General features: G+C 42.8%; 1 protein-coding gene across 1 annotated transcript; it reads left to right on the forward strand.

The window, feature by feature from the left end:
• Positions 1 to 1,810: 1,810 nt before the first annotated feature.
• On the forward strand, positions 1,811 to 117,789 carry LOC126457139 (NADP-dependent malic enzyme-like). Its single transcript, XM_050093207.1, has 11 exons — positions 1,811 to 2,403; positions 30,951 to 31,109; positions 41,424 to 41,605; positions 41,698 to 41,878; positions 44,668 to 44,796; positions 52,444 to 52,626; positions 63,774 to 63,999; positions 66,479 to 66,621; positions 91,139 to 91,309; positions 116,620 to 116,743; positions 116,885 to 117,789. Exons 1-11 carry the CDS (start codon positions 1,900 to 1,902, stop codon positions 117,016 to 117,018), a joined length of 2,136 nt encoding a protein of 711 aa, XP_049949164.1. The 5' UTR covers positions 1,811 to 1,899; the 3' UTR covers positions 117,019 to 117,789.
• Positions 117,790 to 288,358: the final 170,569 nt, after the last annotated feature.

Below are 288,358 nucleotides of genomic sequence, written 5' to 3' on the forward strand. Positions count from 1 at the left end.
GCACTATGCGACTCAACTGCTGAGGTCATTAGTCCCCTAGAGCTTAGAACTAGTTAAACCTAACTAACCTAAGGACATCACAAACATCCATGCCTGAGGCAGGATTCGAACCTGCGACCGTAGCGGTCTTGCGGTTCCAGACTGCAGCGCCTTTAACCGCACGGCCACTTCGGCCGGCCCCTAGAACTTAGAACTACTTAAACCTAACTAACCTAAGGACATCACACACATCCACGCCCGAGGCAGGATTCGAACCTGCGACCGTAGCGGCCACGCGGTTCCGGACTGCAGCGCCTAGAACCGCACGGCTACCGCGGCCGGCTATGAAGATACAAGTCGACTTAGACAACATTTGCAGTTGGTGTGATCAATGGCAGCTAGCCATAAATGTGGAAAATTGTAAGTCAATGAGGATAAGTTGGAAGATCAAACATATAATATTCGGATACAGTATTACTGGTGTCCTGCTTGACACAGTCAAGTCTGAGCGTAACGTTGCAAAGTGGTATGAGGTGGAACGAGGATGTGAAAACTGTGGTAGGGAAGGCGAATGGTCGACTTCGTTTCATTGGGAGAATTTTAGGAATTTGTGGTTCACTTGCAAAGGCGGCCTCATAATTATAGGACGCTGAGGGGGCCAATTCTTGAGTACTGCTCGAGTGATTGGGATCCGTACCAGGTCGGATTGAAGGAAGAATAGAAGCAACTCAAATGCGGGCTGCCAGGTTTGTTACCGGTTCGAACAACATGCAGGTGTTACGGAGACACTTCGGGAACACAGATGTGAATTCCTGGAGGGAAGGCGACGTTGTTTTCGAGAAACACTATTGAGAAAATTTAGAGAACAGGAGTTTGAAGCTGACAGCCGAATGATTCTACTGCCGCCAGCATACATTGCGTGTAAGGGCCACGGAGATAAGATACGAGAAATTAGGGCTCATACGGGGGCATACAGACAGTCGATTTTTTCTCGTTCTATTTGCGAGTGGGACAGAAAAGGAAATGACAAGTGGTGGTACAGGGTACCCTCCGCCAGGCACCTTACCGTGGTTTGCGGTGTATCTATGTAGATGTAGATGTTATAGTGTTGCCCGCATCTCGTGGTCGTGCGGTAGCGTTCTCGCTTCCCACGCCCGGGTTCCCGGGTTCGATTCCCGGCGGGGTTAGGGATTTTCTCTGCCTCGCGATGGCTGGGTGTTGTGTGATGTCCTTAGGTTGGTTAGGTTTAAGTAGTTCTAAGTTCTAGGGGACTGATGACCTAAGATGTTAAGTCCCATAGTGCTCAGAGCCATTTGAACCATTTTGTTATAGTGTTGTGTTTGTGTCGTTGTTGACGGTTAGGAAGAAGAATGAGGGGAAAACCGGCTCCGGTGCACAGAGTACTTCTCTCGAATAGGACCGAATACTGGTGATAAAAATTTCTTCCGCTACCAGCGTTTGAACCGGATACCTTTGAATAGAGTCAGTCCATACAGCGCGTTTTAGTGACTTTTTTCACTCTATCTGTCCGCTACTTCGTCATTTTCTTGTCACTATTTCTGCGGGAGAGTAGTATGACACCTCTGAAACTCTATCGCAAAGAAAATCACACAGTTTTTTCTTTTTTTTTTATTACCGATGGTGGCAAGCCCCCTGCCCGCAGACACTGAGCTGCCGGGTCTCGGCTGCGCAGGCGAGTGACACTTCATTATCTGTAACGGCCTTCAATCTAAGCAGGAGTCCATCCTATCGATTGACGCGGAGGCATTTCCGCTCTGCCGTTTCCGGACCGGGCTTGTTTATAACGGAGGCGCAGCTGTGAGAACCGGAGAACGCTGGGGTCGCACAGAAATCTGCGCTACTATATCACCCAGAGTCACCAGGCACTAACGAAATATCGCCGTCAGTAATCCGTTAACCATGGACACCGTATCGGCGAACGAAGGCACTGGGAAGACGGCGGTTGAGGCGAAGGATGAGAAAAGTGAAACGGCAGAACATAGCGCGCACTCAGTGTCGACAACCGGTGCTGCTGACAATGCAGGCGAGAAGGCGACGGGTACAACAAAACAGGAGCTCGATCCGGGTCAAGCGAACGCAGGCAGCGAAGCGACCCTGACAATTGGCGGTGCAGCAGTGGGACCAACCTCAGAGTCAAAACCAGGTGTAGCGCCCAGGGCGCAGACAGTGCCGTCTGACGAGACAGTAACAGGTACTACTCTTGTTCCACAGAAGCAACCAGTCGCTGGAAAATCCGTGGGAACACCGGTAGCTCCGACTGCGAAGGAGCCACCAGCAGCGGCCACCGTGTCCGGCCTCCGGAGGGACAAGTTGGGACAGTGGGCGACAGGCGATGAGGGAACAGCTGCCTGCCCTTCGCTCACCAGGGGTGTGGATCACTTGCGCAGCCCTCAACTCAACAAGGTGCGTAGTGCAATAGCTGCAAAAGACACATTTTGAGGAAGGGGTTGAGGGGCTTGGATGAGGAGGGCAGGATGTCATCAGTCTTATGACTGGCTCTATTCCACCCACTACTCCTTCTCCTGTACCAATTTCTTCAGGTCAGACTAGCACTTACAGCCAACGTCTTCGAATGTTTTGTTGGACACATTCTATTCTTTATCTTTCCCTCTACGGATTGCTCTAGTACATGGAACATATTCCACGATGCCTTAAGGCATGTACTGTCATCCTGCCCCTCATTCTAGTCAGTGTTGTCCACATATTCCTTTCCTCGCCGATTCTGAGGAAAACCTCCACAATTTTCGTTTTATCACTCCACTTAACTATCATCATTTTCCTATAAGACCTCAAATGCTTCGATTCTCTCTTATCCGTTTTACCACACAGTCCACGATTCAGTCCTCCTGTGCTCCAGATGTACATTTCCGATTTTTTCCCTCGTATTAATGACTACGTATGATACTAATAAACACTTTTTAGCGAGGAATGCACTGTTTGCCTATGCTAGCCTGCTTCTCTGCTTCTTATAACCTCGTTGCGTCATCCGTCGTGCATTGTTTTGCTTCCAAGTTAGCAGAATTCCTTCACTTCGGCTACTACAGGGACTCTAATTTTTTTGTTAAGTTATTCTTCATTACATTCGTTTTTCTTCGATATGCTCTCAGTTTTTATTCTGTTATCATTAAACTCAAATGAAACATTACGGTTCTAGAGACCTTTCCAGGTCTCAAGACATCTATGATGTGTATATGCAGACAGCAGTGACAAGTGAAGATTTGTAACAAGACCAGAATTCGAACCCCGGCCTCCTCCTTACTTGACAGATGTGCTAACCACAATGCCACCCTGGCACAATGGCTTTGCACAACTGCACAGACTACCCTAGCACGCCTCACTTCTCCCTCAGTCCATACAGTTGTGCAAAGCCACTGTGCCAGGGTGGCGGAGTGGTTTACACAACTGCCTAGTGAGCAGGAGACCGGGTCCATATCCTCGCCTTGGTACAAATTTTCATTCATCGCTTCAGTCTGCATGTATACGTCATAGATGTATGAGACTCGAAAAAGTCTCTGGAACCATATGGTCTCATTCAATTAATGCACCTAAGCCTGGTTTTCAGGCAGGATCCCCCATTTCGTGGGCTGAGATGTGAATGGGACTTTGTACTGGGGAGATTCCGTGGAGTTGCGGAAAGCCACTGTGCCTGGGTAGCATAGCGGTTAGCGCATCTGCCTAGCGAACAGCAGGCCCAGACTCGAATTGTGGCCTTGAAAGAAATGTAGCCCCTTTTATACCTTGTAAAAAGAGATACATTATTAAGAGTAAAAAAAAAAACGCCGAAACAAATACTAGTAAGACAAATTATTTTTCTTGATCCTAGGTCCACAGTGCAATGAATTTTTAATGAGTCCAGTAATAAAATAAAAACTAACAGTTAGGCATCATGGAGTCATTCAAAAACTAATAAGATTAAATTACAGCAGGAAAAAGAACTAAAAATGTCCTTCAAAGGTGTAGAACGTTGTTAATGCCCTGAAACAAAACGAAGCAGACATCTCGAATACTAAAGAAGTATTTGCCGTTATATATTAGAACCCATTTCCTTTTAGGAATCTAGAACTGTTTCCTACGCTACGACGAATTTCTTCGAAACAGGTCAACTTGGTAGAAGTAAACAGGCAGTTTTCTACAGACGTTTGCTTGCGTTTCGACGAATGACAAATACGGCAGAGCTCCTGCAGAGCTTCTTGGAAAAATACAACGTAGAAATGTTTTGAGAAGTACAATGAACGAATACGGCCGTTTGTGCTCTCAAGTAGGTCCTGATCTGAAGGCAACCACTAACCGAACATCCTTCTAAAGCAGAAAAATTTGCACTATCCCTCCAGAATTTTTTTGTCACAGACTTTGTTTACATTTCTTGAGGAATCTCAAAAACGCGTCCTTCGTATATGGTTCATCCACTTTTACTAGTTTGCCGACACACAACTAGCAGAGTACTATTACACTACAGCAAAAAAATGGCTCTGAGCACTATGGGACTTAACATCTATGGTCATCAGTCCCCTAGAACTTAGAACGACTTAAACCTTACTAACCTAAGGACATCACACAACACCCAGTCATCACGAGGCAGAGAAAATCCCTGACCCCGCCGGGAATCGAACCCGGGAGCCTGGGCGTGGGAAGCGAGAGCGCTACCGTACGACCACGGGCTACACTACAGCAAATAGATCTATAGTAATGTGAGCAATTTCGTTTGTTTCGAATCGCGGTAGTACGTTAGAACTTATGCCACTCTCCGACTGCCGGCCGGGGTGGCCTAGCGGTTCTAGGCGCTTCAGTCCGGAACCGCGCGACCGCTACGGTCGCAAGTCCGAATCCTCCCTCGGGCATGGATGTGTGTGATGTCCTTAGGTTAGTTAGGTTTAAGTTGTTCTAAGTTCTAGGGGACTGATGACCTTAGAAGTTAAGTCCCATAGTGCTCAGAGCCATTTGAACCACTCTCCGACTTTACTGTGTACTTCACGCAATAGTTTCATTGCACTTTGACAGTTCGCTTTTATCTAAAATTAGTTTTTTTTCAGTGAAATTGGTGATGTATTCATAGGTTGTTTAGGCACTCCATGCAGGAACTTCATGATGACTAAAGGTTGACCTCTAGGGAAATTGCCGCACCACAGTTGTATAAGGCTTACTCAGGCAAGCGGGGCTCTGTCTGAGTGGATCCTTATTACCCTAGCTGCTCGTGGGTCTGAGATGGATCCCTCGAAATTTTCTCCTCCACCTCCCAGCAGAATGAGTGAGCCGCTACTAGATATCGACACCAATCTCTCGAGAGGCCTCGTGTGACGAGTACTTCAGATTCTAGATTTATTCAGGGTAGTTCTGTCTTTAGTAACAGAACGCATGGTTCGGCTCAGGATGTGTTTTTCATAGTTAAACGAAGAGAGGGAAGCTTTGAGAAAGTTTCCCCTTCCTACATTCACAAGGGTTTAGATGGTATAGCAATTATATTAAAATCTGTAAAGCAGCTGTGCAGTGAAACACTGTTGGTCGAACTCTCCAGTTCCCAACAAGCGACAAACCTACAAAATGCGAAAAGCGTTGGGTAATGTGCCATTGAAACTGAGATACACACAACCTTGAACTACAGCAAAGCTATTGCATATCTGGTGGCCATTACAAAAGAAGAACTGCAAGGTTAGTGGGCTCAAGAATTCGGTTTTAACATACAGAATACCATGGAAGTGGTGAGAGTAACGTATTGTACCTGCTAACAACAGGAACTGTGGGCGGAAGAAAATGTATAGAAACTATCAAAATCAACCAAGAATAAACATTTAGCAAAGGGGAGGAGAACATGGAAGATTTTTGGCTCAATACACAGGTATTAAAGGCTCTGTGATAGATTTCCTGTATGATATCAGTCAACAGATCAAAGTGGCCTGTTTAGATGCTCATTGGTCATGATGGAACTGATACGGAAGGTGATGAAATGAAAGCTGACATATTAAATTCTGTCTTTGGACATTAGTTCTCACAAGAATGTAACACAATTCTTTTGACTGTCGCAAGGATATGAAAACATTAAAAACTTTAGCGCCCATCTGAAAAACAAACGAAGACAAAAGATTGAGGTTTCGTGATCCTCGATTCTGATAACCCACAGCCTGCGTACACCTGTAATAGTCGTATATAGGTTCTGCCCTCCACCATGAGATGGAGGCAAGAAGAAAAACGATTATTGTAAATGTATCTGGAAAGATATTATTATGGCAGTTGAAGGCCGCTCACTTATGTCTCAGACCAGAATAAATAAATGCAAGTTATTAATAATAGCAAATAGTCTCCAGAGGACGTTGCAAATGGAAGACTCCTGGACCAGGTGCGGTGTTTAATCACACTGTCCATTCATAAGATCCAGAAGTCTGTCGACAGTGAGCTTTAGTTCGATGCTATGTTTCGTGATTTCCGAGAAACCTTCGATACAGAAACACATCGACGCCGTATATACAAACCACGTATTTATGAAAACCCGTATGAAACTGGAGACTGAAGACTTTACTAGCATCGCGCAGTACCTCTTTCTTATCATTTTCAGAAGCGAAAGTATCGTCTGGTATACTTGACGAAGTTCTGTTGACAAGACATGAAGCAATCTAAAAGAACTTTTACCTCTCTGAGGCTTTTCAGAAACGACACATCTGTAATTAGGGAGAGGGAGATAATATCGTTAGAAGATTGCTGCAGAAAGACCTAGACATAGCTATCTCTCGTTGTAACTACTAGCAACTCATCCTCAACACGGTTTATCTAATTTACTCTCCACAAATACCCCGAAAGTCCCGATACCAATTGATCCGGTAATCATTCATTAGAATCAGTCAGGACAGCCAGGCTTCAAGGAGTAGCTGTCCAGAGCGATTTACCGCGGAACGACCGCATAAATCTATCGTTCTGGAAACAGGATGATGTTGAGTTATCGGAAAAATCGTTCGAAAATGTTCACCCAAGAAAAACGCTAGGCCAATTATGAAATTCTAGTTCCAACAACTCATGAGAATTGTTCGTCAGTATTGGTTACCGTTAGAGATACACGTTGAAAACAGATCCATGCGTCTCGTCATTAATTTTATTTAGTCAGTGCGAGCACGACACAGAAGTCCTCAAAAAACTCTAGTGAGAAACGTATCAAGAAAGGCGCTGTGTATTGTGACTCGAAGACCTTTGAAATAATAGAACCCAGTACGTTGTCCCGGACGGCAGATGTTCATTGAAGACAGGAATGCTCCAAGGAAGTGTGACAGAACCGCTCTTATTTTCAATGTGCATAAACGATCTATCTGAGCAGAAATCTGAGACTGTTTGCTGATGACGCTGCAGTGTACGAGAAAGTGCCGTCCTTGAGCGACTGTAGCAGAATACAGGATAACATAGATAGAATTTATACTTGGTGTAATAAATGGCACCTTGCCCTCAATGTGGAAAAATGTAGGTTAATGCAGTTGAGCAGGAGAAACAGTCCTGCAATTTCGTATACTGTGTTAGTGGTGTGCTGATTGACATTGCCAAGTCCATTAAATAACTTACCGTAATGTTGTAAAGCTGCATGAAATGGAAAGAACAGGTAAGGGTAACTGTAGAGAAGATAAATAGTCGACTTCTGTTTATTGGGAGAATTCAAGGAAAGGGTAGTTCATGTATAAAGAAGATCACGTACAGAACACTAGTGCGACCCATTCTTGGGTAATGTTCGAATGTTTAGGATTCCGAGCATGTCGTATAAATGAAAGCTGTCGAAGCAATTCAGAAGCGTACTGCTAGATTTGCTACCGGCAATTCGATCAACACGCAAGTACTACGGAAATGTTCCGTAAATTCAAATGAGAATCCCTGGAGAGAAGTAGTTCTTTTTACGAAGTACTGTTGAGAAAGTTTAGAGAACCAGCACTTGCGACAGACTGCAAAATAATTTTACTACCACTAATGTACATCCCTCATAAACACAGCGTCGAAAAAAGAAACGAGGGCTTGTAAAGAGGCACCCAGAGAGTCGCTTTTCCCTCGCTCCATTTGCGTGAAACAGAAAGGAGAACGACTAACACCGATACGAGGCTCCCTCCACCATGCACCTTATATTGATTTGCGCAGTATACGCGTAGATGTAGTTGTAGGCTTCCTTTCGAAATTCTGAGAACCCATTTTCCAACACGAGTTTATATTTCAGTTGTAGTAGTAGTAGTGGTTGTTGTTGTTGTTGTTGTGGTCTTCAGTCCTGAGACTGGTTTGATGCAGCTCTCCATGCTACTCTATCCAGTGCAAGCTTCTTCATCTCCCAGTACCTACTGCAACCTACATCCTTCTGAATCTGCTTAGTGTATTCATCTCTTGGTCTCCCTCTACGATTTTTACCCTCCACGCTGCCCTCCAATACTAAATTGGTGATCTCTTGGTGCCTCACAACATGTCCTACGAACCAATCCCATCTTCTGGTCAAGTTGTGCCACAAACTTCTCTTCTCCCCAATCCTATTCAATACTTCCTCATTAGCTATGTGATATACCCATCTAATCTTCAGCATTCTTCTGTAGCACCACATTTCGAAAGCTTCTATTCTCTTCTTGTCCAAACTATTTATCGTCCATGTTTCACTTCCATACATGGCTACACTCCATACAAATACTTTCAGAAATGACTTCCTGACACTTAAATCTATACTCGATGTTAACAAATTTCTCTTCTTGAGAAACGCTTTCCTTGCCATTGCCAGTCAACATTTTATATCCTCTCTACTTTGACCATCATCAGTTATTTTGCTCCCCAAATAGCAAAACTCCTTTACTACTTTAAGTGTCTCATTTCCTAATCTAATTCCCGCAGCATCAACCGACTTAATTCGACTACATTCCATTATCCTCGTTTTGCTTTTGTTGACGTTCATCTTATATCCTCCTTTCAAGACACTGTCCATTCCATTCAACTGCTCTTACCTCCAGCTTATATCACGAGTAATTATCCCAGAAAATTTAAGGCGTGCCTTTAGGGAATGAAACAAGTAGGACCGGAAATGTTTATTGCACACTAAGTACCCTCCGCCTCGCATCACACGGTGAAGTATAGTCGTAGATGTACGCGCCCTCCATTCTACGATGAAAGATTGGCTCTGAAACTGACCTCTAAGCCCCTCCAGGAAGGGCCATTCCACCAGAGATTGCAGGAGAACATCTCAGGAGTTTGGATGAGTAGTACAGAGGTACTTGTAAATTGAAGAGCCGAACAGTGTTGCAAAGGGTTAGTTATTAGGAAGTTTCTTGTGGTATGCAGAGTTCTGATTTCGTCTCCAGTTTGAAATTTAGGTTTAGACTCATTCTGTAGTTGTTTCTGCATTAAGAGCCGGCAGAGCGGTTCTAGGCGCTACAGTCTGGAACAGCGCGACCGCTACGGTCGCAGGTTCGAATCCTGCCTCGGGCATGGATGTGTGTGATGTCCTTAGGTTAGTTAGGTTTAAGTAGTTCTAAGTTCTAGGGGACTTATGACCACAGCAGTTGAGTCCCATAGTGCTCAGAGCCATTTGAACCATTTGAACAACGAGACTGGACTGTAGATCAATGGAAAAGTGTCGCCTGGTCGGATAAATCATGTTTCTTGTTACACCAGACCGATTGTTGCGTCCGCATCCTCTAGGTCAGTGATCGTCAAAGTTGTCAGTCAAAAGAGCTATATGGCAACAGAACATGAACTGAAATTTCTTCTAAGAGCCAATTTTTTAAAACTTAAACCATGTAGGCAGTTACTTCGTTATTAACTTAATTAGAGTACTCTTAAGTCAGGTTTTGCAAAAACCTCCTCAATTTGAATGAAATAAATTTGCTGAGGTGAATCCCTTCCAACATACCCATCCACAGTACAACGAAAACCCAGCCAAAGTTGCAGATTTCACTTTTTTATTTACTTTATTTCGGGCCAGGACCCATTTTCAAATCATCGTGCCAGTTAGTCAAAATGGTATTTCCAAAAATACAAAATCATATCAAAAATATATAAGTATTATGAAGTGAAAATGAACAGTTACAGCGCATAGAGTCACCGCGTAAAAAAAGAGTAAAATTTGCGAATTTGGCTGGTTTTTCGTTGCGCTGATTAAGAGAAGTTGAGGGCTAAGAGAAGTTGAGGACCTGCAAATATTTCAGCATGCTAGAAGTTCATACCCATCCACATTTGTGTTTTATACTTGTCTCGTCTGCCTCCTTTCATTCATCCTCTGTATATCCCAAACAGACTCACCATACCTTTCTCAATATGCGACACTACAACTTTTCTCGTACTACAACGCTCCCTAAAATTAACAAACTTCGCTGAAACTTTTAAATCTCAGTTGTGCTTTAGGCACGTTGGATAACGATGTTATTTATGAATAAAGGTAGACTTTGAGGTATCTATGAAATTAAATCATTACAATGACTGGCACAAACTAATGTGAGTAATGATCTTGCATGTCTTTGGGCATTTGAGTAAATCAGCTTTTTATGTGGCTTTTAATTATAGCTAAGGTTCGACATTCTCAGCAGTAAGACAACTTCTCTTCACAAGGTCCATGGTTGAGAATGTTCGTTCGCATGAATACATAGATCTGAATAAGAAAATAACAAGGGACACTAGTTTTTCGGCTGATTATGAGTCAGGAATACTGTTCCAGGCGTAAAAAAAAAATCACCGTTTCTTCACTTCAGAGCACTCGCCTGAAGATAGACACAAACACAAACAGGATATGAAGAAATTGATTTAAGAAAACCAGACATATTTACAAGTATATTTATTTGTTGTTGCACGGGCTTGTATTTCTTTGTAATTATCATCATCTACTCCACTTATTTACGACTCATGGATATTACTAAACCACTTTGCAAATGTTTCCTTGTTATTTCATTCTCTCCTTTCTTTCTTTTTTTTTTTTGAATCGATTGCACGCTTCATAATGCACTAACTTCAGCACGTTAAAAATTATCTCGCGCACCTGTCATAGAACCATTTCGATGACATTGTCTCGAGCCGAAAAAGCGGTGCGAATGGCAACGAGTGGACGTGGTCTGAGTCATCTGCACACACGCCTAACACCACTTCTTCAAAATACTCTAGCCCAAACCAAGAATCTACTTCTGTGCATAGGCCAGGAAGTTTTATTCGCACTGTGCGTGCACGACCGCGCGTGATTTTTGCAGAGTAACAATCAACGAGATAAGAGCTGCCTGAGGCTCGCGAGCCACGGTTTGCCGACCACTGTTCTAGGTGAACGTCTGCTTGAAGCAAGTACAGCACTACCGACTCCGTCCTGTGGGGACAGCATTAGTATACGGGCACATTCACTTGGGCTTCCACGGGACCTGTAGTAGTAACCGAATGCACTGCGACAGCTGCGCACTACATGAACATAACTGCGAACTACCTGCTCTCTTAACGCTTAATATCTTCCTTGATGACGGCATGTCGCAGCAGGATAACTGTCCATGTCACAAGGCCAAAATTGTGTTAGGGTGGCTTGGAGAGCATGATCGTGAACTCATTTCTTGTCTTGGCCACCAAATTAGTCTGATCTGAACCCGATGGAAAACATCTGAGATGCTATCGGACACTAGCTCTGTGCCCTATACTAAAGGCCCATAATTTACTGGGATTTCGTGGTCTGTGTACAGACTTGTGAAGCCACATATTTCCACATTCCTACCGTGGGCTTTTCGAATCCGTAACACTCAGAACTGCTGCTGCATTGCATTCCAAATGTGGACTAACACGCTATTAGCAGGTGATCATAACGTTTTGGCTGTTTGTGTGCGTTTTTTGAAGAATACGAAGGAAGACTATAGAGTTTTGGTTGGAGACGGACCGCAGCTAAGCTAGGACAAAGATGGGGAACGAAATCAGCCGTATACTCCTGAAAGGAACATCCCACACAGTTCGCTTAACCGATTTAGGAAAACCACATAAAACTTAAATCTGGACTGGTAGATGGGGATTTGAAACCCACGCCTCCAGAATCTAGGTCTGTTATCTTAATCTATTATCTTAGCCGGCCGGCGTGGCCGTGCGGTTATAGGCGCTTCAGTCTGGAACCGCGTGACCGCTACGGTCGCAGGTTCGAATCCTGCCTCGGGCATGGATGTGTATGATGTCCTTAGGTTAGTTAGGTTTAAGTAGTTCTAAGTTCTAGGGGACTGATGACCTCAGATGTTAAGTCCCATAGTGCTCAGAGCCATTTGAACCATCTATTATCTTAACCGCTGCATCACATGGCTCGGTTTGAGTTTCTGAGACTGGCATTTACCTGCGTTTGAATCTGCCCACAGTTAATTACAGCACTCAGATTTGCGAATGTCTTGTTCAGCTATATCACAAGAGAGCACTCCGCGCGATAAGCTATTGGAGCAACGTCATACTACTAGCTATTGACATTTTCAAGATATTCATTTAGTATTCTAGGTAACTGGTACGCGGCACGTCATGAGGTCTACTTTACAAAGGAACTTTGTTTCTACAGCTAGATTCATAACATTATCACCCTGAAGTTTTGCCGCATTGACATTAAACCTCGTCAAAATGGCATGTACTGTAAAAAAACTGCACTGTCTGTCAGCAGGTAATACAACATGCAGCTTGAAAAAACACGCTATGGGTGAATGCTGTAAATATTATCTTATAATTATGTGCTGGTGAGTACGTAGGATACCAGTGTGTTATACAGCCAACACGAATTTAGTAGCTGTTCTGGATATGTTGTCGACTGTGCATCACGTCTTGTCCAAATAAGTTACGGCGCAGCTATTGTATTATCAGTATGAATTATTTCATTTTCTCGTAAATAATTTTTGTTTCTAAGTTGCTTGTCACGAGGGCTGATTAGTTAAAATGGCTCTGAGCACTATGGGACTTAACATCTGTGGTCATCAGTCCCCTAGAACTCAGAACTACTTAAACCTAACTAACCTAAGGACATCACACACATCCATGCCCGAGGCAGGATTCGAACCTGCGACCGTAGCGGTCACGCGGTTCCAGACTGTAGCGCCTTTAACCGCACGGCCACACCGGCCGGCGGCTGATTAGTATGATATCCTATAAGCTGACTGTTTTGTGTGACTGTCTGCAGTCGCCTCTGCTCATAATTAAGAAGTTCCACAAATTATTTTTCTGAAAAGTAAAGCATAAAGGCCGTCTGGTACTAACGATAGACAGGTAATGAGTGGTAGTTTCAATAGATCACTCACTGACTACAGACAGTTCTGAATTGCGTGTAGGTCGACATTCTTACTGCAGTAGCAGGCTACGATGAATGCGTGTAAAACTATGCGTTACATTTACGTCCATATTGACAGAAATCTAAGTCCTGTCAAAAAACGTTAGTAACTAAATTTGGCGTGAAGTAATACTATGGTCAACTGTATCTTACGTTATCTCGTTGTTTGATACTACAGAAAAATTCATTAACCCTGAGTGTCGACGTGATGGTGTGCAGTAGATAATCTCAGATCAAACAACACGAAGATGTATTGTCTTTCTCCACGAAGGAGAGATGCTAAAGGACTGCTATAACGATCCATCATGCATGAAGACGATAACGCTTGTTTCGTCATCATGATTGTAAACATAATAACATCGAAACGAAAAACTAGAGGCTGCAAGTTGTTTTAATTTTGCTGTTACCTATTTCCCTTTATTCCATTATTGCCTCTGTAATCGGAGAAACTGTAGGAAATAACCATTCGACCTTTTTTATTTTTTATCATTACGAAAGCTTCTGTCTCCTCTCCTGTCAAGAAGCCATTAGTTTCCGTATTATATTCATTTCTGCGGGCTTTTCTCTCTCTTTGATTTAAAAGCTTTTATCTTCTGTGTAAGACACCGCATGGATACATCTTGGAAATGTAGGCGAAATACTGCATCGCTATTCGTCTTTATATACTGATGCAAAAATATCTCAACACCAAAAAATAATTAATGTAACAAAATGAAATTTCGGAAATACATTTGTCTAGGTAACACATTTAAGTGATTAACGTTGCAAGATCATAGGTTAATGTTTGTGTGAGATAAGTCATTGCAAATGTGAAATGCTGGTACACTAATAACCCGTGTAACCGCCAGAATGTTGAATGCAAACATGCAGACGTGCGTCCATTGTACTGTACAGGTGCTAGACGTCAGTTTGTGGAATGGATTTCCATGCCTGTTGCGCTTGGTCGATCAACAACAAAAATGGTTAATGCTGTTTTGGATGAAGCTGGAGTTGTCATCCAATGGTGTCCCATATGTATTGGATTGGAGGCAGATCTTGTGATAGAGCAGGTCAAGCCAACATGTCGACACTCTGTAGAGCATGTTGGGTAACAAGAGCGGAATGTGGGCGAGTGTTATCTTGTCGGAAAACACTCCCTGGAATGCTCTTCAAGAATGGCAGCACAACAGGTCGAATCACGAGACTGACCTACAGATTTGCGGTCAGGGTGCATGGGATCACCTTGAGAGTGCTCCGGCTGTAGTACGAAATCGCACCCCTGATCATAGGTCCAGCGTATCTACCACGCAGACAGGTTAGTTTCAGGCCCGCAACTGGCCCCTTCTAACCAACACATGGCCGTCACTGGCACCGAGGCAGAACCAGCTTTCATCAGAAAACACAACAGACCTCCACCCTGTCCTCCAATGAGCTATCACTTGATGCCACTCAAGTTGCAAATGGCGGTGGTTTAGGGTTACAGGACGTTTGGCTCGGAGCTGTCCTTGAACTAACCGAGCTGTAAGATTCGTTGTGTCACTGTCGTTCTAACTGCTGCTCACGTTGTCGCTACATATAAGTACGATGCGCCAGAGCCATGCGCCGAATACGATGGTCTTTCCTTTCCGTAGTGCCACGTGACGTCTGGAGCCCAGTTTTCTTGCGACCACACATTCCCGTGATCACCGCTGACAGCAGTCGTGTACAGAGGCAACATTTATGCCAAGTCTGTCTGCAGTATCGCAGAACGAACATCCAGTTTCTCGTAGCCGTATTACACGACCTCGTTTAAACTCAGATGTCGATAATGGTGTCATGTTAACGGCATTCTTGACTAACATTAAATCACCACGTCCTGTCTCGAAAGTAACTAAAGGACACGGCTGTTATAGCCTGTATTTGTAGCAAACCCGATTTGCATCCTGATAGTGGCTCTTATGTGACTGGCGTGAAATTTGAGTAGACATCATCTCTTCTCAGATGTAGAAACACACCTACCAACTTTCGTTAATGTCGCACAACTCCTTCTTGGTGTTGCGATGTTGTTTCCGTCAGTGTATTTGGCAGCTCCGCTTCGATTTTTCGCGTATTTGTACACCATATTTTTATTTTTGTTGTGCTACGGGAATTTAGAAGGACTTTTTCAGCAGTTTCGAATTCACTTTATGCCATCTCTTCCCGTAATCTTCAATATGAGAAGCTACATTAATATCTGTGCTTTTCCGTTGGTTCATTAACAGCAAACACATTGTCTGCGTATTAATGCCTTTTTCTAAAACCAGGTTGCTTACCATCAAGTCTTGTAACCCCTACACCATCATATTGTTTAAAACAAAAATGATATCTTCTAAGGTGCTGCGCTACCTCAAAATAACGTGGGCGAGCGTGGTGGGACAATAACTCGCAGCAAGCCACTCGAAACGTAGGAATTTGAACTGTCGTTGTGTACAAGATGAGTCTGAGTCGCCCATTCAGCGCGGCATCGTGATGACTGGGTGTTGTGTGATGTCCTTAGGTTAGTTAGGTTTACGTAGTTCTAAGTTCTAGGGGACTGATGACCATAGATGTTAAGTCCCATAGTGCTCAGAGCCATTTGAACCATCGCGGCATCTTCAAATGTGTAATCTCTTATAAACAAACGTACAATGGAAGACAGAAGGCAAGCAAGCTCTTGACGGAAGGAAATCATGTTTTAAAACTCTAAGGAACCGTTCTGAGTAGTATACCAAAACACTGTGCAGTTACCAGAGAAGCTGTCAATATATACTGAACGCACTGGATACCACAAAAAGTTTTTTCTAGAAGGTAACACTTCCTTCGACAATTATATTTTTCAGTTCTTGTAAGCAAGAGGTTTCAAGAAACTACTTCTGTTGAAATCCCGCTTCAAAGTGCATTCATTTTATGCGGAAGGGAGCAAAAACTACTGCTCATCCTGCAGTGGAATGTTTCGTTACGTATCGTGCAAAGACTGGTTTTCAAAAGCGACGTATACAGTAGAGCCTAGATGTTTTCGTGCGACAGTGGTCTGCATGTTAAGTATTGTCGTTATCACCATACTAATCTGATTTCGCAATCGATGTGTCCCAAACAGGATATCGGGAGCGCTGTTTACGGAAATCACAACAATACGGCTATCACGCCGTTATTTTTGGGCAATAAATATCTCATACGGGCACATAAACATCCGGTCTGATTCGTCCGTGATAAGCTATTTTCGGTGGCTTAAAGCATCCGGAGGGCAACGAAACGCATGTTATTTTGGAAAGGAAACGCGCTGTGATAACAGAGAGGTTGCTAACCCAAGAGTCGTATACCAATGGAGTTGAACAGCTAAAACTCGATGCACTTTGTTGGACAGTGCTAACGTAGATGTTTCCAGAGTCTGCATCTACATACAGCCTGCAGAGGATCCAAAAATGAACATGTACCAGATGATTCAAAAAGACAGAACATATTTCAGTTGTTTATTACAGACAAACTACGAAAGACAGAAGCACATTGCGCATGTCCCTGGCGAGACGAAGGTTCAAAGCTTTGACACAGCTGAGCTGCTGTTAGTTTGTACAACATGGCGACTACACCACAAGAGAAGTTACTTTGTGTGTTGGGATTTACGCGAAGTCAGTCCATTGTTCAAGCGCAACGTGCATTCCGCCATCGATTCTGCAGGAAGCCGCTTCTGCACAAGCAGATTTATGACTGGCGTACAAAATTCTTTGAAGCTGGTTGCATATGCAAAGGGAAGAGCACTGGTCTGCCACGCACATCTGATGAAAATGATGAGCGCATCTAACAAGGGAACCACCCCATCGCAGCCCGCTCAGATTTAGTAGTAAGATGGCCCAAAGACTGAACACAGATCAAGCACAAAAAAAGGAAGAAAGTGTACTGAACTGTGAAACAAAAGCAAAACAGAAACAGACAACGGTCCAAGCTTGACAAATGCACCATTGAGTGGAGCATAAGTGCAAAGCGGGTGAGCCGAGTTCTAAACCTCCTCGTGCCATTTATCTTTTTTCACACCTTCAAGAACTGTCCGTCCAGTCAGTGAAATGTTTGTTCTCTTTCTTTAGTCTTGGTTCAAATGGCTCTGAGCACTATGGGACTCAACTGCTGAGGTCATTAGTCCCCTAGAACTTAGAACTAGTTAAACCTAACTAACCTAAGGACATCACAAACATCCACGCCCGAGGCAGGATTCGAACCTGCGACCGTAGCGGTCTTGCGGTTCCAGGCTGCAGCGCCTTTAACCGCACGGCCACTTCGGCCGGCCTCTTTAGTCTTGGTTGGCAGTTTTTTTTTCATCTTATGGGACTTAACTGCTAAGGTCATCAGTCAATAAGCTTACGCACTACTTAACCTAAATTATCCTAAGGACAAACACAGACACCCATGCCCGAGGGAGGACTCGAACTTCCGCCGCGACCAGCCGCACAGTCCATGACTGCAGCCCCTAGACCGCTCGGCTAATCCCGCGCGGCGGTTGGCAGTTGTCACAGTATACATTGGTTATAGAATATAAGTCATGTGGTAAGAATACATTACCGTCGCAAGTAAATGTGATGAATAGTGAGAGCATGCGAGATACCACATAGACGTCTCACAGAAATGAAAACAACAAATAAACCAATGTGAATTGTGTTACAACAAAGTAACTCAAGAGTCAAAACTTCCAAAACGGAACGCAACTTCATGAACGTTAACAACATATGTTTTGACAGAGCACAGAGAAACTGTGTGACTGAAAATGTTGCGTTCATTTGTTGCAGCTTATGTGATAAACTATCATGTTTTCAAAAATGGCTCTGAGTACTATGGGACTTAACATCTATGGTCATCAGTCCCCTAGAACTTAGAACTACTTAAACCTAACTAACCTAAGGACATCACACAACACCCAGTCATCACGAGGCAGGGAAAATCCCTGACCCCGCCGGGAATCGAAGCCGGGAACCCGGGCGTGGGAAGCGAGAACGCTACCGCACGGCCACGAGCTGCGGACATAATGTTTTCATCATTTCCTTGGGAGTGATCATGTTCACTTTCATACGAACACCTAAATCGGGCAGAGAGACATATCTCACTCATTCACCAGGCGTACAAATTAGGTGCTATTATTTGACACACGTACTGTCGCTAATGCCGCGTATGACACACCAGACGTGTTTTCCGGTGGTGGACCCCGTTGACTTGTCGCCTTGTCATCAAACGTTTGCTGTTCCAATTCGAAAGCCACTTCCTTTCGGCTGCTAATAGCGTAGTCGTGCAGAACCGACTTTCATTATAGGTGCCTTCCTTACACCTCGCTGTTGCAAATGGACCTCAGACCTTACACCATGAATACAGCGAACAAAAAAATAAATAAATGAAAAAAAGAAAGGCAAGAAGGAGCTTTGAAAACGGCTCGCCCACTCTGAAGTCCAACACCGTGACCACTTAACCACGACGCCGTCGTTGCTCAGCTTCCCTTAATGTTGCACTTGTGAAGCCTGGATCGTTCACTGTTTCTATTTTTTTATTTTCACAGTTCAGTACGCCTTCTTCCTGTTTTCATGCTTGATCTGTGTTCAGTTTTTGACGGGCTGACTACTAAATCTGCGGAGGGTGGGAGTCTGATAGGGAGTTTCCCTTGTGAGATGTGTTGGCGCGAAACCCTCGGACGTCCACAACCATCTACTAACTTCAACAACGGTGTGGAGTGTTCTGAAATGACGCATGCATATGAAGCCTTACAAGTTGCATTTCTGCAGCAATTGCGTCCCGGCGACCATAACAGAAGGTACGAATTATGCATTTCAATTCCCAAGAATATGGCACAGGACACTTTTTCCAAACAACTCATCGTTTCGGACGAATCGACATTTCATCTACCGGGTAAAGTAAACCACCATAATGTAAGAATTTGGGGTTCACAAAATCCTGGCGTCGTCGTCGAAAATGAAAGAAACTCACTGAAACTGAATGGGTTCTGTGTTGTTTCTGTTCACAAAGTTTATTGACCTTTTTTTTGCGGAGGAAACTGTGACTGGAATGTCATACCCTGCCATGCTGCAAAATTGGTTGTTTTCTCAACTTCACGAAGATTCCAATGATTTTATTTTTATGCGTAATGGCATCTCGCCTGACTTTCATCTTGAGATGTGGCGTTATCTTAACACCACCACACCACAACGTTGGATTCGAAGAGGTTTATAACAAGATCTTGTTCACTGCTTTTGGCCTCCTAGGTCACCAGACCTCACACCTTCGGATTTTTTTTTTTTTTTTTTTTTTTTTTTTTTTTTTTTTTTTTTTTTTTTTTTTCTGAGTACATAAGACAATCTTTGTCCCACATATGGCATCCACTCTTTAAGACTGATAAATCGAATTGTTGAAGATGTCGATTCAATAAATGGAATGTGTAACGAAATGAACTACCGTTTTGACGTTTCTTGAGCAACTCAAGGTGCTCATGTTGATTCTACAGTGCAAACATAAAACTTTTAGTCTTCCTCTACCCAGTGACATCTGCAATCTGGTTCTGTCTTTCATAGTTTGTCTGTAACAAACAACTTAAATCTGTTCTTTCTTTTTGAATCACCCTATACTCTGTGATAAATAATTAATGGTCGGAAATGAATTCACAAAAAAAAAAAAAAAAAATGGTTCAAATGGCTCTGAGCACTATGGGACTTCACATCTTAGGTCATCAGTCCCCTAGAACTTAGAACTACTTAAACCTAACTAACCTAAGGACATCACACACATCCATGCCCGAGGCAGGATTCGAACCTGCGACCGTAGCAGTCCCGCGGTTTCGGACTGCAGCGCCTAGAACCGCACGGCCACCGCGGCCGGCAATGAATTCACACCTTATAGCAACAACTTAAGCTTTCCCAAATGCGACTGACACTTTCAGTGCATGCATGAATGACAATATAATCCATTGACAGAACTAAACGCCATGTTCAAAAACATACGGCCTCCTACTGCTTGGACACATTCTTTTTGATACAGGTGTAACTGCTACTGCGTGACTGTCGATTACTCTCCACACTGTGTATTTCGAAGTGTCAATTTCACGCCCATATAGAAGAGTGCGTTTTGTTTAATCTTCTCCCACACGATCCGAAGCCATCTCCTTAAATTCTTTGTCGAGTACCTTGACCCAAACGTGGATCCAGATTCAGTTCTGAAGGAGGCGAGTCACAGCAGTCGGACACCTATTATAGTTGGGAATCGCGAACGATGGCTGACGAGTTTAAGCTCCTTCTGCGCACCTACCCCACGCATTCTCCGACGGCTAACGCGCGTTCAGTAGTGTTTTGATTCCTCTGTTCTGAATGGCGTAGCTAATGCCAGCATTAAACGTGATCCTAGCGAATTGTTTAGTGAATTTTTATTCCATTTGTTGCGAGCTGTCATCGCTGGTTGTGGTGGTAAGTGATTCATTCCGCATAAGCAACAGAGAGAGACGTAAGTTACAGGATGTACCCTTTCTTCAAGCGGAAAGCACACGCATGCGCGTCCCGCAACTGTCGCCATGAATCGCCCGTGCCTCGACATGCGGGAACCGCCATTGTTCGTGTGTCATTCTATGAGGTGACTCTAAAATTATAATTTTGGATATAAATGTGTTTCCAGTTTCTAGATAATTCATTTCATAAGAACTAAATTACATAAGTGGCAGAATAAAACGTTTTATAGCCGAGAGAATTGAAGTACCGGCGTATGAGAAGTGCATCAGAATTCATATGACCTGTACTCCAAATCCGGCGACGGAGGGGGGGGGGGGGGAGGTAAACTTTCTTGACTTCTCCCTCCCTGACCCCTCCTTTCCCGCCATTTTCTCCGTCTGCGCACGCCTACATGCACTGAATGCGTGTCTGCAAGTTTGCTCTGTCTTCGACAACCACTAGTGAACTGTAAACAGTGGTGAACTTCACCATACACCATCACACTCAGCTAAATGTATACCTTTTAAAAGACGCAGCCGATTTCGTTCCCCATCCTAACATGAAGACCGGTTCATACGCTGCGATCTGTCGGCGCAGAAGTCTGTTCGTGTAACAAAATGCCACGAAGTCTCGCGGTTCTAAAGAAAATATCACGTTTTTACAGTGTCTGTAATACAGCAGGAAAACCACACCATATGGTAAGAAAGTATGAATAAATAATTTTACGTGCTCTTCAAAAATCTGTAATTACTACTTAGAAACTAATATTTACATGCATTTAAACAGTAAATAACTTTCATTATGATGAATTCTTCTCGGGTTATCAGCCGAGTGGTGGCGTTGTCTTGTCGCAACGTTTCGATGAGTTTCTTCTGGTGAAGATGATGGGTACGAGACTCATCGAAACGTTGCAACAAGACGACGCCACCACTCGGCTGATAACCCAAGAAGAATTCATATGTGGAATACGCCGAGAAAGACTGCAATCGCATAACAGTCCATATGTTTAACAGCCATAATACGCTCATGCTAATAAATTAATAGTAATTGCAGAATGTGGTGCCACACAACGTGGCATTACACAAAACTGGCGCTAATATCATAGGTACATAGGGAACAGATATGACACGGAGCTATAAGTCCACGGTATTGGTGATAAGTTGAGAAAACCGTCCCGAAACACATGTGCTACAAAACGCCAATGTCTCCTGCGCATGTACCTCGACATCAATATGGGATATGACCACCATGCACATGTACACACGCCACACAACGGGTTAGCATACTCTAGATTAGGTGGTAGAGTAGCTGCTGGGGTACAGCCTTCCATTATTGCACCAGTGCCTGTCGGAGCTCCTGAAGTGTCATAGAGGTTTGAAGACGGGCAGCGATATGTTGACAGAGCATCTCAGACGTGCTCAGTGGGATTTACATCTGGAGAACAGGCAGGCCACTCCATTCGCCTGATATGTTCTGTTTCAAGGTACTCCTCCATGATGGCAGCTCGGTGGGGCCGTGCGTTATCATCCATCAGGAGGAAGGTGGGACCCACTGCACCCCTGAAAAGGCGGACATACTGGAGCAAAATGTTGTGCCGATACATCTGACCCGTAAGAGTTCCTCTGTCAAAGACATGCAGGGGTGTACGTGCACAAATCATAATCCCACCCCACACCATCAAACCACGTCTTCCATACAGGTTCCTTCGAGGACATTAAGCGGTTGGTATCTGGTTCCTGGTTCACGCCAGATGAAAACCCGGCGAGAATCACTGTTCAGACTATACCTGGACTCACGCGTGAACATAACCTGGGACTACTGTACCAATGACCATGTACTGTGTTCCTGACACCAGGCTTTACAGGCTCTCCTGTGACCAGGGGTCAGTGGAATGCATCTTGCAGGTCTCGGACGAATAAACCACTTCTGTTCAGTCGTCTGTAGACTGTGTGTCTGGAGACAACTGTTCCAGTCGCTGCGGTAAGGTCCCAAGCAAGGCTACCTGCAGTACTCCATGGTCATGTGTGGGCACTGATGGTGAGATATCGGTCATTTGTGGTTTTGTACACAGTGGACGTCCCATACTGTAGCGTCTGGACACGTTTCTTGTCTGCTGGAATCATTACCATAATCTTGAGATCACACTTTGTGGCACACGGAGGACCCGTGCTACGACCTGCGGTGTTTGACCATCCTCCAGTCCCCCTAGTATTCTACCCCTCATAACGTCATAAATATGTGTTCTTTAAGCCATTTTCAACACACAGTAACCATTAGCATGTCTGAAAACGTCTGCACACAAACTCGCTGCACCGTACTCTGATATGCACCAGCATATGTGGACTGCTGTCAGCCCACCGTGCGACGACCACAGGTTAAATACACAGCATGGTCATACCCTGAGGTGATTTAAGCCTGCAAACCGCCTACCGGAGCGTTGTTTCACCATGTATCAGCATTAGCCTTAATTTATGAGCATGAGTGTAATGAAAAACCCACTGATGATGCTGCAACTGCAGTGAAACATGTTTGGGACAAAAAACAAAATTGTGTTTTGCTAAAGGCAGACCCCACCTGAAAACATATGTTATTGTTAAAGCAACCACAGACAAAAGAGCTTCAACCTCAAGATGGTTGTTATTTCACTTCTTTTAACATCTATATTACTTTTTCATAAACATTGTTACCATTCTAGAAGCGTTTCTGAATCCCTTACAAGTCTACTGTTATGAGTAATAAATAAGATCTCCAAACACTGGACAGTACTGAAGAATAGATCATTCTTGCATTCATCCACACTGAGAGTTATCTGTCAGTACTTGAAGTATACGTATTTTCCAAGTCGTTTGAAACGTTTCTTCTCGTCCTTGCATCGGAGAGACCCACTCACTGCCGCAGCCACAAACAATAGGTGCTTATGACCTCAGTTGTTTTTGCGCCCTCAAACAAAACAAAAACAACCACAAACATATATTATTTATGTCTGTGGCAGCAATCAAAATTTATGCATTCTCGGCGCTGTGTGGTGCGCGTGACTAATTGTGCTACAGTTTGTTCCGGAGACTTTCTCACAACTGCTTATTATTGGACCTGGATTAGTTCTTTGCAATCTCACACATGGGCATCACCGGAAGGGGGAGGGGGCCAGGGTGAACGTGACACGCTGCCCCTTTTTTTGAGGTAATAAGAAACTTAAGGACCTAAAGCACACAGATAAGGTTTTGAAAGAATAGATTTTTGTGAAAATCAGATTTCTAGGCAAACAATCTGAATTGTAGGTTGACTTTTTTTTCTTTTCTTTTTTAACAAAGTCTTGACATTCTACATTTCGTGTTAAAAAATTACATATCCACTTTGTGTTATGAAATTTTAATTAATATTTAGAATTATTATTATTAATGTTAATCTCCCCCCCTGCCCCCATGAACCTTGGACCTTGCCATTGGTGGGGAGATTAAAACTGAAGAAACTGCAAAAAGGTGGGAATTTAAGGAGATGGGACCTGGATAAACTGACTAAACCAGAAGTTGTACAGAGTTTCAGGGAGAGCGTAAGGGAACAAATGGCAGGAATGGGGGAAAGAAATACAATAGAAGAAGAATGGGTAGTTTTGAGGGATGAAGTAGTGAAGGCAGCAGAGGATCAAGTAGGTAAAAAGATGAGGGCTAGTAGAAATCCTTGGGTAACAGAAGAAATACTGAATTTAATTGATGAAAGGAGAAAATATAAAAATGCAGAAACAGAAGCAGGCAAAAAGGAATACAAATGTCTCAGAAATGAGATCGACAGAAAGTGCAAAATGGCTAAGCAGGGATGGCTAGAGGATAAATGTAAGGATGTAGAGGCTTATCTCACTAGGGGTAAGATAGATACTGCCTACAGGAAAATTAAGGAAACCTTTGGAGAAAAGAGAACCACTTGTATGAATATCAAGAGCTCAGATGGAAACCCAGTTCTAAGCAAAGAAGGGAAAGCAGAAAGGTGGAAGGAGTATATAGAGGGTCTATACAAGGGTGATGTACTTGAGGACAATATTATAGAAATGGAAGAGGATGTAGAAGAAGATGAAATGGGAGATACGATACTGCGTGAAGAGTTTGACAGAGCACTGAAAGACCTGAGTTGAAACAAGGCCCCGGGAGTAGACAACATTCCATTAGAACTATTGATGGCCTTGAGAGAGCCAGTCCTGACAAAACTCTACCATCTGGTGAGCAAGATGTATGAGACAGGCGAAATAGCCTCAGACTTCAAGAAGAATATAATAATTCCAATCCCAAAGAAAGCAGGTGTTGACAGATCTGAAAATTACCAAACTGTCAGTTTAATAAGCCACAGCTGCAAAATACTAATGCGAATTCTTTATAGACGATTGGAAAAACTGGTAGAAGTCGACCTCGGGGAAGATCAGTTTGGATTCTGTAGAAATACTGGAACACGTGAGGCAATACTGACCTTACAACTTATCGTAGAAGAAAAATTAAGGAAAGGCAAACCTGTGTTTCTAGCACTTGTTGACTTAGAGAAAGCTTTTGACAATGTTGACTGGAATACTCTCTTTCAAATTCTAAAGGTGGCAGGGGTAAAATACAGGGAGCGAAAGGCTATTTACAATTTGTACAGAAACCAGAGGTCAGTTATAAGAGTTGAGGGGCACGAAAGGGAAGCAGTGGTTGGGAAGAGAGTGAGACAGGGTTGTAGCCTCTCCCCGATGTTATTCAATCTGTATATTGAGCAAGCAGTAAAGGAAACAAAAGAAAAATTTGGTGTAGGTATTACAACCCATGGAGAAGAAATAAAAACTTTGAGGTTTGCCGATGACATTGTAATTCTGTCAGAGACAGCAAAGGACTTGGAAGGGCAGTTGAACGGAATGGACAGTGTCTTGAAAGGAGGATATAAGATGAACATCAACAAAAGCAAAACGAAGATAATGGAATATAGTCGAATTAAGTCGGGTGATGCTGACGGAATTAGATTAGGTAATGAGACACTTAAAGTAGTAAAAGAGTTTTGCTGTTTGGGGAGCAAAATAACTGATGATGGTCAAAATAGAGAGAATATAAAATGTAGACTGGCAATGGCAAGGAAAGTGTTTCTGAAGACGAGAAATTTGTTAATATCGAGTATAGATTTAAGTGTGAGGAGGTCGTTTCTGAAAGTATTTGTATGGAGTGTAGCCATGAATGGAAGTGAAACATGGACGATAAATAGTTTAGACAAGAAGAGAATAGAATCTTTCGAAATGTGGTGGTACAGAGAAATGCTGAAGATTAGATGGGTAGATCACATAACTATTGAGGAGGTGTTGCATAGGATTGGGGAGAAGAGAATTTTGTGGCACAACTGGACTAGAAGAAGGGATCGGTTGGTAGGACATGTTCTGAGGCATTAAGGGATCACCATTTACGTGGAGGGTAAACATTGTAGATGGAGACCAAGATATGAATACACCAAGCAGATTCAGAAGGATGTAGGTTGCAGTGGGTACTGGGAGATGAAGAAGCTTGTGCAGGATAGAGTAGCGTGGAGAGCTGCATCGAACCAGTCTCAGGACTGAAGACCACAACAACAACAACAACAACAGTGAGGGTCCCCACACCATTTTAATTTTCTTTTCACAATATTCTCTTGTATGGAAGGGTTTCTCATTTATAATCTCTGTAACCCTTTCACTTCTCATCTTCTCTATTTTTGTCAGACTTACCAACACCTTACTTTTTTCCCTTTCCTTCAAGACTCATGTTTTTGCAGCATAAAACAAAACTGCTGTCTAATATTTGGTATATCACCCTCTTAGTTTTCTGAGGGACTTGTTTGTCACCCATCATTCCTCTCACATTTCTCGTAAAGTTATCAGGTTGTCCTGCAAGATCACTTACTGTTGGTTAGTTTTTCCATTTTCCTGGATTATATTCCAGAGATTCTTGAAACTTTCCAATGTTTTCAGCTGCTTCCTGCCCAGCCTCATGTTTGCTATGGATATATTCTCTTTTCTAGTTGTGACGATCAGGTCAGATCACTTTGCATTAAATTTTAGGCCATATTCTTGCATAACTTCTTACCAAACATTTGATTGCTTCTGTACTTTCTCCTTGTTACTCCTCAATACCATCAAATCAACAGCAAACAACTTTGCTGTCACCCCAACTCCAATCTTTCTTGCCACATGTATCGTTATATCATCCATCATCGCCACGAAAAGTAGCATAAGTAATGCACTTCCTTTATTCTGACCATCTGCTTTCCCTCTTCCTACTCTCGCTCATTTCTTCCAAAGTACAATTCTTTTATGGATACAGTTTCCTTCTCTGTCTCTTTTATTCATAGTGATTCCTAAACTTTAGTTCTGGACATAGTATCATACAATGACTCCTAAATTAAGGAACACTATAAGTAGGTCCCTTGCATAATCATGATGGTGTACCAGCAGCTGTCTCACTGCAGATATGAGACCTACTGTGGATCCTCCTGGGCAGAAATCACATTCTTCTTTTCTCAGCTGCTTTTCTGCTGTTCTCTGGACTAGTCTCTCCAAAATGTTCTCAAAAATTTTCGAGCAGTAGCACATTAGGGTAATGCTTATATAGTTATTTACAATACTGTGGAGTTCCTTACAGAATTCATTTTGCCACCCATCAACATTCATCCTTTCTTGATAACTGATCCATAATAGCTGGTTTGTTTCTATTGCATGAAGTGTCATCTTTCTGGATCCCATAGTCTTTCTATTATTCTGAATATGGTTCACCATTGAAACGCTACAACTTCTTCTCCAAAAGTCTATTGCTAATGCCAGTAGATTCACTTTCTGTCAAATTTCCAAATCCCATATCTTTGCACCACACCTAGCAACACTCTCAACAATGGATTTACAGGAACTTTGCGTCATCCTTTTTGTTATACTGGCGTTCCAGAGAACAGTGTCATCTTATTGCTCTTTTCATTAGTCTATTTTGTTATTTATATGAATTGTGCTTATGATAAGGGATAACAGTACTTGCTTCAGATATCACAGCATTTCACATGTGTTGTCTTTATCCCCAATTACAAGACCCTGATTATCAGTGAAGAGGAGTGGATATTACGTTTTATCTTCTGTGAGTTTTCCAGTTTTGATCCATCTCTTAAGTGTTCCTCCAAGTAGATTCTAAATCAGTCAGTGTCATTGAATACATTTGTCACATTTCTTTTCTGACTGGTAAAACTGTGAAACTCAGTTTCTTACTTTAACTGTACTGGTACAATTTGTATATAGTTGTACATCTTTAACATATGTGCTGTAATTGGAAAGTTATGGTAGAATGTACATACTTCGGAGTAAAGGAACTGCGCCCTGAGAAGCAGAGTTGTTGAGTTATCAGCAGGCATACACAAAAAATACTTGCCTCTAGAGTAATCCATTTTCAAGCTAGAGTACAAATACAAACTATACACACACACACACACACACACACACACACACACACACACACACACACACACATGCATACACACACACACACACGCGCGCACGCACACGCACACACACACACACATGCACATGCACATGCTTGCCTGTGACAATACATGGTACCAGGTAGATGAAGAATGCCAGTGCCATTCAGTAGGAGAACTAGGCTGGGGGGTGTTGGATTGTGTCAGATGGGGTGTGTTCAGTGAGAGATAGGAAAGAGGCAGGAAGAAGGGTCAGGACAGCTGGCCAGTGGTTGGAGACAGACAGCCACTTTGCCAGCTAGAAATATGGGAGGGAGGGGTGGCAGATACACAAGCTAGGCATGTGATGAATGGGTGCCAGAGACATTGAAGGTTACATGAACTGAGAGGGGTGATAGGACAGAAGAAGTGAAAACTTTTGGGTGGAGGGTGTGGGGACAGTGGGTTACCAGAGAATGAGACAAAGATGATTAGGGGAGCAAAGGATATGTTGCAAGGATAACTTCCAGTTTTGTAGTTCAGAGAAGCTGGTGATGTATGAAAGGATTCAGGTGGCCTGAGTTGTGCGCCAGACATTGAAATTGAGCATGTTATGCTCATCTGCATGTTGTGTGGCACAACTTTGATCTTGGAAACAGTTTGGTGATGTGGTGGTGGCTACTCATCCTGGTGGACAACTAGCTGGTAATAAGCTGTGCAGTGTTTGCAGCAGAGTTGGTGTAGGAGATGGATGCTTTCACGGGTAGCCCAGCCCCTGTTGGAGTAGGATAATCCTGTGACCGGACTGAAGTATTAAGTGTAGGGTCGTTGGACTGGTCACTTCTTGCACCTGGTCCTTCCACAGGGATGTGATCACTGTGGCAAGGGGTTGGGAGTGAGAGTAGCTTAGGGATGGACTAGGATGTTGTGTAGTTTGGGTAGGTGACAGAACACCACTTTAGGTGGGGTGGGAGGGATCTTGGGTAGGATGTGGCTCATTTGATAGGATGAGGATAGATAATCAAAGCTCTAATGAAGGGTATGGTTAAGCTGTTCCAGTACAGGATGGTATTGGGTGACAGAGATGTTGTTCCTTTATAAGTGGAACCCTACTTATCACTGTTGATGCCACCTCCCTATTCACCAACATCTGTCACACTCGTGGCCTTCCTGCTACTGAACTCTACCTGCCCCAACATCCCTCAGACTCCAAAGTCACTACCTCATTCCGTATACACCTTACCAATAAAATCCTACACCAAACTACTTTGCCACTGATGTGAAATCCATGGCACAGCCATGGGACCTGCATGGCACCTTCTTTTGCCAAGTTTCTGGGTCATCTAGAGGGAATCTCCCAAACCCTAGTCTGGTTCAGGTTCATTGGTGATATCTCCATGATCTGGACTCAAGGCCAAGACATCCTATCCTCAGTCCTACAGAATCTCAACACCTTTCTCCCATCTGCTTCACTTGGAACTCCTCAAACCAATGTGCCACTTTCTTGGATGTTGACCTCCACCTCTCTAATGGCTCAAGCTGAAGGTCTCTGTAATGTGCTGATGTGGTACCTCTGAATAATTCAGCTTTACTGTGCCATATTCAGCCTTCTGATGACTATTTCACTGTAACTCAGCCACTGGAAAACAAACACAAGACTTCACAAGCACGGCCATTGCCAGGTGCACCCAGTTCTCTACCAATTGCTGCCTCATGGGGCTCCACACATACAGACAGTGTGAGACAACCCTACTTCAATGATCAAACCTAGACTCTGATTGAACCTTCTTACTTTTGGGTGCAGTGTAATCTTATATCTTGTTATCTAGTCGTTACTCTTTATTTTGTTCTTGTCACCAAGGATTAACTCTTTATCCTTCTATAACTGATGTTCCACGATTACTGAATTAATAAATAAAGTGTTGTCCATCACTACAAGTGGCTCATCAACAAGTTTTTCCCCTCTGTGGTCATGGAGATAAAAGTGTCATAAAGGCTTTCAGAGACAGGCACCACCCTTCAAACCTAGCCTGCAAACAGATTTCCTGTGCCATATCCTGACACACTCCCAATCCTCTCCCCCCCCCCAAGAATCATCTACAAAGGAGTGCACCCCTCATCACTCAATACAATATCACCCTGAACTGGAATGAGTGAACAATACTGTTCCTAGCTGGAAAACCAGCTACCACTCTCTGAGCCACTAGCCATCCACCCCAACCCCTCTCCTGCCTCCAACCTTTCACATATCATTGCCTGAGTAATACAACTGTGTTATCATGCTAATCCACAACCTATTTAATGGAACAACCTGAATAAAAATAAATTACTGTCAACCATAATCACACATAACCTCCATTCTGAGTGTGAAAATTGCTTTGATTGTACTATGCACTTACGTAAATTTACATTTAGGTGTATGCAGGTGTAATGTTCATTCCAGATGTAATGTTATTGTTAAGTAAGCACAGTAAAATGCTCTGGTTTTCACTGTAGGATAAAGACAGTGCCAAACATAGAAACATTATAGATAGAACTGAATAGACAAGAAAAGCTTGATAGTTCACAACATGCCTGGTGGAAAGGTCTCCTATGGTTGCAAAGTACAGAAAACGGAAAGTGTACCCTTATACAGACATTTGTTATGAGCATCTAAGAAATGAAACAAAACAAATCATATAATTGATTTTGAGAAAAATTATCTACAGTACTCAGTTACAGTGGCGACTTGTTTGAAGGTAGATATAAACCAAAAACTCAGATTTTTAACTTGTAACTGAAATTATACTTTAAATTCCATCACATTTTCTGATACATTCACCACATCACAGAAGCTAAACATGACTAACTCAACATCATTAAACCATTTTAAATATTTCCAGGGTATGGCTTTTGAATTGATGGAAAGACAACTGCTAGGAATCCATGGTCTGCTGCCTCCACGCATCAAAACCCATGATGAGCAAATGGCTCTGTGCATGCTTAATGTGGAGCAGTGCACTGATGACCTGAGCAAGTACAGATACTTAATGGGACTTCAGGTAAGCAGTCTAGATAATACCTTTTGTATTCACTGTTGATGATATTATAATTATGTAGTGTAATTTATTGTATCTATTGAGCAGTATTATATATTTACTATATTTATAAACCTAAATATGTCAGAAGTAATACCATTTTTTTGAAGATTCTAAGAAATGCAAAACTGGCAGCATAAAGGAAACAATTTTCACTTCTTGAATCGAAGGTAGTGGCCTAATCTTCCAAACTTGATAGAATATCAGAAAAATGATTTTCGCTTTGCTGTTTCTCCATAAACCGTCTTGTGAATGAAAATAAATTGAAACAGAAATCACAGTTCAAACCTATCAGATTTTATCAACTAATACTAAGAGCTAAGTATACTAAAGTTAGTAGATCCTTAGGCATTTTTATTTCTCATTATTTCCAAGTACCCATTTGTGACATAAATTCAGGACTTGTCTTCCATCATGTAGTCTGGCAATGTGTGTCCATAACAAATCATCATATAAACTTTTTATTTTCTCAGTTAGATGTGGTTTATATGTCAGTGACTTCAAGCAGGCCAACGTTCACCAGAAATCATGGCTACATATATGAAAATTTTGGAGAGAAAATATCTTTCCACATTTATTTTTCAAGAACACAATATAAATACTATAGAAAAAAGTATATTTTTGTTTTAGAGTGGTTATGAGTTCATTTAACTTAATTTACAGCTTGAGGCAAATATTAGCAAAATAAAAAATAATAGATTTACAAAAATAAGGAACTGTAGTCTACACTGAATATCACAATGGATGTATGTTCATACCAACTCTTGTGTGTCTGTCACCAACTGAAGGAAAAATTATTTGTATTTTGACATACTTTCTGGAAACACAAGTTTCTGTGACATATGCGACATGGTTGAACAAAATTTCTTGGAACTTTGTGTTTCAGAAATATTTACATTGCCAATGCTGGGTGTGACAGATTTGGCATTCGCCATTTGTCGATCATGCTTGTCGGCAAGAGCCTTGGAAAGCTGTGAAGAACCACAAACATGAGTCTTGTGGTTGTTGGCAGTTAGGCACTAATTGGAATAGTAACCAGCTGCATCTAAACTGTTGTTCTTCAAAAGAGCAAGGAGAAATGCACATCCTTGTATGAGAGCAAAAATACACTCATTACCATCGCCAGTCTGTAGTTTGTTTGTAGGCACTGCAGCACTTGCTGCAGCAGGTGTTGTCTTTGAGCAGTTGTGAAACAGTCTTTTGGTCATTGTTTCTTTGAGCTGTTACTTGGGAGCACTCATGTCTTACTGCATTGCATGGATTTGTTCTGCTAGCAGAAGCTGGTACCCTCTTGCTGCATCCAGTGAAGCTAACATATTATTGTCATTACAGATTAGAGAAGCCACACATTGTCATCAATATTTAAGGCGAAGACAAGTTATCACTGCTAATAGAAATTATTGTGCCTTTAACTGCAAATGGGAGTTTATTAAATCACACATGTTGTAGGGTTGCATCTGAACCTTCAGCTTTTGCAACCAATGTTTGAAGGTGACACCAAAATTCTAATGGGTATCTGTCACCAATATAACTCTTGTTGAATATGTAGGTGTCTTGATTTCCAAACACAGCAAAGCACTTGCTCTTTCAGAAGTTCGTATTTGCACATACTGAGTGTGCCTCAAATAATGTCTGACAGTAAAAATAGAGTTTGAGCATCCAAAGCACCAGTGGTGAGTACAAATTGAAAAATGAGAGCTCCAGCACTTTAAACCATAGATTTGACTGCTGGAATTATGATTTTTCTATGCAGTGTGGAAGGTACAATGTTGAAATGTTTGTGAGTTGCATATTACCGAAAATTCCAGCAAATGTCTGTAAGTTAGAAGGACATGAGAACTAAGATTAATTGTTCTACATTGTGACATTTTAATAATTGTTCCAGCAAGATGGTGTTTTGTGTACCCGGCACTGTAAATTCACATTTGGCTAGTTCTTGTGATCCACAACTTTCTGCAGAGTCACCACTTGAGGGAAATGTTGATTCACAACAATAACAGCAGTACCTACATGTTAGTACTGAAATATTTCAGTTTATTATTGCACATTTGCAGACGCATATGGTACAAGACATTACAAATGTATCAACCACAAGGAAGTAAAGCGAAAGACAGGAAGACAGAGACACTAGTACAAAAGATATTACACACTATATTCCTTCAGTTATTGTCTTTAGTTATCAATTAATTGTGTCACAGGATTTAGGTTAGCACCTCACTTTTGTAGAGCAGAAATGGAGAAAGGAATACTTGTCACATTCATGAGGAATTATCCTAAAGCTGATAAATTTTGGTCAGAGCAGCATGTTGAAGCATAAGCAACAGGAGTAATATTTTATAATACAGTAAAGCTTGCTCAAATCGGCACATGTATAATTCAGAAATCTGCCCAAACCATACAAGTATTTCAGTCCCAATGCATTCAATGCACTTTTATATGCTGATTTTTTGTGTAAAGCGGAACGTGCCCAACTTGGAAACGGAGTGCTAATCTTAGAACATACTTAATAATTCATTGTATAATGTGGAAAAGAGCCTATACAGTACTACTGTATTGCAGTTCATTAGTTATTCATGATTCTACAAGGACATTACTTTTAACAACACTATTAAGTGGCACAAAACCAAGAAAAGAGGTCCAGCACAGTGCAGCGCTGCTGGTGTGGATAAGATTTAGGACAAATGGATGAAAGGGAACAGGCAGATGAAAAGAAAGGCAAAGAAGACCGGAAATAAAGAAATTAACGAAATATCGTGGGAATGGTTTGTAAGTGCGTCGGCAAAAACCTTACCTTTATCTGGACCCATGTTGCAGAGTGAGGCTCTGAAAGTTGCTAAAGAGCTTGGAATTATGGATGAAAGCATCCACAGGATGGCTGGTCAGTTTCAAATCTAGCAGAACATCATGTGGAGTGAGGTGTGTGGGAAAGCTAAGGATGTGCAGGAAAGTGTGACAACAGAATGGAAGACACTACTGTCCAACTTAATTGTGAATTATGACCAGAAAGACGTTTTCAATACTGATGAAATGGGACTGTTTTATTGTGTGCTGCCTTCAAAATCACTTGCATTTAGAGATGAAAAGTGGACCGACTGAAAAATGTCCAAGGAAAGACTCACTGTACTGCTGTGTGGAAACATGTTAGGTGAAATTGAGAAGCCACTGGCGATTTCAAAGGAGGCAAAACAGCATTATTTCAAATATATAGATGTCTATAAGCTTCCAGTCACATTGCAAAGCTATAAAGAAGCATGGATAGTGAGTGTCTTATGAAAGAATGGCTGGGTTCGTTCAATGCCAAAATGAAAAAAGGAAATCACCAAGTTCTCCTTTTCCTAGACAATGCAACCTGCCACTCAAAATTAACGTTATCAAACGTGAAATTGGCTTGTTTGCCTCCAGATTCAACCAGCCCCACACAACCTATGGACCAGCAGGTTATTTACACATTCAAGTGTCATTATAGCTGATTACTGATGCAATCTCTTATTCTTAGTGTCGAAGAAGCTGAAAGTGCATTTGCTCTTGTACTGTCAGTTTCTGTACTGGATGCAGTAAATTGGATTGGCTTGGCAGTAAAGGAAATAAAACCAGAAACTATCACCCAGTGCTTCAACAAAGCAAGTTTTGGGGGTCAAGAAAAGATGTTTCTGTGGCCACCAAAGTTCAAGAAAATGCAGTAGCCATTGGTGAATTCATGAAAATGCAAGACGTTTCATGTAGTGCATATGATTACATTCTAAGTGATGACTTTCTGTCAACTCACTCCACTTTCACTTCAGCAACAGATTTAATAGAAATCCACAAAACAGAGAATGATGGAGAAGAAACAAAGGAGGGAAAAGAGGAGCAAAATGATGTCCCTAGAAAAATTAATATGCCTGAAGAACTTTTTGGAACTATTGTATGGTACAAAAAAATTGCCTAGAAAAAACAGTTTTGAACAGAAAATTAAAACAAGTGTCCCTCCTTGTTATGTGGCAAAAAAAGTGAAATGTAAAGCAAATAAACATGGAAATAATATGTATGTACATACAATAATATACAAATTTAAAATTTGAGTAAAATATAGAAATGCCTTGTTATTTATCAAATAGTGTAATAGTCCAGTGTTGTATTGTCCAATATACAGTAAATGAACATCTACGATGCTGAAGTGAAGGTACATAAATACAGTATATGCATAATTAAAATTGTTTACTGTACTTTTGTTCATGATACCTGACAAATTTTACATGTCCCAGTGAGTTTTGTGTAATGTGGAAACCTGGCCAATTTGGAAAATTATTTTAGTCTCAAGCAATTCGTTTTTGAGCAAGTTTTACTATACGTTTCATGATAGGTAACTGTAACTGAAAACAAGAAAAAAAGTTTCTGTTGATTTTATTGTAGATTTTCTAAAAAAAACTCTTCCTATAAGGTCAGTAACATTATCATTCAACTTTCCAACTAGGGTAGTTAATTGTTCAAAAACAGCCATTAATTATATCTATATAGAAAGATCTAATGAACAGAATTATATTACAAAACAACTCAATGGACTCTCAGATCATGACATTCAGTTCCTTTTGTTGAATGTTAATACTGATTGGGATATAAAATCTACTAAGCCTGTGTTCAAGAGTAAGCCAAAAGTTGATTCTTTTAGGAAGCTACTCAAAGACATGAGCTGGAGTGATACTGTGCTCATGAATGAAAACTACCACACTTTTATTCATAAAGTCCTTACCTCATTTGAAAGTTCTTTCCTACAAAAGTAACCAACATTGGAGCATAATCTGTGAAAAGCCATAAATGACTCAAGAAATAAAAGTTATCTTGTAAGACATACAGGAAACTGAACCTGTCAATCAGAAACACCTCTGATGATGATACTATATCTCATTACAAGACATACTGCAAAATAGTGAAGAGAGCAGGTGTAATACAGACATCAGATCAAATACGTTACAAGAAAAGACAAGAAAAGTGTAGCTACAACAGGTAACAAGATGAAAGCTATACGGGATATATTGAAAGAGGAGAGTGGCAGAACCAGAGATAAAGAGAAGTAGACACAGTTGAGAGTAAATGATACACTGATAACAGATGTGTGCAGTATTGCAAAACTTTTTAACAAGCATTTAATAGCTGTTACTAAAAACATGAGGTTTTATGTTAAGCAGATGCTACTGTGGAATATCTCAGACCAGCCTTTACAAACAACTACAGTAATATGAATATGGCCCATGCTGCACCTGTAGAAGTAAAGGCCACCACAAGGTCTTTAAAATAAAAATTTCTTGTAGTTATGATAATATATCACCAAAGTTAATAAAGAGTGTTCTTCTGGATTTAGTAACATATTAAGTTATTTGCGTAATCAACAACAATATAGAAAAGATAGCCAGGACTTTTCATTGTTCATTTTTTCTCAGTGGTTGAAATACACTGAAGTTAAGCCTTTGTATAAGAAAAGAAAAAATATGGACAAATATCAATCCAGTTTCACTTTTTCCAGAATTCCTAAAAATTTTAGAAAAAGTAACATACAGTTGGCTTTTTAACCATCTGACTATAAATAATAATCTGACTGGGCAGATAGGCTCTTACCTTTAGGTTATCTGGTTTACAAATCTTGTCTGGTGCAGTCCCCAACAATCATTCTTTCCTTCTTATCCTGTCCAGTAAGTCCCCCTTAACCTGGGGTTCTAGATGACTTTTCCAATTTGTCCCCATTACCTAAACCTCAACAGCCTTTTTCTTTCACCACTCTTCCTTCCCCTTCAACACTTCTGTCAAAAGTCAGCACATTTTAATACCTTCATATGTGTGTTCTCCTGGTGCCACTTGGTGAATATATGTTTTATCCATCCAATTACATTATATTTTCAAAAAGTGATTACTTTCATTGATTACAAATATGACAAAGTCAAAGACACAGTTTGGATATATGGGTTTGTATATTGAGAAGTTTACTTATACATACAGCAAGAATGTACTTGTAACCGGCAATACATAAACCAACAGCTATAGTTTCTTCACTCATTTGTTCCAGAGGCAACCAGTTTTGGCATTCCATTATGCCATAATGATGGCATGGCATGTCAATCACAATATCCTTTTAAGTTAATTAGAATATTATGATTTAACTAGAAAAGCTGTAAGTGGTTCAGATTGTGTCTCTCTAACAGGAAAAAAGGGATCAAAAAGAAAAAAGCCCTGTTTTAAGCTACCAACCATCATCTAATTGGGAACTAATTGCATTTGGTGTTCCACACTATTCCATCTTAGGGCCCTAACATTTTCTGGTGTTTAACAATAACTTTCATCACTAACATTACCATATGCCAAGTTTGTTATGTTTGCAGATGATACAAACAATGCAATAAAGACCAAATCATATACAGTTTTGAAATGATAGGTTAATGAGATTTTCATGGATATTAATAAATGGTTCCTAGCCAATTCCCTGTCACTAAAATAAATAAATAAAACTATATGCAGTTCAGTACTTGTAAGGACCATACCATAGAACTGCATTCTGTAATGACATATAGGTTTTTTTTCCTGACTATACATCAAATCATGCTAACATGTAACACAAATTATTTGTGCCGTGAACTCAAGAATCCCCTGCAAACATCCATTCAAGGAACTGGAGAGACTGCCTACTGCCTCTGAAGATATTTATTCCTTAAAGAAATTTATTGTGAAGAATATATCTCTTTTTTGAACCAACACCCCAGTGCATTGAGTTAATGCTAGAAATAAGATTAAACAAACCTGTGACCCTTCCTGCTGCCCTTCTCTATATATGTCCAATATCCCCTCTTAGGCCTGTCTGGTATGGGTCTCACACACTTGAGCAATATTTTAGAATTGGTTGCATGAATGATTTGTAAGCAATCTCCTTTGTAGATTAATTACACTTTCCCAGCATTCTATCAGTAAACTGATGTCTACCACCTGTTTTACCCATGACTGAACCTATATGATCATTCCATTTACATATCCACAATGTGTTACACACCGGTATTTGTATGAGTTGTCTACCACCTGTTTTACCCATGACTGAACCTATATGATCATTCCATTTACATATCCACAATGTGTTACACACCGGTATTTGTATGAGTTGGTCAATTCCAACAGTGACTCATTGATATTATAGTATAGTCATGGGACCCTTTTTTTTTTTTTTTTTTTTTTTTTTTTGAAATGCAAAATTTTACGTTTCTAAACAATTAAAGCAAGTTGCCAGTCTTTGCACCACTTTGAAATCTTACCAAGGTTGGACCGAATATTTATACCACTTCTTTCAGATAGTACTTCATTATAGATAACTGCATCATCTGCAAAAAGCATGATTTTATTATTAATAGTGTCTGTGAGATCATTAATATACTATATGAACAGCAAGGGTCCCAACACACTTCTCTGGGGCATTACTTTAACATCAGATGATGGCTCTCTATCCAAGATAATATGTTGCATCCTTCCTACCAAAAAGTCCTCAATCCAGTCACAAATTTCACTTGATACCAGTGTGCTTTGATCATCTTAACATATACAGCCATATTTCTGTCCCATTCACCCAGCAACCCATCAGACTTATGTCATTATGCCAGAGTCCACAATGTGTATCTGCCTCAGCTGCTGTAAGAAGTCCTTTGAGTTCTGAATGTGGTGCACACATTTGCCCGCATGTGGTGTCAGCATCTTCTTTAGGTATTTTTCAGCAGGATATTGCTAACAATAGATCGAATGACCAGTTTCGATGTGATCTCTCTCTTCATACAAGTACCACAGAACGACTCACTCGATCTTATTGGAGAGAGGTTCGATGGAGCTCTCCTCGACTTATTCAGGTATGTTCTAACCTCAACGTACTTCCTACAAGGGAGTCAATTTTATGAGCAAACGGAAGGGGTGGATTGCCCTCTATCACCAGTGGTTGCGAACCTATTCATGGAAAGATTTTAAGAGGAGGCCCTTACATCAGCCACATATCAACCCAAGTGCTTTTTTCTTAGATATGTGGATGATAACTTTGTCATTTCACCCCATGGCAGGGAGAAGCTAGATGATTTTTTGGAACATCCGAATTCACACCACCCAAATATAACATTCACAGTGGAACTGGAGAAGGATGGACAACTGCCATTCCTCGATGTATTAGTCAAGAGAAAGGCTGATGGCACATTTGGGCACAGTGTGTACCGCAAACCAACGCACACTAACTTACACCTGCAAGCCAACAGCTGTCACCATCCAACACAGAAGAAAGGAGTGCTAAAAACTCTAGTCCACAGAGCATGTACTCTGTGGGACCCTGACAGTTTGGCGATAGAAGTAGAACACTTACAGTCAGTGTTCAGCAAGAATAGATTCTCATCCAGAGACATCCAGAAGACCCTTCAACCTGCCAGTCAACCACAGGATCCAGAAGAAGAACCAGGAGAGGTGAAGAGGGTGGCATACTTGCCATATGCTGGACCAATTTATGCTAAGATCAGCAGAATCTCATGAAACATGACATCAAGATCATATTTCTCCCACCCATTAAGATTGGGATAATGTTGGGCAATGTAAAGGATGAGCTGAGGTTACAGAAGCCAGGTATTTACAACATACCATGTGAGTGTGGGATATCATACATCGGCCAGACCACCAGGGCTGTGGACATCATGTGTAAAGAATATCAGAGGCACACCAAACTCAGACAGGCAACCAAATCAGCCATAGCAGAACACTGTCTAGAGCTCGGCCACTCAATGAACTACAACAACACCAAGATTGTCACACAGACCCCTAGAAATTGGGACAGTGCAATAAAAGAGTCCACTGAGATCAAGATCACAGAGAATCTCATCAACCATGACAGCTCAGCATGGCCTGGGATCTGGCTCTTGAACTTCTGAAAACTCAAAGCAAAACACATCGAGATTTCACAAGAAACAGGAGTGGGGACCTAGAAAACAGCCACAAAACAGAGCACCAGACACTACACATTTGTCCTGACACTCCTGAGATGATGACCATGATGCTAGAAGACATCCAAGTCAGGCGTGGACGTTGGTTGGCACACCAATGATCAGAAATGGAACTCTCGATGTGGCGTGGACTGATTATGGAATGCCCAGCAAGAGACAGAAGTGGAAACCGAGGAAACAGCAAAGAGACAGAACACCCGACATTACAGACCAGTTTTGACAGACCTCAGATGATCGCCACAATCCCAGAGGATGTCCACACCAGGTGCAGAAAGCGTTTGGAACACAAGTGACCAGAGGAGAGCACAGGAGCTGAGCCTGGTGTGCGCGGACCACAAACAAAATGCTCGATGTGGCGCAGACCAGTTACGAAGTGCCCAGCAAGAAACAGAAGTGGAGACAAAGGAAACAGGCAGGATACAGAGCACCAGACACTACAGATGATGACTGTGACCCCAGAGAGTGGCTGAGCCAGGCACGGACAGCAGTGGTAACACCAGTGACCAGAGAGGACCCTGGAAGCTGCATCTGGCAGGCGCAGACCTGAGGAGGAACACCTGATGCGGCACGGACCAACTAGGGAATACCCAGCACCTTACAGGCATAAATACTGGACTTGATCCGCCCAAGGACCGTTCTTGGGCAGCACCTGAAGAAGACAGCAAGATACACCATCGAAATACTGTGCGCAAGCGATGCAAACATCCAGCAGAAGTCCTGTTTTTTCAAAATGTCAACAGATCACCGAGAAAGCTTATTTATTACTTCATTGCTATTTGTCTTTGCACAACTCAGATGAAAATTGGCAAATACTGGTTCAGTGAATTGGGAGTTTTGGTGGAGAATTGGGATTAAAATACTGTCTAGCCACTAGGCTTTTTGTAACACACAGCTTTTTTTGGTGAATGCTAACAGTTTCTCTTCACTGTAATATTGCTTGCAGAAAGTAGATATCTCCTTCTCTCATCTCATACTATTACAGTTAATGTTAAAATTACTGGTATCACCTTTTTGTATGTGGTACCAAATGACTCAGCTATCTTTTGTGAAAATAAGTTGTATTCTCAAAGGAGTATGGATAAAAATATTTTTAAAACTGAAAGGTGATCTAATCCTCAATGTGCAGAATTATTTGGGTGTAGTGAGATACCACCGGTAGAAAGGTGTCAAAAATTAAGCATTCACATCACATCAAATCATCCCTGCACATGTTTGCATAAATTTCATGCATATTAATGAAGAACTAATGGAGGGCTTATATTTTTGTACTGCTTGTAAATAATGTGGCTGTGTTTGTCAACAGGACAGCAATGAGAAGCTTTTCTATCATTTATTATCTGATAATGTGCAGTCCCTATTGCCTATAGTCTATACACCAACTGTTGGACTAGCTTGTCAGAATTATGGTCTAATTTATATGAGACCACGAGGACTGTTTATAACAATTCATGACAAAGGACATGTGTATGAAATACTCAAAAACTGGTAAGTATAATTATTCCATAATGAATTTCAGTTAATGGAAAATTTGTATATGTCCTTTTTGAGTTATTGTTAAGTTCACATTTTTTCCTTAGGCCTGAATCTTCTGTTAGAGCCATAGTAGTTACAGATGGAGAAAGGATCTTAGGTCTTGGTGATCTTGGTGCTTATGGTATGGGAATCCCTGTTGGAAAATTGGCTCTTTACACAGCCTTAGCGGGCATTAAACCCTACCAGTGCTTGCCTGTAACACTGGATGTTGGCACCAATACACAGGTAACTTATTTACCAAGACTGTCTGAGGAACTTTAACACTACAACAGTTAAATATACTGTAACTGTTACTTGAATGTAAACTGAATTTTGACAGATTTTCGTTTTTGGGTGCCTTAATTATTTCATACAGTTTGGCAGTAACTATTTCTATAGATTAACAGTTTATAGCTTCCAGCCCTGTGGCTGGACAGCTATTACCTCTTAACTGAAATTTAACCACTTATTGTCACAATGAAGTTAAATGAAATGTTTCTAGCTGAATAAGTGAGGAATGGCTGTGAACATTTCTGGTTAACATCCCTAAACAAATAGGGGTGCACATTATGTAATTCTGATCAAAAGGCAGTGATTATTTGAGAAAAGATTCTTATACACTTTTATTAGATCATGTGCTCAATTCCAAGGCAATTTACTAAAATTTATTCAGCCATGAAGTAGGCAATGACTTCATTTATATGTTTCCGACTTCAAGTAAAATTACAAGCCACAGTTACTGACTGATATCTATTTCATGTGCACTCTAAACTCAAACTAAAACCATTTACTTATTAACTATAGCACATTCAATTTACAAATACATTATCTGTTATTCTGGGTGTTGACAAGCACCATGGTGTGAATGAACAAATTTGGGAAGTCTGTGACTGATACTTTTCTGTGAAGTGCATACAGAGTTTTTGGTTTTTAGTTTTAACTGAAACTGCAGTAAACATTACAGCAAGCCTTGCTGTAGTGGAGCTGTGCACATATGCTCTTATATAAATACAGTGTTTTAACTGGTTGCGAATTTCTTCTAATGAGACTCAAACAATTGAATCCACCCTTGACAATTTTTGTTATAACCAAAATCATCAAGGACGCAAATACCTGCTGTGATATCCTGCTGTGAATGGTATTTTGTTATATCCATTTGAGACCTCTGGCATAAACTGATGGGCTACAACATTATGACAACCTGGTTAACAGCTTTTGGTCCACCTTTGGAATGCAGTACAGCAGAGATCTGCATGGCTTGAATTCTATAAGTCCTTGGTAGATTTCTGGAGGTATGTCTAATGTCAGGTGTCTAATCATACGTTATGCAATTCCCATAAATTACAGGCCGATAGTTTGTGGTAAGAGGGTGGATATGTAATAGCACCCAGGATGTGTTCCATTGGGTTAAGACCACATGAACTTGATTACCATGACATCTTGCTCCTCAGACCACACGATTCTGGTCCTGTGAGAACAGCTGAAAGGCGCCACAATGATAGAGGAAGATATTAAGCATGAAGTGGCACAGGTAGTCCACAACCATGTTCACATAGTCCACAGCTATCAAGGCGCCTTCAGTTACTGCCACATTATCTCTTGTTCCCTATAGCATAATACTGTCCCCAGCAGCCTGCATCCATGTCAAGGTGCACATTTTGAGTAGCCATTCACCTGGATGATGGCATAGCTGGATAAGACATTCAACCTGCTGTAACAAGAAACATGATTCATCTGAGACTTTTCCACTGATCCACAATCCAATCTCAGTGATCCAGGGCCCACTGCAATCATAATTTATGATGACATTAGGTCAATATGGGAAATTGTGGTGGTTTTCTGCAAGTGAACCTCATGCATGCTGAATTGTGTGTTCCAAAACACTTGTGCCTTCACTAGCATTGTACTACATCAGATCTGCCACCGATAACCAACAATCCTGCTTTAATACATGATTCCAATACAACACTGTTACACCACAAGGTGCATGATTAGCCATGTGCTTGTCTGATAGCACTTCTTTAATGTAACTGAATGCAACTCTTTCTAGTGCCATATTTGAAGTTACATGACAACAGAGACCAAAAAGTGGCATACAACTTGTCTGCTCAACAAGGTCGTATTCAGTTACATTAAAGGAGTGTCATCAGATAGGTGCTTGGTTAGCCCTGCTGCATATGTCACTACAGCTGCTGCACTGGAATTCCACCTGGACTGGGCACTGTCTCTGATGAGGTGTGGGTGTTCAACATCCTGTCACCTGCTCATGGTTTGGCTGTTCTTCTACCACTTTCCATAGATGCTCAGGATGGCTGCATCTAATGGTCAACCAGCTTCACCATTTCCAGGATGCTCTTCTCTGGTGCCAGATCATAACAACCTTGTCAGAGTCACTTATGTCATTAGATATTGTTATTTGCAATCAGTATCATCACTAGAATGTTCTCTGTGTGTCTCTTCTCTGCTTATATACTTTTCTTATTATGTCATATACTTGCAGTGCCACCAGGAAGCATACAATTTTGTGGTGGGCAGTAGTCATTATGTTCTTGGTTATCCCTAATGTTAGAACAAATTGTGGCCTTATCAAATGAACTAATTGCAAGAGACTGTCAGAATAAAAACCAGCAATTACACAGAAAATAGCTAACATTTTAGGGTCACTGGATTTTATGGAAACAGCAGTGATTTTTATGGAAGGATACAATTTTGTAATGTGACCCACTGTCTGATCACCAATGCAAATCATAATAATGTTCTGTGTAATTGCTACAAAGCAATGTACCAGAGGTTTCTCAGTCACCATTTACTGCATTTCCCTGTCACAGACAAAACAAATCAAACTAATAATGACTGACACAGCAATTATTTTTGCCATTTTAGTTTGCTCACAGCCATAACGAATATCTATCTTCATTTACAACTCAAATAAAACAATATTTTGTGTAAGACAAAAAATATTTTTCTTATTTTTGTTGAAGGCAAATGACAAACTTGAATCTATCTTTTCATTCTTGTTTTGCCCTTTATTACAGAAACTGCTTGATGACCCTCTCTACATTGGACTAAGGCAAAAGCGAGTAAGAGGAGACCAATATTCTGACTTTGTTGACGAATTTATGCAAGCAGTGGTAAAGAGATATGGTCAAAATACTCTTATACAGGTAACATAATATCTCTGTTCTAATTATCCAAAATTAACTAATTACCAAAACAAATTCCCACTATGTTCATTTATGAAACTTCTTTGAGATGAACCTACTAATGCAACTACACATCTGCAAATAAGAATTAAGTCCATCATTTGTCACATATACTTCAGAATTTTTGTAATAATAAAATAAATAAACATCATATATGATTAGGGACGTAGGGAAAATTGTTCTCATCTCTATGACTTCGTCACTGAAGAAGCAAAGCCACAAAATTCTGTTTGCTTTGTTATTTTAACATGTTTTTTGTTATGAATGAATTACAAAATCCAAAATCCAAAAAGATTGTCAAAATGACAGTTTTCTGTTGGATTGTTTACTGGTATTTTAAAACATAAAAATACTGAGTAAAATAAAATTTGCTTATCTGCTGATGCTGGAGCACTTTGAAAGCCTCTTCTTTCTTTCTTTTTATGTCCAAAAATCGTTAGCTTTTTGCAGACTTTCATCCTAATACTGAACAATATCACTGGGACATTTATGTAATTTCCTTATATCTTGAAGAGTATACTGTAATGGGGGAAACCCAGCATTCCAAAACATGCTTCATGTCTTAAACCTGATCCCTCTCAGGAAGGACATAGTCCCCAGTCGTTTGGCTACATCTTATTAGATTGGCCTTCTCTACTGGCTGCTTGTAACTAATTGAGCTACTTTTTGCATTGTTGAAGTGTGTGTTGTTTTGTATAGCTTTGTGTAACATAAACTTCATGCAGTGAACTATTATGTGATAAACTGAATTAAGGATAACAGCTATTTTCTTGATGTAGGCAGATTCATTACAGAGAGAGCAGGCTGCATAGATGAGAGACCTGTCTAAGACAACTCCAAGATACCTGGTTGTATATGTAACAGCTGGAATTCCACAGACACATTACATTTTTTATCCCAGTCTTGAGTGTAAGGAAGAAAGGAAAATAAGAGTTTATAGCCTTCTCAATGGTGAGATAATTAGGGACAAACTTGAATTGGAGAAGGATATGGAAGGAAATGTGATGTTCTTTCACAGTTACTATCCTGACAATCACCTTAAGCGATTTATAGAAATCACAGAAAACCTAAACCACTCTTCTGGTTTTTCCATTTTCCTTTTTTGCCATCAAACCAAACATAGAAGATCTGTTAGGAACCAAGGAGTGAATTATTCAGAGCGAATGGTAATCCAGGGAGGATTAATATACAAACATCAAAAAAAGTTTTGCATCAACCCAGTTCCCAGAACTCCTGAAGATACATGCTGACTGTGGATATTGTATCACAAACACAGTCCCTTTGACTGTTCAGAGATGTCACTAAATCTGCCGAAAGATGTAAACAGCCATGCATGAGTAGCACCTATTAGACGGAGGGGATCTGACAGCTGATCAGTTCCAGTCACTCCCCCAGGAAGGAGGTACACAGCTTGTGTTCTCCATAGTTCAACCATACCTAAACAGTCAATGCTGCAGTTTGATTGTGTCTGCCAGGAAGGACTCTCAACAAGAGAAGTGTCCAGGCATCTTGGAGTGAACCAAAGCAATGTTGTTCGGACATGGAAGAGATACATAGAGACAGGAACAGTCGATGACATGCCTGGCTCAGGCCGCCCAAGGGTTACTTCTGCAGTGGATGACCACTACCTATGGTTTATGGCTCAGAGGAACCCTGACAGCAATGCTAGCATGTTGAATAATGGTTTTCGTGCAGCTACAGGACATGAGTTACGAGTCCAACTGTGTGCAATAGGCTACATGATGCACATCTTCACTCATGACATCCATGGCGAGGTCCACCTTTACAACCACAACACCATGCAGTGTGGTACAGATGGGCCCAACAACATGCCGAATGGGCCACTCAGGACTGGCATCACATTCTCTTCACTGATGAGTGTCGCATATGCCTTCAAGCAGACAATCATTGGAGACATGTTTGGAGACAACCTGGTCAGGCTGAATGCCTTAGAAACACCGTCCAGGGAGTGCAGCAAGACAGAGGTTCCCTGCATTTTTGGGATGGCATTATGGGGGGGGGGGGGCAATTTACACTGCTGGTGGTCATGGAAGGTGTCATAACGGCTGTACAATATGTGAATGTCATCCTCCGACCGATAGTGCAACCATTTCATCAGCATATTGGCGAGGCATTCGTCTTCATGGATGACAATTCGCACCCCTACTGTGCACATCTTGTGAATGACTTCCTTCAGGATAACGACATCACTTGACTATAGTGGCCAGCATGTTCTACAGACATGAACCCTATCGAACACGCCTGGGGTAGACTGAAAAGTGCTGTTTATGGACAATGTTACCCACCAACCACTCTGTGGGATCTACACTGAATTGTCATTGAGGAGTGGGACAATCTGGACCAACAGTGCCTTGATGAACTGGTGGATAGTATGCCATGACAAATACGGGCATGCATCAGTGCAAGAGGTTATGCTACTGTGTTTTAGAGGTACTGGTGTGTACAGCAATCTGGTCCACCACCTATGAAGGTCTTGCTATATGGTGGTACAACGTGCAATGTGTGGTTTTCATGAGCAATAAAAAAGGGCAGAAATGATGTTTATGTTGATCTCTATTCAAATTTTCTGCACAGGTTTCGGAACTCTCAGAACCGAGGTGATGCAAAACTTTTTTTGATGTGTGTAGGTTGACAATTATAATTTTGTAGTTTATAGTATCACACATTACTGAAAGGTCTATTGCTGCAATGCCAGTAACTATGTTCTCCTGGAAACCTTTCTCTATGTGTCCCATGACAAAAATAACCTGACTTGTGTGGCATTGTTGAGCTGGACTTTTAAATAGTTTTAAGAAATGACAGGGAAGAGAACTTAGTTACCAAATATGTTTGCGTATTTGTCTAACTTTAATTTGGAAGCTGCTTTTTATCTTCTCTGTAATTATGAAATATTACAGATGCTGATGCAGTTGTTACATAGTTATAATGCTCATTGTTTGGTGTCAATTCCAAAATGTTTAATTTGCTCTTTACTTGTGTCCTCTATGTTAATGACATTACCATTTCATTTTCTATTGAGACCACTGTTTTGTGCCGGTAAAGAGAGAGGAGTAGTCTTTGCTTCTTTGGATCACATGATTTTTTTGAGTTGGAAAATATTTCATTTATCTTCCCATTAAGACTAAGTTAGTGTGTAATCTGGTTTCCTCTCTCTGTGCCACTCTGTTTAGTATGGTATGGTATATCTTGGTTCCCCATTTAACTTCCTTACCACAATCGAACAGTACTGTTACTGAAACTTCCTGGCAGATTAAAACTGTGTGCCCGACCGAGACTCGAACTCGGGACCTTTGCCTTTCGCGGGCAAGTGCTCCACCACTGAGCTACCGAAGCACGACTCACGCCCGGTACTCACAGCTTTACTTCTGCCAGTACCTCGTCTCCTACCTTCCAAACTTTACAGAAGCTCTCATGCGTACCTTGCAGAACTAGCACTCCTGAAAGAAAGGATATTGCGGAGACATGGCTTAGCCACAGCCTGGGGGATGTTTCCAGAATGAGATTTTCACTCTGCAGCGGAGTGTGCGCTGATATGAAACTTCCTGGCAGATTAAAACTGTGTGCCCGACCGAGACTCGAACTCGGGACCTTTGCCTTTCGCGGGCAAGTGCTCCACCACTGAGCTACCGAAGCACGACTCACGCCCGGTACTCACAGCTTTACTTCTGCCAGTACCTCGTCTCCTACCTTCCAAACTTTACAGAAGCTCTCCTGCGTACCTTGCAGAACTAGCACTCCTGAAAGAAAGGATATTGCGGAGACATGGCTTAGCCACAGCCTGGGGGATGTTTCCAGAATGAGATTTTCACTCTGCAGCGGAGTGTGCGCTGATATGAAACTTCCTGGCAGATTAAAACTGTGTGCCCGACCGAGACTCGAACTCGGGACCTTTGCCTTTCGCGGGCAAGTGCTCCACCACTGAGCTACCGAAGCACGACTCACGCCCGGTACTCACAGCTTTACTTCTGCCAGTACCTCGTCTCCTACCTTCCAAACTTTACAGAAGCTCTCCTGCGTACCTTGCAGAACTAGCACTCCTGAAAGAAAGGATATTGCGGAGACATGGCTTAGCCACAGCCTGGGGGATGTTTCCAGAATGAGATTTTCACTCTGCAGCGGAGTGTGCGCTGATATGAAACTTCCTGGCAGATTAAAACTGTGTGCCCGACCGAGACTCGAACTCGGGACCTTTGCCTTTCGTGGGCAAGTGCTCCACCACTGAGCTACCGAAGCACGACTCACGCCCGGTACTCACAGCTTTACTTCTGCCAGTACCTCGTCTCCTACCTTCCAAACTTTACAGAAGCTCTCCTGCGTACCTTGCAGAACTAGCACTCCTGAAAGATAGGATATTGCGGAGACATGGCTTAGCCACAGCCTGGGGGATGTTTCCAGAATGAGATTTTCACTCTGCAGCGGAGTGTGCGCTGATATGAAACTTCCTGGCAGATTGAAACTGTGTGCCCGACCGAGACTCGAACTCGGGACCTTTGCATTTCGCGGGCAAGTGCTCCACCACTGAGCTACCGAAGCACGACTCACGCCCGGTACTCACAGCTTTACTTCTGCCAGTACCTCGTCTCCTACCTTCCAACCTTTACAGAAGCTCTCCTGCGTGAAAATCTCATTCTGGAAACATCCCCCAGGCTGTGGCTAAGCCATGTCTCCGCAATATCCTTTCTTTCAGGAGTGCTAGTTCTGCAAGGTACGCAGGAGAGCTTCTGTAAAGTTTGGAAGGTAGGAGACGAGGTACTGGCAGAAGTAAAGCTGTGAGTACCGGGCGTGAGTCGTGCTTCGGTAGCTCAGTGGTGGAGCACTTGCCCGCGAAAGGCAAAGGTCCCGAGTTCGAGTCTCGGTCGGGCACACAGTTTTAATCTGCCAGGAAGTTTCATATCAGCGCACACTCCGCTGCAGAGTGAAAATCTCATTCTGGAAACATCCCCCAGGCTGTGGCTAAGCCATGTCTCCGCAATATCCTTTCTTTCAGGAGTGCTAGTTCTGCAAGGTACGCAGGAGAGCTTCTGTAAAGTTTGGAAGGTAGGAGACGAGGTACTGGCAGAAGTAAAGCTGTGAGTACCAGGCGTGAGTCGTGCTTCGGTAGCTCAGTGGTGGAGCACTTGCCCGCGAAAGGCAAAGGTCCCGAGTTCGAGTATCGGTCGGGCACACAGTTTTAATCTGCCAGGAAGTTTCATATCAGCGCACACTCTGCTGCAGAGTGAAAATCTCATTCTGGAAACATCCCCCAGGCTGTGGCTAAGCCATGTCTCCGCAATATCCTTTCTTTCAGGAGTGCTAGTTCTGCAAGGTACGCAGGAGAGCTTCTGTAAAGTTTGGAAGGTAGGAGACGAGGTACTGGCAGAAGTAAAGCTGTGAGTACCGGGTGTGAGTCGTGCTTCGGTAGCTCAGTGGTGGAGCACTTGCCCGCGAAAGGCAAAGGTCCCGAGTTCGAGTCTCGGTCGGGCACACAGTTTTAATCTGCCAGGAAGTTTCATATCAGCGCACACTCTGCTGCAGAGTGAAAATCTCATTCTGGAAACATCCCCCAGGCTGTGGCTAAGCCATGTCTCCGCGATATCCTTTCTTTCAGGAGTGCTAGTTCTGGAAGGTACGCAGGAGAGCTTCTGTAAAGTTTGGAAGGTAGGAGACGAGGTACTGGCAGAAGTAAAGCTGTGAGTACCGGGCGTGAGTCGTGCTTCGGTAGCTCAGTGGTGGAGCACTTGCCCGCGAAAGACAAAGGTCCCGAGTTCGAGTATCGGTCGGGCACAGTTTTAATCTGCCAGGAAGTTTCATATCAGCGCACACTCCGCTGCAGAGTGAAAATCTCATTCTGGAAACATCCCCCAGGCTGTGGCTAAGCCATGTCTCCGCAATATCCTTTCTTCCAGGAGTGCTAGTTCTGCAAGGTACGCAGGAGAGCTTCTGTAAAGTTTGGAAGGTAGGAGACGAGGTACTGGCAGAAGTAAAGCTGTGAGTACCGGGCGTGAGTCGTGCTTCGGTAGCTCAGTGGTGGAGCACTTGCCCGCGAAAGGCAAAGGTCCCGAGTTCGAGTCTCGGTCGGGCACACAGTTTTAATCTGCCAGGAAGTTTCATATCAGCGCACACTCCGCTGCAGAGTGAAAATCTCATTCTGGAAACATCCCCCAGGCTGTGGCTAAGCCATGTCTCCGCAATATCCTTTCTTTCAGGAGTGCTAGTTCTGCAAGGTACGCAGGAGAGCTTCTGTAAAGTTTGGAAGGTAGGGGACGAGGTACTGGCAGAAGTAAAGCTGTGAGTACCGGGCGTGAGTCGTGCTTCGGTAGCTCAGTGGTGGAGCACTTGCCCGCGAAAGGCAAAGGTCCCGAGTTCGAGTCTCGGTCGGGCACACAGTTTTAATCTGCCAGGAAGTTTCATATCAGCGCACACTCCGCTGCAGAGTGAAAATCTCATTCTGGAAACATCCCCCAGGCTGTGGCTAAGCCATGTCTCCGCAATATCCTTTCTTTCAGGAGTGCTAGTTCTGCAAGGTACGCAGGAGAGCTTCTGTAAAGTTTGGAAGGTAGGAGACGAGGTACTGGCAGAAGTAAAGCTGTGAGTACCGGGCGTGAGTCGTGCTTCGGTAGCTCAGTGGTGGAGCACTTGCCCACGAAAGGCAAAGGTCCCGAGTTCGAGTCTCGGTCGGGCACACAGTTTTAATCTGCCAGGAAGTTTCATATCAGCGCACACTCCGCTGCAGAGTGAAAATCTCATTCTGGAAACATCCCCCAGGCTGTGGCTAAGCCATGTCTCCGCAATATCCTTTCTTTCAGGAGTGCTAGTTCTGCAAGGTACGCAGGAGAGCTTCTGTAAAGTTTGGAAGGTAGGAGACGAGGTACTGGCAGAAGTAAAGCTGTGAGTACCGGGCGTGAGTCGTGCTTCGGTAGCTCAGTGGTGGAGCACTTGCCCACGAAAGGCAAAGGTCCCGAGTTCGAGTCTCGGTCGGGCACACAGTTTTAATCTGCCAGGAAGTTTCATATCAGCGCACACTCCGCTGCAGAGTGAAAATCTCATTCTGGAAACATCCCCCAGGCTGTGGCTAAGCCATGTCTCCGCAATATCCTTTCTTTCAGGAGTGCTAGTTCTGCAAGGTACGCAGGAGAGCTTCTGTAAAGTTTGGAAGGTAGGAGACGAGGTACTGGCAGAAGTAAAGCTGTGAGTACCGGGAGTGAGTCGTGCTTCGGTAGCTCAGTGGTGGAGCACTTGCCCGCGAAAGGCAAAGGTCCCGAGTTCGAGTCTCGGTCGGGCACACAGTTTTAATCTGCCAGGAAGTTTCATATCAGCGCACACTCCGCTGCAGAGTGAAAATCTCATTCTGGAGTACTGTTACTGTATGCTACACTTATTTAGAAATATTAAAAAATCTGAACTTTATTAACCATTCTGTCAGAAGGGTGCAGTATTTCATTAATTTATCCATTAAATTATTTTATTAATGAACTTTATCATAATTAATTCAAGAACTTCAATTATATAATTTTAAGTAATAGAAAAAGATAATTTTAGCAAATCTTTTTTACTGATATTAGATGATGCATCTAATGAACATAGTATATATTTCTTTTAATGTTTCAGTTTGAAGATTTTGGAAACTACAATGCATTTCATTTGCTTGAAAAATACAGACAAAGTTACTGCACATTCAATGATGACATACAAGGAACAGCCTCAGTAGTTGTGGCTGGATTACTTGCCTCTTTCCGTATCACAAAGACGCGCCTGTCTGACAACATAATACTGTTTCAGGGTGCTGGGCAGGTATCTATGAACTTTTTACTAAAATATCATCATTGAAGGAAATACTGTATAACTAACTTTATGTTGACTTGTGACATAAATGCACAAGTGTATGTCACCACGGTGCTCTGTTATTGCTTTTTATGTATCTCTTCACATTGGAAAGCAATTCTTGAGTCAAGACTTCAAGTGGCAGAAGTTGGCAGCACTTCAAAGGATTATTTTTTCTTAGAGAAATGAATTGTTGCTCATTTGAAAGGACCAGGTGAGAGTGGAGATTTGTTTTTGATAGTGACTGACAGCTGACAGCCATTGCATCAACCATTAGTCCTCTGTAAATATTCCTGCATTTTGCTGCAGTCTTCTCATATTGTAATTCATTCATACACAACAATACCATTAGTAAACAGCCTTGTGGTGATTCGGATGATTCAGTTATACAGGATTTCATTCTTTTGGAGTTACTTGGAATGTACACTTTTTTTACCTTGTTTCATGTGCTATTCTTTCACCTTTATTTGCATTATGAAGCACTGATAATTCATTATTTCTGCAGCAATAGCAGTTGCACTTTCCAAGTATATTAACTGACCAAAATCCATAAAATGGGAAATGTCAGTTTTGCTGTAGGATACTGTTTTTTCCATTGACAATATGATTTTCGATTGTTTGATGATTACAAAAGCAAATAGTGATACTGTGTTGTATTTCATAGAATGTACAACAAGAAGTAACAGAAAAGTTTACATTCAATGATTCTCAATGTATTGGTAGTGGCATAAAAATTAGCTTAGAATTCGCCCAAGAAGCTAGACTAGAATTAAACAGCCTGCCTATAGGGCACCAGAGATTGAACATTGAATTAAACACTTTTCAGAGCTGTAATGTTTTCTAATGATAGAAACAGATAGATCAATTGCCCAACAAGTCCATGCAAAACACGTGTACAGCAAGATATGAGCATGCTTAAGAGGTTCATTACAAGCACTTGTCTTAATTTTTTAAACAATCATTCAGTCCTTAACACTTAGTAGTGCATTACATATCTCAAAAATAAATATTAATGGCTGTGTGCTAAATGAAACTCCACAACCAAACATTTTTATGTCCTTGTAGATAAGAAAGCAAATGTAGTTGGTATACCACAACATTAGCTAACTGAATCTGAAAAAGACATTTTTCTTCCTCATGGCTATGTTGTCGCTAACATAATGTACAGAAAACAGAAAAAAAGATGCAGTTGTAATTATTTTCAAAGATGGCATGAAATTGAACAAAATTTAATGTGGGCCAATTTTGTTAGAAATCAGATTGAGTGTCCAACTGCATAATGATGACAGACCAAGAAAATGGTAGTTCTCTGTTCTTTATAGGTCTCTAAATCAAGCCGTAAAAATATTCTTCAAAAATTTTGAACTTACAGTGAGAACAGATTTTTTGAAAAAAGGAAATATCACTATCTGTGGCAACTTCAATAGAGATATGACAGACTCTGACAAGAAAGTTTCAAGGTTGTTTTTTAGTAATCCAAAGTACCTCAATTTTTTGTATGAACAAAAGTGATACTTGTAAAGAAGCCTGCTTCAGTACCATTAATGTTAATTTATCTAGTGACATTTTTACTGTTAGCTATGTGGACAGATGTTTTTATGGCCATGAACTACTGCTCCTAACACTCTACAGCAGACAGCCAAGTCACACCAACAATTCTTTCCATGAAAAAGGTGTAGTGATTTGGAGGAGTGATAAGAAATTGTTGTTTGTGAACTTGTTTGCTGATAGGCTAAGTTATATAAAATGGAGGTTTTTTGTATGAAATTGAGACTGGACAAATTAATGTTGAAAATATGTGTGATGGGTTCTTTAGCAAATTATTCAGTGAGTGGTACCCTTGTTTGCCTTTAAGAAAGATTAATTTCAAAGTTAAGCCTAAAAGAAATTTACCAAACTGATATAACAGTGAATTCAAAAGCGTTAGGGAAAAATGTTGTTACCGTGTAGCATACATAAAATTAACCATAAATAGAGACACTAAACAGGATGATAAAAATTACAAGATGTATATGAAATATAAAATATTTTATTCACTGATCAGCTAGAACATTATGACCACTGCATTACTATCAGTACAAACCCATCCAGGTGATAGCAGCATCAGCTGTTGGGAAATGACTGCAAATCAGACACACACATGGTGCATGTAGTATCAGTGAGCGTGCTGTCCATGTCTAGAATGGGGAAGGTGCAAGATCTATCTGAGTTTGACCAAGGGCAGATTGTGATGGTCCAGTGGCTCAGCACAAGCATTTTGGAAACTGCATGACTAGTTGGGTGTTTGAGGAGTGCTATAGTGAGTGTCTTCAACACATAGTGAAATCAAAATGAAACCATATCCAGATGCCATGGGGATGGGGAGCCACCCCTCATTACAGTTGTCAGAAATTGTAGGCTGAGCAGACTGGTAAAACAGGAGAGACAGTGAACTGTGGGAGAACTAACACCAGACTTTAATGCTGGGCAGGGTACAAGTCTGTCTGAACACACAGTGCAGCCGATAACCCATGCATGTGCCAATGTTAGCACCACGACACTAACAACTGATATGGGCACATGACCTTTAGCAACGGACGTTGGCACAGTGGCAGACAGTGCACGGTCTGATGAATTCTGATACCCTCTTCTTCATGTTGATGGAAGAATGTGAATCTGTCATCTTCCAGGGGAATAGATCCTCGACATCTGTACTGCAGGATGGAGACAAGCTGGCAGTGGCTCAACTATGCTCTGGGAAACATTCATGTGGGCATCCAGGGGTCCAGTGTAGCTCATGCAGGGCACTATGACCAGCCAAGGAGTATTGTACACTAGTTGCAGACCATGTTTTGCATGATCGTTTTTCTTGATGGCGGTGGCACTTTTCAACAAGATAATGCACCATGTCACACAGCCAGGAATATGATGGATTGGTAGGAGGAACACAATGGCAAGTTTCAATTGATGTGCTGACCCCCCAACTCACTGGATCTGAACTCAATTGAACACATCTGGGATATGATCGAACCTGGTGTCAGAGCTCATCATCCTCCTCCCCAGAATTTAAGGCAGTTAGGTGGCATGTGTGTGTGCAGAGGTGGTGCCAATGCACTCCAGTGACCTGCCATGAGCTCATTTGCTGTCATGCAATGACACATCACTGCTGTTATCGATGCCAAAGATAGACGTACCATCTGTTAGATAGTTGGTCATAATGTTCTGACTGATCAGTTAAAATATTCTCAAACTCTAAAGCTATAGGTAATGTCTGTCCATCCACCTACATTATCAAAAAGGCCATTCATTTGATCTATGAAACATAAACATTCAATTCATTGTAATAAATGTCTACAGTCTGAAATTTCCCTGAATCACTAAGAACTTCAAAAGTTATAGCAGTTTCCAAAAAAGAAGACATAAATCTCTCACATGATTACTGACCAGTTTCAGTAGTTGTGATAATTTAAAAAATTTTTGAAACTCCTATAGTACCAGCTAAGTAATCATTTGAAAGAAAATAATTTCCTTCCAAAGAATCAGATTGGTTACAGATGGGGAAACATGGGCTACAGCTTCAGCAGTTTATAACATAGTAAACCAGATAATCACAGCTTTAAGAACAATATCTTACTTTATACATGAGATAAGTAAAGCTTTTGATTGAAGTCCTTAATAAATATTTCTTGAGAAACTTGAACTTTATGGGATGCATAACACATCAATACAAGTAACTGATTCATGCTTAAGTAACAGAAAACAATATGTCTCTCCGAGGAAGAGACATTCTCTGATGAAAGTTGTTGACACAGGTGTATCTCAGGTATCATTTCTTGGACTATTCTTTTTCATTATTGCAATCAGTTAATTGATGTATTATGTTCAGCACTCTGTGACCTGCTATGTAGATGACTCAGTGATGATTAACAGCCATCAAGACACAGCATTGTTAAAACAGTTGTCACTGGAATCACTAGATGATGCAGTGAAATGGTTCTTCTCCTGTGTAACCCAGATAAGACCCATCATCTTCTAATAGGACTAAATAATGGAGAGACAGCTTATAGTTAAAGGTTCTGAAGTGAAGCCACCCCAAAATATATATTAAATACATCTCTTGATAATGGATTACATAATTTATATTATCAGAGTACATTTTTCATATTTGCCACATGAATTTACATAACGACAGTCAACATATTTAAACTGTTGATATCATCAAGTGATGTTTTTCAAATAATTATTAGCTAGGTGTAAGACTGTGCCTCAAAATGCTTCTTAGCTCTATGTAGCAGAGGTTTGAGTGCATGGTTTCTACAGTATACAGCTCTTACAGGCACCCTGAATATTCAATTCATTCAGCCTACTGGCCCTACATCACCTCTTCCTCATGTCTACATCACAAGCAGAATTTGGGCAGATGTCATTTTGGATTTCATCATATTCAGCTGAAGCCTAGTTTGCTGGGTTTTATGTTATAAGATATTATGTCCTATGAATGTATGCTGTTTCAAAGCATTAGTACGAAGAGGGTCTCTTGAAACTGTGTCTTTATTGGTACGATCTGCTGTAAGAAAATGATAGAAAACATCATATTTTCCATTAAAGAGTTTTTGTATTTCTTCATTTTCTTTTATAGCTCCTGTGCCATGAAAGTATGGCATTTCAGGGCAATGTAACACTGAATATGCATCAAAACTGGATCATTCTTGGTATGATTTGTTATAACTGAATGTCAGTTAATGGCATACCAGTGATTAATAGTTTCTTTGTGTAGAGCTACCCGTAGTTAATAAATATTCAAACACGCACTGAGAATATACTTGAATGGTTTATTAATTGGTATTACAGAAAAAGAAATACAGTTGCTATAGGCAACTTGTAAACAACAAAAACAGTAACCAAGGAACAGAATAAACATAAAAACAAAAGTTATAACTCCAAGCAGTAGGCAAAACATTATTCAGTGCTCCAACTGGCTGATTCAAACTTGGCCGTGCAGTCACTGAATTCGTGACACAACTGTATCTTGGCGCAAATGGAACTAACGTGTGCAGACACAGCAGTTGATGTGAATAGCAGTAGCTACAGGAGCCCCCTCGGTGAAAGCGGAGCATGGTGTGTCTTCTCCGAACCTGGCCAGGAAGTGGACGTGTCATCCGGAGTGGGTGGTGTGTAGGTTCTGCATCAACCTGTTGTGGCCACTGGTGCTGGAAGTCAAGGTGTTGCATCTGTCAGGCATTGAGCTCTTCACCATAAGGTGGGTGATGCCTCCTTGGAAATGTAAGCCAGCTTCACTCTGCTAAGAGACACAGTGTCCTGTTTGCCATTTACTATGATGACCATCACATATGTGTCTCTGCGCTGGATGCAACGGGGTCCAGCATACGGTGGCTGCGGTGGTGGCTTGATGCCCTCTGTATGTAACATAATGTGCGAACAGCTTTTGAGGCTGTTATGCACAAAAGTTGTTGGACAACCATGCATGGAGGCCTTTGTGGGTTTGATTTGGCTTACATGTTTCTGTAGCTTGCGAAGGAACTCTGGTGGGTCGTCCGTTTCTAACAGTAGGCCTGTGTCGACAAACTGATAGGTGCAAAGTCTTGCCATAAACCAATACAGTTGCCAAGGACTCTATATCTGGTTTGTATGTGGCTTATAGTCCCAGCAGGACTATGGGTAGTGCAGACGTCCAAGATGTCCCATGGCACATTAGCGCAGCCTTCAGCGTTCGATGCCAATGTTCAAGCATGCCATTGCTGACCAGATGATAATTGGTCATTTTGTGATGGACATAGCCACAGAACTTCGTCAAGTGTGTGAACAAATCTGACTCAAACTGTCAACCTCTGTCAGTGGTGATATGGAGAGGACAGCCAAATCTCGCCAGCTAGATTGATGTGAAAGTGGTGGCTAGTGTTTCCGCAGAGATGTTGTCCACAGGTACCGCTTCAGACCATTGCGTGTATCTGTCAATCATTCTGAATATGTACCACTGGCCATCTGATGGAAGAAGTGGTCCTACCACATCAAGATGAAAATAGGCGAAGCATAAAGAAGTGTCCGGAAACTCTCCTATTCGGGGATGAATGTGGCGAGTGATTTTGCAAAGTTGGCAATTCTGGCAAGTTCTCATCCATTCATGGCATTTTCTTTCTATCCCTGGCCACACAAACCTTTGAGACACTAGCTTGAATGTTGACCGGACTTGTGGGTGCCAAAGATTATGTAAGAACTTGAACACTGGCCTGTGAAATGCAATGGGAAAAAAAAGTGTGTGATCTGCCATGTGACACTTCACAGTACAATTTCATGTTCTCACCAGGAATATCAACTTGCTGTAACTTGAGTGCTGCAGTGTCATCAGGCAATATGATGTGTAGCTCGGAATCTTCTTGTTGCACCCTGGCACAGCACCATCATGCCCACAGGCTATGAGACACTGGTCACTCCAGAGAGGCAGTCCACAACCACATTAGTGATGCCTCATGTATGGCAGATGTCCATACTAAACTGGCTAATAAATTCTAATTGGCTGTACTGCTGTGGAGAGCAAGTGTTGCTGTTTTCCTTGATGACGTATATGATAGGCTTGTCGTCAGTGTATATCACAAACTCTCGTGCCTCAACCTGTGGTCGAAAGTACTTGATTGCTTGATATATGGCTAAAAGTTCCTGATCATATGTGCTCCATCTTTGTTGTGCAGGTGACAGCTTGTGCGAGAAATAAGCCAGTGGCTGCCAGTCATTGTCCACCCATTGTTGGAGGGCTGCACCAATGGCTAACTGACTCGCATCCACCACTAATGCCAGTGGAACTTCAAGCTTGGGGTGTGCCAGCAGTGCTGCTTGTGCTAGGCTCTTTTTGGTTACTTCAAAAGCCGCATTCATCTCCTCTGTCCACTACACAGGAGAACTGCTCTTAACCTTGGGACCAACCAGTGCTGTGTTGAACTGTGCCTGTTGTTCGGGAGTGTGTGGTAAATGACGGGTGGTAAAAATTGAGCATTCATAAGAACCTGCATATCTTTTTTATTGTAGGTGGCTTGGGTAATTGCAATATGGCTTCAACCTTCTCAGAGAGTGGTAATGAGCCTGATGAAGATATTTGATAAACCCAGGAAATCGACTTGATGTTGGCCAAACACACATTTAGCTGTGTTTAACATTATGCTGTACTTTTTGAAACGCTCAAAAACTTCTCTCAGGTGCTGGTGATGTTGCTCCTTGGATGATGAATACACTAACACATCATCCAGATAGGCAAAACAAAAGTTCAACCCACGCAAGACAGAATTGACGAACCTGTGCCAGGTTTGAGCAGCATTACGCAGGCCAAAGATCATGAACTTGCCTTCATACAACCCAAATGGCATAATAATAGTGATCTTTGGAATGTCCTCTGTTGCCACGGAAATCTGGGTATACGCTTTTGTGCAGTCTATAACACTGAATACAGTAGCTCCATGTAGTGTGTGGCTATAGTCTTTTAGTAGTGGCACTGGGTAGCGATCAGGCACAGTCCACGAGTTGAGCACTCTGTAATTGCTACACAGGTGCCAACATCCTCCCTTTTTGGGTACTAAATGGAGTGCAAATGACCGTGGACTACTTGAGAGTTGGATGAAACCTTCTCGTAACATTGCGTTGAATTCTGGTTTAGCAATGGTGAGGTGTCCTGGAGCCAATCATCTCAGTCACCAACATGCAGGTGTTTTTTGTGTGGTGGACTGTATTGTGCAAAACTTTCTGTGGCACACCTGGAGGCCTTGTTACGGTCGGGAACTCATGGAGCAGCAAGCAATACTCCTCTTCTGATACCTGTATAACCTTGATGATATATGTTATGGCATCACAATGGTACCCAGTGGTTATAAGTCCAGTAACATTGTCTATTAGGTAGGAATTTGCTGCATCCGGTAGACGTTGATAGTGAGCTAATAAATCAGCACAAATTATTGCTTCTGCCACATCTGCTATGGTGACGTCCCACGTAAACTTATGGTGGAGCCAAATGCCATACATTGCAATTGCTGAATTATTTGCAGCAGACAAGCTAAATGCAGTGGGTGGCCTGAAACAGTGCAGAGATACTCTGGGCAGGATAGTAAGGTTGGACCCTGTGTCATTAAATATTTCTGGCCTGATACCCTGTCAGTAATGAATAGGCACCAGGATGTAGTTGAGCAGTCGGTGGCGCCTACATCCAACCGCTGTTTGTATTTTGGTAGGTACAGGGGTTAGTGCACTTTGTAGCCTGCTTTCCAAATCTTCTGTGGCACCAACAAGTGGTCAGACCAGCATCTGATACAGACTGATTCGAGGAACAGCTCCTAGATCATTTGTGGCTACGTCCTCTGTAGCGACTAACACCTCCTTGTGACAACAGTGTGCCAATATGTGCGCTCAGTGCATCAACTTTGACGGACAGAGCATTGTAATCTGTGCCTGAAACGGGAAGGGCCACAGATGGGACACTACCAGACTTTGTCGCAGCACTAACCTGTAGGTTCGGAGCGATGGCATCTTAGATGCGGTCAGCCAGTTCTGCAACAGTGTCCAGGGACATCTCTGTCTGCGATGTGATGATTGCCTTTACCTGCAGTGGCAGACGGCTGCTCCAGATGCAGACGCAGAAGATTGTTGGGCACTGTTCTGATGTCCACCTTTCTGCAGAGGTGACACAGGTACGGAGATGGTTTTTCTGTCACCTATATCTTCCTGAGTCAGCACTTGTCTGATACGGTCTTCCTGTGATCTTGCAACTCTATGAATAAGCTCAGTCTTTAATCTTTTGCATGCATTCTCGGTTGGCAGTGCCGTGATTATATCTTGAACTTTGGAAGCATAGCATTGCTCGAGCTGACTCACTATTAATGCAAACTTAGTCGTACCTGCTGTAATTCCAGCACAGCAAAAGCTGGCATCAATCTGAGCGAATCTTGAATTTTTTATTACTTGGTATTACAGAAAAAGAAGCACAGGTAACTTGTAAACAATAAAAACAGTAACCAAGGAACAGAATAAACATAAAAACAAAAGTTATAGCTTCAAGGAGTAGGCAACAACATTATTCAGCACTCCAAGTGGCAGATTCAAACTTGGCCATTTATGCCATTCGTTTGTTGCTGTGCAGTCACTGAATTCACGACACAACTGTGTTGATGAATGTTGCGAATGGAACTAACGTGTTAGGACACAGCAGTCAACATGAGTAGGGGTTGCTACAATGGCTTCAGGAGACTGGACAATATAAAAAACACATCTGCATGGAAGTTTATGACAGTTAATGGATACACACTTGGATTTACGAGGACGACGGTTCAATCCCGCATCCGGCCATCCTGATTTAGGTTTTCCGTGATTTCCCTAAATCGCTCTAGGCAAATGCCAGGATGGTTCCCTTGAAAGGGCACGGCCAACTTCCTTCCCATCCTTCCCTAATCCGATGAGACCGATCACCTCGCTGTGTGGTCTCCTACCACAAACAACCCAACCCAACTTAGATTTACAATGAAAAAGTTAGTTGGTTCACAGCCTGCTTTCTCCATTTTTTAAAATAAAAGATTCTGGGACTTGCTTATTAATTTAATGGCTGTATGCTCTGTAATATTAGATTTCATGTACACATACAGCTCTCTCTCTCTCTCTCTCTCTCTCTCTCTCTCCCTCCCTCTCTCTCCCTCCCTCTTTCTCAAGAGTGAGTTTTTTTATTGTGTGAATATGCCATGGAATATACGAACAAACTACAAGACTGTTTTCTATGGCACTGTCTCATTAGATCTCAATTCAGTATTTATTTATTTATTTATTTACCCAAAAATCCCAATCACAGCACAAGACAAAACATTAACCATGCAGTAATGCTAGTACATGTAGCACTAAAAATTTCTCCAAAACACAAAAAACAAAAATGTGATGTTGGCAGATAAATATGCTACCTAAAGCTCTGACCTTGGAGTTAGCTTTTAGTGTCATTTAGTAGTTGATTATGATTTGGAAAGAAGATACATGTGTAAACTATTGGCCAGAGTGTGATATTGACATATTTCACTCCTCTCTCCCTCCATTCCACACCCCCTCCCCCTCCCCCCCCCCCCCCCCCCCCCCAATATTGGTTGCATGACAGACTGAGCTGTAGCGTAGCCCAAGGTCTGGTTTGCTCCAATTGATAAATGTTACAGCCTCGTCTAGCATGGAAACTACAAGCTACATCTGATCTAACTATTTAGGAAACAACAACAGTACAAGGAAAAGGACAGACTGCTACTCACTGTAATGATGACATGTTGAACTGAAGACAAGCACAATGAAAAGACACTTAGCTTTGAGCCAAAGCCCTCTTCAGGAAAGGAAACACACATACATTCACTCACATAAGTGAGAACACCTCATGTACACATGACCACTACCTCCGGTGGCTTGGACCAGAATTCTCGACATTCCAGTCTGAGCTGCTGGAGATGGAAGTCCTCTGTTTGTGAGGTGTGCTTGCTTATGTGAATAAATTTGTATGTGTGTTTCCTTTCCTGAAGAGGGCTTTGGCTGAAAACTAATGTATAACAGTCTTTTCATTGTGCCTGCCTGCAACTCAATGTGTCATCTTTAATGTGAGTAGCAGTTTATCCTTTTCTTTATGTTGTTGATATTCCAATCTGGAGTTCTCATCGCCTGTAGAAAATAAGTTGAATCCACGGTGATGTGGGGAGATCACATCAATCATATCTGGAAATGAATATCAAGGACAACATGCCTATATAGAAAGTAAGATGTGCAGTTACCTCTGATTATAGAAGACAACATATATTGAACTGTTCTAATCTCACATCTCTTGTGGGCTGCTGGAGTGGGTGCACTTTTCACATATAAGTGATACACTGAAAATAAAAAAAAGTCATGAGAAATGTGTGACACTTGCCCACGAGCCCACTGTCACTCTCTGTTCAGAAAATTTAAGATAGTCAAAATTGTAATCTACACATATATGTCTCATCATTATGCATTAAGTTATATGTAAGAGGAGATATTCACCAGCATAACACAAGAAGTAAACTGTAAATTCCAAAACACTGTTCACAACCTCTAGTTTGCACTATGAGAAGATTGGTGAATCGTACAGCATTTTGATATTTTTATAGGCTTCACTTGGTATTGCTGGACTCTGTGTGAGGGCAATGCAGGAAGAGGGAACCTCTCTGCAAGATGCAAGGGACAAGATCTGGATGGTAGACTCAAAAGGACTGATTGTCAAAGATAGGCCTTCAGGTGGAATTACAGCTCAAAAGTCAGTATATGCAAAAATCCATGAACCTATCAAAGATCTTGAGGAAATAGTTGAAACAGTGAAACCAACAGTTATAATAGGTAATTATCAGATTTTAATAAATAATCTATTTTTATACCTACATAGTTTAACTTATTTACTAAATCTATACCAGTCTCAATGCTGCATTTTGCTTTGAAGTTCAGTTTCTTCTTGACCACAGCTTTAGTTTTTCTTCCTATACTATGCCCGGAGCTTGAACTGCTACAGACATTGGTTGAGTTGTTTTATAAAGCATAATTAAAGAGCAAAATAGTGGTCCACAAGGATTCATCTATATCATTTTGCTTATTTCAGTCTTAGAATGATTTTCACAGGTTTATCCCACTGAATCAGGTGCCAGGCCACCTGTGAAAGCAGCCATATTATTTACCAGCTCTGCTCCAATCAATGCACGGCTTATTATATTGCTATGACTACCAACCAACTGTCCAGTGGGATGAACAGCCACTGCCAAACTGTGGTCAAGAGAAAAGTAGACTACCCTGTGGCACAATATGCAGCTGAACATAACATGCTTGATTTCAATGGCTGCATCACTACCCAAACCACATAGATCCAGCCCTCCACCAGTAGCTTTTCTTTCAACTGCACAGATGGAGCTATCCTTATAACACATTCTCTGCTCTCATAATTATCCCAGCCTTCGTCTATGGCAACATATTGTCCCTACACCATTCACCCATAAGTTTCCACCCCCTCTGTCCAATGATCTCCTCCACATTGTCCCCTCCCACCCTCTTTGTTTTTCTGCCCTCTGACAACTTACATGCCCATCTTTTTCTGCTGCTCTCCTTTTTTGCTCCTTTTTGCCCACTTCCCTGCCCAGTAACCTCCTGATACTGTAACACTCCACAGGACAACATTCTTCTCTCTCCTCACCCATGCACTACAATCCCTTCTCCTTCCTGCCCCCTCCAGATTGCTGCTTGCATCCCAGATGAAGGTGAACTCTGGCTCAATATGCTGGAGTTGGCAGTAATGTGTACATAAGGTGTGCTTGCTTGCATGTATGAATGGTGTGTGTTTCTCTTTTGCTGATGAAGGCTGTGGCTGAAAGCTTTAAGTAAGTGTCTTTCCCTTGTGCCTGTCTGCAACTTAACATGTCTTCTTTACAGTAAGTAACAATCTATCTTTTCCTATATTGTTGATATTCCTACCTGTAGTTTCCACCGTTTGCACAGAAATCTCTTTATATTTTGCTATGTAAAAACTGAACAATTGTAAAAATTATCATATAATATTAAATTCTGTAGTCGTTTTTAAGTACACTGATACTTGTATCATGCATATGTTATCACTTATGCTTATATGAAATGTTTTTTCTCTCTGTTTATGTAAAAACTGTAAATTGTGTTCTCTCACTTAGTAGATATAATTAATGATTTTGATCAATGGGAATGAACTATGAAATTTAATCCCTGAAAGGCTGAGAAACAAATAATATCTAATAATTAACATTTATCCAGAACATATGGTTTCCACAGAAAGGAAAGGTTTTATTCATACTGTGCAGTTATTTGTAGGTTGCATTCTAGTGGAATACATCAGCCTTTGCATCAGCCTTATGTGAGCTAATTAGAAACTCAATGGTACAAGTACAGCTTCAGTATGGGGTGGAGATTACTGGTGACTATATAAAGGGCCAGACAATCCAATCATACCTACGGTAACTGTAAAACACACTTCCTCAATGCTGAAAAAACTAATTTTACTAATTTTAAAGAATCATGTGATAACTACATTCTAATGTTCTATCTCATGCCCAAATTACAGTGTAGAGGCAGCTCAACTACAACTTATCCAGTTGATGAATCAAGTATGAGCAAAGTGATCCAGTAGAATGACCTGCTTAGTCATCAGACATGTGAAAGGTTTCATGTATGAGGAGCTCATATAAGACGTTCAGTTACTAAAATAACATGTTCACACCATTTAGTTTACATTGGAATATTTAACGTGTGCAGCAATCTGTGAGAGTTGCATATTCATGCAGGCCTCTGCATTTGAGATGAACACTTCAAACCCTTCCACCAAAATACAAGAAAGTGTGTCATTCACTGTAATTTACTGTGAAGGATGCTGCATGGCATGCATAAAATGGCCTTTTTAATTAAAAAGGTGTGTTATGCACTTTTGTTCATTAAACCTTATTATTCCTTATATCATCATGCATCATCTCCTGCAGTTTAACTAATTGCTCAAAATCGTGATGTGTATGAAAAGAGCGTTCTTTTCTTCTTATCAATGGATGTCATTTTATTTACGTTCAGCTACTTATGTAACTCTTGATATATATTTTGACTGTTTTAGGACTACTGAAATTTAAAAAAAACCTTAAATTTTTGTTTAAATCTGGCTGTAGTGCAGACATACTTTTGCCAAATGTTTTGTTGAAGATTTGCGGGAGCACTTGTAGAAATAATGTCTTTCTTACAGTGCCTGCTAGAGTAATATTAAATACTCATTTTTTTTTTAAATCTCGATAACAATAACAAAATGTACATCTTCCCTTCCCAGGCGCTGCAGCTGTTAGAGGGGCTTTTACACCAAAGCTGTTAAAAACTGTGGCAAAATACACAGAGCATCCCATTGTGTTTGCATTGAGCAATCCTACAGAAAAGGCAGAATGTACAGCTGAGGATGCGTATGTTAACACAGATGTAAGTGACTCAATGAATGTGAAAATATAAGCAATAGGATATAGAATTTTGAATGAGAGAGAAATGATCTGTTGCAATTGCAAGAGATCCTGCCTTTTTGCAAGATACTGCAGTAATTTCTCCCACATCATGAAATTGAACATAAGGAGAAGGTAATGCATAACATTTGATGGGAATAATGCTCCAAAATATATGCAGAAAGAGATATATTGCTTAATGGGACTCAACCATTATTTCTGTACATGGGACAGCTTTCAGTTTGTAATCACTTCTTCAAGTGTGCTCTGTTTCATGTGAAAATATTATGAAAAGGATAGTTGCATTACTCACCATATAGCAGAGATGCTGTTGCAGATAGGCACAACAACTGAGGCCTCAGCAACCAGAGACTGTGGTCTTGTGTGTGTAAGTTGTGTTTGCATGAGTGTGTGTATATATGTTGTCTATTTCCAACAAAGGCCTTCTTGGCCAAGAGGTCCCTTTCTGACAGTCTTTTTGAGTGCCTGTCTGTGACGCAGCATCTCTGCTGTATGGCAAAAAGCAACTATACTTTTCACAGTATTGTCCCATAAAACAGTACATTCTTCTTACATTAGTTTATGTATCATAGGCATTGCAACATTCCTTTTCTTGGTCAAGATCTAAACATTTAGTGCAAAGTTCTAATTATAGATTGAATTTTCATCAACATCCAAATAAAGGGCTTTGCAAATCATAGAAGTCTTACAGCAGGAAACATTACTTTTGCAACAGATATGTATCCTGAAGAGTTCAAAGCTGGCTTTCATTGTTGTTCATGTATGCTCACTGCAGGCATCCTGGTTGCTATGCTTTATTGGATTATGTTGCATTCCTTAACAGTTTTTGTATTTTGACTTGTTTTAGATAAAAAATCAAACAGAGGTATATTGATGATTTTCTTCATTTATCCAGAACAATTAACTGCAACTGTCTCACACTGGTTATTGATTCACACTAACAATTCAGTAACAAATCTCTGTAGCAATTAATTTGAACTGCTTTGGCCTGACACCATACCTTATATAGAAATATAACAATTTGTGGTGCTTACAGTTTTGTTATGATTATTATCTTATATAATTTACAATGAAAAAAAACTGATACAAAATTATTTATGCACGACAGTATGCTTGACAGAAAATAGACATATCTTACATAAACAGTTTCGTAAAATACAGTCTTCCAATGTTAAAATCTATAGGAAGAATACTTTTAGGAATTATATTAAAAAATTTCATTAAAAATAAAGTAATATACCATATCCCCATACTAGCAGTAACTTCAATTCTAAATCTTCATTATTTTATATAAAATATAATGTTCCAGCTTATACTGAAGACTTGTAATTAAAACTTCTTTACATTATGAACAAATGTTTTTAAAATTTAATAAGTTTTTTGTTATCCTTTGAAGTGTGATTGTTACTCTTCTTCGCATCACATAATGATAAACGCAAGCTGAATATTGGAACATGGTCATACATAAATTCTTACATAGCAAAATTACCAGTGTATCAAGAAGTAAGCAGAAAAGGGTGCATCATGCACTGCTATTGGTGTCTTGATGTGTTACATTATAGCATCCACAAGAGAAGGAAATGGTCACCTCCCCCCCCCCCCCCCCCCTTTCCCCTAAATCAAGATGTGAGATGCATTTAAAAAATTCTTCCACATTTTTCATATTATTTTGAGTAGACATGTTGCGGTAATCCCTATGTCTCTCACTCTATGAAAGCCATAGACGTCTCCAAGATGGGACGTGGATGTGGGGGTCACGAAAGAGCACTTGCTATTTCATGAAATATGGAGTACAGGCTCTTTATTCACTACATAAATCTTATCTATTTCAAAAAACAGTTATCTGTAATTCTGCTAAACTTCAAGTTTGACCTATTTTGGCATTATGTCACTGGTGTAATAAAAGCCCTGTCGCCATGACAGTTGCTGTGTAACATTTGTTTGTTTTGTGGTCATGCTTTTCATAGCAATTTATTCAGTTTCTGTTTGCTTGGTGGCAGTATTAGCACCATTGAATGTTGAATAAATATGTGAACCTGCCCAGAACAGTGTCAAAATAGTCCATAAGTTCTTCTCTGTTGCTTCTGTTTACATATTGTTATCAAGCTATAATATTGACTGATCCAACAGTCCAGAGTGTAGAGTCAGCCTCAATTCCCTGCTCACACAATTCCTTCCTCACCTCCTTAACCCTGGTTGTAGTGTACCTTGTTGATATCAAATCAACACTGACCATAGTAGTAAAAGTTCATATGACAACTAGGTCTGCAGATGATTAAGATATTGAAAGAATAAATGATGAGATAAAAGAAATTATTGAGGTAGTTAAGGGAGACAAAAGTTTAATTGTGGTAGGGAAGCTAAATTTGATAGTAGGAAAAGGGAGAGATGGAAAACTAGTAGGAGAATATGGTCTGGGGGAAAGTACTGAAAGAGGAAACCATTTCTAGAATTCTACCAAGAACATAATTAATCATTACTAATATTTGGTTTAAGAACCATGAAAGATGGTCGAAGGACAGTGGGAGGTTTCAGATTGATTATGTGACTGTGAGATGAAGGTTTTGAAACCACATTTTAAACTGTAAAGCATTTCCAGAGCCAGATGTGGACTCCAACCATAATTTTTTAGTCAAACTGTAAGTTAAAACTTACAGAATTAAAGAAAGCTATGAAATTAAGGAGATGGGGCATGGATAAGTTGAAAAGACAAAAGATTATTAGGAATTATAGCAAGCATAAGACAATATTTGGCTGAAACTGGAAGGGAATGTAGTTAAAGATGAATGGGTAGCTTTGATGTAAGTGGGTAGCCTTGACAAATGAAATAGTGAAGGTAGCAGATAATCAAACAGGTAAAAAGACAAGGCCTAGTGGAAATTCTTATATTACACAGAAGATACTGAATCATTTGATCAAAAGAGAAATTATAAAAATGAAGCAGGTGGAAAGCAGTAGTCTAAAAATGAGATTGGTAGGTGTAAATGGCTACGCAGAAATGGATAGAACATAAAAGCAGGGCTGTAGAAGCTTGTATAACAAGGAGAAAGTTAGGTACCACCTATAGAATGATTAAAGAGACCTTTGGAGAAAAGAAAACCAACTGTATGAATATCAAGAGCTGGAATGGCATATTAATACTAAACAAACAAGGGGAAGTTGAAAGCTGGAAGAAATATATAGAGAGGCTCTACAAAGGAAGTGAACTTGAAGACAATATTGAGAGAGGGAAGAAAGAGTAGATGAATGGGAGGTATGGTACAATGATGAGAGTTTGACAGAATGCTGAAAGATATGGTTATCAGACACTCTGTCATTAAGAGATTAATTTTTTGTCCAGATTTTCTTCCTCTGTTTAGTTTTTACCCTTAGTAAAGAACTCTCTCTTTTTATACTTATGTCCTATTCGAAACTATATTTTATGAAATAAATGTAATCTTAAAACTTTTCTTCATGAAAAATGACTTTGTTACAGTTTCTTTGGTTAATAAATGTCATAAATATTGTCAATGCTCGAGCTTCCAAATGCAGGCAAAAGCCAACTTTACTAATTTACATTACTTTCTCCACCATCTCCTGTCTGATTCAAGTATAGTGTGGCATGTGTTCTTAATCTGTTAGTCTTTACTATAAAATTGGTTTCAAGTTAACATTTGAGGGTGAAGAGGGTTCATCCAAGACTCCTCCATGAAAAAAGTTTAAATCTAAAGGCAAATATAATCAAATATATCTCAAGAAGTGGGAAGATACATTTGTGTGGTTTGAGCCAGGACCAGATGAGAGCCAAGCATTCTGTATTTTGTGTAATACACATTTTAATATTTCAAAGGGTGTGGATTAACTGACTTGAGGCAATGTGCTCCATTCAAGGGATAACAAATTAAGGAAAAGTTCAAACAAACTGATGAGCTATTTTGTTATCTTAAAAGGTAAAGAAAAGTTCGATAAAAACACCACATGTGAACTTCATTTTATGTACGCAGTGAAACATAACCTGAGATATTCATGTCTGGACTACAGAAACATAATCTGTGTCCAATGTATTTAGAGATTCTACAGTTGTTTGCAAACTTTCATGTGGATGCAGTAAAGTGGAAATGTTTGTGAAGGATGTACTAGCTTCTAAAAGTGCAGAAAAGACTTTAACATTATTTTCATTGGCAACAGACGAGTAGTTCAGCAGTCATCAAGATTACCTCAGCAATAGTGTGAACAAAGAGGAAGTGGGTGATAAAGTTGTGAACTGGCCTGAATTCTTTTGTTTGATATCTGAGCAAGGCGTGCCAAATATTTCCCAAGTGCCAGGAGTTTTGTTTAGTATTCTTGATTTCAGTTGCCTTTGTGGAGTGTATCATGAAGAATAAGTGATGTGACACAAGAAACAAATGTTTAACAGATTTAATTAAGAGAGAATTTCAGGTAACAGTGAACTATGAAAGCATGTCCTGTTCAAAAATTTTTTTTAATTTACAAAGTGATAATCAGTTATTGAAAAGTGCCAGAAGTTCAGTGAAATACAATTAGAATCAGTTTGAATCTGACTGACTATCCCTTGAAAATGATAAATGCATATTTTTTATTTGTTAGATGTTTACTCTTGCATTATTAATATTTTGTGCCCTCTATTGATATATGGAAGGGCTATGTAATTCTTTGCATGATATAGTGTTATAGAAAAGTAATGAGTCATCACTCTTTTTTTTTAATTTCACAAAATTTGGCAACCCCAGTGATTGAGTTAAATGCAAATAAGGCCCCTATGTAGAGAGAATTCCCTGAGAATTATTGAGATCCTTGAGAGAGCCAGAATGACTAAACTATTCCACCTGGTGTGCATGATACAAGAGATGGGCAAAATACCTTCACACTTCAATAACAATGGAATGATTCCAATTCCAAAGAAGGCAGGTCATGTTATCATTATTTAACTACCAGTTTAATGAGTCATGGTTGCAATTAACACAAGTTATTTACTGAATAATTAAAAAACTGGTAGAATCTGACCTTGGGGAAGATATGTGTGGGAGAAATGTAGGACATGTAAAGCAGGACTGACCCTAAGACTTATCTCAGAAGATAGGTAAGGAAAGGCAAACCTTTGCTTATAGCATTTGTAACCTTAAAGAAAGCTTTTGACAATGGTGACTAGAAAATAGTCTTTGAACTACTGAAGAAGGAAACCAAAAAATTTGGAGATTGAATTATTTGCAGGGAGAAGCAATAAAAATTTTGAGGTTTACTTGTGACACTATAATTCCATCGAGGTCAGCAAAAGAACTTGGAAGAGCAGTAGAATGGAATGGATAGTGTCTTGTAAAGAGATTTATAAAATGAACATCAAAACAAGGAGAATGGAATGAGTCTAATTAAATCAGGTGATGCTGAGGGAACTAGATTACAAAATGAGACACTAAAAGTAGTAGGAGATGAGTTTTGATGTTTGGGCAACAAAATAAATTGATAATGGTCAAAGTAGAGTGAATGAAAATGCAGACTGGCTCTAGAAAGGAAAGCATTTCTGAAAAAGAGGAATTTGTTAACACTGAATATAAATAAGAATTAAGAAATCTTTTCTGCTGATTTGTCTGGAGTGTAGCCTTATGTAGAAGTGAAATGTGGACAATAAGCAGCTCAACAAGAAAAGAATAGAAGCTTTTGAGATGTGGTTCTGTAGAAGACTGCTGAAGATTGGGGGGGGGGGGGGGGGTAGATCAAGTAACCTATAAGGAGATACTGAATCAAATTGGTGAGGAAAAAATAATTATCATACAACTTGTCTAAAAGATTGGATCAATTGAGAGGACATATTCTGATTCATCCAGAAATTGTGTTTGGTATTATAGGGAGGTGTGGTGGGGTGATCAGAATTTAAAGACCAAGGGATGAACATAGCAATCACATTCAAATTAATATAGGTTATCTTTGTTATTCAGAGATGAAGAGGCTTGCATGAGATAGACTAGTTTGACGAGTTGCACTAAACCAATATTTGAACTGAAGACAACAGCAGTAACAACATGGGTCATAAGTTTCCAAAAGGACAGTTGCTACATCCCTGTACAACACAGTTGAGACCATTGGTGGCTTGCTGGGTCTACTTTCAATGTGATTGTAGCAAACCCTGAAAAACATGGACATGTTGTAGGGGTACTCTTCTGTGCTTCATATTATATTAGATTAGACTAGATTTACTTTCATTCCAATTGATCCTTAGTGAGGAGGTTCTCCAGGATGTGGAACATGTCAGAAAAAAAACAATACAGGACAAAATATTTACAACTAAAAACAAATAAGCTAATGTACCATTCCACCGGTCCCAAGTGGAATGATCATTTTTTAATGAACACCATATGAAAATCATTTTACAAATACTAATGCACTGAATTTAAAATAAAAAAGTTTTTTATTCATTTATAAGGTAATAAACATGTAATACAACTACTATAATACTTATTTACAATGAACACATTACTGCACTGAAATGGTGCAGAAGTTAGATTGTACTTACACACACACACACACACACACACACACACACACACACATTTACAATGAACACATTACTGCACTGAAATTGCGCAGAAGTTATATATATCAGTTGGTTTTACTGAGAAATTCATCAATGGAGTAGAAGGAGTTGGCCACCAATAAATCCTTTAGGCTTCTCTTAAACTGAATTTCATTGGTTGTTAAGCTTTTTATGGCTGCTGGCAAGTTATTGAAAGTGTGTGTTCCTGAATAATGCACACCTTTTTGTACAAGACTAAGTGACTTTAAATCCTTGTGAAGATTATTCTTATTTCTAGTATTGATTCCATGAATTGAGCTGTTGGTTTGAAAAAGTGATATATTTTTAATGACAAATTTCATTAAGGAATAAATATATTGGGAAGCAGTAGTTAGTATCCCTAGTTCCCAAAACAGGCTTCTGCAGGATGTTCTTGAGTTCACACCACATATAACTCTTACTGCAGGTTTTTGTGCCCAGAAAACTTAAGCTTGGCTTGATGAATTACCCCAAAAAATAATCCCATATGACATTATGGAATGAAAGTAAGCATAGTATGCCAGCTTTTTCATTTTTATATCGCCTATGTCTGACAAAATTCGCATTGCAAACAGAGATTTGTTAAGACGCTTCCACAGTTCTGTGGTGTGCTCCTCCCAGTTGAATTTATTATCAAGCTGTAAACCCAAGAATTTAACACTGTCCACTTCTTCTATCTTCTTGTCATCGTATGTTAGACATATACTCGTGGGACACCCCTTACAAGTCCTGAACTACATGTAGTTTAGTGACAAAGAATTGGCTAGGAACCATTGATTAATGTCCACAAATATTTTATCAGCTGATATTTCTAAGACTAAGCTTGATTTGCTATTTATTGCAATGTTTGTATCATCGGCAAACAAAACAAACTTGGCATCTGGTAACGTTACTGATGAAAGGTCATTGATATACACAAGAAAAAGTAAGGGCCCCAAAATGGAACCTTGTGGGACCCCACATGTAATTATTTCCCAGTTGGATGATGCCTGATAGCTTGATACATGTCTGTTTCCTAATAACACCCTTTGTTTCCTGCCAGAGATATAAGATTTGAACCATTTTGCAGCATTTCCTGTTAAACTATAATATTCTAATTTACTTAAAAGGATATTGTGGATTACACAGTTAAATGCCTTTGACAGATCACAAAATATACCAGTTGCCTGCAATTTTTTGTCTAATGCATTAAGCATATTTTCACTGTAAGTGTAGATAGCGTTCTCAATATCAAAACCTTTTAGAAATCCAAACTGTGACTTTGACAGTATGTTATTTGAGATAAGATGGTTATAAAGCTGACTGTACATTACTTTTTCGAAAATTTTTGAGAATGCTGGCAACAGTGAAATTGGATGGAAATTTGATGCTATTTCTTTATCTCCCTTCTTAAACAGTGGCTTAACTTCAGCATATTTCAGCCATTCAGGAAATATTCCACTGATAAATGACTGGTTACACAGATAGCTTGATATATTACTTATCTCAGAATCACATTCTTTAATTAACTTTGTTGATATTTCATCATACCCACTAGATGTTTTTGATTTTAAAGATTTTATGATGGACATATTTCTGTTGGGGTAGTGAGGGTCAAATTCATATTATGGAAGTTACTTGAAATGTCTGGTCAGAGGTATTCCATAGCAGCATCTACCAAACCTGACAACCCCATCTTTTCAATAACAGTTATAAAATGCTTGTTAAAAAGTTCTGCAACACTATATACATCTGTCACCAATGTATCATTTACTCTTAATGCTATTTGTTCCTCTTCATGTCTGGTTCTACCGGTCTCCTCCTTCACTTTATTCCATATTGTCTTTATTTTGTTATCTGATATGACTATCTTTTCCTTGTAATATATTAGCTTTGACATCCATATTGAAGTCTGTAATATTTTGCAGTATTTCTTGTAATGTGCTGTAGCATCAACATCGAAACTGTTTCGGATTGACAGATACAGTTTTCTTTTTGTTTTACAAGATACCCCTATTCCTCAAGTAATCCATGGCTTTTTTGTAGACTTTGCTCTAACCTTGGTAAGTTTTGGGGGAAAACAGTGTTCGAATAAGGTAAGCACTTTATTAGCAAAAGTGTTATATTTTTCATTCATGCATCATTCAGAAATGGAACAAGCTGTGTTCTACACTGGAATTGGAAAATAATCTATTAACATTTAATCAAGCATGAAAAAGTGTTCTGTCCAGAAACTGACATATTGTCAAACTTGACAAGTTAGTATCACCAGTCATAACACAGAAAATATAATTGCAAATCCACTGGCATGGCTGCACAACAATTTGTCAAACTGTGGATATGAAAACAGTCTTGATTTGATGCTGGGCTGTCAACAATCAATTGTACCAGACATTTTGAGTCTCGGTAGAAAGTGTACCATATCCATGTGTTCTGGACCTAAATTACACTTTATGTCAAATACTCAAACATGTTGATTTCAACAAACATTTGTTAAACTTTAATTACAGCAGTCAATGTTAAAAAATAGAAACATATATTAATATGATCAGATGCGACATTTTGTGAGCAAATAAAGGGTTGTGCAGTGTGTCACAGAAATGCTTCTGAGAATTTGATAGGTAATATGACACAACAAAAGAAGAATTCTTCATTTTTAAATTATTAATAATAGAGCATTACTCACAATTCTCAAGTCAAAAATATGATAGCAAATGTCTAAAACGTTCCCCTGCATCTACCTCTACATCTCCATACATACTCTCCACAAGCCACTGTAAAATGCATGGCACAGTGTACCCGGTACCACTGTTAGTCACTTCCTATCATATTCCACTTACAAATAGAGCAAGGAGAAACAACACTCTATATGACTCCAAATGAGCCTTATTTTTCTCTTATCTTTGTGGTCCTTATGCAAGTTCTCTAAATTTTCTCAATATTGTTTCATGAAAAGAACATCACCTTCCCTCCAGGGTTTCTGATTTTAGTTCCTTTTAGCTCCCAAAGCATCTCCACAATACTTCTGTGTTATTTTGATCTACCAGTAACAAATCTATCAGCTCACCTCTGAAATGCTTTGGTGTCTTACTTTAATCCAATCTGCTGCAGATCCCAAACACTTGAGCAGTACTCAAGAATGGGTCATGCTAGCATCCCGTGTGTGACCTCCTTTACAGATGGACCACACTTTCCTAAAATTCTGCCAATAAACTTAAGTCCATAATTTCCCTTACCTACTACAGTCCTTACATGTTCATTCCATTTCATCTCACTTTGCCATGTTACATGTAGATATTTAATCAATGTGACTGTGTCAGGAAGCTGCATTTAAACATTATGGGTTTGTTCTCCTTACTCATCTGCATAAACTAACATTTTTATACATTTAGAGCTAGTTGCTATTCATCAAACCAACTAGAAATTTTGTCGAAGTCATCTTGTATCCCATTACACTCACTCAACAATGACATCTTCCTGTACATCACAAAGTCATCAGCAAAAAGCTGCAAACTGCTGCCCACCCATGCTGCCATGTCATTTATGTATGTAGAGAATAGCAACAGTCCTATCACACTTCCATGGGGGGCTCCTGATGATACCCTTGTCTCTACTGAACATTTGCTGTGGAGGGCAACGTACTGGGTTCTGTAACTTAAGAGGTATTTGAGTCACTTTACATATATGGGAACGTATTCCATATGTTCATACCCTTGATAACAGTCTACAGTGGAACAATATGTCAAATGCTTTTTGGAAATCTAGGAATATGGAAGCTGTCTGTTGCCCTTCATCCATAGTTCACGAGAAAAGGGCAAGAGGAGTTTTGCATTAATGATGCTTTCAACAAACATGATAATTCATGGACAGAAGCTTTTCTCAAGGAAATTTATTATGCTGAAACTGGAAATATATTCATGAATTTCTGCAGCACACCAGTGTTAAGTATATTGGTCTGTAATTTTGCAGGTTCCTTCTTCTACCTTTCTTATATGCAGGACTTGCCTATGCTTTTTCCAGTCATGTGGGACTTTGTGCTGGGTGAGAGATGCCTGATAAATGCAGGCTAAGTAAGGCTTCGGTGCTGTTGAGTATTCATTGCAAAACAAAATTATGATTCCACCCAGACCTGGAAACTTATCTGTGCAGGCAACTGTGCGGTGGTCAAATGCTGGTCTGTTTGTATGATTCTCCTGTATGAATGCTTTCTTAATGTGAAATCTAAAACTTTGGCTCTCATTTTGCCATCTTCTATTGGTCCACATGTTTTCTGTCATAAAAAGTGTTCCTTTCTGTCCACATCTGTGATACTCATCAGATTTAGCATCTTGTGACTCCCATCTCTTCCCAAAAATCATAATCCTGTGTAAAGGGAAACACTTTGACATCATTCCAGGCACTGAGAGGGCCATGGCACAGAGCTGAATGCCTTCCAAAAAAAACCTTCCAGATATGCTTCCAGTCCTGGATTCAACAGTGGCACAAGTGCAGTGCTAACCAAGGACAGAACTTAGAGGGAGATTAAATCAAATTCCATGAAAGCTAGTTACTTTGTTTCTAGTAAAATTGCACCATGTACTGACCATAGACTTTCTCTGAATAACTCTAAAACTGTCACGGCAGAATCTGGTGGCTGGTAAAAACATCCAATGGTTAACTTTATTTCACCTAGCCCTGTTATATGCTACAAGATAATTTCACTGTCACGTTCAAATTTGACCTCAATAGAGACAGTATTTTTGTCACCTGCAATGGAGAATCCTTCTATGACATCTGATTGCTAAATATCTTCAGGTTTCAACCGGTCCTGAGAATACTTTGAGCATGGGAAATCATACTTCAATAATTCACTGATAAAATTTTGGCAAGCAAAGCATCTTTACTCTGAACATGGTCTGATTTGCTATAGTCATGTTGTCTGGTAGTGTTCAACAGAGTACCTCAAAATACCACCTAGCCTAAAAACTCCTCTATCTTCTGTGTCAGGAATCGAAACCATCGGTGACCAGGAGGCCTGATTAACATCCTTACTTGAGCTCATGGACCACCTTCTCATGTGATGCAGCAGCAGCACTTTTAGCACACAGTCAAAACTGTGGGGGCTGTGACATTAATGTTTATGAGATAATGCACCAATATGAATGGTACCATTTTCATGATATGCCACACCAAGAAATTGTGCCTCAAGACATTCATTTTAGAGAGTACATTCTTTTTATGTTCACCCTATCTTCAGATGTTCACTTTTATTTACACATTCTGAACATTGTTTCTTTACTTATGATATTTTACTGTAGCCATCTCCTAACTGCTGTTGCAAAATTTGCAAATTTCTGCAGTGCCATTAGTAAAGAAACAATGTTCATGATACATAAATAAATGTAAACATCTGAAGATGTGAGAGTGGGATGACAGGCATCTTTAAATGTTACCAAAGAAATATAAATGCCCATAAAAGCACTGGTTGCAGATAATTCATGATAAATCACATTTAATCCCACCTGCTGTGGTATTATTATATGTACACAACAGACATGAATTATTTATTAATGTTGATGTAAGAAAGAGTATAAAAACAAAATGCGGTAATGGTATAATGGAATTGGATGGATAAAAAATCTCCTTACCAACCGGTGGCAGGAGAACACACACATAGAAAAAGGTTTTACTTATGCAAGCTTTTGGAGCCAATGGCACGAAGGGGAAGGAAGAGAGGGTGAAGGAAAAGGACTGAAGAGATCTACGAAAAAGGGTAGAGTTCGGGAAAGCTACCCAGAACCCTGGGTTATGGGAGACTTCCCAGCTGGGATGAGAAGGAAAGACAAATTGTCAGGAGCTGCATTGGACAAGAAGGCACCACTGCTGGAAAAAGGAGCCACTGGCTCTGAAGGCTTGCGTGAGTAGAACCTTTTCTTATGTGTGTGAGTTCTCCTGCTGCCACTTGGTGGATAGATTTTTTTATCTATCCAATTCCACTATAGTGTCAAAATTTGATGATTTTCATTAAAATATGGTAGTGAGATAGGCAGTCCCAATTGACAAGCGATTAGGAGAAACTTTGCCATTGCTGGCCACAGGCAGTTGACTCAAGTGTTTGTGGGTATTAACACAGTAAATTTCAAACACTGTTAGCAAGCTCTTTTTAAATATCTATCCACAAATACTTTTGATGCTGGTTGCATAGGCAATGGTTGTTTCTGCAACATAAATAAAATAAGCCGAACATAAAGTAAGCCATCATTTCTTTGTTCATTTTAAGAAGTTTAAAAGTCTAAATCACTTGAATTTAGTTCATATTGACTGTTTTACACAGAAGCAAACTAGACAAATCCGAACAACAGAATGACAAATTGTCAAACTGATAATAGTCACTCTCACATATACTGTTCAAACTGAGAATACTGTTTGTCAATATTTCTGATATTGCCATAATCACTCTCAGATCATTATAGTGATGTATTTACAATAATATTGAACATGTGAGGGACCCTTAACTTCCATGTGATGTTTCCACCACATTTCCCACCATGCCCCTTCAAGGAAGTGAGCTGTTTCACCCACTCTCTACATGCACATGAGCTGTAACTTTGCCCTCGTACTGGAAACATATTTCTCTTTGTTGTTCAAATCCAGCAGCAGTGAAATGATGTTGCATGTTCTAGGAGGAAGCAAAACTTTCACGGGTCTGTGCCGAGCTGCAACCCGAGTGGGCTGAGCATCTGTAGAAATATCTGAAAATGCCCTCTCACCCATGAATTTCTTCTGTGTGCCAGTCTGAGATCATCTGGGGTTGGATCTGGCCTGTGGGCCATGAGTTGCCTGCTCAATGTGGCTTTGTCAGACCACAGATGTTCACATACTTTTTAGATGCCCCTGGGCAGTGTCAAATTGTTTCTTAGACTTCTGTGATATTTTCGTGAATATTTTGTGTGCTCATACTTTTAGGGACTTACCATGTAGCATGTATGGAAGAGCTTTCTGAATACGCTTCTTGAAGACAGCAACTGTAAGAGATGGGAAAGAAGGTCTAAACCTAAAATTACAGTGCGCACATTATACTTAAATCAGTTCTGACATCTAGGCTGAATTATATCATACTCATCCACAAATTTTTGTTGAGAAAAATTTGCTGTTCCTTCTCTTCCAGAAGTTGCCTTGTTTGTAAAGGAGACTGAAAAAATACCCACAACAAATTGGCAGTGTGAGCAACATCCCATCAGCAGAAATTTTTCCATGTATGATGATTGGCAAAAGACTGGCCATGCACACACTGAATGTCATACAGATACATGAACTATTCATCATGTACCATCTATGTGGCACTATGGGCTGTATCACAAAGGTAATGTGTCATGTGCTTATACCTGGATCTTTGACAGACACCACTATCTGTGGTGTTATGGATCCAGTCTCAGGAATGTAGTAACAAACAGCAACAAAAGTTGTCTTCTATCTGGAAACATAGTTTGATACAGTCATATAGCCTTGACTCCATTAACATTTCTATGGCTGTGCCTAAAAATCATATGAACCTGCTCATGAAATGGATGTTGTTCCATGACTAATCAGAACAACTAGCAGATAACTCACTGTTAATAGACATGTGAAACATTCAAGACACATTAATCTTAATAACAAAATGCTAATTAGGGTACTATAAATGCTTCAGCACATTGACTTGCATCAATATTATCACTCAGCTACTTAACAAAATGAATTTGAAGTACTGCTTATGAATTTCAGTTGTTTCATTTTACCTGGAATAAATTTATCATCAACCTTCATTATAATTCATAAATTAATAATTTTTGGACTACTATTTAATTTGGCTTTTTTCTTGTTTTGGTCAAATGAATATGCCTCTCACAGTTTGTAAAAATATTTGTAAAACGCTCTGTAAATGGAATAAAAGTTCAATAAGGAGTTTTTGCTGTGTCTTCACTTTTGAGAAGTACTAGTGAGTGGTGGTGCATTATTATTGGTGATTTTTATTGACTACTATCAGGGTATCTCATTTGTTCCAATGTTTTCCTATTTCACTTTGTTATTATGATTGTTAATCTAATAATACTGGTATTTGAATGAAAACATCCTTCTAGAATCATTATAGCTTTATTCCCTACTTGTTGATCACTTTATTGGACACTTTTCGAATTTAATGATAAGAGGATATATAGTTTCAAATGTTGAAGTTAAAAAATGGCATCAATAATAAATATTAATATTACATAAAGATATTCTTGGTGTAACTTGTTATTGTAATGGATACCTTTTACGTACTATAGTAATCACCCCACAGAAATATTGAGAGATTAACTATCATTCATGTGGGAGATAAAAAGTTATTGTAGCATGGCACATCTTCAAATCCACTGACTTAATTTTATAAAAAATGAAATCTCATAATTGTGCTCCTCCGTTACGTTTTATGTAATCAGTAATTCTTCCCTCTGTATTTTCCTCAGAAAATGTATTCAATGAACGAAATCTGTGCACATTCCATTGTCACATAATACACTAAATTATACCATGATATAATTTTTTGCAATTTAGTTACAAGTTTTAAAGTGTCCTTCTTTACTCCCCATTATTTTAATGATATTCCTTCTACCCTCTTCTGGTTTGTGATCCTGCATAATAGCAAGAACATTTCTGGAAATTTTATTATTGTCACGGTGGCAAATTTTTAACTGCACATTCAATCTCTCCTATTAACTGTGTTTAGTCTGAGGAAGGTTGAGTCACCCATTTCAGTTTTAGCTCTTACCTCACATCACATCATATCAGTTTCACTTTGCACTCTCTCATTTGTTCATAGGATTCTGCAGATTCTATCAAGAAGTAGTGATGTGGGAACAAATCAAGATATACAGTAAAATGTGGCAAAGAGACTTCAGAAACTTAATCTTTAGACTGTATTAACAGTGAACTATAACTATATTACTTAATTACACTCCTGGAAATTGAAATAAGAACACCGTGAATTCATTGTCCCAGGAAGGGGAAACTTTATTGACACATTCCTGGGGTCAGATATATCACATGATCACACTGACAGAACCACAGGCACATAGACACAGGCAACAGAGCATGCACAATGTCGGCACTAGTACAGTGTATATCCACCTTTCGCAGCAATGCAGGCTGCTATTCTCCCATGGAGACGATCGTAGAGATGCTGGATGTAGTCCTGTGGAACGGCTTGCCATGCCATTTCCACCTGGCGCCTCAGTTGGACCAGCGTTCGTGCTGGACGTGCAGACCGCGTGAGACGACGCTTCATCCAGTCCCAAACATGCTCAATGGGGGACAGATCCGGAGATCTTGGTGGCCAGGGTAGTTGACTTACACCTTCTAGAGCACGTTGGGTGGCACGGGATACATGCAGATGTGCATTGTCCTGTTGGAACAGCAAGTTCCCTTGCCGGTCTAGGAATGGTAGAACGATGGGTTCGATGACGGTTTGGATGTACCGTGCACTATTCAGTGTCCCCTCGACGATCACCAGTGGTGTACGGCCAGTGTAAGAGATCGCTCCCCACACCATGATGCCGGGTGTTGGCCCTGTGTGCCTCGGTCGTATGCAGTCCTGATTGTGGCGCTCACCTGCACGGCGCCGAACACGCATACGACCATCATTGGCACCAAGGCAGAAGCGACTCTCATCGCTGAAGACGACACGTCTCCATTCGTCCCTCCATTCACGCCTGTCGCGACTCCACTGGAGGTGGGCTGCACGATGTTGGGGCGTGAGCGGAATACGGCCTAACGGTGTGCGGGACCGTAGCCCAGCTTCATGGAGACGGTTGCGAATGGTCCTCGCCGATACCCCAGGAGCAACAGTGTCCCCAATTCGGTGGTACGTCCACCCGGCCTCCCGCATGCCCACTATACGCCCTCGCTCAAAGTCCGTCAACTGCACATACGGTTCACGTCCACGCTGTCGCGGCATGCTACCAGTGTTAAAGACTGCGATGGAGATCCGTATGCCACGGTAAAGTGGCTGACACTGACGGCGGCAGTGCACAAATGCTGCGCAGCTAGCGCCATTCGATGGCCAACACCGCGGTTCCTGGTGTGTCCGCTGTGCTGTGCGTGTGACCATTGCTTGTACAGCCCTCTCACAGTGTCCGGAGCAAGTATGGTGGGTCTGACACACCGGTGTCAATGTGTTCTTTTTTCCATTTCCAGGAGTGTATATTAAATCTTATACCATCTAAATTTACTGAGTACATTAGTAAGAAAGCTGCTACTTTGAAAAAACCTACCACATCATCAGCTTTACTATACAGCTGTTGTTCATCTGATGTTAGTATCTCGAGATTTACTTGATAATGCTGGTGTTTTTCAAAGAAAATATCTTTTACATCTACAAGAACTAAGTCCTTCTTGTAACACATTACATTACTTGCCATACAGTATGATAATAAATGATGTTACTTGTATGTAGCTAACAGAACTTTTCAATCCTTATATCAAGATATTCATTAAGTCCAGATAAAGATCACTAGGTGATTTTTAATGGAGAGAAAACTACTGATTCACTCATAACATACATGTAAATGTAGTGTTGATTGAATTTTGCTTTGTTGCTTATTCATATAAAGGGTGAGTCAAGAGGGAAGGTACATGCTTTGGCAAGTAATACTACTGGTGATTCCGGACAAAAAGCTTCTAATAAACATATGCCCTTTTCTTAACCGTCTCTGGGTAAACAAATGAAAACAGCTAGGAATGGGAAAGGCACTGGTGATGGTAAACTAAGATATTGTTGTGATATGGATTGTTTAATTGTGTACATTTCCTCACAGAAGATGTTCAAATAGTCCACAGTCAGCTTCAATGGATGTTGCTGCTCTTGTAGACAGGTATTGTGTCACTGATCAGAGCTCAGTTTTGCATTCCTTTAACTGGGCGCAAGCATGTAAAATATGAGTGAGAAGTTTCTCTCTTGTGTCCACTCTGTGATTGTAGATGTCGCTCTTCAGCCAACCCCCAAACAGTAATCCAATGGGGTAAGATCGGGTAACTTCAGTGGACAAGCAATGACTGCACAGCGACCAATGCAACGACCAGGATATGTTGTGTTGATGAAGAAACTCAAGATACCATGTCCCAGTGATCTAAAACAACTGGACCAATGAGTTGATCATCAATAATACTGCACCACACATTGATTGAGAAACATAATAGAAAATTCATTTCCACAGTAGTGTGCACATTTTAATTTGCCCATACATGAGAGTTGCATGTGTTGTTGATTCAGTTGTGGGTAAATGTTGACTCATCAGTGAACAGAATACGTGGAATTAATATATCATTGGCAATGATTCATTTACAGAATTCTTGCCTGGCAGCAGTATCTCCTTCATGCAGAAGTTGTACACTCTGTTGATGAAAGGGATACAGACTGTAATTGTGTATTGTTCGTATCACTCATGTTTGTGGAATACCAAGTTGGGCAGCAATTCTCTGTTGTGACAGTGCCACAAGATTTAAAAATCAGTACGCAAACACGACGATAGAGGCACTCCGCAGCTCGGCCAAGCGCGGGAGCGCCACCTGGCTATGAACGGCACTGGCCGCAGGTCACGGCATGGGAGTGGAGTGACAGATTCGGAGTTGGAAGCATGTAACTCGCTATTGTTCTATGTTGTATATCCATGCAATTTATTAGGATTAAAGGTTATAACACTTTTGGTGACGAGGTTGGATATTTTTCTTCCTGCGTTGTGGAATTGTGTGTTCGTGTCGGGGCAGACATGGAACAGCTTCTGCAAGCGCTCATTGACCAACAAACACAGCTGACGGCTGCTATTCAGGTGCAACAAACACAGGTGACGGCTGCTATTCAGGTGTTGTCGATGTCGCTTACTCATCGTCTGTCTTCCTCTTCTCTGCTTCCGTTCCCTCCTTACGACGAGGCTGCTGAAGACTGGGAGGATTGTGAGAAGCGTTTGCGGCAACACTTCTTGGCTTTCGGCATTGTCGATGCTCCTATGTGTAAGTCATTATTTCTATCTTGGATTTCCCCACGGATCTATCAGCTGCTATCTCAGTTAGCCCCTCTGCGGGAACCAGCCTCTCTGTCCTTCCAAGAAATGTGTGACTTATTGTCTAACTATTACCGAAAAAATAGCCATGTCGTTGCCGCCCGCATGTCGTTCTACCGGTGTCGTAAACAGCCCAGGCTTGGGCGGCAGAACTACACGGTCTGAGTAGGAAATGTCAGTTTGTCACAGACACTCATCATGAGTCTTATGCTGATTCAATGGTTAGGAACGCTATTCTCTGGCTTGCTCCTGATAAAGAAGTTCGGCAACGTGCCTTACAACTGCCAAACTCGTCGTTGTCGGAAGTTCTAAGCATCGCTCAATCTTTTGAAGTGTCTCACGCTGCTGGTGCGCAAATAGACACATGGTGTGATGTAGGCGCTGAACAGACCACTTTCGACACGGACAATTTGCCTGTTTCACAGGGGAACGACGATGTGACGGCGGTTCACTCGTGTCAACAACGTCGCATTGGGCCGCCCCGCTCGCAGCGAAAACAGTAACCACAGAAGCAGGTTTGTTTCACACTTCCTTCTTGTCCACGTTGTTTCGTACAGCATGACAGGGCCGCGTGTCCAAAACGTTGGGCCACATGTAATTCATGTAGGAAAAAAGGCCACATTGCTTCTGTGTGTCAGTCTCCTAAAGTTCCTGTCGACGAGTACGAGGCATTGGACATGGACGTTAACTGTGTGCTTTCTCAAACAAATAAGTTGTTTGTTACTGTTCGTGTTCTGGATAAAGACATTCGCATGCAAGTGGACACTAGCTCTGCAGTAACTCTCATTAATTCTCGCACGTATTTGGAGTTGGGCTCCCCTCCCTTGTCTCCAGTTACGCGAAATCTGAGAACTTATAATAAGCAGAAAATTCCTATCATTGGCCAGTTTGATGCTTCCACTGCCTACAAGTCTGTTGTTCGGCCCCTCACGTTTTATGTGGTGGATCATGCTGGCACTGAAAACCTGTTCGGTTATGATGCTTTCCAGTTGTTCGGGTTCTCCATTGATGATGATGTGCACCTCATATGTGAGGATATTCCGTATCAGCAGCTGGATGGATTGTGTTCTGAATTTTCGTCCGTGTTCTCTGCTGGTCTGGGTCGTGCCAAGGATTTTGAAGCCCACATTACTCTTAAGCCTACGGCTCACCCTAAGTTTTTCGGGGCACGCCCTATTCCGATGGCGTTGCGTGCACCTGTCAAGGCTGAGATAGACAGGTTAACAGCTTCAGGGATTCTCCTTCCTGTTACATCCAGCGAATGGGCATCGCCAATCGTGGTGGTTTCTAAACCAAACGGGAGTTTGCGATTGTGTGGTGATTTTAAAGCCACTGTCAATGCTCAGAGCCTCATTGACACTTATCCTCTTCCCCGTCCTGAGGAGTTATTTACCAAGCTCGCTGGGGGCCAGTTCTTTTCCAAACTTGACTTATCGGAGGCGTACCATCAGTTGCCGTTGGATGCTTCTTCCAAGGAATTTCTCGTCATCAACACTCCTTGTGGGTTGTATCAGTACCAGTGGTTACCATTTGGCGTCGCTAGTGCGCCGGCCATTTTTCAGTGGTTTTTGGAACAGCCCACGGCTTCCGTTCCCGGCTGCATCAACTACCTGGATGACATTGTTGTCACGGGGGCCTCCACTGAGGAGCACCTTCGCAATTTGCGTTCGCTGTTTCGGGTTCTGCATTCGGCTGGGTTGAAGTGTAATCTGGACAAGTCACAGTTCTTCCAACCCTCCATTGTTTATCTTGGTTTCCACTTGTCCCGTGAGGGCATACGTCCTCTACGACAGCACGTTGCGGCCATTACCGATCTACCCCGGCCATCTACGGTCAAAGAACTTCAGGCGTTTCTAGGCAAGATTGCTTATTATCACAAATTCATTCCCTCTGCGGTGGCGGTGGCTCATCCTCTGCATCAGCTGTTACGCAAAAACGTTCCTTTCTGCTGGTCCGACGAGTGTGAGCAGGCTTTTGTCCACCTGAAGGCTCATTTGCAGTCGGCACCTTGTCTTACCACATTCCGTCCGGGTCAGCACTTGGTTCTGGCGACTGACACGTCACAGTATGGCCTAGGGGCTGTTCTCGCCCATTGGTATGAGGATGGGTCAGAATGACCCATTGCCTACACTTCCAAGACCCTCAACGATGCCCAACGGCGTTACTCTCAAATTGAAAAGGAGGCGCTCGCTATCATTTATGCTCTAAAAAAGTTCAGCGTTTTTTTGTATGGTTCTGAGTTTCACCTCATCACCGACCACAAGCCACTGGTCTCTCTGTTCAGCCCCTCGGCGTCGCTTCCAGATAAGGCAGCTCACCGCCTGCAACGTTGGGCCTTATACTTGTCTCGTTTTCACTATGAGATTCACTATCGCCCCACGGTCCAGCACGCCAACGCTGACACGTTGTCGTGTTTGCTGATGGGCCCCAACCCGGTTTTTGATCGAGATGAACTACTCTGTTTCCACATTGATGAGGAAGAACGTCGTGTGGTCGAGGGTTTTCCACTTACAGGTTCGCAGGTCGCGTCGGCTACTGTGCGGGACCCGGTCCTGCGTCAGGTGATCGGTTTTGTTCAACGGGGTTGGCCAGACAGGACCAAGGCCCGGGCATCGGATCCCCTTCGCAACTACCATGCCTTGCGCCTTCGTCTGTCTGTTTGTGAGGGTGTTTTTCTTCTGGCCATGGATGGCGCATCTCCACGGGTCGTGGTGCCAGCCTCTCTTCGCAAAGATGTTCTCAAACTATTGCATGAAGGCCATGGGGGGATTTCTCGGACTACGTCCCTGGCTCGCAGGCACGTTTATTGGCCCGGTATTGATTCGGACATCGCCCAGATGGTCGCTGCGTGTGGTCAGTGTGCTCAACAACTGGCTGCACCTCGTACTATGCCCTCTCCGTGGCCTGATCCGGCGTAGCCGTGGGAACGGGTGCACGCTGACTTTGCCGGCCCCTTCCTCGGAACTTATTGGCTACTGTTGATTGACGCCTTCTCAAAGTTTCCGTTTGTTGTTCGATGTCCGTCGCCCACCACTGTGGTGACGACGCTGGCTTTGTCCAAAATCTTTGCACTAGAAGGTCTTCCATCCACGATTGTCACGGACAATGGCCCTCAGTTCTCTTCGCAGGCCTTCCGTGATTTTTGTACTGGACAAGGGATTCATCATGTTACAGCACCACCCTTCCATCCGCAATCAAATGGGGAGGTCAAGCACCTTGTCCGCACTTTCAAAAGCCAGATGAAAAAATTCCTTAGTGATTTTTCCACAGATGACGCTCTGTTGCAATTTCTGATTTCTTATTGCTTCACGCCTCTGGGTGATCGCAGTCCTGCTGAACTCTTGCATGGCCGCCAACCACGCACTCTACTGCACCTGCTTCACCCTGTCAGGCCTTGTACTGTGTCCCCTAGTGCGGGAAAATACCCAGTGGGTGCTGACGTGTGGGCACGGGGGTATGGATCTCACCCTAAATGGATTCCAGGGGTGGTCCAGGCTCTTCGCGGCCGTCGGCTTTGTGAAATACGTACGGACGACGGCATGGTTGTTCGCCATTACGACCAGATGCGCCCACGAGTGGTGGCCATGCTGGTGCCACCGCCCCTTCTTTCGTCTCCACCAGCCCGAGAAGCCAGTCCTGTCGCTGCTGCCGATCTTCTGGGCGTGTTGCTGCAGCCGACGTCGCTACCGCTTCCGAGTACGCCGGAACCGGCCCCACTCGCGACGCCGCCTTCTCCGGGACCCATCTCGCTGGGGCACACCCCTAGGTCCACGACACCTATGGATGCTGCTCCGGAGTTTCCCCCATCATCTCGTCCAGGAGGCGCGTTCCACGCGCAAGCTTCCGTCCTGGACATTTTCGACCATACTCTCGTGTTTCTCCGCGGGATCTTCTCGGGGCCTCCCAAGAGGCCATGGATGTCTCCGCACTGTCCGTGTCTCCAAGGAAGTGAGTGTTTTTTTTTTCAAGGGGGGAAAAGTGTTGTGACAGTGCCATGAGATTTAAAAGTGCCACTACGTCAGTATGCGAACATGGCGATAGAGGCGCTCCGCAGCTCAGCCGAGCGCGGGAGCACCACCTGGCTATGAACGGCGCCAGCCACAGGTCACGGCACGGGAGTGGAGTGACAGATTCGGAGTTGGAAGCATGTAACTCGCTATTGCTCTACGTTGTATATCCACGCACTTTATTAGGATTAAAGGTTATAACATTCTCCTAGAGATAATAGTGTGGTTGTGTTCCACTACTTGAAGAATGTTCTCAACTTCATTAAGAATTTGTTGTGTGGGACGGTCAGAGAAAACATTTACGCTGGGAAGCATACCACACTCATACAATCCATGAAACACCCTGCTAAATGCCCTACTATCAGGCAATCAGCATTCAGTAATTGTTGTTGGTATTCTTGCACAGCAGCTCTGGGAATTTCCATTGGACAAACCATAGTCAAACACCATGTCAGCATACTCTGCATGTGTGAAGATCCGTGGCTTTTTCACTACACAAAACTGTATTCGTTGTTCACATAAAAACACTGTAGTACGATGCACTATGATAAGCACTATTGAACTGAGACTTGAGGTAAACAACTGCACTATGTGCAAGTGAACTGCATACTGACACAGTAAGGACGACGCTACATGTTTACCTGGAAGAACAGTTAAGAAAAGTTTATTAGAAGCTTTTTTATTCAGAGTCATCAGTAGTATCACCCCTCAAAGCTTGTACCTTTCCTCCTGTCTCACACTGTATAAATGAATTCAGACAATCAAAACTTGTTCACTGTAGGTGCAGCCAAACACAAATACATACAGGAAATTCTCAATGAAAAGTAACTTCAATTGCACTCTTTTCCTACATTACTGTTCTTTGTTATATGTAGTAAATTAGTTTTGAGATACATGACCATCACCAAATAATGATTTTACATTTAAAAAACTTGGTAAGTTTACTCAGAGTCTCATAATTTATACGCATATGCTTGGTAATGGATGGGTAGCCTGAAACTAACTAGTGATGTGTGTGTTTTTGTGAATAAATGATATAAATGAGGACACTACAGCTGACACCTTTGTATGAATCTAGATTTACTATACCAAATTTTGAAGACACTTGTTCTTTTTTTTATTGGGTGGTGTGACTCCACTACATAAAGTAGCTCATTTGCTTGCAAAGTTCCCATAAGAATGCTTATACATTAACTAAGCTATTTTTTAATTGTTTAGTTTGGTTTAAGTTATCAGTTGAATGGCATAACACTTAATATCTTTGACACTCAGAAAATGTAACAGGTATCTCCTGACAGGACTGAATGTGATTCTCTTTTACTTGGAAAAAAAAAACCAAGAATGAAATTAACTGTGACATGATAACTTATTAACAATATATTAAAAGGGATAGAACTAAACAGTGTAGGCACAAATGAAAGATCAGGGAGATAAGGGTAGCAAAATCAGCTAATTTCACTGATGAACAATTGAGTTAGAAACATTTGAGATTTTTGGGAAGACCTTGGTATTGAAAGCCAATGTACAACAGCGCACTCTGTGAAAATCCAAAAACATAGCAACCTAAACCTGAAGAGCATAGGACTATGTTAATTAATGGTGATAATAATAACAAAATAAGCCTAAATGAAGTTCAATACAATAACAATCTGTACAGATCACGGCAATAGGAAATAGAACAGTTTAGGTGAGGAAACAGTTAATGAATTTCCTGAATCTGGAATGAAATTTTGAATTGTAGGAGAAGAGAAAACAATGTGTATAAATAATTTAATAAATTTTAACTATTTTAACATCATTTCATGGTGACTGAGAAAATTACTAATAATTTACAAGCTAATTTAAAAGATAATAACTTCGAGTGTTGATACAATTGTACTTTTTGTGAAACAGGGAAAAGCCATTTTTGCTAGTGGATCACCTTTTGCTCCAGTAACATACAAAGGGAAGACATTTTACCCTGGTCAGGGAAACAACTCTTATATCTTCCCAGGAATTGCACTTGGTGTAATTACTGCAGGGATACGCATCATCAGTGAGGATGTTTTCACTGTTGCAGCAAAGGTACAGTATTCCACTTCATGTATGAAATGGGCTATAATCCACCACAATAAACTTTGATATAAAAATAATAGATGACGTTCTTAAAAGTTTCATTATGTAAAAGGTATTCCTCAAAATAATGAGAATGTTTTCAGATAGTTGTATTATTTGTCAAATTTTATGTTTTAAGTTTGTTTGTTACACAACATTAGTGAAAATGAAATGAATGTCACTTGAATTTTATATGTCAGTTGTCTATAAGAATATTGAAGCTCCTCTGTTACAGCTGAAATAAGTTGACTCATTCACATCTAGAGATTAACTCCACATCTTTAACTGAAGAGGCTCATAGAAAATTATGAATTTCTCTTATTAAGATACTCAAGCAGTTTTCTAATATTCACATAGAAATTGTTAATACATTTATGAGTTTATACTGTCATGTTAAATAGGCCTAATTCTTGCCCACAAATATGAGTGAGTGCATATGCAGGTTTTTACATGTTATCTAGCCTCTTACTGTGTTAGTTTAAGGTATTTTTTACTTGTTAACATAATTTTGTTCCAAGTGGTTCATAGAACCCAGAATGAAATTTTTACGCTGCAGTGGAGTGTGCACTGATATCAAACTTCCTGGCAGAGTAAAACTGTGTGACAGACCGAGACTCGAACTTGAGACCTTTAATCTGCCAAGAAGTTTCATATCAGTGCACACTTTGTTGCAGAGTGAAAATTTCATTCTGGAAACATCTCCCAGGCTGTGGCTAAGCCATGTCTCTGCAATATCCTTTCTTCCAGCAGTGATAGTTTTGCAAGGTCTGCAGGAGAGCTTCTGTGAAATTTGGAAGGTAGGATATGAGGTACTGTCAGAATTAAATCTGTGAGGGTGGGTCATGAATCATGCTTGGCTAACTCAGATGGTAAATCACTTGCCCGTGAAAGGCAAAGGTTCTGAGTTTGAGTCTCAGTCCAGCACACAGCTTTAATCTGCCAGGAAGTTTCTGGTCATAGAATATCTGTCTCTGCTGCTTGAATTTTATCACTTATGTCAAAGGCACCATCTCCACATGTGGCGAATAACAACATCAGTTTAGGAGCTATTTTACCTGCACATTAAATCTGCTCAGTTTTACTTTCATTCAGCTCCAGTCATACATTTACAGTTTCATGTGTAATAAGATATATCACTTTCTTATTTCACCAAATAGTGTATTAAGGTGGATCAGTTATAAATGAGCCTTCAGTGATATAATTTTTATTATTCAAAACTACTTCATATTTACTGTTTTTATTATTGATGCACTTTTAACATTAGCCAACCAATTTTAATATATTTTTGACAGACAATATGACGACATAACTGAAGCCAGCTGCACACAAACTGTTGCACCTCTGTATTAGTCATGAAATACTCTCCTCCAAAGCCTCTCTTAAGGCACACAAACACATGGAGGTCACATGGTGACAAGTCCTGAAGGTCAGATGTTCCAGGGCAGTCCAATGAATATCTGCTGATGTTTGTTACGTTCTTTTTTGGGAATCAGGTGTGGCATTGTTGTTGACAAGCAGTAAACTTCTGATGTGGCTGTTGTACCTTTTTGAGTAGCAGCCAGATAGAACTTGATAACGAATGATGCAGTATTAGACAGCATTAATGGCCCAACATCCATGCAGGGAATTAATTAGCAGAATGCCTTGGTGTTCTCAGAACACCATGAATATGACCCTAACAGCAAGAAACTGTATCTTGGCTTCCATCAACACCCCATCATCACCCCTCTGTCACTCCATACTGACTTTCCTCAATTAAAGGGTGTAATGCTGGGTGTAAGTCTCTTCAAGTTTGATGAATTTCATTAAAAAGCAACACATTGTTCCTCATATTTTCTGGAAAGCTTGTAAGAAATTGTAGCTCTTGCAGCATTCTGCTCTCTATTCAGCAACTTTGGAACCCAACAAGTTGACACATTTCAGAATCCCAACTAATTCCAAATTACTAGCTGAACACTTAACATAACTGATTTATAGTTTCTGAGAGATTTCAGTAATAGTTGTGCCAATCACCTTTGAAGAATTCATGGATATCTTAGATGTTTTGCACTGTGGTTCCGGTATGAAGATGATGAAAATGGGCCTTGTTATCAACACATTCTCATCCTTTCTTGAACTTTTTACACAGTACTTCATGCTGTATCATGAGTGGATTTCCTCAAACTACGAAGTAAACAGCAACAAATTACCGAAGAAAAAGTCATAATATGGAAAGTTGTTATGTTGGATAGTCGAAATTAGGGATGTCTGTATTTTTTGTTTTGCACATAATGTAACAATGAACTTTATGCCTTCTACAAAAGAACTCCAACCCCCCCCCCCCCCCCCCCCCCCCCTCCGCCATGCTCTCTCTCTCTCTCTCTCTCTCTCTCTCTCTCTCTCTCTCTCTCTCTACATAAATGAGGCAGTTATAGGTGCACTGATTGCTGACTGTCATTACTCTTAGTAGGCAGAAGATAGGTCTGGAGTGATCTTAGTTCATAGAATTCTAACCAACTTTTTCTTGAGTGCCCTACTGACTGAGAAAGAGTCAGAATTCTATGAACTAGGACATGCTCACATTCTTCTGATTGATCCACAATTAATGTGGCTGTGACAGTGTGCACTGTACACATGAAGGGATATTGTATTGTTATTATAGGGAATATTCCATATAAAGTGGTTTAATTTTAGAGATGTTTCTCACTTGACTATCTCAGATTTTATCTGAATTTATGTGCAAGTTTTCTATGTGGCCAGAGAAAAGTAAACAAACTTTTAGCCAAGAACTTTTAATGTCATTTAAATCTTAATTTACTAAAGAAGCAACACTGTGAAATTCTTCCATGCTCTGTATACTGCCAAGAGAACTTGGTTACTATGATGAAACCTGAATCATCCTTGCCAAGTGAACTTGCAGACAATCAAGAAACCACAATAATCCAGGCACCCAGTGTCACTAAGACTAGACAGTATCTGCCATGTTTTACCTTAATTTCTTTTCATTTTGCTTTCTGTGAACCACTTTTTGCTCATGATGACACATCTGCTTCATGAATTGCATGATCAGGGACTTTCCAACTAGGTAACAAGATAGCATAATTTACACAATAAGATCTGTCTACTGTAGCTCAAATTATTTACAAATATTACAAATAGGGAAAGTCCAGGCATCAATACCTGAGCATATCCTATTCTAACTTCTCTCCATGTAACATTGCTCCCTTGAAGGTTATAATCTCCCACCTGTTTTCAAAATAGGAGTGTAGGGTTGCAAGGGCAACACCAGTGATACCTAGTATTTCAGATTGGTCTACAAAATGTGATTTGCAGTCAAATGGTTTGTTATGGTCATAAAGTGCTACCACTCTTAGTCCCTTCTCATGTGCACTGTTTATCTTTCTTACCAAACAGACGCTGCCATTGTAGTTGACTTCCTACTGAAAATCCATGCTGGACACCATGGAATATGTCACTATTTTCAATGTATTTGAAAAGCATATTTTTCATTACAGACTCCATCAATGGAGCTGGTACAGGAATTGTTGATAATGTCAGGTGGCTGACGTTTGAAGAGAATTGCCTTGCTCATAGACTGGTGCTGCTCAAGCTAATTTTAAAGTGTTTGGCACAGCACCAGATGAAAAGCGTTTGTTTATTGCTCTGGCTAGTAGTTTTTCAATTTCAGAAATAAGTTTATTCAGGACAGCATATGTTATGTCATAGACATATGGACTGTCACAAGACCTCTTAGCTATCATAATGCTTATCATTTCATTATGATGCACTTTCTTTCTACTTATTCAATGTGCAACATCTGTTTTACATCACAATATTTACAGAGTATGTAAATGAATATGGAATCTTCTGCACAGCTTTTCTCATTAGTCTCAAGAATGACTCATTAAATTTATTAGGATCACCATAATTCTCAGATGCTATAGGTTTGTCTGTGCTCATTAAATGGCTTATAGTCCTTTTCATTGTAACTGGCATTCTAATCCATTTTAGCTTCTTCAGTTTCTTTCCTGTAGACTTGTTTATGAATGTTTCACACTCCTTATACTCGTCTGTTATAGTTTCCATTGTCTCATCTGTGTAACAAAAATTGTATCCAAAACTAGTAGCTCAACAGCAGTCAATACAAAATTGAGATCAACCCAGCATGTTAAGTCAACTGTCCTGACATTGAAACTATTGTCATCATACACAGCCACGTTAACATACATTGACCATATGGAGTTACCCAATAAATGTGCCATAAAAATGCTGAATCATAACAAATTTGCTGCAGTTGTGGTCAACATTATTTTGTCCCTTGGATCAGAATCAACATAAATCACATGATCAACTGTTACTTCAGTTTTCACAAATTAAATAAATAAATAAATATACACACACAACTTACTCCTCTTTCTGGTACTTTGTACCTACCCTTGCACAGCCCCAGAAGTGATTTTTCCATTACCCTATATTTGATGATCAGCTGCAAGAGAATTTATAGCATAATACATTTTTTGCTTTTCCTGTTTTTCACTACTTTCCAATTTGTGTCCATATAGTTATTTGAATTAATATCTATATTTTGACAGGTTTTCATGATTGTATTGATTCTTGATACTCACACAAGCTGGTCCTCTCAAACACTCCAGCCTTACATTTGGACTGTGCAAGAAATTTAGGATATTCACATGCTTACTTTTAGAGATTTCTTTGAAGAGACTTTCCAATATAAATGGCAATGGCAATTATTTCACAGTTTCTACACATGTTGTGTTTGTCATTTATCAATGTATGTGATGTGTCTTATTTTTTGCTTTGTTGACTGTGGTTTCCACATTTCTATCCTAAATTTAGTTGTCAACACAGTACTTTGCTTTCATTTTCTTTATTTGTAATCAGTAGTAAATTTTTTCACTTGTTTCATAATATTATTCACTAATTCGACTCAGTTCCTTGTCCACAAGTTGCCTAGTCAGTCCTATTATTTTCTCAAATTTATCATTAAAATATTTCCTCATGTTGTTAAAGTATGGCCTATGTGGTCTATGTGTCAAGTAGGATTATTGATTCAGCTGAGGTTTGTTGGTCTATGTGTAGCCAATAGGGGTCAAGGGAAATTAATCATGTGTTGACTGCTGGCTGCTGCCAAAGCGCATTGGCTCCATGCAAAAGCTGTCTCTCTGGGACTGTTTCCATCCTAGCTTTTTTCTGGGCTTTATTTTTTTTTTTTTAGGGCGCACAACTTCAATGGTCATTAGCGCCCTGACTACTCTAAGAATGCACCGCGAGGCACAAGTTGACCACAACAACTAAAAGGGAAAACACGATAAAAGACAGACTGACAGGCATAGGATTAAAAAACAGCATCATCAAATGTCCTTAGCGAGGTGTGTCAAATTGATAAAACGAAGAACACGAGCAGCTGCTCGTGGGTCATCCGCTAAAATGGCATCGAAAGTATTTGGCAGGTTAAGATCGAGGCGCAGTGTGTTAAGATCTGGACAGGACATTAAAATGTGTCCAACCGTCAGCAAGTGCCCACATGGGCAGAACGGCGCCGGCGCAGCCGTCAGCAGATGGCGATGGCTGAACCGGCAGTGTCCAATTCTTAACCGGGCTAAAACGACCTCCTCCCGCCGAGAAGGGCGTGAGGAGGACGTCCAAGCCACGGGAAGAGGTTTTAAGGCCCGAAGCTTGTTGTCGGTAAGTGCAGCCCAATCGGCATGCCACAGAGATAAGATGCGCCGACAAATCACCCTGCTAAAATCGGACGAAGGGACGCAACAAGAAGCTGTTCGAGGCTGGAGGACCGCAGCCTTGGCCGCGGCATCTGCAGCTTCGTTCCCAGGGATACCGACATGGCCCGGAACCCACATAAAGCTAACTGGAGAACCGACGTCCACCAGCTGCTGAAGAGAGCGTTGGATCCGGTGTACGAAAGGGTGAACCGGGTACGGATCACTGAGGCTCTGGATGGCGCTCAGGGAATCTGAGCAGATGACATAAGCAGAATGTCGGTGGCGGCAGATGTAAAGAACAGCCTGGTAGAGGGCAAAGAGCTCAGCTGTGAAGACCGAACAATGGCCATGGAGCCGGTATTTGAAACTTTGTGCCTCGACAATAAAGGAACACCCGACCCCGTCATTGGTCTTAGAGCCATCTGTATAAATGAAAGTCATGTCGATGAACTTCGAACGAAGTTCCAAAAAACGGGAGTGGTAGACCGAACCGGGGGTGACCTCTTTTGGGAGCGAGCTGAGGTCAAGGTGAACGCGGACCTGAGCCTGGAGCCAAGGTGGCGTGCGGCTCTCGCCCACTCGAAAGGTTGCAGGGAGGGAAAAAGTAAGGTGTTGAAGGAGGCGACGAAAGCGAACGCCAGGGGGTAGCAGGGCAGAGACATACAACCCGTATTGACGGTCAAGAGAGTCGTCAAAAAAGGAACGATAAGACGGATGGTCGGGCATTGACAGTAGCCGACAGGCATATCGACAAAGCAGTATATCGCGCCGGTAGGTGAGTGGCAATTCGCCAGCGTCAGCATGAAGACTCTCTACGGGACTGGTATAAAATGCTCCGATCGCAAGTCGTAAACCCCGATGTTGTATGGAGTTGAGGCGGCGTAAGATGGATGGCCGTGCAGAGGAGTATACGAAGCTCCCATAATCCAGCTTGGAGCGGACGATCGACCGATATAGACGAAGTAGGACGGTTTGATCCGCTCCCCACGACAGACCACTGAGAACACGGAGGACATTTAAAGAACGGGTACAACGGGCGGCCAAATATGACACATGTGGAGACCAGCTAAGTTTCCTGTCAAATGTAAGGCCTAAAAATTTGGTTGTCTCCACGATTGGGAGAGCAACGGGACCAAGTCTTAAGGACGGTGGGAGAAACTCTTTGTATCGCCAGAAGTTAATACAGACCGTCTTCTCGGCAGAAAAACGGAAGCCATTGGCGACACTCCAGGAGTAAAGACGGTCAAGAGAACGCTGAAGACAGCGCTCCAGGACACGTGTACACTGCGCGCTGCAATAGATGGTAAAATCGTCCACGAAAAGGGAGCCTGATACATCAGCTGGGAGGCAATCCATTATTGGATTGATCGCGATGGCGAAGAGAGCGACGCTCAAAACTGAGCCCTGTGGCACCCCATTCTCCTGGCGAAAGGTGTCGGACAGGACAGAACCCACACATACCCTGAACTGTCGATCCATTAAAAAGGAACGAATAAAAAGAGGGAGGCGACCGCGAAGGCCCCATGTATGCATGGTGCGGAGGATGCCCGCCTTCCAACAGGTGTCGTAAGCCTTCTCCAAATCAAAGAACACAGCCGCGGTCGGGCGCTTCCGCAAGAAGTTATTCATAATGAAGGTCGACAAGATAACCAGATGGTCAACAGCAGAGCGGCGCCTACGAAATCCACATTGTACATTGGTAAGTAGGCGTCGAGACTCGAGCAGCCAAACCAATCCAGAGTTAACCATTCGCTCCATCACTTTACAGACACAGCTGGTAAGCGAGATAGGTCGATAACTGGAAGGCAAGTGCTTGTCCTTCCCCGGCTTAGGAATCGGGACAACAATAGACTCGCGCCAGCATGCGGGAACATGTCCCTCAATCCAGATGCGATTGTATGTACGAAGAAGAAAACCTTTACCCGCAGGAGAAAGGTTCTTCAGCATCTGAATATGAATAGAATCTGGCCCTGGAGCAGAGGACCGTGATCGGCCAAGTGCGTTTTCGAGTTCCCGCATGGTGAATGGGGCATTATAACTTTCACAATTCGAGGAGCGGAAGTTAGGTGGCCTAGCCTCCTCTGCCTGTTTGCGGGGGAGGAAGGCAGGGTGGTAATGAGCGGAGCTCGAAACCTCTGCGAAAAAGCGGCCGAAGGCATTGGAGACAGCCTCAGGGGCCACAAGGACGTCATTCGCGACCTTCAAGCCAGAAACTGGTGAGTGGACCTTAGTGCCAGATGGCCGGCGCAGGCTACCCCAGACAACAGAAGAAGGAGTAAAACTGTTGAAGGTGCTTGTGAAAGCAGCCCAGCTGGCTTTCTTGCTTTCTTTGATAATACGACGACACTGAGCACGTAATCGTTTATAATTGATACAATTCGCCACTGTAGGGTGGCGTTTAAAAGTGCGTAAAGCACGTCGACGAGCACGTAAAGCGTCTCTACATGCTGCGGTCCACCAGGGGACCGGTACGCGACGTGGAGAAGAAGGAGGGTGAGGGATGGAATATTCAGCAGCAGCGAGAATGACGTCCGTGAGGTGTGCGACCTGACGATCGCAGCTTGTAAAGGTTTGATCCTGAAAGGTCGCCCTGGAAGAGAAGAGCCCCCAGTCTGCCTTGGAGATGGTCCAATTAGAGAAGCACGGAGAGGGGGTATGCTGCAGGAGATGGATAACACACGAGAAGTGGTCGCTCGAATATGTATCAGAAAGTGCATACCACTCAAACCGGCGTGCAAGTTGGGGACCCTTAACATAGACAAATGTAATGTATTGCGAATACATAGAAAGAAGGATCCTTTATTGTATGATTATATGATAGCGGAACAAACACTGGTAGCAGTTACTTCTGTAAAATATCTGGGAGTATGCGTACGGAACGATTTGAAGTGGAATGATCATATAAAATTAATTGCTGGTAAGGCGGGTACCAGGTTGAGATTCATTGGGAGAGTGCTTAGAAAATGTAGTCCATCAACAAAGGAGGTGGCTTACAAAACACTCGTTCGACCTATACTTGAGTATTGCTCATCAGTGTGGGATCCGTACCAGGTCGGGTTGACGGAGGAGATAGAAAAGATCCAAAGAAGAGCGGCGCGTTTCGTCACCGGGTTATTTGGTAACCGTGATAGCGTTACGGAGATGTTTAATAAACTCAAGTGGCAGACTCTGCAAGAGAGGCGCTCTGCATCGCGGTGTAGCTTGCTGTCCAGGTTTCGAGAGGGTGCGTTTCTGGATGAGGTATCGAATATATTGCTTCCCCCTACTTATACCTCCCGAGGAGATCACGAATGTAAAATTAGAGAGATTAGAGCGCGCACGGAGGCTTTCAGACAGTCGTTCTTCCCGCGAACCATACGCGACTGGAACAGGAAAGGGAGGTAATGACAGTGGCACGTAAAGTGCCCTTCGCCACACACCGTTGGGTGGCTTGCGGAGTATCAATGTAGATGTAGATGTAGATGTAGAGTACATATAGAGAGGTCTAAATGGGAATAGGTGTGAGATGTGTCCGAAAGAAAAGTAGGGGCGCCAGTATTGAGGCAGACAAGATCGAGCTGGTTGAAAAGGTCTGCTAACAAGGAGCCCCTCGGGCAGGATGCTGGAGAGCCCCAAAGGGGATGGTGGGCATTGAAGTCTCCAGTTAACAAAAATGGTGCAGGTAGCTGAGCAATAAGTTGCATCACGTCTGCCCTGGTAACGGCAGATGACGACGGAGTGTAAACGGTACAAAAGGAAAACGTAAAAGTGGGGAGAGTAATGCGGATGGCAACTGCCTGCAGGCCGGTGTGCAACGTGATGGGATCGTAGTAAATATCATCCCGGACCAGCAACATAACCCCTCCATGAGCTGGGATACCTACCACAGGGGGTAGGTCAAAACGCACAGAGGTGTAGTGTGCCAAGGCAATTTGATCGCATGGGCGTAGCTTCGTTTCCTGGAGGGCTACGACAAGCGGACGGTGCAAGCGGAGCAGCAACTTCAAGTCCTCTCGGTTGGAGCGAATGCTGCGAATATTCCAGTGAATAAGTGCCATCGTAAGAAAAGAAAGATGAGAGAAGTGGTCACCTCGAAGGCCGCTTAGGGCCTGGCTTCGAGCGAGCACTGCCGCCGCTATCAGTAGGCGGACAGTCATCGTCCATTGGGTCTATAGGGTCATCGGCCATCTCGGGAGGATGGCCGGGAGGGGGAGCTTCCTCCGCCAGTGAACGGCCAGATGTACGGCGACCAGCGGTGCGGCCAGGCGAAACGGATGACGGCCTGGGGCGGCAGCCGCTGGGTGGCGCAAGAGAAGAAATGCGCCGTGGCGGGGAAGGAGAACTGTGCTTCCTATGCGCCTTTTTGGAAGGACGTGTAGTGGAAGTACCGGTCGAAGGCTGGGAGGTCGAGGTACGGAGGAAGTCTGCACGGGATGGTTCCTTCTTGAAGGCCCGGGCATCTGACTTCGGTGTCTTCGTCTTAGCAGAAGCTGAAGAAGGTGCTCGTGGCTGTGGGGTGATGGGAGGAAGAGGAGACGTCGACCGCGCGATCTTAGCACTGGCCGAACGGACGACCGTGGTGCTGAAGGTCAGATCGCATGTCTGGGTTGCTACCTCCCGGGTAGTCCGAGGAGAGGCGAGGACAGTACTGTATTTCCCCGCTGGGAGCAGCGTGGGCTTCCTACTAGCCAATAGCTTGCGAGCAGCCGAGGTGGACACTTTCTCTTTGACCCGAATTTCCTGGATACAGCATTCTTCCTTATAGACAGGACAGTCACGGGAGGATGCGGCATGGTCACCCTGACAGTTCACACAACGAGGAGACGGAGGTGGACAGTCACCCTCATGGGCATCCCTGCCACAGGTGACACATTTAGCCGCATTGGAACAAGACTGTCGAGTGTGATTGAAACGCTGACACTGGTAGCAGCGCGTAGGTGTCGGGATATAGGGGCGAACAGAAATAACCTCGTAGCCCGCCTTGATGCGCGATGGCAGCTTAACACTATCGAAGGTCAAGAAAATTGTCCGGGTCGGTACAAGGTCATTGTTGACCTTTTTCATGACCCTATGGACAGCCGTCACGCCCTGCTCAGCGAGGAATGATTGAAGCTCCTCGTCAGTCAAGCCGTCGAGGGAGCCAGTATAGACCACACCACGAGACGAATTCAAAGTTTGGTGGGCCTCCACCCGGACAGGGAACGTGTACAGGAGGGTGGCCCGAAGCAGTTTTTGTGCCTGAAAGGCATTCTCAGTTTCTAGTAATAAGGTGCCGTTACGCAACCTGGTACAGGATTTGACAGATCCGGCTATGGCATCTACGCCCTTCTGAATAACGAAAGGGTTGACAGAGGAAAAATCCTTTCCGTTCTCAGTTCGAGAAACTACGAGGAACTGTGGGGCAGGCGGTAGTACTTTTGTCACTGTTGGCTGGTCACGTTTCCGTTTTTGGGTCGAAGTCGAAAGAGATGGAGTAGAATCCATTGCGGAGGAATCCCCCATGATTGCCAGCGTCTCCGATGGCGCGCTCCTTCCTTGTGGGGACCCTCTCAGAGGGCACTCCCGCCTTAGGTGAATGTTTACACCTCAGGTCACACCTCCCGAGAAACAGACGGAGGGACCAATCGGCATGGTCAGAAGGTATCAGCTCAGGCAATCACCCCTCCCCGGGCCTGGCCTTTACCAGGGGGTACGCGCGTGCCTTACATGTCTACCCAGGGCGGGGACTTACGCGTTACCCCGTCACCGGCTACGCGTGCGAACGCGTGGGTCGGCCTTCAGGCACGCACAGGGAGGAAGGAAGAAGAGGAAAAAGAAGAGAGAGAGGGAGAAAGAGGACAGACTGTCTCAAACGCCGAGGCAGAGACCAGAGAAGGCAAGGAGAAGAAGGCAATGAGAAGGCAAGGAGAAGAAGGCAATGAGAAAGCAAGGGGAAGAAGGCAATGAGAAGGCAAGGAGAAAAAGGCAATGAGAAGGCAAGGAGAAAAATGCAATGAGAAGGCAAGGAGAAAAAGGCAATGAGAAGGCAAGGAGAAGGCAAGGGAAAGAGTAAGGAAGACAGTGAGGTGGAGAAGAGCAAAGAAAGGAACCAACAAAAGGAAGGAAGAAACGAGAAGCGAAAAAACCAAAAGGACCACGATGATAGGTCATGGAACCGTCTGTCTCCGGACGCAGGCGCGAACTACCCCCGTGAGGGGGATGGACTCCTTTTAGTCGCCTCTTACGACAGGCAGGAATACCGCGGGCCTATTCTAATCCCCGGACCCGCAGGGGGGTTCTGGGCTTTAGTTCCAAAATAACTAACTTGCATTTCTAATGCGTCACTTCTTGGCCCCACCAAGACTGGCTAGCACCTCAAAAATTGACCTTGTCACACCTAATTGCACTCCATATAAGAAACAAATTACTTTTTGGTTCATAAAACTTTACATCTTATGATTTAATATCTCCTAAAGATGCCCATACTTTGACTGTCTTGACCAGACTCCCTCTGCACCTGAACACTAATTTGTGAAGTTTTAGCATGTTTTACATTATTAGCATCTCTATGATTTTTTTCTGTTAACCCCTTTACATAATTCTCACAAAGTTATTTTTGGCACCACTCTACAATAGGGTCTTCACTATTGCTGAGACCAGTCAAATCAATTTTAAAACAGACAATCAATTTGAAATGATATTCCTCACCAAATTTTATGTGTTTAATATTTTAGCAGATTTAACACAAAGCTTTTTCTTTCTTCACAACAGTTTAGATCTTTGATGGTTGCAACCAGGTGAGTAACACTTTGTTCCTCTGACATGGCTGGCATGAGGTTTGCTATGCCTGGTTGGTCGACTAGATGGACTACAGATGTTGCTTACCACCTCCACATTTTTAACTGTTTGAATAATTTTTTCTGTTGGATACATTTGTTGTAGGGACTGGAAGGGCCAGAGCAGATGAGAATATTGAGCTACAATGGCTTGTTGCCTGCTTCAGGGCATTCAATATAAGATATATTCATATTAGATAGTATAACACATCATTTATTTGAACATCACAAAATCTGGCGAGCACATTAACATAAAATAACAATTAATTTAATGAATCATAAGTAAATGCAAAAAATTGCAGTATATACCATGATGAGTGAACACAAATAATAGAAAAGAAGCCACTAACGCCATAGAGAAGTTACACGAAATTGCACAAAGAACTGGCCTGCAAATCTCGTATGAGAAAACCCAGTACATAGAAAGAGTGCCACAAGACAAATTGCCTATTGTGACAACCCATGGGAAAATCGTACAAGTACCACATTTTAAGTACCTGGGAGAAATCATCCAGCCATCAGGGATCAACCTAAAGGCCAATGAGGAAAGAATAAAAAAACTACAGAAAGCATATAAACTCACATGGAATTATTATAACAAAAAGTCCATATCCATTAACGCAAAATTGAGGCACTACAACACTGTCGTACTTCCGGAGGCACTGTATGCATCTGAAACAACACAAATAGGTGGGCAAACTAAAATCAAAGAAATAGAGAAACAAGAAAGGAAAATTCTCAGGAAAATTTTTGGCCCGATACAAGAGCAAGGAATCTGGAAGAAGAGACCAACATCAGAATTATATAAATACACAGACAAGATTACGGATACAATAAGGAAAAGAAGAATGCAGTTCTACGGACATATCCACAGGATGAATGAAAACAGAATTTCAAAGCAAATACTTAAAGTCATCAACTCAGGCAGGGGAAAAACAAAATGGATAAAAGAAGTTGAAGAGGACCTCAGACAAGCACACATAACAGTAAACGATGCAGAAAATAGAACTGAATTCAGGAACATCATCAAAAAACATAAATTTGACACCACAACACAGAAGAGACCAGGATGCAAATGGACAGCGGAGGGAAAGAAACAACACAGTGAACACATGAAAAAAATTTGGGCTCAGAAAAAACATAAACAATCATCATAAAGGAATTCAAGTTCAAACACTCTCTCAAATGGGAATAATTGAAAATAATAATAATAATGAGTGAACACTGAATCATAAAAGTGTGCAAAAGACCATGAATATGGAAAACTGTCCATTTGCTGCACCATATTTTGCATTACTGGCCAATAAATCATATAAAATACAAAAAAGTATTGTATTGTCAGTAGAGAACCAGTAACAGCAGAATGGGTCAGTTACTTCAGATGTGTACTAGTCATTGTATGTCACATGAATAACAAATCTATCAACCATTATAAAGCTGCCAAGTTGGTGATGGTGATGTGACTGTAAAGTGGAAATGTGAAGGAAACAGCCACAGCTAAACCAAGACCAGGCAGATCTCATGTATTGGTGGACAGGGACCATTGAGCTTTGTAGTGGGTGACTGTAAGAAAATGACATGAAATCAGCAGAAGGAAGTGCTTGTGCATTCTGAAGTGTTACCAGAACAATGAACTGTTAAGTTAAAAAAGAGTGGGATTTAATGGTCAAGCAGCTCCTTGTAAGCCACCCATTTCTGTAGTCAGTGCTAAACCATGCTTACAGTGGATGACTAGAAAAGAATGATTTGAAGTGATGTATTATGCTATATCCTGTGGCTATCTGATGGAAGGTTTTGGATTTGGCGAGTGCTTGGAGAATGTTACCTGCCATCATGTGTAGAGCCAATAGTGAAGTATGAGGTGGTGTTAGGATATGGGGGTGATTTTTGTGGTTAGGGTGTGGCACCCTTATTGTACATAAGAAAATGCAGAGGGAAAGGAACATAAGCTTTGAGTACGTACAGCAGAGAAACAGTTCAGAGATGAAGACTGTTTGAAAAGCATGAAAGTGAACTCACAATGATATCCTGTACACCAAATTCACTTGATCTAAACCAGTTGGAACACATCTGGGACGCAATCAGACACTGACACTGCGCTCATAAACCATGGTGGACTGTGTGCAGGCATCTGGTTCCATATGCCTCTGGAAACCTACCAAGGACTTGTCAGATCCAAGGCATGCAGAATCACTGTTGTATTGGGTTCCAAAGGTGGACCAACACACTATTGAGCAGGAGGTTGTAATATTTTGGCTCATCAATGTATTTTGGATAGAAGTGGTTCTGTAAAACTTCTGAACAATACTCTCAAAGATACATTTATGACTTAAGATTTCTTCCAGTTAAGAAGGATGTGCTGTGTTCTATTTGATTGGAGCTTTTCATTCCAATCACAAAGCTGGTATGATGTTCTGTATGCTCATCTTTTCTTCATTGTGTGGCAGTATTGAACTATATCAAATGCCTTCCTGAAGTCAAGAACACAGTGTCAACTTCAGCACATGAATCTGCTAATTTTGAGCTATTTATTGGCTTAATATACGACCAAAATGTCTTAGAATCATTTTGTCAGTACTTTAGATAGAAATTACTTTTAAATTGATAGAACTTTTCATCCATGGTTCTCCTTTAGCTCCTTTTGGTCTTATTTGTCAACAAAACTTTGATTTAACTTAAATATGTGATGAAGTTTTCTTTGATTTTGAAGTAACTTTCTAATACAGCTTGAAATGTTTATTTTGTCCATTCCTTGAAGGTCTTACAGTATGGTGCAAAATCAGACTCATGGTACAGTCAGCTGATGTGTACCACACATGAGAAATTATGTGATGTACTGCATTAATCAGAAATGCTTATCGGTGGTTCTGATTTAATTCTCTGTATTGCCAAACTATCCAGTCAATGTAAATAAGGATCACTAGACTTGCATCAACCCATGAGACAGGGCTAAACTTCTCACTAGTCCAGGATCAGTTATTAAGAGTCTTGTGGCTATCTCCAGAAGGGGACTGCCAGTTGGGGAGGTGCCCATGAGAAAAAGACTGACTAACCAATGAAGAGATAATGTTTTATGACTCGGTGTGTGGAATGTCAGAAGCTTGACCGTGGTAGGGAAGCTAGAAAATCTTGAAAGGAAAATGCAGAGGTTCAGTCTAAATATAGTAGGAGTCAGTGAAGTGAAATGAAAATAAGAAAACCTTTTCTGTGCAGATGAGAGCAGGGTAATATTAACAGCAGCAGAAAATGGTATAACAGGAGTAGGATTCATTATGAATAGGAAAATAGGGCAAAGAGTGTGTTAATGTGAACAGTTCAGACTGCTACCAAGACTGGGAACAATGACTCTGTCGGTGTATTGCTACTGAAGGGAACTACCTTGAACAGGACAAAAATAAAAACTTTGATAAATAAAAAATCAGTCTCATTACTTTTCTCACACACCTCATATATTCTACCAGGCCTGGTAACAACACTAATGCACTCTGGTGGCTTTTTTACTGTCACAGAGAGTTACAGCTCAAATCATTTATCTTACTGTGAATGATGTGTACACGCACAAAGTTACATTGATATTCTCCATGTCTTCTGGGTGCTTCACTTTTTTTGTCAGACATTATATTCTGGCAGGAAGAATCTTTTCAATAAACAATTCTCCATTTTAAGATATATTAATATATATACTAATATTACTGTTGGTGCCCAATATATTTAACTTATTTTTAATGAAGCATAATAATTTAGTGGCCAGGAATTAAAATAGTTAATTTGCATTGCACAGCATCAAAAAGTTGCACATAAAACAATCCTGACCAGAGAAAAACATTGTGGTTCTTTCCCTGGGGTAGGTGTTATGAAACTGTATTTCACTTTATGTTCCCACTTTGTTATGTTATTGGCTAGTTGTGGCATCTGGGGAATGAGAAACTTGGAATGTATGTTCTATAATTATACACTTAGGTTCATGTTGGGTGAATGTGAAAACAAAGAGGCATATTCTAAAACATTCAAGGAAAACACATACATAACCTATATATTGTAAGACAAGGTTTTACCTCATTGGATCACAACACTAAGACAGGATACTTGAAGAGGACAACCTTCATCACCACTGCACATTAATATATTATAGGTTCATAAATGTGTGGGTGGAGATGCACATAACACCTGTACCCATTGGTAGATCAACCTTGAGATTAAAACATAAACTTATAGGTACTGTTCACAATGATTCTATCCAGTATGTGTTTCAAGAGGAAGATACAAGTTGAAGGTTGATTTGTGATAAAATATAATCAGTTGGCAATCAAAAGAATGTCATTGTACTGTTAATGGTCTCATTGCAGCCAGAGGTGTTGGCATACTGGGAGTGTAAAAGTCACATAGGCACAATAATGAATGTCTCTTCACCAGTACTTTTTGGAATACAAAATGTGTATCATGCAAGTATATTCGACCGCTGAGTTAGCATTAAGTGAATGTCAGTGAGAAATTCGTAAGTCATTTTATGGAAAACCTAACACACTTCTCAGTCATGTGATTGTGCGTCCCCCTCATGTTATCAATGTATTGAATTTTCAGTAGATCACTGACTTCATTTTCCAGTGATTTAATAGTGGTTTATTCTGTATGTGTGGAAGTTGTGTAAGTAAATCCAGTGGTTGTGTTTTGACAGTCATCTTGCAACAAGTTTGTTGGTTGCAGTACAGAAATTTTGTATGATATGAAGCATAATGTGACACAACAACTGCTTAGCTGTTTTCTTCTCTGTGACTAGGAGCTGCTTTTTGTAATAGAGTTCCCATAATTTAGAGGCCATTGCTGTGGAACAGTAATGACAATGATGTGTCACTTTGGCACATGGAAATTCCATTGTGGTTCATACATTTCATGGCCAAAGTATTGATTGTTGTATTTGTTGTATGAGATGTAACTGAGAAAGCAGCTTTGGTCATGAAGAATATTTGTTCATCAGCAAAATTATTTATTTTTGGTTTTGGTTTCCTATAAACTTACTTCACTTTTCTACATAATCATTTTTTGTAAACTTACACTAGCTTCTACAAGCCCTCTGTGCAGAAGGACTCTGCCTAGGAACTCAACCAGTTGACAGTGGGAGTTTTGAGTTCTTTGTCATTTTCAGACCATTGTCCACCAAGCCTTTGTTTTATTTCAAATGCAAGAACACTGTTATTAATCACTGTGTGCGAGGTGGGGACTGTACTCAGGATAAAGAAAAATTCCCAACAGAAGTATTGACTCTCACCCACACATTGTCATGGAGAATAGTTCTCCTGGACAAAAATTCCCTGCACACCAATTTTTATGGCATGTCACAATTTTTTGAGAGTTTTCTGTTTACCCAGATTCCATTTCAACATAAGTAAAGATATGCCCTCAACAATTTTTTTTTGTGCAATATTGAACTGTGGAGAGTTCATCACCAGTCATGAATCACTAGTCAGATCATTGGGTTTGGTCCACCTATTGCATAATTTTGTCACTGTGGATACTTGACCCGCCACTGCAGTCTTTATTACACTCTCTTGTATGGCTGTTTTTGAAGTCCTCTCATTATTGTCTAACATTTCCTTTATTCGTTACTGTAGATCCATAAATTAGTCACAACTTTTGGTGAATCTGAATAGCTGTAGACCTTTCTGCACAAAAAAGGAAAAGTATTAATGATAGCATATAACTTATATAGGGTGATTATAACTAAACTTTCAAAATGTGGGAATAACACCACTGGTCAGAATGACATCAAATTGCAATGGAATGTTATTGAAGAAGGGGGAAAATGTGTGGCAGAAGAAAAAAATAGTGTGAAAACTGATTAACAGATGGTGCTGTATGTGTCAGAATACATAAATGAAAAAACCTGTCATGGGCATGACCAATTGAAGTTGGATATAAACACACCGAGTACATGGCTTTTCCTCCATTCATGTCTGCAACATTTGCCATTACTGTCTCAATTCTCTGCTTGTAAAGCTGTATTACAAGAATGATGACTGTGTACACATTGTTCTGCAGAAGTTCTGAACACTGAAGGGTTTGAAACAAAGGTGTTGGTCTGATGACTGCCTTGGGTCTGGAGAAAATGATTTGGGAATTCAAAGACACAGGTTCTTTTGGTGTGCAACCTGGTAGAGGGAGGAAACAAATTGATTTGATGTCAGTGGATGCAGTGGCCACAGCAATGCAGGAGGAGACGAGTGGTGGTGTGCAAACGTGTAGTGCATAGAGAATTGCCCGAACATTGGACCTACCCATGAGCATAGTGCATAAAATCCTATGACACATCCTTCTTTGCTGTCCATTCAAAATTACCCATGTACACGAGTTGCTTCCTGTTGACCTGCCAGCAAGAGAGACCTTTGCTTTTGAGTTTCTTGCTCACATGGAAGTGGACAATGATTGACCATGGAAGACTTTGTGGACAGACAAAGCCCACTTCCATCTAGCTGGATATGGCAATACACAGAATTTTTGAATATGGGCAATGGAAAATGCACACCTAAATCAACTAGTATCATTTCATCCTGAAGAGGTCACTGTGTGGTGTGGCTTTATGGCATCATTTATCATAGGGCCATATTTTTTTTGAAGAGACAGGTGCTTCTGGTCCTGTTACCTGTATCATCACTAGTAAGTGATATGAGTGTCTTTTGCACAACCACATCATTCCAGCTCTCCATCAGCATGGATCTGTGGGTGGAATCATTTTTATGCAAGATGGTGTACCTCTGCACATTGCAAATCCAGTTAAGCATTTGGAAATGATAGAATTATCAGCCACCATTTCCCTACAACCTGGCCGTCCCACTCACCTGATCTTAATCCATGTGACTTCAGTCTGTGGGCCTATCTGAAAGATGTTGCATTCTGTGTTCCAATCGCAAACTTAGCTCCATTGAAGGCCCACATTGCGCAACACATACTGAACGTGACCCTGGAAACACTTCAATCAGTTGTGGAACATGCTCTTTCTTGATTTCAACTTGTTGCAGAAACTTTTTTTTTTTTTTTTTTTTTTTTTTTTTTTTTTTTGTGGTTTTAGGGCGCACAACTTCAATGGTCATTAGCGCCCTGACTACTCTAAGAATGCACCGCGAGGCACAAGTTGACCACAACAACTAAAAGGGAAAACACGATAAAAGACAGACTGACAGGCATAGGATTAAAAAACAGCATCATCAAATGTCCTTAGCGAGGTGTGTCAAATTGATAAAACAAAGAACACGAGCAGCTGCTCGTGGGTCATCCGCTAAAATGGCATCGAAAGTATTTGGCAGGTTAAGATCGAGGCGCAGTGTGTTAAGATCTGGACAGGACATTAAAATGTGTCTAACCGTCAGCAAGTGCCCACATGGGCAGAACGGCGCCGGCGCAGCCGTCAGCAGATGGCGATGGCTGAACCGGCAGTGTCCAATTCTTAGCCGGGCTAAAACGACCTCCTCCCACCGAGAAGGGCGTGAGGAGGACGTCCAAGCCACGGGAAGAGGTTTTAAGGCCCGAAGCTTGTTGTCGGTAAGTGCAGCCCAATCGGCATGCCACAGAGATAAGATGCGCCGACAAATCACCCTGCTAAAATCGGACGAAGGGACACAACAAGAAGCTGTCCGAGGCTGGAGGACCGCAGCCTTGGCCGCGGCATCTGCAGCTTCGTTCCCAGGGATACCGACATGGCCAGGAACCCACATAAAGCTAACTGGAGAACCGACGTCCACCAGCTGCTGAAGAGAGCGTTGGATCCGGTGTACGAAAGGGTGAACCGGGTACGGATCACTGAGGCTCTGGATGGCGCTCAGGGAATCTGAGCAGATGACATAAGCAGAATGTCGGTGGCGGCAGATGTAAAGAACAGCCTGGTAGAGGGCAAAGAGCTCAGCTGTGAAGACCGAACAATGGCCATGGAGCCGGTATTTGAAACTTTGTGCCTCAACAATAAAGGAACACCCGACCCCGTCATTGGTCTTAGAGCCATCTGTATAAATGAAAGTCATGTCGATGAACTTCGAACGAAGTTCCAAAAAACGGGAGTGGTAGACCGAACCGGGGGTGACCTCTTTTGGGAGCGAGCTGAGGTCAAGGTGAACGCGGACCTGAGCCTGGAGCCAAGGTGGCGTGCGGCTCTCGCCCACTCGAAAGGTTGCAGGGAGGGAAAAAGTAAGGTGTTGAAGGAGGCGACGAAAGCGAACGCCAGGGGGTAGCAGGGCAGAGACATACAACCCGTATTGACGGTCAAGAGAGTCATCAAAAAAGGAACGATAAGACGGATGGTCGGGCATTGACAGTAGCCGACAGGCATACCGACAAAGCAGTATATCGCGCCGGTAGGTGAGTGGCAATTCGCCAGCGTCAGCATGAAGACTCTCTACGGGACTGGTATAAAATGCTCCGATCGCAAGTCGTAAACCCCGATGTTGTATGGAGTTGAGGCGGCGTAAGATGGATGGCCGTGCAGAGGAGTATACGAAGCTCCCATAATCCAGCTTGGAGCGGACGATCGACCGATATAGATGAAGTAGGACGGTTCGATCCGCTCCCCACGACAGACCACTGAGAACACGGAGGACATTTAAAGAACGGGTACAACGGGCGGCCAAATATGACACATGTGGAGACCAGCTAAGTTTCCTGTCAAATGTAAGGCCTAAAAATTTGGTTGTCTCCACGATTGGGAGAGCAACGGGACCGAGTCTTAAGGACGGTGGGAGAAACTCTTTGTATCGCCAGAAGTTAATACAGACCGTCTTCTCGGCAGAAAAACGGAAGCCATTGGCGACACTCCAGGAGTAAAGACGGTCAAGAGAACGCTGAAGACAGCACTCCAGGACACGTGTACACTGCGCGCTGCAATAGATGGTAAAATCGTCCACGAAAAGGGAGCCTGATACATCAGCTGGGAGGCAATCCATTATTGGATTGATCGCGATGGCGAAGAGAGCGACGCTCAAAACTGAGCCCTGTGGCACCCCATTCTCCTGGCGAAAGGTGTCGGACAGGACAGAACCCACACGTACCCTGAACTGTCGATCCATTAAAAAGGAACGAATAAAAAGAGGGAGGCGACCGCGAAGGCCCCATGTATGCATGGTGCGGAGGATGCCCGCCTTCCAACAGGTGTCGTAAGCCTTCTCCAAATCAAAGAACACAGCCGCGGTCGGGCGCTTCCGCAAGAAGTTATTCATAATGAAGGTCGACAAGGTAACCAGATGGTCAACAGCAGAGCGGCGCCTACGAAATCCACATTGTACATTGGTAAGTAGGCGTCGTGACTCGAGCAGCCAAACCAATCTAGAGTTAACCATTCGCTCCATCACTTTACAGACACAGCTGGTAAGCGAGATAGGTCGATAACTGGAAGGCAAGTGCTTGTCCTTCCCCGGCTTAGGAATCGGGACAACAATAGACTCGCGCCAGCATGCGGGAACATGTCCCTCAATCCAGATGCGATTGTATGTACGAAGAAGAAAACCTTTACCGGCAGGAGAAAGGTTCTTCAGCATCTGAATATGAATAGAATCTGGCCCTGGAGCAGAGGACCGTGATCGGCCAAGTGCGTTTTCGAGTTCCCGCATGGTGAATGGGGCATTATAACTTTCACAATTCGAGGAGCGGAAGTTAGGTGGCCTAGCCTCCTCTGCCTGTTTGCGGGGGAGGAAGGCAGGGTGGTAATGAGCGGAGCTCGAAACCTCTGCGAAAAAGCGGCCGAAGGCATTGGAGACAGCCTCAGGGGCCACAAGGACGTCATTCGCGACCTTCAAGCCAGAAACTGGTGAGTGGACCTTAGTGCCAGATAGCTGGCGCAGGCTACCCCAGACAACAGAAGAAGGAGTAAAACTGTTGAAGGTGCTTGTGAAAGCAGCCCAGCTGGCTTTCTTGCTTTCTTTGATAATACGACGACACTGAGCACGTAATCGTTTATAATTGATACAATTCGCCACTGTAGGGTGGCGTTTAAGAGTGCGTAAAGCACGTCGACGAACACGTAAAGCGTCTCTACATGCTGCGGTCCACCAGGGGACCGGTACGCGACGTGGAGAAGAAGGAGGGTGAGGGATGGAATATTCAGCAGCAGCGAGAATGACGTCCGTGAGGTGTGTGACCTGACGATCGCAGCTTGTAAAGGTTTGATCCTGAAAGGTCGCCCTGGAAGAGAAGAGCCCCCAGTCGGCCTTGGAGATGGTCCAATTAGAGAAGCACGGAGAGGGGGTATGCTGCAGGAGATGGATAACACACGGGAAGTGGTCGCTCGAATATGTATCAGAAAGTGCATACCACTCAAACCGGCGTGCAAGTTGGGGAGTACATATAGAGAGGTCTAAATGGGAATAGGTGTGAGATGTGTCCGAAAGAAAAGTAGGGGCGCCAGTATTGAGGCAGACAAGATCGAGCTGGTTGAAAAGGTCTGCTAACAAGGAGCCCCTCGGGCAGGATGCTGGAGAGCCCCAAAGGGGATGGTGGGCATTGAAGTCTCCAGTTAACAAAAATGGTGCAGGTAGCTGAGCAATAAGTTGCATCACGTCTGCCCTGGTAACGGCAGATGACGATGGAGTGTAAACGGTACAAAAGGAAAACGTAAAAGTGGGGAGAGTAATGCGGATGGCAACTGCCTGCAGGCCGGTGTGCAACGTGATGGGATCGTAGTAAATATCATCCTGGACCAGCAACATAACCCCTCCATGAGCTGGGATACCTACCACACGGGGTAGGTCAAAACGCACAGAGGTGTAGTGTGCCAAGGCAATTTGATCGCATGGGCGTAGCTTCGTTTCCTGGAGGGCTACGACAAGCGGACGGTGCAAGCGGAGCAGCAACTTCAAGTCCTCTCGGTTGGAGCGAATGCTGCGAATATTCCAGTGAATAAGTGCCATCGTAAGAAAAGAAAGATGTAATAAGGTGCCGTTACGCAACCTGGTACAGGATTTGACAGATCCGGCTATGGCATCTACGCCCTTCTGAATAACGAAAGGGTTGACAGAGGAAAAATCCTTTCCGTCCTCAGTTCGAGAAACTACGAGGAACTGTGGGGCAGGCGGTAGTACTTTTGTCACTGTTGGCTGGTCACGTTTCCGTTTTTGGGTCGAAGTCGAAAGAGATGGAGTAGAATCCATTGCGGAGGAATCCCCCATGATTGCCAGCGTCTCCGATGGCGCGCTCCTTCCTTGTGGGGACCCTCTCAGAGGGCACTCCCGCCTTAGGTGAATGTTTACACCTCAGGTCACACCTCCCGAGAAACAGACGGAGGGACCAATCGGCATGGTCAGAAGGTATCAGCTCAGGCAATCACCCCTCCCCGGGCCTGGCCTTTACCAGGGGGTACGCGCGTGCCTTACATGTCTACCCAGGGCGGGGACTTACGCGTTACCCCGTCACCGGCTACGCGTGCGAACGCGTGGGTCGGCCTTCAGGCACGCACAGGGAGGAAGGAAGAAGAGGAAAAAGAAGAGAGAGAGGGAGAAAGAGGACAGACTGTCTCAAACGCCGAGGCGGAGACCAGAGAAGGCAAGGAGAAGAAGGCAATGAGAAGGCAAGGAGAAGAAGGCAATGAGAAGGCAAGGAGAAAAAGGCAATGAGAAGGCAAGGAGAAAAAGGCAATGAGAAGGCAAGGAGAAAAAGGCAATGAGAAGGCAAGGAGAAAAAGGCAATGAGAAGGCAAGGAGAAAAAGGCAATGAGAAGGCAAGGAGAAGGCAAGGGAAAGAGTAAGGAAGACAGTGAGGTGGAGAAGAGCAAAGAAAGGAACCAACAAAAGGAAGGAAGAAACGAGAAGTGAAAAAACCAAAAGGACCACGATGATAGGTCGTGGAACCGTCCGTCTCCGGACGCAGGCGCGAACTACCCCCGTGAGGGGGATGGACTCCTTTTAGTCGCCTCTTGCGACAGGCAGGAATACCGCGGGCCTATTCTAATCCCCGGACCCGCAGGGGGGGTTGCAGAAACTGGTGGATAGCGTATTGAACGTGGTTTGTACCAGTCACATAGCAATCAATAATCTGATTTGATTTTCATTAGGGTTTTCTATGCAGTTTTTGGCCTCAGGACAGTTGAAAACCGATGTGATTGGTATTTTTTAAGCGGTTTTTGGCCTCAGGGCAATTAAAAATTGATGTGATTGGTGCTTTTTATGCAGTTTTTGGCTTCAGGACAATCAAAAACCGATTTTTCCCATATGTTGTGATATGACCTTGCCTTGGTGGATAGGCTTACGTAACTAACAGTATCACATCTGTACACCCATGCACACAGTAGTAGAGTTTGTTTAACATCAAACGTATACCATAGGCTTTGTTGTGTGATTCATTTGTCATTTGTAGTCGACCACTCTTAAATTATGGTGCTTACAGTGCCATCTGTTGGTGCATTTTGTGACTATTTATTTTTCTCCTGCTATACATTTTCCCCCTTCTCTGGTAATATCCCGCTGCAATTTGATGTCATTCTGACCAGTGGTGTTATTTCTACAGCGGTTTGAAAGTTTAACTTTAATTATAATTGCCCTGTACTTTGCAGATAGCAATAGAAACAATTTTGTTGTTTGCTTACTCCTATAGTCATATGATTTCTGTGGCTCTGTAAACAATTTGTAGTGTTGCATTCATGCAATTCTGTTCTGAATTGCCAACATGTAAATATAAGCAAAGGCCTTTACTTTTGATTATGCCTCATGCAAAGAGCAATACATATTATTTTCAATCATTTCTGACTGTGTACCTATATTTTCTAATTTATCTGCCAACAAAAAATGGTTATTTACAGGCACTGGCCAACTTTGTCAATGATTCTGATTTAGAGAGAGGTAGCCTTTATCCACCCTTGCATAGCATCCATGAGTGTTCATTTAGAATTGCTGTGGAAGTTGCAAAGTTTGGATACAAAACAGGTGAGAACATATTACATCATTTTTTAAAAAGATTTTGCTCAAAGCTTGTAATATTGTTGAGGCAGTGACCAACATATTGCTTTGATTTATGTTTATGAAAAGAAGACTGTATATTTTTATGTTCGTTTATTTTTATTTCAGGAGTTGCATCAACATTTCCACAGCCAGAAAACTTAGAGAACTTCATCAAAGCACAGATCTATGACTTCAATTATACATCTTCAATACCAACTACATACGCATGGCCAAAAACTGAAATAACGAATGGTCAGTAACATAATTAGAGTGTTTCAAATATATTCATATCTTTAAAACACACCTGTAATGCAACTGTATTGAACCAATTATTGTGGACAGATGGATAGAAAAGACCTGAAACAAAGAGAGCAGATAATTCCTACATTTATCGTTTTAGCACTTTTTCTCCATTTTCAGTATTTTATAGAAAATAGAAACATATTACTGGTATACATTTTTTAGTATTAACAAAGTAATTAAACAGAGTGTTCTTGGTGAAGTTGTCTCTGTTAAGGACAACAGTTTGTAATGATGATGATGTTGATAAGATGTTAATCTCTAAGCTACCTTCATTACTTTTCAGACAGAAATCCCATCATTTAAATAAGTTATATACTTGATCAGAGAGAGAGAGCAAGGAATAATAATAATAATAATGATAGAAAGTTTTCAGTGTAAAATGACACCACCCAGTTTCAAACATGCTGCATGGTAATTTTATCCACTTGATTTCTGTCTTTAAATATCAGCTTTTATTAGTTTTTCCATTCTTTGAATTTTCATCACCTTCATTTCCTCCCAATTGCTGTGAATAACTGAAATATTGATCATCTCTACTGAACACTCTGAATTAAAATAAACAAATATACCCACTGTCAAACAACTAAGGAAAAGTAATGAAAAATAGTAAAAGCAGTTCTGTCATGGAATGAAGAGGAAGTTTTATGTCTTACAGTTATATTTATTTGTTATCACAATGTCATTATACTCATTAATAATTCTTTATAAAGTGTGAATAAATATGTAAATAAATAAATAAATTGTATCATATTTCATGCAAATTAGAAATAATGCAATGAACAGAAGAAAAAGAAACAGAACCAATGTTCTTTGTTTTCTCAGAGCTGCAACTACACTATTCTGAAGTACAAAGACAGGAAATAGCACAAAAAGACTTGCACAAAAAAATTACACAACTGTTCTATGATTTTATTTTTAACTGCACAGCTAATTTTATTTATTCTGTTTTTACACATAACTGAACAGCTACCTGAATAAAACATATGTATAACTATCATAAAAACTTAACTTTGTTGTTAAACATACACCATATTAACCATATCACAATGAAATTTGCTTCAGAAAACGATAAAGTAATAATACAAAATTAAAATGCTAGTGGTTACTAGCTTCAAGAAGTGAGATATCAGTACTGCTAACTAATAAACAATACTAACATAACTTTTGGAACTTCACTACATTTGGGTCACGTATTTTTATACGTGTCTAGCAGCATTGCTGATATTCCAGGTCCTGAAGGTAAGTACTAGCTGGCAATTCTGGCAGATAATTTTTTGTACAATAATAGTCAGATTTCAGGCCTTATGTTCTCAGAGCACACTTTTTTTAATGTTTGATAATGTAAACTGTATAGTGTACTCATAAAATGAAAATAGAACCACTAAGCATGCACTTGTTACGTTCAAATTTTAAATACCTTTTAGGTAGCCAAATTTGAGCACTATGTTTATCATATGTGTTATGTTCAACTTCATCAGTATTTTCAAAAGATATTCCAGTTCTGAAATGATTAAGGAATTATTGGTATCAAACACATTATTCTCATTTCAGCAATTGGTACAAAAGTTTTTACAAAAGCTTTTGTAACAAGACCAGTATTACTATGTCAACGACAGTTTTTTATTTAGTAATAAAAAGTTGCAAAGTCTACTAAGTTTACTGAGTCCAGGTTAAAGTAAAAACCTGATACTCAGTTTTTTTGTTTTGTACTTTATAATCAGGAGAAAAACAAAATTCATGCGCTTTTATTGAAATGGGGACTAATCAACTTTTGAGATGCTGTATTACATTTACACAGTGTTAAAAATGTCGAATATTTCGAGAAGTGGTAGTGCTTAACACAATAAGAGAAAACAGGACAAATAATCATGCGTTTAGAAATATACCTTTTAGAGATCTGAACACTTGTTCATACGAGGAGCTCAATCTGATGTCCATCTGCGGCAGTGCACTCTCCTGCATTCAATGTAAATAATCACACACTCTTTGAAACTGATCCGTTTGTTGTAGTATGTGCTGACATGCATAAAACACATCTGTAGTATTTTTGAGAAAGCCTGCTTCCAATACATTAATTGAGAAGGTGTGCTCATGTCATCTTTTCACAATTGCATGGTGATTTTCATCAGTCTATACAAGCAGCTGATGAAAATTCAGATGACAGTCTCTAGTAAACCCATAAGTAAATAAAATCTTAGATGTAGACAATGGATCTATATCCCACTTTTGCCTGAGCTATTGAAAGAATTGCAATGAGCAACAGCAATCTTGATGCCTTTGGGCCAAGACACACTGAAGATTAATTGGTCATGGAGTAACAATCAGATAAGTGTACGACTCATACCTTCCACTGATGTTAATCATCACACACTGTAAAAGATTGTCATTGGAGTAAACTGAGATTTGTATCAATTCATAATTACAATGATCGGTTTTTGTTAAGTTTTTTTTTCCTTGCTATAGAATTTTGTTTCATTTTTATTGACTAAGATTACTGTTCAATCTGTGTCTCTGCCTTGTAAATGCCTCTAACTGAAAGAAATGAAGATGTGTTATCTACTGTCTTAGAATTGTTTCCCTTCTTGTTCCCGTGGCTATGTAAGCTAAGTTAAACTCCGTATGCTAAATTACTTGAATAATTATTCTAATATCTCATACATATCTGAGTCTGTCATTTCAATTCCATCACCTATCTGAATTTCCCTCATGCAAATAGCATTCATTAAGCTTTTAGATTTTTGTTTCACAACACCTCAAATAAGAAAGAAAGGAGATGAGTTGTTGGACAGTGAATGACCAAATGCTGATCACATTCTCTCATTACTTATTTCTTTACATGGAAGCAAAGCATCCTGAAGATATTTCATACTGATCAGTTTTTGATACCTTATGTGATATTCTTGTAAGAACTGTAATTAGTTGATATGTATCCCACCATATAACATTGCATTACCCAATTTTCTCACTGGTCTGAACAAAAGTGGAGGAAGAGGGTGCTTTGAGGAAAAAGTATTAAATAAATGTTAACCACCTCTTTCACACTAAACTGTAAGGTGTATTAAATTATATTTCTGGTCTTCAACTTGCTTCTCTGTAAAAGACGTTGTAATTAGGTGTATGTACAACACAACCAGTAGGCTGAACAAAATTCCATAGAAGCATTAACAACCTGAACACAGTAGTTAAGTAACATTCAGCAGGAGCCAATAACGTGCACAAAGAGCTGTAGCAATACACATAGAGAACAGAGGCTAAGAGTAGCTTGGCTAGCCTTAAATAGACTGGGGCCCATGACAGTCTCTGATAGTGGCCTCACACACACACACACACACACACACACACACACACACACACACACAAACAAACAAACACAAAGTCTGAGGTTCCCTCTGCAGATGACCTATGACATAGAAATGCTGCATGCAGATTCTTTTGAAAGTACATGCATGTGTCATGCCTTCTCACCAACAGCAAAAGTTATTTTGATGCTTTGTCAACAACCCTTACAAATATGTTAAAACGTTGTTGAGCGTAGTTACAAATATCAAATTTACAAGTGTGTGAAAGCAAAGAACCACACATACTATGGACCTCAGCATTTCTCACTCTTGTGAGATGCAAAAAGAAATACACTGATTGACACAAGACATGAATAGGCTAATTTCTGTACCACAGGTATCTAACAATGACTATGATATGCAGATTAATCCTATGGTGTGTCATACCTAGTGTACCAATCCCCACCTTGTGCTAGTAAAGACTTAAAAGTAAATGGTTGGGGGGGGGGGGGGGAGGGGGCTCTTTTAGGACTAACTTAAAGTAATGCTTATCACTAGGCCTAACGAAATCAGAAATCCAATGTTACCCGTCACCACCTACTTCTAAAACTATCCTGACGAATTACCACACATAGAAAAATTGACACACATTTAATTAAATTGAATAAGCTTTTGTAATTATCCTAGTATAACTGATAAGTAAGTAATGTAACTTAAATTATCTATATAATTATTTGTTCTTTTGTTTATGTATATATTTCCAGTTTTTTTTGAGTAGACTATGATCAATTCCCATTCTCCTTTTTTTTTTTTTTTTTTTTTTTTTTTTGTTTGTCAGGCCCATGCCTCTTTCTGTTCTATTCTTCGCTTCTCTTCCGTGAGGACAGCACCTGTGGACATCGTTGTAACAATTCTCCCAAATACACTGTGGAAAAAAAAAAGAAAAACAGAACAGAATGGATATTGGTTACCACTTCCATCAACATGGCAGACACTGTAAACGAGTTTGATGTGTGTACAGAGAAAACAAATTAGTCTATTTGTTTTCTTTTTGCTCTCTTTTTTTGTTGATTTGTGTGTTTTTCTTGACCTAATTGTTTTTGTTTTCTGTGAATGAGAGCTGTGAGTGCATTAAGTCCATCCTCGGAATATTTGTTGGGTGCATAAGTGGTTAAAGCGCCCATCCTCGCTACAAGTGTGCAGCGTCATTGGGACACATCGAGATATTTGCCCATAACAGAAAACAATGACTTTGAGAACATATGCACGAATATATCCAGGGATGGTGTCTGACACGCAGCTGTCATTCACACAAAACAACAAAATGAAGCCAACAGAAACACACAAAACAACAAAAAACAAACATTCTAGAGAGTAATATGGACGCTATGCTACAAACAGTAATACATTAAAAAATGTCACAAAAATTAGAAGATCAAACCCAATACTAACAAAAAAAAAATAAAAATAACAAATGATGAAGTTCCTGTTCTAGAAATGGTTTGATATCTGGCTTCAGTTGTGATTCTCACTTTGCTGGTGTAGTCCTTTGGATGGGTTCAGACCATTAAGATCTATTCTGTCGCCGTTGTTGTTATTACAGTTCTGTCTGCCCCATCGGTTGTCTCCCTGCTGGCTATACTTTAGTTGGTGCCAGTTTCTATCAAACCTACGGGCATTCTCAGCTCCATAGCCTTGGTCCTCTTGATTCCTATGGTCCATCTGTGCTACTCTTTCCCATCACAAAGCTACAGTTCGTTTTACTCATTGCTCCTTTTGTTATTCTTCCGGGGGTTGCTGAGTATACCCTTCATTTGCCCTTCTCCTTTCTCTTCCATTTTTGTTTGTGAAACACAAGTTCCTATTCGGGCTGCAAACAATTAAATGATTGAATGTAGTCACCATATCTTCCAACCTAAACTTGCTGGTAGTAGGTGGGGAGATTGCTGTAACAAATCCGAATTATCTCAGATGCGCTACATGGGAAGTCTTAGAACTGATTTTTTCGAAGCAGTGTGTCGAACATTTTGAGAGGGTTTTTGTATCTGGATGCTTCTAGATCTGGCCACATCATTATGTCCTGCTTAATGCGGTCTTGCATTTCTCGCGACCAGTATGTGGCAGGAAAAGCGTCAATAAATTTGTTGAAGGAAATGCAGTGTTCTGCAGTGACTCTTATTTTTTCCACAGAAACACCCTCCTTGTGAGTACAAACAAATTGCAGCTTCGCATTCAGTGACCATGAAGAGGGGAGTGACTTGCTGAATTGTCCCAGTCAAATCCTTGAAGTTCTGAAATTTCAGGACTGATAAGAAGTGTTTTGTGATCAAACATGGGTGTTCCTTCCATGCTTGACTATCTCATTGACTCTGATATCTGAACAGGTTCTACGTGATGTCTACAGACCCGAACTACTGCTAAGGGTGTCTGGTGTTGCTTCTAGCGTCTGTCCGGAATGGATCTCCGAGTGTACATTAATCGTGTCTCTGTTCGAATTGTGTGGGCTGCCGCTTAAACCTGAATACATCATAAGGACTGAACCGTGGGTGACCCACGTAATCGTACAGCCTCCTCTACATCTTTTCTTACAGTGACTGGTTTGAACGCTTGCTCAAAGTGAGCTACTCGATCATTTATTTTTGTGTCTTTATTCGAGATATGCTTGACCACTACCTCACCTTCTCTTAGTCGATTGGTGAAGGTCTTAGTGTTCTGATTCACTGTTTGATTCGGATGCACAGCTCTACTGGCTGTTGTGACAGCTACCTTCTTGGCTCCTGCCCCTTCTGATTAAGTCTGTTTCAGTGCCAACTGCAGTTGGCTGCTTCTGCTCACGTCTTTGCCATTTTCAACATCTACTCCCCGAGTTCACTAAATTCAGTGAAAATTCGTTTCCAAAGGTCTTTAAAATTTTCATCTCGTGTCTTTCAGTCTCATCCCTTCTCTTCTCTGCTCATTCCTATTTATTTTCGCTTTGAGAATTTCCTTACGAAATTCTTCGGCCTTCTCTTTCCCCTTCTTTATGTTTCCTCCATTCTGTTATCTGTTTCCTATCTTTCTCTTTCCATCTCTCTGGGAAGAGCTAAAACACCATCCCACGGTAGCTCATATACCATACAGGTAACAGGGAAGCCAACTCTGGATTCTTGCGCGCTATTACAGTATGCTGGCGAAGACTGACTGACCTGTATGCTGTCTGTTTGCAATGGGTTCCAGATTGTTACAATGACTTCAACAGGTTCCCTAAGGTGTGGCTCAACGGAATTTGCGTTATCCTGAATGGAGCGTTTTCCCCGTTGATGACCAGTCTCAGAGCGGTGAAAAACAGTGGCATCTGGACCTGTCTGCTCCGTATTCCTTGAACACCATCTCGACCCCTGAGAGGTGCCATCCCTGTCGTCAAATTGCTCCAGCGTGTTAATAGAATTTGTACGATTTGCGTTCCTTTCAGCATTCAGAACTAAATGAAATTACAACAACGACACTATTTCAAGCAAGAACGGATCTAATAATCTACTATTCTTTCCTCGAGACAATAATGAAAGAAAATTTTCACTCCAAAAATAACACAGACTCAAAAAGAAATCTTATAGAAGTTAATGTCACTGTTCACAATGCTGGCTTGCGACAATCATCATGAATGTGCTGCAGAAATCACAAAACGGTGAGTCACCATGGAATGTAACTCGCTAAATAAAAGATAAGGATTAGCACATAGGTGCCGCCAGCTTAAATCTCTCGCGGATCTAAAAAGAGTATTAGGTAATAGATGAGTTGAGAAAACGAAACTAAATTGTATCAGTATGATCTGTAGGGCACGACTCCTAATGCAAGGCTCTCCAATATCTATCAATAACTATCTCTTATTTCCAATCTTGGTACCCTTAACTGATATGCAAGTTCGGAGGCAGAATCACAGTATCACGCAAATCACACCCAAGTGGGTTTATGTTGATTCTGGGTGCGTAAAGCGAAATAACAATGGCTCTGATATAAATCTTATATGGGGTATTTAGCCTCTAATATAATTTATTCATTAAATTAAATTCATTGTTTCCCTCCAAAAATGATGATGGGGAGGGTTCTGGTGATTGTGACTATTTAACGGATAAATTCCGCCCTAAAAACTTACACTTACATTTATTTTCTTTAACTGGAACACAAAACTGATTTTGAATTTGTAGGAGGAACAACCTTGTATATTAAAGTAACCCAAACATGTAAGAATTCCCCACTTCATAGAAGTGTTGGAAAGAACCTAGTACAAACTACACTGTATGGAATTTAGTGTGCTTCTCTACTGTAAGAAGGAGGAGCAAAGAGAACAGCTGAAATGTATAATATCGATAAATAAATGGCTAACCCTAAGGGGTTAAAGTGATTCTACTGCTGGCACGGCCCAAAAACCTCAGTTCGAATTCTTGGTGGCTGAAAAATCAACTTAAACCTTACAGACCGGAGCTGCGTATATTACCGACAGTATGGCTACTGCTTTGGTCGCTGCATGGAGAGGGCCCCACCTTGGAGACCGATCGAAGCGCCACAAAAAAAAAAAAAGTGTTTGTCCGGATGGCTGGACAAGTGATTCTGCAAATGAAATTACTCTGCAGCAAGGGTGGCAAAGTACTCTACTGACTCCTGCGGCGCCCAGGAACCAACAATCCCAAATTAGCTTCCACCCTGCCCCCCCCCCCCCCCCCCTCCCCCCAGAGACCAATAGACCAATTACTCCGTTGTGCCTGAACTCGGCCAATCGTCGCCAATAAACAAGGATTTCGCAATTATGGTCGTACAACAAATTCGTCTAGACTCCCACTACCATATTACGTCAACCTAGGCACCAGTCCTTACCATCGATTCCCGATGGCGACTGCAAATGTGTGCTCACTTAACAATCGAGCAGCCTATCAGGGCCTCCGTCAGGAGATTGCACGGGAAGCTGGGGCCAACGGAATTTGTTAGGTTGCTACTTGTGGCATAGTCCTGTTGTATATCCCGTTGACCTCAGCGTCCATTTCCCCGAAACGGCACAAATAATAACACAGCTGTAGCAGTCATCTCGAGCGTTCCTGCCGAAAACATGAGGCTTTCGGGAGAAAACTGCCCCCACCCAATGTAAAACTAGCGAGCCTCTGTCGCTCTGACCACTGAGACCCAACATCAAAAGAGAAAGCCGCCAGCCAGGCTCGGCACTCTGTCCGCCATTCCTAGTGACCGGTTTCCCATGCCTTCTGACCGTTCGTCGCTGTTGGAACGGTTGGCCTCTTCAACACCCAAAAGTTTCTGCTCCTCTCCTACGTGAAATGAATAGAACTACAATCTGTATGCTTCCTATTCTCAACCATGTACATGCCGGTACGTAACATATTATTACCCACCATGCATGACTGTGTAATACGGTAGCGAAATGACATTAATTTGCGTGTATCCAAATTCAGATTTTAGGAATTGAAGATAAGCCCTTAATAAGTATTTGAAGAGGCCAGAAGGCCTGCCGCCTTGCAGCTGTCCTCAGGCCCAATGGTTGCCACAGTTTCAATGCAGAATGCTTTGCATTTCGAAACAATTATTTAAATTACCTTTGGAAAACCTCAGATCATTTACATTTCGTGTTCATTTATATATTTAAAACTAGAACAATAGTTAAGTACCCTGCATCAAATAATCTTTTGATTTCACGTGGCGTTGATTTCATCTCCCTTTCCATATGGGCATCATTACATATTCACAAATCAATCAAATCATATTTTATAATACAACACGAGCCATATTAAGTAACATTGTTCCGCCAGAACACCTTTAAAAACTGTGGTGAATGTCCACAACCACGCTAGCTAACAAACTGTTTAAGAACAACACCTAACCGACGGTTTCCTATCAACATCAAGACGCAGCAGCACAGCATGTCACAAAGTGGGAAGAAAGCTGCAGCAGCTGGACGAACGATGCATCCCCATAAACGGAATCGGCCTTCCAGTAACATACAGCCACAATGAATCTTCAGCTGTGAAGTACGCGAATGCTTGAAGGTCGATGAACGTGAAGAATTGAAGGAGTTCTCGTAAGTTGTTCAAATAGCTTACTGGAATGCAGCCGGGTGACGTCGTCGACAACTGCCGATACTTCGGCAGGAGCACACACTGCCATTTTCAAGGGAACAGCGCAGCAAGTAAGTGCTGTCCAAGGGAATTTAAAATCCCAGTTTCCAGAGAAACTCCTGAAAGATAAAACACACACACACACACACACACACACACACACAAACACACACACCTGTAAACACAAGCGCCATCACAAACCATAGATGATCGTCACCAGAAGTTATCAACAGTGAAGCTAATAATCAGAGGATGAGGTAGCATTATCTTTGTCCCTCTGTTTTTTGACAAGTGAAAGAGCAGGATTCCATGCAGAATTTAAATAAAACCACCATCTCTGTTTAAAAGGTTACTTGATTACTTAATTTCAACTAATTCCTTAATAACATTATCCCAACAGCTGAAAGTACTTGCCAGGATCTCCGTGTTGTTATATTCCGTAGGACGACTGGTGCAAAGACAATGTTCTGCTATGGCGGATTTGCTCGGTTGTTGTAAGCTTCGGTCGCAGGTTCGAATCCTGCCTTGGGCATGGATGTGTGTGATGTCCTTAGCTAGTTAGGTTTAAGTAGTTCTAAGTTCTAGGGGACTGATGACCTTAGAAGTTAAGTCCCATAGGCTCAGAGCCATTTGAACCATTTGTTGTAAGCTTGTGTGCCACTTATGCTCAGTACACCGGTCCTCCACAGACCTGATAGCCTGACCAATACATAACATGCCAAAACTGCAAGGAATACGGTAGAACCCACCTTACGCAAGCCAAGATCATCGTTTACGGAACGGAAAAGGACCCTAATCTGCCAATTAAAGTGTGGTCGGAAAATACATTTCACATCGTATTTCTGTAAAATACGACCCGTTCTGTTCGAAATGCTCCCTGCGTGTGGCAAAAACACCTTAAAGACCGTAGACTTCGATGAACCTTTCTGACGTAAGGTGACCTCAAGATAGGCTAACTCAGCTGTCACATTCTCAGGGTCTGAGACGACATGGGCTCTGTGAACCAAGGTACGAAGTATCCCTTCTCGCTGAGCCAGATGGTGACAACTATCAGACTGCAGAAACAAGTCAGTAAGAGTAGACTTCCTATAAACGGCATGTCCCAACGTACCATCAGTCTTCTTTCTGATCAACACATCAAGGAAGGGAAGACAGCCATCCTTTCCCACCTCCACTGTTAAACAAGTATTCAGGCGGACTGAATTCAGATGCTCTTAAAGGTGTAATTCGATGAATGACGAACACTAACTTCACTTACCGAAGGTTTATTCAGCACTTACACATACAAGAGCGTGGAGCGGACTGCCACCGACCAGAACACATACAGCATACAGACAGATACAGAACATTCCAGTACAATGATGCTTGACACTTGTGGATACTTCTAGAATGTACTCGAACTCACGACCCTCCATGCAACAGCTTAGTATCATAACCACTACACCACGGTGTTACTTAGCTTCTTCAGCCACACTGTTCCCTCCTTAAGAGAACAGCGTCTCGGTGTTACGTCGTCCTAGTCTGGGAAAGAGTCATCGGTCCTGCATACTCCGACTCTCGATGACTGATGCTCACCATGGCGGTGACCTTCTTAGAACTTCTTTTGTCGCTACGCTCTTCGTCACATTTCCGCTTCTGGCCTGTCGCTGGAGCTTCGAATTTACCCTGGGTTGCAGGATCCTTAAAGGGCTTCATTAGAAGGATGTGGACCATATTTATGATCTTTCGTCGTCTTGTGTCGGGGTCGAAATCTTCAACTTCATAAGTAACATCAGACAACTGTCTTACAACCTTATAAGGTCCAAAGTAGCGCCTGAGGAGCTTCTCAGAGAGACCAATCTTCCGAACAGGAGCGAAAATCCAGACGTGGTCACCAGGCTGGTAAACAAAAGGGTGGTGGCTCGCGTCATATCTTTGGCGATCGTTTTCTTGAGCCTGCAGCGTTCGGAGTCGAGCTAACTACCGAGCTTCCTCAGCTGTGGTTAACACCTGGCCGATGTAGTCGTCGTCCACGTCATCAGGGTGTAACGGGAACACAGTGTCCATCGTCGTAGTCGCCTCACGCCCATGTACCAGGAAAAAGGGCGTAAATCCCGTGGTGTCTTGTTTGGTGGTGTTGTAGGCAAACGTCACGGAAGGTAGCTCCTCATTCCGGTTGCTCTGCTCAACATTGACATTGATAGCATGTCGGCCAAGGTTTTATTAAGGCGTTCAGTAAGCCCTTTAGTTTGCGGATTGTAGGCAGTCGTCATGCGATGAGTAATGTTGCACCGACGGTTTATCTGTGTCGCAAGATTCGATTGAAAAATTTGCCCTCGATCCGTAATTAACGACCTTGGGGCACCGTGTTTTTAATACAATGTCTTTCACGATGAATTTGGCTACCTCTGATGCTTCAGCTGTTTTCACGGCTTTTCTGATGGCATAGTGTGTCAGATAATCACTGCAAACAATAATCCATCTATTGCCACTAGCAGACGTTGGAAATCGTCCGAGGAGGTCAATCCCAACACGCTGGAAAGGCGTTTCGGCTGGTGGAATTGGTATGAGTCGGCCAGGTGGTTTCTGAGGAACTGCCTTTGTCCTCTGGCTCTCTCGACAGTGCGACACATAATGGCGGACACTCCTAAATAAACCTGGCCAGAAAAACTTCTTGCGGATTCTGTCGTATGTCTTAATAAATCCTAAATGTCCGGCCTCAGGTGTGTCATGGAATTTCTGTAGAACATCTAAGCGTAAGTGTTTAGGAATCACTGGTAGCCACCTCTTTCCCAACGGATCAAAGTTTTTCTTGATAAGTAATCCATTAAGTACCTTAAATTGTCCTTTCACATCCTCTGACCGATTTAAGGCAAGCATAATTTGATACATCTTGGCGTCCTTCTTCTGCTCAGCAGAGAGATCCTGGAGTGCAGCGAGACAGTCGCTATCTTCATCAGAGTCTTCATGGTCTTGCACAGAGTTTCTTGAGAGACAGTCGGCATCTGGGTGTTTTCTTCCACTTTTGTACACTATGGTAATGTCATACTCTTGAAGACGTAGTGCCCACCTGGCTAGTCGTCCTGTTAGATCTTTAAGACCTGTCAGCCAACAAAGTGAATGATGGTCTGTAACAACTGTGAATGGCCTTCCATAGAGATACTGTCGAAATTTGCACATGGCCCAGATCACATCAAGACATTCTCTTTCTGTAGTTAAGTAGTTTCTCTCGGCTTTTGTAAGTGTCCTAGAAGCATTGTAACCTTCTCTTTTCCATCCGAACTTTGCACCAGAACAGCACCGATCCCATACCCACTGGAATCTGTGTGTAGTTCCGTAGGTGGTCTCTCATCATACAGAGCTTTTCGTAGCACATCGAAAGAATCTTGTTGAGCACCACCCCAGATAAATTTAGCATCAGTTTTTAACTACTATTGGAGTGGCCTGGCTTTGATACAAAAGTCTTTGATAAAACGACGGTAATAAGAGCATAATCCAAAGAAGCTTCTCACATCTCTAATACTTTTAGGAATAGGAAATTCCGTTATAGATCTCACCTTTTCTGGGTCTGGCCGCACACCTTCGTTTGACACAAGGAGTCCAAGTATTTTTTTTTTTTGCTCCAAAGAGACACATTTTTGGATTAAGTTTCAGTACGCCTTGTTGGTCCGCAGTCTTTTTATATGTTCATCAAATTTCTGAGAACACTATAATGTCATCTAAATAACAAAGACACTTCGTCCACTTCAGGTGATGTAGAAGTTTATCCATCATCTGTTCAAAAGTTGCTGGTGCAGTACACAAACGAAACGGCATTACCTTAAACTCATACAGGCCCTCAGGAGTGATGAATGCAGGTTTTCACGATCAGCCTCAACTACTTCGATTTGCCAGTATCTCCAGTACATGTCCATTATTGAGAAAAACTTAGCCCCCTTCAGACAAACTAGTGTATCGTCAATTCGTGGAAGAGGGTAAACGTCCTTTTTAGTTATCTAATAACCTTCCTGTAATCAACACAAAAGCGCCAACTGCCATTCTTCTTCCTGACGAGGAGCACTGGTGACGACCATGGGCTCTGCGAAGGCTGAATGATGTCATTCTTCATCATTTTCTCTACCTCGTCACGAATTATTTGACGTTCCGTTGCTGGCACACGGTATGCTCTCTGGCTTATTGGTTAATGGTCTCCAGTGCTAATCCGGTGCTTCACCATCGATTTGTCTAATTTGCTCTTCACCTGTGGACTGAAGCATTCAGAGAACTCTTGATGAATGGCAAGTAGCTTCTTCTGTTGTTCCTTAGTGAGATCTGGTGATAGTCGAGTTAGAAGATCTTGTCTCGTTGTGGTAGCGCTAATTTCGCCCACAGACTTGGCATAGGAGGTTTCTATGACGCTCAGCTGTTCTTCAATTATAGGTTCAGCGTTTTTTACGCACATGCGTCTTGGAAGGAACTGCGGTTCTTGGCGACAGTTAACCATCCACAATACACCGAATCCATTCTTAAACGAGACGACAGACGCTGGGATGACCAAGTTATTCTTCAGTGGTATGCTTCTCTCACATTCCACTACAAGATCCATGGGTTGATGCATGGCATGACACGTGACAGCTGCCTTTCTGGCGCTGACTGCAGGAATGATCACTTCATCCAGCACGAATAGTCTCCACACTCTCGGACGCTCATCTTCCTGTCCACAGTATCTCATCTAGTCTAGCATAATCTTCGAGGGACCACAATCTATAATTGCCAAGTCCCATCGGAGAATGACGTCATGACTACACTCTTGTAAGACGATGAATTCTAAGGGCTGTGTACGGCCACTTATACCCACACGAACGGTACATCTTCCTGTAGGTTTTACATATTTCCCATTAGCCACCTTCAGCAGAGATGTTTTGCTGTCGACCTATACGGTTTTCTGCAACTGGCGACGGCACTTCTCCCAAAAGACTGAATATGATGCTCCAGAGTCAACAAGAGCTTGGGCTGATCTCCCATCCATGAGGATATCGACGTAGTTTCCTATCACTTTTGTAGTGATCGACTGCGGAGGATTTTTCTCTTCGGCGGCCTCACCTCCAAGGAAGGTCGCACACTTTAGTTTTCCAGGTTGCGGCGGCTAGGTGATCGGCTGGAGCTTCTAAACGGCGATGGAGACCTTGATAGGCGTGTTGGGGAGAGTTTTCTCCAGCGGCTAGCTTGAGGCGATGTTGACCTACTTCGTCCTGCACCCACATCTTCTTGTTCATCTTCGTCGTCCCTGGGTTGGTGTCGGGTAAGATGGGTCTGCTGTCTTCTGGCACAGGCGTCATCAAATATCCGCCGCCTTTCTCTACAATAGCGCAGTGGAAACACACTGGTTGATTATCCTGGGTCCTCCAGACGTCAGTCTTCCTTGGTGCCCAAACAAGTTCCTCATGCGGCATTGCAGGAGCGTAACTTCGCCTGGGTCTCGACTTTTTCACCGTTTTAAAGGGAAATGAAGGACGAGAGATTGGGTTCAATATCTGTTCCACTACCTCCCTTATGACCTCTTGAAGCGTCTCGGTTTTTTGCTCGCCATGCAATCTAAGTGCCTTCTGAACGAAGGACACTTGTGAAATCAGTTGCATCATCCGTCACAGACATCGATACGACGTTTGGAAGCCATTCAAACTCCTTGGTGTGTACTTTTTTGATGCATTGTCTCGATATACTGGCACCATTTTATGAAGTCGTCGGCTGTCGAAACCTCCTTCAGGAGTAGGCTTTGATAGATGTCCTCAGCAACACCCTTCATGAGTTGTGCAACCTTTCATTCGAGGATCCACTATTTTACACAGCTCCAAGACGTCTTAAATGTAGGATGCTGTAGTTTCTCCTGGACGCTGCGATCTGCACTTTAATTTATCTTCTGCCTTGCACTTCTGTCGTTGTGTGTCGCCGAAATACTTGCGCAGTTGCGCCTGGAATACTTCCCAGCTTGTGAACTTCTCCTCGTTGTTCTCATACCATTGCTTGTCAGTGCCCTCCAAGTAGAAAAATACGTTAGCCAAACGCACGGTGTCATCCCGTTAGTTAAATTTGGCTATCCGCTCATATACCTTCAGCCACTTGTTTGGATCTTGGCCATCGTCACCAGAGGACCCGGAAGAATGTCTCATGTGGTGGCACACCGTTGCTGTCATCGTAACGTCCTCTTCTTCCTCTGTCTCCGGCACATTGTCATTTGTTGAATATGGCTCGAGCTCAGGTTTCTCGCCACGTAAACGGCGGCTCTGTCGTGGACTGATGGGAGCCATTGTGTCGTCGATAATGTGCGCTATCATAAATTCCAATACCCAGCGCCTCCACCAGAATAATGTCACTTAGAAGAAGGTGTAATTCGATGAGTGACGAACACTAACTTCACTTAACGAAGGTTTATTCAGCACTTGCACATACAAGAGCGCGGAGCGAACTGCCTCCGGCCAGAACACATACAGTTTATAGACAGCTACAGAAAATTCCAGTACAATGATGCTTGCCATTTGTGGATACTTCTAGAATGTACTCAAACTGAATATAGAAATTAACATTATACAATTCAGGTGAGTTTTGAACTCACTACACTCCATGCAACAGTTTATCATAACCACTACGCCACGGTGTTAGTCAGCTTCTTCAGCGACAATATTTTCTGTTTATTCAGGGACAAATTTAAGAACTTTCAAATTTTAAGTGATTTCAGTGTATTTTATCCACGCAGATAGCTTATTTATTAAAGTTTTATTTTATATTATTTTTAGAGCTGAAGATGATCACTAAATGTGATCGAAACCAGTTATCATATATGACCAAATGCAACTGCAACTCTTGTAGTAAATTTTTTTTTTTTAAATAATGTTTATCTACAGAAGAGTTTCTAAACTTTTCCTCTTACTGAACGCTTTGTAAATCCTGGTACTCTGGTGGAACACTTAGTTCATTTTAAAGATCAATAAAACTTTTAAAAAATTGTTTTTTCAGTGATTGTTCCAAAAAGCTTTTTAAAAAATAAGGAAAAATTAATTATTTATTTAAAATGTATTTGGTAATAATGTTATATTTTCCTTAACGCATAGCAACGCATATTGCGCTCGTAAATTAAAAATCTTTTTTATATCAGGTATGAGAGAAAAAAGTTGAATTATAATATCAGATGTGGTGTCAAACCCGTTCATGAATGTTGTCCTCATTGCAGTAAACTAAGAAAATCCTGCATCTCATGAATATCTAATGGCAAACAGAAGTAAAATAATTTGGATAAACTCAAATCATATCTGGTAAATTATGTAATGGCTGATATTTGTGCTTTTGCTTTAAATAAGAGTCAGTTACTAACTCAATTACTTTTTCACAGTCTCATGCACTTAAGCTTGTAGGCTTAGCTGATACAGAAAATGATTTTCGAACCCGGGAATTATCCTCATTAATCTTTGGAAAATATTGCAGAAGAGTTTTTATCAAGTCATACAAGTGTTCTATAAAGTGTTTAGAAACTTCTTCAGCTATTTTAAAATTGTTTTTAGTAAAAAAAATCATGTGAAGTGGGAAAGCAATTAAAATCGTTTCCTTGAGCTGAAGCAGTCAGAAATTTCAGTTTTCTCTCGAAATATGAAATTTCGTCTCTCACATTAACAGCTGTAGCACTTTTTCCTTACAACAACAAGTCAATTTCGTTTAACTTTGTAAAAATATCTGCCAGATATGCGGATTTCATCAACCATAAAGGGTTTCTTAAAAATTCAATAAAATTTAGCTCTGAATTATTTTTCGCATTATACAATGTCAATCATTTATTACGAAGTTTATAAAACCTCAATAACGCTTTTCCTCTGAATCTCACTTCTGTATGTAGTGCAAGAGCGTTGCCTTCACTACCCATTTCATCAGACAAAATTTTGAAGAGTCTGGACTGCAGTGGTCGAGATTTTATATAGTTTATCATTTTGACAGTTCATCCATAACATATTTAAAATCAGCAGGCATTTTTTCTTGCTAGAACTTGCCTCCGCAAATACAGGGTGTACATAAAGTCTGGGAACACTTTCAATTATTTATTTGCACAAGAACTAAACATGGTACAGATGTCATACGTATTGAATTTAGAGGCGGTACATACACCAGATCTTTAATGTGCCCCCACAGAAAAAAGGCACACGGAGTGAGATCTGGTGATCGGGGAGGCCATTTCATGAACTCCAACTAGCGACTAGCGCTGACTATCGGCAAATTACCAAACTACCCTGTGGCGGTATACATGAAAAAAAAAAAAAATTTCATGGTTTCTCTTCAAAATGACATGTGTGGTTCTAGTGCAATAAATAACTGAATGTGTTTCCGGACTTTATGTACAACCTGTACAATGACTGCTTGGTGGGTCTTGTAGCTATCTACAATGTAAGTGACACAGCTCCCCTGACATTCATACCTTGGCTGCACCATCATTTGTGCAAATATCAGTACACTTTCCAGGCCGACCCTTGGAACCTTCTGAGCGCCACTACTTGTGTTTTACATAGTGATTTCCTTTTAGACTTAAGTACTCTGTGTGGCCTTCAGCCGAGTTTTAGCTTATTAAAATTGTAAGCTTTCTTCTCCTTAGGCCTTAAGTTGTGAAATTGTGTTCTCCATGGTGTGTGGCCCTCAGCCGAGTTTTAAACTATCTTAAACTGAAAATTCAAAATCTGGCTCTTGCTGTTAAGTCGTAACTTTGTTATTTTTTTGGGTAGGCTATGAGGCCTTCAGCCGAGTTTACAAAAAATGTTTTGAGCTAAAACCCTCAGCCTTTTCAAATTGAAAGCTCTTCTTCTTAGGCCTTAAGCTGTAAAATTGTTTTGACATGGTGTGTGGCTGTCAGCCGAGTTTTAATCTCTCTTAAATTAAAATTCAAAAATTTTTTCTTGCCCTTAGGTCATAAGATTGTTATTCTTTAATATGTGGCCTTCAGCCGAGTATTAATCTCTCTTAAACTAAAAATTTAAAATCTTGGTCTTCCCTTAAGTCATAACGTTGTTATTCTTTATAATGAGGCCTTCAGCCAAGTTTGCATGAAATGTTTTACGCTAAGGCCCTCAGGCTGGTTAATTGAAAGCCCTTCTTCCTAGGCTTTAAGCCGGTATACTGTTTGGTTGATACGCGGCCTTCAGTCAGGTTTCAGCCTGTTTAGAATTAACACTGAAAATCTTTGTTTTGGCCTTAAGCCGCAACACTACTGTTCTTGCTTAATGTGTGGCCTTCAGGCTAGTTTTATTGAAGTAAAAAAAAAAATTATAGAAGTGAAACTTCCAGAAGAACTCTTGTACCTCAATTCCTTGCTTAGGCCTTGGGCCCTGGATTTTCGTATGTGGCTTTCAGCCGATTTAAATCAAATCAGAGGAGCTCTTTCGTTAAAACTTTGAGAGTTTTTAATTGTTGCTGATGTTATTGTGTGTTTAACTAATAAAATCTATATGTTGAGCGTAACTGACAGCGACTTATTTTGGTCCCTTTACACAAATATAACCTCACCTGCTCTGTCCTGCTAGTCCAGGGATTCTCTTGTTGTTTTTTTTCATGTAAATATACACACATGTGTAAATCTTCAATACTTTTCTCAAATGTATAGTGAACAAATACTAGTAGTACAGCTAGTCCAGTGAAATCTGCAGATTCATCCATTTGCAGTGCGTATTCAAGGCAAAACCGAAGTGAATAAGTCTATGGGAACAGAGAGGTCTTTGATCTGTCATGGAACACTATTATTAGTTTTTCTCCAGCTGAATGAGCTTCACCATTAAGTACAATACGGTAACGATGGTAAGATGCTTCGGTGTATTTTCATTTTCAGCTTTTGCAAAAGTAATTATTTAATGTTTTGACTGTTCTAATGAGTCATGCTCTCTTTTTAGAAAAGTAAATATCTTTTGCTTTATGATCAACATGCATTGTTTCTAAGCGCCTATAAAATTTGGCTGGGGAAAAGAACTGTTTGCGAGTTTTGTTGGACATAGAACACACTCCGAAACAGGAGCATCTGACTTGCCACTACACATGAATCCATATTTTAAATAGGCTTTCATCGTACTTCCCTGTAGGTCTACTTGTGCGGGACACGGGTTCTTTAATATAAACTTTTGAAGAAGTTCCTGTTTGTGTATCCTTTACTTCTTCAGTAGTGCATGTACCAGTTGAATTACCAGAACTTCCTTCCCTCAAAATTCCTCTCTTTAGCAACGAATCAATGGATACTTTTTAGCTAAATACTGAATTTTACAAACAGAAAAACAATTTTGATGGAATGCCTTCTTTACTCTTTAAATAATATATTTCCAAAACTATATCAGCCTATAACTAGTCAATGTAACGTTTAGGTTCGGTCCCTAGGGAAGCCGAGGTAGAACACGGTCGCTGTGTGGTGTACGGACGCGAGAGGAGAATGTTGCTACATTTGTCTTTCAGCGGTGGCCATTCAGGCGTGCATCCGCCTCACCAAGTGCGGCATAAATTACAAACGGAACTAACAAATTTCGTGAAAGCCCATCACTTTAACGTTAAAGTTCAAACACACACGTTACGTTATCTGTTCCTCGGTTGACACAGAAAACACTGCTTTATCACGATAGTGCCACATCTGTCAGATCGTTGAAGTTGGCAGTAGTCCAGCAGTCGGAAACATTCGACAGTGCAATGTGTACCGATTCGTAACGACATATACATAGCGAACACACATATCTGTTGACCAATCTACTCCATGTATGAAAGAGAAATAAAATATGAAAGAAATATTATTAGTGTCGCCTCAACGTTAGTTTATTTTTGTTCGGATGAGTTTACCAGTTCACTCTTTTTCTATGTACAAAGGGCATCAAAGCTCAGCTTAGCTATGAAAATACAGTGATTTATTAATTTTAATCGATAAAACAACACGTATTATGCATTATTCAAAAAATTGGCTCTGAGCACTTTGGGACTTAACATCTGAGGTCATCAGTACCCTAGAACTTAGAACTACTTAAACCTAACTAACCTAAGGACATCACACACACCCATGCCCGAGGCAGGTTCAAAAAAGGTTCAAATGGCTCTGAGCACTATGGGACTTAACTTCCGAGGTCATCAGTCCCCTAGAACTTAGAACTACTTAAACCTAACTAACCTAAGGACATCACACACATCCATGCCCGAGGCAGGATTCGAACCTGCGACCGTAGCGGTCACGCGGTTCCAGACTGTAGCGCCTAGAACCGCTCGGCCACCACGGCCGGCCCCGAGGCAGGATTCGAACCTGCGACCGTAGCGGTCGCGCGGTTCCAGACTGTAGCGCCTAGAACCGCTCGGCCACTCCGGCCGGCATTATTCATTATTCCTACAGATTAATTTCCCCCAGAGTTTAGACGTCCGTATGCTGAACAGTTAACAAGTGTTTTACTGACGTATTTTAATCAGTTATATGAAGACTGCATCAGCAATACAGTGAACAGTACTGCGCTTCAGTGATAACTAATACTTTACTACGTAGAGTGCTAGCAACAGAGGAAAGAAGACCAAAGCGATCGCAATTGTTGAATGACTTGGAGTCGCAGTGAAACCGTGAAACGACTTTCCGTCATCTTCATTCCGTGCCGACAACACAGTCGCGCCGTACAGGTCAGTTGGATTTCGTGAAAGTGCATTACAAAGACGTTCTTGTTGTAAAGTGGTACGTATTGTTTGTAGCAATGATTATGAAATGAATTATATGGAGGGTGTTGCCTGCTGTAACTCAATTACTCTACGAGTAGAAGAGGGATGACATTTTGAACACCTATTTAAGAGGGAGGCAGCGTGTAATCACACTGTTAGAACGCAAAGGTTGGCAGATGTTGCAAAAATGACGACTTCTAACGCCTATTGACCATTATTAATAAGAAGAAGGGACCCAATTAATGGCGGCAGCACGATATGGGCTACACTTCTCAAAAGAATTAGGGGACCACGTGTATCTGGTATGCTGCATCTATTTAGATACAGGCGGTGCCTTTGGTCTTATTGCACAGCCAGAAATCTTTCCGTTCAGTGCATGCAACAACTAAAGTCATTCGCCATTTATCGTCTATGTTATGCATTACAGTATCAGATGACCCCTCAGATGGAAATTGGGCTGGTGTTCCAGCGTTCTCTAGTGAGGTACACAGTAGGCAGTTATTTTTGAACGTTGTCTTCATCCAAGTACACGCAATGGGACACCTTAATGTATTGTAGATTGCAAGGGCAGTGTGTTTGATCCAAGAAGGATGGACTTTACGTTGTGTTGCTGCAGATGCCAATGTCTCTCCATCTGTGATCCATAGGTTGTGAACACGCTACAGGGTGACTCTCAGCACACAAGAGGAGTTGGTTGGACAAGGACGCCAATTTATTACAGCCTCGCATGAAGACCGATATCTGGCCATCTTCGTTGCAGTGTCGTGCGAATACCGCCAGAGCACTGCAAGACGATCTTCAATGGGCCACTGCTGCCGCTGAGTCAGATCAGACTTTAGAGAACAGGTTTCGAGGAAGGAATTTATGACCCAGACGTCCTCCTCGAGTACTCCGCTTGACTCGACATCTCGCAGCCCCCCTTCAGTTCTGCCGTTCCCACGTCACCGCGAAACTTTGTGACTGGCGAAATGTGTTATTCACTGACGAATCCAGATTTCCTCTGACGCAAGGTGATGGCTCTGTTCATGTGTGAAGACACAGTGGTGAGCGGTTCCTGCCAAGTGTTTCCCAGGCAATCGATAGACTCGGCCAACGTTTCGTAATGGTGAGGGGAGGATACCATGCTGACAACCGTACGGATCTTTCCGTTGTACATGGTCGCCTTCCCGCCAGAAAGTACACTGAATAGGCTTAGTTGGACCATGTGGTGACTGCTGCGTACGGCGGCGGCACTGAATTCCTTCTCATGCACGATAATGCCAAGACTTATGGGGCGGGCGTCACCTGAAATGTCTTGCGAAGTCGGGACATTGAAGGAATGGATTGGCCAGCCATCACTCCCGACCCGACCACAACGAGCACGTATGGGACATATTTGACGGATGTGTCGTGGTCGCACTATTCCTCCTAGACTCTCCAAGAACTCTCCAGAGCTGTCACTGAAGAATGGGAACGGTTGCCACAGGGCAACCCCAGTACACTCACACAGAGCATGCCGTGTAGGTGTCATGAGGTGATAAACGCTCACGGATCGCATATACGTAATCGAAGCTCTAAACGCCCAATGAAAAGCACCCAGGTTTTAGGGATGAGTCACTGTTTCCATTTTGTTTTCAACACAAGTTGGACATTTCATTTCCTGTTATGTAAATGAACGAGGATGTAATGATTTTTAGTTGTGTACTTGGCTTTTAAAAGCTCAAGGTATTACTTGGTAACATGGCTAATCCTCAATTATTACTCACTGGCGTATGGCAGTCATTTTCTCCTAACTCTTCTGAGCATTGTACTTTCATCGAAAATATAAGCTGGAAGAAGTGCCTAATGTTATTGGTAATCACGCACACGTTACTTTTGTGGCGCCAATAGCGGTGGGTTAGTACATTTACATCCATTAAATTAGTATAATAAAAATGTCGAGAGTAGAAAAGAAACGCCATGTCATTAATAATTTCTTGGGGATCACTTCTTCACTTATCACGGTACACCAGTGGACAACAGAACATAGTTTCCAAACCCTGGTCTGTGGTAACAAGTATGGTACTGTATGTCTGGGACATCGAATGTAAATATTTTGTTTCTAAAATCGATGTTGTCACCTATAGTTATCGACATTGAAATAAACGTGTATAAATTCCCAACTTGGAAATATTGTAAATATCGATTACCATCACACATCCCTAACTGAAACCTTGTTCGGACATGTTTCACGGAACGTACATGCTGGTTGTCATTCCTTTAGTGAACTACATAGAAACATACGTATTGATGTGTTGGTAAATGTGCCAACACCTTGTAGATAGAGGCGGCCTAAATGCATGCTATCTAACGCAGACGGGCGTGAATTCTGGAACAGGATAAGTAGTGAATTCTAATAAGAAAAGTATGCAGCTCCTCGAATACTTAACTTTATTCTATCCGTGTGGTACATCGCTCTTGATAATACGAATAAGACTATCTTCAGATACGGTTAATGGCGCCTTGCTAGGTCGTAGCCATGGACTTAGCTGAAGGCTATTCTAACTGTCTCTCGGCAAATGAGAGAAAGGCTTCGTCAATATAGTCGCTAGCAAAGTCGTCGTACAACTGGGAGCGAGTGCTAGTCCGTATCTCGAGACCTGCCTTGTGGTGGCGCTCGGTCTGCGATCACACAGTGGCGACACGCGGGTCCGACATGTACTAAATGGACCGCGGCCGATTTAAGCTACCACCTAGCAAGTGTGGTGTCTGGCGGTGACACCACATTCCTCCCCCGCAAATCGGCGAACGGTCGTGTTATAAGGCTGCCGCCCGCCGTGGGGAGGACCCCATGTTGACGTATGCGATGAGGTGGGGAGCCTAACAACAGGCGAGGCTGTGCCACCCGCACCCGGCCATTCGGTCCGAGGGGAGCTAGGAAACGCCTGAAAACCTAGTCCAGGGTGCACGTCAACATGCGGTGTATGCGCTCGTAAAGAGACAGGAGGGGCCGAAGGGTCGACCTCCATTGCGTCGGGGTAGCCGACGCGCGATGACGTCATGTGGTCCGGAGCGGGCAAGAGTTCCATGGCGGAGGACAGCTGGTCACGGGAAGCGATCGGCGGCGCGTGACCCAGGGAGGCGCTTGGCGGCGGCAGCGAAGCGTCGAATGCGGGCGGCGCCGGCGGGAGAACAGGCGGCGGCGGTGGCGGCTGCGGCGGCGCGTCGCCATGGGGCAAAATGGAAGGCATCGTCGGTAACACCTGGGGATGAGGCGAGCCAGTAGATGGGTCCCCAGGGCGCTGACCGGACGGCACCGTCGCTGAAAGCAGAGGGGGAGCGGCAGAACCCGTGCGACGACAGAGGCGCAGCTGATAGATGCCGACGCACCTCACCAGAGGCCCCCAAAACCAAATACATCGCGCGGCCGAGGCAGCGAAGAATGCGCCCTGCGAGCCAACGCCGTGAACCTCTATAGTTGCGATAAAATACAACGTCGCCTGGAGCAAAAGCAGAAGTCTGCCGCTGCACAGGAAACTGATGCGGCGGATGCAGCAAAGACATCAAGGTTCGATGAGGACGACCGTGGAGCAACTCAGCCGGCGAGCGACCATCTCGAGGCTGAGAGCGATACGAAGACAAAAATAGCAACAACGCGTCCTCCCGAGAATGCGACTCTTTCAACTGCAACATCTGTGACTTGAAAGTCCGGACCAATCGTTCAGCGGCACCGTTTGACTGAGGCGAAAACGGCGCGGATGTCAGATGTTGAATACCATTGGCCTGGCAGAATGATTGAAATTCTGCGGACATGAATTGTGGGCCATTGTCGGAAACAATAGTCTGCGGAAGACCTTCAATGCAAAAGACAGCAGACAAAGCTTGGATGGTGGCAGAGGACGTCGTGGAAGACATCCGGACAACAAAAGGAAAATTACTGAAGGCATCTACCAGAACCAACCATCGAGCATTCCAGAATGGACCAGCAAAATCTATGTGCAAGCGTTGCCAAGAGGAAGTGGCTTTTGGCCATGCAAAGACTTTCCGCGGCGGTGCGGATTGTTGTTCGGCACACGCCATGCAAGAAGAACACATATTCGTAATCGCAGCATCGATTCCGAACCAAGTACAGTGCTGATGAGCAAGGTGTTTCGTTCGCACTATACCCCAATGTCCGTGGTGAAGAAGCCGTAAGACAGAGGACTGTAACGAACGTGGGACCACGACTCTGGACTGATCATTATCAGAACGCAACAACAAAACACCACATCGAACAAAAAGTCTCTCCTTGTGAGCAAAAAATCGGCGAACCAACGGATCCTCGATCCGAGACTTTGACAAAGGCCATTGCGTAGCAACAAAACGCAAAACGGTAGCAAGGACAGGGTCAGCAGCTGTGGCTGTAGCTACACGACGAAAATCAATCGGAAACGATTCGACCACTTCATCGGTTTCCGAATCAATGAACATGCAAACAAGTTCGGAAGAATCGAATGCTTTATCCTCAGCAACAGGCAAACGGGACAACACATCGGCGTTTCCGTGCTTAGCAGTGGACCGATACAAGATATCGTAGCGGTACTGCGAGAGGAAAATAGACCAGCGAATGAATTTCTGCGCTGTACGCGAAGGTACAGGCTTGTTCGGATGAAAAAGCCACGTCAAAGGTTTGTGGTCTGTGATGATGGTAAAGTGACGACCATACAAGAAATCCTGGAACTTAGTAACACCAAAGACGAGAGCCAAAGCTTCTTTCTCTATCTGGGAATAATTTCTTTGCGCAGACGAGAGCAATTTGGACGCAAAGGCAATAGGGCAATCGTGTGATCCATCTTTGTGCAAAGCACAGCACCGATCCCGAAATCCGATGCATCTACCATCAACAAAAGGGGTTTCTGGGGATCGAATGGCGTAACGCAAGTATTAGAAAGCAACGCCGATTTCAACTGGCGAAAGGCGCGTTCGCATTCCGTCGTCCAGACGAACGGAACACCCTTACGGCGTAAGCTATGAAGCGGAGCTGAAAGAGAAGAGGCATTGCGCAGAAGGCGATGATAATAGTTAATTTTACCCAACACACTCTGTAGCTGCTTCACATTTTGTGGTGAAGGCAAATCTTGTATGGCACGGAGGTGCTCTGGACTCGGATGTATGCCTTGGGCATTGATGACATGTCCCAAATACGGCAAGTCCCGAGCAAAAAACACACATTTGTCCTTCCGCAAGCGAAGACCATTTTGTCGCAATACCTGAAATAATGTTCGTAGGTGTGCTAAATGCTCGTCGGCTGTCTTTCCGGAGATCACAATATCGTCCAGATAGTTCGCAGCTGTAGGGACCGACGCACAAATAGTTTGTAAATATTGCTGAAACAATGCAGGGGCGGATGCACACCCGAACGGCAGTCTTTTGAAGCGGTACAAACCAAGATGCGTGTTAACCACCAAGACGCGCTGGGATTCGGCGTCCACTGGGATTTGCAAGTACGCATCTGCTAGGTCCATCTTCGAAAATTATTTACCCGGGCACAGTTTAGCAAAAAGATCTTCCGGGCGGGGTAAGGGAAAAGTTGCAATAACGAGTTGATTCACTGTTGCCTTGAAGTCCACACAAAGTCTCAGTTTTCCGGAAGGTTTTGGCAAAATTACTAAGGGTGAGGCCCAGAGAGAAGCTTGCACACGTTCAATTACACCCTGCGATCCGAAATCGTGTAATGTTCTTGCGACCTCATCACGCAATGCGTGAGGAACATTGCGCGCTCGGAAAAATTTCGGTTGCGCATTTACTTTCAGTTCCAAATGTGCTTCATAGTTTTTAGCGCAACCAAGGCCCGGTGCAAAAATGTCTGCAAATTCTTCACACAGACGAGAAACACTGTCTGAAGGCACAGTCTGATTCACTGATAGGACCTGATTTACAATAGACATGTTAAACAATTGAAATAAATCTAAACCAAACACGTTCACTGCAGTAGAAGAACGAAGAACGTAAAATGACACAAGTTTTGTTTGTCCCTTGTATGTTGCAAGAAGGCTGCACTGTCCTAACACAGGAATTTTCTGTCCTGAATATGTAGTGAGCTTAACAGTTGCGGAACGCAACGGAGGTTTGCCCAGTTGTTTGTACGTGTCGTGATTGAGCAATGAAACTGCAGCTCCGGTATCGAGCTGGAATGGTATGATCTTGCCATTAATGTCCAAATCTACAAAAAGTTTATTGTCCTGCTGACGACAAGAGCGACTGTCTCGTGCAATTTGAACTGATACAGGTACAGCATCACTTGCGACTTGACGTGATTTCCGGCGACGTCGACGCACACTTTGTGGGACGAACACAGTCACTGTTAGAGAAAGTGGCACTGGACGAAGCGGAATTAACTACATGAATGTCCATGGGCGAAGGTTCACGAGTCTGAGCGTCCTTGGTTCGATTTCGGCGCGAAGCAAAGGGCCTGGAATGATTAAGAGTGTCTGATCTGAGCTTTTTCTAGCAAACACTTTGAACATGTCCTTTCTTATTACAGAAAAAGCAAATAGCTTGGCGTGACGGGCAATGTTCACGCGAATGTCTAGTTGCACACCGCGGGCACGATTTCAGCACTGCATTTGCTCGCTTGCGCGGGACACGTGGTTGTGCGGACGTGCGCGAAGGCTGTTTACAGTTCCTTGCAGCGCGCCCGGCGGGCCGGTTAATGCGACACACAGCTGGCGAAGTCGCAAATGATTCCTGAGCCAAGTCAAGTGTGTCTTGTCTATCCAAGATGTTTATCACTTGCTGAAGGGAGGGATTAACTAGTTTCAAAATCTGTTCCCGTATGCGAACATCAGAAACGTTCTGTGCAATTGCATCACGTACCATAGTATCTGAATAAGAAAGGCCACAGTCACATTCAAACGCACAATCCCTAGGAAGGCCTTGCAATGTTGCAACCCACTCCCTATTAGTTTGACCGGCCGTACGTTTTGTACGAAAGAAAGTATACCTTTTTGCAACGACATTGACTGTTTCTTTGAAATAGGCGTCCAATGCAGACAAAATTTCTTCGTAGGACAGAGTTGCTACGTCGCGTCGGGGAAATAATTTCACTATCACACTGTACGTTTGCACCCTTACACACGACAATAAATGAGGCTGCCGCTCGTTACCTTGAATTCTGTAGGCGGCGAGATGAAATCCAAACTGGCGGGACCACTCGGTCCAGGATTCGTGCGCCGGATCGTAGTGCCTAAAAGGCGGTGCAACTGCGAGTTGTGGCTGCGGGAGCGATGAAGCGGCGGCCGCCGCATCGGTTTCAATGGCACGTTGACCCTGGACGAGCTGTCCAAGGGCATCCAATAACGCCTGCGTCTGCTGATTCTGCAAGCGATAAAAGTCGGACAGTACATCTGGAGATTGTGGCGAAGCCATGACACAAGTAAATGTAAGCAATTAGAAAGAACAAGACCCTTTCCGTTGTCTCGTCGCCAATGATGTGTTGGTAAATGTGCCAACACCTTGTAGATAGAGGCGGCCTAAATGAACGCTATCTAACGCAGACGGGCGTGAATTCTTGAACAGGATAAGTAGTGAATTCTAATAAGAAAAGTATGCAGCTCCTCGAATACTTAACTTTATTCTATCCGTGTGGTACATCGCTCTTGATAATACAAATAAGACTATCTTCAGATACGGTTAATGGCGCCTTGCTAGCTCGTAGCCATGGACTTAGCTGAAGGCTATTCTGTCTCTCGGCAAATGAGAGAAAGGCTTCGTCAGTATAGTCGCTAGCAAAGTCGTCGTACAACTGGGAGCGAGTGCTAGTCCGTATCTCGAGACCTGCCTTGTGGTGGCGCTCGGTCTGCGATCACACAGTGGCGACACGCGGGTCCGACATGTACTAAATGGACCGCGGCCGATTTAAGCTACCACCTAGCAAGTGTGGTGTCTGGCGGTGACACCACACGTATCAGCGGGAATAATGCGTTCAACTAGGACCAGTTCTGCCGTATTGGCAGCCATGTTGGGCCCCGAAATTTCGGAGAGGAAGGGGGAAGGGGGAGAAGGAGGAGGAGGGAAGCTTTAGCTCAACACCGAAAAGTGATAACAGAACGAACTTTCTTTCAGTTTAGGTTGTTAGCGGTTTGCCTCCTAATTTATACATTAAGAAAGCATTCTCGTAAGGCCAGGAAAAAAACCAATCACTCTACAGAGACGGTTAAGGAGAACATTAGTTTACAATACATTCTGCCGTCCACAATACCCTGGTTGGTTCACCTGTACTGACCCACCGCTATGACAAAGGATAAAGTTCCATCTGCCGTGAACGGAGGTAATTGCAACAAATACATAAAAAAAAAGAAAAAAGGAATCCCATAACATATCCTGCAGTGAAAAATGTTTCGAGAATGTATTAATAAAAAATAGAGACAGGTTAAGACATATATACGTCAATACTACACAAGCCACTGAGGGTGTATGGCAGAGGGTACTCTTGACACCACTAACCGATCCCCTCTTCCCTGTTCCATTCGTGAGTGGCGCGTGGGAAAAATAATTGTGGGTAAGCCTCTTTATTAGCTCTAGTTTATCGAATTTTCTCCTTGTGGACATTTCGTGAAACGAATGTATGGTAGTATGTTGTCCGACTCTTCCCGGAAAGTACTCTCCCGAAATTTCAGTAGTAAACCTCTCCGTGATGCACAACGCCTCTCTTGTAGCGTCTGCCATTGGAACTTGTCGAGTATCTCTGTAACACTCTCGCACGGACTAAACGAGCCCGCACCGAAACGCGCCACTCTTCGGTGGATATTGTCTATCTCTTTATCAGCCCTACCTGATATGCGTCGCAGGCTGATGAACAATACTCAAGACTCGGACGAACAAACTCCTTGTAAGCGACTTCTTTAGTGGAAGAATTACTCTTACATTACTTCAAAATTCTTCCTATGAATCTCAGTCTAGCATTTGCTTTTCCTAGTATTTGTTTTATGTGGTCATTCCACTTAACGTAATTCCAGATAGATACTCCTACACGTTTTACGGTAGTTACTGTTTCCAACAATTTGTCATCAATAGTGTAGTTGTACAGTAGTGAATATCTTTTCCTATATATGCGCAATATGTTATATTTATTCGCTTTCAGGTCCAGCTGCCATTCCTCTCTGTAGGTCTTTCTGCAAATATTTACTGTCTTCTGGCCTTGCTACCGCAGCATCTGCGAATAGCCTTAAAGAGTTTCCGACGCATTCTATACATTGTAAACAGCAACGGTCATATCGCATTTCCTCGGGGTACTCCCAAAATTACCTTTACATCTATCGATTTTGTTCTGTTAAGAGCGACGTGTTGAATCCTATCTGCAAGGAAGTCTTGAATCCAGTCGCAAATTGGGTGTGATACTCGGTAAGTTCTTTTTTTTTTTTTCACTAAGCGACAGCGTGAGACACTGTCAAATGCCTTCCTGCGGTCGAGGGACACGGAATCAACCCGAGCGCCGATGTCTACAGCACTGTGACTCACTTGGAGGAAAAGAGCGAGCTGCATTTCTTAAGACCTCTGTTTGCGGAATCCATGTTGATTTTAATAGAGGAAATTTTCATTCTCAAAAACATCATAATACATTAGCATAAAACGTCAGATAACGTTAATGAGATAGGCCTATAATTAGGTACATCTGCCCTACTATCATTCTTGAAGACGGGAATGATCTGCACTGTTTTCCATTCGCTAGCTACCCTTCGTTGCTCCAGCGACCTACGATGAACTGGTGCTAGAAGGGGAGCAAGTTCTTTCGCATAATCTTTGTAGAATATTGCAGGTATCTTATCAAATCAAATGGCTCTGAGCACTATGGGACTTAACATCTGTGGTCATCAGTCCCCTAGAACTTAGAACTACTTAAACCTAACTAACCTAAGGACATTACGCACATCCATGCCCGAGGCAGGTTTCGAACCTGCGACCGTAGCGGTCACACGGTTCCAGACTGAAGCGCCTAGAACCGCACGGCCACATCGGCCGGCAGGTATCTTATCCAGCCCTGGTTTTCTATATGCTCTCGCCCATCTTGAGTACACCGCACAGAACTGTCAGACAACCACGTGACACCGTCAGAAAAGTCTTCTTTTGGGTGATATGTTATTCAGCTCGTGCGTCACAATGGCTTGAATGTCGATTATATCGTAAAAGCATTGAGTATTGATGTGAATTTCTGTAGTTTGTTGTTTTATGGTAGAATCGTGTTGACAGCACCAATTCTCATCACCCGTGTTGATTTTATCCATCATTTCAATCAAGTTGCGGCAGGCGTCCACGCCGGCCGGGGTAGTCGAGCGGTTCTAGGCATTTCAGTCTGGAACTACGCGACCGCTACGGTCGCAGGTTCGAATCCTGCCTGGGGCATGGATGTGTGTGATGTCCTTAGGTTAGTTAGGTTTAAGTAGTTCTAAGTTCTAGTGGACTGATGACCTCAGAAGTTAAGTCCCATAGTGCTCAGAGCCATTTGAACCAGGCGTCCACGCGTTGTTGTTTTTGTTCCTGAGTTGATGCGGGACAGACCTTGCCACACGCTGTTCTCTTCTTGAAACCATTCTGGAGAATGTCGTGGACAATTTATTTAGAGATGTTGCACCATTGCAATTTATGACACATTACGTGTGCACGTGTACTGCTTAAACTACCTTCAAACAAATGAATTGTCGAATGTGTAATGGGCCATCAAAAAAATTCCGTACAGTCCAGAATCGGTATCCAATTAGGCAAAATCGCCGTGGGTATTGAGACAATCATCCCACCGACTCACCAATTTGAAGTTACCCGTTTGGTAGAACACCTTATCTTGTTGCATGAGGAAGTCAATAACTGCCTACTGCTCGTCCTCGTGCGACAGAAATCGTCGACGCTTCAAGACCTTTTTTTTTAGGGACCGAAGGCGTGGTAACCGCATTGGAGAGGTCAGTACTATAGGGTGCGTGCTCGAGTGTCTCCAATTGAGTTGGCGTAGCTTCTGCGTTACGAAATCTGCGGTATGGGGCCGTGCGTTATCATGAAGCAGCAACACCACCTGTCGCAGTTTCCCCGGACATTTCGCCTTAGTTGCACCCCGTAATTTCTCAAGTGGTGCGCAGTACCGTTCCCCAGTGATGGAAACACCAGGTCCCTTTACATTAGTAGCCACGGTAGAGCGTCACCTTTCCAGCCAATGGTGGGCTCTTAAACTTCTTGAGACGAGAGGGCCATGGATAACACTACATCATCGTCGACTCTACTGACTCTGTTTCCCAGTGATGGCACTAGTTTTCGTCGCCTGCAACACTGAATCGCATCAGGTGCTTCAGGAAAACAACCACGCGGTTTCCCTTTTGTTCTGCACTTCACTGGCTGCAGACCTTACGGTAGCCTAACTGTTGCCAGATAATGTGACTCTACCGAAGCCGATGTCGAGATTCTTTGCTAGCGCACCAATGGTTACGCACCGGTCCACCGTAATTGCATCACTAACTACCGACCCGTTTTTTGTCCGTAATGGATGAGGCTGGCCTCCCAGATCGATCGGCGTCTTGTGTTTAATCGCGACCAGCACGGAACTTGACACAGTATTTCACAACGGTGGTTTTCGACAGAATGCTGCTCAAACATGTTCTTCGTTCTCTGATAGATGCCTAGTGGTGTTTGTCCTTCGGCAGCCAAGAAAAGAAAAACAGCATGTTGGTCCTGTTTGGAGGCATTTGGTAACAAAGTCGCTATAGTTCACGTATCTGCATTTAACGCACGCACGTCGGGAGGTTACGAATATCATATAAATCCCTTGCCTACATCACCGTGCTTATGTATCACATTGGAGTCGTGCTGCGCTGCGTTTACACTGTAGCAATGCCCTCAAACGGAAACTTTTTGATCGCTCTTTATACGAGGGGCGTTCAGTAGGTAATGTAACACATTCTTTTTCTGAAAGCAGGTTGATTTAATTCAAGATTCAAATACATCATTACTCCTCACTCTTCACCATTTTTTTTTTTAAATTTGGAAACCCTCGTCGCCATTTTCGTAAAGGCCTTGTCACGAATGCTGTGGAGGCGAGTTTGTGCAATACACTGCTAAGACAACTTCTCCCTGCCACTATTACACAGCTGTGCGCCAGAGTCAGGTAACAAGATAGAACAACGAAGTTTTACAACACTCCAACAAATTAGTAACAAAGCCACACAAATGAGTTAAAAAGGTTTACTTATATTTGTGACTTGTTCAATAATTAAGTCTGCAACACTGCATATAATATAACACAAAAAAGACTCTCAATGGCTAAGTGCAAATAACCGTAGGTAAACTTCACAGTACATAGCAGACGCAATTTACAACAGTTGTCTGTTCCCTTCTAACAGTTCACTAAACGACGTTCCCTGTCTAGGTCAGCCCTGGACGATGATCTATAACCAAGTGGGCGAGAGCTGCTCTTCTGTCTTCCGAGAAGGTTCTGTCCGTTGTCGTCCGGTCATTGGCGGATTGTACTTGGCCGGCAGTTGGCCGGGTCGAAGTCGATATCTTCATCCTCATCGTCGCCCGTGGCGCTCGTGGAAGTCGCTCAAGTGGTGAGTCTCTACGGCATTAGCACCAGCTCACATCTATGTGCCTGTGGTGCTTTTGCCCTGGTTGTGTCGTGTTTGGACGACACATCACTTTTGACTATAAAAACCTATATTTCAACACAACCTCGGTTCAATGCGACGACCTTACGCTACCTTACTGAGAGGGCATGTATGCCCGATGGTACCACTCCACTGGTTGACTTCGGAGCCAATGTCTAGTGCACCAATAACCTCACCATCAGCCACAAACTACACTACTGGCCATTAAAATTGCTACACCAAGAAGAAATGCAGATGATAAACGGGTATTCAATGGACAAATATATTATACTAGAACTGACATGTGATTACATTGTCACGCAATTTGGGTGCATAGATCCTGAGAAATCTGTACCCAGAACAACCACCTCTGGCCGTAATAACGGCCTTGATACGCCTGGGCATTGAGTCAAACAGAGCTTGGATGGCGTGTGAAGGTACAAAAAATGGTTCAAATGGCTCTGAGCACTATGGGACTTAACATCTATGGTCATCAGTCCCCTAGAACTTAGAACTACTTAAACCTAACTAACCTAAGGACATCACACAACACCCAGTCATCACGTGTGCAGGTACAGCTGCCCATCCAGCTTCAACACTATAATACAGTTCATCAAGAGTAGTGACCGGCGTATTGTGACGAGGAAGTTGCTCGACCACCATTGACCAGACGTTTTCAATTGGTGAGAGATCTGGAGAATGTGCTGGCCAGGGCAGCAGTCGAACATTTTTCTGTATCCAGAAAGGCCCGTACAGGACCTGTCGCCAAACACGAATGCGACCATTATGATGCTGTAAACAGAACCTGGATTCATCCAAAAGAATGACGTTTTGCCGTTCGTGCACCCAGTTTCGTCGTTGAGTACACCATCGCAGGCGCTCCTGTCTGTGATGCAGCGTCAAGGTTAACCGCAGCCATGGTCTCCGAACTGATAGTCCATGCTGCTGCAAACGTTGTCGAACTGTTCGTGCAGATGGTTGCTGTCTTACAAACGTCCCCACCTGTTGACTCAGGGATCGAGACGTGGCTGCACGATCCGTTACAGCCATGCGGATAAGATGCCTGTCATCTCGACTGCTAGTGATACGAGGCCGTTGGGATCCAGCACGGTGTTCCGTATTACCCTCCTGAACCCACCCATTCCATATTCTGCTAACAGTTATTGGATCCCGACCAACGCGAGTAGCAATGTCGCGATACGGTAAACCGCAATCGCGATAGGCTACAATCCGACCTTTATCAAAGTCGGAAACGTGATGGTATTCATTTCTCCTCCTTACACGAGGCATCAAAACAACGTTTCACCAGGCAACGCCGGTCAACTGCTGTTTGTGTATGAGAAATCGGTTGGAATCTTTCCTCGTGTCAGCACGTTGTAGGCGTCGCCACCGGCGCCAACCTTGTGTGAATGCTCTGAAAAGCTAATCATTTGCATATCACAGCATCTCCTTCACGTCGTTTAAATTTCGCATCTGTAGCACGTCATCTTCGTGGTGTAGCAATTTTAATGGCCAGTAGTGTACATCCCGTGGGGTGGATCCTTCATTGGGCCGAGGAGTTGGAGGTCGGAAGGTGCGAGCTCCAGGCTGAATGCTGGATGAGGGTGAACAATGAAGTCTTGTGGCTACTCTCGGGTGCGCAGACGTGTATCAAGCGTTGCGTTGTTGTGGAGAAGTTAGTTTGCATTTTTGTGGCGACGAACACGCTGAAATCGTTTCTTCAGTTTCCTGAGGATAGCGCAGTACACTTCAGGGTTGATCGTTGCTCCGTGAGGGAGGTCATCAAACAGAATAACCTCCTCAGAGTCTCAGAAGACCGTCGCCATGAATTTACCAGATGAGGGTACGGCTTTCAACTTTTGCTTCGGAGGAGAGGTGGTGTGGCGCCACTCCAACTATTTGTTTCCGGTTCGAAGCGATGAACCCACGCTTCACCGATTCTGACGATGTTCGACAAAAAATTGTCGCGATCAGCCTCGTAAAGTGCAAGCAATTCCGCACAGATGCTCCTTCGTTCTCTTTATGATCTTTTGTCTCTGAGTACCCCAACTGGTGGACGAGTGTGTTAGCACTACCAGCAGAGACGTCCAATTGTGCAGCGAGGTGTTTCATTGCGATCCGTCGATCACCTCGAATGAGAGTGTCGCACGTTCCAGCACTGCAGGAGTCTCAGCTCTGTGCGGCCAGCCGGCACGCGGGATATCGGACGAGTTTGCGCGAACTTGTTCGTTATTGTGACGATGACAGACACCTTGTCCAACAACCCACCGTACGTTTGTTTCCTTCCTTTATTTCCGTAGACATTCTGAAAGCGCCTATGAATATTTGCGATGCTCTGGCTTTCCGCCAAAAGAAACTCAACGTCAGCTCTCAGCTTGGAAAGCACCCCCGTTCAGACGCCATACTGAAGGTCACGTATAGCAACGCCACCTATTAGAACTTTATGAAACTAATAGGAGCTGAAGCGAGAATACTAGACGATGTCCCATAGCAAATTCTCCGTTCTTTTAACCGAAATTGGCCGAGAAAAATACTTGTTGCATAACTTATCGACTGTCCCTCGTACATCTATTGTTTACAGTTGTTTGGTCAAGCTGCATTCGTAGTCACCGTCTGGCGTCGCCTGTACGCCAGAAACAAAATCAATCTTGGTACTTCTTGCGCGGGCAGAGTAAACACGTGAAGAGAAAGTGTTCTGAAACCACATCCTTTACTCCTACCTTCACGCAGCACCTCCCTATATTTCGTAAGATGACAGAAGAATCCTGATAGTTGCCGTCGCCAGTATTCAACTAAAAGGAGCAAAATGTTGCTGGAGATGCTGATGTAGTCTGTAAAGCTGATGCAACACAGTGGCGTGCTCAGTGGGGTATAAACGAAACTGTATACTTCTTATGGTCGGGAAGACGAAATGTTTGTAGTCTAGCCCCTAGTCTTTCTGTAACTTTGTTTACATGTACAATTTGTATGTGATATTTCCAATTTAGAAGTCATATAATTTGTTCGTGCTACGAAAGAAAGAGTTATTGTGGTGCAAACTGTGCAATTATGTACTTAAAGTTTTTAATCATAGATCTTGTAACTTAAAACTGACGGTTTTTTACAATCTGTCAATATTCAGCAGTGTGTGTATATTCCTTCATTTCTCTGTGATACTTTTGTGGGCAGATTCGGGACCCTTTAAGAATTTGCAATAAATCGTCATTTATATGAGGATAAGAAAGAACACCTAAACAATTCTTGTCAGATCCGATGTTACTACTTCTGCTATTGAAGACAACTGAAGATTGATATCATCTTACCAAGATATTATAAATTCGTTTTAAAGTTCAACTGCCTTTTAATCTTTTTAATGTAAGTAAACTGTTGGTAGAAGTTTCCATGTTTCTAAATATTTTGAAATAAAAGAATTATTACGAAGAAAATTTTAAGTAAGAAGAGTGCTTACAATGTATTTTATCAGATTTGTGTAAAACAACTCTAAAAAGTAAGTGCTACGTTGCGGAGAAAAGCCGTGAAGAATTTGAAAACTACGTTTTTTTGGATCAGAACCGCAAAAGAGTGTACCCACCTTTATGAACTGTTACGTTTCATTTATTTGATGTTCTTCTGCTTCTTCTGTTTTTTTTTTATAATTAAATTTCGGAGATTATTCCTAATCTAGCATCTGACATTCTACAGCCATTGCACTATCCATCTAAAATATGACATCATTAATGTGGAACTGGTTTTGGAAGGTGGTTTATGGCTGAAAAGCGTGTTTGGAATGACAACGACGACAAATACCTTGTCAGATACCTAGCCACAAGGCCGTTAGCTCACTTGAGTGTGGCTCTTTCAAAAAATACCGTGGCCCGCACGTAGAGTGCTACTGACATTTCATGACCCCTGGGTGAAAGAGCAGAACTCTAGTTAAAATCCGCACCTAGATCTGCTACATAACAAGGTACTTTGGTTACCCGTAGGGTGCCAACAATATTTAGAGCCGGTCCTATGTACAGCCACCAAAATTGTGACACAGAAATTGTGGAACACCCTGTAGATACAAACACTACATACTGCAATACGACTCGCGGACAAGTGAGGCAGACATTCTGTTAACTAGATGTGTTAGAGGAGTCTGCAGTGTAGGGTTGCTGGATGCATGATGGTCATTCCGCCGTACTGCAGATTACACAGGTCGTGTGAACATTAGCGCCCCCTTCTGGCCGTAATGGGCGGAGGAAGGCACACAGACACGACATGTTGGGGCTGCACGTTGCTACGAATCAGCAGGAGAGCACACTGATGGACTGTCCGAATAGCACCAATATCCCCAGCCGCCTTGATTGCTTCCATTCCGCGAATGGTGGTACCGTTTGTACAGCAATGGACTGCATAGTACTGACAAGGGACGCCTTTGACCTCAAGTGCTCGAAACGAGCGAGGTGACGCAGTGAATAGCACACTAACTTGCATTCGGCAGGACGACGCTTCAAACACGCGTCCTGCCATCCTGAGGTAGATTTTCTGTTTCTCTAAAACGCTCCAGATAATTGTCGGGATGGTCCTTTGATGGACCACAGCCAATTTCCTTACCCATCCTTGACACAATCTAAGTTTGTGCTCCGTCTCTGATGATCTTGTAAGATGGACATGTCATTTTGATTTTAGTAAGTTATCGATGTGCGCGGCAGTAAGAGAGCAAGTTATGTTGCTGTTAAACACTCTCTGGTCTTGTTGTGGAACAATCTTTGCCTCTGAGTTGTGTGAAACATTCTTAGTTGAAATGTGGTACGTTCTTAGTTGAAGTGAGCTAGATGATCGATGTATTCAGTAGTGCTGTGTTGACTTGTGATTGTATCTGTTAGATGAAGAAGGATAGTAAAGGACGACAAGGATGAATATGGCGTACATACTGGAAAGCGAAAAGAATATAAACTTTGAATAATGTTTCTATTTCCGACGAGAAGTCTGAGATAAGACTGCAGCACTGCGCAGTTAACTTTTTAGAATAATTATTGACAGCTAGTTAACTTGCTCAGAGATGAGGGAAGACCACACCACTTGCCTGAGTTATGCATTAAGATATAAACTGATTAAGCTGTCCGGTTATTACAGAAATTCTCTGTTAATATTGTACCCTTTTCAAATCACTGTTCTCTTTGTTAAGCATAAAAATATTCTTCAGACCAATGTTACGAGTGAAGGTCATGCGAAGTATTACTCTGTCTTTTTGAATACATACATCAGCCTAAAATCATTGTATGGGATATCATTTCATGAGAATAGTTACTCTCCTCATTCCGTTGTTTAAAGGAGGTTCATCAGTACGCATTACCACATTGCACCATGTGGTATGCAACAGTTTACTTATTTAGAAATACACTCATGGAAATGGAAAAAAGAACACATTGACACCGGTGTGTCAGACCCACCATACTTGCTCCGGACACTGCGAGAGGACTGTACAAGCAATGATCACACGCACGGCACAGCGGACACACCAGGAACCGCGGTGGTGGCCGTCGAATGGCGCTAGCTGCGCAGCATTTGTGCACCGACGCCGTCAGTGTCAGCCAGTTTGCCGTGGCATACGGAGCTCCATCGCAGTCTTTAACACTGGTAGCATGCCACGACAGCGTGGACGTGAACCGTATGTGCAGTTGACGGACTTTGAGCGAGGGCGTATAGTGGGCATGCGGGAGGCCGGGTGGACGTACCGCCGAATTGCTCAACACGTGGGGCGTGAGGTCTCCACAGTACATCGATGTTGTCGCCAGTGGTCGGCGGAAGGTGCACGTGCCCGTCGACCTGGGACCGGACCGCAGCGACGCACGGATGCACGCCAAGACCGTAGGATCCTACGCAGTGCCGTAGGGGACCGCACCGCCACTTCCCAGCAAATTAGGGACACTGTTGCTCCTGGGGTATCGGCGAGGACCATTCGCAACCGTCTCCATGAAGCTGGGCTACGGTCCCGCACACCGTTAGGCCGTCTTCCGCTCACGCCCCAACATCGTGCAGCCCACCTCCAGTGGTGTCGCGACAGGCGTGAATGGAGGGACGAATGGAGACGTGTCGTCTTCAGCGATGAGAGTTGCTTCTGCCTTGGTGCCAATGATGGTCGTATGCGTGTTTGGCGCCGTGCACGTGAGCGCCACAATCAGGACTGCATACGACCGAGGCACACAGGGCCAACACCCGGCATCATGGTGTGGGGAGCGATCTCCTACACTGGCCGTACACCACTGGTGATCGTCGAGGGGACACTGAATAGTGCACGGTACATCCAAACCGTCATCGAACCCATCGTTCTACCATTCCTATACCGGCAAGGGAACTTGCTGTTCCAACAGGACAATGCACGTCCGCATGTACCCCGTGCCACCCAACGTGCTCTAGAAGGTGTAAGTCAACTACCCTGGCCAGCAAGATCTCCGGATCTGTCCCCCATTGAGCATGTTTGGGACTGGATGAAGCGTCGTCTCACGCGGTCTGCACGTCCAGCACGAACGCTGGTCCAACTGAGGCGCCAGGTGGAAATGGCATGGCAAGCCGTTCCACAGGACTACATCCAGCATCTCTACGATCGTCTCCATGGGAGAATAGCAGCCTGCATTGCTGCGAAAGGTGGATATACACTGTACTAGTGCCGACATTGTGCATGCTCTGTTGCCTGTGTCCATGTGCCTGTGGTTCTGTCAGTGTGATCATGTGATGTATCTGACCCCAGGAATGTGTCAATAAAGTTTCCCCTTCCTGGGACAATGAATTCACGGTGTTCTTATTTCAATTTCCAGGAGTGTAGAAATCTAGCTTAGCCTGTGCCTGATCGCTGTTGTGCTTTCCAGAAATCTGCTATAATGTTGCCAAGACGGGTGGTAAGTGGAAATTTTTATTATGGCCAGGTAATTGTTTTACTTGAGTTGCGTATTTAATATAAAGACAAGTTGTATTCCGACCAGTTACAGTTCAGTTCAAATTAGGTTCTGCTTAGTCAAAGGTTAGGGTACGACTTTAAGTTTGACAATAGTTTTTGGGTGACTTAGTTTTGGTAATAGGAAAAGAGTTTCTGGAGAGTGGGAGATAAATTTGAACTGAATTTCATACAGAAACATATAGTGGGGAGGTTACAACTTCGATGTCGAAGGGACGTTAAACCCAGTGTTTCTTCCTTCCTTCCTTTAGAACTCTCGGAACCGCGCGAAACAATGCTTAGAGTAACACTCGAGCATTAAAACAACAATGGTCTGTCTCTTTTCCATACAAAACTCCACACTTGGCTGCTAGTGCCATCAGACGTGGCATATTGGAGCCGCACTAACAAGTGCTCGAGTTCCGTGAATGGTGTAGCTGCAGTACGACTTGTGTCTTGGAGTATTCGCATGCGGGATGCTGTGCAAACTGTGTACAGTGATATCACGAAGAGAAGTAATCCTCCAGAGCAACAGGAACAATCCAGACAAAGTGAGTACGAACTATCTCCACCGAAACAGTCGAGGCTCAGTGCATTGGGAAGTACTGATGATAGCATACTAGAGAAAATTTATGAAGACTGTTACAATCATGATTTCAATACCTATAGCAAACTAATGAGGCGCTACAAGCGCATTGAAAGTAAATCAAACTGCAGATTATTTTTAAATTATATATCTAGCCAAAGGCGAGCAGGTGCTCGTTTCATGGGAAACAGACTGTCGCAATTACAAGCTATAAAAAAGCATGTAGTATCACAATTTGGTAGAGCAAGGTGGTATGGATATACAGTCCACAATTGGCATTTGCAAATGTGGGCTCCAGAAGTGTGCAAAATGGCTAGGTTGGACAATTACAAAGCTTCGCTTTCTTTTATCGACGAACTTATGGCTGAACACGATATTTCATTGAGGCATATTACTACATTTGTCACACGTAAAGACATAGGAGACGATAATAGTACACGTCAAAAGGTACAACAGTTTTTGAAGGAATAGAACGTGTTTACGACAGTTTAGGGCGTGGAGAAAGGAAATGTTTGAAACAGTGACCAGTCAATTCCAGTGTGAAATGTCTTCATCCTCAACTATGTCTCAGAGAGGAACAAAGACTACAGTTAGTGTGTTACAGTCTTTACGTAGTTCTACCCACAGCCACACAACTGACGTGGATTTATCAACGACAGGCAGACTAGCAAACAATTTGTACATTTGTTTTCAAGGCGCTTTCGCCATGAATATTTCAAAGAAACTTGAAACCACCTGCTCACGAAACATTCATGTGGAGGCAATCAAAATTGGAAAAATTACTACAGAACTCATAAAACGGTCTCTGACTTCAGTCCTTGGCGAACTTGTAACAAGTGAAAGGAGCCTATTGGTGTGCGATTCCTGGTCTAGTCATACAGATCGTACCCTTCTAGATGCGTGGTTTTCAAACAACGATGTTATACTGAAGTTATTGCCACCGAAAACAACAAAATATTGCCAACCACTTGATGTTTACTTCTTTCGACAATGTAAGCTCTCTATCAGAAGGATTTCTGATTTTGTCAGACTACAGTGTGACAAACCACAAGATACGTGATCACTATTTCATCATCAAGCGTCATAAGCTTATGTTGCAATATGCTTGGCGAAAGGCTGGTTATGACACTGGCATACCTATATCTTCATTTGAAAATGTAATTAGTGTTGCTTTTGATATTGGACTGCTTGACCGCGAAAGCGATTTTTAATGTAAAAACGTGGCTTTAGCGAGGTCTGCATATTGTTCTGTTCCAATTTGTTTTAAGCACTTCATCTAAATCCCTCATCTGCATTACGAGATCTAATGTAAGCACTATCAGGTGAGTAGAATATGTGTGTTTTGCGCTACTATAATTACTTTCGGCGCTTTTGACTGAAAATGTAATGATACACTGACGTCATTGAACTACTTCATCCGCCTTCGGCGTTGTAGCGGCTCGGACGTGCCTAGCGCACGTGCCTAGCACCTCGTTTAGCGTGAGCTTTGTTCACATCCGTGAGGGTTCGCATAGCGGTGCATTGATTACTGCAAAATGGCTCTGAGCACTATGGGACTTAACATCGGAGATCATGTCCCCTAAACTAAGGACATCACACACATCCATGCCCGAGGCAGGATTCGAACCTGCGACCGTAGCAGTCGCGCGGTTCCGTACTGAAGCGCCTAGAACCGCTCGGCCACCACGGCCGGCTTGATTACTGCAGATCACGATGGCTCTTTCTTACCGGAAGGCGACTATCAAGTTCACGGTTCGACGCATAATACACAAGACCAAAAGCACGCGAAATCGAACGTTTCATGCGCGGATTGGTGAAACTAGATCCCTGGGAGCTGAAAGGAATTCACCTGTCAATAGTGGCCAGCATAGTATAGGTAAAGCTCATAGACGAGGCAGCGTGCGACAGACTTACTTGTCGATCCATCGACGGTTACCGCTTTTGCCACTCCGACGGGAACGTGGGTGTGGTTTCTGTTTATCATGCCGGTAAGCGTATTCGAACTTCCGGTCGATGTTCCTGCGGGCATGGTTATCGCAGAAGTTCGCCCTTACGGTACGGTCCTTACTCATGTTGCGGAGAAATGGACCAGATTCGAGACATATCCAGTGCTCAACGGAATGCGCCAAATAAGAATTGAACTCCAGAAGCACATACCATCTTATGTGACAATAGGCGGCTGCCGAGTCATCGTTATATTCGATGGTCGACCGAAAACCTGCTCTGGCTGCGGGCAGGAAGGCCATGTCCGAACTCACTGACTTCAGCGACGTCTAGTACAGCTACCTCGGGAACTCAACACCCGCCACAGTAGATGACATCGCTGCGTATGACGTTCGTGGAAGCGCTACGGAACGACGTGGGCGACGCATATGACAGGCCGTTGTCCGTAGAGTCTGCGAGTATCGCCCCCGATCCCACGTCACTCACTGCGCAAATGACCTCGTCACACCAACAGCCAGACGCCCCACAACAGCTGCTGAGCCACCGTCCTACCACGCTCCAGTCGAACCCATCTTCAGGTATGGAAGCGGATCCGCAAGAGGATCGCACAGAACAGCATCCCTCAGCAGACGTGGAAGCTCCACCACGAAAACAGCGGTCGCAGAAGCCAAAGATGAGGCGGCTGTCCACAGAAGACGAGCACCAGAATCGAGGCGACGAACAAGACAGCGGGAATGATTATGATTTGTTTCCACCGCCAGGCCAAAACGACATTACACCCACAGCGTCGGTGCTACAAACCGTGGGGAAGCCGCCACGTCAAAGAGACGCGATGGATACAGACATACAACAGGATGACGTCCTACCTGCAGATGAACGTCCGTCAGCGAGAGTCCTCACCAATGCATTAGGAGACTGGGTACAAGAAATGGAACAAACTGATGAATGCAGGAGGTCGACGTTCAATCACTGGCTCCCATCGACAACGAGTCGGGAGGGAACCTTGTCCATGGTGGCCAATGAGACCATGCCGTGTGGTCCCGGTCCAGGAAGAATGCTCCGTCGACGGCCGATCACTAGATGCTTGACTTCCCAGCAGTGCACAACTCATGTCAGACGTCTGCCGTATTGGTACAGTTAACATCAATGGTATTCGCACCTCAGTGAAGATACAAATGCTGCAAGATATGCTGCGGGCAGCAGACGTCGACATTTTCTGCAGGATACGATGCCGCAGTTGAGTTTTATGGTTATGACGTCTATCGTTTAACGGGTTACGACGGTAGCGGTGGTAAAGGCATACTGTTACGAGAAGGAACAGTGGCGGAAGATGTGGAATTCTTACCATCGACCCGTGGTGTTGCCCTGACTGTAGAGGATGTTTACGCACCGTCTGGCTCGACGAAAAGACACGAACGCACAACCTTATACACAGAGTAAGTGTCACTGCTATTTCGAGCACGTCAGGAGAATTATATTGACGGTGGCGACTTCAGCTGCGTTCTACGGCCCGAGGACCAACGACCACACTTCGTTCCTTGCCCGGCGTTACATATGCTGGTCTGGGATCTTGCACTGCATGACACCAGGGAAATGACGCACGGCGACAGCCGCGGATATACGTACTTTCCAAGGCACTCAGCTAGTCGACTAGAAAGGGTGTATGTGTCACGTGGACTACACAAGTCGACGACTGACGCCGAGGTGTGGCCTACGGCCTATACAGACCACCGTGCTTACATCTGCACCATCGCGCTGCCACGACAGAAGACACGGCGCAGCCCATGGAAGATCTACGTTACCCACCTGAGGGATGAGAACTGTTTACAGGAGGTTGAAGTAACATGGCGACAAAGTCAATGGCGTCAACGTTCGCACGATTCAACGCTTAAATGGTGGCTCTGCTGCATCAAACCGGCTTTACGCGGAACGATCACACTATATGGTCAAGATAAGTCAATAAGTGGTATCGGGCGACTTCCGTATTTTATTTCACAGCCCTACGTGAGTTGGCGAAACAACCACCGTCTCCCGGCCGTCAGCATGCTGTCCAACGTATCAAAGCACAACTGCTGCGTCTTACGGCAGGGACGATGAAAGGAGTTAAAGAACGTGCGAGGATGCTCGACGGATTACGCAACGAACGGCCGCCTTTACACTGTATACTGAGAGAAAGAAGGCAGCGGCGACGGGTGTGGCCGTGCGGTTCTAGGCTCTTCAGTCTGGAACCGCGTGACCGCTACGGTCGCAGGTTCGAATCCTGCCTCGGGCATGGATGTGTGTGATGTCCTTAGGTTAGTTAGGTTTAAGTAGTTCTAAGTTCTAGGGGACTGATGACCTCAGATGTTAAGTCCCATAGTGCTCAGAGCCATTTGAACCATTTTAGCAGCGGCGACGTACACTTACATTGGATGTCGAAATGGCCGATGGATCGCGGGCCATGTTACAGAAGGATATTGCACGTGCTTTTGCTCACCACTATCGCAGTTTCTATGCGGAGGACCAGCTGGATAGAGCAGAACTGGCAGACGTGCATCGCGAAATGCCAGCGGACGAGCATCCCACAGAAGTGGGCGGTCTTATGGCTGAAATCATCATAGATGATCTGGACGCTGCTCTAAAGTGTGGTACGTTAAGCAAATCCCCTGACCGGATGGGCTCTCTCTTGAGTTCCACCGCACCTCTGCTCCTCTGATGGGACCGACGTGGGTACAGATGTACAATGAACTCTTAACATCTACCTTTCGTGTCCCTACCGAGATCACAGAGGGTATAACGATACCCGTTCCAAAACCATGGGGTGGACGTAGATCACAAGACTACGAGCCTTTGACATTGAATGGAGACTTCAAAATCTTTGCACATATCCTCCGAGCCTCCCTTCAAGCGGCGATAGAGGACAAAATACATTTAGATCAAACGTGCCTAGATGGGAAGCGCAATATACACACAGCGCTAGAAGCATATAGGGAAGTCATAGCATTGATGTCGCCATGTCCATTACGAGGAGTCCTCGTTGCAGTGGATTTCGGTTTCGAACGAGTAGACCATGTGTTTCTACGAGGGCTCATGGAACGGATGGGAATCCCTCTCCTGTTTGTGGAGACGATCTTGAGGTTGATCAATGGCGCCAACTCGAGAATCTTAGTGAACGGTGTTAGTTCAGAATCTTTCACGCTCAGTACAGCAAGGTTGCCCCCTTTTGGCCATCTTATCTGCAGTCGCTCTTGAACCTGTACTACACGGCCTCCGACGACGACTTGAAGGCGTCCAATTACGGACTGCATCTTTCCAATGCCGGGCATACGCCGACAACGTCATTCTTTCGGTCAAGTCAGGAGACGAAATCCAGTTGGGGCTAGAACGGCTTCAGCAGTATGGAGCGGTGGCGGGTAGTCATCAACCTACGAAAGATCCGATGTATGGAAGTGGGCAGAGGGCTGCCACCAGGGACAGTAGTGCCCATCACCACGGTTCCCACTCTCAACTGTTTGGGAGTGATATTCCAGGGAAACATACGGCACACAGCGGCGGATAATTATCGACGGCCACTGCGGCAGATTCGCGCGTTAGTACAACAACATGCACTGCGCACCACAGATATGTTCCAGCGCGCACATTATGTCAGCGTCTATTTGGCACCGAAAATAAGTCACTTGGCACACATACGAGGTGCATTCAAGTTCTAAGGCCTCCAATTTTTTTTCTAATTAACTACTCACCTGAAATCGATGAAACTGACGTTACTTCTCGACGTAATCGCCCTGCAGACGTACACATTTTTCACAACGCTGACGCCATGATTCCATGGCAGCGGCAAAGGCTTCTTTAGGAGTCTGTTTTGACCACTGGAAAATCGCTCAGGCAATAGCAGCACGGCTGGTAAATGTGCGGCCACGGAGAATGTCTTTCATTGTTGGAAAAAGCCAAAAGTCACTAGGAGCCAGGTCAGGTGAGTAGGGAGCATGAGGAATCACTTCAAAGTTGTTATCACGAAGAAACTGTTGCGTAACGTTAGCTCGATGTGCGGGTGCGTTGTCTTGGTGAAACAGCACACGCGCAGCCCTTACCGGACGTTTTTGTTGGAGTGCAGGAAGGAATTTGTTCTTCAAAACATTGTCGTAGGATGCACCTGTTACCGTAGTGCCCTTTGGAACGCAATGGGTAAGGATTACGCCATCGCTGTCCCAGAACATGGACACCATCATTTTTTCAGCACTGGCGGTTACCCGAAATTTTTTTGGTGGCGGTGAATCTGTGTGCTTCCATTGAGCTGACTGGCGCTTTGTTTCTGGATTGAAAAATGGCATCCACGTCTCATCCATTGTCACAACCGACGAAAAGAAAGTCCCATTCGTGCTGTCGTTGCGCGTCAACATTGCTCGGCAACATGCCACACGGGCAGCCATGTGGTCGCCCATCAGCATTCGTGGCACCCACCTGGATGACACTTTTCGCATTTTCAGGTCGTCATGAAGAATTGTGTGCACAGAACCCACAAAAATGCCAACTCTGGAGGCGATCTGTTCAACAGTCATTCGGCGAGCCCCCAGAACAATTCTTTCCACTTTCTCGATGATGTCGTCAGACCGGCTTGTGCGAGCCCGAGGTTGTTTCGGTTTGTTGTCACACAATGTTCTGCCTTCATTAAACTGTCGCACCCACGAACGCACTTTCGACACGTCCATAACTCCATCACCACATGTCTCCTTCAACTGTCGATGAATTTCAATTGGTTTCACACCACGCAAATTCAGAAAACGAATGATTGCACGCTGTTCAAGTAAGGAAAAGTCGGCATTTTAAGTATTTAAAACAGTTCTCATTCTCGCCACTGGCAGTAAAATTCCATCTGCCGTACGGTCCTGCCATCTCTGGGACGTATTGACAATGAACGCGGCCTCATTTTAAAACAATGCGCATGTTTGGGTCTATCTCTTTCCAGTCCAGAGAAAAAAAATCAGAGGCCTTAGAACTTGAATGCACGTCGTACTGCCATTGCCCACCACGATCGCATCAAGACCACAGTCGGTCTTCGGACATTTCGTGAGTGCTGACCTCCTCTTCAAACTCCGCTACGATACCTTGACGCTGCCACCGAGAGGAGGAGGCATCGGAATCGTAAAGGTGAAGAACAGGGTGCGTGCGCTATTTCTTAGTACGATGCAACGCCATTGGAGAACCGAGCGCGTCACCTTCATTGGCGCTGTGATCAACGAAGGGGTTTCCCCTTCATTCTGTCCACCAGTCAGTGTAGGCCCTATCATGGCACCGCTCGCACACCTTCGGGACTTCTTCGCCGATTACAGTTACGTTCAGGACAGTTTGCTGGAGACCAGGCTGCCCACAACGAAAGTCATATATCGAAGCTTCCTTCAGCAACAATCTCGCATTGTGGCCGAACAGAAGTACCCGGCGATACAGTGGCAGAGAGTATGGAGAGCGGTCTATCTTCCCTCTCTCTCTCTACAGAGGTAACCGTCAACGACTGCACTCTGTTCATCTGGTCGACACGCTGATACGCCCCCACTGCGCGGTCGTCTACTCCGACGAGCACTGTTTGGTTTGTTGCACGGCGATCGACCGTTGGCTTCTAATGAGGAAAATGCTGGCCCTTTTACTGAGTACGGCGCACACGGCGATCAAAGCTGACGACCTACTGTTCCGGGACAGAATATGCTTTCCCACTGCCAGGGAAAACCGCCGTAAACTGGAGAAAGGGGATGGCGACGTATTATTTGCATCGCACCGATGACGAGAACGTCATACACTTCTGGTACATACAACAAGAGCAACACGATATCTTGCGGCGACACTTGAATTATAGAACACGGTGTTCCCATTACTTAGGTTCGTTATTGACGGATCCTCCGGCTAGTTGGTGTGTTCCGGGTATGAGAAGATAGTTTAAAGTTCAGGAACTAACGTTCAAGCCTGGGGTATTCAGGGGACTACATATCGTTTTTAAGTTAGCGAGAAATTGACCTGGATACAAGCCAGCAGGACATTTGCATGGTCCCGTTTTTATTCTTTCTTTTTCTAGTGAACTCTTTAAATCTAGACGTTATCTATCTCTTTAAATCTAGACGGCGTTAGGAGCCGTTTTTACGTTTGGATGTGTTGAATGGCACCTTTAGTTTCTGTATGTTGTGTGTAGCTCCAATGCAAGACAATAAAAATCAGTAGACACAAAAAAGAAAAAAAAAGAAAAAAAGGAAAAACAGTGGTCACGGTAAAGGACTCCAAAACAGGCGACCCATGTTCGAAGCTCGTAGTCCCATTTTTTTTCTCTATTCTTACAAACAGAACGCAGCATGTCATTCTCAATGGAGAGAAGTCTTCCGAAGGAAGAGTGATTTTAGGTGTGCCGTAGGGGAGTGTCGTAGGACCGTTGTTATTCACAAAATATATATATATATATATATATATATATATATATATATATATATATATATGTATAAAAATGACCTTGTGGATAACATCGGAAGTTCACTGAGGCTTTTTGCGGATGATACTGTAGTATATCGAGAGGTTGTAACAATGAAAAATTGTACTGAAATGCGGGAGGATCTGTAACGAATTGACGCATGGTGCAGGGAATGGCAATTGAATCTCAATGTAGGCAAGTGTAATGTCCTGCAAAAACATTTAGCTACAATATAGCAGGTCTGCAACTGGTAGCAGTTAATTCCATAAATTATCTGGGAGTAGGCATTAGGAGTGATTTAAAATGGAATGACCATCTAAAATTAATCGTCGGTAAAGCAGATGCCAGACTGAGATTCATTGGAAGAATCCTAAGGAAATGCAGTCCGAAAACAAAGGAAGTAGGTTGCAGTACACTTGTTCGCCCACTGCTTGAATACTGCTCACCGGTGTGGGATCCGTACCAGCAGATAGGGTTGATAGAAGAGATAGAGAAGATCCAATGGAGAGCAGCCCGCTTCGTTACAGGATCATTTAGTAATCGCGAAAGCATTACGGAGATGATAGATAAACTCCAGTGGAAGACTCTGCAAGAGAGACGCTCAGTAGCTCGGTATGGGCTTTTGTTGAAGTTTCGAGAACACACCTTCACCGAGGAGTCAAGCAGTATATTGCTCCCTCCTACGTATATCTCGCGAAGAGACCATGAGGATAACCTCAGAGAAATTAGAGCCCCCACACAGGCATACCGACAATATTTCTTTCCACGAACGGTGCGAGACTGGAATAGAAGGGAGAACCTATAGAGGTACTCAAGGTACCTTCCGCCACACATCGTCAGGTGGCTTGCGGAGTGTGGCTGTAGATGTAGACGTAGATTCAGATTTGTGTATGTGTCATGTTGTAATGTCCATTTGCAACAACGCGGTGTAAGGAAGGGACCTATAATGAAAATTGATTCTGCACAACTGCTCTATTGGCACCAGAAAGGAAGTGGCTTTCCAATGGAAACTGAAAAAGTTTGATGAAAAGGGGACAAATAAACCGAATCATCCACCGGAAAACACGTCTGGTGTACCATACACGGCATTAGTGACAGTCCGTGTGTCATATGACAGGAATCTCTTATCGATGCACCTAACTTGTACGCCTGGTGAGTGAGTGAGATATGCCTCCCTGCCCGATTTAGGTGTTCGTATGAATGTGAATGTGATCACTCCCAAGGGAATGATGAAAACATAGTACTGTGTCACATAAGCTGCAACAAATGAATGTAACAGTTCCACAATCACACAGTTCTCTCTGTGCTCTATCAAAACATTATTTTGACTTTGGGTTTCGTTTTGAGATTTTGGCTCTTGAATTCCTTTGTTGTAATATAGTCACACCCGTTTATTTGTTATTTTCATTTCTGTGAGACGTCTATGTGGTATCTCGCCTGCTCTCCCTGTTTATCACATTGACTTGTTACGGTAATGTATTCTTACCACATTTTTATAATCTATAACCAGTGTGTAGTGCAACAACTGCTAAGACTACAGAAAGAGAACAAACATTTCAATGACCACACGGACAGTTCACGATTTTGTGAAAAAAAAAAAAAAAATTGGCACGAGAGTGCTTTGAACCCAGATCGCTTAGCAGTCCATCGCTGTAACCACTTTTTTATTTTGTTCGTTATTTTTCGTTGTTAATCTTATCACTCAGATTTTTTATTACAGAGGCCAGCCAGCTCTCTGACCGAACACGCTGAGCTACCGCGCCGGCTGCCCAACCAATGCGCTCGATGTTGCATTTATCAACATGGCACTTTTTCTATTTTAACTTTTTTCACACTACAGTACACCTCCTTCCTGTTTTCATGAATGATCTGTGTTCAGTTTTTGACGGGCTTCCCGCTGGGCCATTTTAGTACAAAATCAGAGGGGGGCGTGATGCGGAGTTTCCCTTGTAAGCATGATTTCATGCGGTTCGGAGCATCAGAGGTCAAAGCTGTCCCTCTTCAGCCACTTCTTATCCGAATTTCATGGGTGGCCTGTCGCTTCCCTACAGTAGAAAGTTTATACACACGGTGTGTGGCCAGTTGTGATATCGTCCCTGGTTGGCTGAGATCACAGGAAGCCACGTTTCCCCTTGCATTGTATTTGCTTCGGTTAGCGCAGAAGTCGGCAAACCACGGCACGCGAACCAAATGAGTCTCTTTGGCCCCTTGAGTGTGGCTCTTCCACAAAATATCACTTGCGGGCGTGCTTGTACAGTGCGACTGAAATTTCATGGCCCATGCGTGAAAGATCAGACCAGTAGTTAAAATGCGCACGCAGATCTTCTGCTGCATAACAAGGTAGGTTCATTATAAACAGAAAAGTCTTAAAACGTTCCGCCTCTTGGCCGAGCGGTTCTAGGCGCTACAAAAAATGGTTCAAATGGCTCTGAGCACTATGGGACTTAACATCTATGGTCATCAGTCCCCTAGAACTTAGAACTACTTAAACCTAACTAAACTAAGGACATCACACACATCCATGCCCGAGGCAGGATTCGAACCTGCGACCGTAGCGGTCACGTGGTTCGAGACTGAAGCGCCTAGAACCGCACGGCCACACTGGCCGGCCTAGGCGCTACAGTCTGGAACCGCGCGACCGCTTCTAGGGGACTGATGACCTCAGATGTTAAGTCCCTTAGTGCTCAGAGCTATTTTTTTCGTTCCGCTTCCTTATTAACAGAAATTACATTTCTCCTTGAGAAGTGTGTTTACTAACCGGAACTACTGAACGCTAAGTGGATCCAAATACGGCAGATATCATGTCTCATCTAAATCAGCTTAATCGTAAACTACAGGGGAAGAGAAACACAATCTTTTCGATATTAGAAGTTTTTCCATTCAGATACAAGTTATATCTTTTCTGCTCAAGATTTTGAAAAAGAAATTTTCATTTGCTTTGCGAGGAAGGGAGGAAGGAAGGAAGATTAGAGTCGCGGTCATTAGCGTCAGAGCAGAAGTTGGGATTACGAAAGCAGAGGGAAGGAAACTGGGCGTGCCTTTTCAAAGGAAACAGGCCAGCAGTTGCCTGGAGCGATTTGGGGATATCACGGCAAACATAAATTTGGATACCCTGACGCGTATTTGAACTGTCCAGAATGCCCGTCTACTGTGCTAAACACTGTACCACACCGTTCAGTTCGCTTTCCAGCCCTGCTGAAACATCGCAAAGAAAATAATTCTGATATTGATGTCTGATATTTCAGAACATTTTCAAACATGACAGAAACTTTTCTGAAGGTTTCAGAAATTCAGAAACAGAAAAACGACGGTAGAGTTATTTGAAAAAAATATCCTCTCGTAACTCAATTAATTTTTCTCCCTTTAATGTTATTGACAACCTTGAAGTACAGTTGCTGAACGATATAAAAAAAAAACAAGCATCGTGGAGCTAGAAATTTTAACCTCTTTGTGCTGATACAGAAATAATGGAGAAAAACAAATGTTAACTTGGTTCACAGTACACGTAGTCTGCTGTGAAAGTCAGGGAGAAGGAAGATAAGTTCATTTGTAGCATGTTGAAAAGTATTCCTGAGTCATATAATCAGCTGAAAAAATCAGTGTTTCCTGTGCTTTACTCATTCAGGTCTACATATTCATGCGAACTATCATTTACAAGTATGAACCTTAACAGTAAATTCAGAGGCGGTCTTATTGAAGAGAAACTGCAATCGTGCGCGAAATTAAAAATGACTTACAAACTTGACTTAGTCACACTTTCCAAGGAGATGAAAGGCCATTGTTCACGTTAGTGTTTGTCAGTCATTGTCGTAGTTAAATCTTCTTGGTGCGGTACAATTTAAACTTTATTGATAAACAATTGACTGTCGTCATTAGTATGATATCACGTTTTATTCAACGTTCCTGTACATTAAGACAAAAATTTACTTACAATGTGTTAATTTTAGGGCGTGTGTGAAGTACTGAGAAAGGTTTGGACATAGAGAGAGGATGAGTGAGAGGAGATAGGCCCAACAAGTATACAAGACGAGTGTGAGTGGGAAAGTTGTAAGGTGTCGATCTTAGCGATCGTTCCTCAATCAGATGGAGGGCGCTTTTAGCAAAGATCAGCTTAGAAGTATCCTGATTCAGTTACTAGAATGTTTTTACCTATAAGGTATAAACTGAAAAAATATGGCTCTCCTAAGAAACTGCAATCGTTGTACTGCTGAGATTTGACTCTGTTGACTGATGTGTTTGCCAATCAGTGGGCTAGTGTAATGCGCGCGGTATTGCACAGAGTGCGGCGCTTAAATCCGGACAAACGAAACTTTTTTAAAAAAGCAAATTTATTAAAACAAAATACGAATTAAAATGAAAATCTTTTTACGTGTAAGTACTGATATCTTTCAAGAGTAACATTACTCGATGTAACGCCCTTCAGCTGCAATGACCACCTCCAATCGTCCCCTGAAGCGATTGCACGCACTCTTTAAAACAGGGCTGTCTATATTCTCGAATGCTGCTTCGATAGTGGCGCTTCGAGATGCGAAATTAGGTTGCCTCGACTTATTGGTAACTCTTTCGAGTACGCCCCATACATATTAGTCGAGGGGCCAGAACTTCTCTGGCCAGAATACGTCAGCGTTATCCGAGCGTTTTGCACTAAATGGCTCGTATGAGGTCTTCCTTTGCCATCGGACGCATTGTTCTCTCGCTGATATTCAATATTGGCGCCAGTTTCCTCAGCGATTGCCCCGGACCCTCTGAAATCAGCGCCTGAGCCTTTTCGACGAATGCCGCAGTTCCTCGAATGACGTTCCCTCGCCGGTGGCACTCTCACTTGGCCCTAACGTCTCAGTCATTTTGAAGTTCTGATTGTTTACTAGTTGCTTATGGCTTTCAAGAACCAGTCGCAACCTCCGGCGGAATACGATATGGCGTTATATTCAAACCGAAATTTGTCCGGATTTAAGCGCCGCACCCTGAAGATAGTTACAAGCTCTGAAAACCGATTTCGTGGTATATCATTTATATAAGGAAATATGGCGGCCGCCCGGTGTGCCCGAGCGGTTCTAGGCACTTCAGTCTGGAACCGCGCGACCGCTACGGTCGCAGGTTCGAATCCTGCCTCGGGCATGGATGTGTGTGATGTCCTCAGGTTAGTTAGGTTTAAGTAGTTCTAACTTCTAGGGGACTGATGACCTCAGATTTTAAGTCCCATAGTGCTCAGAGCCATGTGAACCATATGTGAAATATGGCGCATCTCACCACTCTGTTACATTTCATTTTACTTTAGGTATTGAATATAACGTGTCAAGATACCCCCAATGCAACAAATACTTACTATAGACAAAATGTCTCATCGACAATACAGTGTGCAAAAACGGGAGGATATGGTCAAAGGTTTGAGGTTACTACTTACTTCAACGAAGAGTACTGCAGCAGGGAAAACTGAAATCACGGTAGCTTGTGTGAAGTAAAACAAAAGAGACCTAATTTATCACGTCGGGCCTGGTCAGTTTGTTCTATTTTCTGAACATCTGTCATTGACTAATTCTACCATTAGTAGGAAATAAGAGGGTCACTCAAAAAAAAAATACTAGTCAGGTTTTTTAAACATCAAATTCATTTCGCATAACTTTGATATTTTTACGATATTTTGGTACATTGTTGAGAGACAAAATTTCATTTTTCCGCATATACTCTGTCCCCTACACCGCGGGACTGACGCCTATATGCCTGCTTGGTAGAAGTCAGCATCGACAAGTTTGAGCCACTGTTTAGCAGAATTCACAAGGAAGTCATCGCCTTCAAATATCGTTCCGCAAAGTGATTCTTCCGTTTAAGGAAGAGGCGGTAATCACATGATGCCTTATCAGGTCTCCAGGGCACTTTGATGTTGTCCACGCAAGCTTTGTGATCTCGGGGGCGATTTTATCACGTGTGGATGTTCGTTATCAGGCGAGTGTCCACCCCTGGTAGCTGAGTGGTCAGCGCAACGGAATGTCATACCTAACGGCCCGGGTTCGATTCCCGGCTGGGTCGGAGATTTTCTCCGCTCAGGGGCTGGGTGTTGTGTTGTCCTTATCATAATCATTTCATCCCCATCGACACGCAAATCGCCGAAGTGGCGTCAACTCGAAAGACTTGCACCAGGCGAACGGTCTACCCGACGGGAGGCCCTAGCCACACGGCATTTCCAAAAAAAAAAAAAAAATGGTTGAAATGGCTCTGAGCACTATGGGACTTAACTGCTGAGGTCATTAGTCCCCTAGAACCTAGAACTAGTTAAACCTAACTAACCTAAGGACATCACAAACATCCTTGCCCGAGGCAGGATTCGAACCTGCGACCGTAGCGGTCTTGCGGTTCCAGACTGCAGCGCCTTTAACCGCACGGCCACTTCGGCCGGCGGCATTTCCATCAGGCGAGTTTTTGCCGATGTGGTCATTCGCTATTATGAGTTTTTAAGCCAAAATCAGATTATGAATACGCCGCGCTTTGTCAGTAGTATGTGTGGCGCTCGGTCTACCGTTACTACGGAAATCCAGAGTACTGACTTACCTACTTTAACCAGGTAACGTGCTTGCCCACAGAGAACTGTACTGCGAACAACAGCGTCTTCCCCATAAACCTTCCTCAGTCTCTTGTGAATGTTGGTCATGTTGTCGTTCTCGCAACACAGGAACTCTGTAACAGCATATTGCTTCTAACGAACGTCAAGTGTAGCAGAATGCAGCAGTCATCTTGACGGAGTGCTATGTTTGCGCTACTCGCGGAAACAGGTTGAATTAAAACTGACTACCGACGTGAAGAATGTTTCTACGACCTCTGTGTATAGAAAAAGTTGAATTTCAGAAAAAAATGTGCGTTTCTTTTGATGTGACTCCTGTATCTACCGCTTCGCAGCATATTGATCTACTCCTGCATTTAAATACGAGGTGTGGCTATAAAATAACAGGACTGATGCTGTCACGGAGTAAGTTCGGTTGCGCCAAAGATGATTAATCAATAGCTGTGAAGCGTGAAGTCTTCTCAGTCTAATGCGGCATCTCTAATATCTGTACACAAATCATTGTGGACGCTGTCCTCGTTTCTGTAAGATGTGGTATTTTCTGTTGGTGGAAAAGTGATAACATAATAGAGCAATGAACCGTTGTGAAATTTCAAATGAACTTTGCAAATATTGCTACTGAAACCTACCTTTTACTGAAAGAAGTGTATGGTGACGACTGCTTATCACATGCGCGAGTTTCTGAGTGGTTCAAGCGTTTGCGAGGCGGCTGAGAAGGTAATCTGATTCGATCTGAGGGTCGGTTCAGTATTTGATCGATTGCTGGAAATGTAGAAATTGACAAAGAATGCTAAGGCAGATTTTACGTAACGAATTTAACATAAAATAGTGTGTGCGAAACTGGTGCCCAAAATTCTCACGATCGAACAAAAAGAAGCGTGTGAAAATGTTTCTATTCACACTTTTTAATAACACTCAAAATGATCCCAGTTTCTTGGAAAAAGTGATAACATGTGACGAAACAATGTTTCACTTGTGAGCCAGAAAATAAGCCAATCCATTCAATGGAAAGGCCCAACTTCACCGAAAGCGAAATCAGCTCGTATGACGAAATCAAGATGCAAAGCAATGCTGATTGTTTTTTTTCCCATATTCGTGAAACAGTGGATCTTCACAGGGTTTCTGAAGGTTAAACTGTTACCTAATATAACGAGGGTTATCCGGAAACGAAGGTTACAAGGCAAGTAGCTTTAGCATGGAATGTCCGTGGAGAAAGTTGGCACCACTGTTGTGTAGCGGGAAATCAGCGGAAGGAACGAGCATTCGCATCAATCAGTAGCTTGTCGAATAGTGTTGTGATGACTGTTAGAAATTAGCGTTCTCATTCTTGCACCAAGGAAGTGCGCGCTGTAATTCATTACCAAAACGGTAAGGGGATGAACGCCGCTTCTATTAATGGCGAAATTGTTTGAGTTTACCCGAGAGGACGTATGTCAAGGGAGCATGTGACAAAAGGGTACGTATTTCAATTTTGGAAGGACGGAAATTCACGATGAAGACAGAAACGGAAAGCCGTCTGTTGTGACTGATGTGGTGCAGAAAACTGAACACCTTCTCTCTGATCGCTATTCGGCAATTAACAACTTGCATGCAGTTTTCCCAAACATTTCACGAACTGCTGTTCATCAAATCGTAATTGACCGACTAAATTATAGCGCGATGGGTGTCCATGACGCTTACCGAAGCACACAAAATGAACAGAGTCAGTGCAGCTCGCGGATTTCTTGAACCGTTTTGAGAATGAATGGGAGGCTTTTCTCAACTCCGTAATTTTTTTTTGTTGACAGGAAATGAAACTTGGGCTTATCACTACATTCCAGAGTGAAAACAGTCAACGTAGTGGCGCCGTACTCATTCTCCTTCAGCCAAAAAACTCAAAACTCAGCAAATAGGGAGGAAAATCATGGTGTCAGTGTTTTGAGTCAGAAAAGGGGTTCTGCTCGTAGATTTTTTGGAAAGAGGTGAAACGATAAATGCTGCAAGATATTGTAAGATCATGAAGAAACTTTTCAGAGGCACAGAAAACAAACGTTGCGGGTTGCTGTCAACGAGAGTTTGTCTCCTTTATGACAACGCGTGTCCGCACTGCTCATGCAACACAAAAGTTGTTGATTTCGTTTGGTTGGCATGTTTTAAAAGCCACCTTCTCTCATCCCCAATCTCGCTCCAAGTGACTATCATCTGTTCACTAAATTGAAGGAGCACCTTCGTGGAAAAAACTTTTCCGACGACGACGTGTTGAAAATCGAAGTGAATAAATGGCTGTGACACAGGAATCAAAAAACTTGTCCCACGGATGACAAAATGTATTGAGGTAAATGGTAATTGGCCAGCTGAAGTGGCCGTGCGGTTCTAGGCACTGCAGTCTGGAACCGCGAGACCGCTACGGTCGCAGGTTCGAATCCTGCCTCGGGCATGGATGTGTGTGATGTCTTAGGTTAGTTAGGTTTAACTAGTTCTAAGTTCTAGGGGACTAATGACCTCAGAAGTTGAGTCCCATAGTGCTCAGAGCCATTTGAACCATTTAAATGGTAATTATGTGGAAAAATAATGGAAGACCGTACTACTACGATGTAAATTTTAGTAAAATAAACTCATTTTTCTACTTCAAAAAATTCTTGTAACATTACTTTCCGGATTAGCCTCGTATTTCCTTGAATTACTTTCTCAGCTTCGTGAGAAAAAATGAAAAATGACCCCACTTGTGGAAGAACAAGTCATGGGTTCTGCGCCTAAACAACGCACCGGCTCACATCGCATTGTCTGTTAAGAGGTTTCTAGCGAAGTACAACATTCCAACGGTAGACCACTCCCTTATTCGCCTGACCTAGAACAATGTGATTTTCATCTATTTCCCAAGGTCCTGCCTAACCAAAGAATGGACAACATTTCTGTAATTATCTATGGAGTGCGCTTCGGGACCCTCCGGGCAACTGCATCACCACGGTTAGAAGCAACTGTAATTGAAAGACGATGATAGAACAATGCATGATTCAATGTCGGGCATAGTTGTACCACAGTGGAAGGTAGTGGCGATGAAAGGAGCAGTTGTTATGACTCACATATCGCCTACCATCATGGTATAAATGGTCTGAGGATGGTCACATTCTGACTGAAACATGTAACCGTTGTAAATATATATATTTTAAGCCAGTTTAAAGTATTTTGAGCCAGAACCCTGTGACGTCACGAGAAATGTTCTTAAAAATTGTCTCATGATATGTTACATATGTTTTAACCGAAGTTACTCATGTTTCATCCAGTCAACTGCATAATTCAACGGTAGTTTATACATTCCTAACGAACACAGACACATCCTCCAATTGACAAATCAAAATCAAGAGGAAGATCTCAAGCTGATATTTACAACTCAGTAACACAACTTGTAATGAGCCCAAAGTACAGTGATCAAAAAGGAAAATATTGAACAACATCAAATTTGCTAATTTTAACTGGCATAGGCCTAATACCCAGCTGTCAATACCACAATTCAAAGAAACACACTAGAGATCTCAGGTCTATGAAGCTATTTACATTTCTTTTAAAACAACATTTCCATAAAACAGTCTCATTTGATTTCAAATGAAGAATGGTCCTCCCAAAAAATCAGTCGCAAACAGTTATCACCAGAGATTTGAGGGAACCCTGTTTTGTCTAAAAGACGCCACCCAAAACACAGAACAGCTAAAACATTACCAATAAAGACGGCGCTTCAGTCCGGAACCGCGTTGCTGCTACAGTCGCAGGTTCGAATCCTGCCCCGGGCATAGATGTGTGTGATGTCCTTAGGTTAGTTAGGTTTAACTAAGTCTAGGGGACTGATGACCTCAGATGTTAAGTTCCATAGTGCTTGGAGCCATTTGAACAAAGACGGCTTCAAATTATCACATACGCTTTTGGCGAAAACCATAACAGCTGCCATTCAGTCGGTAACCTGGACTAAAAATCTTTGACAATTAGTCAAAAATGTACAGAAAAACATTCGTACAAATATTTAAAGAAGCACATTACATTTTAGCTGGACAACAACGCCAATGTGGGCATGCTCCATTTTTCAGATCACAGGACGCCTGTAACCCAGTTCTGATGCCACACAACAGGCTCCCAAGGTAATATGACGTCGGCTAATACAACTGATAAGTCGAACTTCTCGCAAGGCCGAGGCACTTGGCAACAAACCGAGTACCGCCGGCCGGCCGAAGTGGCCGTGCGGTTCTAGGCGCTGCAGTCTGGAACCGCGAGGCCGCTACGGTCGCAGGTTCGAATCTTGCCTCGGGCATGATGAGTATGATGTCCTTAGGGGACTAATGAGCTCAGAAGTTGAGTCCCATAGTGCTCAGATCCATTTGAACCATTTGAGTACAGCCGGCGTGTAAACCTACTTACATTATATGAATGCGTCGTGTCTGTTCTTTCCAACATTTCCGAAAGAACAGACACCACGCAGTAATGTAGCTCATTCACCTCGATGGGCAATGAATGCATCACCTTCAGTGCAGATGCACTATCAAGTTAGACCACCTCAAAGTATCGATTATGGAGGACATGGAGGGAAAGAGCGGATGCGTGTCGCTAGATGTGTCAGATGGGAGGCGTGTCGAAATAGTTCGCGCAGGTGAGATAAACCCTGCGTGTAGATGGTGCAGTGGGTAACGCAACTGCCTAGTAAGCGGGGGATGCCGGGTTCGAAGCCCAGTCCTGTACACTTGTTCACTCGTCATCGCTGATTCCGCATAGAGACCAGATGCAGCTCACATCAATAGTCTCTTTGCTTTCTCCTGCCTCAACCTTCTATTTGCATAAAATGCTAAGAAATTCAGGATTTTACCAAAACGAGCCGCGGAGTGTCCCCAGCAGTTGCGGCCAGTGTGAACACTTCTCCAGGGTGCTCACAGGACCCACCGGAGTCGTTTGGTGACATGATGGAATTGAACCGCTACAATAGTCTAATTGCGTCCATCACAAACAAATAACACCACTTGTCATACAGTACTACGAAAGGCAGCCAGTGAGGACGGCACACTGTCTCCATCGTCACTCGAATTTCAGAATCCGTACAAATCACTTGGGAAATTTTTTGAGGTTCAATACAACCGATGTACAGCGCGGAGAGATGTGGGGACAGAGCTGCGTAACACGCACTTCTTCTCCTTCTCGTTCCTTCTCGGGCGGCCCACAGGGGCAGATTTGATGCAGCACTGCGGGCGGCGTTCAGACCAGTCTGTTCTGAACAGCATGTAACGGCAGCTGTCTCTACAAACCATGCCGCTTCTGATCAATAAAGCTTATCCTTGCTTTCCCAATTGAAACTTTTCAGTGATAAAATATTTTTTTACTAAAAAGCGATTTTTTCCTGAGTAAAGCCAAGCAAAAGGTATTGCCCAATACATCATGAAAACTAATATAATATTTTTAGTGTCATAGCGCGAACGCCATCGTACTGTCATATATCCCTTCATTTGTAGATTGTGGCCAAAGTACGAGGATTTAAGTTACAACGGTCAAAAGCCACACCACATCATTAACGTCTGAGTTCTACAACATACTAAAATTTCAAAATGGTCAGTTCAGATCAAAAGGTAGCTGATCTATACAGATTTTACCAAACTCATCACATCTGTAGTGTTTACTAAATGTACTCGTTGTAAATTATGTGCAGAGGAGAGCAACCTATTGAAAATGTTTTTTATATCATATTACATGTTTTTACCAACTTTTAACTTTTGATTTATGTTCTTTGTGGCCGAAAAAAATCGAAAAACAAACTTCTAAAATCCGTATTTTACCTTCTTAAAATTTAGTCAAACGATGTTACTCTACATCTATCGCAGCTTAATGACGGAAAAAGTTCTAACAACAATTGTAACTATTAATGTCAAATGGTGGCACAAGAATCCTGACGTCATGCAGTTGCACTCTGCGCGAACAGCATTAGGATGCACCGTTGCTCTCTTCGGCTGCGCTAACCGGATATAGAATGCCTTACAGCTACAGGGGTTCGACAAAAATGTGGAAACACCGCGAAGATTACATGCTTAAACATATAAGCATATGGAAACCAAGGCTGCCGGTTGCGCTGTTGTATTTGACCAAGAATGGCTCCTGTGCTATATTCCTAATACGTTGCAAGCGTCAGCCGAGGTCAAAACAATGTTATTTGTACCTCTGAGTGCACCGTTAAGGAACAAAGTTAATTAGAAAGGGGGAAAATTGTTGGTGGTCGTATGGTGAGTGCTTCCTTAACGAAGGTAGCTGAAATATTTGGAATTTGTAGAGACACTATATGGAAGATTTATGCTGTATAGTGGGGAAACGGGAAAACATCATCCACTAAGTCACAACGCAAATGAAAGTGTGTATTGAGTGTTCATGACAGACTGACATTGAAGAGGATTTTGACGAAAAGAGAGCCGCGCGGGATTAGCCGAGCGGTCTAGGGCGCTACAGTCGTGGACTGTGCGGCTGGTCCCGGCGGAGGTTCGAGTCCTCCCTCGGTGTTTGTCCTTAGGATAATTTAGGTTAAGTAGTGTGTAAGCTTAGGGACTGATGACCTAAGCAGTTAAGTCCCATAAGATTTCACACACATTTGAACATTTGACGAAAAGAGAGGACGATAGCTGCAAGAGGCATTGCAGAATTGATTTTCGCACTCGCGAGCCCTGCCAACCACCAAAAGAGCACGAAGGGAGCTCCGAAAGCACGGAATTCCAAAACCACTCACCAATAATCCAAATTCCGGTAACAGGAATAATCTGTTCCGAAATCACAAAACCTGGACTGCAGAGCAATGGAAGAAAGTCATTTGTTCAGATGAGTCGTGTTGCACATTGTTTCCAAATTCTGGCTTCGAGTGTGTCCCGAGAGTGAAACATGGAGTGGTACTGTCGTATCCGACGGCCCTCATGGATACTTTGCTAAATCGCATTACTGCTAAGAACTATGTGACTATTTTGGCTGAACAGGCCCATCCATGGTACTGTAACGATCACCTCTCGGGTCAGGAGGTCAGTGGGCGTTGAGGCTGGATAGGTGAGGCAGTGACTTCACAATGTGTCGGAGGGCTGGTGAGTGTTTCAGTCTTACGCCTGAAGGTGCCAGGGAAACAGAGATTTCTGAAACAATATTTTATTAACGTTTTGCTACAACGAATATTGTCTTCTCAAGTGCTCTGGAAATACGCTTGGCTGTACGCCCAGGCGTCGGCGTGGAATAATGGACACAGCAGCAAACAGCTTGTGTAGCCTGTGGCTGGTCAGGCACCCTGGCTGACAGCGAAGCACCACGGGGCGGCAGCGGCCTGCGGACGCATCGCGGCGAACTCCAAGGCCTCAGTGCATTCGAAGAGGGACGTGCGCTTATACCTGTACCCACAGAATCTTCCGGATGGCAGCGTACTAACAGCAAGGCGGTACACGTAAAACCCGGGAAGCACCACCCCGGCGCCCACCCAGCAAGTAGAAGGTGGTAGCTTGCAGCCGGCCGGCTAGGCCCATCACCAGACGAAGACCCCTTATGTCTGATCTTCTGTACTGCTGCGACCTGTAAAGAGCGACGGCGTCGAGCGACGAAGTCCACTAACAGCCTGCAGGCTGCGTCTCGTAGTTGGAGTCTTCAGACAAGCGGCAGGCAGTACATCATGGTCCGCCAGCAGCGCTAACCTGCAACTAGCGAAGCTGTCGTTCTTTCGAGATCGGTAATGGGGACGGAATAAGCAGACAAACTAAGGGCGAGCTGTCCGAAACAATTGTATTTAAAGCCAGATATAACGTACCTGTGGTCCAGGGATACCATCTTTGGCTTGTTACCGGGTTTGAAGTCCCCTACACCTTAAATTTTGAATAGAAATCATCAGCATTGTCGACCGAAAACTTCCGGCATCAGAAGTCCGCCAGTGGCCTTGTCAAAGAGGTTCAAGGCAATCTCTTGCCCTTGAAGTGGGAAACTGCCCCTAAAGGCGGAAGAATCAGCAATTATCAACGGCATGAGGATGCAGAAGGCAATGCAAACCACTGCTTTAAAGACACATAATGTGTATCCCTAGGACATGTGACCTGCAATTGAAAAAGTGTCAATAATCGCTCCTGAGTCGTAGTTAAGTTTGCTGTTTTGAAGTGCGCCCCGCAGGGGTAGTGTAAAGCTTTCGCCTTCCGTTTCTGGCGGTGGCGCCGCTGTGGCAATCGCAGCTTTGGTGTCTGCCTCTGGTGGGAAAAGTTGCCTGTCCACGTGCATTTAAGGGGCGCTATGAGCTCGGTAGTCGTTCACTCTGTCAGTAAGGGCAAGTCTAGGCAGCTGGTCAGTCGGAGTGAGTCTGGGTCAGTCTGTCAGTCTCGGCGAGTCGGTCAGTTGGTCAGCCGGGTCAGTGTGGGGCAGTCAGTGTCTGTCTGGAGTGCTAATATGTGTTAGTCCGCCAGTCTGCTCGAGTTTGTTCAGGCAATGGACATTGGCGGTTGGATTGATCGGTAAGTCGATCTCTTCCTGGGACAGGGGTGGGTCCGACCGAGTGTATCGCTTTGTCAATGTCGGTCTGCCGTCTGGAGTGCCAGGATGTCTGTCGATCGGATCGACCTTCAAGGCCGGTTGGATCGATTGGTTGGTCGGTCGTGCACTGAGACACAAGATGCCTTGTCCATCTTGAGCGTCGGCGCATGCGAGGTCGCCACGTGGCAGCCAGTGGGCCGCGTTGTATAGCGAGGGGTAGTGGCTTCGCGGCCGACACGAGAGCAACAGGAGTCAACCCATGACAACGGTGTGGCCGGCGCGAGCTGCGACGCCGTGAGACGGGAGATCGGCGCGCCTTCCTGCGTCCGTTGAAGCGGCTGGCAGCGGACGGTTAGGGAGAACGTTTTGGGGGTGCTGCGCCATGTCTTCGTCAGACATCGCCGTTTATTAGAAGTTAAGTGATTGCTGATATGTTGTTTCATTTACTTGTTGAATTCTACTTGTTTTCTTGGTCAGTCTCTCGTCCACAGCTTGCTCGCCTGTCTTTCGTCCGCATTTGTTAGGCAGTTAGTGTCTGTCTGTCTGTCGGTCTGCCGTACGTTAATAGTTGCCTCTGTCATGTTTGTCGGATTCGGTGTTAACGAACATATAGAATTAAGGTGAAAAGGGCGAATTCCTGAAATATGTTTTTATCTTGTCTATCATCTTGCGAGGCGGCACATGTGTAATGGCTCTGAGCACTATGGGACTTACCATCTGTGGTCATCAGTCCCCTAGAACTTAGAACTACTTAAACCTAACTACCCTAAGGACATCACACACATCCATGCCCGAGGCAGGATTCGAACCTGTGACCGTAGCGGTCACGCGGTTCCAGACTGAAGCGCCTAGAACAGCACGGCCACACCGGCCGGCTATGTGTAATGTAGACCATGTTGTACATTTTATGTAAGTCTGAATTTCATGGGTTTTATTTTAATAGTAATTTTTAAAAAGTTTCTACCCTTCCACCGTAAGAGTCTTTTTAAAAACAAATTGCACTTTCGGTGGCAAATAATTTCTTAGTGTGAGTGTTTGTACCATTTCCATCCCTCTTACGTGGTGCATAGTTAATGTGCTTGTGTGAGTTGTTAAAATTTTTAGTTTAAAGTAATCTTTGGTTGTTTGTTTGTTTGGGGGTAGAGACCAAACAGCGTGGTCGTCGGTCTCATCGGATTAGGGAAGGATGGGGAAGGAAGTTGGCCTTGCCCTTTTCAAAGGAATCATCCCGGCATTTGCCTGGAGCGATTTAGGGAAATCACGGAAAACCTAAATCAGGATGCCCGGACGCGGGATTGAACCGTCGTCCAGTGTGCTAACCACTGCGCCACCTCGATCGGTAAAGTAATCTGGTGCGTTGCAGATTTGCACCAGTGTAGTCTTTCAGAGGTTGTTGTGAGCGGTCGTGACTAGGGCCGTGTTGAAAGGGAGCGGCAAGTTTCTCAGCCCGAAGGCTCATACTGTCAATATTGTTCTTTCTGCCTGTAAATAAAATTGTAACTTGATATTTCGAGAGTGCTTCTCTGATTATAAATTTTAAATCTGTTTTTGAAAAGGTTTTTATGAATGAAATTCCCATTTGTTAAAGGTAATTTCATTATCATCAGTTACTCCCTGGCAACTACTTCTACGCTCACCTAGTGTGATTAAATGTGTTAATGTTCTTGATGAATCGCTAGTAAATGAAGTAAATTCTTTAAGAAAAGATTTTGAAATCTAAATTCACGGTTAAACTCCATTGGCAAAAAATTCTGGAACAGTTCCCGTTCTGATCACCGGGAGGGGACTACGAAAGGGAAGGTGACCATGGGAAAAAGAATGAATAACTAACGAAAGGATAACGCTCTACTAGTTAGAAGATTGACTGTGTTAGGGAAGCTAGGAAGTCTAAGAAGGGAAATGCAAAGGCTCGTTCTGGATTTAGACGGGGGTGGGGGAGGGAGGGCTCAGTGAAGAGAAATGGAAAGAAGACAATGATTTATGGTCAGATGAGTAATATCAACAATAACGACAGTAGCAGAAAATGGTATAATGGGAGTAGGATTCGTCATGAATAGGAAGGTAGGGCAGAGATTGAATTACTGTGAACAGTTCAGTGATAGGGCCGTTCACAACAGAATCGATAGCAAACCAACACCGACAACGATAGTTCAAGTATACCTGCCGACGTCGCAAGCTGAAGATGAAGAGCCAGAGAAAGTATATGAGGGTATTGAAGGGGTATTTCACTACGTGAAGGGAAATGAAAATCTTATAGTTCTAGGGTATTGGAAGGGAGTTGTAGGGGAAGGAGTAGAAGATAGTGTTACCGAAGAATATGGGCTTGGTAGTAGGAATGAGAGATGAGAAAAACTGATTGAGTTCTGCAATAAATTTCACATGATAATAGCGAATACTCTCTTCAAGAATCACAAGAGGAGGATGCATGCCTGGAAAAAGTAGAAAAATACGGGAAGATTTCGATTATATTACATCATGGTGAGGCAGACATTCCAAAATTAGATACGGGATTGTGAGGCGTGCCCAGGAGCAGATATAGAGACTCAGATCACAAATTTGGTAATGATAAAGAGTGGGCTGAAGTTTAAGAGACTAGTTGGGAAGAATAAATACGAAAAGAGGTGGGATACGGAATTACTGAGGAATGGTGAGATACGCTTGAAGTTCTCTAACGTTATAGATACTGCGATAAGGAATAGTTCATTAGGCAGTTTCGTTGATGAAGTATCAAAGAAATTGAAAAGAAAACCATATGTACAAAAAAAGTAACGGCGAAGAAACCATGGGTAACAGATGAAATACTTAATCGATAAAAGAAGGAAGTACAAATCTGTTTGGGAGATTCAGGAATACAGACATATGAGTCGCTTAGCAATGAAATAAATAGAGAATGCAGTGGTGCTAAGGCGAAATGACTGCATTAAAAATGTGAAGAAATCCGATTGTTGGAAGTACTGACTAGCCATATATAAAAGCGGAAACAAAAGTCGGTGACATTAAAAGCAAGTGTGGTAACATTAAGAGTGCAACGGGAATTCCAATATTAAATGCAGAGGAGAGATAGATGGAAAGAGTACATTGAAGGCCTCTATGAGGAGGATACTTTCCTGATGTGATAGGGAAACAAACAAGAGTTGATATAGAACAGACAGGGGATCCAGTATTAGAATCAGAATTTAAAAGAGCTTTGGAAGTCTTAAGATCATATAAGGCAGAAGGGGTGGATACCATTCCATCAGAATTTCTAAAATCATTGGGGAAAGTGGCAACAAAACGACTAGTCACATTGATGTGTAGAATGTATGAGTCTGGCTATATACCATCTGACTTTCCGAAAAATATCGTCCACACGATTTCGAAAACTGCAAGAGCTGATAAGTGCTAGAATTATCGTACAATTATGCATCCAAGAAAAATATACAAAAGAATGGAAAAAAACTGAGGATATGCTAGATGACTATCCGTTTGGTATTAGGAAAGGTAAAGGCACCAGAGAGGCAATTATGATGTTAAAATTGATAATGGAAGCAAGACTAAAGAAAAATCAACACATGTTCATGGGATTTGTCGACCTGGATAAAGCGTTCGACAATATGAAATGGTGCAAGATGTTCGAAATTCTGAGAAAAATAGGTGTAAGTTATAGGGAGCGATGGGTAATACACAATATGACCAAGAGCCCAGTGGGAATAATAACAATGGAAGACCAATAAAGAAGTTCTGGGATTAAGAAGGGTGTAAGACAGAGATGTGGTCTCTCATCCCTACTGTGCAATCTGTACATCGTAGAAAGAATGATGGAAATAAAAGAAATGTTCAAGAGTGGAATTAAAATTCAAGGTGAAAAGATGTCATCCTTATGAAAGTGCATAAAAATTACAGGATCTGCTAAATGGAATTAACAGACTGATGAGTACAGAATATGACCGAGAATAAGAAAAAGGACGACGATAATAATGAGAAGTAACAGAAATGAGAACAGTGAGAAACTTAATATCAGGACTGCTGGTTACAAAGTAGATGAAGTTACGAGATTCTGCTACCTGGGTGACGGACGGTGCAAGAATGGCAAAAAGCAGACTAGCACTGGCAAAAAGGGCATTCCTGGCCAATAGGAGTCTACTAGTACAAACATAGGCCTTAATTTGAGGTAGGAGTTTCTGAGATTGTACGTTTGGAGCACAGTCCTGTATGGTAGTGAAACATTGAACTGTGTAAAAACCGGAACAGTAGGAAATCGACGCATTTGAGTTGCGGTGCTACAGACGAATTTTGACTGTTAGGTGGACTGATAAGGTAAGGAATGAGGAAATTCTGCGCAGAATCGGAGAGGAAAGGAGTATATGGAAAACACTGACAAGAAAAATGGACAGGATGGTAGAACGTCTGTTAAGACATCACGGTACTAGTAGGAGCTGTAGACGGTAAGAACTTTAGACGAAAACAGCGATAGGAATACATTTAGCAAATAACTGAGGACGTAGGTTTCAAGTTCTTTGTGACAAGAAGAGGTTGGCACAGGAGAGGAATTCGTAGTGGGCCGCATCTAACAAATCACTTTGTTGTAGTAGGTTGGGTGGTCACTTGCTATCGTTTAAACAGTGGCGTTAGCGATCCTGTCCACACCATTGTATCTACGGACGGTTTTTTCGACTCTGCGTTTCTCATCAGTACTAGCAAGTCTTGGAGTGGCAGAGCTCGGATATTGCATGTTACTATAGAGTTTGCCGAACGACGTTCTGAGTGCCGCCATACTGCACCATTTACGGTCCTTGCTATTGCTCTGCTTACTGCGTAGCAATGTGGCACGGGCGTTACCCTACTTTTGCCGTACTGGCACCTTTTGTGTGCTCTAAATTGCGGTCTGAGTTGGAGTTGATTCTTTTACCGTCTGTGTCGAGCAGTATCTTCGATAATTTATTAGTGCACCTGCAAACAGGGTGGTTGTATAAGAGTACAATTTTTCCCCAAATTGTGATGCTGTTTTCCAAGACGACAGGGCACCTGTTCACACAGCTCGTATTGTTCAGAACCGATTTTGTAAGCACGAGGATGAATTGTAGCACGTCTCCTGTCCATCATAATCACCAGATCTTATCATTATTGAGCCTTTGTGACCTATTTTGTAAAGAAGGGTGCTTGATCACCATCCACCTCCTTCATTGTTATCTGAACTCCCTACTATTGTACCAGGAACATGGTATAAGATTTCCTTGAAAACCATACACGACCTATATTCCTCCATCCAAAGACGCCTGGAAACTGTTTTGATTACCAACGGTTTTTCTACAATGAATTAGACGTAGTAATGTGTTGCGTTTTTTGTCCGTCCCTGTATCAGAGAGTTAGGTAGAGACGGCTGTAGTTGTTTCTGTATATAAGACGGTCATTGCACAAGTCATTGCATCTTCTTTTGTCGCGAAATGGTAACGAATTAAGCAATTCTGAAATGTGCAAATAGAAGGTTAGTTCTTATTTAAATATTACTTGTAAGGAGATGGTGAAGATATAGCACGAGAAAAAAAAGACGAAAAATGTTTGTCGTTGGATACGTGTTTTACTGTCAACTACAATATTACATAATAGTACATTACAAACTACGCACATTTCTTAATATGAGGAGTCTCCCCAAGAATCCACAGTAATGTGACGTGACGCTAGACGGCAGTCCTCTCCAGGAGAACAAAACGTGAGGAGGGATCACAGCGTGAGTTGAGCAGCTATTCAGGATGGATGTTACTCGACCTGAACAGCGCTCTTACGTAAAGATCGCAGTTCACCATGGAAGGAAGTCGCATCAGTGCCACGAGGAGCTTGTGAAAGCGGAAGAAAATGGTGCTCTACCTGTCATGTCCTGACGTAGGTGGGAGAGGTGAAAAAGGGGTTACTGGTCAGTTTGCGCTCCCGAGCGGTACAGAGCAGAAGGCAGAAGGACAATTCACAGTGAAGGCATTTGATAGTTTTCTTCTATCTGAGCCAACACTGGTACAGGCATTTACCAGAAATGCAGGCTGTGTGACTCGGTAGGGAACTCGTTGTGGAGACTCTTGGACAAACAGGGTTTTGAAATAGTTGTTTATTCCAGACAGGACTAACTAATACACTGGTGGCTAGTTCTAGGGTTAGAAAAAGCATGAATAACACTGTTACAACAGAAACCAGTGCAGAAGTCCCAGGAGTGGATGCTAACCACAGTAGCAAACACTAGCAGCATCTTAAGGCAACAACGTAGTTGCAAAACAAAACATACTGAATGTGACACTGTTCACTGAGGCACTCCAAGAGAGAGAGCAAACTTACGCGGAGCTGGACCGAGGCTGGAGTCGACGGCCGCGGATTCGGCGACCAGATCGTCTGACTGAGAACTCTGCCAAAATGCGGACTCTAGGGGTTTTAAAGAGTCGTGTGGGGGCACTGTTTTTCCCACTTAAAGCCACCCAGCCAATCCCGTAGGTCTCTTGCAGGTGCCTGCCAGTCACAGTTCAGTTAGGCCCCCTCTACTGCTCCTAAGGCGGGGATGTTAATGCAGTTGCACTAAGTCCGTATTTGGTATCAACATTGTTCAGCTGAAAGCTAAACGTAACTGCTCTGTCAAATAAGGCTTGCAACATTATTGTTATACGTCATTTAGCCCCGCCCCTCGGGCTCCCCGGAGTAGGGACTGCTAGGTCAACAATTTTTGGCGTTTTCGCTCTCTTTCTAACCCTTGTGAGCCTACTGACGTTGCTGTTCTCAGGGCTGGTATCAAGCTGGCTTTATACGCTACTACGTGCCTGTTGGTTACAAAGCTTTACGGTGGTAGCCTACCACAGCGTCTCGACGACATATGAAGTTACATATTAATTCCTCGAAGAGTAATTAACGCCCTAGGACCGCGTCTGGGGGCGTCTGCACTTTCGCAAGGCTCTCCGTTTACGGCTTACTTCATGTGACAATATCTCCCCTACTTTGCTCTACCCTCAGCATCGTCTCTGCTTCCGTGCCTTGGAACGCCTGTCCTCCTTCCTCTCGGCTTCGAGGTAACACTACAGTAGCAAAGAATAATCAATATATTACACACCGTACCGAACGGTTGTTCGATGGGTAGATGTATTTAGGCGCGGCAGAGCTGCAACGGCCCATCTGCACCGATCTGGGTGGCCTGTCAGTGTGCATACGGACTGTGCTCTACCCAGATCGACCAATGCTTGGAGAATGACAGAAGATAGACGCTGCAGGAATTTCAATGCCATACAGGTATTCAGAAATAAAAATCTACAGGATTTTACGCGACGAGCTACACATGCGTAACGTTGCTGCAAAGTGGGTGCATCATACATTAGCTGAAGTGGAAAAGTGGACACGTTACGAAATTTGTGATGTGCATCTAGCGAGTTATGAGGAGGAGGGAGACATGCACTGGCGAGAATAGTCCTCATATACGAATTTTGGACCAGGGCCTTTGAACCAGAAGTGAAAAGCCAGTCCGCGGAACGACGTCATCAAGGTTCACCATGCAGGCAGAAATTTCGTCGTAGTCCCCCTCCTGTCTAGTAAATGGTCATTATGGCCTATGAAATTAGAGGAGATAGTTTGTGTCATTTCGTCCCACAAGGACAAACTGTTAATGCACTGTACTACTGTCGCAGTTTCCTGCAACGACACCTACGGCGGGCTACGTGGGAGAAACATCCTCAACGTCTACATGATGCATCAATTCTTCAGGACAACACGAGAGCCTGGTTTGCGTGCGGAATCTGTTCGCACGATGGGGAAGGGAAGTGCAACCGCATCCATCGTATTGCCAGACTTATCACCTCGCGATAACGACATAACAAAACTGAAAGAGCCATTGGGTGGAACACGCTTTCGAACACGTGAAGACATGGGCACAGCGGTGCCGCGTGAGGCCCGACGATTCGCTCATGGTGAGACCAAGGATAGTCAGCGTGTTCCACAACATTGGCAATGTGTGACGGATTCGTTGGGAGACTATTTCGGGGGACCCTAAGATTTCACAGGTCCGTGTTAGTGCGCTATACTATTGTGTACTGTTTCAGCAGGCAGTAAAACATGTTTTAAAAGACAAAATTTGTTTCGTCTTTTTTTTTCGTGGTATATCTTTATGGCAGTGTGTATGTTCATCCATCTCTGTACATGTAATGTTCACATATGAACTAACCTTCCCTATACATATTTCAGAATTTTTTAGTTCGAGACTTAAAAATAGATGATATGACTTTTGCAATGACCCTCGCATCCCCATGAAACATTTTTTGTTGTTATAAATTTGTGGTTCATGGTGTCGGTTCCTGTAGTCATGTCCTAGATCATGAACCACGGGCAACGTATGAGTGGCCAAGTAAGTGGTCCCGACAGTCGGGATACCAGTTACTTTGGAATAAGGCTGGGCATCTCGGACATATTCTGAGTCGTGGTCACCTTTGTGCTCATACGGCAAAGACTACCAAATCCACCGGTTAGTCCCTCAACCGTTAGGGGTAAAACCCAATGGGACTCAGGGCAAGTAGGCTAGCAACCTGCTTCCCTGGTACTTTAAATATGATGCTGGCAACAATCAGAGCAAAATGCCTCGGACCTTTGGAGGTGACGGAGTCCCACCTCTAACTGAAAAACCAGGGACTCCTAAGATACGACTTGGCAAACAACTGGTAATGAGTTGGGGAGCTATTAATATCAATGGGGGCTACTCTGGGAAGAAGGTAGAGCTGGCAGAGGCTGCAAGTAAGATGGGGCTGGACGTTTTAGCTGTTAGTGACATTCGGGTAAGGGGTGAGATAGAAGAGGAAGTGGGAGAATACAAGGTTTACCTGTCAGGAGTCAAAGCAGGAATAGCACAATGGGGTGTAGGGCTTTACATCAGGAAAGAAATGGAACCCAGCGTAGTTGCAATAAGGTATGTAAACGAACGACTGATGTGGATAGATTTGACAGTGTCTAGCAAGAAAATTAGGATTGTGTCAGTATATTCGCATTGTGAAGGGACAGATCAAGATAAGATGGATAGTTTTTATGAGGCACTCAGTGACGTAGTTGTTAGAGTAAAGGACAAGGACAGTGTTCTGCTCATGGGTGATTTTAACGCCAGGATTGGAAATCGAACAGAAGGGTATGAAAAGGTTATGGGTAAATTTGGAGAGGATATGGAGGCCAACAGGAACGGGAAACAACTCTTGGATTTCTGTGCCAGTATGGGCTTAGCAACCACAAACTCCTTTTTTAAACATAAGAACATTCACCGGTATACTTGGGAAGGCAGGGGAACCAGATTTGTCATTGACTATATAATAACAGATCAGGAATACAGGAAGGCTGTGAAGGACACACGTGTATTCAGGAGATTCTTTGATGACACTGATCATTATTTAATCTGCAGTGAAATTGGGATTGTGAGGCCGAAAGTGCAGGAGGTCAGGTCCATATGTAGGAGGATAAGAGTGGAGAAACTTCAGGATAAGGAAATCAGGCACAAGTACATAACAGTAATCTCGGAAAGGTACCAGTTAGTTGAATGTAGTCAATTACAGTCATTGGAAAAGGAATGGACAAGGTACAGGGACACCGTACTAGAAGTGGCTAAAGAATGTCTCGGAACAGTAGTGTGTAAAGGTAGGATGAAGCAAACAGCTTGGTGGAATGACACAGTCAAGGCAGTCTGTAAAAGGAAAAGGAAGGCGTATCAAAAATGGCTACATACTAGAACTCAGGTAGACAGAGAAAGTTATGTTGAAGAAAGAAACAAAGCCAAACAGATAATTGCAGCATCCAAGAAGAAATCTTGGGAAGACTTTGGAAACAGGTTGGAGACTTCGGGGCAAGCTGCTGGAAAACCATTCTGGAGTGTAATTAGCGGTCTTCGAAAGGGAGGTAAGAAGGAAATGACAAGTATTTTGGACAGGTCAGGAAAACTGCTGGTGAATCCTGTGGATTCCTTGGGCAGATGGAGGGAATATTTTGAAGAGTTGCTCAATGTAGGTGAAAATACGATCAGTAATGTTTCAGATTTCGAGGTAGAATGGGATAGGAATGATGATGGAAATAGGATCACATTTGAGGAAGTGGAGAAAATGGTCAATAGATTGCAGTGCAATAAAGCAGCTGGGGTGGATGAAATTAAGTCGGAACTCATCAAATACAGTGGAATGTCAGGTCTTAAATGGCTACACAGGATAATTGAAATGGCCTGGGAGTCGGGACAGGTTCCATCAGACTGAACAAAAGCAGTAATAAAACCAATCTTTAAACATGGAAACAGAAAAGATTGTAACAACTACAGAGGTATCTCTTTAATCAGCGTTGTGGGTAAAATCTTCTCAGGTATTGTTGAAAGGAAAGTGCGAGTATTAGTTGAGGACCAACTGGATGAAAATCAGTGTGGGTTTAGGCCTCTTAGAGGTTGTCAGGATCAGATCTTTAGCTTACGGCAAATAATGGAGAAGTATTACAAGTGGAACAGGGAATTGTATCTATGCTTTATAGATCTAGGAAAGGCATATGACTGGGTTCCTAGGAGGAAGTTATTGTCTGTTCTACGAGATTATGGAATAGGAGGCAAACTTTTGCAAGCAATTAAAGGTCTTTACATGGATAGTCAGGCAGCAGTTAGAGTTGATGGTAAATTTAGTTCATGGTTCAGAGTAGTTTCTGTAACCTGTCTCCACTGTTGTTCATACTATTTATGGATCAAATGTTGAAAACAATAGACTGGCTGGGTGATATTAAGATATGTGAATACAAAATAAGCAGTCTTGCATATGCCGATGACTTAGTTGTGATGGCAGATTCGATTGAAAGTTTGCAACGTAATATTTCAGAGCTTGATCAGATATGTAAGGACTATGGTATGAAGACTAACATCTCCAAAACGAAAGTAATGTCAGTGGGAAAGAGATATAAACGGATTGAGTGCCAAATAAGAGGAACAAAGTTAGAACAGGTGGACGGTTTCAAGTACTTAGGATGCATATTCTCACAGGATGGCAACATAGTGAAAGAACTGGAAGCGAGGTATAGCAAAGCTAATGCAGTGAGCGCTCAGCTACGATCTACTCTCTTCTGCAAGAAGGAAGTCAGTACCAAGACTAAGTTATCTGTGCACCGTTGTATGGGAGCGAAAGCTGGGTGGATTCAGGTTCCCCTATCAACAAGGTTTAGGTTACAGATATGAAAGTAGCTAGGATGATTGCAGGTACTAGTAGATGGGAACAATGGCAGGAGGGTGTCCACAATGAGGAAATCAAAGAAAAACTGGGAATGAACTCTATAGATGTAGCAGTCAGGGCGAACAGGCTTAGATGGTGGGGTCATGTTACACGCATGGGAGAAGCAAGGTTACCCAAGAGACTCATGGGTTCAGCAGTAGAGGGTAGGAGGAGTCGGGGCAGACCAAGGAGAAGGTACCTGGATTCGGTTAAGAATGATTTTGAAGTAACAGGCTTAACATCAGAAGAGGCACCAATGTTAGCACTGAATAGGGGATCATGGAGGAATTTTATAAGGGGGACTATACTCCAGACTGAACGCTGAAAGGCATAATCAGTCTTAAATGATGATGATGGTGATGATGATGATGATAAATTTAAACTCTTCTATGTATTGAAAATATATAGATTGTTCCAAAGTTGATGTAACAGAATCGTACGTATCTGTAAATGCAAATGTCCAAATTAATATCCAATTTCACGAAAATTGCAAAGTAACTAATCAACAGCGCATTACGACAATAAATCAGAACAGCGATACCCATCGGAACTACGCCTATAAACTGAAAACAGTAAAGATGGACACCACTCACTGTCCTTATTTCCCGCTTATGTGCAACAAGTTATTTCTTCCCGAATGGCGACTTGTCCCGGAATATTCAAACTCGTTTCGGATAGTTACCTAACGTTTTCTTTGCTGTTTAGATCATGTTGTGACGAAATGTGGAGAAATACGTACCAGCCCATTAAATATTTGTGCCCCCACGTACCTGAAGGAAATGGATAGGCGGGAAAGCTGCCAGATTGCATTTTTATCAGGCACAGGTAGATTTCTGTTAGTTGATGCTCGTTTAGGCTTCTACCACTCCCCATCTCAAAATGGTTCAAATGGCTCTGAGCACTATGGGACTCAACTGCTGTGGTCATAAGTCCCCTAGAACTTAGAACTACTTAAACCTAACTAACCTAAGGACAGCACACAACACCCAGCCATCACGAGGCAGAGAAAATCCCTGACCCCGCCGGGAATCGAACCCGGGAACCCGGGCGTGGGAAGCGAGAACGCTACCGCACGACCACGAGATGCGGGCCTCCCCATCTCAACAAACCTTAAAAAATTTAAATCGTGACCCATAATAATGGAGATGGTTTATTTTATTGTAATCTGCATGAAGCGTAGTATTGACACTGAGACGCATTAATTTTTTTCTGTCGATGCTTATCTCATTGTATATCATTTCCAACAAATTTTTCTCTGAATAACTGTATTTTGCTGTATTTATCGGTGCAGCGTTTGTCGCCAGCATACCGTATTGTAGCTTTTATATGTAATATTTTGTTGTATATTTGGCTCTTAATTCGTATGGGCTTAATTATTCTTCAGAAGGAGAAGAACATGCTCCAGTAAACTAAAGATAAAATTTTTAATGATTTTAAATATGCTGCATATGTTTGTTGAATATGTTTATGCAAAGTCACAGTTGTCCAGTGTATGATCAGCTTTAAGTTAAAGGAGAAACAGATGAAAGGTAAAGACTACTGCAGGTAGCTTGGAAATGTTTTTCAAAAATTGTATACAAATTCTTATTTTAAGAAAATATGATCAGTCACTGAGTGGAGAGCAAAACATTTTTACGTGGGAGAACTGGAAACTGAGGGATTCATAATTCAACACCTCAGATTGGACTTAATTTCAGGGGAATAAATTTTCAAATTTACTCACCGTCGTTGTAATTTTCGTACCGCATTAATGACACGAATTTTAAGTCTCATGTGGATTTCTCTGGCAAATTATAAGCGAAGCAAAAAATAAATTATTTAGCAAAAGATCACGCAGAAAGGTCACAATAGCGAAAGGGTGATCCGTGTTGTAAGAGGTAACCCTGATGCGAAAGCTACCTAAGAAAGCAGGTGCTAAAATATTGAAAAACTCGAGATAGATTCAAGAAAATAGCACGATGCAAAAACAACAAAAGGTTAAGAACGTTCGGCTCGTTTCCTTGTGTTTGTAATTACTTATGGAGTGTATACTTTCTATGAAATATTGTTTATATGAGAGAATCAAAAACTTTCTCCTTGTGTATGGTGTACTTTAGGTATTGCACTCAATTGCCGGGCAGAACTAATTGTTGGTCGGCCCTTTATTGCACGTGCAAACAGAGTCGAAATAAAACTTTAAACTTCATGAAATACAAAATTTGAAATAAAGAAAATGAATCTAATTAGCTGCTCAGTGAAAACTATATAAGTAAAACTCAGTACCAAAGCACGTTATGAACGATGCGTGATATGGAGTCCAATGTTAGATTAAGAAGCTCTATCTGCTGTACTCTGGAGAAAATAGCTGTTTGAAATTACCAACACAGTTCACTGAAAATTAACGTACTTCCTAGCACGACACCTGACAATCCTGATTTCGCACTGTTTCCTCAAGAATGCAGGGTGAGATCTGCCCTAAAATAAAAGTGACTTACCTCTTGCTCAGCATGAGGCTTTTGTGTCTGGAGTACCGACTTTCTCGAAAGCAAATGCAACTCAGCAGATGCAGGAGCTAAAGATAAATAATCTACTCTAAATTCTTTTCGTCAGAAACAGTTTGTTACTTCGTGTAAAGTATGATGCACACACGATAAAAATTCAAAACTTTACTATGAATCATGAAGGTAAGTTTACTTGAAAGAAATTCGTTTTTGAGAAATCAAAGTTTGATTATTGACAAATAGGCTTCACAACAAAAGAAGACTCTAACAATTATAATATTTCTCATTACAAAGAAACTATAAATATACCTTTAAAAATGATTCCAAAATTTTCTCTAATAATAACATGAACAACAAAGAGTTAATTGTTAGTCTTGATGCCATAATAAAGTATTCTAGATAGTTTCTTCCAGATACAGAGAAGACAGATCTCATTCTTTGAAAGACTCAACTGGACAAAAAAGAATGTCTCAGCGCTGCAACACCGACTGGCTGAGAAGTCAATCACAGATAAAACTAATCACACAGTCAAGGATCTTATTCACTACTCCTACAGTGCCCTAACATATGTGAACTTTACATGAGAGTCAGCAAAGAAAGCAAAGATAGTAGAGAATTAAAAAACTATGAATACAACTAAATGGTATACGACGGAACGAAAACATATGAAATTGTATCAAGCCTAGCAATACCAAGGGGGTGACGGTACTTTATGCCTACCTTTTGAAAATATTGTAATCCAGTCATTTACTTTATATTTTAAAATTTTGAAAAAAAATTATTGTTTTTGGCCATTTCTTCTACTATATTCCGCAAATGTTTTAAAATTTGCAGTTTAACGTAATGGAAAAATTTAGGTCTTAGGAGTAGAGGTCACTTTCCAAGTGGGTGACATAATCAGCACTTTTAAATTATGTGCCTTACTAAGATATAAGCATCTATTTAAATAGTATGTTGTGAGAAAAAGTCAACAAAATTCAACGAAATTTGCATTTCTTAATTATTTTTTACAGTGGGCTTAAAGTATCCCCCTCCCCATCCGTTGGTAGTACACGTTACTGAAAGATCAATGATATTGCTAAGAGTGTGATAAAAAGTATTTTCAGCTTCTGGACCCAGTGTATCTTTAAAAAGTATATTGTTGATGTAAATCAAGAAAAAACAACGTATTTGTCAGTTTTCTATTTTTTTAGGGTGGGCACAAAGAATTCCCCCCCTCCCCCTTGGTTATGCGCCTTACAGAAAATGCGTTGGTATCGCTAGGGTTAAGAATGGGATTTGTTAATGGAGCAATGTGGCGCTGAAGGACGTCAGTACAAGTTCCCTTCTGGCCTTCCGTCCGTGGTTTACCTACATCGCTTAAGGCGAAAGACCAGAAGGTTCCTTTGAAATGGTCATGGGCAATTTCCTTTTCCATCCTCGGGAATAAAAGGAGAACATGTGAAAAGCATCTTGAAAGAAATAAGTTCCCTTCATTCGCTGTTTATCATTTCCCTTTTATTTTTATTCTGTGTGCTACGAAGTTCTGGCTGTGTAACCATTTTCAAGCAACTGCATACTTATTAGGAAAAGTATAAGTAGAACGCAAGGTTCAAAGCAACCGTTGGTTATATTTATGAGAATAACATCGGACTAAAGGCAGAATAAAAAGAGCAGAGCCAATGTTTAATCTGGTAGCTACATTTGTTCTGGCTTAGAGTTGTATAATTTCATGAACAGTTTGTAGCTGACCTAATATACAATAAAGTAAAACAAAAATTAAAGTACAAGTCAAAAGAATAAGTACTCAGTAGTTGAGAACGTCATATAATACCATGGTTTACCACATTACAGTACTTTAAAACTTCTTCATTTCTTCCTTGCCGTTTTTCCGGTTTCTCTGCGGAAGGGTTTGTCAAACAGTGCGTCGCGGGTTTCAGGGGCGTCACAGTAGCGGCGTCACGATGGTTTCATAAAAATAATAATTTGGTCTATTCGCTTTCTGGCACGTGAGTAAAGAAACAAGGGGCGCGTTGGTTACGATATCTAGCGTGCGGACGAGTAAGTCTTGTTACTGTGGCAGTGTGACAGAAGGTAACCTAGTACTGTGGAAGAAAAAAGTTGGATGACGAAGGATATACATTACGTTTTCCATAATCTTCTAAGAAGACAGTGATCTCCTGTCGAGTGAAGAATTGAAAACCGTGTTTGTGAATCATTTAACTCAACTCAGTAATTACTTTCGGAAGTATTTTGCAGAAGAAGTTGATCAACACAAATGGACCAATGATTTTTTTCAGTACAGATGTTCCGTCAACGCTTACCACTGAAGAACAATAACAGTTTTTTGATATTTCTTCAGACTACACATTGAAATTAAATTTCGTTTCCTCACAACTGCTTGATCTTTGGAGCGTGTTGAAGCAGAAATATCCGTAATCAGATAACAAAATCCCTTTTGCAACTTACGTGAGGTAGATTTCCAAGCACTGGCAGTCATCAACACGAAATATACGTCACGAATGACTGCTCGACGCCGGAGCCAACGCCTTGCTGCGCCGATAGCCTCCCCATCATCCACGTACTGTTTCTCGCTGAATGCATCCTTCATTCGGCCAGATAGACAGAAGTCGGAAGACGCCAGATCCGGACTGTAAGGTGGATGAGGAAGAAGAGACCAATGACGTTTTGGGAGCTCCTCTCGGGTGCGCAGAGTTGTGTGAGGCCTTGCGTTGTCACGGAGAAGAAGAAGTTTGTTTGCGTTTTTGTGGTGACGAACACGCTCTTCTTCAATTTCCTGAGAGTACCACAATACAATTCACCAGACTGGACAGGTCTCCGTGACAGACGTCTCGCCCAACGACTCTCTGTGCTTTTGTTCACTGCCATGTCTCCTTAAACATTCTGCAAGCACCTATGAATACCTGTGATCCTCTGGTATTCCAACAAAAGGAACTCTCAATGACAATTTTCCACTTGGGAGACACCTCCGTTACAGACACCATTTTGAACTATCGGAACTACACGAAACTATAGGGGCTGAAGCGGGAATGTTCCACGATGTCTCACAGCAGATTCCGCATTTTTGCGACATAAATTGCCCGAGAAAAAAATGTGGTTCATTACTTATTGAAAGCCTCTCGTACTTTTAGTGTCTCATTCCCTACTGTTATTCCCTCCACATCATCTGATTTTATTCGACTACACCCCATTACCCATTTTTTTACTTATGTTGATGTTCATATATTTTTGTAAAACTTTTTATGATTTTTCAACATTTTTCCTTCGTTTTTAACTTTTAAATTTTCTGGTCAGATTTCTAGGAATTACGTAGTGGTTCGTTAGATGGCCAAGTAGCTTTGGCTCACGTTGTCTCACAGAATCTGGCGAATGTAACTTAAAATTAAAAGAAAACCTGAATAAAATGGCGTTATAAGAAAATTGTTTTGATGATTTTAGGGCCGTTCTGTTTTAGTGAGAAATGAGCTAAATCAGTTGTCATTAGTTCTCCGATAACTCGAAGTGGACGTCCCTCCGATGTTTCCGGTTCGCAGTGGCGTTGGCTGCAGAGAGCGCTGATTCGCGGCAGCGCGACTGCATTTCATCGAGAAGTGAGTGGCACTAATATCGCACCATCGCATGGGCTGGGCTCGGTGGATCGGATCGGTATTCCGGGCTGTGCTTTATCTGAAATGACAATCGCAGAGCCGTTCGCTAATCCGGCTAACTGATGGCGTGCAAATTACGTTCCGCTCATTGGCACAGGTGGCTACAAGGGCCCGCGTTACGGTTGGCTGCTCTGCGTCGCTTGTAGACGCGCTGGGGGAAGACCTCCATCTATCCTGGTGGTACTCGAAAATTGGTACACGTCGGAGGTATTACTACTGCAAGTTTTAATGTAATTGCTAGCTGAAAAGGACCTGCTTCGCTTGATTTTTCTCCATATGCATTCTGAATTAAAAGCAACTTTCTAGGTGCGAATAGGACTCGCGCATCGACGGTTCCATACCAACGTTTACTGACAGTTCCTCCATTCCTGGAAACGCGAATCTAGCCGTTGTCAACACTGACACTGGCAAAATATCAACCCCAGGGATTCCAATATTTTCGAGAACGTTTAAAATTCAGTTACATAAATGTGACATAAAGTCACGCATGAGGCAGGCGACCATTATTATAATAATCAGTATTTCTCTATTCAGGCTGACAGGGTCGCATTGGTAAAAGTCAGACATATGTCAAGGAATGACATTATTGCTAATATGACGCGTTTTGGAATTTACCTATCGTCAGGCATCCAAGGAGCAATTACTGCACGTAAATACTGCGCTTCAAGTTGTATATGAGACAAACAATTTTTGTCGTGTGATGTAATCAGAAATTCACAGTTTTCCAATTTTTTCCTTCGATTGTACTGAGAAAGCTTTCTGTCTGTCAAATTTGACGAGTGAGTCTGCGAGTGTCAAACTATGTGACATAAATCTTTTAACAGCACTGACTTAGAAGCTTCTCAATGTTTTACACCGCCAAGAGACTACAGGCGTCAGTATGTGACATAAATTTCAAGTTTATACGTCTACCTGTTCCTGCAAAAAGGGGTGCTAAGAGACTGACGAGCAGACGGAGAGTCAGATAAGAAATGACAAATTTTTTTCTCGTGTGATGTAATGACAAATTTACAGTTTTAGAATTTTTTCCTCTTTCTATACTGTGAAACCTTTCTTTTAGCCAAATTTCATGATTCTAGGCCAAAGGGAAGTACCCTATAGACTTTGGTAAGTGAGTTTGCGAGTATCAAAGCACGTATCATTTGACTGTATTGACTTAGAAGCTTCCGTTTTTTACACCGCCAAGGAACCGTAGAGAACAGTATGTAACATAAATTTCAGTCCTGTGAAAAAAAGGGGCGTTTGAAAAATCCGTGCAAAAATAAAAACTACTTACGTGTTTGGGGTAAACATTTTTTATTTTTCGACATAGTCTCCTTTTAGACTTATAAACTTCGTCCAATGCTGTTCTAATTTGTTGATCCCTTCCAAATAACAGGAATTTTCCAAGTCTGCAAAATAGCTATTAGTTGCTGCAGTCACCTCCTCGTTTGAATAAAATCATTGTCCTGCCAGCCATTTCTTCAAATTGCGAAACAAATAGTAGTCCGAGAGAGCCAAGTGCGGAGAATAGGGGGGATGTGAAACGAACTGGAATCCTATTTCCATTAATTTTGCAATCACAACTGCTGAGGTGTGTGCTGGTGCATTGTCGTGATGGAAAAGGACTTTTTTGCGATCCAATCGCCGAAGTTTTTCTTGCAGCTCGGTTTTCAAACGGTCCAATAATGATGGATAATATGAACCTGTAATAGTTTTACCCTTTTCCAGATAGGCGATGAGGATTATCCCTTGCGAATCCCGAAAGACAGTCGCCATAACCTTTCCTGCCGAAGGAATGGCTGGCTCTGAGCACTATGGGACTCAACTGCTGAGGTCAGTAGTCCCCTAGAACTTAGAACTACTTAAACCTAACTAACCTAAGGACATCACAAACATCCATGCCCGAGGCAGGATTCGAACCTGCGACCGTAGCGGCCGAAGGAATGGTCTTCGCCGTTTTTGGTGGAGATTCTCCCTTGGTAACTCATTGTTTAGATTGTTGTTTCGTCTCAGTAATATACAAATGTATCCCCATGTTTCATACACAATAACTAAACGACGCTTAAAGTCCTGTGGATTCTTCCTGAACAGCTGCAAACCATCCCTGCAACACTTCACACGATACCGTTTTGGTCAAGCGTGAGCAATCGGGGAACCCAACTTGCGGATAGTTTTCTCATGGCTAAATGTTTATGCAAGATCTAATGTACCCGGTCATTCGAGATGCCCACAGCACTAGCAATCTCACGCACCTTAAATCTTCTGTCATCCATCACCATGTCATGGATTTTATCAATGATTTCTGGAGTGGTAACCTCCACAGGCCATCCAGAATGTTCAGCATCACTTGTGTCCATATGGGCACTCCGAAAATTTTTAAACCACTTATAAACTGTTCTAATCGAAGGTGCAGAGTCACCGTAATGTTTGTCAAGGTCCTCTTTAGTCTCCTGAGGCATTTTGCCTTTCATAAAGCACTGTTTAATCACCACACGAAATTCTTTTTCGTCCATTTTTTGACAATCGCTCGACTTTCTTGATTCACATGAATGCCAGACACAAAGAAATAGACCAATGTGGCTGAAACTTAGTGTGCGCTCTTTCCAAAGATGCTACTAACTAAACATGACCTCAATACGCACAGGTGGTGCCATCTCTCGGACTTTGCACAGACTTTTCAAACGCCCCTCGTAAGAGTCCGACAGACAGATGAATAGCAAAGCGATCCTGTAAGGGCTCCGTTTTCACCGATTGAGGCACGGGACCCTAGAAAGTGCAGTTAATCATCCCATTTGTACGTCATCTAACTTATTCAAAGTATATTCTGATAAACTACGTTTGATGTTTTGCTTTCGGGTGCAAACAGTAATAAGTTGAGGTTGTGCAACACGCGAACAAGCTAAGTGTAGTTGTCTATTCGAGAGACACGCTTCCTTTAAATTCACTCTGCAATATTGGAATGTTTGTCCTTGTGCTTTATTCATAATCTTACTGTCTGCTAATCCTCTCGGAAATCGGAGCTTTTTACTGCTGAATGGTAATAGTAGAACTGAGCGAAGTTCGCAGTATGGATACTAACCTGTCGCATCCTTTTATCGTTAATACGAGGGTGGGAACTTAAATAGTGGCAACTATTTATTCACAACTGATAAAAAAGAGTTACATGTTTGCACTTGTTACTGTCCTTCAATCATTCAAAGTAATCACCAGTGTTGAGTAGAGCCCGTTGCCAGCGATGTGGAAGGCGTAGTATACCGTTAGCAGAGACTGTTCTGTTGATGGTGCGAATGGAGCGGTCTAAAGTTATGGTGATTCTCGTGTACGACTGTGATGGTGTTATCCTAACGCATTACGTTCCTCCACGGCAGACCGTCAATGCGCAGTATTACTGTTCGTTTTTGGAGCATCACCTGCGACCAGCTTGCGAAAGAAGCGGCGACACTTTCTGCGCAACCCACCCATTATTTTGCACGACAATGCGCGGACGCATACAGCGCAAGCTATGGCTGCTCTGTTGGGTCGATGGGACTGGGAAGTACTGTACCATCCACCATACTCCCCGGACTTAAGTTCTTGTGACTTTGATTTGATTCCGAAGGTGAAGGAATCACTTCGTGGCATTCGCTTCAGAACTATTCCAGAGATTCGACAGGCAGAAGACCGCTCCATTCGCAACATCAACAGAATAGGTTCTGCTAACTGTATACTAAGCCTTCCACACCGCTGGCAACGGGTTCTACACAACGCTGGTGACTACTTTGAAGGGGAGTAACAAGTGCAAACATGTAAGTCTTTTGTATCGGTTGTGAATAAATAGTTGCCACTATTTAAGTTCCAACCCTTGTATTTGCGCCTCTGCAATGGTATTTAGAACCTTTTTAGACGGGACGTACCAGAAGCATTGAGCGAATTCAACAGTTCTGTCGGGAACTTTACTCTGTCCTCTAGCTTCATTATTTTACCAATTGGTTTGATTATTTTTTATTCCCATGTATTAAACAAAGAATGGTTTGCGACTATGAACAATTTTAGCAACAAAAATGGCTTAGTTTAAAAAACGGGTCTGGGAATACACTCCTGGAAATGGAAAAAAGAACACTTTGACACCGGTATGTCAGACCCACCATACTTGCTCCGGACACTGCGAGAGGGCTGTACAAGCAATGATCACACGCACGGCACAGCGGACGCACCAGGAACCGCGGTGTTGGCCGTCGAATGGCGCTAGCTGCGCAGCATTTGTGCACCGCCGCCGTCAGTGTCAGCCAGTTTGCCGTGGCATACGGAGCTCCATCGCAGTCTTTAACAATGGTAGCATGCCGCGACAGCGTGGACGTGAACCGTATGTCCAGTTGACGGACTTTGAGCGAGGGCGTATAGTGGGCATGCGGGAGGCAGGGTGGACGTACCGCCGAATTGCTCAACACGTGGGGCGTGAGGTCTCCACAGTACATCGATGTTGTCGCCAGTGGTCGGCGGAAGGTGCACGTGCCCGTCGACCTGGGACCGGACCGCAGCGACGCACGGATGCACGCCAAGACCGTAGGATCCTACGCAGTGCCGTAGGGGACCGCACCGCCACTTCCCAGCAAATTAGGGACACTGTTGCTCCTGGGGTATCGGCGAGGACCATTCGCAACCGTCTCCATGAAGCCGGGCTACGGTCCCGCACACCGTTAGGCCGTCTTCCGCTCACGCCCCAACATCGTGCAGCCCGCCTCCAGTGGTATCGCGACAGGCGTGAATGGAGGGACGAATGGAGACGTGTCGTCTTCAGCGATGAGAGTCGCTTCTGCCTTGGTGCCAATGATGGTCGTATGCGTGTTTGGCGCCGTGCAGGTGAGCGCCACAATCAGGACTGTATACGACCGAGGCACACAGGGCCAACACCCGGCATCATGGTGTGGGGAGCGATCTCCTACACTGGCCGTACACCACTGGTGATCGTCGAGGGGACACTGAATAGTGCACGGTACATCCAAACCGTCATCGAACCCATCGTTCTACCATTCCTAGACCGCCAAGGGAACTTGCTGTTCCAACAGGACAATGCACGTCCGCATGTATCCCGTGCCATCCAACGTGCTCTAGAAGGTGTAAGTCAACTACCCTGGCCAGCAAGATCTCCGGATCTGTCCCCCATTGAGCATGTTTGGGACTGGATGAAGCGTCGTCTCACGCGGTCTGCACGTCCAGCACGAACGCTGGTCCAACTGAGGCGCCAGGTGGAAATGGCATGGCAAGCCGTTCCACAGGACTACATCCAGCATCTCTACGATCGTCTCCATGGGAGAATAGCAGCCTGCATTGCTGCGAAAGGTGGATATACACTGTACTAGTGCCGACATTGTGCATGCTCTGTTGCCTGTGTCTATGTGCCTGTGGTTCTGTCAGTGTGATCATGTGATGTATCTGACCCCAGGAATGTGTCAATAAAGTTTCCCCTTCCTGGGACAATGAATTCACGGTGTTCTTATTTCAATTTCCAGGAGTGTATATGCCGCCACGTAAGGTTGACCAACTTCCACAATATTTCATCAAAACAATTCATGTAAGCTGCTGTTGTATCTGCTGCAAGACGTGACTGGTGATAACCGTGCAGCGCCGTCGAAATTTGTTGGGACCACAAGCAGGGATTACTCACGTGCCAGGAAGCACGGACAGTGGGACGAAAGTGGCGTTCACAGTGTCCCCTGCTGGAAGTCGAAGAGAGGCCTTCTGCTTGTGGACAGGGGCAATAACAATACTACCGGATTCTGAGGTAGGTAAAAGCTGAATTAACTCTCTGCATTGTGCTCCTTCGGGTCAGAAAACGGAGGTCGTTGTTTCTCCCGTTTTAAATTAATGACAGCCAGTGCTGCATTTCAAGCATTGCTTACGAGAATAACAGGGCAAGTGTCACAAACAGATTTCCCCGAAACTTCTCTCACTGGAAGACGATTCAAAATAACCAAGCAAGTGCCTCGGCTTATCCATAGATAGTTGACCATTTCTGAGAAAACGACAGTCAAATGGCGTTTCAGAGAGTGAACTGTTTAACGAAGGGGTGGCGAAGTGGCTGGCGTCACAGCATTTCGGTTTCGCACCTCGTGTTCTAAACCCGATTATTGTTATTATTATTTTTTTTCATTTGTCTTCTAATGTCCATACGAGGTTACTACAGGAATATTTATTATTAGTTTAATTAGTTTAGGGGATGCACGTACGTATTAAACCGGATACCTAGATGAGCGGGGGGGCCTTCGTCCCGCCGTAGCCCTCAGAGTGAAACGTCCCCTTAGAAAAATTAATGAATTACTGTGCTGGTAAACCCCTTACGTTATTTGATTTTCAAACAGATGAGGAAAACTGAATGTACTCAGACATTTCTTTCTTTACTTATTCACTAAACTGACACACAATATTTCTAGCGCAACGCAATCTGACTTTCAATAATCCCTACAAAAGAATGGCCCTAACAATAACCTATACCTTTCATGAATCACTTACCTCACAAAAATCTTCGTTACTCGAAATACTGCAATACAAATGGCTCTGAGCACTATGGGACTTAACAGCTGTGGTCATCAGTCCCCTAGAACTTAGAACTACTTAAACCTAACTAACCTAAGGACATCACACACATCCATGCCCGAGGCAGGATTCGAACCTGCGACCGTAGCAGTCACACGGTTCCGGACTGCGCGCCTAGAACCGCGAGACCACCGCGGCCGGCACTGCAATACAGCGAGCGCCAATACGGCCAGCTAAGTAAAAGATTCTAACTACTGAAGGCACTAACTACTGATAGGCATAGTTAGTAAATTAAAGATTTTGATAGAGAAAAAACAATGTATTTACCTTAATAGTGTTCGAAAGTCATTATATATATATATATATATATATATATATATATATATATATATATATATATATCAGTTCGTGACATCCAGTCTTACAAATTTACTCTCTCTGATGGACACGCGTCCAGATCATCCGCTCTCAACACCGCCATCTCACTCCCCACATCCACCACTACTGGTGTCTCACATCCAACTGCGCAACGCTACACGCTGTTCACATCCAACAGCCCAACACTACAATAGCGAATATTACAACAATGCCAACCAGCCACAGACAGCACACAGCACAGCCAGTGATTTTCATACAGAGCACTACGTGGCGTTATCAATATAAAAACCTAAACAGCCTACTTACATAGGCCCCATGCTCCTCACAAAAAATTTTACAAATTGTTTTGAGCACTGGTCAATACATATTTGTTAAAATATTTTTATATTAACGCTAACAAATATATCAAATGCACACACTTAACGATACAATGTTGGTCAAAAGCTAAAATTTTCTCACTGTCCATAAAGACAGTCCTGATCATTCATCACAGTATTAATTACAATTTTATGCACAAAGTCTAAGCAGTAAAAGAAAATGCACCCGGAAGTAGTGGATTTCCATGCCGTCTTGAAGAAGAAGTGTTGTCCTTCCAACAGAAAGATAACGCTGACTCTTGACATGCAGACAGGTAATGGGCCACAATAGAGCAAACCCACAGCAGAGTCAGTCGAAGTTTTGAAGAATACTGATAGGTAGGTCGTCACAGAGCAGACCACTGTAGTCCTGTTAGAGATTACGGTATTGGTGGGCCACCAGAGGTGCAGACCCGCTGCAGTCCTTGTAGAAATAATGATATTGGTGGGCCATCAAAGATGCTGACCCACTGTAGTCCTTGTAGAGACGGCCAGCAGCCATCTGCTGCGACTGTGCAGGTGCACAATCACCATCGAAGAGTATTGCGGACAATATAGCAAGTCCATAAACCACCACTTGCGCACTCACAAAGTTTTTCGAATTTTCCTTAGAACCAGAAATGCTGTTAACCAGTCCCTTGCTGAATTATTAACACACGGTCAAACAATAACAGTCCCAACTTCTCACATATAGTGCATATACTATGGCCAAAAGAAATGTGTGCACTGAAATGAATGCTTACAAGTTACTTAATTTGATGAACTGGTGTCAATTACAATTTCATAACTTGAGAATACAAACACAAAGGTAGAGAAAACATCATTAAAACATAATAATACAGATAACATTTGTAGTAATACAGACTTTACAAAAGAATAGAAATAAAGATGTACATCAGTATTACAGGAATTATGACATAAGTAATAAATAAAATAATGAGAATAGTTTTCGAAACACTAATTTCACACATGAGCATTAAAACAGAACAGAATGAATAATGTCTAAACATCTTTACATAGAAAATAAACATATATAAGAAAAATTCTACAACATAACTCTTATCAGATCAACACGTAAAGACAGGAAGAACACAAATACACAATGGTACACAAACACATAGCGGAATAACACAAAAGGAAAGGACAGGGTTTGTTTTACTGCAGTATTTTGCAGACAAAACTTTCTTTACTTCTTGGAGATTTCCCTTCATTCATCATTATTTCCAAAAAGTCCTATCTATACCTGTTGTCCCTAAACCCTACTGTTTTGTTTATATCCTCTTTCAAAATAATTATTCTTCATTGTACACTACTCATTTTTGCCCAAATCTTTTTCATATAACTTCTCAATGCATTTCTTCCAATCCATCACAACTCATTCTCTTATATAGCCTACCCCCTCTTAAGCTAACTTAAATCTACTGAGCTCAGATGCATAAACTAAGGGACGAGGCAATGCTGCAACACAAAACAATTAACACAAGCAGCAACGACAAAAAATGCAAATTGGCAAAGCAAGCAGCAGTATATCTAAATTAGCAAAGCAAATGCAACATTACAACTAATATGAGCCAATGTGCAGCAACAAGAAATATAAATCAGTAGTAAAACTGGCTTAACAGAGTAATAGAAAGTGAAATTTAGTAGCACTATGCCTGGAAAACAGCAGCAGCAAATGCTGTAACTTATACCCAAACATGACAAAGCTCAACCAGAAAAAATATTACAGTAAAGATGGTCATGTCTAATACCTATGTCACATCTTAACACTTTAGAGTGATGCATCACGATGATTTACTCTAGCAGACAAGTTACCAAATCGTTAAAAAATTATTTATGAAATTCCTGTAAATGGAAATTATTTGTGTTCCCTTTTTTTAAGAAAGTAGATATATATATCTACTTATATATCTGCTTATATATATATATACAAAGCAAAGGATGAAACATCATTCACTAGCCATATGGCATTTCATAAGGCAATAAAAATACTCTCAACTCACATAGAAAGAAACTTGTCATAATCAGATGTGCAGTTGTAAGAAGTAGCATAAAGTACGACCTCCACAGTATAATCATATGTTTCCAAGTAATAGCGTGTCACATTTGCGATGCTTTCCACAAAGGAATGTCAATAGCGAGGTTAATGGCCTCTTTTTTCTCCATCTAATGGGTTTTTCTCCAGGCAACAGGTGCAGCTGGGCGCCCACAATGCATTACTTCAAGGTCACTTAGCTTTCTTACCGAAATATCTACGACAGCAGTTTGCACTTCAGTGACAGTCTCATATAAAAAAAAGAGAAAGAATTGACAGATCGAAAAATTACAGTAGAAATGCGTAGAAACGAAATATTATGAATAGCAGTGTTGTGGTACATTCACACATGGACACACAAATCATAGCTCTTAAGGTACGATTCTTGGTTTCCAACACCATTTTTCACAAACCAGAGTCCCTAATTTCTATTCTTTATTCATATACATATAAACACGTAATCACATTCCTCATATACAGTAGCATTATATTATTGATCATAAACATACCCCAACAGCATAATACACATAGTCATCGTAATAATAACATCATAAGAAATCAATCACATCCCAAAATCGTCGCAGATTCTTTCAATAATTTCAGAACCTTCAATAAAGTCATCAACCTCAAATGTAGTTCAAAAATAATGATCCTTTACCAAATACACCATTCAAAGCTCATTACAATGGTTCCGAAAAAATATGAACAGTTCACAAAGTACAGACAAAATACAATTTCATAAGTGTGAAGTTATCCGACTGTGTAATTGCATAAACATGTGTCACTGATGTAGTAAAAAAAAATGTTTGTTTCTCTCAGTTAAATGATCAGATAGCTGTGTAATTCTGTGTTACAGAAATATGGCAACGATGTGTAAAGTTGTATAAGCAAATACCATATTAGCTAGGGCTCCTAGCGCTCGCTACACACTTAGTACACAAAGGAGGCGTGTACCCCCCTGAGGATTAATGTAATTATACCCTCAGGTGTTATAGATTACAGCAATGGAATGAAATGTATCATGGAAAACCTTTGTATCTTTGTAATTTAAAAATCTTTAAAAATAAATGTTTTAAGTACAAAATTAATCACTCAAACATGTGTACTGTAGCGCTAAATGTGCGTCTTGTTGTAAGATAATCACTGTCATTACTTAAGGGTAGAAAAAGTGCCAAGTGTCGTAATTATCGTCGTCCGTATGCAAAATAAACAAAAAATGGTTCAAATGGCTCTGAGTACTATGGGACTTAACTTCTAAGGTCATCAGTCCCCTAGAACTTAGAACTACTTAAACCTAACTAACCTAAGGACATCATACACATCCATGCCCGAGGCAGGATTCGAACCTGCGACCGTAGCGGTCACGCGGTTCCAGACTGTAGCGCCTTTAACCGCTTGGCCACACCGTCCGGCAAAAATAAACAAAAGCGAAATGCTATGCTTATAGATATTGTAGCTATTACGTACATTATCGTGATCAAGAAAGTACTATACTGTAATGTATCGTTGTGCTACGAAAAAAGCTGTCTGATTGTAGCTATATCAAAAAAGTTACTACTAAAACATGTTTTCCTTTCCGGAAGAATTCAGAAAAACTGTGCACATATAAAAGAGATACACCGCAAAAGCAACAATGTAAATTGTGTCACACATTAGTAGCGTCGTGATATAATCGTGTAGCTCTCAAATAAACTAACCACTGTGTCATCTGGTATCTCTCAGAAAGTACTTTAAATCCAGAATGTATTTTCAAGTAAACCAAATTTTGCATTGAAATCTCATTAGCGGTACTAGTATATGTTCTAAGTATGTAAGCCTTATAGTCGTTACGTAATCGTGCAACTAACAAGCAAGAATGTACACACAATAACACTGTGTCGTCTGTTCACTATAACGATGCTTTCGTAATTACTGTCTAAATAAGTTGCCCAGGTTCTTGACTGGATAGTTGCATGTTAACAGTTTCTAAATGTGTACTAGTAATGTGAAGTGAAAAATTTTATAGCAAAGACTAAATTAAAAAGCAAGTTATCTCTCAATAAACGGTTTTACACGTGAAATCTGGTGCAATCCTTTACTCTTCCTAGTACGCAGAGTTTCCACTTCAACGCAAGTATCATGTGGTATACGTCGGATTCTGTAAGGTCCATTGTAAATCAGAAAGAATTTGTGACTCAAGTGTTTCTTCTTATGTGACAATGAATGAGCTTTAATGAGAACTTTCTGACCGATATACACTCCTGGAAATTGAAATAAGAACACCGTGAATTCATTGTCCCAGGAAGGGGAAACTTTATTGACACATTCCTGGGGTCAGATACATCACATGATCACACTGACAGAACCATAGGCACATAGACACAGGCAACAGAGCATGCACAATGTCGACACTAGTACAGTGTATATCCACCTTTCGCAGCAATGCAGGATGCTATTCTCCCATGGAGACGATCGTAGAGATGCTGGATGTAGTCCTGTGGAACGGCTTGCCATGCCATTTCCACCTGGCGCCTCAGTTGGACCAGCGTTCGTGCTGGACGTGCAGACCGCGTGAGACGACGCTTCATCCAGTCCCAAACATGCTCAATGGGGGACAGATCCGGAGATATTGCTGGCCAGGGTAGTTGACTTACACCTTCTAGAGCACGTTGGGTGGCACGGGATACATGCGGACGTGCATTGTCCTGTTGGAACAGCAAGTTCCCTTGGCGGTCTAGGAATGGTAGAACGATGGGTTCGATGACGGTTTGGATGTACCGTGCACTATTCAGTGTACCCTCGACGATCACCAGTGGTGTACGGCCAGTGTAGGAGATCGCTCCCCACACCATGATGCCGGGTGTTGGCCCTGTGTGCCTCGGTCGTATGCAGTCCTGATTGTGGCGCTCACCTGCACGGCGCCAAACCATCATTGACACAAAGGCAGAAGCGACTCTCATCGCTGAAGACGACACGTCTCCATTCGTCCCTCCATTCACGCCTGTCGCGACACCACTGGAGGCGGGCTGCACGATGTTGGGGCGTGAGCGGAAGACGGCCTAACGGTGTGCGGGACCGTAGCCCAGCTTCATGGAGACAGTTGCGAATGGTCCTCGCCGATACCCCAGGAGCAACAGTGTCCCTAATTTGCTGGGAAGTGGCGGTGCGGTCCCCTACGGCACTGCGTAGGATTCTACGGTCTTGGCGTGCATCCGTGCGTCGCTGCGGTCCGGTCCCAGGTCGACGGGCACGTGCACCTTCCGCCGACCACTGGCGACAACATCGATGTACTGTGGAGACCTCACGCCCCACGTGTTGAGCAATTCGGCGGTACGTCCACCCGGCCTCCCGCATGCCCACTATACGCCCTCGCTCAAAGTCCGTCAACTGCACATACGGTTCACGTCCACGGTGTCGCGGCATGCTACCAGTGTTAAAGACTGCGATGGAGCTCCGTATGCCACGGCAAACTGGCTGACACTGACGGCGGCGGTGCACAAATGCTGCGCAGCTAGCGCCATTCGACGGCCAACACCGCGGTTCCTGGTGTGTCCGCTGTGCCGTGCGTGTGATCATTGCTTGTACAGCCCTCTCGCAGTGTCCGGAGCAAGTATGGTGGGTCTGACACACCGGTGTCAATGTGTTCTTTTTTCCATTTCCAGGAGTGTATAATTTCTTTGCATTTGATTTACCGTGTAGTTTTCTCCTTTTGTCTGCTGCAGAATTTATATTATTAATAGCCAAATCAATTATGTCTTTGTGTCGAAGTTTACATGTATTCGGAAAAGGTACAAACTCTCTGATTCTGTTCAGTGGTTCTTCATTCTTCAGTACAAGAATAGGTGGTAAAGCGGTGGAGTCATGAGGCATTTCATTTAGCACGTTTTGAAATACGTATACATATCTGTCCCAATGCTGGTGCTTTCTGTGATAATAATGTCTGCAAAGCTTATTGATTTCTTTCATAATCCGTCCAGACAGGTTACAATGTGGTGAGTACAATGAAATAAAAACAGGTTTGATTTTATGATTCCGAAGCATGCGTGACCAAACAGCAGACCTTAATTGCGGTCCGTTATCTGAAATGACTTTACTAACGTGTCCAACTTCACGCAAGAAATTTTTAACAAAGGCGTTGGATACAGACCGTCCAGTGGCTTTACGTAACGGTGTGAAAGAAATAAATTTTGAAGTAAGTTCAACAGCGACTACAACGTACGAAAATACATTAGATGTTCTGACAAGGGGTCCCAAGAGATCAACAGCAGCAAATTCTTTTAATTTAGTAGGAATGATAGGAAACAACAGAGCACGATGTGAGATGGTAGGTGGTTTAGCTTTTTGACAAAGTTTACAAATAGACAAGACTCTCCGAATTCTCTTTTCCATATTGTTAAAATAACAAGTCGTCCGAAGAATATGATGACATTTTCGTGGACCAAAATGTGCGTAGCTGAAACGAATGTACCAAATGAGCTTATTAACAAAATCGTCAGGAATGCAAAGTACCCATAGCTTTTGATCAACAGTGCAGCGTTTGAAGAGTATGTTGTTTTTAACCAGATAATAATGCCGAATTTGTGTGTGTGTCTTTTCATGCCACTTACTTTTGATGTCTTTCCAAATCGGATCTTTATCTTGTTCATGAGCAATGTCCTTTAAAGATGTAGTGATGAAGTTTTCAAAGGCGACTTTCTGAATGTAAAGAATACTGAAATTTTTCTCGAGATTGCCTTCTGTGTTACTTTTCTCAAGCCCAGCCAATGCGCGTGACAGTGCGTCCGCTGGGTGAGCTAGTATTGGCGCGTTAAGTAGCGTTTCTTTCAAAGAACTGAATTCCAACTGTGCTTATTCGTCCCAGTTCCAAATTGTATTTTTTCCAGTGAGAAAAATGGTTCAAATGGCTCTGAGCACTATGGGACTCAACATCTGTGGTCATTAGTCCCCTAGAACTTAGAATTACTTAAACCTAACTAACCTAAGGACATCACACACATCCATGCCCGAGGCAGGATTCGAACCTGCGACCGTAGCAGTCGCGCGGTTCCGGACTGAGCGCCTAGAACCGCTAGACCACCGCGGCCGGCTTCCAGTGAGAGATCAAAGTTTTCGTGTAACTAGAATTTGCATATACAGAAAACGACGGTAAAAATTTACGAGACCTAGAAAACTGCGGGCTTGTTTTCTTATGTGGATGGAACGGGAATGGCTGTGATTGCTTCTAACTTTTCAGGATCCGGCTGAATGCCTTCAGAAGAAATAATATGCCCCAAAAACCTCACCTTTGACCTACCGAATTCAGGCTTTTTCAAGTTGACTGTAATTACAGATTCTGCAAAAATATGTAACACACTGTTGAGGATGCGATTATGTTGTTCCCATGAGGCTTCTGCTATTACAATATCGTCCACGTATAAGGTGATGTGGTGTTTTAAGAACTCAGGTAATACGGAATTCAGCCCGCGAATGAATGCTGCCGAAGAAATGTTCAAACCAAAAGGAAGTTTCCGAAACTGATAACAAACACCGAAACAAAGGAAAGCGGTGTATTTTTTACATTCTGGATGAAGTAGGATCTGATAAAAGCTGGAGCTGAGATCAATAGAAGACTACACTTTTACACTATTAAAATTTTGAAGAAGTTCTTCGAACGTTTGGGGCCTGTCTGTTTCAGGAATGATGATAGTATTGATTTGTCTCGAATCTAAGACAAGCCTGATCGATCCATTTTTCTTCTCAACAACGTGTAATGGATTGTTGTATGAGCTTACTTCAAGCTCAATAATGCCCTCGTCAAGCATAGATTGTATTTCTGTTCTAACACGGTCCCTATAATGTGCCGGGATTATGTATGATCTAACACAAAATTTAATATGCTCACGAACACGAAATTGGTATTGAAATCCCTTGATTGTTCCTGTAAAAACTGTTGAATGTGCTTATAAAATCTCAAAAAGGTCCTGCCTGTCAGTGTCATTACAATTCTCAATTGTTTGAATTTTATTCTGAATTAACTCATTAGTATCAAATACGCCGTCGATATGATCCCTGTCAGTACTAGCAGAGTGATTGTTAGTGTCTAGTTCCGTCGGAAATTCCGAACTGCTGTCTATCAGAAGGTAAAGCCGATTAATTTCCTCGTCATGGTTTGAGAGCCAATCTTCAAATTTCAAAGCTATTGACTTACCTTCTTTCTCTAAAATTATTTCAGCATCGTGAAAATTTAAGATTGCTTTGTATTCATTCAAAAAGTCTACTCCCAATATAATTTCCGTCGACAGTAATGGAACAACAAGAAAGTTCATAGAGAGACTGTGGCTTTGACAAAAGAATTCTAAGTTGGTTTGTTGGCGTACATCTAAACTTTTTCCAACGATTGCACCTTGTAATTTAATCTTACGTAACGGAAGTGTGGGGCAATCGTTCGATTTGTTGCATTTGCTAAAGTCTGTTTCACTAATTACTGAAATGGGACTGCCAGAGTCAAGTACTACCGTAAATTTTACGTCATTTGCTGTAATGTGAACTACAGCATATGTACTATTGTTATGTTTTACGTCGTGTTCCTGGAGTAAGATGTCCCTAATGTCTTCCATTTTTACGTAATTACTAGCAACCGCGGCTATGTCGTTTCATAAGTACGTTTTGTGGCTGCCAGCGGTGAGAGTCATTGCCTACTGTGATTATTGGGATTTGGAGAACTAACTTCTACAAATTCACCTTGTCGAGAGAGCCCTGCCCTGTTTGAATACCGCCAGTTTTGATGACATTCAGGTCTGTCGTTATGTCGGTAGTTTCCATAGTTTCTATCTAGTCCGTCATGTGGTGGAGAACTTCTCCCGGAATCGTAACTGTGCGGTGGACTGTTGCGTCTGAAATTGTTCTGTCTCACTTGATAATAATTGTGTTGGTTCCCATATTGTCTGTTTCTCTGTTATAGTCATTACCACAGAGAGGTGATCTTTCCCTGTGATTGTTATTACTCTGCCAGTGGTTGTCTTATGGGTGGTGTCTGTTTTGGTCACTATTTGCGTTGTAAGAATAGCATTGTCGTGTCCAGTTATTGTTTCTGTCGTCACAGAATTGTGACGGATGTGACCTGTAGTGATTGTTTCCCTGTTTTCGCATCCGGCGACTGTCTGTGTCAATTTCTAATTCTTGTAAGAGTCCCTGAAAATCTTCAATGCCGTCTTTGCATCGTCCTGCCAAAATAATGTGTCTTAAATGCTCAGGCAATTAGATTAAGCAAATGCGGATGAGTTCTGAGGCGCTGTATGGGTTTGACAGGTACTGATTCTTGTGCAATATGTCTTCAAAATATTTGACAAGACTGGAAAATTCAGATTGTTCAAAGTGTCTCATCATCCTGATGCTATGTTTTACGCGATCTTGAGTAACTTGAGACCAATATGCTGAGAGGAAGGCATGATAAAATTCTCCTTCACTGTGACAATCGTGAATGACCGCATTCTTACAGCTGGTTCATTCTCTAAGTAGCCACACATAAATTCTAATCTCTACTCTAATGACCAGTTGGGAGGAAAACAATGAGAGATTATTGATGAAGCCACGCTTGTGGATGAATGTCGTTGCCAGAATTCTTAAATGTTTTGAATTTATGTGTAGTAATGAACAGCTTATAGTCAAAGTCATCGTCTCGGCGAGTCGCATATCGGTCATTGTTACTTCGTTTCAGCGGTTCCATCTCAAAATTCGGTGTACCTTGCCAATTTCTTTCATAATTTCCGAAATGCCCTGTGTTTATTATTTTGTGGCTGTTCCGTATTTCTGTCCCTCTTCCCGTATTGGAGCGCGAGTGTCCTCTGAAATATAGAATTCTTGTATTACCTGTGTTGACTGATCTTGTACTTCCCGGATTTCTCTTTTGTACTTTGTATTGATTTGATTTTGATTTTGTTTGGATTTTCGAATTTGTTCATACTCTTCTGGGTCAGTGAAGGCTACCGGTCTTGTGTCATTCAGATCATCATCTACCTTTGTAGATAAGTTAGTGAACTGATCCGAAAGTTCGGCTACTTTCTCCGATAATGAACTGATTTCCTCAGTGTGTTTTTCTGAAACAAGTTTCAGAGTGTCCATTTGTGTTGAAAGCGTATCTACCATGTCCTTTAAGTTTCCTTGAGTTTTTGCATGTTGGGTAACCGAATCGGTAGATGCAATTGAGTCAATTTTAGCTTGCAAGGTGTCGTGATTTTCATGAATAATAGTTTGCAATTCTATTACGGCTGCTTCGTGATTCTGTAATGCATTTTCATGAGGCGAAAAAATAGGTTGAAAATGCTCACAAATTTGTGTTTTTAAGTCATTCAGACTTTTTGACATTTCGATTCGATTTTAAGTAACTCAGCAGCTAAACCTTCAGGTGTTTGTTCAAGTGTAGTGTCTAACTTTTGAAGGTGTTGCTGTGACTGTTTTTGATTTTGTTTCATTGCGTCTAACTTTTGAAGATTTTGTCCCATTTGTTTCTGATTTTGTTCAAGCATTGTGTCTAACTTTTGTAGCCTTTGGCCCATTTGTTGCATTAATTGTAATAACAATGCACTGGTGTCTGAAACATGTTCCTCAGTGCTATTCGGCAGTGCATTTGAACCGGCAATATTCGCATTCTGAAAAGCAGAGAATGTGTCTTGACTTATTTGAGAGAACGGTGAGGACTCAAAACCTGAATCTACAGTATTTGCAAGATTGTGTCCTGTCATTTCGGATTCCTGAGGCGAGCTGTTGCCGACCGATCGATCGATAATGCTTCCCTGTTCACTAATTGGTTCACTGACTACACCATTATTTGCAGCCCGCTCCAATTCCCTATGCACAATTGCCAAATTACTACTTTGAACATTAGTTAATTCATTTCTCGGTGGCACTAACACACTGCTTTCGTCTTCACTGTCATTTCTCAGTTTACTTTGGAGCCTAGTGTTACGTTTTTCACACGCCATAATTATTATCACGTATTTCACACGATAACAAGAAAAGCACAATTTGAAGAGCAAAAATAAGAAAACACATTAACATAGCACTGAAAATAGTATCTAGTTAATCGCAAGCGCAGCTGCGAAATACTTGGTGCAAATCTACATGCATGCCACAACTGTTTTACTGTACAACCAGAAAGACTACAACTACAAAGGAGATTTTCTCTAGAATTACGAACTGGCAATAAACAAAAGCTACACTAATTACACAAACTACAAGAAAAAATCAGAAGATTCCAGTGAGGAATCCTCGGTTAAGGGTCGACATATGAAACGTCCTCTTAGAAAAATTTATGAATTACTGTGCAGATAAACCCCTTACGTTATTTGATTTTGAAACAGCTGAGGGTAACTGAGCGTACTCAGCCATTTCTCTCTTTACTTATTCTGGTCATCACTGAACTGACACACAATATTTTTAGCGCAACGCAATCTGACTTTCAATAATCCCTACAAAAGAATGGCCCTAACAATAACCTATACCTTTCATGAATCACTTACCTCACAAAAATCTTCGTTACTCGAAATACTGCAATACAGCGAGCATCAATACTGCCAGCTAAATAAAAGATTCTAACTACTGAAGACACTAACTACTAAAAGGCATAGTTAGCAAATGAAAGATTTTGATAGAGAAAAAACAATGTAATACCTTAATAGCATTCAAAAGTCGTAATATATATATCAGTTCATGACATCCAGTCTTTAAAAAATGGTAGCGCCTAGAACCGCTCGGCCGCTCCGGCCGGCTCCAGTCTTACAAATTTACTCTCTCTGATGGACACACGTCCAGATCATCTGCTCTCAAAACTCCGCCATCTCACTTCCCACATCCACCACTACTGGCGGCTCACGTACAACTGCGCAACGCTACGCGCTGTTTACATCCAATTGCCGAACACTACAATAGTGAATATTACAACAATGCCAACCAACCACAGACTGCACACAGCACAGCCAGTGATTTTCATACAGAGTGCTACGTGGCGTTACCAATATAAAAACCTAAACAGCCTACTTACAAGAGGTTCACAACCCCACAACAGGCTACAACAGTCCTCCCAACCCACTGCCGCCCCACACCGCACACAGAACTCAGGGTTATTGTGCGGTTCGGTCCCCAGTGTACGTAAGCATCCTGTATGATTCACCTGCATCCACAGATTCACCTGCATCCATCCATGTACATTGTGCATTCCGACGGACTTGGGCAACTCCAGCAGGACAATGCGACACTCCACACGTCCAAACTTGCTACTGAGTAGCTCCTGGAACACTCTTCTGAGATTAAACACTTTCACTGTCCACCAAACTCCCTAGACATGAACATTATTGAACATATCAGGGATACCTTGCAACGTACTATTACGGATTTATAAGGACAGGTCTGCAGGATTCCTTGTATGAGTTCTCTCCAGCACTATTTCAAACATTAGTTGAGTCCATGACACGTCATGTTGCTGCACTTCTGCGTGCTCGCAGGCGCCCTACACGATATTAGGTTGCTGTGCCAGTTTCTTTGGTTCTTCATTGTGTATGTGTGTATGGTGTATTTGGATTACAGCCTTTCAAAATTTCATATTCTTACATTTCATTATTATCTCAGTTCTTGTATTTTATTAATTATGTTTATTCTCCAGGATGATTTGTTGCATTCTTCTGGATGATACCGATCGTAGAAATCTTCGAAAGATAGAAGTTCCGAACACGACGAGCATCACGTGAAGGTAGGTTTTTCACGGCGACATTTCTTTTTATAATCTCTCTTGGGAAAGAAACGTCGTTAACATTGTCAATTTCAGGCATTAGCAATAATTTCGCGGCAAACCGCGCTTAACGGGTCATTTTACCGAAAACTAGCGCTTGCAGTTGATTATGAATCAAGATACAACACAGGAATTTCACCGAAAACTAATTCAAATAATTTTCTCATTTATTTTAAGTTCATTCACGAGGCATGCAGTTAGCAGACGGATGACAACGTTATTTCGATATACACTGGTCAGGCAGAACATTATGTCCATCTACCTAACAGCCGGTATATCCACCTCTGTCATGGATAACAGTATCGACGCGCGGTGGCGTCGAAGCGATGAGGCCTTGGTAGGTCTCTGGAGGGAGATGGCACCACATCTGCACACACAAGTCACCTAATTCCCGTAAATTCCGGGGACGTGGGCTATGGGCTGTGACGCCACGTTCAATCAGATATCAGATACGTTCGATCGGGTTCAGATCTGGCGGGTTGGAGGCCCAGCACATTAATTGGATCTCGCCACTGTGTTCCTCGAACCAATCCACCACACTCCTGGCCTTGTGACATGGCGCATTGTCTTGTCGAAAAATACTACTGCCGTCAGGAAACATGATCGTCATGAAGAGGGGTACGTGGTCTGCAACCAGTGTATAATGTTCCTTGGACGTCTTGGTGCCTTAGACGAGCTGTACTGGACCCATGGATGACCGCGTGAATGTTCCCCATAGCACAATGTAGACACCGTCAGCTTGTCTCCGTCCCGCTGTACAGTGCCAAGGAGCTGTTCCCCTGGAATCCGACAGCTTTGCGCTCTCTCGCTGGCATCGGCGGGATTCATCAGACCATATAGTGCTCTGCCATTGCACCAACGTCCAGTTCAGTTGCTGCTGATGTTATGGTGTTAACATTGGAACATGCATGGATCGTCGGCTGCGTAAGCCCATCATTAGGAGTGTTCTGAGCTTGTGTGTTTAGATTCACTTCTGCTTTGCCCAGCATTTAAGTCTGATGTTAGTTAAGCTACAGTTCGCCGCCTTTCCTGTTGTGCCAGTATACGACGTCCGACATCTGTAATGAGGGGTGGCCGCCCAATCCCACGACGCCTGGACGTGGTTCCACCTTGGTTTCGCCAAGTGCTGAAGACACTCACCACAGTACTCCCCGAATACCCGACAAGCAGTGCAGTTTTCGAAGTGCTCGTGCTGAGCATCCGAGCCATCACAATCTGCTCCAGGTCAGACCCAGATAGATCGCGCTCCTTCCTCATTCTAAACACCGACACCACGCTTACTGATACTGTACGCACGCTGCCTGTGTCTGACTAGCAGTCATTCCTCGCCAGATGACGCTGCAATCGCCTGGACTGGTCTGCATCTATAGAAGGTCGGTGGTCATAATGTTTTGGCTGATCAGTAGTGTTGGAAATAGTCGGGCTGTAATCTTGCGCAGACATGGGTAGGTAAATGAATAACAAAAATAAAAGTGGTATTCGGGTTTCGAACATGGGGCCAAACTACGAACATGCGACACTAGCCACTGTGCCCCACCACTTCGGATGAACTGTTTACTCGCTAAAAGGCAGATAAATTATCTTGATAGCTTTGACTGTTTAAACGATCTACATCAAAACCCGAAGGTCTTCCTGAACGTGGATAGTGATTCATGTCAAAACGATCCTCCTTAAAACGAGAAAACCAATTTCTTGCTGTGTTCTGCCCAGTGGCGTCATCCATATACGCGGCCAAAATGTTTCTGGCTGCCTCTGCTGCTGTCACCCCTCTACTGAACTCAAACAGAAGAATATGTCGGAAATGTTCCGATTTCTCCACTTGGCACTTCTAACGTCTACAACTCCAAATGACAGAATGGCAAAATGACAATATGTAAACTCCAATGGCAACGGCGAACTATAAATGAAAAATAACAATCGATAATTAAATCCATAGCAATCGGCATACCAACATGCGAAACTAAACCGCTACGAATGAAATAAAACAACCCCTTGCTTTACATTACTTTTTCGATACCCTAATAAAATCCTCTCGAAGAGGCAATTTAATGAAAGTTTCATAATTCCAATTGTATCTAGTATAACTAAACAAAATAAGTGATTTCGTAATATATATTAAATTTCATAAACTTTATTGTTTCATTTGTTTTCTTGTAAGTCATTGAGCCGTGGTCGGTTCGCGTTAATGTCGTTTCTCCTTTTGGACATTTTGTCACCATCGAGTGGCGCCTTATTCCTCCCTCAGTTACTATCTGAACGAGTTGCTCACTTGCCTCCATCGGTGCCAGCAGCAGCGTTTATCGATACTGGTACTGCTGTAACTTCTTTGGTGTAGCAGTTATATTTCCGTGTTATGGTGTGTGTGGCAGTTGGTCGATTGCGGCGGAGCAAAAAAATGTTCAAATGTGTGTGAAATCTCATGGGACCTAACTGCTAAGGTCATCAGTCCCTAAGCTTACACACTACTTAACCTAAATTATCCTAAGGACAAACACACACACCCATTCCCGAGGGAGGACTCGAACCTCCGCCGGGACCAGGCGGCGGAGCAGCGAGGAAGTCTCTGTGGCGTGTGATCAGGCTGGGGCCGCTGGTGTCGTGCACGGGCGGTCGGAGTTGTGTGGTACTATTTGTGAGAACTTTGAAGTTCGTCGCCCACCGCACCTGCATACTGGAGTTGAGTAGTCAGTAAAACTTTCATGAAAGTCCAACCGCTGTGACATCTCTTCGTTAATTGCTGGTTGTTGCATCCTGGGCTGTCCCCACAACCAGCAACGTAATGGAGTGTTGGAGTCGGCAAAATTTTGCAGCCGTCTCACTGTATGATGTTTAACCTTTGAAATGATTATCATATATAAGTGAAGTGCACCAGCGGTATGTTCTGCCTTATGACCGTTAACGTTCCGGTTACCTAGCCTGGTTGTCAGCGTAGTTTTGCGGCAGTGTGTTTTCCTCGCCATGTTGATGCTGTCCAGCACGGCATGTACTTCTACAGCCCTGGTGTTGTTCTCTTTTTCTCTTTGGGTGTTTATTCTGCCTTGACCTTTTTTTTTTTTTTTTTTTTTTTTTTGGTCATCAGTCTACTGACTGGTTTGATGCGGCCCGCCACGAATTCCTTTCCTGTGCTAACCTCTTCATCTCAGAGTGGCACTTGCAACCTACGTCCTCAATTATTTGCTTGACGTATTCCAATCTCTGTCTTCCTCTACAGTTTTTGCCCTCTACAGCTCCCTCTAGTACCATGGAAGTCATTCCCTCATGTCGTAGCAGATGTCATCATCCTGTCTCTTCTCCTTACCAGTGTTTTCCACCTATTCCTTTCCTCTCCGATTCTGCGTAGAACCTCCTCATTCCTTACCTTATCAGTCCACCTAATTTTCAACATTCGTCTATAGCACCACATCTCAAATGCTTCGATTCTCTTCTGTTCCGGTTTTCCCATAGTCCATGTTTCACTAACCTACAATGCTGTACTCCAGACGTACATCCTCAGAAATTTCTTCCTCAAATTAAGGCCGGTATTGGATATTAGTAGACTTCTCTTGGCCAGAAATGCCTTTTTTGCCATAGCGAGTCTGCTTTTGATGTCCTCGTTGCTCCGTCCGTTATTGGTTATTTTACTGTCTAGGTAGCAGAATTCCTTAACTTCATTGACTTCGTGACCATCAATACTGATGTTAAGTTTCTCGCTGTTCTCATTTCTACTACTTCTCATTACCTTCGTCTTTCTCCGATTTACTCTCAAACCATACTGTGTACTCATTAGACTGTTCATTCCGTTCAGCAGATCATTTAATTCTTCTTCACTTTCACTCAGGATAGCAATGTCATCAGCGAATCGTATCATTGGTATCCTTTCACCTTGTATTTTAATTCCACTCCTGGACCTTTCTTTTATTTCCATCATTGCTTCCCCGATGTACAGATTGAAGATTAGGGGCTAAAGTCTACAGCCTTGACTTACACCCTTCTTAATACGAGCACTTCGTTCTTGATCGTCCACTCTTATTATTCCCTCTTGGTTGTTGTACATATTGTATATGACTCGACTCTCCCTACAGCTTACCCCTACGTTTTTCAGAATCTCTAACAACTTGCACCATTTTATATTGTCGAACGCTTTTTCCAGGTCGACAGATCCTAAGAAAGTGTCTTGATTTTTCTTTAGCCTTGCTTCCATTATTAGCCGTAATGTTAGAATTGCCTCTCTTATCCCTTTACTTTTCCTAAAGCCAAACTGATCGTCACCTAGCGCATTCTCAATTTTCTTTTTCATTCTTCTGTATATTATTCTTGTAAGCAGCTTCGATGCATGAGCTGTTAAGCTGATTGTGCGATAATTCTCGCACTTGTCAGCTCTTGCCGTCTTCGGAATTGAGTGGTTGATGCTTTTTCCGAAAGTCTGATGGTATATCGCCAGACTCATATATTCTACACACCAACGTGAATAGTCGTTTTGTTGCCACTTCCCCCAATGATTTTAGAAATTCTGATGGAATGTTACCTATCCCTTCTGCCTTATTTGACCGTAAGTCCTCCAAAGCTCTTTTAAATTCCGATTCTAATACTGGATCCCCTATCTCTTCTAAATCGACTCCTGTTTCTTCTTCTATCACATCAGACAAATCTTCACGCTCATAGAGGCTTTCAATGTATTCTTTCCACCTATCTGCTCTCTCCTCTGCATTTAACAGTGGAATTCCCGTTGCACTCTTAATGCTACCACCGTTTCTTTTAATGTCACCAAAGGTTGTTTTGACTTTCCTGTATGCTGAGTCTGTCCTTCCGACAATCATATCTTTTTCGATGTCTTCACATTTTTCCTGCAGACATTTCGTCTTAGCTTCCCTGCACTTCCTATTTATTTCATTCCTCAGCGACTTGTATTTCTGTATTCCTGATTTTCCCAGAACATGTTTGTACTTCCTCCTTTCATCAATCAACTGAAGTATTTCTTCTGTTACCATTGGTTTCTTCGCAGCTACCTTCTTTGTACCTATGTTTTCCTACCCAACTTCTGTGATGGCCATTTTTAGAGATGTCCATTCCTCTTCAACTGTACTGCCTACTGCGCTATTCCTTATTGCTGTATCTATAGCGTTAGAGAACTTCAAACGTATCTCGTCATTCCTTAGTTCTTCCGCATTCCACTTCTTTGCGTGTTGATTCTTCCTGACTAATGTCTTGAACTTCAGCCTACTCTTCATCACTACTATATTGTGATCTGAGTCTATATCTGTTCCTGGGTACGCCTTACAATCCAGTATCTGATTTCGGAATCTCTGTCTGACCATGATGTAATCTAATTGAAATCTTCCCGTATCTCCCGGCCTTTTCCAAGTATACCTCCTCCTCTTGTGATTCTTGAACAGGGTATTCGCTATTACTAGCTGAAACTTGTTACAGAACTCAATTAGTCTTTCTGCTCTTTCATTCCTTGTCCCAAGCCCACATTCTCCTGTAACCTTTTCTTCTACTCCTTCCCGTACAACTGCATTCCATTCGCCCATGACTATTAGATTTTCGTCCCCCTTTACATACTTCATTACCCTTTCAATATCCTCATACACTTTCTCTATCTGTTCATCTTCAGCTAGCGACGTCGGCATGTATACCTGAACTATCGTTGTCGGTGTTGGTCTGCTGTCGATTCTGATTAGAACAACCCGGTCACTGAACTGTCACAGTAACACACCATCTGCCCTACCTTCCTATTCATAACGAATCCTACACCTGTTATACCATTTTCTGCTGTTGTTGATATTACCCGATACTCATCTGACCAGAAATCCTTGTCTTCCTTCCACTTCACTTCACTGACCCCTACTATATCTATATTGAGCTTTTGCATTTCCCTTTTCAGATTTTCTAGTTTCCCTACCACGTTCAAGCTTCTGACATTCCACACCCCGACTCGTAGAACGTTATCCTTTCGTTGATTATTCAATCTTTTTCTCATGGTAACCTCCCCCTTGGCAGTCCCCTCCCGGAGATCCGAATGGGGGACTATTCCGGAATCTTTTGCCAATGGAGAGATCATCGTGACACTTCTTCAATTACAGGCCACATGTCCTGTGGACACACGTTACGTGTCTTTAATGCAGTGGTTTCCATTGCCTTCTGCATCCTCATGTCGTTGATCATTGCTGATTCTTCCGCCGTTAGGGGCAATTTCCCACCCCTAGGACAAGAGAGTGCCCTGAACCTCTATCCGCTCCTCCGCCCTCTTTGACAAGGCCGTTGGGAGAATGAGGCTGACTTCTTATGCCGGAAGTCTTCGGCCGTCAATGCTGATTATTTATCAAACTTTAGGCAGTGGCGGGGATCGAACCCGGGACCGAAGACGTTTTGATTATGAATCAAAGACGCTACCTCCAGACCACGGGTTCATTCGACTCTGTTTATAAGCCAGTTATTAAGACATAATCCTGCTGCAATTCTCGTCTTTCCTGGTACTTTTGGTTGTCGTGTTGTTGGTCGGGTGGAAGGGAATTGATTAGGTGGCTGGTTGGTTCGTCAGCCGTCTGTAGGTCGAACTGCAAACCGGCTGTTTAGTGTTACGCTTGGCTGTCTGTCTGACCTAAACTGTGGTTAGATTTTCGTCCCCAGGCTGACCCTGGGAACATTTCTGAGCACCACTGTTTGTTGTTTGTGATCGTCATTTTATTTGGTCGCAGGTACTGTGCCAGGCCTTCAGCCATGCATTAGTATTGTTTTATGTTTAGTATATGGCCTTCAGCCGAACTTCATAAACACTTTAAGATTAGACCTTCAGCCGTGTTTCATTTACAGTTCTTGTTGCTCTGTATTTTGGCCTTCAGCCACGTTTGTTTTAGCATCTGGCTTTAATATGTAAATCCTTGTCTGTAATGTTCCTCTTTAATTATTTTGAATTCTTGAAACAGCTTTCAGCAGTGTTCTGTGAATGTTTGTCTTAAGGTTGTCTTTAATTATTCTTGAATAATTGCTTGTTCCTTCAGCCCACAAGATACTTCAAATTTTCTTGAGATGTTTTACTGTTGCTAAGTGTAAAGGCTTATCGTCAAGGTCTCTCTTTTATTATGTAAAGAAAATTTTTTTAATTGAGCTTTCAGTCGAAGAAATAACTCGAATTTTCCTTAATATGACCTTTAGCCGGAATTTATAAATGCTTGGCTGTTAAAGAACTTTCTTAGCTGATCTGAAATATTATTTCGGCCTTTAGCCGAGAAGATATTGTAATTTTACTTAATTAAGGCCTTCAGCCGTTACTCTAAATCCTGGTGTTTTAAAAGCAATAATTTAAACCCATCCTGGAGAAGTTAGTTGGGCCCTCAGCCGTGAATTGGTCTTTGTTATTTTAAAGAGAAAACTGTGCATTGGTTTAAGGAATAAAGTTGTGTGTGTTCTTGTATAACTGACAGTAACTAAACTTGGCCCCTTTCCAAAACCTGATCCGCTCTGTCCTGCGATACCAGATTTCAATCATGTTCGTCAAATACACTCCTGGAAATGGAAAAAAGAACACATTGACACCGGTGTGTCAGACCCACCATACTTGCTCCCGACACTGCGAGAGGGCTGTACAAGCAATGATCACACGCACGGCACAGCGGACACACCAGGAACCGCGGTGTTGGCCGTCAAATGGCGCTAGCTGCGCAGCATTTGTGCACCGCCGCCGCCAGAGTCAGCCAGTTTGCCGTGGCATACGGAGCTCCATCGCAGTCTTTAACACTGGTAGCATGCCGCGACAGCGTGGACGTGAACCGTATGTGCAGTTGACGGACTTTGAGCGAGGGCGTATAGTGGGCATGCGGGAGGCCGGGTGGACGTACCGCCGAATTGCTCAACACGTGGGGCGTGAGGTCTCCACAGTACATCGATGTTGTCGCCAGTGGTCGGCGGAAGGTGCACGTGCCCGTCGACCTGGGACCGGACCGCAGCGACGCACGGATGCACGCCAAGACCGTAGGATCCTACGCAGTGCCGTAGGGGACCGCACCGCCACTTCCCAGCAAATTAGGGACACTGTTGCTCCTGGGGTATCGGCGAGGACCATTCGCAACCGTCTCCATGAAGCTGGGCTACGGTCCCGCACACCGTTAGGCCGTCTTCCGCTCACGCCCCAACATTGTGCAGCCCGCCTCCAGTGGTGTCGCGACAGGCGTGAATGGAGGGACGAATGGAGACGTGTCGTCTTCAGCGATGAGAGTCGCTTCTGCCTTGGTGCCAATGATGGTCGTATGCGTGTTTGGCGCCGTGCAGGTGAGCGCCACAATCAGGACTGCATACGACCGAGGCACACAGGGCCAACACCCGGCATCATGGTGTGGGGAGCGATCTCCTACACTGGCCGTACACCACTGGTGATCGTCGAGGGGACACTGAATAGTGTACGGTACATCCAAACCGTCATAGAACCCATCGTTCTACCATTCCTAGACCGGCAAGGGAACTTGCTGTTCCAACAGGACAATGCACGTCCGCATGTATCCCGTGCCACCCAACGTGCTCTAGAAGGTGTAAGTCAACTACCCTGGCCAGCAAGATCTCCGGATCTGTCCCCCATTGAGCATGTTTGGGACTGGATGAAGCGTCGTCTCACGCGGTCTGCACGTCCAGCACGAACGCTGGTCCAACTGAGGCGCCAGGTGGAAATGGCATGGCAAGCCGTTCCACAGGACTACATCCAGCATCTCTACGATCGTCTCCATGGCAGAATAGCAGCCTGCATTGCTGCGAAAGGTGGATATACACTGTACTAGTGCCGACATTGTGCATGCTCTGCTGCCTGTGTCTATGTGCCTGTGGTTCTGTCAGTGTGACCATGTGATGTATCTGACCCCAGGAATGTGTCAATAAAGTTTCCCCTTCCTGGGACAATGAATTCACGGTGTTCTTATTTCAATTTCCAGGAGTGTATATGCAAGCATTGTACTGCTTTCAAGCAATAATTAAGAAAAATTAGGTTGGCATTGTGGTTTTTCACTATTTTATATAATGTGGTATATATATGTAAAAATCTTTTATATTGTATAGCCAGATTGGGCATAAAATACGAAAGCTTTTGTTTATAGTCATTCACAATAACTTTGAACTTTTAATTGTTAATTTTATAAAATTGCAATGTAGTTTTGTTAAGAACATATAAATAGGGGAGCAGAAGGCTGAGAGGAGGCTCAGTTGGAGACAGCTCACAGGCGCGACCTCTGTGTCACACGTCAGGGTAATAATTTAATTGTTGTACTGCACTGGTTTAGTGACCATGTAGCCTGTTATGTGGAGTGGGCTCCGACTAAGAACAAGTTGTGCAGCTTATCATTAATAAACGACTATGAAACGACTTGGTACCTGGATTATTTCATGGAATTCGCGTAACTATATCCAGTTTGCAGGTGAAATGGACCGGGACAACGACTTCAGCAGCAGCATCAGGAGCCAGATTACTGAACTAAGATATGTATAAGCAATGAACTAAACTTCACATGTCATTGCAGAACTAATTACTAAAATGTAATGTTTGGAAACTATTCTAGCAGTAAACATATGTATTCGTCTCAAAGTTATCTTTGAATGGTGGAGGCCAGAGTGATCAGTAACAAAGACACCCCCATGATCACACGTTCTTGATGTCATAGGAACAGAAGCATAACAACAAACTTTTCAAATTCTCTGTTTAATCAAATAATTTTTCAATGATTATTTTTGTTGCATTTTTGCTATAATTACAGTCTCCTTTGCAATTCGTTACACGAACTTACGCACCGAACTAATATTTATTTCGTATGAAATATCCTGCGTTCAGGTCAGGCCTGAACAAGACCCTGGGCTGACCAGACAAAATAGCAGTTTGGGCACTTTGAAGTGCTGGGGAGTTGTAGAACTGGTATCAGGTGGTCATGTGACCTCTACTGCTCACTTAAGTGGCAGTGAAGTGGCGTGTTTGTGCCAGACGGTTGTATGAATGAAGGCAGTAAGATATGTGGAGACGCCCCCCTTCTAACAGCCGTGTACCGCAAGTCTCTAGAGGAACGGAGGGTTCCAAATGATTGGAAAAGAGCACAGATAGTCCCAGTCTTCAAGACGGGTCGTCGAGCAGATGCGCAAAACTATAGACCTATATCTCTTACGTCGATCTCTTGTAGAATTTTAGAACATGTTTTTTGCTCGCGTATCATGTCATTTCTGGAAACCCAGAATCTACTATGTAGGAATCAACATGGATTCCGGAAACAGCGATCGTGTGAGACCCAACTCGCTTTATTTGTTCATGAGACCCAGAAAATATTAGATACAGGCTCCCAGGTAGATGCTATTTTTCTTGACTTCCGGAAGGCGTTCGATACAGTTCCGCACTGTCGCCTGATAAACAAAGTAAGAGCCTACGGAATATCAGACCATCTGTGTGGCTGGATTGAAGAGTTTTTAGCAAACAGAACACAGCATGTTGTTATCAATGGAGAGACGTCTACAGACGTTAAAGTAACCTCTGGCGTGCCACAGGGGAGTGTTATGGGACCATTGCTTTTCACAATATATATAAATGACTTAGTAGATAGTGTCGGAAGTTCCATGCGGCTTTTCGCGGATGATGCTGTAGTATACAGAGAAGTTGCTGCATTAGAAAATTGTAGCGAAATACAGGAAGATCTGCAGCGGATAGGCACTTGGTGCAGGGAGTGGCAACTGACCCTTAACATAGACAAATGTAATGTATTGCGAATACATAGAAAGAAGGATCCTTTATTGTATGATTATATGATAGCGGAACAAACACTGGTAGCAGTTACTTCTGTAAAATATCTGGGAGTATGCGTGCCGAACGATTTGAAGTGGAATGATCATATAAAATTAATTGTTGGTAAGGCGGGTACCAGGTTGAGATTCATTGGGAGAGTGCTTAGAAAATGTAGTCCATCAACAAAGGAGGTGGCTTACAAAACACTCGTTCGACCTATACTTGAGTATTGCTCATCAGTGTGGGATCCGTACCAGATCGGTCTGACGGAGGAGATAGAGAAGATCCAAAGAAGAGCGGCGCGTTTCGTCACAGGGTTATTTGGTAACCGTGATAGCGTTACGGAGATGTTTAATAAACTCAAGTGGCAGACTCTGCAAGAGAGGCGCTCTGCATCGCGGTGTAGCTTGCTCGCCAGGTTTCGAGAGGGTGCGTTTCTGGATGAGGTATCGAATATATTGCTTCCCCCTACTTATACCTCCCGAGGAGATCACGAATGTAAAATTAGAGAGATTAGAGCGCGCGCGGAGGCTTTCAGACAGTCGTTCTTCCCGCGAACCATACGCGACTGGAACAGGAAAGGGAGGTAATGACAGTGGCACGTAAAGTGCCCTCCGCCACACACCGTTGGGTGGCTTGCGAAGTATCAATGTAGATGTAGATGTAGACGCTAAAGAATGACAAGAAGGAGCTACTGCGTCTGGAAATGTTCGTGATGGCACAGCGAATACAGCTGCCAGACTTTGAGGTGTATCAATGCACATTGTCCAACTGGTGTATAAGAAATGGTGTACCACTCTCAGCCATGTGACACAGCTTAGAAACAATATGGAGAATCGTCAGTGAAAATAAATTTCAAACACAGCAGGAATTACTGCTGTCAGTGAATGCAGGATCAATCAATGATTTTCCTGCGAACATCGGGAAGGGAAGAGCACGACGGAACGTCAAAATAGTCCCGCCTCCGTAGCTGAGTAGTCTGATGAACCCTGACCTTTTCCTCCCACCAGAGCTCGTAGAGGGCCTGCTTATCCAGCCCCCCCCCCAACCCCCCTCCACCCCCACCCCCCAAGCCGTCCGAGGATTGGGGAGTTGGACATTATCGGCAGCCGTCGATGTTAAATTGTGAGTTATTGTTTATTACCAAGATTCTTACTGCCCGCCTTCAGGGCGTCCTCCCTCAAATCATATCTACAGATCAAACGTGCTTTGGTGGTGACAGTAACATCCAGACAACGATCAGCGATTATCACATCATAGCCCTGTCAGCGACCTTTTGCATTCACGGTGCCTTAGTGGTGGTGGACTTTGACCACGCTCTTGATACAGTGAGTCATGACGTTCTAGAGAAAGTGCTGCAATGGATGGCCTTCCCCCACAGAGTTATACACATCGTCTTGCGACTCCTCCGAGGTTCCATGTCGCGACTGCTGGTCCATGGCCGTGCGGCCGGCTATGTTACTGTCATGCGATTGGTCTGCCGGGGGTTTCCGCTGTTGATGCTTATTTGCGCCATTACCCTTGAGCCACTGTTACACGGTTTCCGGATGCGGTTGACTGGGATCACAGTGAGAGGGCATGCTTTCAACTGCCGTGCGTACGCGGATGACCTAATGTTCTTGGTTCTATAGGGGGGATGATGTACGAGAGGAAGACGTGTGAATCTGACCAAGTCTGGTGCTACGTTCGTTGGTAGAGTTATTCTAGCACCTCCTGCGAGAATTAGGTCTAATAAAAAAGGTGCATTTTGCTAACAAAAAATGGTTCAAATGGCTCTAAGCTCTATACAACTTAATATCTGAGGTCATCAGTCCCCTAGACTTAGAACTACTTAAACCTAACCTACGTACATCACACACATCGATGCCAGAGGCAGGATTCGACCGTATCAGCCTCGTGGTTCCGGACTGAAGCGCCTAGAACCGCTCGGCCACAGCGGCCGGCTTTTGTTAACACTCACTTGGCTTCACGACTACTCGATTTGGCACAGATATTATCGAAGACAAAGGCAATAGCACACAGGCTGCAGGCAACTACGACACGCTAACTTTTTCTTCTCGAGTCGGTGGCCTCGGTATTGTCAACGACCATGCAAGAGCAGTTGCCCTTAATGTGATTACGGTGTTTAAATCATGGACGCGCCACTGAACCGGATTAACGGTGTAACCTCCCCACAAAATAATAATAATAATAAATATTATGGATAGTGATTCCAATTTAGTGTAACTTCCCCACAAAATAAAATAAATATTATTTGGTTAATGATTCTAATTTTAGTGTAACCACAGAACAAAATTGGTTCCCTTCCCATTTGTAACCTCCCTACAGAAATTCATTCACATTTAACCGCCACACAAAATTTGTTTCCCATTTAATGTACCCACAAAATTCTTTTCTCATTTAATGTAAGCTCTAAACAGAAAAATTCCTAAACCTCGTAATAAAAAATAAATTCAGTAACTTGGTAAATTTTGGACGACAGCAGTGCTGCGTCATGGCCATGTAAGATCATTCTGAATAAAAAAGCAAAAAATTCTTACCTCAATAAAGTCGCCAAATATCTGCTCTTACAATAAATTTTTCCAGCACAGCTCTGTGCAATGCTGGTCGATAGATTTGTCATTTATGAAAAGAAGCAACTGATTTTTCTTTTGCAACAATCGGAATGATCATGGATTAGAGAAATTAGTAAATTCTTTAAATTGAAATGAATGCTTGTAAAAAATTACTTTATATGACAAAGATTATTATTAGGACATTTTTAAAACATTTACATCGGAGTTCAGATAACATTACTAGATATGCGCGAGGCTGCTTTTACCTTATACAATAATACTCAGGCTCCGGCATCGCTGCACCGCGACCGGCCAGCCAACATGATACACCAGACCAGACCAGAGCAGACTCCAGACTAGCAACAACTTACTGCTACAGCTACGTAGTTCCTACTCAGTCAACACTGCTCTTTGGTCAGCGATTCTCTTATACCTTGCATATCGCAGGCAGCGCATGAGCAATACATCGAAATTACATCTGCTCGGACCTCTTACGGGACGCCTGATTTATGAATTGGCCCCTACTTCCTGATTAGCGCCCACTGCTGTAGCACATATTTCTGCCTCCCCCACTCACATATTTGGACCTTTTCCATCGAATAAAGTTACGTCCATACTGACTTGCTTTGTACCAGGAACCCTAAGGCACGTGATATTTATCGCCTAAAGACGAGAGACGATAATCGGAATGTCGTGGAAAGCCGATATCCTACGGAGTTCTGTCCACCATGCACTCCACGACACTATCGCTCGTGCTACCTGGTATCTGGTTGTTAAAGGAAAATACATGACACAACCTCGTCTGCCTATCATTAACATGACAGATTCGCCAGTTTGCCTCCATTGTCACATGCTTGACACGGATGAACGTCGACTGGTATGTGGATCTTCTGCAGAGGTGTGGCTGCTGATTCTTCTACGTACCGGTTCCCATGCCATTGCACAAATGTCACGTCACTCCTGCTCCCAGATAAGAGCCTTTCCCGATGTACGAAGACCAATGCTGTGAACTGAATAAATGGCTGATCAATCTTTTGGTGAAGGAGATGAGAGCTTAATTTTTGGATCTTCTTGCAAGTTAACTTTACGTTTCTCACACACAGTTCGAGATACCGTCAATACTACGCTAACTCTTTGGGCAGCGCCTTCTCCGACCCACCCTGCAGCTATTGTGTCCCGAGTGTGGAAGGTGATTTCACTGTAAATGCGTAATACCAGGACTCGGACCAATTTACCAGCAAAGTACAATTTTCTACGAAGAGATGTGCCTGAAACATGTTTGATTGAATTGAGATTCTGAGTACATCTGCCCACAATTTGACGGCGCGTTGATTCCATTTTGTTTGTTTTGGCGGGAGGGCGTTTTCACTTTCATTTATGTTTTTTTTTTATTATTGATGCTAATAGCACATGATTATTTTTCGCCTGGAAGGCTCCCTCCTTGATCTCAATTGTTATTTTGGCCATTATCACTCATAATGTATGAACCTACTGTACGTTTTTCCCTGTACATTTCTTTTTGTAAATATAAAAAGTAAAAATGAAGTTTATTGCAAAACGAAAGCGGTTAAGGCGGCCACCCGCGAAAAAAGGCGAGGACACGGACTTAAAAAATAGAAAAAACGGAAAAAGAAAGTGGATAGTGTGGGTGACTCCCATATGCAGGACCCATGATCAGTTTCCAATACTGTTAGGGATCTTTTTCCTTTCGTGGGAGATGAAAAGACCCTTATTATTTCTTTGTTCCCTAGTTTCTCCTCAATTAATTGATGATGTGGCGATGTATGACGAGAGAAGAAACTTTATTTATAAGAAAAGGTAACTATTTAGTGAAAGACAATATTCACTAGAGATCCAACGAATACAGGGTGAATAAAAAAGAATCATCCGATTTGGCACGTCTATATTTTTGAAACTAATAAACATATTCAATTAATTTTGTTTTTTGATGAATGGAAAATTCAAAAAGTCTTTTTTCCATAGCTCCTCATAGGTGTTCAATATGCCCTCCTCAAGATGTACAGCATATGTCAATGTGGTATACACATTGTTCCCACACTGCAATGAGTATGTCTCGTTGCAGCTTCCACGGCTGTTGTTATGTGATATCTCATTTCATTCATTCTTGTTGGTAATGGAGGCACGTAAAGAGAGTCTTTTATAAACCCCCACAAGAAATAATCACATACAGTCAGGTCCGGTGACCCTGGAGTTCTGTAACGTAGGGCTGAATAATTTGGTCCAGCGCGACCAATCCATCGTTCAGTAATCGTTTGATTTAAAAATTCCGGCACTTCCAGATACCAGTGTGGCGGTGCCCCATCCTGTTGGTAAGGAAGTCGTTCGAATCAGTCTCCAACTGTGGGAAAAGAAAGTTCTCAAGCAAATCGAGATATGTGCTTCCTGTAACAGTGTTCTCGGCAAAGGAAAATGGACCATACACCTTTTCCCGTAAAACTGCACAAAACACATTAAATTTTTGAGAGTCCTTCTCATGTTGTACAACTTCATGTGGTTGTTTCGTACCCCATACACATTATGACGGTTCACCTTTCCATTTAAATGGAATGTTGCCTCGTCACTAAACACACCTTGCCAAGAACGAAATCATAGAACTCCACACGTTGTTGTTTGCCACCTTCACGAAGAGCTTGCAGTAGCTGAATTTTATACGTTTTCATGCGTAAACGCCCACGCAACGCAGGCCAGACGGACATTGGGGGCATGTCGAGCTGTTGATTTGCTACGGTGAATGGATTTGTGCAGACTCCTTGTGAAACTACGGGGGATGCGTTCGACGTCTTGTCAGACACTCGGGGACGATAGGGCTATTTGCCTTTCCACAAAGAACCTGTTTCTCGGAATTGTTCACGCTGTCGTCTATTGACCTGTGCTGTAGGAAGATCTACACCATACCTAGTACGAAAGTCTCGCTGAACAATTATTACTGACCCGCACTGCGCAAAACGTAGAACACGAAACGCTTTCTATTGTCTCGACACCATTTTTACTAGAACTGAAGTGTGCGCACACTGCTGCTACCTAGCGGGAGTCCCTGAAAAACTCGATAGTTTGCCCTTTCCAACAGTACGTTGGTCGCGCACGTATCTCAAATAGGTATGATTTTTTAAAAATAGGACGATTCTTTTTGATACACCCTGTATAACAGATACGTCAGTACTGCCAGAAACGTTATAGGCAGTAGATGTAAAGTTGCTGAAAAATGTAAAAGTACTGTAGGCTTTTGTCATCTACTTGTTAACTTGTCTCTTGTCACTGCAAGCTCAAGATGAGCAGATCTAAGTTGTGTAATCCTTAAACGTTTGCTGGAAAAATGTCATTTATATCAAAACATTTTGTGTAGTCCAACATTAACTCAAGGCACCATCATGTCTCCTTATCATTTATTCAGTTTACGTTGTGATTTATGTATGTTTCGTTGAAAAAAAAAATTGACACGCGAGATTGACGGCGGATTGTTCGGACACAGTTTCTGTTCTATAGCTTTTTTTTTTGTTTACGAATCGGAACTCCCTGAGATACCTAACTTGATCATTTTCCTGCTGTACGCAGTATTTTATAGCGTCAATTATTTGAGTCTGATCGGTCAATTTTCCCGAATAATGACGTTTACGAGCCTACTTATTGACTGTGCATAACACAAATGACTGTGAAAAAATCCAGAGGTGAACTATATCTGTTAATAAGAATCACAGAAACTTCGAGGAGTTGCACTGAAGCGTGGTATTTATATACAAACTGGCCATCGTGAATGTAGGTTGGCTCCATGTGGCGACTGTTATAATAGCCTCAGTTGCATAATTTGTAAATTGCTAAATTAATGTAGCATCTTTGTCAAACCTTTACGATAACCCCCTCACTGTGAGAGAGGGTGTTTTAAAAACGCCACAGAGGGCTGGTGCGAGGTGCGTTCAGTCTCGTGAGGCCCATGATTGTGGTGAAGCTACTCGACCGATTAGTAGCGTTTCCAAGGCCAACTTATCCGACAACAACCGGCGGAGCGGTATGCTAACCCTCTGTGCCTTTATACGTCATTGGGAGAGGATGACAAGACGGTCGACCGGGTCCTACTGGCCCGTCTAGAGCAGAACGTGTCATGTTACCTTTTTACCTTGCCTCACGGAAGGTCACTGCTCAGAGTAGCATAGCTACACGTCTTCAGTTGGCCAAACAACAGAGAAACTGACAATACACTAGATGATTGGGGCCGTGTGGTGTAGTGCAGTCCGAAGGATCGTGATTTGTCCTAAGACTGGAGTGACGAATAAAAATTTGTCCAAGGCCGGGGTTCGAAACCAGGTCTCCGGTTCACTAGGATTAACCTAGGCCACTTCCTCCTCAAACAAAATTCTCATTTCCGTCTCTGCCGACTTATTATTCCCCATAAATTCGAACAGTGCTCAAGTGTACTGATAAAGTAATTGTGCTTCGAATGATATGTGTGATTGATGCTGAGATGCTGTTGCAATACAGTTAGAGAACCTCTGCAAAGCTGTTCGAGCTTAAGAGGACACAAAGTGAGCTGAGGCGTGAATGGGAATTTGGATCGAGGAGGGAGGTGTGCTATGGTAGTTCGTGCAGTTGGGCAAAGCCGCTGTACCAAGTTAGCGCATCCGCCTAGTGAGTCAGAGACACGGGTTCGAACGCCAGCCTTCGCACAAATTATCATTCGTTGCTTTAGTCTGCGTATGTACATCGTAAATGAAACATACTGATAGATTAAAACTGTGTACCGAACCAACACTCGAAATCTGAACCTTTTCCTTTCGAAGATAAGTGTTCTAGCGGCTAAGTTAGCCAAGTACAACTAACGACCCGTCCTCACAGCCTTTTGTTTAAAAACAATTGAGTGAAGGCATCAACAACAAACTTCAATGGTTGTCATGTGACGTCCGCTACGACCAAATACAACGAACAATAACGAACAAAATGAAGGAAAAAGAAGTCATAGAGCACTTGCCTGATAGAAGCAAGGGTCACGAGTTCTAAACTCGGTCCGGCACAAAATTTTAATCTGCCAAGAAGTTTCGTATCAGCCCACCCTCCACTGCAGAGTGAAAATTTCATTCTACGTTATACATATTTGAGAGTTGAAAAGGTATTCATTTGGTTACGACAGAAGCCAAATGAAGGTCATCATTTGAATATGAATGCCGTTAAATGCACCAACGAGGCATTTAACCCGCAGAGTGTAGTTGAGGCCAACAGTGGTTCTGTGACGTTTTGGTGGTATTTTTCGTAGCATGACTTGGGTTCACTCATTCAAGTTACCGTGAACAAGAGCCAGGATATTTATTTCAACTTTCTTGGTGATCAAGTGTGCCACTTTCTTCCACATCTTCTTCATTAAGTTGTGGTCGCTCACATCCACCAAAATGACAATAGCCATGGGTAATTCGTAACAAAGTCGCGTGTGCACTACGAGCGACATATATCGAATGCTTCACTGTAGAGGCGGCGAATTTGGATGTTTTTCCTGCATACCTGTGGGAATGTCATATAACGGTAAAAGTAGTGACTGACTCAATCTGTCTTGATATCTAGTGAAAGTACACTTCCATGGCTGAAATTAATTCATCGAATATGTACAGTGGAAAAGTGCTGACCATTTCCTTCAGTTCATAATGCGTTCCTCTGTGCTCTATGATGTAAACGTATCAACACTGAGGCGTTCGATATACACTGAAGAACCAAAGAAACTGGTACACCCTTCTAACAGCCGTGTACCGCAAGTCTCTAGAGGAACGGAGGGTTCCAAATGATTGGAAAAGAGCACAGATAGTCCCAGCAGTCTTCAAGAAGGGTCGTCGAGCAGATGCGCAAAACTATAGACCTATATCTCTTACGTCGATCTCTTGTAGAATTTTAGAACATGTTTTTTGCTCGCGTATCATGTCATTTCTGGAAACCCAGAATCTACTATGTAGGAATCAACATGGATTCCGGAAACAGCGATCGTGTGAGACCCAACTCGCCTTATTTGTTCATGAGACCCAGAAAATATTAGATACAGGCTCCCAGGTAGATGCTATTTTTCTTGACTTCCGGAAGGCGTTCGATACAGTTCCGCACTGTCGCCTGATAAACAAAGTAAGAGACTACGGAATATCAGACCAGCTGTGTGGCTGGATTGAAGAGTTTTTAGCAAACAGAACACAGCATGTTGTTATCAATGGAGAGACGTCTACAGACGTTAAAGTAACCTCTGGCGTGCCACAGGGGAGTGTTATGGGACCATTGCTTTTCACAATATATATAAATGACTTAGTAGATAGTGTCGGAAGTTCCATGCGGCTTTTCGCGGATGATGCTGTAGTATACAGAGAAGTTGCTGGATTAGAAAATTGTAGCGAAATGCAGGAAGATCTGCAGCGGATAGGCACTTGGTGCAGGGAGTGGCAACTGACCCTTAACATAGACAAATGTAATGTATTGCGAATACATAGAAAGAAGGATCCTTTATTGTATGATTATATGATAGCGGAACAAACACTGGTAGCAGTTACTTCTGTAAAATATCTGGGAGTATGCGTACGGAACGATTTGAAGTGGAATGATCATATAAAACTAATTGTTGGTAAGGCGGGTACCAGGTTGAGATTCATTGGGAGAGTGCTTAGAAAATGTAGTCCATCAACAAAGGAGGTGGCTTACAAAACACTCGTTCGACCTATACTTGAGTATTGCTCATCAGTGTGGGATCCGTACCAGATCGGGTTGACGGAGGAGATAGAGAAGATCCAAAGAAGAGCGGCGCGTTTCGTCACTGGGTTATTTGGTAACCGTGAAAGCGTTACGGAGATGTTTAATAAACTCAAGTGGCAGACTCTGCAAGAGAGGCGCTCTGCATCGCGGTGTAGCTTGCTCGCCAGGTTTCGAGAGGGTGCGTTTCTGGATGAGGTATCGAATATATTGCTTCCCCCTACTTATACTTCCCGAGGAGATCACGAATGTAAAATTAGAGAGATTAGAGCGCGCACGGAGGCTTTCAGACAGTCGTTCTTCCCGCGAACCATACGCGACTGGAACAGGAAAGGGAGGTAATGACAGTGGCACGTAAAGTGCCCTCCGCCACACACCGTTGGGTGGCTTGCGGAGTATCAATGTAGATGTAGATGTAGAAGCATGCAGAAATGCTGCAACACGACGTGGCATGGACTAACGTTTGAAGTAGTACTGGAGGGAATTGACACCATGAATCCTGCAGGGCTGTCCATAGATCCGTAAGAGTACGAGCACGTTGCAAGGCTTCCCATATATGCTAGATAATGTTCATATCTGGGGAGTTTGGTGGCCAGTGGAACGGTTTAAATTCAGAAGAGTGTTCATGGAACCACTCTGTACTAATCTAGGATGTGTGGGATGTCGCATTGTCCTGTTGGAATTGCCCTAGTCCGTCGGAATCCACAATGGACATGAATGGATGGAGGTGATTATACAGGATGCTTACCCCTATCTGTCAGCTGTCGGAATCGTATCTAGACGTATCAGCGGTCCCATATCACTCCAACTGCACACGTCCCACGCCATTACGGAGCGTTCACCAGCTTGAACAGTCCCCTGCTGACATGCAGGGTCCATATTTGTGAGGTTGTATCCATACCCATACGCGTCCATCCGCTCGATACAATTTGAAACGAGATTCGTCTGACCAGGCAACATTCTTCGATTCATGAACATTCCAATGACGGTATTGACTGGTCCAGATGAGGAGTAAAGCTTCGTGTCGTGCAGTCATTAAGGGTACAAGAGCGGGCCTTCGGCTCCGAAAGCTCATATCGGTGATGTTTCATTTAACGGTTCGCATACTGACACTTGTTGATAGCTAGCCCAGCATTAAAATCTGCAGCAGTTTGCGGAAGGGTTGCTCTTCTGTCACGTTGAACTATTCGTTCGTCTTTGCTGGCGCTCTTGCAGCGATGCCGGAGATCTAATGTTTTACCGGATTACTGATATTCACGGTACACTTGTCAATTGGTCCTACGGGAAAATCCACACTTCGTCGGTACCTCGGGGACGCTGTGTCCCATCGCTCTTGCGCCGACTATAACATCATGGTCAAACTTACTTAAATCTTGATAACGTGCTATTGTAGCAGCAGTAACCGATCTAAAAACTGCACCCGAGACTTGTCTTATGTAGGCGGTGCCGACCGCAGCGCCGTTTTCTGCCTGTTCACCTATCTCTGTATTTGTAAACGCATGCCTATACCAGTTTCTTTGACGCCTCAGTGTACATCACTCCTCCATAGCGCACACACGAGTTCGGTAGCCAGACTTGTTCCAAGTTACCAAACCATGTTCACAGGGCTGCGCGCATATCGTTGACTCTTGGCATACAACTCGTATATCAAGAACAATACTGTGGGTACACAGAACGCAAGTACGGTACTCGAAAGAAGTCCCGGCGTTGTTCATTATGAGCTGTAGGTGGAACACTGAGTAGCACAGTAAATGGTTCAAATGGCTCTGAGCACTATGGGACTTAACTTCTAAGGTCATCAGTCCCCTAGAACTTAGAACTACTTAAACCTAACTAACCTAAGGACAACACGCACATCCATGCCCGAGGGAGGATTCGAACATGCGACCGTAGCGGTCGCGCGGTTCCAGACTGTAGCGCCTAGAACCGCTCGGCCAACCCGGCCGGCCAGCACAGTAAATATTGCAATGTATGTTGCATTGGGCGTCTTATAAATAACAGCCGCATCAAAAGGTCCGACCATCATTCGAGAACAAGTGGTCCTCTGCTAGGCGTATTGGCTACCCTTATTTCGAGTCGGAAGAAGCTCATTGGCGCCCTGTAATCGTAGAAGCTATCTTGTTCATATGAATTTAAAAGAAAAATAATGATAAAAAAACCGCAACACGGTGGAATTATTGGAAAAGGTTGGAAATTCAATTCGAGGCAGATCCGACGACCTTCCTGGCCAATGTAGGGTTTGAAAAACACGATGAAATGCAGTAAAAACTCTAGCCGTATTTGGGCAGGTACCATCTTGCTGAAATGTAAGCCCAGAATGAATTGCCGGCCCGGGTGGCAGAACGGTTCTAGGCGCTACAGTCTGGAACCGCGCGACCGCTACGGTCGCAGCTTCGAATCCTGCCTCGGGCATGGATGTGTGTGATGTCCTTAGGTTAGTTAGGTTTAAGTAATTCTAAGTTCTAGGGGACTGATGACCTCAGAAGTTAAGTCCCATAGTGCTCACAAGGGAACCTTCCCATCGCACCCCCCACAGATTTAGTTATAAGTTGGCACAGTGGATAGACCTTGAAAAACTGAACACAGATAGATCGAGAAAACAGGAAGAAGTTGTGTGGAACTATGAAATAAGAAGCAAAATATACAAACTGAGTAGTCCATGCGCAAGATATGCCACATAAAGAACAGCATGAGCTCAAGAGCGTTGTGGTCCCGTGGTTAGCGTGAGCAGCTCCGGAGCGAGAGGTCATTGATTCAAGTCTTTCTTCGAGTGAAAATTTTACTTTCTTTATTTTCGCAAAGTTACGATCTGTCCGTTCGTTCATTGACGTCTCTGTTCACTGTAATAAGTTTAGTGTCTGTGTTTTGCGAACGCACCGCAAAACTGTGCGTTAGTAGACGAAAGGACGTGCCTCTCCAATCGGAACCGAAAACATTTGATCGCAAGGTCATAGGTCAACCGATTCCTCCACAGAAAAACACGTCGGATATATTCTATACGACACTGGTGACGGCATGTGCGTCACATGACAGGAATATGTTGTCGACCCACCTTAGTTGTACACTTGGCGAATGGGTAAAAAGATTCTTCTAACTTGCCCGATTTAGGTTTACTTGCGGATATGATAATCACTCCCAAAAAAGTGATGAAAACATAAGAGTTTGTCACATAAACTGAAAATAAAAAATTAAACTTTTCAATCTAGGTAAGATTTGAACCAGGGACCTTTCGTTCCGCATTTTCTCACGCTAACCACGGGACTACGGCGCTCCTGAGCACAGACAGTCCTTGATATTAATTATCTAGCGCATCAACTACTCAGTATATTTTGCTTATTTTGTCATAGTTCCAGACGACTTCTTCCTGTTTTCTCGATCGATCTGTGTTCAGTTCTTCAAGGCCTATCCACTGTGCCAACTCATAACTAAATCTGAGGGGGGTGCGATGGGGAGGTTCCCTTGTCAGAGCCATTTGAACCAGAATGACTTGCCATGAAGGGCTACAAAACCGAGCACTGAATATCCTGCTATGAAATTAAATAGCACCGCAGGCAATCATTCGTGTTTGTCAGGCCATACCAAGGTGACAATCAGGTTGCTATTTCGCCACTGTCTGGGCCATCTCGAGACATTTATTCGCTGGTCATCAGGGCTCATTTCGAAGGGGGACTCATCACTGAAGGTAAATGTACTCCAATCAGTGAGATTCCAGTCCCCGACAATCAGCGAAGACCATCTGGAAACGCCCTGGACAGTGATGGGATACCAACTTGGACGTCACCCGTCATACAGCGTGACAACCAGGAGTTATGGTGTGGGGTGGCATTTCATTTCATAGCGACCTCTGGTTGTCATCCGTGGCGCCCTTACATCGCAGCTGTACGCCGGCAGTATCCTACACTCCGTTTTGTTGTTGCCCTTAGTGACAAGCCTTTCTGATTTACATTTCAGCACTATAATGGCCGAATCCTGCCTCGGGAATGGTTGTGTGTGAGGTTAGTTAGGTTTAAGTAGTTCTCAGTTCTATGGGACTGATGACCTCAGTGCTCAGAGCCATTTTTGATAATGGCCGCTAGCACATGGCGAGTTTCTATTGCTTGTCTCTGATCCGCCAAACCCTACCATGACCAGTAAGGTTGCCGGATCTGTCTCCAATTGAGAACGTTTGGAGCATTATGGACAGGGCATGAACCAGCTCGGAATTCTGACGATCTATCGCGCAAATTGGACGGAATTTGGCACTATATCCCTGAACCGAACGTCCAACAACTCTGTCAATCAATACCAAGACGAATAACTGCTTGCAAAAGGGCCAGAGGTGGACCACTGTGTTATTGTCGTCTTGCTCTTGAATAAATTATCCATTTTTTCTGAAACTGTAATAATTTGTTTGTACATGCGCGTTACATCCATCACTTTTGGGATTACTCCTTGTCAGTGCGTCGGTTTCTAGTTCTCCGCCCCGCAGGATGGCACAGCAGACCAGCTGATTTTGCGATCGCGGCGGACGCCCACACGGCACCGGTGCCCCGTATGGGCGCAGCTCAGAACCCAAAGCGCGCGGCGGCGCACGCGACCGTACGTGACTGCACTAACGAACGGGCCGGATCAATGGCTCGCGCCCACCGCGCTGATTACGGCTAACGGACGTGAAAGAGAAAGGAGCTAACAGGCGAGCCAAACAAAGCCGTTTAAAGCCCGCGGATCACACGAGATTCCAGCGGATGCCCCGCCCATTGTCCTGCACGTCAGGGGCGCGCAGCCAATTTACAGGCCGTGTGTCGGACGGCTGCCACCTGCGTGGGCGGCAGGCGCGCCGAAATGCATGCCGCGTCGGCGGCCCAAGAATCCCGCCGCCCGCTCCTCGTCTCGCGTGCTCCACTTCCGCCGTCCGCATCGGCGCGTAAACAAGTTATTGGCGGGACGCAGCCGGCGCCGGAAGGCACCCAATAACAGAGTTCGGTATTGGTTCGGTCGGTGCACTATGGGCGGTCGAACTACCGCAGTCTCGCGAGGAAAAGATTTTAACAAAATCCTGTGCTCTTCCTCTTCCTACGGAGGCTGCCTTTTACCCGCATAAACTGCACGTGTGCCAAATGACTTGTGTCGATGTAAGGCATTACACATGACTGTCGCCGTAAAGGCACGTTTGCGTTTGGGATTTGTGTCGGTACAAGTAAGCGCGACATGCGTACGCGTCTCTGGGACATGTTTCGCGATTTATATGAGCGTCCTAATTGCAGGTCATATGTGTCAGTGCGTTCAGTGGTGCACAGTTGTTCGGATTCCGGATGGCTTCCCAAAATGATGTGGAAGACTTTACATATACATGATGGTGCACTTGCCCTTTCGGATGAAGAAAGGAAAATCCACAAAAGGCAAGGACTACAACAACAGACTCCATACAGCACTCAAGATCAAATAGGCATTTGTAAACAAACATGGCGGCATGGCACCGAGGCACTGGTACTGCGCATTTACTACTTCCCTCACTAGTCGAGTATATCGCGAAAAATCTACACTACTGGCCATTAACGCGAAATTTAACAGACAGGAAGAAGATGCTGTGATATGCAAATGATTAGCTTTTCAGAGCATTCACACAAGGCTGGAGCCGGTGGCGACACCTACAACGTGCTGACATGAGGAAAGTTTCCAAACGATTTCTCGTACACAAACAGCAGTTGACCGGCGTTGCTTGGTGAAACGTTGTGATGCCTCGTTTAAGGAGGAGAAATGCGTACCATCAAGTTTCCGACTTTGATAAAGGTCGGATTGTAGCCTATCACGATTGCGGTTTATCGTATCGCGACATTGCTGCTCGCGTTGGTCGAGATCCAATGACTGTTAGCAGAATATGGAATCGGTGGTTTCAGGAGGGTAATACGGAACGCCGTGCTGGATCCCAACGGCCTCGTATCACTAGCAGTCGAGATGATAGGCATCTTATCCGCATGGCTGTAACGGATCGTGCAGCCACGTCTCGATCCCTGAGTCAACAGATGGCGACGTTTGCAAGACAACAACCATATGCACGAACAGTTCGACGACGTTTGCAGCAGCATGGACTGTCAGCTCGGAGACCATGGCTGGGGTTACCCTTAATGCTGCATCACAGACGGAGCGCCTGCGATGGTGTACTCAACGACGAACTTGGGTTCACGAATGGCAAAACGTCATTTACTCGGATGAATCCAGGTTCTGTTTACAGCATCATGATGGTCGCATCTGTGTTTGGCGTCATCGCGGTGAACGCACATCGGAAGCGTGTATTCGTCATCGCCATACTGGCGCATCAGCCTGCGTGATGGTATGGAGTGCCATTGGTTACACGTCTCGGTCGCCTCTTCTTCGCACTGACGGCACTTTGAACAGTGGACGTTACATTTCAGATGTGTTACGACCCGTGGCTCTACCCTTTATTCGATCCCTACAAAACCCTACAATTGAGGAGGATAATGCACGACCGCATGTTGCAGGTCCTGTAACGGCCTTTCTGGATATAGAAAATGTTCGACTGCTGTCCTGGCCAGCACATTCTCCAGATCTCTCATCAACTGAAAACGTCTGGTCAATGGTGGCCGAGCAGCTGGCTCATCACAATACGCCACTCACTACGCTTGATGAACTGTGGTATCGTGTTGAAGCTGCATGGGCAGCTGTACCTGTACACGCCATCCAAGCTCTGTTTGACTGAATGCCCATATCAAGGCCGTTATTACGGCCAGAGGTGGTTGTTCTGGGTACGGATTTCTCAGGATCTATGCACCCAAACTGCGTGAAAATGTAATCACATGTCAGTTCTTGTATAATATATTTGTCCAATGAATACCCGTTTATCATCTGCATTTCTTCTTGGAGCAGCAGTTTTAATGGCCAGTAACATATATGAAATGTATATGCGACTTGTACACCTGGGAAGATCCGCAGGAAATTTTGGCGAACTTTTGGATGAGATGAGGTATCGCGATATGTCAGATTGACATGATGCTCATACAAGTTGCGATACATGTATCTCAGTGTAAACCTAAAAACATACGTTTTTCGCATTAGGCGCATTGTGTGCCAGGTACTCCATATCAGCGACCTCAGTAGTCATTAAACATCGTGAGAGACCGGAATGCCGCAAGGGTTTAGGCGAGGGGTCTAAGGCGCTGCAGTCATGGACTGTGCGGCAGGCCCCGGCGGAGGTTCGAGTCCTCCCTCGGGCATGGGTGTGTGTGTTTGTCCTTAAGATAATTTAGGTTAAGTAGTGTGTAAGCTTAGGGACTGATGACCTTAACAGTTAAGTCCCATAGGATGTCACACACAAAGAGACCGGAATCGGGCGCCCGCGGAACTCACGGACTTCCTACATGGTCAGGTGATTGGGTGTCACTTGTGTTATACGTCTGTACGCGAGATTTCCACACTCCTAAACACCCAAAGGTCCACTGTTTCCGATGTGACAGTGAAGTGGAAACGTGAAGGGACACGTGTAACACAAAAGCGTACAGGCCGACCTCGCCTGTTGACTGACGGAGACCGCCAACAGCTGACGAGAGTCGTACTGTGTAATAGGCAGACATCTATCCAGACCATCACACAGGAATTCCAAACTCCATCAGGAGCCACTTCAACTACTATTACAGTTAGATGGGAGGTGAGAAAACTTGGATTTCATGGTCGAGGGGCTGCTCATAAGCCACATATCACATCGGTAAACGCCAAACGACGCCTGGCTTGGTGTAAGGAGCGTAAAAATTGGACGACTGAACAGTGGGAAATTGTTGTGTGGAGTGACGAATCACGGTACACAGTTTGGCGATCCGATGGCAGAATGTGGGTATGGCAAATGCCCGGTGAGCGTCATCTGCCAGCGTGTGTAGTTCCATCAGTAAAACTCCGAGGCGGTGGTGTTATGGTGTGGTCGTGTTTTTCATGAAGGGGGCTTGCACCCCTTGTTGTTTTGCGAGGCACTATCACGGCACAGACCTAGATTGATGTTTTAAGCACCTTCTTGCTTTCCACTGTTGAAGAGAAATTCGGGGATGGCGGCTGCATCTTTCAACACTATCGAGATCATGTTCATAATTCACGGCCTGTGGCGGAGTGGTTATACGACAATAACATTCCTGTAATGGACTGGCCTGCACAGAACCCTATAGAACGCCTTTTGAATGTTTTGCAAGGTCGACTCGTGTCAGGCCTCACCGACCGACGTCGATACCTCTCCTCAGTGCAGCACTCTGTGAAGAATGGGCTGCCATTCCCCAAGAAACCTTCCAGCACCTGATTGAACGTATGCCTGCGGTAGTGGAATCTGTCATCAAGGCTAAGGGTGCGCCAATACCATTCTGAATTCCCGCATTACCGATGGAGGGCGCCACGAACTTGTAAGTCATTTTCAGCCCGGTGTCCGGATACTTTTGATCACATAGTGTAACTTAACTAGTACTCATCTACAGAACTAAACGTATGGTCTATTTCCTTATCATTGTATTTGTAATAAAATTATCTGCATGAGTCTATCTACAGTCCCATTTTCGGTACCAAGTACCATCTACAGGCCATCCACAGCGCTCAGATGTCGAGACCACTTTCCCGAGAATGCTTGTCTCTGTTACAGATACAGTGAGGTGGCAAAAGTCTTGGGATTTCGATACGCACCGATATTGATGGCGGTAGTATCGCATGAACGAGGTACAAAAGGGTAGTGCAATGGTGGAGCTGTCATTTGTATTCAGATGATTCTTGTGGAAAGGTGTCCGACGTGACTATGACTGCATGACGAGATTAAACAGACTTTCAATTTTGGACGCATAGGACACTTCGTTTTGGAAATCGTTAGGGAATTCAATATTCCGAGATTCACAGTGTCAAGAGTGTGTCGAGAATACAAAATTTTGGGAATTACGTCTCACTACAGACAACGCAGTGGTTCAAAATGGTTCAAATGGCTCTGAGCACTATGGGACTTAACATCTACGGTCATCAGTCCCCTAGAATTTAGGACTACTTAAACCTAACTAACCTAAGGACATCACACAACACCCAGCCATCACGAGGCAGAGAAAATACCTGACCCCGCCGGGAATCGAACCCGGGAACCCGGGCGTGGGAAGCGAGAACGCTACCGCACGACCACGAGATGCGGGCAGACAACGCAGTGGCTGACAGCCTTCAGAGCAGCAGCGTTTGCATAGTCAGTGATAACAGACAAGCAACACTGTGTGAAATGACTGCAGAAATCATTGTGGGACTTACGACGAAAGTATCCGTTAGGAAATTTGGCGTTAATGAGCTGTACCAGCAGACGGCCGATACGAGTGCCCTTGCTAACAGCACGATATCGCCTGCAGCCCCTTTCCTTGGCTCGTGATCATATCGGTTGGACCACAGACGACTGGAAAACCGTGCCTCGTCAGATGATTTCGTAAGAGCTGATGGTACGGTCATAGTGTGGCGTATGTCCCACGAAGCCATGGATCCAAGCTGCCAACAAGGCACTGTGCAAGCTTATGGTGGATTGGTAAGGGGGGGGGGGGCGCATAGAAACATAAAATGGAATGGGTACTCTGATCCAACTGAACAGATCATTGTCTGGAAATGGTTATGTTCGGCTAATCTGAGACAATTTGCAACCATTCGTGAACTTCATGTTCCCAAACGATGGAATTTTTATGGTTGAAAATCCGCTATTTCAGCGGATCACAGTTGTTCGCGACTGGCTGAAGAACTTTTGGGACAATTCGAGCAAATGGTTTGGCCACCCAAATCGTTTGACATGAATGTCATCGAACATTTATGGGACGTAATCGAGAGGCTAGTTCGTGCATAAAATCCTGCACCGGCAATACTTTCGCAGCATGGTTGAACATTTCTGCAGGGGACTTCGAATGTGCATGCCACGTCAAGTTGCTGCACTGCCCCGGGCAAAAGGAGGGCCGATACGATATTAGGAGGAATTCCATAACTTTTGTCACCTCAATGTTTGTATGTGTCCAGTTTGAAGCGACAAATGGAAATTTGTACCAAGGCCAGGATTCGATCCGGGTCTCTGCTTACTAGGCACACAACTGCACAGAATAAACTAGCGCGCCTCCCTACTCAATCCAAGTTCCCAACCACGTCTCAGCCCACTTGGTATTTCCCATAAACTCAAACAGCATTGCTGAAGCTCTCCAATTTTATTGGAATAGCACTTCACCGTCGAATGTAACTGGAGGATCCTGCCTGAAACGCAGGCATAGGTGCTTTTCAAGTCTCAAACATCTATGACGCATATGTACAGATTTCTTGAGTTTAGGGGCTGAGACGAGAATGGGAACTTGGACTGAGGAAAGATGCATGCTAGGATAGTCCATGCAGGATGGTGTAGTGGTTAGTTCTTCTGCTTAGTGAACTGGGTTCGAATCCCTGCCGTAGCACAAATTTTCATTCGTCGTTTCAGTCTGCACATATACGTCATAGATGTTTGAGACTTGAATAGGTCTCTGGAGCCATGTAGTTTCATTTGTTACACACGTATCGCTCTGCTATTTCGATAAACGAACTTGATGACTGTGTGCCAGGGAACGGCCTGATGATAGTACTTCTTACTACGTGCGGTAGCCATCAGACAAAACAGAAGTGTGACTGTAAACTAAAGAATAATATTTTCTGACTGTGTTGGTCGCTGTTCCAACAATGTGTTGGACACATGTTTCATTTCTATTTATTGATAGCTTTGTCTACCTTTTAATAATTACTGTTAATTGGCCGGCTGCGAACAGTAATGTGATGCAACATAACATAAATGATACTACTGCGTAACCCAGGAGCGGCCAAGAATTCAGCTCGCGAGCAATGCTCTATCACGAGTGTCATAGCGGTCAGTAAGGCTGCCCATTTCCCCCACTGCCATGATACGATGTATGAGCTTGAGGAGTGGGAAGAATGGGTAACCGTAAATGTGCCTGCCCGCATCTCGTGGTCGTGCGGTCGGGTTCTCGCTTCCCACGCCCGGGTTCCCGGGTTCGATTCCCGGCGGGGTCAGGGATTTTCTCTGCCTCGTGATGGCTGGGTGTTGTGTGATGTCCTTAGGTTAGTTGGGTTTAAGTAGTTCTAAGTTCTAGGGGACTGATGACCATAGATGTTAAGTCCCATAGTGCTCAGAGCCATTTGAACCGTAAATGTGCCAAATTTGATGACAACGCATTCGCACCCATACAAATTTATTAAATATTTCACATTTCTCAACAACATAGATCACAAACAAAACAAATTGTCAGAATTATTTAATTGTTTTTGAGGCGGTGACGATATAATTTTTATCAAGTGCATACTATCGGCATATGGACAGACGCAAACAGTTTCATAGGTTTTCGTACTGAGGTTACCACCTAATCCTGACTTAGTTTGTTTCATACTCGAAAAAAGATCTTTCACACACATAATTGAATTCATTGAAAAATTGCAGCACTCCTCCAACCTCATTATGGAGACATGGAATATGCACGTTCCGGACAGTTGTAGCACAAAAGGGTTTGTCTTTAAAACGGAAATTGCACTGCAGATCAATCAGTTATACCTGCACATGGACAGGGGCACTTTATACTGAAATGGCAAGCGGTCTCGAAAATAGTGGTCCCCAAAACGTTTAGAAAATTATCATTGTAATTCTTTCAAAGCCACAATCCATTTTTCAGACCTCATGTTTTCTTTAACGCTTGGGATACTAGACTATGTTTGTCAGAATTTACCCCTTCTATAACGCAATTTTCTTTTTAAATGCATCCCACTCAAAGTAGAAATATATTATTCATCACCTTGCAATATCTTATCGTGGGTAGTATGCAGTCAGCTCCACTTGAAATGCGAGATCTGCAATCCATTCCGGATGTTCTAACTATCGTCCTGCGCCCCTTCTTCCTTCATAAATTTAACAATAGTCATTTCAATCGAGAAAAGATCTTTCCAGAAATGCACCTTGACTTAACCAACCTACTTTCCAGTAACAAATAAAGTCTCCGTATTCTCCGTTCAGTTCAAAAAATGGTTCAAATGGCTCTGAGCACTATGGGACTTAACTTCTGAGGTCATCAGTCCCCAAGAACTTAGAACTACTTAAACCTAACTAATCTAAGGACATCACACACATCCATGCCCGAGGCAGGATTCGAACCTGCGACCGTAGCGGTCGCGCGGTTCCAGACTGTAGCGCCTAGAACCGCTCGGCCGCCCCGCCGGCTTCGTTCAGTTCCATCGAAAACTATTGCAACTCATATTGGAATAATGCGTGCAAGTTCAGAAATTTTACTATTCGTACAACCAATTTCCTCACGAATTCCACGTCTGCCAATTTAGCACAAAATGCTTCTTGCTTTACAGAACAAAGGATCCCGTCTCTCGATAGTTGTAATTTTTTGCTCCTTCATTGACAATTAAATCGTTAAGTTCTTTTTGCATGGTACTGTAAAGTGGTTTCTTAGCAAATCTGCAGCAACTGCCAATTATGCGACTGCACAATAGATACTGAGAATTCTCATCCCACTCTTCTATTATTCTCATTCAGTTTTAAAGGTTTGTCAGTGCCTCTTTTTGTGCAAGTGGCCACTGGACCTCCTTGATAACACTAACAAATAGCATCGCGTAAATAGCTCTGGCACCACGATTCTGCCGAACTAAAGGGAGTTGAACCAACGGAAAAATGCACCTCAAAGTAGGATATTTGACTTTTTGGAAATAGTCTTAAATGGTTAATTACGCCATTTTATGCCAATAAAATGCTTTTTTCCTCATAAATTTCAGAATTTTCTTTTTAAGGAAATGAAATTCAAATAATTTTAAAGCCCAGTAAAACGCTCCATTTGAGTCCTGTTATGCCTGTGACGTCACTGGCTAGCACGCTGTTCCTTTCATAGGGTTCATTCATATTAATATATTGTTTTGAAATTTACTTTTCGGAAAATGGGTTATAAATGGTGTGTAGTATCACACTATACATCTATAAAAACTCTGGAAGCAGTGTTTTCCAACTTTCCAAAGAAAGAGAAGATATGTAAAATGTGGTTGCAACTCGCTCTTAGAGATCCAAATGAGGCAGTTTACTTCTGTGAGGATCATTACGATGTAATTAAATACACCATATCACCACATTGTCGATTGTAGCTTAATAGGAAGCATGTGGGACTACTAATGTAATGTTTTCAAGATCAATCCTCATTCAGAGTGAGGCTTTTTCATTTTTTTTACTACTACTGTCTTCATAAGTTTAATTTATTTGTAATACAGCTATGTAAGAGTTTCAAATTCTATGCCATATTTAATTTTAACATCCATTTTCATTCATTAGCTTCATTTTACACCTGATCAGTTTGAGATGAATCACAAGCGTAGTACTAAAAACCGTATTTCATGCCTGATGTAGTCCATATTCTGAAAATCTGAGTAACCATTTAACAATTTCCGACCACACCTTTCTTCCCAAACACTATCTCCATTCAGACTATTGTAAAAATATATGATTTTGACATACAGTGAAATCGAACACTGCTTGAAACCTACGAGGACATGTAATAAGACAATGGCATTACAATAAAGCGAAAGTTGGTCCTGTTTAAGCACATTTAAATCATCGTGTTTCAGCAGCAGTGGAGCATGAAGTAGAGCAACAGATACTTCCATTCTGCTGCGCCAAGTGCCTATTCTATAGACATAATTTTCCAGCGGTATATATAGAGACTGGAGGAACAGGAAAACTGCAATGTGGAAAATTGTTGGAGGCAAACATGATGATGCCCTTCAGCTCCCCACGATTGTTATTACTCGGTCTCAAAATTTGAAAATTCAGAAAAATGTGCCTGGGAAACAGCAGTTCTGACAACAGCCACAACAGTTAACAGTCAGTATTGTCTTATGAATGAAAAAGTTTCTGCTGTATTTTATTGCACAGGCTTTCACAAGTTGTCCTGGAAAAACTTTTCAGCATGATTTGAAAAAAATAAGCTAATTGCAGCTTCCCTGAGATTTCAGACGATTCTGTGAATTAATGCTGTGTCACAGTACTTCTGTTGCAGTCGCCATGTCATGCAGTTTTCATGTTTTTTACTCCTGGAACAGAAAAATTGGGTTGTTTTTGAAGAACGAAAAGAAAAATAGGCTCTGAGCACTATGGGAGTTAACTTCTGAGGTCATCAGTCCCCTAGAACTTAGAACTACTTAAACCTAACTAACCTAAGGACATCACACACATCCATACGTGAGACAGGATTCGAACCTGAGACCGTAGCAGTCGCGCGGTTCCAGACTGTAGCGCCTAGAACCGCTCATCCACCCTGCCCGGCTTTGAAGAACGAAGAGTCCATAAATGCGTTCTTTCGGAAGATTTCCAGTATCAGCCTTCATAAAATTCCTTTCTTTTGCTATTTAAAAGCGTGTTTCATCACTGAATAAACTACTTGCTGAAAGTACGGAAAAACACTAGTAACTTTGGCGATCACTCCTATAACACACACCTAGCTTGTTCTTCAATGATTTTGAACGTTTAATCACATAAAAATAACACATATTTTGAGAGAATGAGAGATTGCTGGGCACTCTCACTTCTGATTCGGTGTAAGGAATACGATCTATGGCGATTTGACTTCATAAATTGTGATGAAATGGTGGGCAGCAGTTTATGGTCTTGTTTGTGTGCTCTAGGGAAAGAAATACCGTAAGCTTTACCAGCATTCAAAGGAACAGGGTGCCGACTTAAATGACTGCAGCAAAAGCACGGCGTTGGTGGGCCAACAAAGCGCGTTTTTTTCTGGAGAACGATGAAGAGACATTTCCAGATGGCCCCGTACCATGGTGGTGTTGTGCAGAAACACATTAGTTTGGCGCCACAGACAGGGCCAGACATCCAGGTATATGGCTTAGCGCCGAAAAGTCACCGACAGCGCATTGTAGGCCTTGCTAACGAACAAGCCGCCAAAAGAAATGTAAACGTTCTCCAAATGTCCGTGGGACAGGAAAACTGGTGCCCAGACGTGCAGGCTCTGTTTCAAAATATGTTTTGTCAATGCTAGTCTATGGCCGTTCTTTGCAAACTTTGAAATGAACGCAACATGGGAGATAACAAGCTGCTTATGGAGGGCTGTGCTTCCACCCTGTATCGTATTAGCAAGACACGCCAAACGTGCGGGAAAGAGGCCGCGAAGCTGAATTTTTTCCCGTTTTTGCCAATTAACTATAAGTCTCTGAATGGTCAAATCGGTTTACAGTGCTAAGACCATTCACTGAGCTTAGAATGCCAGGCTCCAGCTCGTGATTGGCTTGTGCGAAATTGGGGGAAGTCAAAAAAGAGAAATGTGCTTTTGGAACCGAGCTGAGGAGGCAACACAGAGAAAGGGAGATCTGGGGACTCTTGTACAAGTCTCTTGTACTGGTGCTTCACTAGTAAAGAACTGCAGGTCTCTACCTAAACTGTGAGACTTGTGTCCTTGGCGAGGGCGCGACTTAGAGCCTGTGCCAGTCACCTTCTGAACCGTCAGAGGTACTGCTTATATCATCATGGTAACAACGAGTGACGTGTGGGTGTACTTATTTGTCTTGAGTCAGCCGTCGAAACATTTGACGTATTCCGACACGCACAGTCGTGGCGTGGAGTCAAATTGGTTTGACAGACCAGCAAACTGATCCACCTGCACGCTGGAATCTGTTGGGGTTTCAGAGGCTCTGAGGGAAGTACCTGCGTTCTGAATTAACCGAACCCGAGACCGCGTACTTGCATTTTTCGGGAACGCGCACTTAATAGCAGATTTCCGCCATCCATGACTCCAGTCGCCGAACGCATCGTAGTGTGCCACCTTGTCCAGTAGGATGGTAAAGTATTTGCTGCTGCGAAATAGGGCTATAATATCTATTTCTCACAACCCTGTTCTTCCGAAACATATTTTTCCTTTTTTTTTAATGGTAGAATACAGTTGCTTGGTGGTGGCGTAGTTTGATGCCATAACCTGGATTCACGTTATGAAGTGAGACAAAGCGAGTAGTGTTCTGGTTGGTGTTGTGTGGTAATCCCCAGCAGATCACTTTGTCCACCATAGATTCCATTTAGATAAGGCTTTTGTTAAACAAATTTTTTTTTGTATGATGATTCTTTAATAATTTTGTTGTCTTGTTTAAGATCAATAAATCGATTGTGAATTAGGCCCAATATCGAACTGCCATGATACTTTACGTCATCCTGATGCAATGTCTACATACATCTACATGGATACTCTGCAAATCACATTTAAGTGCCTGGCAGGGGGTTCATCGAACCACCTTCACAATTCTCTATTATTACAATCTCGTATAGTGCCCGGAAAGAACGAATACCTATATCTTTCCATACGAGCTCTGATTTCCCTTATTTTATCGTGATGATCGTTTCTAGCTCTGTAGGTCGGTGTGAACAAAATATTTTCTCATTCGGAGGAGATAGTTGCTGATTGGAATTTCGTGAGAAGATTCCCTCACAACGAAAAAGTCTTCCTTTTATTGATGTCCAGCTCTAATGCTGTGTCAGCCGGCCGAAGTGGCCGTGCGGTTAAAGGCGCTGCAGTCTGGAACCGCAGGACCGCTACGGTCGCAGGTTCGAATCCTGCCTCGGGCATGGATGTTTGTGATGTCCTTAGGTTAGTTAGGTTTAACTAGTTCTAAGTTCTAGGGGACTAATGACCTCAGCAGTTGAGTCCCATAGTGCTCAGAGCCATTTGAACCATTATTTAATGCTGTGTCATTTCTGTGACAGTCTCTCCCATATTTCGGGATAATACAAAACATTCTGCCCTTCCTTGAACTTTTTCGATGTACTCCGTCAGTCCTATCTGATAAGGATCCCACACCGTGCAGCAGTATTCTAAAAGAGGACGGACAAGCGTAGTGTAGGCAGTCTCCTTAGTAGATCTGTTACATTTTCTAAGTGTCCTGCCAATAAAACGCAGCCTTTGGTTGGCATCTCCTACACATACAGTACATACGCACATACTCTGCAAACAACTGAACTTCATGACAGAGGATACATCACATTGTACCAAATGTTAGCCTTTCTTGCCGTTCCAACTCCGTATGGGGTGCGGTAAGAACCGCTGCTCCAAAGCAGTAATTTATATAATCTTGTCTTTGCGGTTCCTATGTGAGTGCTAAGGAGGGGATAAAGGATATTTCTAGAGTCTTAATTCTGATTGTTGGAACTTGGTAAACAAATTCTCGCTCGATAGTTTCTGTCTATCTTCAAGCGCATGCGAGTGCAGAGTTTACAACATTTCCGTGACACTCTCATGTGAAACAAACCTGTGATAATTTCTGCGGCCCTTTTTTATGCGCATTTCTGAATAAGTTCTTCTATTTGGTTGTGTCACAGACAAAGTTGAGCCATATAGGCCACGTAAGGGTTTTGTAAACGGTCTGACTGCTTTTTCTCATTGTGCTGCCAGTGAAACGAAGTCTGCCGCCTGTATTACTTACGATTGGGCCTATGTAACCTTTTCGTATCCACACAAATTTTATAGCCACGTATTCATATGAGTTGTTGACTGATTCCCATTGTGACTCGCTGATAGAATGCTACTTTTCTGCATTTTGTGGTGCACTATTGTACATTACTTTACATTTTACACAAGCTGCCAGTCTTAAGACCACTCCTAAAATTTTTCAAGATCTTACTGTACACTGGGCTTGCTTTAGTAACTTATTATACACTGTCCAATCACTTTAATGTAACCACCTGTCAGAAGCTTGAATAATCACCTTTTGCAACGCGGACTGCTACAAGACGTGCAGGAAGAGATTCGCTGAGGTTCTAGTAGGTAGCGATAGATGTTTGGAGCCGTGCCGACTACAGTGACGCGATCAGTTGCGTTAGGTTTCTCAGGTGGATTCATGCCGCGAACAGTCCGACAGAGGTGCTTCCACAGATTGGAGGACTGTGGAGTCTGGTGGTCAGGGGAGTTCGGTAAACTAATATTGGAGCTCTTTGAACCAAGCACGTACAATGCGAACCGTTTGACGCGTTATATTGCGCTGCTGGTAGAAGACAACGTGCCGAGGAGAACAAACGGCACGTAGGAGTGGACATTGTCCCCAAGGATAGGTGCATACTTGTAATGGTTAGTTGTGCCTTCCAGAATAATGAGATCACCCAGAAAATACCAAAACGCATTCCTCGCTCCATAACGCTGTCTCTTACGACATGGAGATTTCCGACGACTATTGTAATGTATTGGATTTTAGACTTTCACGCGTTACACGCCAACGGCCATCCGTCCAATGAACTACAAAAAAATCATTCATCTGGAAATACTGTCGGCACTCAACGGACGTCCAGTTGTGTCATTGGCATCCAAGTTGCAGCCTTAAATGCCGATAAAGGAGTCACCACGGGTGCACGAACCAGGCGCCTGCTGTGGAGGCCCTTACACAGCAATGTTCGCTTAGTGATCGTTGTGAAGACACTGTTGGTAGCCTCTTGGTTCATACAGGGGGACAATCGCTCAACAGTTGCACAATCTACGAGGGTAATCCCAAAAGTAAAGTCCCCTTTTTTTAAATAAGTACATAGACCTGTTTATTTCTACAATGGTCTACATCAGTTTACGGCTTGAACATTTAGCTCTTTTTCGACATAGTCGCCATTTCTGTCAATGCATTTTTGTAGACGCTGTGGCAGTTTTTGTATGCCCATGTCGTACGAGCTCCCCGCTATGTTGTTCAGAAAGTGATGAACCTCTTCTTTCACCTCGTCGTCGGAGCTGAATCGCTTTCCAGCCAAATGTTCTTTCAACCTAGGGAACAGGTGATAGTCACTGGGCGCCAAGTCAGGACTATAGGGTGGGTGGGTGATTATGTTCCACTGAAACTGTTGCAGGAGAGCAACGGTTTGCCGAGCGATGTGTGGGCGAGCGTTGTCATGGAGAATGTACACGGCCTTGCTCAACATTCCTCTTCACCGGTTCTGAATTGCCCGTTTGAGTTTTTTCTGAGTCTCACAGTACCTGTCAGCGTTAATTGTGGTCCCAGCGATTCAGCTCAGACGACGAGGTGAAAGAAAAGGTTAATAGCTTTCTGAACAGCATGGCAGTGAGCTGGTATGACATGGGCATACAAAAACTACCACAGCGTCTACAAAAATGCAACTACATAAATGGTGATTATGTCGAAAAATAGCTAAATTTTCAAGCTGTTAACTGATGTATACCATTGTAGAAATAAACAGGTCTATGTACTTATTAAAAAATAGGAGATCTTACTTTTGGGATTACCCTCGTTTTGCCCGTACACATCTCCGCAGCGGTTGTTCACCCCTGTCATCTATGGCCCATGGTGCATCGGTTTTCGATAGCGCCATTTTACCATGCACGGTATACTTTAACCACGGCGGCATGCGAACAGATTGTAAACTTTGCCGTTTCGGACATGCTTCCGCTCTTGGTGCTTCCACCCCTGGCCCTCTCTCTCTCCGTCGTGTGACCAGGGCCTCCCGTCGGGTAGACCGTTCGCCGGGTTGCAAGTCTTTCGATTTGGCGCCACTTCGGTGATTTGCGCGTCGATGGGGATGATATGATGATGATGAGGACAACACAACACCCAATCCCTGAGCGGAGAAAATCTCCGACCCAGCCGGGAATCGAATCAGGCCCTTAGGACAGACATTCTGTCGCGCTGACCATTCAGCTACCGGGAGCGGACACCCCTGTCCCGAAAGCCAGTGATCATGCCCGTCTGGACGTCGGGTAAATCGCTCCGTTTCCGCATTACATCTACTGCAGTGCTTTCCCACGTCCCCCTGAAACGCGTTGTATACCCTCCGCAACTGCTAATGTTGCCACTAGGCGTTATTGCGCGTTGACGTCGAACGTAGGCGTTGGTCACATTAATTTGACTAGACTGTGTAGACAACAGCATCATCTGCAAAATCTTACATTGCCTGCCAGCTCGTCACCAGATATGCAGGGCGTCCCAGGAGAAATGTTCAGTAGTCAGGAACATGATAGGAACGATCATTTGAAGCAAAAGACTTCATACGGACATATACTCTATTCCGAATGCTTCCCGAGACACAACACTTTAAATGTAAGTAGTTATCTGTTTTCTGTATTATTCATTACATTGTCAGATTTACACACGTATTAAAAAAAAAAGGAATTCGACCTGTCGGAAAGGGCCCACCGACGGTATTCTTCGACGACAGCAGGAGCACCATCATCACAGAAGCTGTAAACATACACAATGTCTGCAGATTATTCCAAATAATTCGCTCAATGCAAACTTCTTGACATCAGCTGCAGTGGGTGTAGATGTATTACCCAAATGTGACATACGAAAATTTTCCTTTAGTGTAGATGCGTGGCATTTTAGCAAACGCATGTACAAATACAGTTAACCGATACTTCTCTCTTATACACAGTCGGTCCCCTCACACTGCTTCACTCATAACACACCATAGACAACTGCGCGTTAAATGGGCTAGTTTAATGACTGAAAGACATCCAGAGCAAAGAAGCTGAAAGCAATGAGGCAGGCTGGGCTAGAATAAAACGTCAGAGAGTTAGTTGGGTAAGACACATATGTGCCCGCCACTAACGTAAAAACAAATCGACATTAAATGTGTTCTATCTCGGCAGCAGTTCGGAACAGAGCATATGTACGTATGAAGTTTTATGCGTCAACTGAGTATTCCTGTCATATTCTCGAATATTGACAGTCACCTCAGCTGCAATTAAGAAATACTCGAAATTTTCACCACCTGTTACGTTCACTAAACACCCTATGGTGACATATGTCTCGCGCCTTGTGGAGTGGCTTAGTGCACATGAAACAGTTTATGTAAAAGATTGTTTTATGTTAAGTCTCAGAATACTAACAAGTACAACGTACACGTACATGAGGTTCGGCATAACACCACATGCTACTGGAATTGTTTTCCTGTGTAGTATAGGACTCCACAACGTACTAGGCTCCTGTAACCACAGGATGTTCATCCAGTGTAACCAGTAGTGAAAACTGGAGCTTGTAAGGCACAGATTATTGCTCCAGTGGTAATTTATTTCGTAAGTCAACTCGTGATCTGCTCGTTGTCTGATAATGAAACAGCTGAGGGTGCAGCCACGGTAGAGAAGAAAATCATTTGTTTATTCGTTTGGAAAATATGTTTCAGAAAGCACGATATGTGTGTGTATCTGGGCGTACCTATCAGTCTTGCAACCGGCAACTGGACACTAACAGCGGAGAGGCGAAGGCAGGGCGATATTGCGGCGAATGTTAAAAGATTCCCCGTCGAAGCCGGCTGCAGAATAAAAAATAAATAACCTGTATTGTCAGTTTCAGCTCTGTTCAGTATGGTGCTCTGTACTGCAAACTACTCAGCTCCCAGCCAGACTTAACTGATGCTGCCTGTGAATAATTTACTTGACCGTGTGATAGATAGGGACACGATTGGCGCTCGTATTGAGCTGAAGAATATAGGACGTTATGTTACTGTTACAAATTGTGACTTACGATAGGTAGACTGCGCTTACTGAAGTGACTTATTATCGTGTAAGCCCTGTGGAAGTTCAAGGTGAGCGGTTCCATTTTTTAAAATTATTATTTGACGTAATTACGAGGAAGTGACAGTATATTTACTCAGTTTGTAGTGAGATTACTCTTGGACTTCAGTTAATTTTCGGCCCACTGTCCTTTACGACCTTTCTTTTCCTCTATCAGTTCCGACTAGTCAGGATGTATTGAGTCAAGTCAGGGTTATTAGACAAAGAATAATTACGAGGATTTCTTCCTGAGTATACAAATCGAAGCACTCAGGTTTCCTCGAGATAGTCGGTTGACGTAACACCTGTTCCCAATGGGCATAAAAGGCTGTAGCACACGACAAATGCCGCAGGAATTTCTTAGAATCAGCCATGGTGGTGTTTTAAAAATATTTTAAAGTAATAAAAGATGTGGCAGCACAATTCAAAACATGCGAAAAATTATGCGACATACGGGGAATATGACCGAAATTTATTGTTGCGAACACTAGATAAAAACCAAAAAAATTGCAAAAGTTAGGAAATGAGACCAGAATAAGTTGAAGGAAGCAGAGGTTGTTGAGAGTTTCAAAGGGAGCATTAGGTAACGCTTGACTGAATCAGGGGAAGGAATACACTAGTTTACGAATGAGTAGCTGTAGGGATGAGGTAGTAGAGGCATCAGAGGTAAAAAGACAAGGTCTAACAGAGATCCTTGGAATTAACAGCAGATACTGTATTTAACTGGTGCAAGGAAAATATAAAAGGAAACGAACAAATGAAGCATGCGGAAAGGAATTCATGTCTTAAAAATTATATTGACAAAAAGTACAAATTAGCTAAGCAGGAATGGTTATAGAACAAAATTAAGTCTATAGAAGCATGTTTAACTAGGGGAAAGATATGTGCCGTCTACAGAAAGATTAAAGAGACCATCGAAGAAAACAGAAGCAGCTGTATCGACATAAAGAGCTCAAAAGGGAAGCCAGTACAATGCAAAGAACTGAAAACTGAAAAACGGAAGGGTTATAGAGAGGGACTGTAAAAGACAAATGAACTTGAACAAATGAACATCAAAAAAAGTTTTGCATCATCTCGGTTCCGAGAGTTCCGGAACCTGTACAGAAAATTGGACCAGATATTAACACAAACATCATTTCCGCCCTTTTTATTGCTCATGAAAACCACAAATTGTATGTTGTACCACCATAGAGCGAGACCTTCAGAGGTGGTGGTCCAGATTGCTGTACACATCGGTACCTCTAATACCCAGTAGCACATTCTCTTGCACTGATGCATGCCTGTATTTGTTGTGGCATACTATCAAAAAGTTCATCAAAGCACTGTTGGTCCAGATTGTCCCACTCCTCAACGGCAATTCGGCGTAGATCTCTCAGAGTGGTTGGTGGGTCACATCATACATAAACAGCCCTTTTCAATCCATCCCAGGCATGTTCAATAGGGTTCATGTCTGGAGAACATGCTGGAAACTCTAGTCGAGCAATGTCGTTATCCTGAAGGAAGTCATTCACAAGATGGGGGCGGCAATTGTCGTCCATGAAGACGAATGTCTCGCCAATATGCTGCCACTATGGTTGCACTATCGTGGAGGGTGGTATTCACGTATCATACAGCCGTTACGGCGCCTTCCATGACCACCAGCGGCGTACGTCGTCCCCACATAATGCCCCCAAAACAGCAGGGAACCTCCACCTTGATGCACTCACTGGACAGTGTGTCTAAGGCATTCAGCCTGACCGCGTTGCCTCCAAACACGTCTCCGACGATTGTCTGGTTGAAGGCAAATGCAACACTCATCGGTGAAGAGAACATGATGCCAATCCTAAGCAGTCCATTCGGCATGTTGTTGGGCCCATCTGTACTACGCTGCATGGTGTCGTGGTTGCAAAGATGGACCTCACCATGGACGTCGGGAGTGAAGTTGCCCATCATGCAGCCTACTGCTCGCAGTTTGAGTCCTAACACGACGTCCTGTGGCTGCACGAAAAGCATTATTCAACATGGTGGCGTTGCTGTCAGAGTCCCTCCGAGCCATAATCCAAAGGAAGCGGTCATCCACTGCAATAGTAGCCCTTGGGCGGCCAGAGCGAGGCATGTTATCGACAGTTCCTATCTCTCTGTATCTCCCCCATGTCCGAACAAATCGCTTTGGTTCATTCCGAAACGCCTGGACACTTCCCTTGTTGAGAGTCCTTCCTGGCAAAAAGTAACAATGCGGACGCATTCGAACCGCTGTATTGACCGTCTAGGGATGGTTGAACTACATACAACACGACCCGTGTACCTCCTTCCTGGTGGAATGACTGGAGTTGCTCGGCTGTCTTACCCCCTACGATAGAAATACGATACTGCGAGAAGATTTTCACAGGGCACTGGAAAAGACATTCCCTCGGAATTACTGATACCCTTGGGAGACACGCATGACCAAAGTATTCTACCTGGTGCGCAATATGTATGAAACTGCCGAAATACCCTCAGAAGAAGCCAGGAAAAATCCCAGTTCCAAACGGAGAAAAGTGGCATCTGGTTTCTGTAAAAGTCGAAGGGCATGAGAGTGAAACAATGGTTGAGAAGAGAGTATGCCAATTAGTAGCCTATCCCCGATACAAGCCAAAAAAAAAAAAATGGAGAAGGAATTTAACGGTTAGAAGTCATTTTTGAAGGTATTTGCCAGGAGTATGTCCTTGTACGGAAGTGATTCGTGAACGATAAGCACTTGAGAAAAGAAAACAACAGAAGCTTTTAAAATGTGGTGCTACAGAAGAATGCTGAAGATTAGATCACGTAATTAGAGAGGAAGTACTAAACAGCTTTTGTGTAAAAAAAAAAAAAATGGTTCAGATGGCTCTGAGCACTATGGGACTTAACTTCTGAGGTCATCAGTCCCCTAGAACTTAGAACTACTGAAACCTAACTAACCTAAGGACATCACACACATCCATGCCCGAGGCAGGATTCGAACCTGCGACCGTAGCGGTCGCGCGGCTCCAGACTGTAGTGCCTAGAACCGCTCGGCCACCCCGGCCGGCTTTTGTGGCATCGTTTGACCAAAGTAAGGGATCAAATGAAGGGATCGCTAGTTTAGTACTGGAGGGAAATGCGTGTGTGTTGGAAGGGGGGGGGGCTAAAAATTGTAGAGGGAGACCAAGAAATGAATACAATAACCAGATTCAGAAGGATGTAGATTGCTGTAGTTATTTGGAGATGAGGAGGCTTGCCCAGGACAATGTAGCATGGAGAGCTTCATCAAACCAGTATTCAGAATGAAGACCACAACAACTACGTAGACAGGGTTCATATCCGAAATTCATAATTTAAGGCCGTCGAAGATCATGCATCCCTCTTATACTGTCTGGCGACGAATAGATTGCACAATTAATTAGGATATCAAACAAATTCTGAAGACAGACTGATGCTAATGTTTTCAAACTAATGCTCCGTAGTGCCCATATTATGCATTTCCGGACAGGGGTTTGATCCTGAAAAAAGTTTAGTTTGCCGCGCAGCGCAACATTCTAGCCTTTTTAGTTGGTTCGTAAATTCATGCTATGTAATTATAGCGTACTTGTAAAAATGAAACGATGAATTTAATATGCAGTAACTGATCATTAAAGCGTACGACTTTTCATGTAAAACACCAGTTGGGAAGGTGTGTTTATTATTGTGATACAGGTGACAAATCTGTCTCTGCATAGAAGGAAACTGGTATTGTTTAGGATGATTCACAGTCACTGGCGTGGATGATAAAAGCGGAGAGTTTGTGAATGATAACAAGGATCGTTATATCTGAGCTAGGGTGTAATGGCGGTGGGGGGGGGGGGGGGAGGGGAGGGGAAGGGTGGTAGGAGTGGGTTAGTTTTAGTATTTTAAGTGATTTCTTGGGCGATAGGAATAGGCGGTGTGTAGGACAACAGGCTAATAAAAATTCGATCTAGGGAATGTTGGTGCAAAGGCAAATATCGGCACAGAAGTTAAAGTTGCCTGGAAAAGAGATATGAAGATGCAACAGTAGAGAAGGAGGGGGTGGGGGAGTCGGAGAGATGGGATGGGTATGATTATACATTATTTAGGGAGGAATAAAAAGACTGTTAGAAGCCAACTTGGGGGAAAAATCTGTTTGAGATCCGCGGAAATGCAGGAACGCGAAAGGCAAAATTGACCTTCGAACTAACTTATAAGATAGACTGCACAAAGGCAAGCCTACGTTTATAGCATTTGTTGATTTAGAGAAAGCTTTTACCACTGTTGAGGGAACTACATTCTTTGAAATTTTAAAGGTAGCGATGACAAAATACAGAGATCGAAATGTTAACTACAGCTTGCGCAGAAACCAGTCTGCAGTTATAAGAGTCGAAGGACCTTAAAGAGAACCTGTAGCCTACCCCGAATGTTATCCAATTTCTACTTTGAACAACCACTAAAGTAAACAAAGGAACCATTAAGACACCCAGGCACAGTGGGTTTGCACAACTGCATGGAATATCCTGGCTTGCCTGCCTCCTGTCAATATTCTCATTCACACTTCAGTCCATTTGGTATTCCACTTAAATTCAAACATCATTTCAGACATCCTCCTACTGTCTAGGAAGAACACTTCAACATGAAATGAGAGGTCCTACCTGATGTCCAGATATGGGTGCTTTATTCAAACGAAACCATATGGTTCAGAGACGTTTCCAACTCTCAAAGATCTATTATGTATATATGCAGACTGGAGAAAGGATTGAAAATTTGTACCCAGGCGGGGCTTCGAACCCAGGTCTCCTGCTCATCTATAACAGGGTTTCAGGTAGGATCCCCTATTTACCTTCGATGCTGCGGTTAGCGCATCTGTCTAGTAGTGTAATTTGAGAAATTTATGCGACTGAGAGACTTTTTCTGAAGGCATTTCTTCTTGTACGGAAGTGAAACATATATCGCAAACACTTCCGACAAAAGAGAATAGGAACCTTTGACGTGTGATGCTACGGAAGAATATTGGAGGTTAGATGGGTATGTGTTATATGCTACCATAGTGAGCGCAGACTGTATTGTTAAGTGGAGCAGTAGACAAGCGACGAGTGGTTTGGGGCGCCATGGGCTGTAACATACGATCTCGCCCTTTATGTACTGTGGGCAGTTTGAACAGTAACCGCTACATTAAAGTGACTTTATAAACCTAGGCAATGACCTCCTGCAGGCAGTTCCACTTGCCATATTTCAGCAGGACAATGCCCCGACACATGTGGTGAGGAATGTGCAAGCCACCTTAGAAGAACTATGGGAACCGATGCTTTCTTCGCCCACACGTTCGCCCGGCATGTCCCACCGAAAGTATCTGGGATGTATATGTGAAGATGGTATCTGTTCTTTCTGACATGTCCGATCGATGACCATACAGCTCGTTAAAATGAAATTACAATGAAATGAATACCCTTAGCTGCATACGGGCGTTGATACAAGTCAACGGGGGCAGTTGAAAATGTGTGACCCGACCGGGACCGAACCCGGAATATCCTGCTTATATGGCAGACGCTCTATCCATATGAGCCACCGAGGATACAGAGGGTAGTGCGACTGCAGGGACTTATCTCTGGCACGCCTCCTGGGAGACCTACATTCACAACTTCTTGTCCCACACTATATTCATAGTGCCCATTACCTGCGGCTTTGCTGCCGGTTCCCGTAAGAGTTCGGGCTGTTTGTGCACCCGCACAGAAGAAGATCATCAAATGGCCGGTGAGCCCGGTCGGGGCACACATTTTCAACTGTCCCCATTGACTTAGGTCAACGCCTGTATGCAGCTAAGGGTATTCATTTCATTGTAATTTTATAGGTAATACGATAGGTCGGAAACTTGATCGTTTTGTTCCTCCCACAACCACTGATCCCTTCAACATTTATAGTCCGGTATTCCTCAGCTGCGTGTAAAATTACAGTATATCGATAATTTTTACTTTCTGGCCGTCTAATTACAACTGAAGGAAGTACAATTTTCGTGCGATAATTGTTTTTCATTCAGTTGTAGTTAGACGGTTCGAAAGCAAAAATTGTCAATATACCATAATAAAGTTCTATTACCCCTTTTTCTCAGCAGTCTACCCATACCGTCTTTGAGACAATTGCGCACGACGTCCAGAAGTTCCGGTTGCAGTACTTTACGGCTTCACGCTGCACTGATTTCTCACGGGCAAAGTTTGTATAGAGGTACGTAACTCCCATCACGTGCCTAATCGGCGGAAGAAATTTCATTGTGATCACGGGTAACCTTCTTATAGCTGCAATTTTCACAAAGGGTAATGCATTTTCGTCCCCTGAATTTGGTCAGGATGGGGGGGGGGGGGGGGGGGGAATTTTTGGCTGTAGTTACTCAAATCAGCCCGCCAGTGCCCGGGTTCAATCTCAAACCTTTCTTCAGTTCCTTATGAAGAAAAAACATGTGACTCAGTTGGTGATCCGTCTGTTAGAATGCGATGTTTCACTCTATGCCTTCCGTCCCTCTCAGAGTTACCAGCAACACAAACACCCATCACGATTACTTACAAGAGACAGGTTCTCTTAAGAAACAACACACGTTAAAGGAGGGGGTCGACACTGATCGTGTCGTCTGCCATCGATAATGATTTGGGTACTCTGTACATATCGGGTTCAGGAGTTTTGTGAAAACAAGTTAGCAACCTAGTTAAAATTCGCCTATTCTAACAGGCTATGATGTAAGTTCCTTTTCTGTTCAGGAATGAATAAGTATCGTTTCGTTGGTGTAGTACACAAAATAAACTATTTTACTAAGAAGGTGATCTTAACTTTACGCCAGACTCTTTGTACGTGATCACTTTTTTGTTGTTAACAAAGAAAGGCAAACGTATATTTGATTTCGTCACAGCAATTATCTGACAAAGTATTACCAATTCATAGATCTGTTTATTTGTGGTATTTAGTTGCCATTACATCACGTCTCTCTTTTCTCTTCTTTATGAAACGCTTGTAAAATTTTATTGCGCATTTTTCATATTACTTTTATTTATCTTTTATCTGCTTCCTAGTTTAAGTAATTGGCGCCACAAATTGCTTTACCATCTGCGGGCACTGAAAATTCAAATGCAGCCCATAGTAACCAGGACGATTCAAGGGACTGGACTCAAATCTATACGTTTATAATTCATGAGTAGTACATGATATGCTGATGCACTAACTTAACATTTGATTGTACCGATATTAACATTTAGAAACGTTCAGCAAACACTCTCAGACTGCATGGACAACCAGTAGTAGCGTGCACACAAAATAAATTGATCTGTACCCGGGCAGACGGCATCGTAGGGAAGCGGAAAATGGTAGTGGTGGGGGTTTCACAAAGTGCGGCCGGCCTTCAACAGCTGATGGTTATTCACAAGCTGATATTGCATCAGAAGACTGATAAACCTTTTTTTCTCTCAGAGTAGCGTCATCAGAGGCGAGTAATGAGTAAAGCCTACATTGGTCTTGTTTCCATGTTAAAATTAGTTTCTTTTGCCTAAATTCAGAGACGTTTATGCAACGTTACGTCACTAACATGCTAATGCAATAACAGTTGCGACAGAATCCTGAAACAGTGTAGTATTAAACAAGCAATTGAGGACAACTCAGGCCGACAAGTCAGGCCAATAGATTCTGAAAAGTCATTTCTTCACTAACGTTGCTGCAAACCAATACAGGCTGTCATATCACCAGCTATCGATGGTCCTTATTATAATCACATTATTTCATGGAAACAATCTGTGGTTAATTGTATATCTTAATAGACAACAGAGATTCGCATGTTGACCATATGGCAAAATATTCCACTTTCACCATGTCGTTTGTAAATGTGAGCAGAAGTGAGTGTGCTACATGCAGTCCATTTACTTGAGGCTGGAGGCAAATATAGATCTCCTTGCAAGTTTAAAGAAAATTTCAAGATTACAGCTACATTTCATATATCGTAATGTACGACCTAACACGTATGAAGAGTAGACATGTTACGGCTCATATTTTTTATTGCAAAAAATTCGAATTCTATGTGGTGGACTACCTAATTTTGAAATATCACAGCAAGTATGACCAGAAAAAAAGGATAGGCAATTCACACTGAAGCTGACAGATGGTGATAGGAGATGCTAAAAAATCAAATTGTTTTACCAAATAGCTTTTTTAACGTTGTGTGAGAAAGATTCCACAGCGGCCGTGCGCATGTGGGTCTGTTCCCATAGCGTAAGGAACCAGCGACTGGCCGCACTGAAGTGGACAGAGGATTTTTTGTTCATGACTTATGCAGCTCAGAGCTCAGCAGGTGGGAGAAAGCTGAGGCAGCCGCCTCTTCAGAACAGAGAAGTGGACTACACAGTCTGAGAGCCGGCCTATGTGGCAGAGCGGTTCTAGGCGCTACAGTCTGGAACCGCGCGACTGCTACGGTAGCAGGTTCGAATCGTGCCTCGGGCACGGATGTGTGTGATGTCCTTAGGTTAGTTAGGATTAAGTAGTTCTAAGTTCTAGGGGAGTGATAACCTCAGCAGTTACGTCCCATAGTGCTCAGAGCCATTTGAACCATTTTGAACCAGTCTGAGAATGAGAACGCGTTGTTTTGCACAGGAACCACCTGCACAAACATTAGCGGAACTCATACTACGATCGCTGAAGAATGTCTCACTTCACCCCCGTCACAGTAGTGACAAGATTACTCAATTAATACAGAGTTGCTGGAAGAGGAGAATTCTGCCTAAATGCGACCTCTCCACCCCCCTCCCCCCCTCTACCAAGTAACATGCACAAAAAACAAAAAAACAGTCACAGCATACAATATGAGAGTTTAGGGGTCGGGGGGGCAGAAGTCTCAAGTGTAGGTTCCCCACGCGAGCTGTGTGTGTGTGTGTGGGGGGGGGGGGGGGTTAATTGATAAATCGTTAAACAAATTAGTGCCAATGGAGCGCCGTTTCGTATAGTCAGCGAGTAGTGCTCTTAAATCTTCAATGATTTGAGAAAGAAACTCGAAATACATAGTCCCAAAATACGTTATGCCTACAACGGTATTTACTTTACGAAAGAGACAAATGTTCAAGTGTTATTCAGCGATTTTCAAATCGTCAGCTTCTCAGGCCACAACGAAACATTGTCTCGAAATTTGGTAGAAAATCCGAAGAAATTCTGGTCGTATGTAAAGTACACAAGCGGCAAGACGCAGTCAATACCTTCGCTGCGCAGTGCCGATGGTACTGTTACCGACGACTGTGCCGCTAAAGCGGAGTTATTGAACGCATTTTTCCGAAATTCCTTCACCAGGGAAGATGAATGGAATATTCCAGAATTTGAAACACGAACAGCTACTAGCATGAGTTTCTTGATACGGGCAAGTCTTCAGGTCCAGATTGTATACCGATTAGGTTCCTTTCAGATTACGCTGATACAATAGCTCCCTTCTTAGCACTCATATACAACCGCTCGCTCACCGATAGATCTGTACCTACAGATTGGAAAATTGCGCAGGTCGCACCAGTGTTTAAGAAGGGTAGTAGGAGTAATCCATCTAACTACAGACCTATGTCATTGACGTCGGTTTGCAGTAGGGTTTTGGAGCATATACTGTATTCAAACGCGACTGCTACGGTCGCAGGTTCGAATCCTGCCTAGGGCATGGATGTGTGTGATGTCCTTAGGTTAGTTAGGTTTAAGTAGTTCTAAGTTCTAGGGGACTGATGACCACAGATGTTAAGTCCCATAGTGCTCAGAGCCATTTGAACCATTTTTTTGTATTCAAACATTATGAATCACCTCGAAGGGAACGATCTATTGATACGTAATCAGCATGGTTTCAGAAAACATCGTTCTTGTGCAACGCAGCTAGCACTTTATTCGCACGAAGTAATGGCCGTTATCGTCAGGGGATCTCAAGTTGATTCTGTATTTCTAGATTTCCGGAAAGCTTTTGACACCGTTATTCACAAGCGACTTCTAATCAAGCTGCGGGACTATGGGGTATCGTCTCAGTTGTGCGACTGGATTCGTGATTTCCTGTCAGGAAGGTCGCAGTCCGTAGTAATAGACGGCAAAACATTGAGTAAAACTGAAGTGATATCAGGTGTTCCCCAGGGAAGCGTCCTGGGATCTCTGCTGTTCCTGATCTATATAAATTGCCTGGGTGACAATCTGAGCAGTTCTCTTAGGTTGTTCGCAGATGATGCTGTAATTTACCGTCTAGTAAGGTCATCCGAAGACCAGTATCAGTTGCAAAGCGATTTAGAAAAGATTGCTGTATGGTGTGGCAGGTGGCAGTTGACGCAAAATAACGAAAAGTGTGAGGTGATCCACATGAGTTCCAAAAGAAATGCGTTGGTATTCGATTATTCGGTAAATAGTACAATTATCAAGGCTGTCAATTCAACTAAGTACCTGGGTGTTAAAATTACGAACAACTTCAGTTGGAAAGACCACATAGATAATATTGTGGGGAAGGCGAGCCAAAGGTTGCGTTTCATTGGCAGGACACTTAGAAGATGCAACAAGTCCACTAAAGAGACAGCTTACACTACACTCGTTCGTCCTCTGTTAGAATATTGCTGCGCGGTGTGGGATCCTTACCAGGTGGGATTGACGGAAGACATCGAAAGGGTGCAAAAAAGGGCAGCTCGTTTTGTATTATCACGTAGTAGGGGAGAGAGTGCGGCAGATATGATACGCGAGTTGGGATGGAAGTCATTAAAGCAAAGACGTTTTTCGTCGCGGCGAGATCTACTTACGAAATTTCAGTCACCAACTTTCTCTTTCGAATGCGAAAATATTTTGTTGAGCCCAGCCTACATAGGTAGGAATGATCATCAAAATAAAATAAGAGAAATCAGAGCTCGAACAGAAAGGTTTAGGTGTTCGTTTTTCCCGCGCGCTGTTCGGGGGTGGAATGGTAGAGAGATAGTATGATTGTGGTTCGACGAACCCTCTGCCAAGCACTTAAATGTGAATTGCAGAGTAGTCGTGTAGATGTAGATTTACAACTTGCCTGTTTTTGTGGAATATCACCTAGTTGCTAAAAATTACACATTGTAGAAACCTGTCACCTTCTTCCTCGTGTTGATCACATCGGGCGCTTTATTCATTAGTTTTGCGTAGAACCAGGACCAGCTGTGCTCCAAATGGTTTGAACATTAGTGACTCTAGCCAGATGTTCGCTGTAATATCAGTTCTACGTTGTTTTATTTGGTTTTTGATAAAACAATCCCTAAATTTTTGTTGCCTATCTTATACGGTCTGCCTTTGACTTTCCTGATACATGGTGAGGCAAGTTTATTTTACCGACAAAATAATGAGATATCTTATGCATTGATGGTCGGGAGTTTCCACATCGGAAACTTTCGTCGCCGAGTTGCAAGTATTTTTAGTTCACGCCACATTAGGCGATTTACGTCTCGAAGATGATAAAATGATGATGAGGACAGCACAACACCGTCCCCGAGAGGAGAAAATCTTCGACCCGGCCGGGAATCGAATCCGAGCCCGCTGCATGGCAGTCAGATTCGCTGACCACTCAGCTAAGGGGGCTGAATTCCACCGACAAATATTTGTCCTCTATGGAAGATGAACACTGATAATGAAGACGGAGAGCACACTTCACCTTGTAGATTCATTTTTCTGCGTGCGCAACTGGAAAATGACCACCAGTAATTTTCCTCACTAAAGAGATTTAGTGGTGGTATTGAAACTTCATGAGTGCTCTAGCGATGGTAATTACAAATTTCACCTGTGGTCTTACGGTGCCATTTGAAAACTCAAAGACATTCGTTTTTAAATGGTCCGTAGTATAGTCAAAATCATGAGCTCGAACATATGGCCACTTGCTATAGAACACGTTTTTTTACTAATTTGCAAGATATTTGAGACGCTCGTTTCCCAATGTCCGACGTATTAGTTTTATTTATTCCAGTTGTCTGTGTAACGGGATGTATTTGTCTGTAAATTCTATTTTGGATGCTTTCGTAGAACTTGTTGTGGAACACGTATTGGGAACTGCATCTATACGTTAACGTGTAATTTTCAGCGTAGTGGAGAGGAAACCTCATGTGAGTGCTAGACGCAAAAACTGATTGAATCGAGGGAAACTTTTATTCCGCCACAGCATACACCATCTGCGATACACAATGCATCATAAAAAATTGACGGATTTCGATCACAACAGGCTTGTAAGCTTGCAAATGGCTTTGTTACGGACGTGTCAGAAAGCTGCGCCCATGCGACTGCAACTATCGACATTTGGCATCATAGTTCCTGCTAGCATGGAGCTTTACCATGAAAGACGATCAACATTTTCTACAAATTACGGAAATGAAAAAAATCACTATGTAAGCGTAATGCTGTAATGAAATTTGAGAATGCAGTGATAACAGCAGTACTGAACAATACTTCAAAGAAAAGGAATCAGAATCGCTGGTATCCTCGTGTGACATTTGTACTTACGAGATGTGCATCATAAATGAGAACTGAACGGCAATTAGTACTCTAAGTGAGAGAGATGACAGCTGGACTAAGCGAGCTGCCGCAGAGGGAACACACTGGATTCAAACGTGGAATGACGGAGGTTCATATCCCCAGATTTAGGTTTTCCGTGGTTTCCCTAGATAGATGAAGGTAAAAGCAGTTGGAATCGTGATTACGTGCGAACGAAGACGAACATCATTTGTTGGACGATTTGCGATGGATGGCCGATTGCTGCATGGAGAGACGATACTATACTAAACGGTTTCTAGGTCAACGCGAAGTTTTCTCTGTATGGCACTAAGTTGAGGTTTATAGGAACGACATTTTGGTTTCGCCATTTTTGTTCATGCTGCTTTGTAATACATATCATGTGTCAAATTGCTCCGTAGAACCGCGTTCATTATATGCATTTTCAAAATATTTGAGTATGAGTCGTTCGAGAAACAAAATGGAACATTGTGCCGTTTCTAAAATCTTTGTATCGCGCTGTTTATAACCGATGAAATTCGTCCAAAGTCGGTGAAGGTGTGTGGCCTGCTCCCTGATTTTCGACAGATAACGATGTTGGCGATGAATTTAAATACAGTTACGCTTCTCTTGAAAATAACCCATGGGAAATGCGTCCCAAAATACAAAAAAAAAAAAAAGACCTATGTAACCGTCAAGAAACTGTAGCGTCGGAAGTTCTTCCGAGCCAACGTTTGTTTTAGGACAGCTTGCTGTATGTAACTTCGGAGGCTGACATCTAGCGGCCTACCCGGGAGACCGGGAGACACACGTGCATCTGTAATGCCTGGCATGGGAAAGCTATTGAATGTCTCTTACTGAAAGGGTACGTTCGCTACCTATAAGAATCTAAATAAAGGATAGTAGTTTTTGTGCAATCGCTTTCAAAATCTGTATACTGCACTTTGTTATTAACAGGAAGGTGGTGCGAAAATCTCAGCTTTCCAGCGGGCATATTTTCGAACATAGGTAAAATTTACTTGAAAGTTAGAAAAACTGCGCTTACGAAAGGAAATTTACCTGGGAACATTTGTGACGTGTTTTTGGTTGTTGACTGAAATACTCACCTGAAGTATTATTTAATTGAAATTTAATTTATAATTTTTAAATACCTTACAATTTTCGTAATATGAAATCTTGCGTAACTTCAGAAAGAACAATTAAAATCGATATTTATTTTATTATGTGTTATGTGAGCCTGTGAGTAAATGAGAGAGTGTATGTGGGACGTTCGTCAAATTTCAATATTGCATTATATGCAGTCTTAAGTAACGTGCAAGGATTACACATGCTTGTAGTGGGAAAATGATCCTAGGGGATTTATCCACTTTGCTGATGACGTATGTCTAGGTATGATTGCTATTGTAACAGAGCAGCCAGATAGTCAGCTGGAGTAAAATTAATGGCTGTTAAAACGTTGTTTAATTTACAATCACGGTGGAAATTGAAGAAGTGCATTAAATGTGTATTATGGCCGGGACTCGATCCCGGGACTTCGTGCAGACTAGGCAGATACGCTGACCATTACACCACCGCAGCATTTTGGCCAACGAAGCTGCATGAACTATCCAAGTCAAATACCCTCCCAAACACAAACTCCAATTCACATCTCCCCTTATATTGTCCCTATTACCAGGGCTCTCCGATATTGGATTAGCACCCCAGCATTGGACGCTATGGAGAAGTTTTGTACTACATGTGATCCTGTCGTTGTGGTCTTCAGTCCTGAGACTGGTTTGATGCAGCTCTCCATGCCACTCTATCCTGTGCAAGCTTCTTCATCTCTTGGTCTCCCTCTACGATTTTTACCCTCCACGCTGCCCTCCAATACTAAATTGGTGATCCCTTGATGCCTCAGAACATGTCCTACCAACCGATCGCTTCTTCTAGTCAAGTTGGGCCACAAACTTCTCTTCTCCCCAATCCTATTCAGTACCTCCTCCTTCCTTATGTGATCTACCCATCTAATCTTCAGCATTCTTTTGTAGCACCACATTTCTTGTCCAAACTAGTTACCGTCCAAGTTTCACTTCCATACATGGCCACGCTCCAAACAAATACTTTCAGAAACGACTTCCTGACACTTAAATCTATACTCGATGTTAACAAATTTCTCTTCTTCAGAAACGCTTTCCTTGCCATTGCCAGTCTACATTTTATATACTCTCTATTTCGACCGTCATCAGTTATTTTGCTCCCTAAATAGCAAAACTCCTTCACTACTTTAAGTGTCTCATTTCCCAATCTAATTCCCTCAGCATCACCCGACTTAAATCGACTACATTCCATTATCCTCGTTTTGCTTTTGTTGATGTTCATCTTATACCCTCCTTTCAAGACACTGTCCATTCCGTTCAACTGCTCTTCCAAGTCCTTTGCTGTCTCTGACAGAATTACAATGTCATCGGCGAACCTCGAAGTTTTTACTTCTTCTCCATGGATTTTAATACTTACTCCGAACTTTTCTTTTGTTTCCTTTATTGCTTGCTCAATATACAGATTGAATAACATCGGGCATAGGCTACAACCCTGTCTCATTCCCTTCCCAACCATTGCTTCCCTTTCATACCCCTCAAGTCTTATAACTGCCATCTGGTTTCTGTACAAATTGTAAATAGCCTTTCGCTCCCTGTATTTTACCCCTGCCACCTTCAGAATTTGAAAGAGAGTATTCCAGTCAACATCGTCAAAAGCTTTCTCTATGTCTACAAATGCTAGAAACGTAGGTTTGCCTTTCCCTAATCTAGCTTCTCACATAAGTCGTAGGGTCAGTATTGCCTCAGATGTTCCAATATTTCTATGGAATCCAAACTGATCTTCCCCGAGGTCGGCTTCTACCAGTTTTTCCATTCGTCTGTAAAGAATTCGCGTTAGTATTTTGCATTCGTGACTTATTAAACTGATAGTTCGGTAATTTTCACATCTGTCAACATCTGCTTTCTTGGGGTTGGAATTATTATATTCTTCTAGAAGTCTGAGGGTACTTCGCCTGTCTCATACATCTTGCTCACCAGATGGTAGAGTTTTGTCAGGACTGGCTCTCCCAAGGCTGTCAGTAGTTCTAATGGAATGTTGTCTAGTCCCGGGGCCTTGTTTCGACTCAGGTCTTTCAGTGCTCTGTCAAACTCTTCACGCAGTATCGTATCTTTTATTTCGTCTTCATTTACATCCTCTTCCATTTCCAAAATATTGTCCTCGAGTACATCGCCCTTATATAGACCCCCTATATACTCCTTCCACCTTTCTGCTTTCCCTTCTTTGGTCAGGACTGGGTTTCCATTTGAGCTCTTGATATTCATACAAGTAGTTCTCTTTTCTCCAAAGATCTTTTTAATTTTCTTGTAGGCAGTATCTATCTTACCCCTACTGAGATAAGCCTCCACATCCTTACATTTGTCCTCTTGCCATCCCTGCTTAGCCATTTTGCACTTCCTGTCGATCTCATTTTTGAGACGTTTGTATTCCTTTTTGCCTGCTTCATTTACTGCATTTTTATATTTTATCCTTTCATCAATTACATTCAATATTTCTTCTGTTACCCAAGGATTTCTACGAGCCCTCGTCTTTTTACCTACTAGATCCTATGCTGCCTTCACTACTTCATCCCTCAAAGCTACCCATTCTTCTTCTACTGTGTTTCTTTCCCGCATTCCTGTCAATTGTTCCCTTATGCCCTCCCTGAAACTCTGTACAACCTCTGGTTTAGTCAGTTTATCCAGGTCCCATCTCCTTAAATTCGCACCTTTTTGCAGTTTCTTCAGTTTTAATCTACAGTTCATAACCAACAGATTTTGGTCAGAGTCCACATCTGCCCCTGGAAATGTCTTACAATTTAAAACCTGGTTCCTAAATCTCTGTCTTACCATTATATAATCTATCTGAAACCTGTCAGTATCTCCAGGCTTCTTCCATGTATACAACCTTCTTTTATGATTCTTGAACCAAGTGTTAGCTATGATTAAGTTGTGCTCTGTGCAAAATTCTATCAGGCGGCTTCCTCTTTCATTTCTTAGCCCAATCCATATTCACCTACTACGTTTCCTTCTCTCCCTTTTCCTTCCTATCAGGAGAAAGAAAACTGGCGTTCTAGGGATCGGAGCGTGGAATGTCAGATCCCTTAATCGAGCAGGTAGGTTAAAAAATTTAAAAAGGGAAATGGATAGGTTTAAAGTTAGATATAGTAGGAATTAGTGAAGTTCGCTGGCAGGAGGAACAAGACTTTTGGTCAGGCCAATACAGGGTTATAAATACAAAATCAAATAGGGGTAATGCAGGAGTCGGTTTAATAATGAATAAAAAAGTAGGAGTGCGGGTAAGCTACTACAAACAGCATAGTGAACGCATTATTGTGGCCAAGATTGGCACGAAGCCCACATGTGATCCTATAGATCTTAAATTAACTTTTCCTTATACGATCACATGTAGTACAGCACTTCCCCATTACGTCCAGTGCTGTGGTGCTATTCCAACGTCGGAGAGCCTTGGAAATAGTGACAATGTAAGGGGAGATGTGAGTTGGAGTTTGTGCTGGGGAGGGTATTTGATTGGGGTAGTTTGTGTAGCTCTGTTAACCATAATGCTGCGGTCGTGTGATGGTCAGCATATCTACCTACTAAGCAAGAAGACCTAGTTGCGAGTGCTGGCTGCAGCACAAAATTTAATTCACTTCTTCAGCTTCCAACGTTATCGTAGATAAATTAGAGACTACAATGGCTCAGGGAAAATTTAATTTAAGATCTATACATTATTTAATTTGGTTTGGTTTTGGACAGATTTCTGGCTGATGTGCGTGTGTAATGTGTGTGTGAATCGTGAAATGAAAGGAAATAGCCAATAGTTTAAATGTGGACTGAGTTGTACTTTTTCTTTGGTTAACAAGGACAAAAGAAACATTATTGAGTGGAAATTTCGGACTTTATTTTTCAGAAGCCAATCCATTTTCTTACTGCCCGATAAAATTGGATGACAATATTTCTACAGAACTTTCTTTCATAACTAGAGTTGCGCGGGCTCAGTAATTGTAGGTATTAGGCGTTCTGAGGTAGGTGAATTTTAATTTGCAGTCTGCGCAGGGACAACGACGGGTAGACGTGAGAAATTAAATCCCAACCCGCCGAAAAATTACATGATGTATTGAAATGAAAGGACACATCCGGAAAAAAGAGTGTGGTACATCTTACATGAAGAGCTAAGAATAAGAAATTTTTATGGAAGACGGGTGTTCCATTTTTTTGAATTCTGATTACGAACGGGAAAACGAATTTCTCAGCTTCATTTAGATCATTTTAAAAGGATCCCAACTTATTCTGTGCGCCTGTTTATCGCTACCCTAATCGTAACACTTTCTTCCGCTGATTTCCGCCAGTAACAGAACAGCCTAAACCATTGTTTGGAGCTATGGCCGTACGCCAAAGAAAAGTCGGTGTTGATTTCATTTACCAAAAGGTTAGAGCACCTTCTTTGGGAACGTAATGAGTATTCTTCTTGTCGATAACTTAGCAAAGGGAAAACAATAACTGGCGAATACCGATCAAGTATTCTCGACTATCAGAATGAAAAAGCACGTGCGAAGAGGTCTGGAATACAAATGATAAGAAGTCACTCAACGGGGAATCTGCTCGGAAATGTTCATTGGAAGTAGGATAACTAAGGGCACCGAAATACGAATCAAAGATTTCCGGTATCTTCATTAGATTTGGCACTCTCAGTGCTCCACCTATTTCCACAGCAAGGAAAATTGTAGTTGAAAAAGGAATTTAGTCCGATGATAAGGAGGTGGACATGTAATTTTTGTATCACACTGTTTGTTGAAATATCCTCGTTGGAAGGCGGTTTTCAGTATCGGCATTCACCTGATAACCAAGCGAAATCTTCCCGACATACATAAATGAAATTTCATCACATTTGGTTAACGCTAAACCGTAACGACCTGAGAGCAAATTTTCAATACCAAATATGATTAATTCCATGCCATTGAACTAAAATTAATGTGATTAAAAGAAGGTTGTATACATGGAAGAATCCCGGAGATGCTAAAAGGTATCAGATGTATTATATAATGGTAAAACAGAGATTTAGGAACCAGGTTTTAAATTGTAAGACATTTCCAGGGGCAGATGTGGACTCTGACCACAATCTATTGGTTATGAACTGCAGATTAAATTGAAGAAACTGCAAAAAGGTGGGAATTTAAGGAGATGGGACCTGGATAAACTGACTAAACCAGAGGTTGTGCTGAGTTTCAGGGAGAGCATAAGGGAACAATTGACAGCAGTGGGGGAAAGAAGTACAGTAGAAGAAGAATGGGTAGCTCTGAGGGATGAAGTAGTGAAGGCAGCAGAGGATCAAGTAGGTAAAAAGACGAGGGCTAGTAGAAATCCTTGGGTAACAGAAGAAATATTTAATTTAATTGATGAAAGGAGGAAACATAAAAACGCAATAAATGATGCAGGCAAAAAGGAATACAAACGCCTCAAAAATGAGATCGACAGGAAGTGCAAAATGGCTAAGCAGGGATGACTAGAGGACAAATGTAAGGATGTGGAGGCTTATCTCAGTAGGGGTAAGATAGATACTGCCTACAGGAAAATTAAAGAAACCTTTGGAGAAAAGAGAACTACTTGTATGAATATCAAGAGCTCAAATGGAAACCCAGTCCTGACCAAAGAAGGGAAAGCAGAAAGGTGGAGAATTGGCTACGAAGAAGCTGTGTGCGAGGTGGGTGCCACAATTGCTCACAATCGACCAAAAGCGCGTCCGGCACATTACGTCGACAGAATGTCTGGTGATGTTTAATCACAACCCGCAAGACTTTTTAAGCCGATTTCTCGCAGTTAGTGACACCTGGATCCATCATTACACGCCAGAGTCAAAACGGCAGTCAGAACAACGGACAAAGGTTGGCGAAAGTTCAATGAATAATTTAAAGACCGTTTTGTCATCTGGTAACGTGATGGCCACTGCTTTTTGGGAATCCTAAGGAATAATCCTCACAGATTAATTAGAAAAAGTCAGAACCGTTAATGGACCCTATTATGCTTCATTGCTGGATCGTTTGAAATTTGCGTTGGCTGAAAAAAGACTAAGATTGGCGAGAAAAAGTGTTCTTTCACCAGGATAATGCACCATCCCACACATCAGCGGTAACAAAGGTGAAAGTGCATGAACTGGGATCTGAACTGATTCCTCTTCCACGCTGTTCACCAGACTTCTTTCTGTTCCCTAAGTTGAAACTTCGACTTGCTGGGGAGAATTACTCATCAAATAAAGAAGCGACAGCTGCAGACAACGAGTGTTTTGCAGAGTTTGACAGATTCTATTTTTCCGGTGGGATGAAAACGCTGGAGGATCGCTGGACCAAGTGTATATTCCTCAAAGCAGACTACATCTAGAAGTAAGGTACCAGATTTATCAAACCACCGTCGTATGTAGGCGCGATGGATGGCTGTACTGTGGTGGACAACCACTATTAAAGAAAAACATCGATGACTACGTGTTGAAACAGCTGGCATTAAAGCAGGACCATTGACCATGCTCTGGAATAAACGAAGTTCAGAATGGGCGCACATTATCTATAAATGAATTTTACAAGTGACTGAAATATTAGAATGGACAATGTGCTCTGTTCCTATTTACTCAGACAATTCAGAAACATTGGCCGTAGTGTCATTCAGAAGGCAATTGCGCGCAGCGTTGTAGTACAGATAGCCATCACAATGGCAGCTAATATCACGGGGCAACGTCATTAAAGCCAATTAGTGGGGGCACTGCAGATACTGCTCCCTTCCCGGGCGGAAATCAGCGGCCCATTCACCGATCCAGTGACGTAGCGACAATAGTTGACCAATTGTAGATCTAACATTCCAAACTTGCTAAGGACCAAAAGTCTAGTTTTGACTTTTAACAAGAACCAATATTGTATGACATACGAAATTAGCCCGCACGTTCTTGTAGTATTAAACATTTATTATCATCCAGGAAATATAAACTACACTGCGAGGTGAAAGAAAATGACATTGAATTTTCCAAATAAAGAAAATGAAGAACTTGAGAGCAGAAGGTGTCTTACAAGTTACCTTATTCAGATCAAGTAAGACGTGTAAACAGCACAAAACAAAAAATATCAGTTTGCACAGTATCATTAAACAAATCAGTAAAGAAATGCCGATGGAGACGTGGTATAAAGGATACCATAGCTAGCATGTCCTCTTTTGAGCAGACAATCGTGAAATCTTTTGAACTGGTGAAAGTTAGATGTGAATGAAATAGTCAACAGTTTTGCCTTCTTTATGATGTTTACACTTTCTCACTGTTCAATACCACTAAATGTCCTCTTCATGTGTAATGTTGCAGGTGAGGTGATTTTGATTTGTGCAGCAAAACATATGTGTAGCTTTATTGTGTTGATGACTTAAACAGCAGCTGCCTGGAACTGAATAAAGTCCTTTTCCTCTATTCTGAACGTGTTGATTGGTAAAGAAGGGCGTGCTGAAGTAATTACTTCTTCTAACTCATCTGTTACACAACACTTAACTATCTTCTTGAGCTTTTCTAATATATAAACTACACAGTTTTTGTTTTCCACACAACAGTTGTCCGTCCAGCTCATAAGTTTCCTTTCGTTACCAGGTACACTGACGGTATTTTTAGTGCAATTCAGAACATGAAACAGACATGGTGTATGTAGTTAGCTCTACAAGACCCTGTACTCTCAAGTTAGAATTACATTATTTTCTCACTGTTGCCTTGAGCATGAACACAGAAGCTTTAATATGAAAGCTGACGTAAGTAGAACATACCCGAGTGAGTCGGAACTAACAATACTTGTTGCAGATTGATTGATAACGTTTGTTTTATTTGGCCTACAGAATTGTACTCTATTACGCTTTGAGAACAACTGTATACACGGAATACATAGTTGTATACAGAAAATGCATAATTGCATATTCATAGAGTTGAAAGCTCGAGTCGTCAATTTTTTCCTACAACAAATGTTTAACCAATAGAATGATACGTAAACTAGATATATTTATGTTATCAATTCACACTACTTAAATTTAATAATAAGTGATACATATTTTTTCCGTATACAAGAAAAGTGACAATTACTTTATACAGGCGAATGTCTCCCGAAACGAAAAGAGAATACGCTCATTGAGGAAGGAGGTAACCCATACTCATCAATGTCCGGAAATTTCGGTCTTTTATTGTCAAATTTAAAGTGAAAATAATGTGACTTACGTCAACTTTTGACTCAGAATAACTCTCACGTGCAGCTGAACTGTAAATGCTGATTCTATACAGATGTATAGCGAATGAGCTGTGGTTAAAGCGGAGCCGAATCATGGTGGAAATCTTAGATTGATCCCAATGCGTCTTTGTAAACAGACTTGTAGTAATTAAGTCTCTAATGCTGATTAATATCCACCTATTGCTTGTTGGAACACATTTCATATATCTCGCCAGTGCCGTTTTGCGTGGCTCTTGACGTAAGTAGTCTGTATACGACAATTTCAAATCGAGAACAGTTCCTGCAGATGCAGCGTGCTTCGCTAAAACATCAACTTCTGCACCCACAGCAGAATGTTTGACTACATACTCCACTCTTTTTTTTTCCTTTTTTTCTGTTTTTCTTTCTTTTTGGGTCATCAATCTTCTGACAGGTTTGATACAGCCCTCCACGAATTCGTCTTATCTCAGAGTAGCACTTGCCACCTGAGACCCCAACTATTTGCTGGGTGTATTCCAACCCATGTCTTCCTCTACAGTTTTTACCCTCTACAACTCTCTCTAGTGTCACAGAAGTTATTCCCTGATGGATGTCCTATCATCCTGTTCCTTCTTTTTGGCAATGTTTTCCATATATTCGTTTCCTTCTACGGAGAGCTCCTCATTCCTTACAGTATCAGTCCACCTTATTTTCAACATTATTATGTAGTACAACACCTCAAATGCTTCGGTTCTCTACTTTTCCGGTTTTCTCACAGTTCATGTCTCACTGCCATACAAAGCTGTGATCACCAATCAGGATAAGTTTGTCACTGTTCTCATTTCTGTTACTTTTCATTACTTTCATCGTTCTTCGATTTACTCTCAATTCGTATTCTCTACTCATTAGAGTGTTCATTGCAGACAACAGGTTGGGTTATTTTTCTTCACTTTCACTGAGGACAGCAATGTCATCAGCGACTCTTAGTATTGATATCCCTCCACCTAGAATTTCATTTCCACTCTAGAACCTTTCTTTTATTTCCGTCATTGGTTCTTCGGCATACAGATTGAAAAGCAGGGCGAAAAACTACGTCCGTGTCTTATACTCTTTTTAATTAGTGCCTTTCGTTCTTCACTCTTATTGTTTCCTCTTATTTCTTGTACATCTACTATATTACCTGTCTTTACCTATACCTTACCCATATTTTTATCAGGATTCCGAAAATCTTGCACTATTTTACACTGTCGAAATCATTTTCAGGTCGATAAATGCTATAAATGTGTCTTGATTTTTCTTCAGTTTGCTTCCATTATCAACCGCATCGTCAGAACTGTCTCTCTGGTGGCTTTAGCTTTCCTAAGACCAAACACGTCGTCATCTAACAGATCCTCAATTTTCTTTTCCATTGTTCTGTATTTCACTTTCATCATCAGCAATATGAACGCATGATCTGTTAAGCTGATTGTGCGAGAATTGTCGCTCTTGCAGTCTTGGGAATTGTATGGATGAATTTTTTCAAAAAATATGATGGTATATCGATAGTCTCATACACTATATACACCAACATGAATAGTCGTTTTGTTTCCACTTTCCCAGTGATTTTAGAAATTCCGATGGAATGTTATCTATCCCTGTTGCTTTATTTGAGTTTGTCTTCCAAAGGTCATATAAATTCTGATTCTAATACTGGAAGCCCTATCGCTTCCTCATCGACTCCTGATCCTTTTTCTGTAACGTCATCAAGTAAGTCCTGCCATTCACAGAGATCTTCAATGTACTGTTTCCCCCTATCCGTTCTCTCCTCTGCATTTTTAATGTTCAGCCCTTGCTTTTAATTTCACCGAAGGTTGGTCTGACTTTTCTACATGCTGAGTAAGTCCTTTCGACAACCATTTCTTTTTCGATTTTTGCACTTTCTTTTGCAGTTATTTCGCCTTAGCTTCCCTGCACTTACTATTTACTTCATTCCTAGGTGACTTGTATTTGTGTACTCCTGAACTGCCCTGAACATTTTCGTACTTCCTTCTTCCTCGATCAACTGAAATATTTCTTCTGTTATACACAGTTTCTTCGCAGTTATCTCCGCTGTACCTAAGTTTGTCTTTCCAGCTTCTGCGATTGCCATTTCTAGAGATGTCGATTACTCTTCAATTGAACAGCCTACTGAGCTTTTCATTATCGCAGTAGCTATAGTCTCCGAGCTTCAAGCGTATCTCTTCGTTTCTCAGTACTTCAGCATCCCACCTCGTTGCGCGTCAATTCTTCCATTACCGAATTGTGATCCGTGTCTGTATCTGTTACTGAGTATGCCTTACAATCCAGTGTCTGATTCCGGAATCTCTGCCTGCCCATGATCTAATCTAACTGAAATCTTCATGTATCTCCGGACATTTTCCAAGTATACCTCCCCCTCTTGTGATTCTTGAACAGAGTATTCGATTATCATCATCTGAACTTTGCGGCAGAACTCAGTTAGTCGTTCTCCTCCTCATTCCTACTGTTGTTGTTATGGTCTTCAGTCGAGAGACTGGTTTGATGCTGCTCTCCATGCTACTCTATCCTGTGCAAGCTTCTACATCTCCCAGTACCTACTGCAATCTACATTCTTCTGAATCTGCTTAGTGTATTCATCTCTTGGTCTCCCTCTACGATTTTTACCCTCCACGCTGCCCTCAAATACTAAACTGGTGATCCCTTGATGCCTCAGAGCATGTCCTACCAATCGATCCCTTCTTCTAGCCAAGTTGTGCCACAAACTCCTCTTCTCTCCAATTCTATTCAATACCTCTACGCATCTAATCTTCAGCATTCTTCTGTAACACCGCATTTCGAAAGCTTCTATTCTCTTCTTGACCAAACTATTTATCGTTCATGTTTCACTTCCATAGATGGCTACACTCCGGATGATCAAAAAGTCAGTATAAATTTGAAAATTGAGTAAATCACGGAATAATGTAGATAGAGAGGTACAAATTGACACACATGCTTGGAATGACATGGGGTTTCATTAGAACCAAAAAAATACAAACGTTCAGAAAATGTCCGACAGATGGCGCTTCATCTGATCAGAATAGCAATAATTAGCATAACAAAGTAAGACAAAGCAAAGATGATGTTCTTTACAGGAAATGCTCAATATGTCCACCATCATTCCTCAACAACAGCTGTAGTCGAGGAATAATGTTGTGAACAGCACTGTAAAGCATGTTCGGAGTTATGGTGAGGCGTTGGCGTCGGATGTTGTCTTTCAGCATTCCTAGAGATGTCGGTCGATCACGATACACTTGCGACTTCAGGTAACCCCAAAGACAATAATCGCACGGAATGAGGTCGGGCATGACGAAAGTGGCGGCTGAGCACACGATCATCACCAAACGACACGCGCAAGAGATCTTTCAAGCGTCTAGCTGTACTTTGTTTTTTTTTTTTTTTTTTTTTTTTTGTTCTAATGAAACCACATGTCATTCCAAGCATGTGTGTCAATTTTTACCTCTCTATCTACATTATACCGTGGTTTATTAAGTTTTCAAATTTATACTGACTCTTTAATCACCCGATACTTTCAAAAACGACTTCCTGACACTTAAATCTATACTCGATGTTAACAAATTTCTCTTCTTCAGAAACGCTTTCCTTGCCATAGACAGTCTACATTTTATATTCTCTCTACTTCGACCATCATCAGTTATTTTGCTCCCCAAATAACGAAACTCATTTACTACTTTAAGCGTCTCGTTTCCTAATGTAATCAACTCAGCATCACGCGATTTAATTTGACTACATTCCATTATCCTCGTTTCGATTTTGTTGATATTCATCTTACACACTCCTTTCAAGACACTGTCCATTCCTCTAACAGGTCCTTTGCTGTCTCTGACAGAATTACAATGTCACCGTTAACCTCAAAGTTTTTATTTCTTCTCCATAGATTTTAATTCCTACTCCAAATTTTTCTTTTGTTTCCTTTACTTCTTGCTCAATATACAGACTGAATAACATCGGGGATAGGCTACAACTCCGTCTCACTCCCTTCCAAACCACTGCTTCCCTTTCATGCCCCTCAACTCTTATAACTACCATCTGGTTTCTGTACAAATTGTAAATAGCCTTTTGCTCCCTGTATTTTACCGCTGCCACCTCCAGAATTTGAAAGAGAGTATTCCCGTCGACATTGTCAAAAGCTATCTCTAAGTCTACAAATGCTAGAAACGTCGGTTTGCCTTTCCTTAATCTATTTCCTAAGATAAGTCGTAGGGTCAGTATTGCCTCATGCGTTCCAACATTTCTACGGAACCCAAACTGATCTTCCCCGAGGTCGGCTTCTACCAGTTTTTCCATTCGTCTGTAAAAGATTCGTGTTTGTATTTTGCAGCCGTGGTTTATTAAACTGATAGTTCGGTAATTCTCACATCTGTCAACACATGCTATCTTTGGGATTGGATTTATCATATTCTTCTTGAAGTCTGAGGGTATTTCGCCTTTCTCATACATCTTGCTCACCAGATGGTAGAGTATTGTTAGGACTGGCTCTCCCAAAGCTGTCAGTAGTTCTAATGGAATGTCGTCTACTCTCGGGGCCTTGTTTCGACTTAGGTATTTCAGTGCTCTGTCAGACTCTTCACGCAATATCATATCTCCTATTTCATCATCATCTACATCCTCTTACATTTTCATAATATTGTCCTCAAGTACACCGCCCTTGTATAGATCATCTAGATACTCCTTCCAACTTTCTGCTTCCCCTTCTTTGCTTAGAACTGGGTTTCTATCTGAGCTCTTGATATTCATACAAGTGGTTCTCTTTTTTCCAAAGGTCTCTTTAATTTTCCTGTAAGCAGTATCTATCTTACCCCTAGTGAGATAAACCTCAACATCCTTACATTTGCCCTCTAGCCATGCCTGCTTAGCCATTTTGCACTTCCTGTCGATCTCATTTTTGAGACGTTTGTATTCCTTGTCTATTAGCCCTCGTCTTTTTACCTACTTGATCCTCTGCTCCACTACTTCATCCCTCAAAGCTACCCATTCTTCTTCTACTGTATTTCTTTCCCTCATTCCTGTCAATTGTTCCCTTATGCTCTCCCTGAAACTCTGTACAACCTCTAGTTTAGTCAGTTTGTCCAGGTCCCATCTCCTTAAATTCCCACCTTTTTGCAGTTTCCTCAGTTTTAATCTACAGTTCATAACTAATCTGCCCCAGGAAATGTCTTAAAATTTAAAACCTGGTTCCTGAATCTCTGTCTTACTATTACATAATCTATCTGAGACCTTCCAGTATCTCCAGGCTTCTTCCATGTATACAGTCTTCTTTCACGATTCTTGAACCAAGTGTTAGCTATGATTAAGTTATGCTCTGAGCAAAATTCTACCAGACGGCTTCCTCTTTCATTTCTTAGCCCCAATCCGTATTCACCTACTATGTTTCCTTCTCTGCCGTTTCCTGCTCTCGAATTCCAGTCACCCATGACTATTAATTTTTCGTCTCAATTCACTATTTGAATAATTTCTTTTATCTCGTCATTCATTTCATCAATTTCTTCGTCATCTGCAGAGCTAGTTGGCATATAAACTTGTACTACGATAGTAAGCGTGGGCTTCGTGTCTATCTTGGCCACAATAATGCTTTCACTACGCTGTTTATAGTAGCTTACCCGCACTACTAGTTTTTTTAAAATTCGTAATTAAACCTGCTCCTGCATTACCCCTATTTGATTTTGTATTTATAACCCTGTATTCACCTGACCAAAAGCCATGTTCCTCCTGCCACCGAACTTCAGTAATTCCCACTATATCTAAATTTAACGTATCCATTTCCCTTTTTAAATATTCTAGCATACCTGCCCGATTAAGGGATTTGACATTCCACGCTCCGATCCGTAGAACGCCAATTTTCTTTCTCCTGATAACGACGTCCTCTTGAGTAGTCCCCGCCTGGAGATCCGAATGGGGGACTATTTTACCTCCCGAATATTTTACCCAAGAGGACGCCATCATCATTTAACCATACAGTATAGCTGCAGGCCCTCGGGAAAAATTACGGCTGCAGTTTCCCCTTGCTTCCAGCCGTTCGCAGTACCAGCACAGCTAGGCCGTTTTGGTTAGTGTTAGAAGGGGTCTGGGGGTAGCGTCCTTGGTTCATAATCAAATCGTCTTCGGTCCCGGGTTCGATCCCCACCACTGCCTAAATGTTGATAAATAATCAGCATTGGCGGTCGAAGACTTCCGGCATAAGAAGTCAGCCTCATTCTCCCAACGGCCTTGTCAAAGAGGGCGGAGGAGCGGATAGAGGTTCAGGGCACTCTTT

This window comes from Schistocerca serialis, chromosome 2 (genome assembly GCF_023864345.2).
Source record: "Schistocerca serialis cubense isolate TAMUIC-IGC-003099 chromosome 2, iqSchSeri2.2, whole genome shotgun sequence".
NCBI lineage: Eukaryota > Metazoa > Arthropoda > Insecta > Orthoptera > Acrididae > Schistocerca > Schistocerca serialis.

Coding starts and splice junctions, on each gene's coding strand:
- LOC126457139 (XM_050093207.1), top strand. CDS start 1,900: ATGGACACCGTATCGGCGAACGAAGGCACTGGGAAGACGGCGGTTGAG. Junction 41,879..44,667: donor ATGTTGGCACCAATACACAG/GTAACTTATTTA, acceptor CCTTTATTACAG/AAACTGCTTGATGACCCTCT. Junction 91,310..116,619: donor TTTTCACTGTTGCAGCAAAG/GTACAGTATTCC, acceptor GGTTATTTACAG/GCACTGGCCAACTTTGTCAA.